The sequence below is a fragment of the Moschus berezovskii genome, chromosome 23 (assembly GCF_049115385.1).
Source record: "Moschus berezovskii isolate FMDL1 chromosome 23, NW_MosBer_1.0, whole genome shotgun sequence".
Taxonomy (NCBI): domain Eukaryota; kingdom Metazoa; phylum Chordata; class Mammalia; order Artiodactyla; family Moschidae; genus Moschus; species Moschus berezovskii.
In genome coordinates, this window is record NC_142482.1 from 36,959,328 (window position 1) to 37,189,472 (window position 230,145).

General features: G+C 43.8%; 6 protein-coding genes, 1 long non-coding RNA gene and 1 other non-coding gene across 20 annotated transcripts; 3 read left to right on the forward strand and 5 right to left on the reverse strand.

The window, feature by feature from the left end:
* Positions 1–7,389: 7,389 nt before the first annotated feature.
* Positions 7,390–28,054, reverse strand: LOC129543258 (glutathione S-transferase A4). 3 transcript variants are annotated; one of them, XM_055406321.2, is made up of 7 exons: positions 28,009–28,054; positions 18,261–18,366; positions 16,913–16,964; positions 14,190–14,322; positions 12,637–12,778; positions 11,113–11,244; positions 7,390–7,825 (listed from the first exon to the last, which is right to left on the reverse strand). In XM_055406321.2, exons 2-7 carry the CDS (start codon positions 18,345–18,347, stop codon positions 7,703–7,705), a joined length of 669 nt encoding a protein of 222 aa, XP_055262296.2. In that variant the 5' UTR covers positions 18,348–18,366; positions 28,009–28,054; the 3' UTR covers positions 7,390–7,702. The 3 variants fall into 3 exon arrangements, with proteins under 3 accessions (XP_055262296.2, XP_055262297.2, XP_055262298.2); XM_055406322.2 differs by having other exon boundaries at positions 28,004–28,025; XM_055406323.2 differs by lacking the exon at positions 28,009–28,054 and adding an exon at positions 27,432–27,481.
* Positions 9,063–9,134, forward strand: TRNAA-UGC (transfer RNA alanine (anticodon UGC)). The gene has a single exon. It is a non-coding gene; the product is annotated as a tRNA-Ala (tRNA).
* A 6,393-nt stretch (positions 28,055–34,447) lies between the features above and the next one.
* Positions 34,448–48,516, reverse strand: LOC129543257 (glutathione S-transferase A4). 3 transcript variants are annotated; one of them, XM_055406319.2, is made up of 7 exons: positions 48,347–48,463; positions 47,294–47,398; positions 41,659–41,710; positions 39,707–39,839; positions 38,705–38,846; positions 36,547–36,678; positions 34,448–35,041 (listed from the first exon to the last, which is right to left on the reverse strand). In XM_055406319.2, exons 2-7 carry the CDS (start codon positions 47,378–47,380, stop codon positions 34,919–34,921), a joined length of 669 nt encoding a protein of 222 aa, XP_055262294.1. In that variant the 5' UTR covers positions 47,381–47,398; positions 48,347–48,463; the 3' UTR covers positions 34,448–34,918. The 3 variants fall into 3 exon arrangements, with proteins under 3 accessions (XP_055262294.1, XP_088687182.1, XP_088687184.1); XM_088831056.1 differs by lacking the exon at positions 41,659–41,710 and having other exon boundaries at positions 48,347–48,516; XM_088831058.1 differs by lacking the exons at positions 47,294–47,398; positions 48,347–48,463 and adding an exon at positions 46,439–46,627.
* A 3,691-nt stretch (positions 48,517–52,207) lies between these two features.
* On the reverse strand, positions 52,208–83,417 carry CILK1 (ciliogenesis associated kinase 1). 6 transcript variants are annotated; one of them, XM_055405895.2, is made up of 13 exons: positions 83,280–83,417; positions 81,309–81,363; positions 76,544–76,665; positions 75,477–75,556; positions 68,523–68,655; positions 67,538–67,709; positions 66,951–67,118; positions 63,491–63,802; positions 62,243–62,433; positions 61,982–62,130; positions 59,703–59,831; positions 56,586–56,708; positions 52,208–55,821 (listed from the first exon to the last, which is right to left on the reverse strand). In XM_055405895.2, exons 1-13 carry the CDS (start codon positions 83,378–83,380, stop codon positions 55,667–55,669), a joined length of 1,890 nt encoding a protein of 629 aa, XP_055261870.2. In that variant the 5' UTR covers positions 83,381–83,417; the 3' UTR covers positions 52,208–55,666. The 6 variants fall into 6 exon arrangements, 3 of the variants coding, with proteins under 3 accessions (XP_055261870.2, XP_055261871.2, XP_055261873.2); XM_055405898.2 differs by lacking the exon at positions 52,208–55,821 and adding an exon at positions 57,791–57,887 and having other exon boundaries at positions 56,585–56,708; XM_055405896.2 differs by lacking the exon at positions 56,586–56,708.
* Positions 83,410–99,061, reverse strand: LOC148774135 (uncharacterized). Of its 2 annotated transcripts, none has more exons than XM_088831433.1 (2): positions 98,782–99,061; positions 83,410–83,552 (listed from the first exon to the last, which is right to left on the reverse strand). In XM_088831433.1, exon 2 carries the CDS (start codon positions 83,527–83,529, stop codon positions 83,410–83,412), a length of 120 nt encoding a protein of 39 aa, XP_088687559.1. In that variant the 5' UTR covers positions 83,530–83,552; positions 98,782–99,061. The 2 variants fall into 2 exon arrangements, with proteins under 2 accessions (XP_088687559.1, XP_088687560.1); XM_088831434.1 differs by lacking the exon at positions 98,782–99,061 and adding an exon at positions 89,555–90,223.
* A 3,075-nt stretch (positions 99,062–102,136) lies between these two features.
* Positions 102,137–124,137, forward strand: FBXO9 (F-box protein 9). 3 transcript variants are annotated; one of them, XM_088830982.1, is made up of 14 exons: positions 102,161–102,275; positions 102,834–102,926; positions 105,475–105,564; positions 107,009–107,162; positions 109,392–109,451; positions 110,900–110,999; positions 113,309–113,439; positions 114,225–114,339; positions 117,720–117,838; positions 118,034–118,124; positions 118,793–118,888; positions 119,337–119,430; positions 121,731–121,882; positions 123,523–124,137. In XM_088830982.1, the coding sequence occupies exons 1-14, from the start codon at positions 102,273–102,275 to the stop codon at positions 123,629–123,631; spliced, it is 1,407 nt and encodes a 468-aa protein (XP_088687108.1). In that variant the 5' UTR covers positions 102,161–102,272; the 3' UTR covers positions 123,632–124,137. The 3 variants fall into 3 exon arrangements, with proteins under 3 accessions (XP_088687109.1, XP_088687108.1, XP_088687110.1); XM_088830983.1 differs by lacking the exon at positions 102,834–102,926 and having other exon boundaries at positions 102,137–102,275; XM_088830984.1 differs by lacking the exons at positions 102,161–102,275; positions 102,834–102,926 and having other exon boundaries at positions 107,009–107,163; positions 109,394–109,451.
* Positions 124,138–139,031: 14,894 nt separating this feature from the next.
* Positions 139,032–156,486, reverse strand: GCM1 (GCM transcription factor 1). The gene is made up of 5 exons (XM_055407173.2): positions 156,289–156,486; positions 144,762–145,014; positions 143,596–143,708; positions 141,852–141,980; positions 139,032–139,763 (listed from the first exon to the last, which is right to left on the reverse strand). Exons 1-5 carry the CDS (start codon positions 156,358–156,360, stop codon positions 139,032–139,034), a joined length of 1,299 nt encoding a protein of 432 aa, XP_055263148.2. The 5' UTR covers positions 156,361–156,486.
* A 47,380-nt stretch (positions 156,487–203,866) lies between these two features.
* LOC148774136 (uncharacterized) lies at positions 203,867–226,429 on the forward strand. The gene is made up of 3 exons (XR_016036084.1): positions 203,867–203,950; positions 221,760–221,930; positions 226,332–226,429. It is a non-coding gene; the product is annotated as an uncharacterized LOC148774136 (long non-coding RNA).
* Positions 226,430–230,145: the final 3,716 nt, after the last annotated feature.

Sequence of the window (230,145 nt, forward strand, 5' to 3'; positions counted from 1 at the left end):
ATTCAAGAGAAAACAGAAAGTGGGGATAAGTGAGGTAAGCCAATTGCCCCTATATCCTCTGAAAAGGCTACTGTCTCAAGTAAATAGAAATCTAGCCAGAAGCTGACCTCTGTTTACCAGGCAGGAACTGGGGATACCCCAAAGGAGAACAAGCCACATAACCTCCCCCCGAGGACTCCCACAATTACTATTTTAAGCAGATAAGGAGGGGAGCATTCCCAGAAAAGAGAGCCAAACGTGTTCTTCTTGGCATAAGAGACACCATCTTGGGCCAAAACCGTTTTGTGGTCCAAGCTTAGCCACAATGATTACCCTTGAACGGGTTTCCGTGATTAATAATCTTAGGGGAAGTAAATGCAGAAACAAAGGAACACCTGACAAGAAACAATAATTCAGTAATAAGACACAGTCCCAGTTCCTTCTTAAGGGATAAATATTACACTTTGATGCATTTCTTATAGTTTTGCAAGAACTAAGGCCTCCACCCAGGTGGAAGATGGTATAATAACTACCTGCTGAGAGCCCTGATTGGTTGGAACCTAAGAAATGATGATGGTGACTTTTGTATGTGTGGCCACGCTATAGGGCATGTGATCTTAGCTCCCCAACCAGGGATTGAACACATACCCCCTGCCTTAGCAGTGTGGAATCTTAACTATTGAACCCGTGTTAACTTAACCTGTCTTAACTAATAATGGTCTTAACTATTCCCAACACTGCAAAGCCCCGATGTTGATATTTTCTGACCCTCACGACTTCAATCAACTAAAGCCTGGTCTCTGGCAACCTCTGCCCCATTCTACGCTGAATGATCTTCTGCTCAAGCCCCTTCATGAACATGCATGCACCCTTAGCTTAAAACATCCATAATATTGCAGTTCAGGGACACACTGCTTTGGGGAAGATGCCTCGTGTTCCAGTGTTCTTCTTACGGGGAGACGCTGCAAGTAATAAATTCTTCTTTCTCCCAGGCTTTCCCTTGATTGTGTCCTTTGGTTTGACACCCACCAAGAAGGGAACAATAGATGACAAATCTATTGTGGTAGTCTGAGCGCGGGTTGGAAAAGAATTTCCAGATGCAGTATTTGAGAAGGGAGTGAGTATATTGAGAGCAAGAAGCAGAGATTGAAAGCACTGCAAATGCAGTGGAGGCAGGGAAACCTGACGCATGGGTTATGTGCATGTGTGATAAGTCCCTCTAATCGTGTCTGAGTCTTTGCAACCCCATGGACTGTAGCCTGCCAGGCTCCTCTGTCCTTAGGATTCTCCAGGAAAGAATACTGCAGTGGGTTGCCATGCCCTCCTGCAGGGGATCTTCCCAACCCAGGGATCACGCTCCCATCTCTTACATCTCCTGCATTGGCAGGTGGGTTCTTTACCCCTAGTGCCATGTTAGTTGCTCAGTCATGTCCAACTCTTTGTGACCCCACGAACTATAGCCCTCCAGGCTCTTCTCTCCATGGAATTGCCTAGGCAAGAATACTGCAGTGGGTAGCCATGCCCTTCTCCAGGGGATCTTCCCACCCAGGGATCAAATCTGGGTCTCCTGCATCACAAGCAGATTTTTTACCATCTGAGTCACCAAGGAAGCCCAGGGAAGCTAGAAGGGTGGCATTAGAAGTTTGGTGAGGGCGCTATGGGGTGAATACCAGGGTGGGTATTTTTATCTAATTTGGGGTCAGGAAACCTGCTGGTGATGGTCCGGGAGGATTTTGGCATTAGTTACAATGGGGTTCAATCGGTTCTGAAGATGACTTTGGTTCTGGGCTCTGCGTCTTGGTACAAGGCCTTGCACCTGTGACCTTAGTACGGGACTCCACAAAATCTGACTCCAGGTGGGCTCTGTTCCTTTAGCTCTAACCCTTGTGTTCTATAGCCTGTGCTTAGTCATGCTGACTTGGCACCATCTATAAAAGAATGTTGCCTGTAATCTGAAGTACACAGGATAGCCCATTCTCAAGGCTCTGACCTTTAAAGTATGATGCTTTTCCATTCACAGAGGTAAAAACTTGTAGAACAGAGAACAACAGTTGTCTCCTTGGAGATATATGGGAACACGGTGACCAGACCTACAGAGAGAGCTGCAAGAACAAAGGCGTTTGCCTCTCTCTCGGGGTCTGGTCGGCACCAAGGAGTTTGCAATCACCAGCCCCACTCCCATCCCCCTTTAGTATAAAAGAACACTGAAGTCTAACTCGGATAAGATGGTTCTTTGGGAAACTAGTCACCATCTTCTGGTCTGCTGGCTTTCCAAATAAAGTCTCTGTTCCTTGCCCCAACACCTCATCTCTCGATTTATTAGCCTGTTGTGTGGTGAGCAATAGGAACTTTAACACATAACAGTAACGCCATCACCACTACTAGGAAAATGAATCAGTCCCCTCTTCCTGCTGCTGAAATCTGGCCTTTGTTCACCAGTGCCAAATAGAAACAGAGTCAGAGTTTTGGGTGAAATAGAAAAGAGTAGCTTTTATTGCTTTTCCAGGCAAAGGGGGCCACAGTTGGCTAACACCCTTAAGACTGTGTGACCCACCTTGGAGGGGGAAGTGAGTTTTATAGTGTTCAAGGATCAGGGTGTAATCAGCTCGTGGATAATTCTTGGATCGATTGGCCACAAGGTAAAGTTTCAAGCATTATCAATTTTTTTATTTCAACCAGTTTTGGGTCTACATTCTTGTGGTCAGCAGTTTTCACCTGGAGGGGTCTGCTTCCCGTAAAAACAACTTAGGAATGTGTGTCAGGCCTTTATCGAATCTTGCAGGGAGCTGTGAGTTTGGGGATTCTGCTATGTGGCAGAATTCTAGTCCAAATTGTTACCAGTTCCCTAGTCCAACAGCTATTATTTGTTTCTACATCTTCCCATTTCCCAATCGTTAACTCTTGACTCAGCATTTTATTTCAAAAGACAAGGACACAGGGGCTTGTCACAGTTTCATTCCCAACCTGGGCCACAGGTCTGGAGGACCTGCTTGTTAGAATGCCCTCACCAGAGGCTGAGCCAAGCAAGGAGATCCCTGCAGGCCTGGACTCAATGCTATCAGAGACCATGCTGAGAAGTGAGATGGGATAATTGCTCCCCAACAGTATCTGGATCTGTTTTCTAATGTGTTTGTGCTTGTGTCTTATATCACTTGTTGTTAACGTTGGAAGAAAAAGTGTTTTGGCCCTGGCAGGAGCAAGCCTGGCTTCTCACCCTCAACACAATCCCAGGTCTGGGAATCTTGGTCTTTGGGCTTCTCAGGGCCTCAATTTCCTCACCTGGGCAGATGCAAATGATCGTATGTCTCTTGGAAGATAGCTGAAAGGATAAAATCATTAATGGATATAGAGCTCCTGGAAGAGAGCCTGGTCTGCAGAAAATGCCTGGTAAATGTTCCTTTTTCTCATGACCTTTGTCTAGAGCAACCTCTAATCTCGAGGCAGTATAGTTGGAGCCTGAGGGATCCTTGATCCCTGATACATCTGTACCTATTTCCTGATCCTGAAATCCCTTTTTGATCAGATAACGCTTTTACCACAGTTAAATATGTGGCATAAAGGACACACTGCAGAGAGAGGTTATGTAAATCTGAGAACTAATTGTGAAGGGGAAAAGGGCTGTAGTTAGTGAATCCAGAAAGAACAGGATCCTAGCTGGCTTCTCCGACGTGGATGGCTGTGTGCACAGGGTCCTGCAACCCAGGGTCTGTGTCAGCTCCATGTGTCCTGTGTCAAGTGCCTTTTTGGCGGGGTGGGGGCGGGGGCAGTGTCACAGCAGGAGGGAAGTTCACCTTTGTTAAAAACAAACAAGACAGAATTTTTCCTGATAGTCCAGTGGTTAAGACCCCGTGCTCCCAATGAAGGGGGCATGGGTTCGATCCCTGGTTGGGGAAACTAAGATCCCATATGCGGCACTGTGTGGCCAAACACAAATAAATAAATAATAAAAACAAACCCCCTCTCCCTCCCCCGCAAAAGAACAGGAAAGAAAACAAGACAGCTTTGAAAAGGAATGACATTCTGACACATGTTGCAACATGCATGAACCTTGAGAATATTATGCAAAGTGAAAGAGACCCAAAAAGACAAATAATATATGATTCCAGCTGTTAGTGAACCAAACTTCGATCTGCTTGCTTTTGAGCAGTAAAGCCAATCTACTGACACTGGGTAAGAAAAGTACAGCGCTTATTTTAAGGCACTGGAGAAGTCTAGGATAACTCACGCTCTGAAGGCCTGAACTCCCCAGTGGGTTTCAGGGAGGCTTTTTAAAAAAACTTTATTTGGCTGTGCTAGGTCTTAGCTGTATGCAGCACACTGCCTCTCAGTGGTTAAGACTCTGTGCTCCCAATGCAGGGAGCCAGGGTTCGATTCCTGGTCAGGGAAGTAGATCCTAAAGTGAGGCATTTTTAAAGGCCAGGTGAGAAAGGGGAGTCCCAAGGTGTGTGATCAACTCGCGCACAATTTTCAGATTGACTAATGGTGAGATATAGGGTTGTGTCACAGGGATTAACATTATCAACCCTCAGCCTCCAGTAAATCTTAGGATTAAGCACTCATAGTCATAAGTAGTTAATGTCTTACATTTGGTGAAGGTTTTAGCATCTGTAAAACAACTCAGGAAAAAATGCATCAGAAACTGTTAGTTAGGTACTTCAGACAGGAATTAAGCAGAGAACCTGGGGGAGGGGGTGTCTGTCCAGGGAAGTCCCTATAGGGTCCTATTCTGTTACATACTCCTGTGAGGTTCCTAGAATAGGAAAATTCATGGAGACAGAAAACGTAATAGTGTTTTCTGTTAATAATGCTATTAATTTCTATTAATAATTCTAATAATACCCCAGGGCTGGGGCGAGGGAGATGGGGAGTTATTAATGGGTATACAGTTTCAGTTTGGGATGATTAAAATTTTCTGGGAATGGATAATGGTGATGGTTCTGATTCTCTGTATGCTGAGGCCCAAATAAATAAACAAAAATAGGCTTTAACTGCAATAGGAAAGATTCATAGCCACGCAGAGGAGACATTCTCATTTGTCAAAATTCTAAACTCCTATTTAAAATTGATGTGTTATTATGTCAAAAAACTGATCTATTAAAGAAGTAATTGGCCTTTCTGAAAAAAAAAAAAAAAATTCTAAACTCCTGAAACGGGAGAGCGAGGTTTGTACCAGGATCTCCAACCAGCATCCCCTGAGGGAGAGGACAGGGACCCACAAGGCCCAGCCCTCTGTCTCTGGGAACAGGCTGAGTCCATGACCTTCACTTGCCCTTCTCTTTCTGTCCAAAGCTAAGACTCACAGGTATGCGGGCAGAAGAGGTGGGATCTTGAATGTTTCTTGGCGGGGTCATTGTGATCTCCGAGGCTCCCTTCCTTGGGCACCCAGAATTACCCAACTAGCTTGTGTAGTGGGCCCTGGGCCCAAAGAAATCCCTGTAGGGAAGGAATTATAACAAAGACATGAAGTTGCACTTAATCGGATTACCAGGTAATGAAAATTGCTCTGGCATCTGGGCTGAGCTTTTGTCAGTACCTTTGGGGTACATGCCAGGTTAGGCTCAAGCCTAGGGCTTGTGTTCAAAACCCATGAAGCAAAACAAGGCAAAACCAGCTTGGAGTCATGGGAACCCAACCACGCGATGCTCTGCTTCTCAAGGCAGGTGCCAGGGCAAGGAGTGAGGACCCAGGATGTGGTTGTTTTTAAAAATAATCTAATGAGGAAAGGATTTTATCTTTCAGTGTAAAAACCTCCCAAATAGAATTGCTTACCAAGACCATGCAATGATCATTAAAAGAAACTGGGTTATAGTTTTGAGTATTCCCCAAATAATTTCTTTTTCTTTAATTTCTATCAGGTCAGACTTTTAGCTTTGAGGGAAGTCAGAGGAAAATGTCATCCCACGCAGACAGGGCCAGGCTTCTTCTGAGTACCTATCGTTCACTCTCTTCTTCACCATCTTTTGGCCATGGCTGCCCAGGTCGGGGATGAGGAGGGGGCCGTTTGCTAAATGTGATCCCTAGGTTGAGCTCTGACTGCCAGGAGAAGGGTCTCAGGCTCCACCCTGATTGGGCGGGGGTGCTGACTGGCCTGGGTTGTCATAACTGATGGCAGTCTGTCCTCTGAATGGGAAGGAGAAAAGGATGGGATGGGGTATAGCATGGGAATGGTCGTGTCCTGTGGTGGTCCTGAAGAAACCGCGGAAGTCTGAATGAGTCGTTAAGTCATTTCACAAGTAAGGTCATGTACCGATGTGTACACGCAGAAACAGATCCAGTGTGTAGCCTGGGCAGACATCCCAGTAGCAGTTCAGGGCTAGTAAAGTGGTGTACCCAAAGTCATTGGTAGGGGCCCAGCTCCAGACCAGAGACTCCAGCCCCCACCGGGAAGGCTTGGAACATCACCCTAAATAGTTCTTCATCCCTTCCCCAACAGAGCCCTGGACTGGGGTTGAGTTTTAGATTTCACAACTTGGGAGCTACATAGTCACCTTTAAAGAAAGTATATCAAGGCTAGGGAAACTCTGGGTCAATTTGTATAATTATTCATTGGTTATGTTTCCTTGTGGCTCAGACGGTAAAAAATCTGCTTGCCAAGAGGGAGACCCAGGTTCAATCCCTGGGTCAGGAAGACCCCCTGGAGAAGGGAATGGCAACCCACTCCAGTATTCTTGCCTGGAGAATCCATGGACAGAGATGCCTCGTGGACTACAGTCCATGGGGTCACAAAGAGTCAGACACAACTGAGCAACTAGATGAACTAACGCTGCATTTAATCTCAGTGTCACTGTAGTTGGAATTGTTCAACCAAGGCAAAACCTAGCCTCAGGTGTCTCTGTTAAGTGGAATAAGTTTGTCTAATTGTCCATGATTTTTCCAGGGCTACAAAATGTTTTCTGGACACTCTCTGTCCCCCATGCTTCCCCTTAGGATTAACTAGTGTCACCATCATCTTACTCCTCATTTGTCATTTGCCACTTTTTTCTGTCCCCAATACTCAGAATCATTGTGGGTGTTGGAGAGATCCTGCCCTCTCAAATCACCACTCGCTGGCTTCCCTTGTGGTTCAACTTGTAAAGAATCTGCCTGCAATGTGGGAGACCTAGGTTCGATTCCTGAGTTGGGAAGATCCCCTGGAGAAGGGAAAGGCTACCCACTCAGTATTCTGGCCTGGAGAATTCCATGGACTTTATAATCCATGAAGTCACAAACAGTTGGACACGACTGAGTGACTTTCACTTTCACTTCCCTTAATGGTCTTGGTTTAGATGCAGAGAGCAAGAACAGTGCCCTCTGTAGGCCTCTGCCTGAAGAATTTTATATCAGTGGGTGTTGACCGTATTAATCACTCAGTTGTGTCTGACTGAGAAGGCAGATTGTTAACCATCTGAGCCATCAGAGAAGCTCTTGATTTTTTTTTGTATCAACCTCCTCTTTATTTACTCAGAGTAGTAATTTCATAAAAGTTGTAACCATCATCCACAATTGACAAGCTTAAAAATTTATCACACATCAGAATGGTTTTTTTAATTGCATTTAGTTGGCATTTGCTGCTGATGGCAATATGGTTTTGTTCTTTTCAGACACGTTACTCCTAGAATCTACACTTAGATTACTTAGAATCTATACTTAGATTACTCCTAGAATCTACACCATTTGCTTTGCTTCGCGACAGGAGCCAATGCTGCAATCGGTTCATTAGTCTGCCATTGTAAGACTGCTGCCTTTAGAACTGCAAGACATTCCTGACAACCTCAACATAGTGGCTATCTGGGGGCGGCTTCCTCTGACTCCCAGGCTGCAGGAACTTCTTAATGGTAGGAATGTTGCTGATTCTTGTCTTAAATTCCTGAAATGAGAAATAGTAAAATCAGGTCTTAAGAGCAGTCACAACCTTTCAGTTCAGTTCAGTTCAGTTCAGTCGCTCAGTCATGTCCGACTCTTTGCAACCCCATGAATCACAGCACACCAGGCCTCCCTGTCCATCACCAACTCCCGGAGTTCACTCAAACTCACGTCCATAGAGTCGGTGATGCCATCCAGCCATCTCTTCCTCTGTCGTCCCCTTCTCCTCCTGCCCCCAATCCCTCCCACAACCTTTAAGGGAGCCCAAAACTGTTACAAGAGGTGGAAAGCTTAGATCTTCAATTGGTGAGGCCTAGAATGTTGAATCCAAGTCAATCCCTTGAAACATGTTTGCTGGGTATTCCTGAGAAAGTAATACAACTGCAGGCCTGTTTGGCATAAGTGAAATTTTCTTAGTGTAAAATCATTGACACCGTTAGGTAGTGCATATCAATAACTCTAGAAATTCATATTTTTTGAAGTATCAATTCCTTACTAGAAATTAATTATAAGAGAATAAGTAAGAGTGTGAGATAACTATAAGAATGTTGCCACAGTGAAAAACTGGAAATAATTTATATTTCTTGGAAAATAAAACTGTATATAAATTATGTTATATCCCTAAAATAAATAGGTCAGTAATTTAAAACGATATTTTATATATAAAAGAAAAGAGGAAGATCCCTGTATTGACAGGGATTGTACTGCATTGCATTGTTTAGTTAAAAAAAAAAATAGCCCAGGGCAGAATATAATATACACAGTTCCATTTTGTGTGAGAAAGTGGGAGGAGGGGAGACAAACATATAATTCACATTTCCTTGTATCTGCATAAACACTGGACGGGCTCACAGGAGCCAGTGAAAGAGATTATAGAGGTGAGAGTGTAGGAGGGCAGTGTTGAGAATGAAATTTCACAGTTTATGCCCTTTTTATATAAGTTCTGATTTTTCAAAAAGATGTGACTCTACTGCCTAATAAAAGAAAATAAAATTATATTGCACAAGAATATGCATTGACTGTAAATATATTTATGATAAGTGAAAAAAATGTTAAAAGCAGGCCACAGAACAATATTTAGCGTGATGCCATTTGGGGGGAAAATGTAAAATAAGAGGTCAGGAAGTCTAATGCAGAACCATTAGGTTGGTAGGATGATAGGTCTTTTTTTGGGGGGGAGAGGTTTATACAAATGTCTTATGTACTTTTTTTTTGTTATTAAAAAATGTTGCTCTGGAACTTCCCTGGTGGTCCGGTGGTTAAGACTTTGCACTTGCACTGCAAAGGCACAAGTTCGATCCCTGGTCAGGGAACTGAGATCCCACATGTTGTGTGGCAAAGCCAAAAAAAATAAAAAATGCTATTCTTGAAGTACAAAACCTATGGTCACCTATTAGAGAAAATCCTTGTAAGGAACTGAAACAGAAGCTAGGTAAGGTCTGGCAGTGTCAGGATTCAGAGAGAGGTCTGAGGACTGGCAGTGTAGCAGGAGAGAGGCAGACGCACAGACACACACACACATACAGACACACACACACATACAGACACACACACACATACAGACACACACACACACACCCTTATGTGTGTGTTAGTCGCTCGGTCGTCCTGACTGAGCAGAGGTGGTACCCTCTGAGCAGAGACTCTGAACAACTGAGGGCTTTCATAGCATCAGGTGTTCAAGGTGGATTTAGAAAAGGCAGAGGCACCAGAGATCAAATTGCCAACATCCGCTGGATCATCAAAAAAGCAAGAGAGTTCCAGAAAAACATCTACTTCTGCTTCATTGACTATGCCAAAGCCTTTGACTGTGTGGATCACAACTGTGAAAATTCTTCAAGAGATAGGAATACCAGACCTCCTGACTTGCCTCCTGAGAAATCTGTATGCAGGTCAAGAAGAAACAGTTAGAACTGGACATGGAACAACAGACTGGTTCCAAATCAGGAAAGGAGCACATCAAGACTGTATATTGTCACCCTGTTTATTTAACTTATAATCAGAGTACATCATGAGAAATGCTGGACTGGATGAAGCACAAGCTGGAATCAAGACTGCCGGGAGAAATATCAATAACCTCAGATATGCAGATGATACCACCCTTATGGCAGAAATGGAGAAAGAACTAAAAAGCCTCTTGATGAAAGTGAAGGAAGTGAAAAAGTTGGCTTAAAACTCAACATTCAGAAAACGAAGATCATGGCATCTGGTCTCATCGCTTCATGGCAAATAGATGGGGAAACAATGGAAACAGTGACAGACTTTATTTTTTTGGGCTCCAAAATCACTGCAGATGGTGACTGCAGCCATGAAATTAAAAGATGCTTGCTCCTTGAAAGAAAAGTTATGATCAACCTAGACAGCATATTAAAAAGCAGAGACATACTTTGTCAACAAAGGTCCATCTAGTCAAAGCTATGGTTTTTCCAGTAGTCAGGTATGGATGTGGGAATTGGACTATAAAGAAAGCTGAGCGCCGAAGAATTGATGCTTTTGAACTGTGGTGTTGGAGAAGACTCTTGAGAGTCCCTTGGACTGGAAGGAGATCCAACCAGTCCATTCTAAAGGAGATCAATCCTGGGTGTTCATTGGAAGGACTGATGCTGGAGCTGAAACTCCAATACCTTGGCCACCTGATGGGAAGAACTGACTCATTGGAAGACCCTGATGCTGGGAAAGATTGAAGGCAGGAGGAGAAGGGGATGACAGAGGATGAGATGGTTGGATGGCATCACTCAATGGACATGAGTTTGAGTAAACTCTGGGAGTTGGTGATGGACAGGGAAGCCTGGCATGCTGCAGTCCATGGGGTCGCAGAGAGTCGGACATGACTGAACTGACTGAACAGATAGCATCGGGGGAGGAAAGGGGGCAAAGTGGTCTGGTAGGAGCTGGGGAGGAAAACAACACAAGCAGACCCATCAGCCAGGGTCTGAGCGACTGAACTGACTGAACAGATAGCATCGGGGGAGGAAAGGGGACAAAGTGGTCTGGTAGGAGCTGGGGAGGAAAACAACACAAGCAGATCCATCAGCCAGGAAGAACACTCAAAGCACCACAAAAAACGGAAAGCATTAAATGTTCATGGTAGAAATAAAAATCTTCTTTCTCCCTCCGTAAAGTTTTATTTCCTATTCTGTGAGCAGGAGACAATTACCAAAATGAGTAAAGTAATGATTTTTAAAACAGCCTTTTAAATTTTCTTTTGAGATTGGCCTGGGGGCATATTTTGTTTCAGTCTTTGTGTCTGTTCATATTTCCCTGGACTCTGGGTGGATGCTAAAACTCTACCTTTAGCAGAGGGAAGTCGGAAAGAACAGAAGCATCAAGTTCTTCCACCGTTAAAATAGCTTCCAGCAGCTGTATGTCTGCCCAGCTGAATTTGTTGCCAACGAGAAAATCCTCTCCATGGTCTTTCAAAATCTGCAGAAAGAAAAATAAAGAATATCAAATAAAACTAAAGACTATTTTGCCTGGCTAAACACTTAACAAAAGCATGGGTTTTTTTGTATAGATCAAATTTACTGAAGAATCTTTTTCTTGATAATCTCCAAGAATGCTTGCAAGGACAGAATGAAACTAACACCTTTATGTGTGTGTTAGTCACTCAGTCGTGTCTGACTCTTTGGACCTCGTGGATTGTAGCCTGTCAGGCTCCTCTGTCCATGGAATTCTCCAGGCAAGAATACTGGAGTGGGTAGCCATTCCCCTCTCCAGGGAATCTTTCTGACCCAGGAAGATTGCTGGATCAAACCCACATCTGTGAGATCACACAACTGAGCGACTAACACCCTTATACATTGCCGTAATCCACACAGTCTTCTTGGAAATTTGACAGTGATGATCAAGACAATTTGGGTGGTGAAGTGCTGGAGTGGAACTCCTGTTATGAGCCTAGAGCTGGTTAAGTAAAACTGTACCCACCAGCATAGAAGACATAAAGGTCATAATTAACTAGAATCTGGCTACCACACCACAGATAAGGTACCAGTGGGATACTAGAAACTCAAACGTGAGCCTTTTCACCATCCAGTGAAAAACGAATATAAAAATTCCTCAGGTGCTGCTTTGAGTAGCAGATGTGAAAAATACAAGTTTATTCTATAAATAAGGAACAAAGGTAAATTTGTTATTCGGTCGCTCAGTCATGTCCAGCTCTTTGTGACCCCATGGACTGCAGCATGCCAGGCTTCCCTGTCCTTCACCACCTCCTGGAGTTTGGTCAAACTCATATCCATTGAATCGATGATGCCATCCAACCCCCATCCTCTGTCATCCCCTTCTCCTCCTGCCCTCAATGTTTCCCAGCATCAGGGTCTTTTCCAATGAGTCTGCTCTTTGCATCAGGTGGCCAAAGTACTGAAGTTTCAGCTTCAGCATCAGTCCTTCACTGCCCTTGGTTTACTCCAATTTTCTTAGGTTAGAGGTTCCATAATTTTATGTCATTTATTTGGGAATCCTTATTAAAGCTTTGGTCCAAATGCAGTACAGCACTAACACAGCTTCTGCCTTTTAAGATTTCACTCTTTACTCTTATCAGCAATAGGGAATGTCAGTCACTGACCCGATCCCTGCAGCCTGGGAGGTAGACCAGGGGACTTGCTGCGCTGTGTACGCCCTTCCCCCAGTTCTCGGCCGCCTCCCACCCTCACTGCCGCCTGGGCTCAGGGGGAGGACCCGGGGGCGGGGACTTGGGAGGGTCACCCTCCTAGATGTCAGCCCCGCCCTGCTCCAGGGGATCTGAGCTCCCAGCTGTCTTGCAGACCCGCACGCTGGGCCTCACTGCTTCTGCCACACTGGGTCCCTGCCGCCTACCTTTTCAAAGACGGGGAAGTACCGGGTTTTAGCTTTCTTCAAGACTAAAGCCAGGCTCTCCTCTTTTTCCTCCGGGGGTTTGAACGCAGCCAGTGCCACCATCAGCATGAGTTCCAGGGTGCCGTCGGCGTACATGTCGATCCTGACAAAACAGCGGGAACTCTCAATCCAAGAGAAACCTTTGTGTGAGGGGTTTCCTGATCCACTACTTTTTTTTGGTGTGACTAGATGTTGGGACAGGTGACTTTTTATTTTTTAATTATTAAAGTATAATTGATTTACAGTGTTGTGTTAGTTTCAGAAAAGTGTACAGAAAAGTGCTTCAGTTATAAGTACATAAGATATATTTATTTTTTCCTTATAGGTTATTGCAAAATATTGAGTATAGTTTGTGATAGGTCCCCTGAACGGGTCCCCAACCACAAATCCAGGGAAATTTTTTCTGTTGCAAGTCTTCCTTTTAAGGTTACTCATTTCCTGTAAAACTGCACTATTCCTGGGAGGAAGAACCCAGCCATGATCAGCCAGGCCTAGCACAGTGCATAGCACAGAGTGGATTCCTGTGGTGTAGAAATGCAAAAAAAAAAAGAAAAGAAAGGCCACAGATCTTCACACTTGAGTATTTGTGGTAAAGCTTGGCAGCTCTCCCATCAGTAGATGGGGTCTGCCACTTGATTTGACCACTAGAATGAGGTCCCAGTTCTGAGCCTAGAAGCTAACAGCCTGTGTGCTTTCACTCTCTCTGAGAACCCTACCTAGCTGCCATCAGAACAAGCTTGGGAAGAGAGGACAAGAGACAGGTGGCCACTTGCTTCCCAACTGATGATCAGTCAGCACCCCAACCAGATTCTCCTTGCTGACTACCAGTTGACCACAGACCTAGGAGTGAGTCCAGCCAAGATACATCAAGCCTGGCCTGAAAATGCTCACACCTAGATGACCCATTGACTGGTGCCATTGTTTAGTCACTCTGTCATATCCAACTCTTTTGCGACCCCATTGACTGTAGCCTGCCATGCTTCTCTGTCCATGCGATTTCCTAGGCAAGAATTCTGGAGTGGGTTGCCATCTCCTTCTCCAGGTGATCTTCCCGGCCCAAGGATCAAACCCAAGTCTCCTGCATTGGCAAGCAGATTCTTTACCACTGAGCCACCAAGGCTTCCCCCATAGACCGGTGACTTAAGTCCCTGGGCTTCAGGGTGACATGTTGTACAGCATTATTTGCAGTAATAGGTCATTGATGCTATGCTCAATGTTTGTTTGCTGAGTCAGTCATTGCTACCTTTGTGCAGAGTAGTTTATGAGATCATTTTATGAGAACACACTTTGTTAGGAATGGGGAGAGAATATGAGAATGTCGAATGCAGACTGCTGTGAAGAGTAGAAGTGGCGTCCGGGCACGCACAAGACATACCGGGGTAGCACAAGCATCTCCCCTTGTCCCCTTGTCTCCTCCCCTCCCTCCAGGCTGAAAGGCTGCATCTGATCTGGGTCTCGGTGTAGGAAAGCAGAGCTTGGAGAATAACCAAGTATTGGCTTGGAGACTCTGGTACCTGACTGTCTCCTTCAGGTCCTTCCCATGCAAGTTGTACTTGGCAGCAAGGTAGCTGAGGATGGCTCTTGTCTGTGTCAGCTCCATTCCATCAATTTCAACCAGAGGCACCTGGCCAAAAAGCAAGCGTCCATCTGTGGTTTGAGCAAAGAGATTAGGTTAAGAGACTCTCCCTCCACAGTTGTGGTCAGCCTGCAGGAGGGTCCACTTCTAATTTTGTTGAGTGATTCTTAGTTTTCATCCAAAGGGGTGAGTTTAAGACCCCAGTTGTTAAGGAAATGCCTACCATTTGTTCCATGGAAAATGTGAGATTTGCTTGATAGGTTCATGGGTTTTTGCATGTTGGTTAATCATGGTTATTTAAGGCTTTCTACATTTTTTCTGACTGTATTATAGTATCAGTGTTTTTGGTTTTCAAAGTTTCAGGTGTATAAGAATCACTTGGAAGAGGTGGTTGTTAAAATTACTCATCCCACCCTTCAGATACTCTGATTCAGGGATGGAGTCTGAATTCTTTAAAAAGTACAACAGGTATCACTCCAGGTCTGCACGGCAACGGGATGGATGTGACAGCAAGAACCCAGGTCCTGGGCCCAAATGTCAGCTTTGGCCCTTCAAGCCCTGTGACTTTAAGCAGATGATTTATCTGAGCTCCAGTTTCCTTTTCTCTAAAATAGCTGTAATATCCATCGAGCAGGATTTTGAAAAGATGAAACATCATAACATAAGTAAAACACTGAATACTGTCAACAGTCAAGGTTCAGTAAAATCAAGTTTTTCTTCTTTCTGAGTGAACTGCCTGTATAAATAATGCATTTAAAGATGTACTTTTTCATGGGGTCTTGAAGGAATGAATAGCCTTTAAATTTTCATTAACACCTGTACATTAATGAGAATAAGGAATTTTACCCAGAATAGGAGTCAGATTTCACTAGTGCACTGGCAAAGGCCACAGTTAATTTCCCCAGCTTCCAATAACTGACCTAATGAGACGTGAGAACATGTGGCAGAGAACTAGCATGGGCACCAGTGACAGCTTTCCAGGGAGCCAGTGTCCCTGTCCTGTGGGGGTGACGGAGGACTTTAGACACGTCTTTAACTTCTCTGAGCCTGTTTTCTGATCTGTAACAGTATCTGTCCTGCCCATTTTACTGAGTTTCTTTGGGCAAGATCATACTTCAGAAATATCAATACTATTTTTAGTGGAGAGACTATGAAACCTCCATTTCCTGAGACAGGTCTACATTTGAAGAAAACTGAATAAACATCTAAAGCTGAGCTCTATGTTGCTGTTTATGAATGATGCAAACAGCTATTAGAAATGATCCCTGCTTCTAGGAGCTTATGATCCTCTTCGGAAGAATTCAAGAAAATCTCAGATCAAGAACACAGGAGAGGGCCTTTGAGATCATTTAGTTCAGTTTGTTCATATTACAGACAATGCACTGTGGAGGCCAGTGGGGCAAAGTGACTTGCTCGGACCCAGAGGGGACAGCTAAGCCGGCAGAAGGCGACCTCCTGACTCCCAGTCCAGTGCTCTCTCAGGCTGCTCCTGCTCACAGATGGCAGCAATGCCCAGGAGGCTGTCCTCAACAGCCTCACAGACTCAGGGAGGGATGGAGGGTTCCGGAGGATTTCCTGCATTTCTAGGAAATGCTAGGAATGCTAGGGAAATCCCTAGCATTTCCTGCCAGATTGATCATGAAAGAGTTTATACAACAACATCCATTTATTTATTCAGAGCATAGGTATTTAACCACTATTATGTGACCATCCTTATGTAGAGTAAAATGGGGCCGAAATGAAGAGGAAGAGGGGAAGAGGCTCTTCAGAGGGATTCTAGATAATAAAGGTCCTGGATGAAAACTGGGGAAGGGCTAAGCAGGTCTTCCCTCTCCATGAGATTACCTGGTACTCTGCAGTCAAGACAAGAAGGATTCTCTTATTGTATGGCAAGGAGACAGGATGAAGAGAAATTAAAAGTCTTGCCCAAAGCCATGTCGTTTCTAAATGGCAGGTCTGCTGATGACTCACTGTAAGTCTTTCTTAAAAAATAATTTGTGGTAATTTCATGACTGCTTATCAGCAATAATAGGAACCCTGGGTTTCCTTAGATAAAGAAAATAACATTATGGCTGTGAGAAGTAGGACTGGGGAAGTATCAGTCTTCTCCCTTAGTAGGAGAAAATCGGGGAATTGTAGGGATTAAGAACTTCTTCCAAATGTAATCAAATTTGTATCTTTTCTATAGTTTTGATTCTACAGTTGTGAGCTGGTAAAATCATTTCTGTTAATCTGCTAAATCCACTAAGAAAAAGTGAATATGGACCATGAGAACCAGGGAATATATTAGATCTAATTCACTCGCCCTTCTGTTCCCTCTCCTCTGGCCCGTTGATCTCCACTGGATCATTGTGAAGAATCCTTGAAGGCTTCTCTGGTGGGATGGGGATTTATTGAACCAGCTGGCACTGGATCAACCCAGGCTATCCCTAAGTCGACGCCAGAGTCATAACCTACTTGATACATTTTTATGAGGCTAAGGAGGCAGAGCCGATGACACATTTAGCTCTATGCTGGGGGCACAGTGAACAGTCAATGTTAGCGATCAGGTTGTGTGCCTTTTCTAATGGGTGTCATTCTAGAGTTCTGTGCTGAAACCAATATTTCTGGGAACATATTTTATTTTTCCCATAAGATAACATTGAATAAACCTAGGCTCACCCTTCTGCAACTTCTCGTATTGTTCTCTTGTTTCAAGAAATTCTTCTTCAAACTAAAAAAAAAAGATACATTGTTATAAACCTAAGGTGAGAGAAAGAAAGAAAAGAAATGTTTACAGTATAAAATTCCCAACAGCTTCCAGAATGAAAATTTTATAAAAAATAGTTTTAAAAATTAGCACCTGTTCAAGAATTTGTTACTGAGAGGATACCCTCCTTTAAGTGGATAAGTGTGTTTTCATCTCCTGCATAAACATACAGATTCGTTTTCAAATAAAAAAATCACCTTGAACCAAAAAAAGAAAGAAAAGACCACAAAGTTATCAACTACCATGTAGCTGAAAATTCTGACAGACCATGAAAGTAAGAATAGCTTAGGCTCACATGGGACTAGCAGCCCTTCTTGGGTGTTTCCTGATTAAAGGATATCCCCAAACCCCCATTCATATTTTTCCTTGTCTTCATCTTAGCTCTGCCTTCTCTCCAAACTCTTGCCCTCTCCTCCAACTGCCCCCTGATTTCTCCTCTTCCCTTTCTTTTCTTTTTTTCTTCTCTCTTTTCTGCATCCTCCTCCCTCCATATCAGGTCAAGTTAGGCATTTCTTTTTGCTCACATACTCAGTGAAAGGGACCCAGAGATCATTACTCAGGTGGGAGTATCAACATTTACTGAAGGAGTTTCCAGAGCTTTTCTAGGACAGAGTGACTTTTTGTAAACCAAACCTTGAGATAGAGGGGGTAAGATAAGGGGAGTAAAATAAAGCAAAATAAAGAAGATCCTAAGTCCGTGTTCTAGAGGAGATGGCATTCAAATAGGGACAAGGGCGTCTACACCTGCATGAAACAGAACAATTCCAAAGCACTTGTAAAAAATCTATGAAAACATCAGAGAGAGGGTTAAGAAAAAATACTGGAGTTAGGGAAAGATCGCTGTGGGGTAGGCTTTTAGGAGAAGGGTCAAGGGTGGTGGGCAAGCCGCAGCTGGGCCCAAGGTTCCAGTGGACAGCCATGAGTAGAACAGGACTGAAGTGCTGACCAGAGTTGGAAAGACCCTGGGAAATGAGCTGAGAGAATGATTCAAATGTGAGTCTCCTCTCTCTCCTCGATTTGTGATCCACCAAGATCTTTCCAGGCTCAGGAAGCTTCCAGAACACCTCCCTAGGCTTCTCCCTTCCTACCCCTGTTTAAGCAGAGGTCTATGATCCCACCTTCACCTCAAGGTGAAGGCAGTTGGAAAGGGAAAGAGTGGATATAGATTGAAAGGCACCATCCTGACTTTTGAAAGGTGAAGCGGACCACTTCCGTCTCACCCAGATTACCCCTCCTTCCATTTCCCAGTCAGGAACCAACCTCCACACCAGCTGCAGCCAGCAACCAGCGGATAGACTCCATCCTCCCTCGGCCATGGAAGTACCAGAGCTTGGGTTTGGCCGCCATGACTGCTGGCTTGGGTTTTCTGAAGGGCAAAATAAGAAAATATGTTTAAAGAACAAACTAGCACAGACTATATGGTGTATCTCCCCTTAATTCCAAAATTGGTGAAACAAAACTATTATTTAGGGATGCATATATAGGAGGCAAAAGTATGAAGAGAAGCAAGGAAATAATTATGACAGAACAAGATGGCAGTTACCTCTAGTGAGGAGAAATGGGGGCTGTGATAGGAGTTGGGGTATGGGGGTTCTGGGATGCTAATAACCTTCTGTTTCTGAAGCAGAATTAGTAATTAGCCTTTATAATTAATCTTTAAACTGTATAGAAATACTTTTGCACTTTCCTGTGTGTATGCTGTATCTCACAATTTAAGAAATAGGAAAAGAACAAACAAACCAGTTAAGCCCCAAACTGCCCCGCATTATGTGCTAGCCAGGATCCCAATTAAAGTGGCTGCTTATGCCAACAAAACTCACAAGGAAATAAAAGATCAGAATAACAGTAGTCAGTTTATGATGAGAAACGATACTGTTAATACCCACAATCATATGAGAACAGAGTCACTTGGGTTCTCAAAGTCTTGCAGGTTTTTGAAGCCATTTCCCCCACAACCAGCCACTTCTCTGCGCTGGATTTACAGTTTAACTCTTGGAGAAGTTTGATTCCTTTCCTGCTATCTTGCCACTTCCTGGGCACTGCCTATGTTTGGTTGTCAAGATTCATTCTTTTTAAACTGCCTTAGGTTAGCTCCTGCATGACAATTTCAAGAGCTTCTTGAAATCCCATCACTGTATTGTCCTGGGAGACACAATGATTAAAAAGGTACCACAATTCTCTGATTAGAGAAGCTATGCTTAGGTCCAGCAACTCACTACTAACAAACCTTGAAACGAATTGTACAATAAGCTGATGTGGAGAAATTATGAGAAGAGGAGACAGTTCTATGTCTTCTTCTTAACCTCTCTCCAACAAGAGAACTCCTGAATCCTCTGATCTGGAGCATCGCTTGTAGGATGATTAAGGACCAGACAGACACAGCCCCTCACACTCTTAGAAATCAAAAGGAGGAAGGTGCAGCCAAATACCCAAAGTTGGTTCCTGTGCCCTGGACATTCACATCCAGATGGCCAGCTTCCAGGTCCTGATCGTGTCAGGAGGCAAATGAAACAGGCAACTGACAAATGGTTCCTGGCTCAGAGGAACCCCTCCAGGTCTGCAGGCATTCTGCAGCTTTCAGATAAAAATCAAGCAATACTGGTGAAGTCAAATGCCGATATCTCACTTGGGAAGCTCCGTCTCTTCTCTCTCTCTTGGGTGCACAGCGCTCCCACCATTTGACCCCTCTGCATCTGCCCTGAGAAACTGGGATGAGGATGTAAATCAAACTGGGGCTGCTCTGAGGTTGCTTCCTGTCATTCTGTCTTCCTAAAATGTTTCGTCCAAATTCTGTTTGAAATAAACCCAATGGGACAAAGGAAATCCTAGTAAACCTCTTTTTATAGTGATTCTATTCTGCTCCCCTAGTTAGCCAAAGTAGAAAGTTACCCTTTGGTTTAGAAACCGTGGATCTAAATACAGTCATCTCTGGTAGCTTCCAGAAAGCTGTTTCTGAGCAGTGGGTGCTAAACTGTAGGCTGAATAGTCTTTCTTCTGTCTGGGTATTCTCTTAGTGAGATGAAAACTCACAGCCCTGGACTGCTCATAGGAGATGGGCACCTCATGTGGCCACTGAGTGTCATGACTTGGAGGCTCCAGATTATGTATTAGTTCTTGTCAAGAGTGAGCTACCAGTAGTGCCAATGATCTAGAACTCTCTCAGACAAAAGGACTGTAAGCAAAACGCCATTCTAAACGTATTAAGAATGGGACAAGCTTCTTGTTGGCATGGCAGTTGACATTCGAAGGGATGTAGAGATATGTGCTTTCGAGGTGGAGTCAGGGAGAAGCTGCAAACATCGGACAATAGGAGAGCAGTCTGGCGTCAGGAATGGAGTGAGGGGAGGGTCACTCAGTGAGCAGGAGGCCTGGGCTCCGTTGAGTACAACCTCCTGCATGTGGGTAACAACCTCTCGGGCCTGTCCAAGAGGACGAACAGTGAGAAAGTGTGACTCACCGTAGGACTTTGTGGGGGCTTCTGGGAACAGACCCCTTTGCTCCTGTCCTCTGCTGTCACTCCTTTCTGAAGTACCTAGCTAATAGCATCTGATGGACATTCCCGAGTTGTTTTACAGGTGCTAAAGCAACTAACTACTTGATGATCATGAGCACACAGGCTCCAGACCTACCAGAGCCTAAGGACTGATAATGTGATACCAGCCCCCGCCCTCACCTGGCCTTTAAAAATGCTTTGCTGAAATCCATTGGAGAGTTTGTGCTTTTTGCACACTAGCTGTCCCGGATGCCTCGCTTGGTACCCTGCAATAAGTGCTACTCTTTCCATCACCACAACCCGATGTCAGTAGATTGCCTTTACTGAACATAGGCAGGTGGACCCAAGTTCGGATCTGATTCTGTTCATGTACAGCCTGATCTGTGTTAGACATGGGGTCGGATGCTCAAACAGAAGTGATAAGTGAGTGTGACTACTCCCATCTTTCAAAGGCTGGGGCTCTGTGCTTTAGAGTCATGAGTCCTCAATATTGTATAACCTTATTCCATCTCTCTAGGCCTCTGCCTCCTAATCCTTAAGATGAGGGTAGTGGTTGTACTCCCTGCCTCTGAGAGTTGTTGTGAAGACCAAGGATTGAAAGATATTAATAGATAAAATACATACCATTATGTCTCACCCATATCAACTAGAGTCTTCCATGCTTCTTTAATCAAATTACAGGTGGAAGTGGTATTTTCTTAGAAATTTTTATGCTAAGATTGGCTTGTTTTATGCATGATTTATGTTTGTCACAAATGCAACTGATACTTGTAAAAGAGAGCTCAAACTTTTGGAAATTTGACGAGATATTGCAATAGAAGATATTTAAAATGTAAAAACTGGTGTAGTTTTTGCCTTCGTTTGTGATTATGAGGGTAATTGGAGCACATGCATGGTTTGCTGCTATAAGGAAGTGTATTTGGGAATTTTCCATGACTCTTTGTGTTCACAATTTCCCTCCCCCGCCCACTTACTTCTGCCTGACCCACAAACATTCTCAAGGTGTGTAGGAGGTTAAAGGATGAATCACTCCCCTCCCCCCTACTACCTCCAAGTCTTCCCTGGTGCCCAAGGGAGCCCCCAAAGCCCAGGGTTACAATGAAGGAGAACTCGCTTCAGATAAACAGGAACGTAGCCTGCAATCTTACCTTCCAGTCCAAAAGAAGGAAACTTTTTTTCTAGTTGTTAGTAACCAGCCACCACTTCTTGTAAAAATCCCAGCAAGTGTTCATGTGCCCCATTGATGGCTGCCTCTAGCCAACCAGCCGCTCTCCCTCACCTCTCAGCCCGCGCTCCACAACGTTTCGAATTGGGCTCTCAGGTGAATGATGGCATCTCAACAGGACTCTGGTCCCTACCCAAACCCTCCCAGGAGGAGCTGTTCCTTCTAGAATAGCAGAGACAGACATGGGGCCCAGCACATCTTACAGTCTCACACCACAGCCCAGGATGAACTGCTCCCCTGGATTCAACACCACAATATATTAAGTTCCTGGTAGGCAGGAGTCGTGTGTTCTTGCCTGGAGAATCCCAGGGACGGGGGAGCCTGGTGGGCTTTCGTCTATGGGGTCACACAGAGTCGGACACGACTGAAGTGACTTAGCAGCAGCAGCAGCAGCAGGCAGGAGTCGTGGCATAGTTCTTTCATCTCCTACAGAACCAACCCGACATTATCCTAGACACATGGCAGCTGTTACCTCAATGAGCCACATACAGAGACCAGTTTTTTCATTTGTTAAGATTTCTGTGTTTGATCTTTCATTCTTTCAACATTAAATGTTTATGGATCTCCTTCTATGGCTATAGTCCTAGGTTGCACACTCCAGTCATACAAAGATAAATACAATGCGGTTTCTGCCGTTGAAAACCTTGTATCTAGTGATGGAAATATCCAGACCATGAAGAGGTAAGTCAGAATAAGTGTTTAAGAAAAGCATAATATAGTATTACAGGGACAGAGCTTTATAGATTAGGTATATATAAATATGTTTGTTTCCTTGAGCCCACCCCTCCCTACCCCCAAGGTATTATAGATTAATGGCCTAAACCAACTCCTTTAGTCCTTTATCCTTGACCTCTAATGAATTTCAACGAAGATTAATTTCAAACCACAACTTGGTAACACAGAGGCCCAAGTTTATGCTTCAAAAAGTAAACCCAATTCTCATTGTTTAAAAAAAAGTACATTGTCAAAGCTTGAAAGAACAGGTGTGATGGAAATATTCATCCTGCTTGTGGGAAACAAAGCCAAGAACAAAGGAATTCTTTCTGTATTTCATCCCAAAGGCAAACAGCTCTGAGAACACAGCCTGCTGGAAGAACAAGAACCTGAGGGGTCACGCTGAGTATAAATTCACTGCCATCTCTTCAAGTCTGTTTTTTATGTTGACCTTGACCGACAGGTGTGTTCTGAATTAAGTACACCTTGTTCCCCAAATAGACTCCTTACGTGACTCCTTTTACAAAAGTGATTTTATTTATTTACTTTGGTTGTGCTGAGTCTTTGTTGCTAAGTGGGCTTTTCTCTAGCTGCAGGGAGTGGGCGTGAGTTGTGGCGTGAAGGTTTCTCATTGTGGTGGCGTCCCTTGTTGAGGAGCAGAGACTCTAGGGCACGTGGGCTTCAGTAGTTGCAGCATATAGACTCAGTAGTTGTGGGACAGGGGCTTAGTTGCTCTGTGGAGGGCTTAGTTGCTCCGCAGCATGTGGGATCTTCCTGGATCAGGGATCAAATCCATGTCTCCTGCATTGGCAGGCGGATTCTTTACTGCTGAGCCACCAGGGAAGCCCTCCCCACATGACTCTTTTGACATTGGGAGTTGAGACTCATCTCTCAGGGGTGTTGAACTTCTCCTGTGTGCGGCTTTACCTGAGGTGAGCAGGGTTATGTACATCCCACTCAAAGCCCCAGGTGCCCAAGGCAACGTGGGCAGAAAGCAGCCATGATGGTATGACAGCCTTTGGATATTCCGTGTGTGGTCTTTCAGTAACAAGCATGCCCTAAATTTCTTTTTCTTTTTTTTATGACAGTAAATTAAGCAATGACTTATGTAATAAAAAACAGAGAGTATAAACCACAAATTTTTAAAAATTGCACTGACCAGTATTTAAAACTTCGCTTTTCAAAAGGCATTTTTTAACAAAAAGAAAAGGCAAATCAAATATTGGGAGAAATTATTCACAAAGCATTCCTGATTAAGGAACTCATCCAGAATATATAAAGAACACTTATACTTCAATAATAAAAACAAAAACCAACACTTAAAACCAGTGGACAAAACAAAAAACAAAACCCAGTGGGCAAAAATTTGAGCAGATAAAACTAAATTAAAATAAAAAATTTTTAGAAAATGTAGAAGAACATGTATGAGTCAGGCCCTGGATACCAGGAAAACCCCACTCTAGTACTCTTGCCTGGAAAATCCCATGGATGGAGGAACCTGGTAGGCTGCAGTTTGTGGGGTCGCTAAGGGTCGGACACGACTGAGCGACTTCACTATCACTTTATGTCTAGATTTCAGCTCCTCTTCTCACTTGAGTAAGTTTTTTAAACCTCTCTCAGCTACAGTTTCCTTGTAGTCCCTAAATTATTTGGTTACTGGTAGAAATGTGATAGTGTACAAACTGCCGAACATAGTAAGGGCTCAAAAAATGGCACGTGCGCCCGCACCATACACACACACACACACACACACACACACATGCACACACATTTATATCTCCAGATTGTAGCAACAGTCACATGTGAGAAAAAGAAAAATCAATGGAAGTGGAAAGCATTCTTTAGAAGTGTATTTGTTGTTGTTTTCTGCTTTGTTTCTTTGCCTGTGTGGCATGTGGGATCTTAGTTCCCTGACTAGGGACTGAACCATGCCCCCTGCTGTGGAAGCACAGAGCCCTAAACACTGGACCACCAGGGAAGTTCCTAGAAGTGTGATTTTGGACCAGCAGCATCAGCTTTGTCTAGCAACTTGTTAGAAATGCAGAATCTCAGTTCCTGGGCTGGATCTACTGAATCAGAGGCTGCATTTTTCACAAGACCCCCCCCCTCAGGGGATTCATTTGTACACAGGCAGACCCCGGAGAAATTGCGGATTTGGTCCCAGATCACGGTAATAAAGTGAATATTGGAATAAAGTGAGTCACACTTTTTTTTTGGTTTCCTAGTGCATATAAAAGTTATGCTCATACTATACTGTATTTTTAACTGTACTATACCATTATGTCTAAAAAATGTACATAGCTTAATTAGAAAATATTGCTAAAAAATGCTTGCCATCACCTGAACTTTCAGCAAGTCATAATCTTCTTGCAATAGTAACATCAAAGATCACTTGTCACCATAACAAGTTAATAATAATGAAAAAATTTGAAACATCACGATATTTACCAAAATGTGACACAGACACAAAGTGAACAAATGTTAATTGGAAAAACGATGCTGACAAACTTGCTTGAAGCAGGGTTGTCACAAAACTACTATTTGTGGGAAAAAAAACAACAACAAAGAAACAGTACAATATCTGCAGAACACAATAAAACGAGATGTACCTGTACTAAAATTAAGCTTGAGAAGCCAGATCTAGAGTGAAAGCCCAACTAAACTACACCTGGGGCTCAGGGCGTGGCCCCAGATTCTCCCAGGGTTTGCTGAACAGGCACGAAATGCAGGATCTGATGTTTAAAAAGCAGGCTGAGCAAACGGTGATGTGCAGGAGGGTGTGGGGCCAGAACAGAGAAAGGGAAGGGGAGAGGGAATCAGGCAGAATACTAAGTCCATTTCCCGTGTTGAATCATTTACACTGACCCCCCCTTAAATAGAGGAATTCCGAGGATGCAAGGCCTCCTCCAATCTCCAAGATTATCCAAGTACCAGGTGTGTGGATTCAAGCCTTGGGCAGATCTGGAAAAACAGATGTCAGTTTCCTCAGCTGTAAAATGAGGAGTTGGTTCAAAGTTCAATCATCTTCCATTTCTCAGCTTTACCTGTCTTTCTGATCTTACTTCTTTCCCCTGTATTCATTCGCCCTGTGCTTCTATCTGCTGAACATACATGTTGGGAAATCAGCCAGTCTTTTGGAGGCAGTGGGCATGAAATTCTGCTGACAATGTTAACAGTTGTTCTGGATAATTTAGGCATATCAATGCACATTTTCCTTGATTTCAGTTAGGCAAAAAGCAGGCTTTTATTGAATTTTCAAGATAATGAAAGTTTTGAGAGATTAACTAAAGAAGCTGCCAATTTTAGCAAATGTTTTGGGCCAGAATATAAGAGGTGAATTTTAAATCTGTTATCACCAGAAATATCCTTGACATTTATTCTGCTTCTCCAGTGGATCAGAACCGTCTACCTTCATGACAAACAGGGCAGCGCATGGGATCTTAGTTTCCCAGCCAGGGATCGAACCTGTGCCCCCTGTACTGGGAGCACAGAGTCTTAAACACTCTACCCCCAGGGAAGTCCCTGGATCTGACACCGTAATTACTTGGATTTGACTTGCTATCAGAGGGAAAGTGTCCTACATGGAGCCCCCACCCCCGCCCCACCCTCACTAAAAGAGCTGTGCTAGTGTTTACATGACATTTTAAAGACACAAATAGCTGAACCCTTGCTTATTTAACTTCTATGCAGAGTACATCATGAGGAACGCTGGGCTGGAAGAAGTACAAGCTGGAATCAAGATTGCTGGGAGAAATATCAATAATCTCAGATATGCAGATGACACTACCCTTATGGCAGAAAGTGAAGAGGAACTCAAAAGCCTCTTGATGAAAGTGAAAGAGGAGAGTGAAAAGGTTGGCTTGAAGCTCAACACTCAGAAAACAAAGATCATGGCATCTGGTCCCATCACTTCATGGGAAATAGATGGAAAAACAGTGGAAACAGTGTCAGACTTTATTTTTTTGGGCTCCAAAATCACTGCGGATGCTGATTGCAGCCATGAAATTAAAAGACGCTTACTCCTTGGAAGGAAAGTTATGACCAACCTTGATAGTATATTAAAAAGCAGAGACATTACTTTGCCGACCAAGGTCCGTCTAGTCAAGGCAGTGGTTTTTCCCGTGGTCATGTATGGATGTGAGAGTTGGACTGTGAAGAAAGCTGATCGCCGAAGAATCGATGCTTTTGAACTGTGGTGTTGGAGAAGACTCTTGAGAGTCCCTTATACTGCAAGGAGATCCAACCAGTCCATTCTAAAGGAGATCAATCCTGGATGTTCATTGGAGGGACTGATGCTAAAGCTGAAACTCCAATACTTTGGCCACCTCATGAGACGAGCTGACTCACTGGAAAAGACTCTGATGCTGGGAAAGGTTGGGGGCGGGAGGAGAAGGGGACGACGGAGAATGAGATGGCTGGATGGCATCACCGACTCTGTGGACATGAGTTTGAGTGTACTCCGGGAGTTGGTGATGGACAGGGAGGCCTGGCGTGCTGTGATTCATGGGGTCGCGGAGAGTCGGACACGACTGAGCGACTGAACTGAACTGAACTGAACTGATTCCTGGGTGGGGCGGGAGTGGGGATTACTTATAGGATGATGAGGGAGGTAATTTTGTTCCAAGTTCACATGCTAAGCATCTTCTCTATTTCAGTTACAGAAATGAAATTTGCTTTGCATTAAAGTCTAACAGATTGATTCATGTTGACTTATCCCCACAAGTCTAACAAACTTACTTAAATGAAAAGTATAGCTGAGCGAGGAGACTTTCATCCCAGGCTCCTTGGAGGTTAAACAGAGTGAACCACAACATGGCCCACTGCTGTTAAAAACTGGGGCAAATTCTAGAAAAATCTGTGTCAGGGTCTGACTTAGAGACTCCTGTATTCAACTTGGCGCCATCCCCTGGGGAGGCAAGACACCAGGGGAAGACCCCAGTGTCAGATCATTTGAACTGAATCTTCCAAGCATTCAAGGGATGCAGGAGGTTGAGTTTACCTGTTAGGCACCCGGCACAGAGCGGGTGATTTCTGTGTTCTTTCCAGCTGTGTTCAAAACGATGCAATTTGGCCAAGGAGGAAAAATGTAATGGCTCAAAAATTAATAAACGCTTAAGTTCCACCAAGGGCGTTATCTCCACCAATCAACTGAAATACCACTTGACTCTTACATACATATTTTTGAAACTGCACTTAATATGTTACACAGTTTTGAGGGCATTTGAATGTCTGATATTATGCACAGTTCATACACCGAAATGATAGTCTTCAAAGGCCTTGTTTAGATATACGTTTGCTATTTCATTTTCATTTGTGTATCTACTCCGCAGAAAAAAATACTCATTCCTTTTGTTTAATATAGGCAAGTTGAGAAATAGTCATTATTGTAGAGCAGAGAATGGAACAGCATTTTAAATCAACTATTCTTTACTTCAACAAAATAAAAGGAGATAATAGTCATTAAGTTAACCATAAAATTAAAAAAATTTCTGACTACAAGTGACAATTTTGATCACAAAATAAACTGTCCAACCAAACCTAAAAAGAGCAGATAAGAACTTCACCACTAACCTTACCTCTTCCTGGCTCTCCTCTCTGGGGTGCTTCAGAGGGATTAAGTGAGGGTTTATAACCCTTTCCTTTCTAATTGAAAGCTCTACCCCCTCAAAGGATTGGCCAATGAGCATTCCAGTTTGTACATACCTCTAGGGCTTCACTTTACATCCTTTATTTGGATGTTTGATCAAGTTACTCAAGTAAGTAGAAAGAAAGATTCCACTGGCTCATTCACCAAATACTTACTGAGTACCACTCTGTGCCAGGTACTGTTTTAATCCCAAAGTCTACAATGTTAGGCTGGTCAGACTCAATTCCTGCATTGGTGGTAGTGCTTACATTATATATTCATACAGCTTGTATGAATATATAAGCAAATAAATGTGAGGTGTTCAAAATAATAATGCCAACAGTGTATCAGATGATTATAGCTTATGGATAAAAGAAATCTATGACAAAAGTGTTATAAGGGGTAGGATGGAGGAATTATAAACAGTTTTAAGGTACCTGAGAAATCTGTATGCAGGTCAAGAAGCCACAGTTAGAACTGCAAATGGAACAACAGACTGGTTCCAAATCGGGAAAGGCTGTATATTGTCACTCTGCTTATTTAACTTATGTGCAGAATACATCATGCAAAATGCCAGGCTGGATGAAGCACAAGCTGGAATCAAGATTGCCAGGAGAAATATCAATAACCTCAGATACGCAGATGACACCACCTTTACGGCAGAAAGCCATAAAGAACTAAAGAGACTCTTGATGAAAGTGAAAGAGGAGAGTGAAAAAGTTGGCTTAAAGCTCAACATTCAGAAAACAAAGATCACGGCATCCGGTCCCATCACTTCATGGCAAATAGATGGAGACACAGTGGAAAAAGTAACAGATTTTATTTTGGGGGGCTCCAAAATCACTGCAGATGGTGACTGCAGCCATGAAATTTAAAGACGCTTACTCCTTGGAAGAAAAGTTATGACTAACCTAGACAGCATATTAAAAAGCAGAGACATTACTTTGTCAACAAAGGTCCATCTAGTCAAGGCTATGGTTTTTCCAGTAGTCATGTATGGATGTGAGAACTGGACTACAAAGAAAGCTGAGTGCCAAAGAATTGATGCTTTTGAACTGTGGTGTTGGAGAAGACTCTTGAGAGTCCCTTGGACGGCAAGGAGATCCAACCAGTCCATCCTAAAGGAAATCAGTCCTGAATATTCATTGGAAGGATTGATGCTGAAGCTGAAACTCCAATACTTTGGCCACCTGATTCGAAGAACTGACTCATTGGAAAAGACCCTGATGCTGGGAAAGATTGAAGGCTGGAGAAGGGGACGACAGAGGATGAGATGGTTGGATGGTATCACTGACTCGATGGACAAGAGTTTGAGTGACCTTCAGGAGTTAGCTTCTCTGAAGTACACTTCAGGTGATGGACAGGGAAGCCTGGTGTGCTGCAGTTCATAGGGTTGCAAAGAGTCGGAGACGACTGAGCAACTGAATTGAATTGATAAGGTACTTGCACCACCTGTGAAGTGATACAGTGTTGTTGAAAGTGGCCTTAATGTTGTTGTATATAAATATTACAAACTTCAGAACTACTAAAACCAGAAAAACACAAACTATAATTGACATGTTAAAAAAGGAGAAAAAATGGAATTATATAAATGCTCAATTAAAACAGGGCAGAAAAAGAGTAGAAGACAAAGCAAAAACGGTGGGGGGGTGAAGAACCAAGGCAACAAATAGAAAAGAGTCACACACACAAAAAAAGAGTAGAGATTAATGCAATCACATCAATAATCACTTTAAATGTGAATTGTCGTGGAAGATCATGGCATCTGGTCCCATCACTTCATGGGAAATAGATGAGGAAACAGTGACAGACTTCATTTTCTTGGGCTCCAAAATCACTGCAGGTGGTGACTGCAGCCACGAAATTAAAAGACGCTTACTCCTTCGAAGTAAAGTTATGACAAACCTAGACAGCATATTAAAAAGCAGAAACATTACTTTGCCAACAAAGATCTGTCTAGTCAAGGCTATGGTTTTTCCAGTGGTCATGTATGGATGTGAGAGTTTGGACTGTGAAGAAAGCTGAGTGCCAAAGAATTGATGCTTTTGAGCTGTGGTGTTAGAGAAGATTCTTGAGAGTCCCTTGGACTGCAAGGAGATCCAACCAGTCCATCCTAAAGGATACCACTCCTGGGTGTTCATTGGAAGGACAGATGTTGAGGCTGAAACTCCAATACTTTGGTCACCTCATGCGAAGAGTTGACTCATTGGAAAAGACTCTGATGCTGGGAGGGATTAGGGGCAGGAGGAGAAGGGGACAACAGAGGATGAGATGGCTGGATGGCATCACCGACTCGATGCACATGAGTTTGAGTGAACTCTGGGAGTTGGTGGTGGACAGGGAGGCCTGCATGCTGCAATTCATGGGGTTGCAAAGAGTCGGACACGACTGAGCGATTGAATTGAACTGAACTGTGCACAAGTTGGAAAAGAAATCTCCAGACACGAGGCAGAATGAGAGGAGTATAGAGTTTATTAAAGCAGGAGAAACTGTTAGAACAGTGGGCTGGCTCAAGGAAGAGCTGACTCCTTTCATGGATTAGTAGCCAATTTTTATAGTCTCAAGACAAAGAAAATTCCTGCTGGAAGGGTGGCATTAGGTGATTAGTTAGGGTGCTATAGGGTGGGTAATCGGGTGAGTATTTTTTCCTAATATGGGGTCAGGGAGCTGGCCAGTTTAGATCAGGGAGGCTCATGGCAATGGTTACTGTGGGACTTGGTCAGTTTGGAGATGACCTCGGTGCAGGGCTCCACCTCCGTGGCCTCCATATAAGGCTTTACACCTGTGACCGTGATACAGCGCTCCATGTGAATGTTGTAAACATTCATGAGTGGATTTTAAAACAAGACCCTATTTTTGGTTTTCTGCAAGAAATCCACTTTAAAGACACAGATTGATTAAACAGAGAAATTGATGGTGTGTGTCAAGTGCTTTGAAGAAAATAGGATGAGAACGAAACATGGGGTGTGGGGTTGGGCCACAGAGTTCATGATCAGAAGATTCCCTTAGTGGGAATGTTGAAGCTGATGGAACAAGGAGCCTGCCACGGAATCTTCTGGGCAGACAATTTGGGTTAAAGGAATAAAATGCACATACAACAAAGAGGGAGCACCAGCAAGTCCGAGAGCCTGGGCTCGTGGCCGCTTGCTGCAGACCCTGGAATTCACCTTCTGCGGTTCTGTCCACAGGCCCTTCCACACCCGCCCTCCTCAGGGACCCAGGCAGGAGTGTCACGTGTTCCTTTGGCACCCAGTCTGCCAAAGCCCCTCTAAGCAGCTTATGTTGGGTCCTGGGCCGAGTAGGTGCTGCAACTCCTCCTCTGACAGACACCAGAACCCCACACCGTTCAGCTCCTCCTTTTGTCCCAGAGGACACTGGAGCCCCCACAACTGCCCCGTTTATCTGCGGGGTGCCCTTTCACCCCATTGGCTCAGCTGCTGTGAGGTCTAACCTGTGAGCCTCATGGGCCCCTCTGCCCTGTCTCCCCCCTGCTTCACACGTCTGATTCCTTCCTGAACACAGCATGCTGACATCTTTGAGGACAACAATCTGCTGCCTCACCTCCTGGCTCTTTTACCAGAGTCTGGTGGCTCGTGAAGATGGGACGGTGGAGGCTGTTGAGACTAAAAGGTCTGGACCCCCAAAAAAGGTTGTGATAGGAAACTGCACCTGTGCAGGATGGGGGAGGGGGAGCTTGTCTCCAACATGGGAAGTGAACTGAATGATTTAAGGTCGTGTAACCCTGAGCAGCGGAGAAGGCACTGGCGACCCACTCCAGTACTCTTGCCTGGAAAATCCCACGGGCGGAGGAGTCTAATAGGCTGCAGTCCATGGGATCGCTAAGAGTCAGACACGACTGAGGCGACTTCACTTTCCCTTTTCCCTTTCATGCATTGGAGAAGGAAATGGCAACCCACTCCAGTGTTCTTGCCTAGAGAATCCCAGGGACGGGGGAGCCTGGTGGGCTGCCGTCTATGGGATCACACAGAGTCGGACACGACTGAAGTGTTTAGCAGCAGCAGCAGCAACCCTGAGCAGAGCGATGTGGGAACCTGTCTTCACTGGAGGCAGCTTGGCCTTCGTCTTTATTTTCGCTAATCCGCCAATTCAGCACAGACCCAACTTCCTCACTGGTTATCTTCTCCAAGAGCCAGCCTTGAGGGCCCCCTTGTGTCTGAGAGAATTTAAACCCCCAAAGCACTGTTTGCACAATGGCTTCTGGTCTGCTCGAATAATATTATCAGGCAATGGCCCTGGGTATTGAAATCCCACCCAGTCACATAACAGCTCCCATTTCATGCTGTCCTACACAACTCAACGACAGAGACCCCTGGTTGTTACCAAGTCAGTGTCTGCTCCCATGTGTAAATTAATCTCCAAATGAGGGTAAAGTGTTGGCCCTCATTGAAGTGTTGGAAGGGAGCAATCCAAGACGGCCCTTGCTCTGACACCAACTCCAGGTTCACGGTGGCGGCGGTTTAATTGTTCAGTTGTGTCCGACTCTTGTGACTCCATGGACTGTAGCCTGCCAGGCTCCTCTGTCCATGGAATTCTGCAGGCAAGAATACTGGAGTGGGTTGCCATTTCCAACTCCAGGGGATCTTCCTGACCCAGGGATCACACCCATGTCTCTTACTTCTCCTGCACTGGCAGGTGGGTTCTTTACCACTAGCGCCACCTGGGAAGCCCACAGAGTGTCACCCAAATGGCCTCCTGCCCGAACAGTCTGCTGGAAGGACTCACAGAACATGGTCATACTCACAGCAACGGTTTACTACAGGGAGAGGACACAGATGAAAATCGGTCAAGGGAAGAGATGCACAGGACTGAGTCCAGAAGAGTTCCAGGCTCGGAGTGTCCAGATGTCCTCATTCGGCAGAACCGGAAGTCCAGGGTTTTACTGGAGCTCTATCACATGGGCATGACTGACCACTCATGTGGCTGATCTGTCTCCAGCCCCCTCCAGAGTGGGGCTGACACCACATGACCCAGAGCCCCGCCCTACATCGCATGGTTGTTGTGGCTCAAAGCCTATGCCTGAAATCATACAGCCGTTGTTATCTACCTGGCCCAGGGCCCCTGGCAAACAAAGATACTCCTATCAGGCATGTCTCCCAATAGTAAATGGTAAGAGAGATTCCAAGGCTTAGAGATCAGCTTCCTGAAGCCAAGGCCAGACCTGTGTGTGGGGAAGGTGATTCTTTCCGCACTCCCATTCCCACCCCCATTCAGTTTCTTCTTTTTGTTCATTTGCTCCCAGGAGGCTGGTGGGAGCATCGGCCTGGACACCAGTGCTCCCCAGGACTGCCCGGTGATGCACCTGCTGCCAGCCCTTGCTCCTTCAGCAGCTCTAAGTATCTGAGTGATGACTGAGTGTTCAAATTGTGAAAATGTGAAGGCAGAAAACCATCTTCACATCCGTGTTGGATTTTCCTCTAATACAACTCCAAGGGGCTTGCATTGATTGTGACAGGCATGAAGGGTCACCTCGGGACTGTTTTTTTACATCTGGGCAGAAATCCCTCTTGCAGTAAGAAATGAGTGTGTTTTCTTTATGAGACGTGGATCAAACACTTGTTTTTCTCCAGTTTTTAAATTCCCAAGTATTAGCTACTCTTGAGCGGCAATTTTTTCTTTTCTAAACTTACTTCTGCTATTGACGCATCTATCTTGCCTACTGTGTGGTGACTTTTCTAAAACAGGGCTCTGTTTTAGGGTTCTGCCTTCTGGCACCCTGCCTGGCACAAAATAGGAGCTCAATTAATATTTAAGATGCAAGTCAACACATGTTTAAAGCAGTACTAATAAGTCATACTTTTAGTTCAGAAGTGCAAAAAAACTAGAAGCCTCTAAATAACCATTTGGGTAGTAACAGGATAAAAGTTATATATATTCATATCTTCTTACACGTATGTCAAATATAACTGGAAGGACATACAAATGATAATGATGTTTACCTGCGGGGACCAGACTGAAAAGAACTGGGAGGCAGGGCTGAAAACACTTCCAACAATATAAGTTTATTTTTGGCTGTCCTGAGTCTTTCTTGTTGCGCACGGGATTTCTCTAGTTGCAGCGAGCAGGGGCTACTCTCTAGTTGCGGTGTGTGAGATTCTCACTGAGGTAGCTTCTCTTGTTGTGGAGCATGGGATCAAGAGCACGTAGGCTTCAGCAGTTGTGGTGCATGGGCTTAGTTGCTCCATGGCACGTGGGATTTTAGGTCCGGGACCAGGGATCAAACCTGTGTCCCCTTCATTGGTAGGCAGATTCTTAACTACTGGGTCACCAGGGAAGTTCTTATATAGCCTTTTGTATATTTTTGATTTTTGAACCATGTGAATACATTATATATTCCAAATAATTTAACTTAAAAATTCTAGCGGCAGGGCAATGATTTGTAAATCCTTTATTTTAGTGAATATCAAAGGCATTCATTACTACCACGGATCTATTATAGCTCAGAGGAGAGTTACTCGCCATCTAGTAAACTAGACACTAAAAACAGGAAGAGACTGGGGAGGGCTGAGAATGGGATAAGGAGAGGACAAAAGCTCAGGGGACAGGCGATACAAGGTCCTACCCATCCTTGTTACCAGGAAATGAATAGACAGAGCAAGATCTAACTTAAAGGCTGACCTCTCCAAAAATTTTTCAGAACAGGTCCTGTAACAATCACTCACTGGACAAAAAAAACAGGTCGATGTTTCTCAAAGAGATATCAGGACATGAAAGACCAACTTAGGGACAGTATACACAGCACCACGACAGAGCTGGATCACGGCAGCCTGGCTTCAATTAAGACACTACTGTGGACACAGCAAGCTCCAGGGGCAGTGCTCACTCACAGCTGTACCGCTGTCCTATGGCATGAAGATGTTGTACACGGTTCTCACATAGATGTCATCGGGGGGAGGCTTCTTCTTGCTGCCAGGTTCAAGGAACTTCTTAATTGTAGGGATATTACTGATTTTCACTGTGTACTCCTGAAAAGAGAAAATGCAAAAGTTCAAGGCTAAAAGCAAAGGTATCTGTTTCTATGAAAATTGAACTTGAAAGTTGCTCAGTCATGTCCGACTCTTTGCAACCCCATGGACTATACAGTCCATGGAATTCTCCAGGCCAGAATACTGGAGTGGGTAGCTGTTCCCTTCTCCAGGGTATCTTCCCAACCCAGGTATTAAACCCAGGTCTCCTACACTGTAGGTGGATTCTTTACAGGCTGAGCCATTCTATGAAAATAAGGTGCTGCAAAATGGCCCAACAAAATATTTGCAATAAATATTCGTTACAGGGATCCAAACAGAGCCATAATCCAACATCTGTTGAGGGGCTGATCTGTTGGTATGATTATTTACAATCTCTGCCACAGTGGCTCGGATCTAGACCAGGCTTTATGCAAATCCACACCACGACGTCAACTCTTTTCAGAGACAGCAAAATAAAAAGATACTTAGAAAGGGATTATACTTGCTTAAAGAGAAAAAGAAGAATGACAAAAAAGACACAAGAAGTACCTCAAATGTATTGCTCTAAGAAAAAAGTTTAAATAAAAATACTTAAAATTCATCAGACAGTATAAGTTACATTTTAAGGTTCAGCTTCCTTGGACATTTTTACTCCTATTAACAAATGAATTCTCTTTCCAGCTGTGTGGAAGATGGCCAGTTGCATTTTTGTAGCCTAGGGTTCAGACACCAGATAGTCATGTAAACTTCAATGGAAAATCTCAGTTTTCATTCACAGAGTCAAATCTTAACAATTTTCAGTAATTGAGAGGAAAAATCCATTTGATCTGGTAAAAATTCTAAATTATATGGGCACTGAACATCCATTGTCTATAATTATTCTAATAAAATCTTTCAAAATAAAGAGGTCATTTATTTAAAAAGCTACTATTTACCAATGTCTCCTCTGTACAAAGCACAGCCTTAATTAAGCATGTGTACAAACATTATACAGAAGCATTCACACATATGTCACTAATATTAACAAAAACTCTACTACGGAATTTGTTTTAAGAGTGTAGTCATGCTGCAAAACCGAGAGACAACTTCTTTCATGTGTAAACAACTGCTCAGCTCTAAGGGCCTGGGAACCAGAAGACCAATTTCAAGTCTGTCCTTTTGTTTCATTTTAGTAACTAGAATCTAGCTTCCCTGATGGCTCAGTGGTAAAGAACCTGCCTGCCAGTGCAAGAGAAGCAGGTTTGATCCCTGGATCTGGAAGATCCCCTGGAGAAGGAAAGGAAATAGCAACCCACTGCAGTATTCTTGCCTGGGAAATCCCATGGACAGAGGAACCTGGCGGGGTACAGTTTATGGGGTCAGAAAACAGTTGGACACAACTTAGAGACTTCATAACAACACCACCATAATGAGAACCAAAAAAATTACATACACACACACAAACACAGAGCCAATCAATCAACAGACATTGAAGGAAGGCCTAAGAGTTGTGGGTCAATCTTCTAAAACATTAGTTTATTTACCTGGAGGTGAGGGAAGGCAGACAGGATATTAGGAATTTTCTCTTCTAGAGCCAAAATGGTCTGGAGTAGAATTATGTCTGCAAGACTCAGCTGATTACCAACAAGAAACCTTTGTCCATGACCCCGTAAAACCTGCAGGGTATAAATGTTTTACATCGGTTACAACAGTTGACATGGAGAAACTAATATAGCTATGGAGTCACTGCAGCATCTGAGAAGAGCTGAAACCATGGCCTTTTTATCTTTTTACAAATAACATCAACTAAGAGGAAGTTCCCTAAGAGAGAATGAGCAAAAAAGGTGTGGAAATTATAGCATCCATAGGTCTCTGCTTTATAACAGAACAAGACCCTGAAAAGCAGAAGAAAGCATTAATTCTGGATTTAGCATCTGGTGCTTTAAAAGGATACAGCTATTCTATAAACATGTCTACAGAAAAGAATTAGTCCTGATGCATTCAGGAGATGGTGGGAAGGATGTAAGAAGTAAGCCAATGGTCCCATCCAAGGAGTCTAATCTCATTTCCCAGTTCTGTGTTTCTACGATTGTCAGGACTCACAGTTGTAAACTAGACACGACAGTAAAAAAAAAAGCAGGCTTCCTTTAACACCTTCGAAGATCCCCTGGAGAAGGGAATGGCTGCCTACTCTGGTATTCTTGACTGGAGAATCCCATGGACAGAGGCTACAGTCTGTGGAGTCATAAAGAGTCAGACATGATGGAGCGACTAACACTTTCACTTCACTTTCAAGACCAAGAAAATCAAAAGAATGAGAATTCATCCTGACTCCCATACTGAGGGTAACATATAGGTGCTGAGATTCACAGGAATAGATGGCGATTGGAAAGAAGCAAGGAGCAGGGGTAGACCAGGGGAGAGCCTCTTTGCAGATATGTGTATGTGCGTGGATGTGTGTGTGTATGAGAGAGAGAGAGAGAGAGAGAGAGAGGGACTCTAAGATGATTCCAAATCAAACCGAGCGACTGGAGCCAGACTGGAGAAAGACAGAGAGTCTGGAACTGTAGTCAGAGGCCAGAGTTCCAGTCCTGGCTCCCACCTTAGGCGTGTCACCCAGTCTCTCTGTGGTTCTATTTCATTCTCTGTAAAAAGAAGGTAACAGGACCAGTGGTCCAGTGGCTAAGAATCTGCCTGTCAATGAAGGGGACACGAGTTTGATCCCCGGTCTGGGAAGTTTCCACATGCTGCGGAGCAACTAAGCCCTCGTGTCTCAACTACTGGAGCCCACACACCCTAGAGCCCCTGCTCGGCAACAGGGGAAACCACCATGATGATAAGTCCACGCGCTACACCTGGAGAGTAGCCCTCATTCACTGCAACCCAAGAAAACTGGTGTGCAGCCACAAACGCCCAGTGCAGCCACAAATAACTAAATCAAGAAGAAAGTAATAACTTTCAGCTCGTATGTCTGGTGGAGTTCTGTCGTAGTCTGACTCACAGGGAGACAGAAGCTGGCAGTGACCCTTATCCGAGACACCTGTTCCTCCCTCACCACAGCCCATTTCTGCATCATCATATTTTACATTCACAAAGTGCCTGCAGGCAAGAGGCCACGAAACCAAGGACAGAGACACTCAGAAAGTACCTCTCTTCCTTCTTATCTACTTCCACGTCAATGGCCAGAGGAAATCTGCCAATTCCAGGCTTTTACTTGCTCTTGTTTTTTAACTGAGGCGTTTAAAATAATCCTTCTCCGTTGAGGAAAAGAGAGGAGGAGCTGAAGCTCAGAAAAACAGATACCGTAATGAGACAAGAAAGATTACAAAAGAGAACAAAAGGGAAGAGAAATAAAACAGCCATGGTTCTTCTCTTCATATCCAACTATCAAGTAGGATGGAACGAAAGAAGGAATGAAGGAGCTGGTTTCTGCTCTTCTGTATCCTGCGCAGGGTGGCACCTGGCAAAGGGAAGCAATGACAATGCACACATGGGTGAGCCTGTATCTTTGCCAGAGAGCATGGAAGACTCTGGAAGAGTTGGGGAGGCTCCAAGACATGCTGGCTTTGTGCTGATGCAACTGTCAGCTCTTTGGAACCCAGGAAGCTGGTCTAGCAGGGGTCAGCTTTTACTCTGCCTGAGCAGAAGAGGGGCGTTTTGTGGTCTGGTGATGCCCTGTTCACAGGCTTCGCTGCCACCTACCTTTTCGAACACAGGAAAGTATCTAATTATAGCCTTCTGGGCCATATTAGCCACTTCCTTTTGCTGATCATCTGGTTTGAGGAAAGGATGCATGATAAGCAGTTCCAGAAGATCCAGGGTCCCCTCCACATACATGTCAATCCTTCAAAACACACACAGAAAGCATTTTCTCAGTGGCCCCTCATTGGCTCCAACAGCTAAATATCCAGAGTGCTTTTCTCTTATAGCTCAGGCTACTTAAGTATCAAGAAACATTCATCTCCACCTGTCCCTTAACAGCAAAGATGCAAAGTCAACTCTAGTTATAAATCAGAAAACTTCTTCAGAGAAACCCATCATAAATCTCGAAGCACCAGAGTCATGGGGGTCCCTTCTCTTGCCTCCTCACTCCAGCACCCATGCTCAGTATGGGTACAACTTCACATTTGTAAAAATAGTGGGTTCCATTTACAGAATACTTGGTGTATACGAGGAGTGGTGCTAAATACCCTATATCTAATATTTCACTGAATCCTACAGCATTATGAGGAATATACTATTAGTATCCCCATCACACGGGAAACAACTCATCAGGACACTGGAGCCTAACACTTTGCCCAGGGGCATGATCCAGGAGGTACAAAGATCAGGCTCTGAGTTCAAATTATAAGCCAGTGCACAGTATTCTGGGCCTTGAATGTCACAGCAGCTTCTGATTCCTAATACTCAGTGATAATAGATTTGCAAGAACGGAAAATAAAATAATATCAAAGCATTTAAGGATGTTGAAACCTGCACCACACCCCAGACACAGTCTCTAATATCCGAACTCAATCCTTTCCTCTCATTTTACTCAGTCTCCATACTGATTTTCCAAGTGGTCTTGATGACCTTTCTGGAGGTTTGTTCCTTGTTCACACTAACGATACAGGACATTCAGTGGACCGGGGGCTGTGGAGGATGGCTAATGAGCTAAGAATTGGTAAAGGTATAATTGAGAACACCCCAGAGGAGCCACAGTACAGGGTTCTCTCCTTGAGGTCTTTGCCAAAGAGATGGTGCTTGTCTGCGATGTAGTGGAGGATGCTCCGGGTCTGCACCAGCTTCATCCCGTCAATTTCAACCATTGGCACTTGTTGAAACAGCAGGTGGTTACCTGGGAACAGAAGCCCAGAGTTAGAAGTGCTAGAAGTGCTCTCTCCCCTTGACCCCATCCCTCAAAAAATGCTCTGCTGAATAGGGCCACAGCCTTAAGAAATAGTGTAAAGCTCCCCCAACTTCATTCAGGGGTGCTGATTTAGCCATAAAACAAGACTTAAACCTAGCATGGACATAAACCTTTCAATTTTGACCCCAGGAAAAATGGTCTCAGTGTAAAGGGTGAGGGGTAACACAGTGAAGACATCTCTACAGAGCTGTGCTGGCCAATAGTAGCCAGTAATGGCATGTGTATGCTGCTGCTGCTGCTAAGTCACTTTAGTCGTGTCCGACTCTGTGCGACCCCATAGACAGCAGCCCACCAGGCTCCCCCGTCCCTGGGATTCTCCAGGCAAGAACACTGGAGTGGGCTGCCATTTCCTTCTCCAATGCATGAAAGTGCAAAGGGAAAGTGAAGTCTGACTCTTCGCGACCCCATGGACTGCAGCCTACCAGGCTCCTCCATCCATGGGATTTTCCAGGCAAGAGTACTGGAGTGGGGTTGCCAATGCTTTCTCCGGGATGTGTATAGTTAAGCCTAAATTTAAATTGAACTTTTTATTTTTTTTTTGTGGCTGAGGCATGCAGCTTGCAGGATCTTAGTTCCCTGATTAGGGATTGAACCTGGGCCCACAACAGTGAGCCTAGAATCTTAACCACTTAGCCACCAGGGAACTCTAAATCAATTAAAAATTTTTAAAGCTTAATTTTTTTTTGGCTGTGCCTGTGCCATGGAGCATGCAGAATCTTAGTTCCCTGAGTGGGGACTGATTCCAAGCCGTGCTGCAGTGGAAGTGCAGAGTCTTAACCACCGAGTCACCAGCGAAGTCCTAAAACTTTTGAAAACTTTAAGTCACTTCCTTCGTCTCCATGGATACAAGTGCTCAGGAGTCACACATGGCTGGTGGCTCCTGCAATGGCCAGTGTGGAACAAAACAGCCATCTGTGTAGCGTGTCTGTGACTGTGTCACTTTGTCAGTCTGACGATGAAGCCCAAGGCACCAACTGATACTAACGTACAGGCATCCACTGCCACAGCCCACCTACTGCCAAGTACGCAGTCACTGGTCAAAAGGTCACCCCTTACTTTCTTCAAGAAGACTGTCTCAAACATTTCACCAAACCCCAGGAAGAGTCACAAGTATAGCACACAGCCCAGTCCTGGGGGGCTCGAGGTGGGTTGTGGGCAGATGTATACTCAGCACGTGCGGAGTGTCACTTATGATGGAGACATCACAGCACTGCAGAGCTGGTCCCTCTCCGGGGATCCTTGAGTTGGGCCTCAGGACCCTGCTGATGGCAAGGAAGGAGGCTGCTTACAGGGATCTGGGTGTGGAGGGAGGGTGTGACAGGCAGGCCTTTCACTGCTGTCTCATCTGTTTGGTACTTACTTGAGAAAGCAGCCCAGTGTAAACAGGGACTTTTATCTGCATACTTCAAGCAGATGCCTCAGGTAATATGTAGGAGGTGGAAATTGAGGAGGGAAGGGATGAGGGAGCAAAAGAAAGAGAGGAAAAGGTAGAGGAAGGTTGGGGAGGAGAGGTGGAGAAGGGCTGCCCAGTGGACAGAGGGAAGAACTACTCCCCTTTGACTGGCTTTTATAGAACTACTGACTATCAAGTGACTTTCTAGCAATTTCGGCCACTGTTCCCTCCTGCTTGTCTGGTTTTAGGATACCGTTCTGGATGTTTAGTGTCAGGTGCATCTTTGTCCTTCCACTTAAATATCAGTTCTTTAAAAAATCAGCACTATCGACAGTAATACATTTTTATACTCACCATCCTGCAACTTCTGCAACTGTTCTTTTGTTTCTAAAAATTCTTCATCAAACTAAATTAAAAAAGACACCCCCCCAAAAAAAGAAGGGAAATGTCATTATGGTTTTAGGGCCAAAAATACCAAGTTAAACTGCCTGAAAAACAGAAAGAACATACTCAGTACCCATATCTTGGTTTCTAAATATCCCTGGGCTCCCAGGAGTAAAAGTTGATTCTGTTATGTCAAAAAGTGAGGACGTACTCGAAGACTAACAGATATATGTCAAAGGGAAAGGCACGTGGGACCCTACCCAAGAGGGATTCCCTAGCCACATCTGGGACAATTCAAGTGATATCAGGCATAGATGAGAATACCATCAGCCAAAAAAATCCCCGTGTCCATAAATGATGATTCAAAAAAAAAAGGAAGAAGAAAGCTCTCTTTTCCAGAATTAGCACTAATTAACGCAGAATGGCTGAAACTGCAATACTTTGGCCACCTCATGCGACGAGTTGACTCACTGGAAAAGACTCTGATGCTGGGAAAGGTTGAGGGCGGGAGGAGAAGGGGACGACCGAGAATGAGATGGCTGGATGGTATCACTGACTCTGTGGACATGAGTTTGGGTGAACTCAGGGAGTTGGTGATGGATAGGGAGGCCTGGCGTGCTGTGATTCATGGGGTCACGGAGAGTCGGACACGACTGAGCGACTGAACTGAACTGAACTGAACGCAGAATTGTTCCTAATTAATGATAAACTTAGAAAATCACCAATTTTCACCCTATAATGTAATAACTGACTCTGATAAGGATCAAGATGCTGAAATTGTTGGGTCATTGGGCATAGACTATTCACACAAAGCATCATCCTGCAGGTTACTCGTTATGACAAAGAAAAAATGTCTCTGCAGATGTGGGAATCACACCATCTACCTAACCAAGTAGTCAAGCTCAGTTCCCCACTGGGGGCCATCTTGAGGCATCTCACACTCCCTGCTGTGGCAGTGAGGACACAGCGACACAGAAGAAACAGCATCCCAACCAATTTAACCTGGATGGAACCGCAAGGTGAAAAGGGGACGTATCCAGAACGTGCAACACTCCGTAATATACAAATAGTCTGGACTCTTTCCAACCTACAGAACTGTTGTTTTTAGGCTCCTCCAGGATGGGCAGGTTTGGAAGCCAGTTGCGGGGACAGACTTTCTGCCTTTGCGGCTCCTGCTCTGTGGTCTTCATCACTTGTCTGGCTCCCGTTTCCTAGACATCCATCCACTTCCTGACTGAAAGCATGAGCCCTGCTCTCAAAGGCAAATCTTTATTTACAAGGGATTCGACTGTAGCCAGGTAAACCTCCACTGAAAATTCTTTAGGCCATTTGGCCTCCAAGTCACATTAGTGAAGTGAAGTGAAGTCGCTCAGTCGTGTCTGACTCTTTGCGACCCCATGGACTGTAGCCTACCAGGCTCCTCCAGGCAAGTGTACTGGAGTGGGTTGCTGCTTCCTTCTCCAGGAGATCTTCCCAGCCCAGGGATCGAACCCAGGTCTCCCTCATTGGAGGCAGATACTTTACCATCTGAGCCACCAGGGAAGCCCACATTACTGACTCTTTATTTCTCTTGGCAGAAATTCATGCAAGAGTTTCAATTCCTCTTTCACACATTCCTTCTCTGTTAAGTGAAGAGTATGAAAGAAGAGAACAAAATGTAGATTCTGCTCTAGATGAAAAGAGACCAGAGACATAACCACCAAGTGTCTAAATCTTGATTAGATCTTGGATGGGGGAGTGGTAGTTATAACTACTAAAGAGATACATTTAACAGTTATATAGATATTTGGGGCACAAGAGGCAACTTCTGAATTTGGGTTGTATATAAGATGTTGTAAAACTGATGTTATTTTCTTAGTTGTGACAATGATATTACAGTTATGGGGACAATTTTATTTTTTTCTTAACAGGAAGACACATGCTGATGTCTGCAACTTACTTTCAAATGATTAAGAATAAAAGAAAGCAGAGACAGAAGAAGGAAGGAGGCAAACAGCAAAATGTTAGCACCTGGTGAGTTTAGTTGAAATGTATCCAATTTACTATCACAACTTTTCTGTAGATTTTAAAGTTTCTAAACTAAAAGTTTGGGAGGAAAAGAAACACTGCAAAGTCCCTTTTCTTGTGACATATACAACATGCTTGAATACAGTGATGTCCTTCTCAAGTCCACCGAGGCCCCAAGTCCCTGGGGGGTTCCCAGTCAAGTCTGTGCCCTGCGCTGCCCCTCACCCCATGTCATCCCAGGAAGGACAGAGCTGCAGCACAGACTTGGCCATTCTTTCCTCCACCTCACCTAGTCGACCAGAGGGGCATCAAGATGACAGGTGAAGGAATGGCTTCTCCTATTCCCAGGGCCCTCCACCGAAGAGAGGGCCTCAGTGCCACTGGAGGCACTCCATCTGGGGCCCAGGAAGCAGTAGCCTCAGGGTAAGAATGTTCTGGGCGTTTGTCCAAACGCCCAGCTGGTCAGCTGTGATGCCGAGGTGTTTCCACTGCACCATTGCTCTCACACTTCTATGACCCTGATCATGTATAAAGCACATGGGAAAGCGTGTGTATGTGCCAGACCCCAGGCCCATCCCTTAGAGATACACCTCCAGTAGCTGGGAGAGAGCAGGAATGTACATTAAAAAAAAAACAAGCCTTTCCAAGCAACATGGATGGACCTAGAGATTAACATACTAAATGAAGTCAAAGAAAAATATCATATGACATCATTTATATGTGAAGTCTTGAAAACAAATGCCACAAATGAACCTGTTTATAAAATAGAAACAGACTTTCAGACATAGTACACAAACTTATGGTTACCAGCGTGGGGGAAGAAGGCACAGGAGGGACACATTAGGAGTTTGGGATTAGCAGATATATACCACTATATACAAAATAGATAAACAAGGATCTAATATGTAGTGCAGAGAACTACATTCAGTGTCTTGTAATAACCTATACTGGAAAAGAATCTCAAAAATATTTATAATTGAATCACTTTGCTGTATACCTGAAATAGTATAAATCAACTGGACTTCAATGAAATTTCTTTCTAATTCCTTCCAAATGGCTCCGATTCTGGTTTTTGACTCCTGGGAACATGTAACAGAATGTATGCTCTCTCTCACTAGGGAAACTCTCTCGTGTAAAACTACTGGTCTGTAAGAAGAAACTGGCACCAGAACAGGAGAGGAGAGGGCGGGAGATGGAGGAAGGTAAAAAGCACACGAGGCAGAGCTTGGAGGAGCTGGCGACTGTCCGGGGGCTGCCCCGGGGCTGTAAGGACAGACAGTGTGCGGTTTCTGTCCACAAAATCAGCGGTCTCTGTTCCCTGACGGGGTGCTGATCCCCCAGGGGATCCTCTGGAGAAGTGCCCCCATCCACATCAGGCACTCCCTCTCTCTCCACACCCCCCCTTATTCTAAGCAGACTGCCCAAAAGTCCTGAATGAGGAGCGCGTGGCCTTCATGTCTTCTCACTTACACTGTTCATTCCTCCTCTTCACAAGGAGGATCTGACCGGGTGAAGGGGGGGTCTTTGGGCAAATGAAGCTCCAAGCAGCCAAGATGCAGCACCCAGCACACAGCAGGGTCTGAGGACTCAAACCAAGTATGAGTCGGAAGATGCTGACTCCCGGAATGAGGCCAGGCTGCCTCTCAGCAGGTGTGAGGCACCTGTTTCCTGGGATGTGTGTGCTTTACACGCCAGGCTCTACCTGACAGTGTGACCCTGGAAATCATGAACTCACCCAGCCGCTATAGCCCGGCCCTCCTGACTATTTCAGATATGACTGAACACAGATGTGGCTGACAATGTCTTTGGGCACAGACATGGGAGGGATCCCCGGTACCAACTTTGGGGCATGGCTCCTGTAAACCACGTGGTCAGCCCTCATGAGGTAGGCCAGTCTTTCTCCTGGTTAGAGAACCCGGTCAGAGAAGTGGACTCGAGACCCACGCCCCACGCTGGGCTAAGTACTCTACCCTACCTGCCTGCCTGGTCCGGGGGAGGTGGATCATACGACCCATGTTCCCTTTTGTTTAACTTACTTAGGGTTGGGTTGCTATGACTGTAACCAAGAATCCTGACCCACAGCTGAGTAGGAAGCACAGAATGAAGCTAGGGGGGAAGGGATTTGGACAAGGGCTTCCAGTATCTACATACAAGACAACAACTGCAAGCTCAGAAGCACACAGGGTCAGACAGGCGACATAAATAAGCCGAACAGGCTCAAGTCAAGGGATCAAGAACTGTTGCACTCTCTTAACACAATTAGAGAAAGTGTTCTAAGATCACAGGGAATGGTGGAGACTATATAAACTGGAAACGTCCATCTGCAGGGGCTGCGCCCCTTAGAGTCAGCAATGGCTGCCCTATGAAAATGAGACCCTAGGAGCATCAGATCTTCCAACTTCTCAAGAGACGTCAGAAATCAGAATCTGTATATAAAAATGGTATCAACGAACTGAGAAAACTGTAAAATGCTGTGTGGTGATATGACAGGCAAGGCAATCAAAGCCTAACCAAACCAACAAATAAAAAACAAACCCCAAAACCCAACTATCTTCATTTATCGCCTTTGGATAATGACTCATTATTCTGAAAATAGATAGAAAAAAATCAAGCATTTATCCTGCTTTTCTGATGTGAACGGTAATGTGCTTCAAGGTAATTAAGTACATAACCAGCGAACAAACACTCTTTATAAGAGAATCACAGCTAAATTCAGGTGAAATAACAGAAAGAGGAAAATCACCATTTGGTAACCCCTCACAGTGGTGGTGATCAAGGCCGCAAAGAGGGTCGCTGAAAGGGTAACAGAGGAAAACTGCATACTGTGGGAACAGGCTGATGTCACGGAAACACACTGATCAAACTCAGCAACTCTGAACACCAGACAGGCAGACGTCATGAGCCTGTGATGTCGCCTAAGAGAAATATGTTCACACTACCACCTTTGCTGCAGTCTGGCAGGAAAAAAAAAAAAAGAGAGGAGGAGAAAAAGGAGCCTGGATTGGATCAGACTTCTGGATCCAATTAGTAGTTTACAGGAAACAGAAGAGGGGAACAGGTTAAAAAGAGAGCAAATCCATCAAATTCAGAAGGAGGGGCATTCTACAAGCAGTTACGTCCACAAATGGCCCCAGGAACAACCACAGACATTCAGCATCCAAATCCTGACTACTAATACCTGTCTTACATTTCCATCAAGAAGAAGCTCCAAGAACAGAGCAAAAACAAGACCAAAAACACTGTGGGCCAAAGCATAGGGGCATGCTGGGGCTTCAAGCCTGAAGCTACTAAAGTAAATAGGAAACAAACCTAAACCTAGAGATTTTACAGTCACACAGTTCTGGGTGTAATTGGCAAATAGCAGGTTCATTCCTGTTTTCCTCATTATAAATATTTACTGGTGGTAGATCAGAGGCAAATGTTTAAGGCTGAAAGTAAAAGAGAATTTCATCAACTACACTCCATTTAGAAAAAGAAAAAATCTTGAGAGGAAGGACTCTTCTGACTCACTGAAGCAGGTCCGTAATATTACTGGGAGAGGGCAGTGCTCAACGTTATAGGACAAATCTGTGCAGAAACACCAGTATAGCTAGGGTACCTCGACTCCGGCAGCAGCTAACACCCATCGCACGGATTCCATCCGGCCTCGTCCGTTGGGATAGTGGAGCTTGGGTTTCGTGGCCATCACGGTCTTTTAGGTTTTCTGAAACACAAACGCAGCACTCTTCGCAAAAGAACAGCCTCGATTTCGCGTCCTCAGTCCAGTGTTCAGGGGCTAACTGAATATTCAGGGTTTTGACACACGAAACTGTTTGGGGTGTTCTGTGGGGTTTGGGGGAGGAGGGATTTTGTGGTTGTTTTTTTTTTTTTAACTGCGTTTTTCCTCAATAAAAACAGACCACCATTTTAAAACCTTAAAAAACAACCACCACCTTTGCCTTTCAAATTGTTTCACAGCTTTATGATTTATTATTCTGGATCTTGGGAAGCGGGGGGCTACTTCCTGTAAAGACATTTGGGCTAGCAGCACAGGATTTCACAAAATCAGAACATCATATACTTTGACCTTGAAAATCTGAGATTTCCAAAGTCGGTCTGTGCAGGCCAGACGCCAAGGACCGCGGAGGAGACGTCCACACCCATGGAACCTCTGCAAAAATTCACTTTCACACGCATCATATTCGAGCCTCACAGCAACAGGAGGAGGAGGGGTCAATTATTACTATTGTCTGCAAAACGTGCGTCTGCGGGCAGGCCCGCTGTGGTGGCCCCGAACCCTGCACACACCCGCCCCGCCTGGACAGAAGCCCCCAGGTCCTTGTTGCGCCCAGGCCACCGCTCGGCACCCGAGACAGGCTCCCCGCGCTCCGCGCGGCCCCTCAGTCCGCGCTGGGGGACCATCAGAGCCTGCCTCCCACCCAGGGCTCTGGACTGCACAGAGCGGGTTAATAAGGATACGCACGCCGACCAAGTAAGACCCCCCCACCCCAACCCAGGGGTCCCTGTCTGCCCCGATGGGGACAGGGCCGTGGGAGGGAGACAGGGATAGGATGAATGCAGGGGTGATTCCAGGATGGGGTGAGAGACGCGGAGCCGGGAGAAACAAGAAGAGCGGGGAAGGGGAGGTGGGAGTGACAAGAGGGAGACAGACCTGGCTCCACTCGGGGGGACCAGAACCGCACAAAGGCGCCCAGCGAGCGGCCTGCAGCCGGGGGACCCGTGGGCGGCCCTCGGCGCCCTCGGTGGGCGAGGCTCCAGAATATTTCACCAATAGAGAAGGCAATATTTAGCATACTCCACCCATCTGCAAGGCATGCTGGATAATACGCAAACAACTCCAAATCAAGCCCCTTTTAATAGCAATTTTTGCAATTTGAGGAAATAATTTTTAAGTGTTAGTTAGGTTTGGACTTTAGTTTAAGAAGTATTTCAGAGGTCCGGCATTTAGAAAGGAAAGAAAAAGTCGACATATGCGTAAAGGGCAAAATTTCTTCCAGTTTATATACTGCGTGCACTGCCGCTGTTTCTCGGATGTGAGGGCGATCTGGTTGCGACATCTGTCACCCCATTGATCGCCAGGGTTGATTCGGCTGATCTGGCTGGCTAGGCGGGTGTCCCCTTCCTCCCTCACCGCTCCATGTGCGTCCCTCCCGAAGCTGCGCGCTCGGTCGAAGAGGACGACCATCCCCGCTAGAGGAGGACCGGTCTTCGGTCAAGGGTATACGAGTAGCTGCGCTCCCCTGCTAGAACCTCCAAACAAGCTCTCAAGGTCCATTTGTAGGAGAACGTAGGGTAGTCAAGCTTCCAAGACTCCAGACACATCCAAATGAGGCGCTGCACGTGGCAGTCTGCCTTTCTTTTGACAATTCTAAAATTTTTCTATTTATTCATGTATTTTTAACATATTTATTTATATATATTTCCTCTTCCCTCCTTACCCTCCTTTCTTCCTTGACTCAGTGAGTGAATCTTCTTGAGCTTCTTCATTTCCTACACTTTCGAACCTTCTTGGATGGGAGGAAGTGGGGGCCTTGGGATAGAGGTATCAGTGGGGCTACAACTATAATCTGGGTGGTAATTAAGCTAGAGCTTTAAAAAATATTTTAAGACTATCAAAATTATTATAGAAAAATTCACACAAATTTTAAGGTTAAAAATATAGGCAGCCTCTCCTATTTCGCAGACTATAGATGTTGATTATTGTTTTCACCCAGGAGGGGTTCTTGACAATACCTGGCTTGAGAAGCCTGTGCTGCTGATCAATTACAGCAACTGACAAGAACAGATTTTATTTTCTGTAGATTTCTCTGGCAGAAACAGGGAGAGTGAATTGGGACTGTGCAGGGTGGGGAAAGAAACCTGGAAATATCCGTGTGTATTACAGTATAGCATCATAAACTGGAAGAGGATAGGTAAGAAAAGGTAAGATATTAAGGGGGTGGATGGGAGGAAGAGAAGTGTAAAATGATGCCCTCTCCCTAAGCACACACACACTTTTTTTTCCATCCTCCTTGTTTACTTTTCATAACATTTATTGTCATATAATATGCTATGTTTGTTATCTATCTGGAATTTTGATAGAATGTGAATTCCAACAGGTTGGGGAGTTTTCATATTTCTTAAAATGTACCTTTGTATACCCTGATCCTAGAATAATGCTTAGGGCAGAGAAGACATTCAGAGAACACTTGTGGAAAGAAACAATCAACGATGCTTTGGTTTCTAGCTCCATAAAGATTTGGGGGACATAATAATGAATGGGTTTGTCTTTTATTCTCACAAGCCACACACTTGTAAATGTCACTAGACAGTTGAAAGGCCAGTGGGAGGTTAGGGTTAGCAGATATAAGCTATTACATATAGAATGGATAAACAATGAGGTCCTACTGCATAGCACAGAGAACTATATTCAGTGTCCTGTGATAAACCATAACGGAAAAGAATAGTAAATAAGAATTATGTATAACTGAAGCACTTTGCTGTATAGCAGAAATTAACATAATACTGTGAATCAACTATACTTCAACTAAAAAATAATTTTTTTTTTTTTACATTTAAAAAAAGAGGCCAGGGACAACTCAGAAGAGAGGACTGAGATGGATCAATCTGGCAGTAAAAGAAAGTATCCAGAGAAAGTAAGTAAAAAAGAAGAGCAAACAAGAACAGCTGGGCACCCTTAGAACTGGAAGTCATTTTCAAACAGGAATAATAGTATATATTCAATTTCATCTTTCTAATTCTGACTTAACACAGACATTACTCAGTTTGACATAGGTAGGCAAGCCATATTTTTCAAACCTGCTGGAGGTAGTGATCTTTATCAGTTGTTTCCAGCTCACCTTTCCGCAAAGATTCACTTTCATTGAACTATACAGGAAAAGAACTATTATCAACTTCGTTGATCAGTTAAACCTCTATATCCATTTGCTTCTTCTAATTGGTTGAACCATATAAAATTGCTGGTATTTTACTATTTTCTTCTAACCAAAAAAAAAAAAAAAAAGAAACACTTATATGTCCAGCCTAATAAATTAGAGGTTACATCATCCTAGCAATCTTGTTTACCTGAAAGAGAAACTAAGGCAGTGTCATAAGACTCTCGTTAAACAGGCTTGTGGAGAAATAAAATCCTGTTATAATTCTGCCATTCTATGAAAGTACCCTTAGATCAATCTGCTCCTTGGAAGCCCCTGAAATTATTCTCTTCTTGGAGACCGTTGGAGTTGCTCTCAAACCTGGGACAGTCTCATTCACGGTGTCTTTCTACCTACTGGATATACATATATTTATATTCAGAGGCCATGAGAACTTGTCTCAGCCTTTGACCCTTCCCCCCACCCACTCAGTAGCAGGTAAAATTGCCTTAACAAAAATCAAGAGCTTTAAAAATCAGTTTAAGAGGAGCTTTTGTAAGTAAACATTCCGGAAGGAGAGTCACAATGGTTTAAATTCAGCCTCAGCTGTTCTAACAGCAGGTTTTGATAGCAGGATGACTGAGAGCTTGAATCTCTGGGGCATTGGAAGAGGTGGAGGGAGGGCTGATGGGAGATGGAGGGGTCATTAGACAAATGGGGTGATGACACACTCAGGTCAGGGGTGTTCTCGTGGGCTAGGGCACGTCTGTGGATCAACGGGGGTGATGACGCACTCAGGTTGGGGGTGTTCTGAAAGGCTAGGGCACATATGTGGATTCACCAATACAAGGTTGATTGGTAAATCATTTTCCCTCAAAATTCTTTCAAGGACTCAAAGAATGTTTGGTAAATGAATTTCCTGTGGAATCCTGTATGGAATTCATGACAGTATGAGCTTCTTTTGAGGTTATACTGTACATGTTTATATTGTACATGTGAGTGTACTGTGAAAACCAGAAAAATACAAGGTAGGTCATGATGAAATCAGCAACAAGAAATTGTTTTGATGTGATTTTTGTTTTGTTAAAATATTCCTAGTCACCTAATTTGCTAAAAGCTAAATTTAAATAGTCTCCACATTGCAAAATACCACTTCCTACTGCTGGTCTAAGTATATGCTACCAACTTCACAGCTGTAAGCCCTCTAATAGGTGTTAAGAAGCTATAAAATATGAAAATTTCAAATTAGGAAATAGTAAGACTCTTGAGAGTCCCTTGGACTGCAAGTAGATCCAACCAGTCCATTCTAAAGGAGAGCAATCCTGGGTGTTCATTGGAAGGACTGATGCTAAAGCTGAAACTCCAATACTTTGGCCACCTCATGCGACGAGTTGACTCACTGGAAAAGAGTCTGATGCTAGGAAGAATTGGGGGTGGGAGGAGAAGGGGACGACAGAGAATGAGATGGCTGGATGGCATCACCGACTTGTTGGAGGTGAGTTTGAGTGAACTCCGGGAGTTGGTGATGGACAGGGAGGCCTGGCGTGCTGTGATTCATGGGGTCACAGAGAGTCGGACACGACTGAGCAACTGAACTGAACTGAACTGAATGTTATTGTTTGATGGAAGAACATAACAGCAAAAACAGGACACTCAAATCAATTTTTCTTAAACTGTAACTTTATTTGGAGCAGAATTTTCCTTAAGTAAAGTTAATGGTTTTAAACACCTTTAGGACAAACTATTCAAAAAGGAATATTTTATTTCAGAAGGGGCTTGAGTAAATAGTTTTCGGTCCTCCCATCTTCTCATCATTATGAATATTTGCTTTATAATTAAATATATTCTTAGTTGCTCCCTTGTAATCAAGTGATGAAATTGCTGTCAGTACCGAAATATCCGAGATCAGAAGACTATTCAGGCCATTTTAAATTCACATTAGCAGTGTCTGTAAGAAACTGATAATACAGATTAAAGTGATATTTGCCCCCCCTCCCAGTTTGTCTTCTGTTGGTTTCCATGAGAAGGTCCTCACAATAAATTATATAAAATACAGTACTTTGGTTGGAAATTGTAAAAATAATTCTAAAAATTAACCACATATCTTAAACAAGTTGCTACAGTATGCTTTAAATGATAGAAAATAATTAGTACGTCAAACGTTTTCTTATAAACATATTGCTTTGGATCACACACTGAGCTAAAACACACAGCCTGTATTCTTTTTCTCTCCTAAATGGCACAAAACAATGGCTTGATGCCACTTCATAAGAAAACATGGTGCCTGTGAATTCCAACAGTACTGGTGATTTGTACTTAAAAACAATTCTGTTTTACGTGGGATGTTTTGAGTCAAGTGTTCAAATTTTTATCATTCCAGAATATGACACAGCATCCGTTTACTAGACATTTATGGTCCTTGAAGCAAGAGATCTGTAAGAAACTGCTTGAGAAAATCGGTTTTCTTCCTATTTAAATCATATATGACGTGGGAGAGGGCTTAGTAATTAACGGCAGCTTACTGTGAAATGAACAATCACACAAAGAATAGCTTTTAGGCTCATGCAACTTTCCCTGCAGTTCACACACGTACCCTTTGGCATAACCACTGTCACCAAACCCTTGGGCACTATACCATCTCCTGACGTCCCATAAAACTTTATGCCTGACGTGAGGTACAGTCGTGGATAGGTATAGTTAAACTCATCATTCCTCTTGGTGTCTTGTAGTAGATTTTATAATCTTATAGTAACTAAAAATACAGGCAACAGGCAGTATTTTCTTTTTACTTAACAACGTATTGGTGACTTTTCCCTTTCTACAGTAAACAGCTTATATGCTCAATGCATCCTTTACCCATTTCAGGGTGAGAATAAAAGAAAACTTTAGAGGATTTTGCCAGTTCTTCAGAATTGACATTGTTTTTTTTTAGCCTTCCAGTTTACTCAAAGAAGTGTCAGCTTCTTGACTTTCAAATGAATAAGGGAAATTGTCTGCTGATAAATAAAGGAAAGAGGAAGAGGAAGAAAAGAGAAATATTTTCTCCACTGAGGCCCTACAAAAGTAATAGAATAACAATTTTATAATGTATAGTAACCAGGTAAGTAGGTTTTTCAATTAAAATGTAATGACCTTAACATAAGCTAGAGGACCAAGAATATGGCATTCATAATCCATCTGGTTCTCTAGAGGGTATTTATGATTCTAAACCAGCTTTCTAGCAAGGTGGGTAAGCTTTCAGATTAACTTATTTTTTATGCCTAATACAGAAAGGGGAAATAAATATTAACCGCATAGTAAAGGACTCATCTCTGAAAACACATTCTCTGTTGATTGAGATAATGAGAATATAATACAGAAATAAATTCAGCTTCAAGTTGTGCTTACATATATTTATTTCCTGAAGCTTTGCTGCCAGTTTGTTAACAGGAAGATATGACCTCTCAAATCCACATCCATCATTTGCTTTTCTCGTGCCCTCAGCAATCATGGTGCTTGGCCAAGTACCTTTTTGAGTCAGATTCTCGAAAACACAAATTGCTCCCTGATTTTAGGTGAGGGCCCTTTGGGAACCATGGGCTGCAACATATTATTAATACATCAACACAAAAATTTACCCACTTATTAGGCTGAACCATATCAAAGTACCAATATTCATTTTCACCTATCATTTTAATTTACAAAAATGACAATTTCATTGACTCCACTTGCTATATCCTAGAACCAAACAAAAGTGACTTGAGCCCTGGGAGAAAGTGAGTCTATACCCTCTAGAGATGATGTCACGTTCATTTGTGAATTATGATGTTCATTTGTGATGTCTGGCAGTGACTTTCTTTCTTGTCTTTCAGGTAATCACGAGTGGAGGTGAGTGTGCCTGACAGAGGTGGATCAGAGTGGACTTCCTTTTTCTGTCTCCAAACTAGCTTTGTCATTTTCAAAATTGCTGTAAACATTCCTCTCAATGGAACAGCCTCTGCCCAATGGAGTTCTCACTGCTGAAATAAACTACACAAGGGTTTAGAGTTCTTCAAATGTGGCACGTGATGGACACTTGACATCATGGTAACTGTGACTTCACAGACCAGTGGGACCTCTGCCATCTATTTTTTCTTGCTCCCAAATTGCCCTGATAACTGAACCAGAGGGCAGACAATGATTATTTATTGTCTACCTCTGGCCAGGCCTGTAGAACTGAGCTAAATGCAACATTCTAAGGGTTGTGATAATAAAAAATCATCTGCTACTTTGAAACTTTGCTTTTGGGTCATGCATCTTGGCAGGGATGGAAGTTTAAGTCACTGTGTTAACCTTTATGCGGAGAACCTTTTGGCTTCAAAAGCTTTCCTTTTATGGGTACTTATAGAAAGTGACTTCAAAAATGGAAGAAAATAGAATGTGATGGCATAGCTTGGTTTCAGCTGGATATCACCAGCAACCAAAAAACGTGTTGTAAACATTTCTAAAAATATTTACTTAGAGTTCTTTCATCTGGGGAGTAAAAAGAAAACAAAGTGAATTATGTAATAGTACTTTCAGAACAGCACAGCGGTATTAAAAAGTCAAACCAATAACATGGTATTGAGAAATGGCAGATGGTCAGTTTTCTAGCGCTGACGTCAGTCCAGAAAAGCTTAAAGTACCAAATATGCCACATTTAAAATTTAACCACTTCACAAATATCCATACACATTGAGGAAATAACCCTTTATCGTGTAGCTGTAAATTGCACCCCTGTTGCAATACTGCATCAATATTATTATATTTTAAAAAATCTGTATAAAATATTATCTGGAACCCCAAAGGAAAATCAATTAATCTTTAAAAAGTTCCTTACAAAGTTGACTGTATAAAATGCTAAAACATAATCCATATATACAAAATGCTGCTGTTTAAGAAAATAATGGGACCCAGTTTTAGAATAAAATAACTTTGTACAAAAAAAAAGTACTGCATTCAAATCAATATTAAAAAAAAAAAACTTTAAAAAAGAATATTGAAATGTCTCAGTTCAGAAGAATAATTATAAAGTGTTTGCTTTTCCACCAACCGAAAGTAGAATACCAGCTGGCCAAGGGACAGGATCCTACTGTCCCCTACAAAAGGTTCTGTGACAGTCATCGCCGAGACGCGTACTTAGCGATCCAGTCCGTCCTGCCGTGTACAGGCTGGGCGGCTGGAGGCCGGGGCAGCAACCCAGGAGTGCTTCTAGGCTGGGTGTGGAAGAACGGTCGCCCAGGGTGAGGTCTCACAGCCTTCAAGGAAGAATAGCCTGAAGGGAAAGAGAAAGGTGGGTCTGATTGATTTGGGCCCACACAAGCAAAGTACAGCAAAGAGCATCTTGGTGACATAAATATCAGAAAAGCAGAGCTCAAGAGAAGCCACATCCTTGGAGCTGGCCCTCCCAATTAAGGACAACCTCATCCCAGAGCAGTCAGGCCAGAAACACTAGTGTCATCCCTGCGTGTGCTCAGTCATGACCAGCTCTTTGTGGCCCCATGGACGGTAGCTCCCCAGGCTCCTCTGCCCATGGAATTTGTGGTGGTTCAGCTGAGTTGTGCCCAACTCTTGCAAACTCTTGGACTGTAGACCCTCAGGCTCCTCTGCCCATGGAATTTTCCAGGCAAGAATACTGTAAGTGGGTTGCCATTTCCTTGCATCTGCCAGGCCCATTCTGCCTGCAGGCCCATGCACCTAACAGCCCAAAATACAGAGTTCGCTTGTTCATCTCCTGTAGATCTTTACTTGACGGCTCCTCTGCAGTGAGGTCTCCTTCGGCTGCCCTATGTAAAATGCCCATCTGTACTCTACACTCCTGCCCCTATGCTCCCTGCTTCATTTTCCCCTTAGCACTTTGGAGCATCTTATTTGGTTTACTTGCTCTCTGTGGAGCACAGGTTCCAGGAGGACGAGGAATTTTGTCATTTCCTTCATTTGTGGACCCTAGGCCTACCACGTCTGGCACAAAGCACTTGTTTAATAACTATCTATTTTTGAATAAATTCACAAATAATAATAATCCCAAATAGAATTTACCTGGGGAAGGGTCGGGAATAGGTGCCAAGTGGACCCTCTGCAGAGCAGAACTGATTTCTTTTTTCAGAAAGGAAGGGATATAGTTTCCAGCCAGTCCACTAGAACTTGTTGAACTGGAACCAACTGATTTGCGAAAGAAAAAGCTCATTACTGCAAAGACATGCATAGGGCACCAACAAGGGCAAAGGACAGGGCACAGGGCAACAGAGAGCTGGGTTCTGATTTTCAGGGGGAAAAGCATTAGGATAAAGAGTGAACTCGGAGCAGAGCATTCCACCACACCACACTGTTAGAAAGACAGGGGGATGGGGTGCTAAGTGTATAGTGGAGCCCATAGCCTGTACCCACAAGGAGGCTGGTGGGTTGGTTGGTTTAAAAAAAGGAGACATTTAGAAATTTCTTTCTGCTTGCAATAATCAGTTTAACCTGTTCTGGAATTTTCTTTTTTCCACTCAATAATATAGAAGAGTCAGCCTTCCATGTTAGTATGGAAGAATTTCATAGTACGGTTAAACCATAACTCATTTAACCTTTCTCTTATTGATCAGCATACAGGTTTCTCTTATTGATTAGCATACAGGTTATGTTAATTGTTTAGCCATTATACGTAATTCTATACCAGAGATATTCTTGTCCAGAACCAGAAAATTAGTCATTATTAAAATTCACTAAATACATTCACTTTTTATGTCATTTCTGCCTTGAGAGTGTTTTAAGGGCAAGAACTGGCTCCTACTCATCTTAGTGTTCCAGGCGGTCCATGGAAAGCCTTACTCAAAGCAAGTAATCAATACATGTTGGATGGGTGAGTATCTATAATGAGCCTTATTACGAAGGCTTAAAGGGGCAGGTGGAATAATGAAGGATGTTATACAAATAACACAGATCCATTGGGAAGTTAGACCCATTAGGAAGAGCCCATGAGAGGAAGAGCTGTTCTGCGTCTTCCCAACACAGGGCATTCTTGGCAACTACTTAAGGCAGAGTGGAGAAACAGTCTGGAGCTCATGTATCAGGAGCTGTGTTGGTCAGCTGAAGCACCTTTTGCAACTTTGGTGACTAAATAAGAAAAATGGAAAGAGGATCAGAACAAGGAAATCACAGACAGAAAAAAGGTAGAGTCAGTAAACACAAGAGAAAATGCTCAACCCTCATTAGTCAATGGGGCATGCGGACTGAAGCCACAGTAAGATGCCATTGCACACCCTTAGATGAGCACACATCTGCAATCTGGACGGTATCAAGAGACATCAAGGACACGGCACAACTCCCGCACCCTGCCAGACAGCAGTTGGGCAAAATCTGTGAAGTCAAAGATGAGCACAGCCTTTAACCTAACGTGATCATGTCACATGTGCACACCTATAGGGGGCATCAGAGTTCACTCCAGCACTCTCTCTAACTGTAAAATGATCAACAACCTTCATGTGCACCAAGAAGAGACCGGACGAATACGTTATGTTCTAAGTGTCCATCAACAGATGAATGGATAAAGACATGGTACATAAATACCGTAGAATATTACTCAGCCATAAAAAAGAACAAAATCTTGCCATTTGTGGCAACATGGATGGACTTGGAGGGCATTATGCTAAGTCAGAGAAAGACAAATACTTTATGGTATCACTTACACATGGAATATAAAAAATACAGCAAACTAGTGAATATAACAAAAAAGCAGACTGACAGATACAGAGAACTAATCGTTGCCAATGGGGAGAGGGAAGATGAAAGGGACAAGATAGGGGCAGATTATAAGGAGTATAAATTATTAAGTATAAAATAAGTCACAAGGATATATTGTACATGATAGAGAATACAGGCAATATTTCATAACTATAAAAGGAACATAACCTTTAAAAATTGTGAATCACTATAACACACACCTGTAACTTACATAATATTGATCAGCAACTATACCTGAACTTTAAAAAAAAATTATATTCTAGTATAAATAATCAATGGTATCATACACATATACATTGCATATGTCATCCTACACAAATGTGAAATATATTCTATGTGTGTATAATTGCTGTATATATTATTAATGCACATATGCATTACAACACATTATTAACATGAGTGGAGATTCAGGATTATATGCATATAAATTTTAAAACATGCAAAACTATGCTAGGTATTTCTTGTATTCTAAAAAAAAAGTCGTGGAGATAATAAACACCCAATTTGGACAGGGTTGGGGGTTGAGGGGAAGGACACAAAGGAAGGAAAGGCAATCGTGTGTGTTTGCAGAGTCTGACTTTATACGCTGGGTGGTGAGGACGTGGGTGTGGATATGTTCTTTCCCTTTCGAACTCCTTACAATACATGAACACGGAATGGACAAAGGCAGAGAGAAGAGAAGCCCAGGGGTTTACTCGGCATGTGGAAGGGGAAGCCGCGCACGGTAAGGGCTGCCTGTGTGGGGTGCATCTGAAATTCATCTACTGAAAAAGCGTGGGCAGCACCTTCCAAACTGTCCACCTTTCAACGATGCCCTAGGCTGAGGCTGAGCCGTGAGATGGAAGGGACAAGCTAGAACAAGGCAGACCCTGTGATACCCAGGTTGCAGACCACACAGCAGGGCCTCAGAAACCAGACTCTGTGCGTGCGTGCGTGCGTGCATGGTAAGTTGTTTAGTCACCTTTGACTCTTTGTGACCCTATTGACTGTAGCCTGCCAGGCTCCTCTATCCATGGGGATTCGCCAAGCAAGAATACTGGAGTGGGTTGCCATGCCTTCCTCCAGGGGATCTACCTGACCCAGGGATCAAATGCGAGTCTCTTATGTCTCCTGCATGGGTAGGCAGGTCCTTTACCACTAGCACCACATGGGAAGCCCACCAGACTCTGTAAGACTGTTTTTTCCTCGAGCCAGGGAAGTCTGTTGTCCTCCCCTTCTACTCCTGATGGCAGAGCCTGAGGGAGCTGGTCAAGCCCCCCGGGCCTGCTACCAGGTGAGAGAGAAGGGCACAAGCCTGGAAAAAAGGCCGGGGTTTCCACACCAGAGAGGCCCTCATGGTTCCACAGTTTCATCCCCTGTCTCTCTGTACTCACCCAGCCACACCCAGAGAAACTGCTTCTTATCATTTAAGGAATAAACATCATTACTCACCTGAAGTTATTTTGCTGATCACTGATACGGTCCCTGAAGATTTCCCAGACAAACCAGAACTGGACCATGGATTAGATGGAATAAAATCCTTGCCTGGATTCGGGAGTACACCGTTTCTTATATTTATTCCTAATAGGGCAAAAATGTGTTTTCAAATGCAAAATTTATATTCAGTCTTGTACCACATGTCAGAGATGAGATGAATGCAGAGTCCAATTTGTCAAAGACCTCCTATGGTTCAACAATCAAAAACTGACCGTGATGACGCCACTGGATAGGTGGCAGAGGGAAGATGCGGTCTCTGGGGTGAGTGGGTTGTCTCACTGGTGGGTGTGTCTTTACCATCTACCAACAGATCTGTCCCCATCTGACGTCTTGACCTCCTGGTGCCTTCCTAGGCTTCCGTGCCTCTTGGCCTTCCTGCTCGCCCACCTTCGCAGACCACTGCCTTTCCATCAGCTGCCCAAGTTCTTCTCTGTCCCTCCAGAACCGCACGCCTAGCTCTGCAGCCCTCTGCTCGCCTCCTTCTGAATTCTGAGATTCCACCTCCTCACCTCACACGGACCATCATCACTGTGCTGATTCTGGTCTCTACCAGCAACTGCCTCACTTGTCAGGCTGCCTTGGTCTCAGCTGCAAGACAAACCGCTGCCTCCCCGCACCGCCCCCGGACCACCCACTTGCCAGGGCCATCGGACATCACAACTATCTTTCAGAGCAGAAAGACTGAACCCATCCTTTATCCTTCTTCCTCTAGAGTCAAGAAGAAATAGGTCTCCCTTCAGGCCAGTCTCCTAAGGCCACAGTGTCATCCCTGACGAGGTCTGGCAGTATTTAGGCCTGTTCCCAATCAAGGCAGAAGGCAGGGGGGAACCAGTGAATCAGCCGGGCCTCCATCCCCTGCCCTGGGACTCCACCCCCTCAACCTGAGCACCACTGCCTCCACATGGATGACAGTGACAACCTGTGGGTCCTTCGCCCACACAGCACACAGATGTTGCTAACACCGTGTCACTCCTCCAGTTACAACCTTTCAAGAGCTTCCTGTTGCTCATGAAATAAAATCCAAATTTCTTACAAGACCCCAAAGATGCCTATGTTCTAACACATACTCCACCTCTGACAGTGATCGGGCCATGCGGCCTCTCACAAGCCAAGCCCTTTCTTGCCTCCTGGTCTTTGCACTGGCTGTTCCCTCTGCCAGGCATGCTGTTCTCACATCCCTCTGCACATGGAGTTCCCTCCCAATCTCTGGGGCCCAGCTCCTGCCACCGTTACATCACCCTTAACAACCGCTGTCACCATTTGCAACTACTGTGTGCCCACTTATTTAGGGTCTGTCTCCCCCCCACTAGAAAATATGAGGATACGGTCTACAGGTTGCTGGCTAAAGTCACTGCATAGACTATGATGTGAACAGAGACCCTGGAAGATGGGCAACCCAGTGGCCCCAACCGGCTGTTTTGTCCACCACATTCTCAGCACCCCGCACAAAATGATGTCAATACAGATTGACCGATGGAATGAATCCGTGGATGAACAGTGGGCTAATGCTATATGCTTAGAATACAGAGAACCTGGAAAGACACTTGGGCACTCTCCAACTAGAGTGTCTTCACTTAACCCCTCTGGTACCTAAAGCCAGATGGGGGCGCTAAGCTCCCATCTGGTTTCCTGAGAGCATACCGGGCTGGAGAGACCCCAGGCGAGCTGCCTGGCTCTTCCGGGTTCCTCACTCCCTCGCACTGGACCCTATTTCCTCTACCAAATTTCTTATCTTAGGCAAGAAAAGAATGTGAAGCCTGGGACTTCCCTGGCGGTCTAGTGGTTAGGACTCTGAGTTTCCACTGCAGAGGACACGGATTCCATCCCTGGTCAGGGAACTAAGATCCCGCATGCAGCGAGGTGCAGCCAAAAAGAGAAAGAAAATATAAAGTCTGTGTGTACTAAGTGGCTTCGGTCGTGTCCAACTCTTTGTGGCCCTATGGACTATTGACCGCTGGGCCCCTCTGTCCATGGGATCCTCCAGGCCTGAATACTGAAGCCGGGTCGACTGTGCCCTCCTCCAGGGGATCTTCCCCACTCCAGGGATCGAGCCCGATTCTCTTACATCTCTGCACTGGCAAGCGGGTTATTTACTACTAGCACCATCTAGGAAGCCCAGCAAATATTTCTATGGTGGTCCCACCACCGTCCAAAACAGAAGCTTTGCAAAACTCGAGATTCCGGGGACACGATTTCTCATCAGTGACCAGAGCACAGGCAGGAAGTGTTATTACCAGGCAGGTACCGAGAGTGCTTCAGGTAGTGCTGCTTGGCCGCCGACCTCAGGGTGGGCGTGTCGCGCCGGGGATAGGACGTCTGGGTGGGGGCGCTATTTCCGGTGCCCACGGGCTCCGAGGGCTTCAGGTCCAGAATGCTCTCAAATCTGAACGGGGAGAAGAAGGTTCTCGTCAGCACGAGCTGGGCAGCGCATGGGATGTGAAAACAACTTCACAAACCCAGAGGCAGTCCGTGCGCAGATGGGAGCCCACACTTGCCTGCACAGCGTCTCATCGCTCTGTCTTTTCTTGTTTTTCAGGTCAGTCCTGGTGAAGGATGGACTGAAGTCCGAGTCATCCAAGTCAGCCCACTCATCGGAATCCTTTGTTGACCTGGAAACGAGACCCCACCTTCTCCTACTCTTTGGCTTGATCTCACCATTTTTGTGCTCCAGGCCAGTGAGAATTTTCTGCGTATACAAGGGGGTGGGGAGGAGAAGCAATACTTGGCATTAGTGAGGCTCTCCCATGTGTAAGCCCCATTCTGAACTTCCTCGGTCGTGTAGAGGAGGGTCCTGGGCTGTAGCCTTCCCCAATATGCACTGCTTATTGGAAAAGGCGATGGTGGGAAACAGTCCCCACCTCTCTCACTTATCCTGCACAGGTTACATCAGTTTCCATTCAATGGGGGCACCAAGCTGTGTAAGTAAAGCTTTAAAAAAGGACATTTAGGGTACTTCTTGCATAAGAGGAAGGCGGCTGGATTCTCATCCAGGGCTCATCTCTAAAAGAGTCAGCATTATTGACACTGTCCTAAATAGAATATGAGAGAATGTAACTAAAGTGTCAATCACCTGCTCTTTTATAGAAAACAATGCAGTTAATACCTTATTTGCCTTCTCAGCAGACCTGCATCCTATTTAACTACAGAATTAGCTACAATAGGAAATTTATAAACACACACTGCTGCTTTAGGTGGGTTGGGGTCAAGTGGACAGTCTGGAGACACCACCCCCATAATTCACAGGCAGAGCTAGAACCTGAATTTAGACCTTTAACTACAAAGCCAAGGCTCTTTTCACAATTCCATGATATCAAAAAGGCCAATCTATTATAATTAGACCTTACACGGTGAAAGGAAAATATTGCATGCAAGAAATACGGTCAGGGCCTTCCCTGGTAGCTCAATGATGAAGAATCCGCCTGCCAATGCAGGAGACACGGGTTGGATCTCTGATCTGGGAAGACCCACATGTCAGAGAGCAACTAAGCCATGCACCACAACTAGTCAGCCTGTGCTCTGGAGCCTGGGAGCTGCAACTACTGAGCCTGTGTGCCTAGAGATTGGGCTCTGTGAGAGAAGCCACTGCAGTAAGAAGCCCATGCACTGCAACTGGAGAAAAGCCCACACAAGCAATGAAGATGCAGTACGGTCAAAATAAGTAAATAAAATTATTAAAAAAAAGAAGAAGTGGGGTCAGAAAAGGAACAGCCAAACAGGGCTCCTGAGTGAACTGTCCTGCTTACTGCCTGAGGATGCTTGGGGTGGAGTGACGGCAAGAGCAAAGGGCTGGGTTTGTCCTCTGGTAGGTGGTCTGTCCTGGGAGCCTCGGCTTTATAGGGGTACACGAGATGCTGAGGGGGCTGGCCGGCTTGATGCTGTCTGGAGGAAATGCGTGTGTGTGGCTTGGCTGGGGGCTGGACAGGAGGGATTGGCTTTATGTGAGGTGGTGCGGCTGCCTTTTCCAGAACGTCCTTCTGAGATCTTCCTGACTCCTGGAGGCTGTGCGTGGTGCTGCCCAGGGGGTGCCCCACCTGGAAGTAAGGATATCGAAGAGCCTGGAATGACACATGAGGCTGTTTCAGAAGAAGAATCTGGCTGGGAAGGTTGACACCATTCAGGGTCACAGGCTAGGTTTCACATTAACCAGTCTACTGCAGTAGCTTGCCCAAACCAACTAGAAAACAGCATCCTGAATCTGCCACACCCCTTGTGATTCTCCTTGTCCTAAATAGCGTAAAATGTATGGACTGGTTGACACACTCAAAATTATTTGGGTAAAGCAGCCAGGTTCACTGCTATGCCCTTTGCTACTTCTGCTAATATTCTGACTTTTTAACTTATTTGCTTTGTGTCTTAAATACAATATTTCACCATTCTAAGTCCATTTCTTCATTCCATAGAAAGAAAATAAATAAGATGGAGACAGCCAATAAACTGATCCAAGAGGACTTTGAAAAATCAAATATAAAATAAGAAGATACAGATAAGCAACAAGGGTTTGCTGTGTATCACAGGGAACTATCTCCAGTATCTTGTAATAACCTGTCATGGAAAAGAATTGAGAAAAAAATATGTAAAACTATCACTTTGCTGTATACCTGAAGTTAACACAATACTGTAAATCAGCTATACTTTAATAAAAAAATAATAAAAATAAGCAGGTACATCTGCTTTAACATCAGAAATGCCAAGAGTGTCAAACATACTATAGTTAAACCTTGTCCATCAAGATAATTGTCCTTTCGACATCAGTCAGTCAGTCAGTCAGTTCAGTCGCTCAGTCGTGTCCGACTCTCCGCGACCCCATGAATCACAGCACGCCAGGCCTCCCTGTCCATCACCAACTCCCGGAGTACACTCAAACTCATGTCCACAGAGTCAGTGATGCCATCCAGCCATCTCATTCTCTGTCATCCCCTTCCCCTCCCGCCCCCAACCTTTCCCAGCATCAGAGTCTTTTCCAGTGAGTCAACTCGTCGCATGAGGTGGCCAAAGTATTGCAGTTTCAGCTTCAGCATCAGTCCCTCCAATGAACATCCAGGATTGATCTCCTTTAGAATGGACTGGTTGGATCTCCTTGCAGTATAAGGGACTCTCAAGAGTCTTCTCCAACACCACAGTTCAAAAGCATTGATTCTTCGGCGATCAGCTTTCTTCACAGTCCAACTCTCACATCCATACATGACCATGGGAAAAACCATTGCCTTGACTAGACGGACCTTGGTTGGCAAAGTAATGTCTCTGCTTTTTAATATACTATCAAGGTTGGTCATAACTTTCCTTCCAAGGAGCAAGCGTCTTTTAATTTCATGGCTGCAATCAGCATCTGCAGTGATTTTGGAGCCCAAAAAAATAAAGTCTGACACTGTTTCCACTGTTTTACCATCTATTTCCCATGAAGTGATGGGACCAGATGCCATGATCTTTGTTTTCTGAATGTTGACCTTCAAGCCAACCTTTTCACTCTCCTCTTTCACTTTCATCAAGAGGCTTTTGAGTTCCTCTTCACTTTCTGCCATAAGGGTAGCATCACCAGGGAATAAATCGTAAAGCGCTGGGGTTTGCAATTCTCTCTGAAATATTCCTTAGTCTTTTTGAGTGGCAGTCACTGAATATAACATAACCTTTCTCAGTGACTCTGGGACCTAGCCATAAACACCTGTAATGATGATAAGGAAGTGCAGATATAGATGCAAAGAACATGAACACTCCCACAGAGGTCCTGGACTCTGACATCTAGCTCAGGAAGTCTTCTCTTTAGTCCCAGGTATTTTTCCAAGTCTCAACTGAATTTGGGGTATTTTTAGCTTTTCTGATACTATTCCTAAAAAGTAAACATTCCTCTCTTGGTTCCTTGTTACTGAATCTTTTTATTTTCATAGCCCCTGTGTATCCTTTAGAAAACTGGGTTCATCAGGCAGCTTCCTTCTGTGGTCTGATAACACTTGTGAATTTAATCACCAGAAGTGCATTTCTGAGCACTCTCTAACCTTCTTGAGCCAACTAGAGTCTTGGCTCTTTCTTCTTTGAACCACTGGAAAGCTGCTTTCCCCCCACACCTTAATCCCCCCCAACTGTCAGCTCTCAGCTCTCACAAATTCTAACATCACATGGGCCCTGTCCTCAAGTGACTCCGTCCATCACTTTTGCTCACCCAAGTCATTGACTCTGATTACAACTGGTCTCCTTTTTCATCCTCTGGGTAATGGATTTATCAATGAGACAAGCTGAGAAGGGGCCAGGTACAACACAAAAAGAGGCTGACAGGGGGTCTAGGAGTGGTTGACATCCACAGCACCACATGCTTCCTTTGGGTGTGCTTTATAATCTAAGTCAAAATGGCTTGAAGGAGGACAGGTTGGGAAAACAGGAGCCAGAAGGCATGTCAGCCACATGACAGAACTGTTGTTGATGATACACTGTCTATACTAGCTACTGGTGGAGTTAATAAGGCAAATCATATTAACTTTCTCTTTTTTTGCAAATCACTTAAACTTTCTGAGATTTAATTTTCTCATTTATAGAATAAAACCAGTAACACCTATCTCATGGAGACGTCATGGGATTAAAATCACATAAAAACATAAAAAAGCATCTGCAAACTGTCAAGTGCTGCTGCTGCTGCTGCTAAGTCACTTCAGTCGTGTCTGACTCTGTGTGACCCCATGGACGGAAGCCCACCAGGCTCCCCCATCCCTGGGATTCTCCAGGCAAGAACACTGGAGTGGGTTGCCATCAAGTGCTATAAGATGCTAATTACAGTTATTTTCCTAGCTCTCTCCCTCTGTCATCTGTAAAATGGGTGACATGGATCTTACAAGATATTTTCAAACTACCTTTCGACAACCAGTACTGCCTTATAAACACCCTGTTACATATCACCCTAACTCAGAATATATTTGAAAACATTTGTCAAAGACAGGTGGATATATCTATTTTCATTTCCACGTATTACTGATATATAATGTGAAGTGTACAGCAATTTTCAAAGCAACTATGTTGTTTAAACCTTTACTGCTTTAGACATAAAGAGTTTCAAACTATTTTGAATTCTTATACCTTATATAGTTCATGATTAGTGGTATTCAGTACTATTTTTCACCCATATTACCTAATAAAATACTTCCCACAATCTATATAGGAATCATTCACAATTAGACATGAACTTCATGAGGAATGCATCAGAAGAAAATGGAAGGAAACCTGACTAGCTGTTGGCCGTTTCTTGGGATCCCACTGTAGCATGTCTCTCAGGAGCTGAACTGCTTCGCTGCTGGCATTTGGAATGAGGGTCTTCAAGTTATTGGGCACACACTGGGGCCAGCGGAAGTTCATTGCACTTGACAGTTGGTAGCCTTCAGGCCAGTCAGTCTGAAAGAAAGAAAAGGTAGAGAGTGTTCCTTAGTCAATTGCTGAAATAGGACTTTATATTCTGGCACATGTGCCCATAACAGAGAGGTGACTTGTCATTACCACACCCGTACTCACTATGGTGGGCCATCTCAGAGGAAGGTGGAAATTTGTGAATGGGTTATAAAGGAGCAGAGGAGGGCTACGAATCACATTAGGAGACTTCTCATGGATAAGAGCTATGGCCATGAGAGCACAGAAGGGAACAGAGAGCAGAGAGGCGTGGGGCGAAAAGCAGAGGGAGCCAGAAAGTTTCCCACTGCAGAGTAGGAGGAGGGGGCGGAGGATTACCAGGGTGAGGAAGATTCCAGAATGAGCCTGTGCTGCCCAGGGAGGCAGCCAGGAGCACGGGAAGCTGCTGCTTTGGCCTGCATCATTACCTTTTTGGGTGTCCCCAGTACTTGGCAGATTTTGAAGATGGTGTCGATCTCACTGGCCCCGGGGAAGAGCGGCCGGAGGGTGTACACCTCTGCCATGATGCAGCCCACGGCCCAGATGTCGATGGGCGAGCTGTAGCTGGTGGATCGTAGGAGCACCTCCGGAGCCCGGTACCTGCAGGACGGAGGAGAAGCTAGTTCCCATCCAACAGCCAGAAGAAAACTCAACACACAAAAAGCTCTCCAGGAAAGCGTTTTCTGTCTTGCCCAGGGCGGTGTGTTAACTTGTAAAGCCAGCAGCTGTGGCTGCGGCATAAAGCTGGGCTCTTCTGTATCACGAAATTTTCTGTTGAGCATTTCTCGACAGGTCTCTTCTCTGCAGCATCTTTGAGAAAGACAGATGGTGAGAGAGAGCAGGCAGACAGCGAGCAAGAGAGAATACAGAGCTCGTCGTCTGTAGGCTCTTCTTGGTCATGGCCGACCGCTTAAATCAAATGCTTAGGGTCTGAAAGTTTTAATAACACCAGTTAGCTGGTTTTCCAACAGATCTTGGGAGAATCTTTTACACAACTCTTTTAGGAAACAGTCTTTAGGAAGTTCTACATACAGACTATTTAGATTATAGAAAAGCATAATGGATTTCCTATAATATTTTTTAGTGAAGTATAGTTTATTTACAATGTTGTGTTAGTTTCTGGTATACAGCAAAGTGATTCAGATTACATATACATTCGTTTTCAGATTCTTTTCTATTATAGTTTACTACAAGACACTGAATATAGTTCCCTGTTAGACTTGCTTCTAACATTATTTACAACACAAGCTTTTAAAGCTTGTCCAATGCTAACATTCCTACACATAGGCGTTTCCAAATGGTGCTCTTGGTGGAAAGTTAGCATTTGTGACATTAATGCTCTCCTCAGTATAATCGCATGGTCTTTAAATATAAGAAATGAAATTAAATCCTCTTGAGGAAGATTGTACTCACCATCTGGTGGATACATAGTCTGTGTATGGAGGTCTTGATCGGATTTCTCGGGCCAATCCAAAGTCTGCAATTTTCACAAGTTCGGGTCCCATACAGAGGAGGTTCTCTGGCTTTAAGTCCCGATGGAAAAAGCCTGCAGAGGAAGTGGAAAAGGAATTCAGAGGCAAGGTCGTGTCTGCATCACTCCTGGCAGCTGTATTGCTCTTTTCATGACAGTGATAGTCTGGTATGACACCGAAGGCTCTGTACATTCAGCCCAATGATGATGATAATACAAAGCCCTTTGGGCCATTCATTTTCCTTTGATGAATTCAAAATGTCAAGTCCTTCAAAGCTATCTTCATAATTTTTTTTTCCCAAGAGAACAAACTTCTTTTAAAATACCAAAACTCCATTATGGGCTGAGATAACCTGGCAAAAAGAAACTGTAACTCTAGGAAAAAAGTACCATATGTACGTTGCCCAAGTCAGCCAGAAAGAATTTGAGATTAAAACCATTAAAACCATGGTACTGGGATACTGGGAGTTTACCCTGCTGCAGAAACACAATTACAGTTTTTGTTTAAGAAACAAGGGATTTATGAATTTGACCTACTCATATCTGAGATCATGATGTGTATTGCAAATATGTTAAAATGTCAAATACTGATTACTCTGCCCAGTGAAAAAGCACAATGTGGATCCATAATCCACATTGTGAAAGGCAGAGATAACTCATCAAGTGGGAAGCCTGTCTCAGCTACAGCAGGGCTTCAGGGGTACATGCAGGAAAGACCCAAACACCCACTGATCAGCATCACACGCCTCTGAAAGACCCAAGCCTTCCTCCTGCGAACAGTATCACAGACAGACATCATTCTGCATGAGTCTAAACCTGAATGGGTCACCAAAACAGGGAACACAACTCTGTCAGCGCTGCTGATGGGGTTATTTGACATCTACGATGCTAGGAGGGATTGGGGGCAGGAGGAGACGGGGACGACAGAGGATGAGATGGCTGGATGGCATCACTGACTCGATGGACATGAGTTTGAGTGAACTCCGGGAGTTGGTGATGGACAGGGATGCCTGGCGTGCTGTGATTCATGGGGTCGCAAAGAGTCGGACACGACTGAGCGACTGAACTGAACTGAACTGAACTGATCACAACCAATGCTGTGAAGCTGGAATCGAAGTAGCACATTATGGGAGGAAGTAAGAGCCATCGCTGGTGTGCTGACTGTTCCTCAAGAGCCTCTGTGCTCATGTGCTCACGTCTGCATCTCTAATGTGCCTGCTGCCCCTCTCCAGACTCCTGTCTCTGATAGGAGGGACAACAGCTGATGTCACCCCCGTATTGACCTGTCCCAAACCACTCTTCTCCTCTCCCAAATCATCTCTCATTCTCAAACTTTTGATATGATATGATATACAGGTAGCTTGTAGTTATGTTGGATCCATCTTTCCCCAGACAGTAACAGACTTGGGTCACAGTTTTCATCAAAATACTTCCTTTGGGTCCTTTCTTCCCTTTCTCTGACTTCAAAATGTGTAAATATGCACGCAGTTATGAGAATGGGATCTTTTGCCAGTGCACCCAGAAAGCCTCCATGACCCCTGAAACATACGATCTATAGATGACAGTTTCTCTTCCTAAACACTCAGAGCATCAAAAGCATGAAAAAAAGAGATGACAAACATCATTTTCTTACCGAACAGATGGGAAAAGTGAGTCACAAGGGGATGAGGGCTGCATTAGTCACAATCCCACCAAGCAGTGTGTCAGAGCTCTTGTACTACCTGGCTCTGTTCTGTCCCTCTCAATCCAGACGGCAAAACCTTGATTTTGGGGGTTGGTCCTTTCAAGTCCAGATTAACCCTGTTTCTCCTCTTAGACTGCCCTTTTTTCCTCTAGTTGGGCTACACTGTTATTTCCAAATTTAACTGGCATTTTTCTGACATTGAAATGTCCTCCACATCCAGGTGCCACTGCCACTTTCCCTGCCACCAACCATAACACTCAACAATCCTGCATCTTCTCTTGTCCAGTGCATCCTATCACATCAACTGTGCTCAGATACAAGTGTCATTCCTGCACTCCAGACCCTGTAACTTGCTTCCACCCAGGTCATGCTCTGGTACACACCGACACACTGCTCCCATCGGTCAAGCCTTATCCTTTCCTGCTAACTGATCTTTAATCCTACTTCCACAGAGAAGGTGAGCACTAATGAAAGGAGGAGAGGTAAGATTCTGGTTCCCCATATCTCCCTCTAGCAAGCCTTCCCTTCCATGGACAAACTTCAGGCCCCAAATAAAGTATCAGACAAAAAATGGCTAGGGAAAAAGTTTAGTTGCAAATAGACTCTTAAAAATGACTAATGAAAACTGTATTTGTCAGTTGACATATGTCATTTGTCACATGGTATTTGAGGATAAGCCTTTATAACTAGGAAGCATTTGTGAATATGTCTGTAGAATATCTGGCCTGAGCAATAGCAAGAACTAGGATCAACCTTAAACTCGTGAGTTCTATTCATTAATTAAAGGTCTAAGGCCCTCTTGTCAGGTACCTTTACTTTTCATCTCTATTTTAACAAAGCATCACTATTTTATCACTACGAGAGGCAATGCTTCATAACAGTTAAAGAGGCAGACTGATTGGGTTGCCTGATTTCAAATCCCAGTTCTGTTCACTGGCTGGCAAATGAGTTACCCCCTATAAAATGGGGACATAGCAGCATCTACCTTGTGGGGCTGTTTTGTAGGATTCACGTGTTAATATTTTGCAGAACTTTTAGTGCAGTGCTCGGCACATCAGCATCTTGCAGGAGCTTGTCATTGTTCGTAGTACCTTCTCCTCTCATTTTATAGTCTCGACAACCTGGCAAAGGGGGCAGGCAGACACCCTAGCTCCATTTTTTTGCAAAAATTAAAGTTCATGAGGCTGGTGATGTGCCGCCCCTCCCTGCCCACCACCTGTGAGGAGGTGGCGCTAAGCTCTGATCTGATTCCTGGCCCAATCCATGTTCGCTGATGTGTGCACTCGAGCTTGTAACAATGAGCCCACGTCTTCCTCTGCGCTTCTGATTCACAATGAAAACACTTATAGCTGGGTTGTTCACAGATCATGAAACAGCAAAGTGCTATTAACACAGAATCTTCCTGTTCGAAACTGTTTGGCTTTCAGAACACAGGAAGAGACCTTCAATTTAATTTCAGGGTACCCCATGCCAGTCGAATAACAGAGGGATTTTCTCTTTCATCCTGGCAGAAAATGTGTTGTGCTTTCTTTTTCACTAACAACCCTTGGGCAAGAAAAACATCAAGCCACAAAGAAAGCTTTCTCCTCTCCACATTCTGTTCATGAGGAATCTGATAGGAATACACAAAAATAACCAGAGAATACTTAAACATTATGGATTTCTATAGTGCACTTTCCTACTAGGGAAGTTGTAATTTCACAGATATTACTGAATTTAAACCCACAGTGCTTTTATCAAGAAGGCCAGGAGGGATAGGAACACACAGAAAGGCCAAGGGCTGACTCAAGGACATGTACAGCAAAACAGGGGTGAAACACGAAGCAGGCAACCACCTCTTTGGGCCAAACATTTTCCTTTACGCCACCTAAGGCACCTCAGATTTCCTGCATGGATATTTTTAAGTGCAGGGTAAGGATGAAACACACTTTGCATTCATTATTTAACTCCTGCAGAGTACATATGCTTTGGCATTGCTCTCAGCACCAATGGAGCTGTTCCCATTCCCAGTAGGGGGAGGTAGTCACTGACATTAACCATGGCCATGGCAACCACCTGCGGCTCTGTGCTCTGCTCCCCAAGGAGTCTGCTCCCAGGGACAGACAGCACCTTCTTCACACAGTGAGAACCAGCCAGCAGGGAAGAGCCTGGAACTCACAGAAGAAATCTGTGAAGTGCTTTCGATTATTTTATTTTCCATGACTGGAGGAAAAGAATTGTATAAAGCTCCAAAGTTCAGTCAACGGCATACAAAACCATTCGCAAGTTTTCAAAAATCATTTATGAATGAAAACGAGACAGAACCTGCAAAATAAGTATCTATCCCACCTGCAATTATTTTTAATTAATTTAAAAAATTAATTACTTGATTTTATTATTTATTTTTGGCTGCACTGGGTCTTCGTGGCTATGCGTGGGCTTTCTCCAATTGCAGCGAGCAGGGGCTACTCTCTAGCCGTGGTGCATGGGCTTCTCACTGTGGTGACTTCTTTTGTTGCCGAGCACTGGTTCTAGACAGCTGGCTCAGCAGATACGTGGTGTGAGCTGCCCCGTGGCATACGGAATCTTTCCAAGTCAGGGACTGAACTGTGTCCCCTGCATCGGCAGATGGATTCTTCACCACAGGACCCCTGGGGAAGTTCCCCCACCTCTAATTATCATCACGACTTTCTTCACCTCTGATTCTCTGCTCTCTGTGAGAACAGACAGGTTTTTCTCTAGAAGCATGGCAAATGGACACAGATATGGGAACTAGTCTCCACTCTACTGCTTTAAGGCAGTGGGGCCTTTGGCAGGTCTTAAAGCCTCTCTGAACCTCTTCCTCTTTTTTGAAAGGAAAAGACACCATCTGTTCTCTCTACCTGAGAATCTGGCAAGGAAACACAAAAGGCAATGGATGAAATGACATTAAGCTCAGACCAGAGCTGGCACTCAGTTGGGGGACAGTGTCCACGAGAATCTGGGAAGAAGCATGGCACTGGGGTTAGAAAAGCAAAGGAGGTCTGACCACCATAAACTGAGCCTTCCCTTGCACCATTTCCGAGTACAATCCAAGTGTGTAAGGCATGCAAGGGAGACTGATAATGCAAGGTTCCAAGGAGCTGTTTTCACACAATCATTTTAGGATGCTAAATGACTGGATATGACTATGCACTGTGTGTGTGTGCATATATGTGCCCCAGTGGTGTGGGGAAGAGTATATATGTAGCCGCGTGTGTGCCTGTGTACTCACAGACGTGCGCCTGCGTGTGCCCATATGGGGGCATGCATGTGTGAGCATATGTGGTTGGCTTTGATGGGATTTGGTAGAGACCTGAAAAAAGGATGTAAGTTCTTCCTGGCAACAACCGAGCCTCACAAAAAGCAACAAAAAGGAAAGGAAGAGAAAGCCAACACATATTAACTTTCTTACAGACCCACCACACAGTTCTCTGAGCAAAGAGCCCTGGTAACTGAGACACTATGACGGGTCCTTATCTGAACATGTCTAGTTGACCTTTCTCTTTGGAGATTCCCTTTGATTTCTCACCATTTCTTTCTCCTGAACTCTCAAATCTGGTAAGTGGTCCTTCTCCTCCTATCTGTCTGTAAGACACCACACCAGAAGTCTTCAGCATTTTGCAAACTCATACCATCCCTTAGGAATTCTTGTGTCAAAAGTGTTCCTTCAACCTGTGTCAGTGCAATCAGAGATGATACCTTTTACTGAAGACTTTTTATAGGATTGGTTCACGGGTTTGCATATCACTCTTGAATTATTCAGTACATACCCATGGGTTCCACGGATGGACATCCTCTGTTTGTCTGTGTTTCGTTTGACCTCTAAGTGTGAGGTGCTGCTTAGGGGTCATAGAGAAGACTGGGAAGGGTCCCAGACTTACCATGTGGCACAATGTTTTTATCCCTTGCTGCCAATTTGCGTCAAATCTGAACTATCATCAAAGGGCTTCTGCCCAGCTTCCTTGTTGGGTAATGAAACCCATTTGCTGGTGCAATATTTGCAATGGCAGTGATACCTTTAGACCTGGAGGGAATAGATTTCTGCCTGTGTAACATCAGCTTGCCCATCTGTCTGGATATCAAAGCCACCCCAAATGGCCTCCTCAGGGACTCCGTACTCCCCTGAGAGACAGATATGTCCATTCCGAGGCTTTGTGTTCATAAGAAAGTATCAACCCAACCTCAGCTGGGTCTGTGGCCAGTTAGTAACCCAGACTAGTAATGCCTCAGACTACTAATCCTACTCAGTACTGTACAAAAGCCCAGCTAAGAACAGCAGTGATAGAGGATTTCCTGACAGGTATGTGACCATCCATTCCTCTGGATGCTCTAAATCTCTCCCTGGACTCACCAGACCATCCCTAGAGTGAATCATACTGGGCCCCAGTAGGACCATTTTCTCTGATCAGGTGATGTAATTGGCCTATGTTGAGGGAGATGACCTGGAACTATCTCATGCAACCCATTGCTGTGTTTACTGTGAGGGTAACGTTATGTAAAGATCCAGGAGAGAAACCTCTCTGGTATCAGTACCAGGAATAGCTCTGCTTCTCTTGGGCAACTGAACTGTTTTTACATTGGAGAGACCAAGTAGGTTGCAATTGGTTGTGTTTCATGTTCTGCAATGTCTGACAACAAACACAGACTCACATCTGTAGCCTGTTTCTTCTACTTAAATAAGACTTGCTAACATGTATTTCATGGAGTAACCTCAGCCCTGGCTATATCCATGTCTTGTTTTGCTTTTTCTTTGCTTATTTTAAGTGTATTTTATTTTCCTGGATTGCATAAATCTTATTAGACCACTTTGCACCCTTCTGAACAAGCTGAAATTAAATATACTAAGAAAATGAGAAACCACAGCAGTGCTAGTTAAGGGGGGTTAAACGTCATATGTGCATGGAGCTCGTCTGAATTCTAAATGAGGCTTCTCATTAGTACACCCATTAATGATCAGAAATAATTCTTCAACATATAACTAACAAGCTTGATGTTAAAGCCTAGAGAATAAGAACATGCAGAAATGATAAATAATTAGGGAAATTCAGAAATCAAGCTACAGAACATAACATATTCCAAAATCCATTATCAGCCTTGCAACTCGTCAATTTTTTCTGGGAGTCAATTACAAAAGACACTGATGCATTCTACACCTTCTACCTGAGGACAGTATTTCATTGCTATTCAAAAACACAATACTCCAATCACCTACCGTGTTTGTGAATAAATGCAAGTCCTTGCAATATCTGATACATGATATTTCTTATAGCAGACTCGGGAAACAACTTATTTCTGTGTGGGGCAGAGGAAAAAAAGTTATAAATCTCGATTTATGAAATTTGTTTACCAAAACAAATCCCCTGTCCTCAAATTCTTAGCATAACCAAAAGAACATAAGAAAACACTTGCTCACATGCTAATTTGATCAGATCCTTGGATCATAAAGACCACAGAAAAGCAACTGCTTATCCATGTAACAGAGCATACTTTATGAGTACCAAATATATTCAGTTATGTTACAAAGAAGAAACGATTAAACATTTAATAATAAACCTGGAAAAATTCCTTCCAATCTATTGTATAAAAAAATCGCCTCTCTTCATAATATAATTAAAGCGTAACAAATTTTTGATGGGGAAAATCAGGTCTTTCACATGAAGGTCTTAGGAGATGCAGTTGATAGTGACATTTTCCCTTGGTTGTGCAAGCCATACAGCTTCACAACTGTTCCTGACAATGAAAATTTGTTCACTGAAATTACTCAGAGGATGCTCCGAATGGCATTCACCTGCCACCAAGAAAATGTGCCCAACAGGTTCCACATGGTTCACTTTTAAAGTTAAAAATGACCATTGCAGGTAAATTTTTTGTGTCTTTGTCTTCCCAGCATGTGAGCCCTGAGCACTGCAGCAAGACAGGCACTGTGAGGGACCTGGAAATATCCGACGGATGGCTCAGAATGAATGAATCCGCTCCACTTTCCACCTGCAGTCACTCAGCCCCACTGTCCCGTGGAGAGGAGACCTGCAGAGTTATCTGTTAAACCTCTGAGCCTGTTTAGGTGAATCACCCACTAAGACATTCATAATGACTGCTCTGAAAGCAGCTTTCTCCCCAGCTATTCCAGGACTTCCCAAGCAGGACTGAACGTGGAGGCCCTCATCTCCTGGCAGCTTTAAACAGCCAAGGTCAACAGCATGCCCACAATAAACAAAAGCAGAAAGAAAACGCATGCACATTGCAACATTTATTTCTAAGAACATGATGACCACCCTGTACCTTTCTTTAATGAGCTGGTAAAGATTCTCCTTCATGTACTCAAAGATAAAATAAAGATGATCATTTTCCCTGATAACTTCTTTTAGTTTTACTACATTGGCATGGTTGAGCTTCTTTAAAGACTGAAAGGCAATGGAAAAAAAAACACATAAAAATTAGAGTTAAGTCTGTTGTTGAAAAAAGAAAAGCAATCCCACAAATCAAATCCAGAGTTGGACTATAAAGAAAGCTGAGTGCAGAAGAATTGATGTTTTTGAACTGTGGTGTTGGAGAAGACTCTTGAGAGTACCTTGGACTGCAAGGAGATCCAACCAGTCCATTCTAAAGGAGATCAGTCCTCGGTGTTCATTGGAAGGACTGATGCTGAAGCTGAAACTCCAATACTTTGGCCACCTGATGGAAAGAACTGACTCATTGGAACAGACCCTAATGCTGGGAAAGACTGAGGGCAGGAAGATAAGGGGACGACAGAGGATGAGATGGTTGGATGGCATCACTGACTCGATGGACATGGGTTTGGGTGGACTCTGGGAGTTGATGATGGACAGGGAGGCCTGGCGTGCTGCGGTTCATGGGGTCACAAAGAGTTGGACACAACTGAGTGACTGAACTGAACTGAACTGGATCCCACAAACAGGAAGAAGCACCTAATTCTCGAATCGCAGCAAAGTGGCACAATTCATATTATACTGACAATATTTTAATAAACAGTATTTCTCTGAATTGGTAGTAACTTTAGGTAGAAAACTATTTCAATTAATGAACCAGGAGGTAAGAACGTGACCATCACTGGAGCTGCTGGCTTCCCCTAGCACAAGGTACAGGGCCAGGGCTATTTTAGGTGTACTCCCTCCAGGTGATGGAATTCACGCCATGAAAGTGACCAGAGAAGAAACCACTGAGGCTATGATTGATATTGGAGAGGCAGCTGCTGGGAGCTGAGGTCACCAGCCAGCAGTCTGCAGACATGCTGAGCAGGAAATTGCTGAAATAGACAAGAGGCTGACAGCCCAATTCTCTCAACTTTCTTCTGACGCATGTGTGTCCCTGGGACATATAGTTCTTTTACAAGGTAAGTGTTAAAAAAGAAGGCAAAGAAGGAGGGGAGAAGGAGGAAAAATTTCATTGGAAAGACCATGAAGTGAGATGAGAGACCTCTGCTTCCAAGAACAGCAAAGGCAAAAAAGTCAAGTGGGGGATGAAGAACAGAGTGGGTGGCTCAGCAAATGGTGAGTGACCTTCTGATTATTCCCCATGCACACATGTGGTCTTCCTCTTCCTGGAACATACATGTGAGTGCAGCCATGTGCAAGCTATTTTCTGTTTGCATCACTAGCTCTGTCCACAGTGAACAAATACGCTTTCATAACGGTGAGCAGCAATCCAGTTCATGTGCCATGACCAGACACCCAACTGCAGGTTTGCTCACCAGCTGATCAGAATTTGACAGACCGTCTCTTTCAAGAATGCCTCAAGAAGTCACTGTGGCAATGGGTTAAGCCCTTTAACTCAAAAACCCTTTTCCTCATGGAGACGTGAGTCTGAAAATAATCATTTGTAAGCCCTCTTTATCTCTGAACTTCCTTCAAAAGAACATTCCTTCTATAAAACAAACAACCAGAATGTTTGAAGATGAAAGTGTTAACGTGAGTGTCCAAACCTGGAAGGACACTCGATAACAAGGCACCCAAGGGGAACGGGTAATGTGACTGAGTTACTTAGGCAGCTGAGAAGAGGGAGGAAATATGGCCAGTGAACAGGAACAAAATAAGACGTCTGGAACCTCTTCCCTGAAAGACAAGCTTTTGCCAAGCGCCTCTCCGGCAGGAAATCCTCAGCTGTTTTGGCCAAATGGCCAGATCCTGATTACTGCTTCTAGTTGGGTTGGATTTCTGGGTCTCTGTGAGTAGCAAACATTGCTAACTCATAAGCATTCACCAGACTCTCGTGGACTGCAGTCGTCTTTCCTGTCTCTTTGCTTAAAATGCACCACCAGCCATGGCTGAGGCACCTGGTGGACGAGTAGCAGCATGAACCAGGCAGATTCAATCGGAGAAAGATGAAGTTGGTTTTAGAGCTTTGAGAGAAGAGACTTCCAGGCAAGGAGTAGGGTACCTTCCGCTCCTAGCCAGATGTTTGCTTTGACCATGAATTACCAGTCCAAGAGTGGCTGCAGTTCTTGCATCTAAGTGAGGTTCAGGGGCCAATTAAAGTCTCTATCAGTTTAATAGAAGAAGAATTAATATAAAACAAGGACCAATTTTGTGGAGGACCTCATGTGACTCATTTTCGAGAGATATACTTCCAAAAAGAAGGCATCTTGTTTTGGCTTGGCAGAGGCTTCCAAAGAGAGAGAGGCAGGTCAGCTGCATCAGGCATAGAAGAAGGAGCACAGCAGAGATGCTTCAGGGAGGAGTAATCTGCAGGCTCTGAGTGGTTGGTGAGTCTCATTCACATCACTTCAAGAAAAGAGTCAGGCCCAGATAAGCTAGGTAGGGGGCATCGATGTGTCAGGAGGGAGACCCTCAGAGGTCGGGTGAGGGAGCAAGTGGCCACCCAGTTTCTGAAGGAAGAGAACTGCCTGGATGCCAGACCTTGGGCTTGAGATCAAGCCTCACTGCCTAGAGCTGTGTTTCCCTCCAGGAAATTACTGAGTCTCTGGGTCTCAGGTCCTGTCATCATAAAACTCAAGAGGCTAAGACTTTTCTCATTAGCTGGTTGTGGGGATGAAATAAGACCGAGCGTGTAAAGCGCCTAAGGTGCTCCCTGGCCCATAACAGCTACTCAGTAAATGGTAGATGGTGTGTGAATAGCTGAGTGCTGGGGAGATGAGACGTGTGGGGAGTGGGGTCACACAGGCCACTGCCATGAGCTGTGGTTTCTGAGTGGAGGGGTAAACGGTAATTATGACAGAAGAGGGAGAATGATGAGTCCTGGGGGAGGCAGACAATCTAGAAATTCAGGCACTCACGTCCACTAAGCAGTTGGATATGTGGACCTGAAGCAGGGGTCGGCAAACTTTTCTGTCAAGGGACAGACAGTACGTATCTTAGGCTTTCCTGGTCATATACAGTCCCGGCTACAACCACTCAGCTTGGCCAGTGTAGCATGAAACCAGCCATAGATAATATGCAAACAAATGGACATGGCTGCATTCCAACAATTTTTTAAAATAAAAACAGGCAGTAGGCTATTTACTGACCCCTGATCTAAGTGAATAAGTAAGATGAAAGGTGTGAAAAGGGCTGCTGAAGGAAGGGGAACGAATAAAGTCCCTTGGGAGGAGAAGTCAAAGCAAAGGGAAAAAATTGCTGAGAAGAGAGTGTGAGAAATTATCATTAAAGGTGAACTCATACAACCATTGGTGAAAGGCAAGAAAGAAGGAGAAGAGGCGGGTCAAAGCAGAGTCCACAGGCATAGGAGAGGAGGGGAGGAGAGGAGGAAGTGGTCCACAAAGAAAATGCCTGAGAAAGCGATCCTGGACTCGGCAGCTAGGAGAGCAGCTTGTGGCTGTTAGGAGAGCAGCTTCGGCATGACGCCTGATTCAGTGAAGTGCAAGGTCAGTGGTGGGGGGAAGTGATGGCAGAGGGGGAGTCTGGAAAGTGAGGTCAGGAAGAGGGATGGGTGGGAGGTCCAGGGGAGGGAGGGCTGAGTCTGGTTAGAGACAACAATGGGCGCATTGATAGACGGAAGACAAGGAGCCAGTGGAAAGGAGTTTAAAGATATGGGAAGGTTCATAATAGCCAAAGGAGTCTCAGTGTCCATCAATGGATGAATGGATAAACAATATATAATAAATCCACACAATGCACTGTTAATCAGCCTTAAAAAGGAAGGAAATCCTGACATGGGGATGAATCTTGAAGACACTCTAAGTGAAATAAGCCAGTCACAAAAAAGACAAATACTGTATGATTGCACTTATATTAGGTACTTAGTGTAGTTGAATTCACATTGATAGAATGTAGAATGGTGCTGACCAGGGGCTGGGGGGAGGGATTCATGGGGAATTTTTGTTTAATGGATAGAGTTTCAGCTTTGCAAGATGAAAAGAGTCCCGGAGATGGATGCTGCTGATGGCAGTACAATAATGTATATACTTAATGCACTGAACTGTACCATTTTCAGGTCAAATATGCAATTCTGAATCTATTTTGAGCCCTCTGGGTTCTAGCATGGGACACCTTTGTCATCCCAATAGTGTCCGCTATTTCTCTATCTACCTGGCAACCTGTCATTTTCCTTTGAGTTTCTGTTAACCTTAATGCACAGGCATTGTTTGTGGAAAATGTGCAAAAAAAGGTTTCCTCAGAGATGGCTATACAATATGATTACTGCATATTTCAATTTCTGGATGGTATGACAGATTTTCTAATACTGTTTAGTTTACTATGTAAACAAAGTGGTGCAAATCTTTTAAAAAGTGTTTAAAAAGGTAAATATTATGTTATGTACATTTCATCATAACTTGAAAGAAAACAGATATTAGTGAGAAACTAGTGAAAGCTGAATAAATCTGTGGTTAACAGTCTATTACCAAGATTTACATAAAGTACATGAATAAACACGAAAAAAAACTTAAAAAAAAATACATGCACTAATACAATACCACAATCTTCTTCTCTTAGCTGTTAACTGTATTGTTATCATCCGCCTTTTTCAGCTTCAGTTAAACAATTCTAACTATATCAACTATAAATCTACCATGTATAAAGCAATTTTAATCAACCATATGTAAATTATTCCCTCATGTGTTAATAAATACCTTGACCTCCCGAAGGTTCATGCATTCTTCCCAGGAATAAAACTTTCTTTTCATTCTAAAAGAAAAGAAACAAACAGCACGCTTACTCCCAGTAACAGGCTATGCTTTATCTTTTTTTTTAAAAAAAAAAAAAAAAAAACAGTTTTCATTCTGGACCTAATGAACAGTGCTTAAAGTGGGTTCCAATTTCTACCAAATATTATACTATCCAAAACAGCACTTTACTTAGAAACCTGGCAGTGCAATCAATTTTGCAGCACAAAAGTTCCCCAGGAGAGTTAGTACAGGGTACTGCAAAGAGGTCTGGACTGATGTCTTGCTCTGTCACTTATTAGCTGACCATGGGAAAATCCCATGGGCTTATTTTATCTAGACCAGAGCTGTCCAACTGAACTTTCTGTATTGGTGGGAATGTTCTGTGCTGTCCAGTATGGGAGCCATTAGACTCACGTGACTACTGAGCAGTTGGAGTGAGGGTAGTACAACACAGAAACTTAATTCTTAATTTAAATTTTAAATTTAAATGACACATGATTACTTGCCGCCATGTTGGACTGCACAAGGACAGGCCCTGTGGTACAGGGGTTGGCAAACTATGACCCATGGGCCAGCTCCCCGTGACCATCTAATGTGATACAGCCCATGAGACAAGAAGGGCACTTATCTTTTGTTTTATTTTATTGTAAAAATATTTATTTGGGTCTTAGTTGCTGCACATGGGACCTTCACTCTTCACTGTGGCATGTGGGACCTAGTTCCCTGACCAGGGGTTGAACTTGCATTGGGAACATGGAGTCTTAGCCACTGACCCACCAGGGAAGTCCCTCACCGATGTTTCTAAATGGTTGCGGAAAACAAAAGAAAAATAGTAAATCATGACATGTGAAAGTGATCTGAAATCCAAGCTTCAGTTTCCACAAATGAAGTTTTGTTGGAACACAATCACACCCATTTGTTTCTATATGATCTGTGGCTGCCTTCCCACTACGACAGCAGAGCTGGGTTGTGACAGAGACCGTATGGCCGACAAAGCCCAAAATATTTACTGCTTGGCCCTTTGCAGGAAAAGCCTGCCAACCCCTGGCCCAGAGCCTGAGGAGAGAGACCGAGAGCCTGGTGAGCTGGCCAGAAATCTAAGGGTTCCCGCTTTCACAGCACTTCAACCACATCCTCTCATCTGAATCTTACGGCAGCCCCATGAGACAGACGGGGTGGGAGGAAACTAAGAAACAGAAGTTATGCCACTTCCCCAGGTCTCATCACTGGCTACTGAAAGACCAACTGCCATCTCTCCTCACTCTGACAAGTCTGTCCCCAATGTCACGTTGTTCCTCAGTTGAGTGACCAGTCCCTTTATTCATGCCCCACGTATTTTTTTAGCCCCTGCTATGTGGCAGAGGCCCAGGAACTAGAGAGACATTCCTCATGGCACCGACCTCGGAGCAGGAAGGCAGGTGATCAACCATCTTCTGTATTGAGTGCTATGGAGGAAAGGGTCAGGGCATCGTGAAACTGGGCCCCAAAGCGACCTAACACTGTCTAAGGTATCAGGGAACAGTTGTCCAGGGAAGTGGTATTAAAACCAAGACCTGAAGGACCAGGGGAATTTGGCCCAGTTGGAGGCGTGGGGTAGGAAGTTGCATAGGAAGGCAAAGGGCAGAAAGGTATCTGGTGAGTTCAAGAAGCCAAAGGCCAGAGTGGCTGGGATGAAGGAGACAAGGGGTTAGTGGGAAGAGATGTGCCAAAGAAAACACGAAGGGGCCGATTTGTACAACTGGGGGCTTGATCTTATATCTGATAGGAAGAGATTAAAAGCTCCTAGTTTGGGTTTTTTGAAAGCACAGTCTGAGGCAAGGACTTGGATGCAGGGAGTTTATTGGGAAGTTAATTCCAGGAAACCAGGGCAGGGAGCAGGGAATCTGAGAACAGACAGCCGGGCTAAGAACCACGAGTATGAAGGATAAAACTCACTTTTTAATAGCAATCAGTTCCCCAGACTCGATGCTTCTTCCCAGCAGGACGGAACCATAGGTTCCATCCCCGAGTTGTTTGATGGTTGTGTATCTATTCATGGTGTGCCCGCTCAGGCCGGACACTCATCTCAGGGCCGAGGCGGATCAGTCCTGCAGCCGCAGCCGACCTCCCCAGAGTGTAACCAGATTTTTCTATGGCAGCACCAGCACAAGGTATTCAATAGAACGTGACTATCTTCCAAATACATATTTTCAAAGATGAGTCTTCAGCCTGTAGAGAATGATAAGAGACAAGGATAAATGTTAATGGACATTTCTGAGTCTGTCTAAATCAGGAGGGTTGTAACCCCCCATCTCACCATCCGTTATTTGTAAATAAAGTTTTACTGGCACACAGTCATGCCCAGTCACTTGCATATTATTGGCAGCTGTCTTCATGCTACACAGCCAAGTAGGTGTGACATGGACTGTACGGTCCACAAAGCCAAAGGGACATATTACTGTGCCATTTACAAAAAAAAGTTTGTCCACTTCTGGTCTAAATAATGCTCTTTTCTAATTTTTTATAAAATGAGAGAATTCTTAGAAAGTGACTTCACCACTGACTCAGAAATCAATCAGCTGCAATTTGATACCTTTCTGCTGACTAACTACTGTAGGCAAACACTACATGGTAACTACACCCGATGGAAACTGCTGAGCTACAAAAATCCATGCTAAATATGCTGTGTTCTGTGTAATTGAGCTACTATTAACAATGTAAACATACAAAGGCCAAGAAATGCTTAAATTAAGGTTCTCCTGATATAGAACTTACATGTGCTCCATGAACTGTTTGTGGCTAGGCAAAGATAGTATTTTAATATATTTTTACTAGACTTTCAGAAGCTAAACAAAGAACTGGTAATTTTTTTAAGGCCTGCATGCAGGGTGTGTCTCTTTTAAAGTCATTCACTTGTGTTTTTTAAAAAAGGTAAGTCATCGATTTTTTCATTTATAAAACTAAGTGTCATTCAGTCTGCCTATAATGAAGAAAATGTAGTACATAACTTAAGACATTGCAATGCCGTTAGGCAAATATTAATAAAATGTAAATACTTTAAATAAGGACATTAAAAGCATTAAGAATACATCTGTCAAACTAATAATCTGAAAATTCAAAAGATCAGAAAAGAATGGTTAGAAGTATGTGACATTCTGCAACTAAATCCAGTCAATACAACTTCTCCTTCCAAAAGAATTCCAATCAATAAATGTAGAAGGAAAGAGGGAATTAAGAAATTCACTATTAGGAAAACTTCACAGTTTGTCACAGACAAGATTCACGGATGGATGCAAATATTGGTTGATGAATGTTTGGGGAGAAACGGGGGACATAAAGTCAGGTGAAATAAGTCCGAGAAAGAGAAATACTGTATGATATCACTTAAGGTGAATCAGGGAAAAGGTGTCTAGGTATTCTTTGTACTGTTCTGGCAACTCTAGTATGTTTGAATTATTATAGACTAAAAGTTGAAAAAAATTCTCAAAATGGTAGAGGAAGGAAATTTTTTAAAAGATAATATATATCTTAAGCATTTTTTCAGCCTAAAATATTTTAATGTAGATTTACTTAATAAAACCTAATATGAACTTGTTCATAAGACAGAACACATCATACATCATGGCTTCTCCACTTCACGATTAGTGCACTATGAACTATTTTGGATTCAAGCTGTGTCTCAACATAGAAACCGCATTTGGGCCACAAAATAAGCAATTTGGGGCTGTGTGTTTTTCCTTCTTGTTTATATTTATCTCCATCTATTTTTTATATGGGGTTTCCCAGGTGGCTCAGGGGTAAAGAATCTGCCTGTCAATGCAGGAGACACATGAGATTCTAGTTCAATCCCTGGGTTGGGAAGATCCCCTGGAGAAGGGAATGGCAACCCACTCCAGTATTCTTGCCTGGAGAATCCCATGGGCAGAGAAGATTTGCACGCTACAGTCCATGGGGTCACAAAGAGTCAGATATGACTTAGAGACAACATTTTTGATATGACAATATGGTTTTTGCATGATTCATAATTTCATTTTCCAAGTTAAAATTCTCAAACCATTGTTGTATGTAATTTTCCTTAAAAAAAAAAAAAAAACACTGGAATTTTGATCTGTCAAAAATCAGCTAACTAATAAATTACATGCTTTATTTTTTTTAAAGTAGGCTTTGACCTAGAGAAAATGGGAAGTCAATTTTTCTTTTTAACAGGAAAATAGCATGATCAGATTTGCATTTTGTAATCCAGTTAGAATATTCTTCTTAATGTCCAACTTAAACCTGACTATTCTAATTTCCTCATGCTGCATCTTTTGTGGACATAAAAACACTATCTCGTGAAAATGTGTACGTTCATCAAATTAGTAATCAGAGGTGTACCTCTCAGCCTTCTCTTGCTATAATTACACAACCTTTCCTCATAGGACAGATTTTTCCACTCCTTTAATTATCTTTGGCGTTCATCTCTGAATCCTCACACATTTTTCCATCTCCTTGATGAACTATGGTGACCAAAACTTAGTAGCGATCTACATTCCAGTAGTATGTGGGCTTTCCCTTTAAGAGGGGGGGACAATGGGCATTATACTGCAATAATAATAATTCATATCCATTAATTAATAATCATAGAAGCCTTTCTTTGATAGTTACTTCCTCATCGACTAAAATTGTATAATTGGGAAAATGTCTTCCTAGATTACCATTGAGAAAGCTCTCTTGAAAAAATTAAGAGCTTTATCAAAATGATAGAATGGGTCATTCATTCAGTACACAGTCACCCTATGAGTCCTCCTTGCTACCATCAGTCACATTATCATAGAACAAAACTCAATTACCCTGGCAAGATTTGACCCTCAACACACCATAGCAGTTGCTTTTTAATTTTATTTCTAGTAATCACATACTGTTGTAAAATGGATCTGACTAGAGTCTCTTTGGGCACTGAAGTCAAGTTATGTCTAATTTTATTCATACCAAGATACCAAGCACCATGCAAGGCTTCTGGGGTACATTATGGATAAGGGAAAGGTCCTTCCTTTAAATGACTCACGACTGTCACATACGTGGAAGTAGAAGGAAACATTATGAGCCCAGGGTAGAGAGAGCAGCCAATTCTTGGGAGGAGGGAGAGATCTGACAACCCTTCAGAGCAGAAGCAATATTGAGGTTTGAAGAATAAGTGAAGTTTTATTATACAGAAAAGGAATTACAGACGGAAAAAAACCCTGCCAACGGTTGGTGGGTATAAGAGCCTGGTATGCTCACAAGGGGGTAAATGCCTAGTTATTCCTACTCTGTGTGAACTGTAGAATCACTTGGGAAATTTTTAACAGATATTGATGCCCAAGCACCACCTCTAAGAGAAGGTCAAGGGTAGGGGCTGGGTTCTGGTAGTTTAGAAAGCCCTCCAGGGGATTAAAATGTGCAACCCAACTGTGAAGTACAAGGTTAGGGCATAAAAGCCATGGAAGGCAGTAAGGAAATGCAGGCTATTGCGAGAAACTTTGAGTAGGGTCTAGTTGTGAAAAGGTATATTTGTCATGTAGGAATTTGGTCTTTACCCTACCACAGGGGAACTCTCTGGGGTTTTTAGGCAGGGAAATCACATGAGGAAGATTCCCCCTTGACTATTCAAACTGATGTTAGAATAGAGAGACTTGAGGCAGACAGACAAGTTTGAGAGTACTTCAATAGTTAGGTGAACTATGTGGAAGGTCTGAACAAAGGTACTGGACAGGATGAATGTTCTAACATTCATAGGAGACACTATGGGATCTATTTTCTATGGTGTTGAAGTGTGTACAAAACCTCTCATTGGAGATGCTCTAAGGCTGTTCTATTTTTTTCCCCCAAAGATAGTGCATTATTGGAGTTCTTATTAGGAGGACAGCATTCAGACAAGGCTAATACATTGCAAAACTCTGGGTTATCATAGAGCACTGCATGAATGGTGTCCTCTGGAGTTCTGCAACATGGCAGCTGTGGATCCAGAATAAGGGACGTGTGACAGTCTCAACATACACCTGAATCACTGTTCAACTCTGGATGACAAACTTCAAGAAAGATATTAAAGAACATAGTAAGGGTCTAAATGAAAGCATAAGAAGAGTAGCTGAAAACACACAGAATACAGGTAGAAACAGAAACTTAGGAAACCACATTGATTATTTCAAGTGTACAGAGGGATACTGGAGAGAAGGATTAGTTACATTATATATGAATCCAGAGGACAGAACCATGACAGTTATCTGAGTTGTCTATGCTCTAGTAATTTCCTATAGTTTAAAAGAAAAAAAAAAAAGAAGTGGCATTATTCAAATTAAAATTAGACAAAAAGCAGCATTCAACCACAGTCACTTCTGAACATAACCTAGCAGGAAGTGGTTAATGACACTTGAGATAAGTACTGTTCAGTTTTTCATCATTTTTGTGGTGGCCTGAATGTAATGACTCATGTTATGCTCTCAAAGGAAATGATAAAAACTCACTGCCGCTCTGGGAAAGCAAGAGGGTGATGGACAATACGCTAGGAGAAAGAAGGACCGTATAAGATGCCAATGCCCAACAGTCATGCTCCTCTTGGTGCTTAGTTTATAGAGCTCTGATTTCATTCAGGATTCAATATAATCAGGGATGGCAGCCACCTACTACAGCTTCACGGCATGAACTAGGATCAGTCGAAGCCAAGCCAAGCAATTCTACTTCCTGCTGAATACTGTTTAGGAGTGGGATGGTCTGACTTATGCAACGGGAAGGAAAGTGAGCCACCGAGGGAAGAGAAAGTCTTCTGAGGGGGAATCTACTCCCTGATAGACACAGTTGGGTCTTCCCTGGTGGCTCAGTGGTAAAGAATCTGCCTGCAATGCGGGAGACCTGGGTTTGATCCCTGGGTCAGGAAGATCCCCTGCAGGAGGGCATGGCAACCCACTCCAGTATTCTTGCCTGGAGAATCCCCATGGACAGAGGAGCCTGGCAGGCTTCAGTCTATGGGGTCGCACAGAGTTGGACACGACTGAAGCAACTAAGCAGCAGCAGCAGCAGAGACAGATGACCAAGAGGTTGCCCTGTGTTTCTGCCTTGAACATGGTTGTAATAAAGCTGTGATATTTAGAGCTGAGACAGTCTTCTGGTGATGATGAGATGCCAGCTCTCAAAATGAGAATCCCAACTGCTGAGGATGGACGCAAAGAAAGAAGCTGAGTCCTGGATGACCTCACTGGGCTGCTGCAAGATCCCTGAAAATATCTGCTTTAGATTTCTTGTTCTATGACCTAATCAAAAGTCTTGGTGCTGAAGCCACCATCAGGTATGCTATCAAGGACAAATGAAAGCATTCCTGTGGAACACGTATGGTGACCTGGGCATGGCAGTTGGGGTAAGTTCCTGGCGGGGTGGAGACGACCACAGTGCTACAGCTGAACAAGGAAGAAGTCACCATGTGGACCGCTGGCCAGGAATCTCAAGGAGGGCTTAGGGCTACTGATTTCTAACTAATGGCGAATTTCTCTTCTCAAGGACATGTCACTTACTGATCCATGCATCACTGACAAAAACCAATTTTTAAAAATTTTCCTTACCAATGATGTTAGTTTCCCACAGCGGCTGTTCACAAATTACCGTAAATTTGGTGACTTAAAACAACAGAAATGTATTCTCTCACGTTTCTGGAGGCCAAAGTCTGCAACCAGGATCACTGGCCTGAGGTCAAGATATTGGCACTTTCTCCAGAGGCTCAAGGAGGAATTCATTCGTTGTCTCTTCCGGCAACTGGTGGCTGCTGGTGTTCCTCGGCGCATGACCACATCAGCCCAATCCCTGCCTCTGTGGCCACACTGCCTTCACGCTCTGTGTCAAATCTCCCTTTGCTTCTCTCTTATGAAGACTAGTGTTTGCATTTAGGGCTCACTCAGATAGGCCTTCCTTGGTGGCTCAGAGGTAACGAATCTGCCTGCCAATGCAGGAGACACAGGAGAGGAGGATTTGATCCCTGGGTCAGGAAGGTCCCCTGCAGGAGGGCTTGGCAACCCACTCCACAGTACTTTTGCCTGAAGAATCCCACAGTCAGAGGAGCCTGGCGGGCTATAATCCATAGGGTCGCAAAGAGTTGAACATGACTGAAGCGACAGAGCACACCCACTCACCCACTCGGATAACCGAGGTTTATCTCCCCATCTCAAATAATTTAATCACATCTACAAATAAGCCAAAAAGGTGGTAATAATAATTCTAGAACTTACTATGTATATAGTAGTATGATGAATGCTTTGTATATATTAATCTATTCAGTCCTCACAATGGTGCCAGGTAGGTACGATTATTATTACCCTATTTTACAGATAAGGAACCGGAGACACAGCTACTTGTTCAAGGTTATGCAACTAATCAGCGATGGCATTGAGACAGGAACCCAGGCCGACTGCACCAAACTCAAGGGAGCGACTGCAAAAGATCCAAAGGTCAGGAAATCTTTTGAGGATCTGAAAACGAGAGAAATTAAAAGGAGTACTTTGTAGCTCAAAGTTCAAATACGGAAACCACTGATGTGGCCATGCTCCAGTTGGCCTCATTCTACAATCAAGCTTCAGCAGACCCAGCGGGGACCTTGCCAGCACCCACTGCCTACAGTGGAGGCGACTGATTGTGGACAAAGAGGGACCGAGTCCCAGTTTCTACTCTGCTCAGACCCCCTGTGCCTCAGAGCATCTCTCGGTCCTTGGGTTAATTTCCATGAGGTTAGGAAGAGAGACTTGATGAAGTGAGGTTGTTTCCTGCTCTAATGCTCTGTGGTTCTGTGACTCTCTGGGTCAGGAATCAAGCTAGCACTTGGCTGCTGCTGCTGCTAAGTCACTTCAGTCGTGTCCGACTCTGTGCGACCCCATAGACGGCAGCCCACCAGGCTCCCCCATCCTTGGGATTCTCCAGGCAAGAACACTGGAGTGGGTTGCCATTTCCTTCTCCAGGGGAAAAAAAAAAGGTCAACATTTCCACCTTTCCAATCATGTGCACAAAAGCTAGTGAAGGGCAGATGGTGCCCCAGAGGGACCCCATGTACTGTACATCGTCTCCCGTCCAGAGTGGGACAAGAGTCCCACTGCCTCAGCCATACTCCAAAGCTCCGAATCTACTCCTTCTCACCCTCCGAGTCCTGAGACTCTTGTCATATGCTACAACATGAATGAACTTTGAGATGTTCGTGCTCAGTTGTGTCTGACTCTCTGCAACCCCATGGACTGTAGTGCGCCAGGCTCCTCTGTCCATGGGATTCTCCAGGCAAAAATACTGCAGTGGGTTGCCATTTCCTTCTCCAGAGGATCTTCCCGACCCAGGGACCGAACCCCCGTCTGCTGCATCTTCTGCATTGCAGGTGGACGGTTTACATCACCTCCTCAGGGCCTCCTGCCCCAACCCACACAGACACAGCCAACAGCTCTCTCCATGAGAGGTCACAGTGCCCTGTCCCCACCTCCTCAGTGGTCAGTGACACACAACCCCACCCAAGACACTCACCATACTTCCTTCATCTCTGTTCTCACACCTCCTGACTTGCTTTCACCAGCAGATTCTCATGGTTTGAATGGTCAGAATATGAATTTCAGTTGTTGCTAGGTATGTCTTACACCACCCTTGGTAAGTGCCTCAAAACACAGTGCTTCTATTTCTTCATGTGCAAAGTCATGGCAACCAGAGGGTCTGCCCTGAGCAGAAATGTTCTGAAGTTCTGAGATGGGAGAAGAGTAAATACTGCAGAAAGATTAAAGCAGGCAGGCTGCTTGAGACCTCCCATCACAGTGCTTGAATTACTGGGTCACAGAGAATCACAGCGAAGCCCCTGCAGGGTAGTCAGATCAGGCCTGTGGCCTCTGGGCTAGGCTGTACCCAACTCACAGAGTGATACAGCTATATTTCGATTTCAAAGGGTTCCAGTCAAACTTTGAAATGACTGCTACGGATTTGGGGGCTGGGTGACTTTGGGGAAACCTCTCTGCAGTCTGACCCAATTGCCCCTCACTCCCGGTTCCGTCCTCAGAGGGACACTCCATCTGCTCACGGCCAGCAGTGCATGCCGGGTGCCCTGCTCATCCCCAGCCTGGGAAACCATCTGGACACAGGGTGGTCCGCTCTTTAATTTTGAAAACTTGAGAGCCATTGAGTAAATGACACAATTACTCATTTTTTAAAGATAGGAGGCCCCAAATTGTATGTAAAAGTGGGCATCTCTGGAAACTGCAGTTTACCAGCCCCTCTTCTCCCATTCAGACTTGTATGGCATGCTTTTCCACTGAAAAGATGCTACTGCTTTCACCTGTCCTCATAGGAAAACTGGATCGTGTGCAAAATAACTCAAGGGCCCTTCTCCTGGTATCTCTGAGTTCCGTTTTACCTCAAGTGGCATGAAGTCCAGGTTCACACGTGTCCTAACTTTACAAGAGTAAAGTTAATACTGTTACACTTCTTTTAAAAGGGTACTAAAAGTAGTACGTCTATTTCTTTTTGTTTTCCTGGGACCTAATTCTGCTCCCCATACATATTTCAGCAAAAATGTCCTTTGAGTATTTTGCCTCTTGGACTAGTGCTTTTTTCTGCACTGGGGGCAGCAGCTACAAGGCCAAAAGAGTCTTCTTTATTGTGGGTCTTGCGTGCCATTCCTGTGCCAAGGAGCATATTAGAGATGCTTCTGGCTACTGTCTTGGGTCTCCCTGGTGGCTCAGTGGTAAAGAATCCACCTACAACGCAGGAGATGTGGGTTTGATCTCTGGATTGGGAAGATCCCCTGGAGAAGGAAATGGGAACCTGCTCCAGTATTCTTGTCTGGAAAATCCCATGGACAGAAAAGCTTTGTGGCTACAGTCCATGAGGTTGCAAAAGTCAGACATGACCAAGCAACCGAACATACACACACTGCCTTTAACTGGAAAGATGGAAGAAGAAAACTATTACCTGGGTTGCCCTCTGCTATTCCACAGAGGCTGTTTCATACACTGACCTCCCTCTCTTCCTTCAATCTGAGCTCCTGAGAGGAGAACTCACACACTAGGTCTTGGGTCCCAGGAGAAAGGTCTAGAACTTTCTATCACTTCTCCTGCAAAGGGCCAGATGCCTTGATCCCAAAGGAAAGTCATCCACTGCTTGTAGATTATTTCCAAACTAGAACCCATAGATGCTCCAATACTTTGGCCACCTGATGTGAAGAGCCAACTCATTGGAAAAGACCCTGATGCTGGGAAAGACTGAAGGCTAAAGGATAAGAGGGCGACAGAGGATGAGATGGTTGGATGGCATCACCTACTCAATGGACATGAATCTAAGCAAACTCTGGAAGACAGTGAAGGAAAAAGGAGCCTGGCGTGATGCAGTCCATAGGGTTGCAAAGAGTCGGACATGACTTAGCAACTGAACAATAACAGGAACCTTCATTCCATGTAGTTTGTGAGCTGTGAAGAACCAAAGAGAAAGGAAATATTGAAGACCCAGAGGAAGAATAACTTGCCCCTGACTAATGGGAAATTGTGTATGAGCCCAGGTGACAGTCTCCCAGCTTCATGGAGGTTGTGGTCTGGGCCTCAGCTGCTCACTTGTTGACCACCCTCTGTTCTAAGGGTGGAAAAGAGAGGTTGAGGTGAAGATGAGGGAGGGAGTCATAACATGCCTCATATTCAAGCGCTACTCAAATATCATGGCACGTTTAAATCACAGCAGAGCTCGTGCAATGTTAAGATGCTTCACAACCATGCATAATAACAAAACAAATCAATGACACATGTTAAGGAAGAAAATGCTTAACATAAAAATAAAACAGAGCAGTAGTCAGCAAATGTTTTCTGTGAAGGGCCAGTAAACACGTTGGGCTGTGAGGGTGACATGTCTCTGTCACAGAAGGCATAATTATGCATAATTCTGGCATAAGAATTGTGAATCCTTCAAGTCCTCTGCTGTAGCACAAAAGCCATCACAGATGACACGTAAACCAATGAGCATGGCAGCATCCAGTACAAGTCTATTTTCAAAAACAGACGGCAGGCAGGACATGGTGTGTGGACCCTTTAAACATGGGGAAATCCTGCAAGGAGGCAGAAGCACTTGAGCCTTTTCTGCATAACCCGCATTTACCCCTGAGTCACAGGGTTACATATACGGACTGTGTGTATCTTGGGAATATAAGCCCCCTGAAGGCAGAGGTTTTGTTCCGTTCACAACTGTGTTCCCAGCACCCAGATAGATACCTGGCATCCAGTTGGCCCAAATAGGTGCTCATAATAAAGATGTGTTGAATGAATGAATTAATGAATGAGTAGCTTACAGGTTTGTAAAGGGTCACTGACTGTTGTCAATTTGGAGGCGCTAGTGGCTTTCCTGGTGGCTCAGACAGTAAAGAATCTGCCTGCAATGTGGGAGACCTGGTTCGATCCCTGGGTTGGGAAGATCCCCTGCAGGAGGGCATGGCAACCCATTCCAGTATTCTTGCCTGGAAAATCCCCACAGAGAGAGGAGCCTGGAGGGCTACAGTTGATGGGGTCGCAAAGAGCTGGACACAACGAGTGACCAAGCACAGGTCACAATGGTAAAGAACCCTCCAGCCCCTGCAGGAGACATAAGAGAGGCAGGTTCGATCCCTGGGTCAGGAAGATTCCCCTAGAGGAGGAAATGTCAACCCACTGCAGTATTCTTGCCTGGAGAGTCCTATGGACAGAGGAGCCTGGTGAGCTACAGTCCATAACAGTCTCGAAAAGTTGGGTCTCGAAGATTTGGACACAACTGAAACAACTTAGCACAATTTTCCTATACCATCAACCCCATTTCTACCGCCATCTCTCATATATAATTTGCAAAACTGAACAGCTCTATAGAGACCAGGGCATAAGAATTATGAATCCTTCTCAAAAGTTTCACAACAATTTAGGAAAACATGTGCTTTTTAACAGCCAAGGTAATATGTAGCTATATAGGGCTTACTTTTTCCTCACTCACTTTTGTGAGTTAAATCAATCATTAATAAATTCACTTTCAAAGCACAGGGTGTCCAGGAGGACACTTGGACACTGTTTCCATAGGTGATTAAAGATGCCCACTTTCCCTTTTGTAAAAAGTATAGGAAGGCTACTAACCCTGAAATGACATTCAAAAAAAGTGACAGCTCTCCAAAGATGTGCTTTTTTCAAACTCTGAATTGGCTTCACTAGTCAGACCTTCCAGGATCTGAAGCCAGCCGCACACGTGAGTTCAAATCCAGGCACTCTTTCTATGAAAGTTTCAACTTTCAAAGCACAGCGAGCCAGGTACTTAATGTGCAAGGATGCTTGTTTCCTTGGAAGGAATCAAGAAAGGAAGCTCTCTGCTTGGACTGAGTATTTCCCTTGGATTCTAGTAAGCAGCAGAATTTCCCTAGCATCAGACAACACCTCACGAGGAGCGCATACAGTGTGTCAATTTTATATCAGCCTTGGTTACCATCTCAAGAGGACCCTCTGCTGCTGCTTCTACTTCTTGGCTACCAGTAAAGGTGTTTCTGATTTCCACCTGCCATAACACTTAGCATTTCAATGTAATTTGCGCCTGAAATTGATTTGCTTCAGTAAATTGTTTTCACCAGGTAATTTTCTCAAACACTCTGTACACATAAAGATGTTAAAACTGTTTCAAGGTAAGCACAGTCAGTCTAGGACCCAGTAATACTGTAGATAAGTGTGTAAGTCACCTGGCACACATCTCTGTACATTTTCCCAGTCACCCACAGAAACCACAAACACTGAGGTCCATAGATATGAGGTTCTGATGCTCCAGTTACAGGCCTTTCTCAGAAGGCCATGGTCAGCCAAGAGAGCTGATGAAACAATTTATGGTTAAGTAAGACACTATTCACAGGCTGACAGATCAACATGCACAGAAAGGTCACTGTGCCCAGAATTCTGCCCAGAAACCGCTAGGCAACTCGTCCTTCCATACACTCACACATACCCCCACGATCAGAAAGACAGAATTGCTATGTACAACTCCAACTCAGCAAGATCCTGCAAAATGAAATGGAGGAGCCTGCTGTAAAGAAGCAGTGAAAAAGAAGAAAAAAATTTAAAGGCGTCCGTGTTCCTGGCAAGGTTCACATGGAAAAACAGCAGCTGATCCCAGAAGCAGAGCTGTAGCCAGGAATAACCTAAGCTCAAGCCGTTTTAAGTAAGGGCAGGATAACACTTACTAAGGATTCTACATGGTTGCCATCCTCTAGGCCTCCAAGCCGAGCCATGACTTGACTCCAAGTCAGCTGACAAATATCTACCAAATATCTGTTATATGTTCAGGGCTCTCCAAGTCACTGTGGAGGGATGAGCAGATTTTTGTCAGGTGTGTTCCAGGCACTGTTCAGGTACCTAGACCATCTCCACACTGCAGCCAGATGGGGAGGCATCTCCCCTATCTTACATACGACGACTGGCTTCCCAGGTAGCTCAGTGATAAAGAATCTGCCTGCCAAGGCAGGAGACACAGGAGACCCGGGTTTGATCCCTGCATCCAGAAGATCGCCTGGAGGAGGAAATGGCAACCCGCTCCCGTATTCTTGCCAGGAAAATCCCCCAAGGACAGGGGAGCCTGGAGGGCTACAGCCCATGGAGTCACAAAGAGTCCAACACGGCTTAGCGATTGAGCATAACCACACAACCTAATGCTTAAAGAATCCATAAGGCTACATGAGTACAAAGGATGACCCTCAACCTCAATTCTGCTTGAGTTCAAAGCCCACAAGCCCACATTACCATACAGAAAAATACCACTCCAACCCTAAAGAGGCTTAAAATAACCTAAATCAATTAGAGATCAACACAGTCAAAATAACGAAGGCCTAACAAACAAGTATCTAGAAACTTGCTAGAGAAAGGAACAGAGAAGATGTTATAAAAGAAGTGAGGACTTAGGTTCTTTCCCCGAAGAAGGGCAAGATTGACACAGGAGAGAAGGGAGAAGTGTGGGGGTTTCTAGGTCAGTGATCTGAGCAGGAGCCATCCTGGCCCCCTTTAGTAGAACAGGCCAGCAAGAAGACAACACCCACGGAGTGCAAAGATGTATGCTGACCTGAAAATCAGACTTAGATGGGAGGGGTGAGGCCTGGTTATGAAAGGCTTCAAAAAATCAGGCAAATTATTTTAGACTTGGGATAGTTGAGAAGGGAGAGAACCTGAGGGTTGCAAGGCAAGGAGAGACATGAGGAAGTGATTGTTTTAAGAGACTAGATGGACAAGAAGCTGAAGAGACCAGAAAGCGGGTGGTGTGTCTAATTCATTCATTCACTAATTTATCCATCCATCCATCTGTCCATCTACTGACTCAGCACACATTTAACGAGGACTTACTAACAGCCGGGCTTCCCTTGTGGCTCAGCTGGTAAAGAACCCACCTGCAATGTGGGAGACCTGGGTTCGATCCCTGGGTTGGGAAGATCCTGTGGAGAAGGATCTCCACTCCAGTATTCTGGCCTGGAAAATTCCATGGACTGTATAGTCCATGGGGTCTCAAAGAGTTGACTGAGTAAGTCTCACTTTTACTTTACTGAGCCAGCTTGGGAGGCTGCCCCCATCTGCTGGGGAGGAAGGGTGAGGCTCTGGATTAGAATATGGAGGAAGGGTTCTATATAAACCGCAGCTCAAAGGTCTTGATGACTCATTGATAGAAAGGATGAAGGAAATAGGAAAAGATGGCTAAAGATAATTCCAAAGGCTCAAGACTGACAGGATTTCCACCATTACTGCTGCTGCTGCTGCTAAGTCACTTCAGTCGTGTCCGACTCTGTGTGACCCCATAGACGGAAGCCCACCAGGCTCCCCCGTCCCTGAGATTCTCCAGGCAAGAACACCGGAGTGGGTTGCCATTTCCTTCTCCAATGTGTGAAAGTGAAAAGTGAAAGTGAAGTCACTCAGTCGACCCTTAGCGACCCCAGGGACTGCAGCCTACCAGGCTCCTCCATCCATGGGATTTTCTAGGCAAGAGTACTGGAGTGGCTTGCCATTGCCTTCTCCGTTCCACCATTCCTAGGAACCTCAAAAAACAATGAGAAAAAAACAATGAAAATAGAAAAAAGAGCTTTGATGATGTGAAACAGTCAACAAATAAAACCCCCAAAGGCTGTTTTTTTTTTTTTTAGCTTCTTTACACACAGTCTATAGGTAAGAAGTCTCAGTGAGAAAAACCATTTCTCTGTGACGAAATGTTGAGTTCCCTTGGCTAGGACAGACCTCTGCCCACTCAGACAGGCTCCGTCAACCCTCCAACACATCCTTCCATCATTTGAAATTAAACTGGTCTCACTTAGAAATGTGGCTGCCCATTCCTGCCCTGCCACTAGATTTAACTTTGGAGAAGGGGACAAGGCAAAACGGACAGGCAGGGTCACTGTAGAGGGCTGGACCTTAGGGAGCAAGCAGTGGTATGTTATTTTAAATAAAGAATCCCAACACGGCTCTTATTTCTACACCCACAATTACTTGTTCTCAAACAGATAGGAAGGCCAAATTCTTTACCAAATTGCAGTGCTTTGTTCGGAAACTATTTCAAATGTGCATATTTATGAATACATTAACTTCCAGCACAGCTAACATATGGTTGAGGCACAAATTCTTCTTAATAATTTATATGTTAACTACACAAATTTAAAACTCGGTTTAATTTTATATTCGGCAATAGTACAATTCACTTTGGAGGCACATCCTGTAAACCCACTCACTGGAAAATGTGAGAAATGAAAACTATAGCTATCAAACTGTAGAAAAAGTGCTCCAGGCTAAAATAAAACACACAAGTGCCAATACCTTAGAGAAATCTAGCTCTGGATGCAAATTCAGGGTGACATTTTCTCTCTATAACCTAGCTTCAGCAAGAGCAGTTCTTTATTTAGTTATAAGCGGAAACGAATACTCTTGTCCGAAAAATAAGGCATTCAGCTACTTTTATATTTAAAAGTAAAAGCCCTCAATGTTACTATCAAACTTTAAAAGGTGCATTACAAAAGAAACGGCGGTTCTGCAAAATCCTTCAACATCTCTCTCGTAACATCTACTCAGATTAGTAAGAAAGAAATCAGAGCAGAAAGAAACCCAGTGAAAAATGGTTGCACAGAAATGTGTGAAGATTTGCTCAGACCCCTTGCGGGACAGCCAAAGGCCTAGTCGGGTAAATTCCAAGAGCAAGTCCCTCCACCTTCTACTAAAGGGGCTTCAAATTCGGCCAGGATCTTTCCCCCGCTTTAACGCTAAAAGGTAAACACCCAGCAAAATCTTCCCGACTCGGAGAAATGGGAGTTTTTCTGCCAAGAAGGAGAGACCCACAGGACCGCGGAGAGAAACTACAACCCGAGAGCCTCCCTCTCGCCCTCCACTCCCCCGTCGGGCCACCGCAGGGGGCGCGGGGGGACCCTCGCAGCTCGGGTCCATCACCCGCAGTGACAGGTCACCGGCGGAAGCCCCTCAGCCCCGACTCCACTTACCGGCGCCGCGACACAGGCGAGGGCCCGCCCCTGCGGGGAGCGCGGTTCCTCGGAGGGCGGGCGCGGGGCCGGCCCGGGAGCTGGAGCCGGAACAGGGCGACCCCCGCTAGGACGGGCCGAGGGGTCCGCGCAGGGACGCCCGGGGGCGCCGGCAAGGGGCGCGGGCCGCGCGGCGCATGGTGAGCAGCGGGGGCCCGGCCGCTCTCCAGCCTCCGGCAGGAAAACAAACAAAAGGCTGAGAGGCTTGTGGTGGGGACGACCGGCCGCTTTCCCTGGGAAAAGTTACCCTGCAGCTCCCCCTCGCTGGCCCCGCGCGTCCCTGCACCGCGGCCAGACCGCCTGGGGCGCCGAGCCGCGCGCTCCGCTCTCCACCCCGGCCAGGGACCCGTCCCGCCTACCGCCGAGGAGCTCTCCAGCTAGGGCATCAGGATGCAGAGATGCAGGGCGAGGATGCACGTTCGGAAGACATCCCATTACAGGTGATCATGGTGGACACGCTTTCCTGGCTTTAAAAAACATATCTGTAATGCCACCGAAAAGTGGTTAAAGATGGCAAGTTGCATCATATTTATTTTACCGTAATAAAAAATATTTAAAATGAAAACCAGACTGGTGTTAGCATCCATTGGAACTTCAAGAGTTTTTATGTTGTGAGCAACTTTAGTCTGGAAAACTGGATTGTTACTCAAGTGGAGAACACACTAGGTAACGCTCTACAGATTGGTCTCAGGGTGTAAATAGTTATTTGAAATTTAACACTTCTTAAACGCGGTCACTTGTGCCCTTAGTTATATTGCAAAGGTAAATCATCCCTATGGGGACTGGCTCTGAACCACTTTGAAAAAAGAAATTGCTTCGAGGTCCTCCATTTAAATTCACATAATTGCCCCAAGCCAAGGGTTCTCACACTTTAGCTGGAGGCATCAGAATCACCCCCAACAGCTTGTGAAAACAGATTGGTGGGCCCTCTCCCCAGAATTCTGGTGCTGATACTACTGGTCAGGAGAAACACACTGCCCTAAGCAACACAATTCAAATTAACAAAGCAGTAGTCCTTTCTCTGAGTTTAGATCTCCCAGCTCATCTCAGTTTTCTCTCACTGTCTTTGTTTTTGAATTCTAAGAGCTGAGAAAATTATTTCCAAAAAGAATCTATGCAAAAGGCCCGAATCCCTCTTTTCTCTTGCTTCTGTTGAAGAAACAAGATACAAGACTGCCAAGCTTCCTTAGGCTTCCAGACCCAAACGGGAAAGGGTCCTCTGTCCACTTGGCAATTGTACATTTATCTACATTCATGTTTACCTACATAACACCCAATGAGTGTTATAGCATATGGCATAAAACCATATGGCAAATGAGAACTGAAAGTCATTATCAATGAAAAGATATGGAGACAGGAGGCAGCCTAACAAATCATATAACCACCCCTATGAAAAGTGATTTTTGAAGTATTTCAAATGATCAGTTTTAGTCAAACTCAGTTGATCAGGCAATTGGCAAATGGACTATCCTGATCTACCTTTAACAAGGGTCCATTGGGCTAGTAAGTGGCTTAGGTCAGTAGTCCTAGCCTAGGGAAAATTATAACCATGTGAGTATTACGTAATATGATGAAATAATACAACCCTGTAAAAAGGTCCAGTGGATAGAGTGGATACTTATCTAAAATTGAAAATTTTAGATAACATAACAGCATTTTAATAAAGTAGATGCTCAATTTATTGTTACAAATACTAATTATTATTTTATTAAACTTTAGTTTATTTACTAGAATAATAGAAATAATGTTATGAGCATCCAACCAGTTTAATGAAATAGACTAGTTTTGAAAATATTTCAATACCCACTCCTCATTTGCAAAACCGATCTTTTGTATTCATGAATCGCATATAGCATTTCCTTCTACTTCTAGACTACATCTAGTCTTTCTCCCGTTTTAATTTCAAAATATGATTTAGAGGAGGTCATTGGGAGGAAAATCATCATTAAAAGACCTAAGCCCTAGAGTCTCCTTTAAAAACTACAAACTGGTAAATTTTTAGTCTCCCTTAAATAAGAATGTACTTTTTACAGGTAGCTGACTTAGAAGGCAAATGAAAACACACCCATCAGAATGATGGATCCTAATATTAAAAGATAGTAGCACGGGCTTCCAAAATGTAGCTCACCATTCTGCACCCCTCCCTTTCTTTTGCCTCTGTTTTTCTGCATAAAAATGTACTGCATTACTAAGATCTAAATAAACAGAATAAAATAACAGATAAGAGATTTAAACTCTTGTGAATTCGTGGAATCACGAGTAGGGTCTTGGAAACCTGGTGACTATTAGTAACCCACGCCTAGTAGAAACCTCAGAAACTCCATAAATGTTTGTTGAAAAAAAGTAAGAAGCTCCAAGGCTAGGTTTACACATAGCATGCCAAAGTCAGTATTTAAAACAATGTCAAGTGTGGGAAAGTAATATACCGCCAGCCAAACCGGAACGCCTTCAGCGGAAGTGAAATCAGGTGTTTGGGCTTTAAGAGGAGGGGCCAGAACAGCGTGTGAGTACCGGCGCTCTACGTGGAACGGCTGACTACAAATCCCAGTGTGCTACGGGAGCCGTCGCCGCTGGCTATCGGGGCCGTAGAGCCCCCAACGTCCTCCTCGCGTTGCATGATGGGGTTTGCAGTGCGACGTGCGTTGCGGGGGTTGGCGGCGGTTAAGTTTTCTCTCCTGCTTTTCTCCTGAGCGCCTCTTTTTCTCAACCTCCAGAACCGTGTTTTTGAGAAGCTTAGTAATTATGACAGCCTTACGATAGTGGAATTCCACTATTTCCTTGCAGTCCTAGATTGGGATTCTAGCCACTGTCGCCGAGAACCGTGTAGCGACCATCCCGAGCACCCAATTCGATGCCTTAGGACCGCTTGCCTGAGGGTCTTAACTCGAAGTTTGAGTTGACGCCTGTTTAAGTTTGCATAAGTTCACTGAGCCGAACGGTAGCCGTGTTTGGGCTTCGGACACCCGATGACCTAACCCGGGCTGTGCCTTGCGCGCAAACCAAGCGAATGTCCCTCGGCCTCCACCGGGCAGCGAGCGGGCCGCGGAGCCGGGCGACGGCGGATCGGCAGTGCGCATGCTCGCCGCGCCTGCGCAAGTTCCCGCAGCAGACCAGCAGCTCCGCTGCGGCGTCCGGGGTTTCCAGCAGGGCCGGCGCTCCTGTTCGCGCAGAGTCCTTGGCCTCGGCGGGCCCCCGGCGTCCCTGCGCTCCGCGAGTCCCCGGCCGCCGCCCAGCGCGCCACGATCTGGCCCTCTGCCCCGCGAAGATGGCTGCCGTACGCCGGGCCCGCAGTTACTGCCGATGCCTGGTGCGCTTCTCCGACCGAGAACTCTGCTAAGCCCCGCTGCAGCAGACGGCAGGAGTAGACACCGGACTCCCAGCGCACCTCCTCGCGGGGGCGGTGCCGAGGGGGCGCCGAGGGCCCCTTGGCCGCGGCCAGCCGGCCAGCCAGCATGGTAAAGCGCCGAGGGGCTCGGGTGGGCGGCGGACCGGAGGACCCGGGCCTGCGGGGAGCCCCGGGGAAGTGGGGAGGAGGAACCTGCGAGGGGCGGGGTCTGCAGCTACCACCATCCTGGGGTCCTGCCCTGAGGGAGAGGATGGTGCCTGCCTTGCTGGACCCCCGGAGTTACTTCCTGCGGAGCCCACCCCCACCCCACGCCCCCGCCGTGGTGGAGGCTCCAGGTTAGCAGAGCGGGATTGCTGGACGGCCGAGAAAAATGCCTCTTTTCGGCCTGCTGAGGACATTGAACCAATCTCTTTCCTTTATTAAAAGCAGCGAGCATAGACTGAGGTGAGCCGTCGCAGCATCTGAAATCGGGAGGGAGCTTTGGCAAGTGGAGACACTTGTTGATCGCCGCCCCTCCCCGCAAAAAACCAAAAACAAAACCTGCCTAGGGAGCCGCCGTTCTGGCCTTTTTAAGGCGTCTTGAATTTAGGACGCACCTGCCCCAGGACGCGGCGGTGCCTGGGGCAGCGTTTTGGCTGGCAGTTTGAGGGATTCTGTCGCATTTCAGGGCCATGAAAGGCCGAGTGGTCCAAGTGGAGAAACTGAAAAGCTCCAGAAATTGACAACGCAGGTTCCATGGAGCTATTGCATGCTGGCACAGGTAGTCTCTGCCCCATGCTACTTTGCTTTGGCTTCCAATAAATTGTCGATGCGAGAAACTAATCTCTGGCCAAGTTGAATCTTCAAGAGTGAAATGATACCAAACTCATTAGTCTATAGTAAACACCCAAGTGTTTATGAATGTATCAATGGTTGAATGAGTTTATGAAGTCAATTTGGAGAGTAAAAAACACTAATTAACTCTGCTTCTAAACTTTTAGAGATAGTTCTCTGACCAGGATTAAGCACTTAACTTTAGGTATTAATCCCATCTGTGAAACAGTAAAATGAACACATGAGCTACTCTGGTGAAAAGTGATGTTAGGTCAAACTCAATTATGTAAAACAAAGTGAAAATCTGCATGACAGCCGAAGACCTACTTATTTCAAGTGGTATTTGAGTTGAAAAATGCAGTAAAACCCTAAATTTGATTTGTTTTTGTCATCATACTGTCAAAATCAAAATCACAGTGGATTAGAGCTCTATTATAACACAACTCAGGGAAGAAGAAAGATGCTATCTGTATTATCTGTTTCCTGTCTCCTTACCTCATTCTTGAGATATGCCTTATATATTCTCATGGCATTTTGTTTGTTAATTCAGCCAATATTTTGAGCACTTATCAGCCTGGCATAGGGCCAGACCCCAAATCTTGTTGCCAATGCACTAATTCTAGTGAAAGAGATGAAATCTCAACAAAGTCTTCAGTGCTGTGATACCAGCACAAGTGTAATGGGAAGACAAAAGAGGCAAGTAAAGGGATCAGAAAATGTTTGCTACTGGGATGGTCCCTGAGCTGAGTCTTGAAGGATGAGCAGCAGTGGCCAAGTGGGGGGAAGAGGACACAGGCATTCCAGATGCTGAGAGAAGTAACATGTGCAGAAATTGGGTGGGGGGGCTGTGGGAGAGAGAGCAGGGGGCGCTCTTGAGGGCAGTTTGGGAGGACTGTTGGGTTAGAGGTGGAGGCTGAATTACTGAGATAACACCAGGGACTAAGGTCCCCTTCCATTAGCTGTCCTTAAAGTTTACAGTAATAAAGCAGACCCTTATTTGGGAGAGAAATACACTTGTTAGATCTATAAATTCAAACTCTTTTATTGTGTAATTTGCATTAGTGATGTTCTTAGTAGAAGTTCTCAGCTTAAAGAGACCAAAAAAATGTATTTGACGATGCTTATATTTTCCAGTTTTCTGGAAGTTCATCTGAGTCTCTGGCCTTTCTCGTTTATTTCTTCACCAACTCAGCCTTCCCAGAGTGCCAAGCACTTTAGCATATACTAACTAGTTCACCTCTTACAGGCCCCTCTGTTGTAAGTCTGCTTGCAAGAGATAAAGTGGGAAGCCAGGCTTGTTTGTGTTCTGCTGTGAAGTAGCGCAAGTGTATCTGGTTGCTGTGCTCAAAGATAGGTGCTAATACAAACATCTTAGTCCAGGAGCAAATTAGAACCCAAACTGTCAACTGTAAAACTTAGTGTGTTTGGAATGAGTAACATTAAATAGATTGTATTATTTTTATTTCTAACCTTCTAGATCACTTCCCTGATTGCGGCATTTCTTTATAGGATTGAACCCTTAAAGTGTTGAGCAAGTCTTATTTGCTAAGAGGTGTATTAGGTTACAGACTGCACCTGGGCAGCATTTTATTTTCAGTGGAAGGTAGGATTCAGTTTTATTTAGCAAACATTTATGGAGACTAAAAGGATAAAAGGGAAGGATACTGACCTGGGGCCTCTATTAAGTCCTAAGCCATGCACCATAATTCCAGCCCTTTATTCCACTTTAAGTCAATCCAGTATATAAAAAACCTGGATTTATTTTTTTAAAAAGGAAGGGACTTCTTTACAAAAACCTTTACTGTTAACATGTCTTTGATTTTAATGAGTTTTTCTAGTACGTTTACGACATAAACAAAGTCATTCATACATTAATAACATTCCCATTTATATAAAGAAAGGACAATCATATAGGGTATATGTTGTTGTCCAGTCACCCAGTGGTGTCTGACTCTTCGCGACCCCATGGACTGTAGCATGCCAGGCCTCCCTGTCCTTCACCATCTCCTGGAGTTGCCCAAGTTCATGTCCATTACATCAGTGATGCCATCCAGCCGTCTCATCCTCTAATGCCCTGTTCCCCTTCTGTCCTCAATCTTTCCCAGCATCAGGGTCTTTTCCAATGAGTTGGCTCTTTGCCTCAGATTATCAAAATATTGGAGGGCTATATATCCTTTTAAATGATCAATGTAACAAAAGCTATTTGTTGAACTCTGTACTGCCACTAACTGTTACTTTCTGAAATCTGAAACAAAGTGTTCTTTTTAACCACCTACCAAACATTTTAAGCTGGAGACCAGTGAAGTAGTTTATTCTACAGTATTAAAAAGTTAAAGTACCAGATTTTTCCAACTGGAATCATTTTCGTCATCTGTGAAGAATTTATCTAGAGAGAGACAACCATGTGTTTCACTGGGCAGGTAGCTCAGTAGGCAGTGTAGGTTACCCAGGCAAACTGGTGATTGCGTATTCTTCAGCTTTGTTTCCCTTCTTAGGCAGAAGCTGAGGAAGATTGTCATTCTGAAGCTGTCAGGGAAGGAGATGATGATGATGAAAACGAAAGCCCTGCTGAGACAGATTTGCAGGTATTTTTTTTCATTTGTGCTTTCAGTTCTTTTTTCTGTTGGTTTCCATACATAAGCAGGAGTTGGTCATAATTACGAAGATTCTTAGGTCCTTATTTGCATTGACTGTAGCTGTATTTTCATACTGGTTTTTGAAATGTTTCAATTATAACTATGTTATGGATTTCTTTTTCTGTAAAAAGGAATATCAACGGCTACTGTGTCATTCCGGAGAAGGCAATGGCAAGCCACTCCAGTACTCTTGCCTAGAAAATCCCATGAACGGAGGAGCCTGGTAGGCTGCAGTCCTTGGGATCACTAAGAGTCAGACACGACTGAACGACTTCACTTTCACTTTTCACTTTCACACATTGGAGAAGGAAATGGCAACCCACTCCAGTGTTCTTGCCTGGAGAATCCCAGGGACGGGGGAGCCTGGTGGGCTGCCGTCTACGGGGTCACACAGTCGGACACGACTGAAGTGACTTAGCAGCAGCAACTATGTCATTCAGTATATGGATTTAAAGTGTTCAAGGCATAAACGTGAGTAACACCCATCACCTTAAAAAAATTGACAGATTTGACCGTCTAAAAGTTTGAGACCTATGTATAGCAAAAGATCTTCTAAATCAAGAGAAATAATTAGCTGGAAAAACTATTTACCATGTAGAGAGAGAGGGTTGATATCTTCCATGTAGATATAATATCCTTATAAAATTAGTAAGAACATAAGATAGATAAAAATGGATAACTAATGGAAAAAATTAATACAAATATGTATTAAACATTTAAAGAGATAATCAGCCACAAGAATTTTATCAGTCATTGATCACTTTTATTGATTAGTCATTGGGTGGGGCCCACCTGGGAAGAAGGTGTGGTCTTGCTGAGGCTATAACCACAGGGCAGACAGCTGAGGACTGATTTTTTGGTAGCACTGCCAACAGTTTCAGGTGTGGAGGTGGGTATCTAGGCAGCACACCAGAGCCCACCACACTGGGAAAACCTTACTTATTCTATATTTAAAGTTTTTTTTAATGATACATATTAGAAAAAAAATGTCTTAAAAAAAAAAAGAATGGTTATTGCAGAGTTGAAGCTTACTCACAGAATTTTGAGATGATGTATTCCAAGTAGAAAGCTTGAAAACATCTAAGTTTAGACCCTAAGTGATGGCTTATATTTTCAATTCCAGTTAAAATTTGATTTCCCCATACCATTAGAGTTCTGCTGTATAGAAAATCTTATTTTAGCAAACTTTCACTATTTGTTCAAATTCTTAAGCAAAAATTATCTTGGAAGATAATAAGTATTTAGTGGTAGTAATTTTGTAATTTAAAGACCGTGTTTTCTCATCCAACAATATGTATGTGTGTGGACACTGGTGTTGGACTGTTGACAGATTGTTCCAGAGTTGAGTTCCTCTTCCTCGGCATGTCCTAAGGCATCCCTCTTCCTCTCCCAGGCACAACTCCAGAGGTTCCGAGCTCAGTGGATGTTTGAACTTGCCCCAGGTGGAGGCTCAGGCAATTTAGAATCTCGACCATGCAGAGCAGCGCGAGGCTCTTTGCTGAGAGCAGCGGACACCAGAGGAAAGCAGGAGCTGGCGAAAGAAGAAAAGTTAAGTGTTATGGGCATTGTACATGGAAAAATGTGGACAAGTGTGCCAGTGTCTCTATCCCTCAGGACTTCTTGTAGGTCTTTGGATGATATGTTACTCCTCCTTTGCTACAGGTACACAGTCTTGCTGGGACTCTTTAGTAATGCATACACCCCTGAGGTTCACTTGGTCTCTAAAAGATAGATTCCTTTGAATTCATTAATAGAAGCCCAAAAGAGGAAAAATTTGTACAAATGTTAACACCTTCCCAAAGGCCTTAGTGTAGTATTTGGTTATATTTTGAGTTGAATAAATTTAGTGATGCAGTGATCACTTCCTTATCCTGGAAAATTTCAGATGCTTTCTAGTGGTTCCCTCTCTCTAATACTTGATCACACAAAGCACACAGAGCCCACCATTTCAGATTTCACCATGTTGGTCCCTCTGTGTCCTTGGGTGCTCACCTTCCTTGTATGATAAATAGTGTGTTTGTGTGTAAGCTTGTACATCCTCCAGTATACGTTAAATCCTTTCCAGCGTACTTAAAATACCCAGTGCAATGTAAATGCTCTGTAAATGGTTACAAGTACAATCTCAGCGCTACATAAATAGTTGCTGCTGCTGCTGCGTCACTTTAGTCGTGTCCGACTCTGTGTGACCCCATAGACAGAAGCCCACTAGTGCACAGCAAATTCAAGTCTTGCTTTTCAGAACTTTCTGGAATTCTTTTCAAACATTTCTGATCCTCAGATAGTTGAGCCCGAGATTGCTGAGCCCAGGGATGTGGGGGGGGATGACTGTATCCTGTTACTCCAGAGGGGCTGTCATCGTCACACCATTAGACCCAAGTTTTCATTTACAAAAATTTGCCGTTAAATACTTGACATTACCGTGACAACAAAAGACATCCATACTTGTTTTATTTCAGTTTAGTTTGGACATACTCACAGGTTCATGACCCAAGAGAGTCTTGTGTATGCCTCCGACGATGATGTCTTCCTCAGCTAGACTTATTGGAAGTAGATAGAACCTTGGTACAATCCACAGAGCTTATTCAGATTTCCAGGCACTTGACTGTGGGAGTGTATATAAATAGTTCTCTGCAACTTTGTTACACATATCGGTTTATGTAGCTACCACCAAAATCAAGATACAGAACTATTTTGTCACCACAAGGCCCCCTTTCCCTATCTCCTTAGTTATACGCTGTCTTCCCCACCTCCTCCAAAGCCATTCCTAACCACTGGCTCTACTCTGGCCTCTATTTCTGTCATATTCATTTGATAGTCAAGAAAACGTGTAATTCCTTTGAGATCCATCCCAGTTGTTGTGTGTGTGTTAGGAGTTTGTCACTTTTTTACTGCTCTGTCATGTTGCCTACCCCACTTTGTGGGACCACTCATCTGTTGAGGGGCCTTTGGGTTTCCAGTTTGGGGCTGCTCTGACTAGAACCACTATGAATATTCATGTGCAGGTTTTTGCATGAACATAAGTTTTCATCTCCCTGGCCTAAGTAAGTGCAGTTGCTGAGTTCTGTGGTAAGTGCCTGTTTGGTGTAAAGAAACTGCACTCTGTTTCCCAGGGCTTCTGCACCATTTTGTGTTCCCTCCAGTAGTGTATGAGTGACCAGCGTCCCCATCACCTTTGGTGTTGTCATTGCTTTTTAATATTAGCCTTTCTGATAGGCCCTTGTGTCTCCCTAATGGCTAATGATGTTACAAAACTTTTCATGTGCTGTTTCCCACCTTTATAGGCCCCTCTGTGAAAAATGTTTCTTTTCTAATCAGATTTGCTCGTGTTTTTACTGTTGGATTTTAAGAGTTCTTTATGCATGCCAAATACAAGTCCTTTGTTGAATATGTGGTTTGTAAGTTCTTTCACTTTGTAGGTCCATTTTCTTAAGAGAGAGCTTCACAGAGCAAAAGTTTTTAATTTTGATGAGGTTCAATTTACCAACTTTTCGTTTTATGGATTGTGCCTTTGGTGTCAAGTATAAGAACTCCTGGCCCAAGTCTCCCAGGTGTTTTTTTTTTTTCTTTCTTTCTAAAAGTTTTTAAAGTTTTACTTTTGAGTCCTTGATCCATTTTGAGTTACTTTTTTCTGTAAGCTGTGAAGTTGAGGTTGAAGTTCACTGTTTGCTAGTAGATATGTAACTGCTGTAGCATGATTGTTCAAAAAGCCATCCTTACCACCCAAACTCATTTTTAATACAGATTTTCAAATATTGTTTTTCACTGTTTGTTTTTATAGGCTCGAGAACTCTTCCTAAAAGCAGTAGAAGAAGAACAAAATGGAGCTCTTTATGAAGGTAAAAAACTCAGATCCCAGGTCATCTTGTCATGACATTTCTGAATAACATCTCTTCATTACTGACCAGTTTTTTTAAAAACTGGAATAAATGAGAACATCAGTCTCTGTAAATTTGAGATTGTTTTTTAAGGCATGAAAAATAAAAATTGTATTTTTATATAACCCATCTCTTTCCAAAAATATCGCTAAGAAACATTGTCCTATGGGTAGAATGAGTAAAATAACCTTTTCTAATTTAGAGTTTCAGTTCAGTTAAGTCACTCAGTCGTGTCCGACTCTGCGACCCCATGAATCACAGCAGAGTTTAACATTTATTAATTATTAAAGTCTTAAAAATATTGTTACTCACTGAAAAATAGGATATGCTCCTTTTATAGGTAAGTGTTTCTTCGGAGGAGGAGAATATAAAGGACAGGTTGAGGAACATGTACATGTTTTCTCAATTTTAATTTACATTATATAAGAAGGAATACCCTTCAGCCTTTATTGTCTGTCTTGTTGGGTCCATAGAAATGTGTAAGTAAACCAAGAGATGAGGCTGTTTACAAGATTAGGTTTATAATTAGGCTTTCATTTCATGATAGAAAAGCTATTAATTGGGGCATGGAAAAAATGCTGTTGCTTGAGTCGTTGGAAAATGCCCCCCAGATAACATTTTCAGAATTGTTGCATTTATTTGCAAGTTTCTTCTAATGGTACTCTGACATATGAAAAGGGCCCAAATGATGACATCCCTCCTCAGTCTTTATTAGCCTATGAGAGCCCTATCGCCATGTACTATACAGTAACTCACCCCAAGTGGCAGAACACGGCAGAGTGGATGAACTGAGTGGGCTTGGTCTGAGGGGAAAGAACTAATCAGTTTCTGCAACCCCAAGTTACATGATCTCTCACTGGTCTAGTTCTAAACCACCTGGCCAGGAGATTTATTTAAAAACAAGTTTTATGGGTTATTTAGCTAAATAACAGGCAGCTGGAGTAAAGGAAGATAAGAATTGAAAGATAAATTTAAAAAAAAAAAAAAAAGAAACCTTATCCTACTCAGGAGGAAGCATTTGATTTTCCTAAGCTCTGCACACCAGAAAGAAGTTTGCTTAAAGTTATTTTTGCTGGGGCTACAGCAGTGGCATTTTCAAAGCCCAGAGAAAGACAACTACATATAAAACCACTTCTGACAATATGTGAGAGGCTGAGGAAAAAGATGGGCTAAAAGATAAAGGTAAAATGCAACATCTTAAGTTTCTGTAACATGAGGGCTTCAGAAAAAGACTGTTTCTGAACTAGTAGGGTTTGAAAATGAGTTTGTCCACTGCTCATGTTGCATGTAGAAAAGGGGAATTTGGCTGTTTGCAAAGAAAGTTACCAGATTAAACCGCAGTTAGCGTAATCAAAGGAAATGACAAAAATGTGTGGTCATAGCTAATTTAGCTTTATTTCTTCTTTTAGCCATCAAGTTTTATCGTAGGGCTATGCAACTTGTACCTGATATAGAGTTCAAGATTACTTATACCCGGTCTCCAGATGGTGATGGCGTTGGAAACAGCTAGTGCGTATATTATTTGATAGACAGTAATATATAGAATTTGTTAAAGTTAAGCGTCTTTGCCCTGTTGACTCTTAGCATGATAAGAAGACAGTGCTAATTCTGTTAAGTTTCATAGTCTTTAGTATGAAGACTTGTTTATAAAGTTGTAGACATTTTTTAATTAGGGAAATTTTCAGATTAAAGTATAGAAATGCACATTTTAAACATATAACAAAAATAAGGTAATGAAAGAGGTTTTTTTTTTCTTTTAATAAAAGCAGTGATTACTGAAAAGAGTAAATTAATGGACATGTTTCAACTTTCTGAAATCTATAAAGTCAAAATGGTTAAAATGTAATCAAAGCTGAAAAAGGTTAATAATGGTTGAAATTTGGTACATGGGGTTTTATTACACTAGTCTTTCTCCTTTTGTATCTGTTTGAAACTATACATTTTTTAAAAGGTTTTTTATTAGGAAAATACTAGACTCTAGTCAGACTTGGTTGTAGATAGAATATTGTTAAGACTAACATCTCTTTAAAAGAACAAGGGCCAGATATAGGTGCTTTAGTATGAAAACTTGTTTATAAAGTTGTAGAAATTTTTTAATTAGGGAAATTTTAAGATTAAAATATAGACATGTACATTTTAAGCAGATATAACAAAAATAAGGTGATGAAAGAGTTTTTATTCTTTTTTCTTATAATAAAAGCAGTGATTACTGAAAGGAGTAAATTAGTATATTTTTAAGCCAATACTTCGAAGTTGCTTGAAAAGAAATCTAGAAAAGTAGAATTTTTGTCATAAGATATCAGTCTTACGTTACCTCTGTCACGAAACAGTTAAGTTACCTTTATTGATAATTTATGCTGACTGCCTTTTATAACTGCTTATAGTATTAACACTTAAGCTTAGACTAAGCCATATTAAAAATATCACATTGAAGTCAGCATTTGTTGCCTGTTTGAACTTTGGTGCTAATAATACTTGTTCACCAAATTAGATTTAGCAACATGAGGTAGTTCATAATCATAAAGACTTGTTCGAGGTTTTTCTAAACCTTCTTTAAATTTAGGGAGAGTCCTTTAGACCCAGGTCTTAGGCAGTTTTATAAATAGATGCCAGGTGCTATTAAGAAAGTGAAGTCGCTTAGTCATGTCCGACTCTTTGCGACCCTGTGGACTGTAGCCTACCAGGCTCTGCCGTCCATGGGATTTTCCAGGCAAGAATACTGGAGTGGGTTGCCATTTCCTTCTCCAGGGGATCTTTCCGACCCAGGGATCGAACCTGGGTTCGTGGACGCTTTACCGTCTGAGCTACCTATTAAAACATTAAAGCAGCATTACTTTCTCTCTCATCCTGTCATATAGACCTAGATATTCTGAAAATTCTTTCAAAATGATAGTTGTTTCTTATCAGACCTGCTGCTGCTGCTGCTGAGTCGCTTCAGTCGTGTCCGACTCTGTGCGATCCCATAGACGGCAGCCGACCAGGCTCTGCCATCCCTGGGATTCTCCAGGCAAGAACACTGGAGTGGGTTGCCATTTCCTTCTCCACGTATCAGACCTAATAGGCCCTAAAAGCCTCTGCTGGTTTTTTTGCAGAGCTCTTCTGTAAAGAGCTAGTAGCAGAGCCCTGCAGTCCCTCCAGCCTCAGCCACATGTCCATTGTGTTGTCTTTTAATAAGCCCTTCCTGGTTTTCTAACTTTATCCTCATTCAGCTTTTTTGTCAGTCTGATCATTTTTAGTGTTACCCTCAGCAAAAATGTAAAGCTAGATATTTTTCTAGAACTCTTAACTACACATTTGTTTATGCTGATAGATTATTCATTTACCCTGCTTTTTAAAATTATATATTTTCCTCTAAAGGAAGAGTTATAAGGTACATATATTAGAAAGCCTTCTTGGTAAGTAAATACCTCAGATGGCATCTGTATATTTTATTTTTATTCAATTAGAATGGAGTATAGTCACTTTAAAAGGATGTATTTACATATGATTTTTTAAAAATCATTTGAAATTATCTGTTTTACTAATTGATGAAATCTCTACCTTATCATAAAACTAATAAATCTCAACACCTATATCCAGAAATTTTTAATTCTTCCTCTGTGGGAATTAAAATTGCTGAAGCTTTTTTCTTCAAAAAGTTGGTATGGTACTCCTTTGCAGGGCAGGGTAAACTTTTACCATGTTTTTGAAAAATAGTAAGAAGTTTGCTTTTAGATGACTTTTTCTAAAGCAAATTTGAAAGTACTGTGAAAAATCAGTTTCTAAGCTGTGTTGTATAGACAGGGGCACTGGGTTTATTCACCTCCCTCTTTTCTTAGCATTGAAGATACTGATGATGACAGCAAGATGGCAGACCTCCTGTCCTGCTTCCAACAGCAGCTCACGTTTCAGGAGTCTGTGCTCAAACTGTGTCAACCTGAACTCGAGAGCAGTCAGACTCATATATCAGGTGTGACTTCACGCTCCTTGTAACTCAGAAATACTTTTCCTTAGATTTACGTTTTCCAAACTTATAAGGTCAGATAACTGTCATACAGTTGCTTTGGTTCCAGGTATAGTGGGGGTTCTAATGATAATTAATTTGTGTAGGCAAATAAGCTTCTCAAGGTCTGAAGTAGAGTGGAATTTGTAGTGTAGTTGGTTGAGGATGCCATTCTCTTTACAGTGATGATCTAAGAGGATGAATATCTTGAGTTGGTAGGGCAGCCCTAAGAAAACTGGAGAAATGCTGGTATCTTCAGGCATATTAGCCAAGTTGAACAGTAGTCCTGAAACAGGCTGAGTGTTTAAAAACGAATATTTTCTCTTTCTTTTCATGTGTTTAGTGTTGTTTAATTAGCTATGGGAACTTTTCAAAGGAGGACAATAGAAAATTTTCAAGGAGATGAAAATAATTTTTTAATGTTAGTATATGCCATGCGGATCATACATATGTATACACACTAGATTATTTTTTCTAGTATTTTTATATATCTTGACAATGAAATGATCTTCCACGGGAAAGGGAAAAGTAGCTTCAGAGATGTTCTATACTGAAAAGACAAAGATACTTGTGTCTTGATGTAAGGAGCCATTATTTCTTTTGGGTAGTTAAATACACTTCTCAGCTCTGAGACGATCTGAAGGGTGGTTTATAAAATTTTAGGAATAAAAATATCTGCACTGAGAATGTGACAGTCAAGTGACAGGTAGAAAGGAGAGAAGGAGAGTCACTGAGGATGGTTTCCTTTGCAGCACTGCCGATGGAGGTCCTGATGTACATCTTCCGTTGGGTGGTGTCCAGCGACCTGGACCTCAGATCATTAGAGCAGTTGTCACAGGTGTGCAGAGGATTCTATATCTGTGCCAGGTATTTACTTTTTCTTTTTTTTAAGCAACTCCGGCTGTGGTGAAAAACATGAAAAAGCAACCAGTGAACTGGGAAAAAATACTTTCAAACCAGATATCTGATGGGGCTTGATATCCAAAACAGAAAGAACTCATCCAATTCAGTTGCAAAAATCCCCAAGGAACCTAATTAAAAAATAGACAGAAAACCTTAGATGTTTTTTCAAAAAAAGATATTCCATGGCCAAAAGGTATACGAAAAGTTACTCAACATCATTCAGTTCAGTCGCTCAGTCGTGTCCGACTCTCTGCGACCCCATGAATCACAGCACGCCAGGCCTCCCTGTCCATCACCAACTCGCGGAGTACACTCAAACTCATGTCCACAGAGTTGGTGATACCATCCAGCCATCTCATTCTCTGTCGTCCCCTTCTCCTCCTGCCCCCAATCCCTCCCAGCATCAGAATCTTTTCCAATGAGTCAGCTCTTCGCATGAGGTGGCCAAAGTATTGGAATTTCAGCTTTAGCATCAGTCCTTCCAAAGAACACCCAGGACTGATCTCCTTTAGAATGGACTGGTTGGAGTCATTAGGGAAATGCAAGTCAAAACCATAGTGAGATATTAGTTCATGCCTGTTTGAATGTCCATCATTCAAAAGACAAGAGATAAATGTGGATGTTGGTGGGATTGTAAATTGGTATAGCTACTATGGGAAATAGTATGGAAGTTCCCCAAAAAACTAAAAATTTACCATATGAGCCAGCAATTCCACTTCTGAGTATATATAAAAAGGAAATGAAAACACTGATTCTAAAAGACATCTGTACCTCTTGTTCATAGAAACATTATAGGAAAGTTATGACCAACCTAGATAGCATATCAAAAAGCAGAAACATTACTTTGCCAACCAAGGTCCGTCTAGTCAAGGCTATGGTTTTTCCAGTGGTCACGTATGGATGTGAAAGTTGGACTGTGAAGAAAGCTGATCACCGAAGAATTGATGCTTTTGAACTGTGGTGCTGGAGAAGACTCTTGAGAGTCCCTTGGACTGCAAGGAGATCCAGCCAGTCCATTCTAAAGGAGATCAGTCCTGGGTGTTCATTGGAAGGATTGATGCTAAAGCTGAAACTCTGGCCACCTCATGCAAAGAGTTGACTCACTGGAAAAGACCCTGATGCTGGGAGGGATTGGGGGCAGAAGGAGAAGGGGACAACAGAGGATGAGATGGCTGGATGGCATCACTGACTCTGTGGACATGGGTTTGAGTGAACTCCGGGAGTTGGTGATGGACAGGGAGGCCTGGCGTGCTGTGATTCATGGGGTCACAAAGAGTTGGACACGACTGAGCGACTCAACTGAAGACTTTGAAACAACCTAAGTGTCCATGGATGGATGAATGGATAAAGAAGATCCACATATATAAACAGTGGAATATTATTGAGCCTTAAAAATGGAGAAATCCTACCATTTGTGACCATATGGATGGACTTCTAAGGCTTTATTTTAAGTGAAATTAAGTCAGACAAAGACAAATACTATGATCTTGCGTATAGTAATCTACATAGAAAGAATGGATTTGTGACTACCAGAGGTGAGGGGATAGGGATTAGAGGAAGATGGTTAAAAGGTACAAGCTTCCAGTTTGAAGGTAAGTGCTAGCGGTGTGATGTACAACCTGATGGCTATGGTTGCCATCGCCCCATGGTAGAAGGTTGTTAAGAGAGTGGACCCTAAGAGTTGTAATCACAGGAGACCTTTTCTTTTCATTGTAGCTCTGTGAGATGATGGATGTTCACTAAACCTATGGTGGTTTATTTCACAATAGATATTAGTCAAACCATCATGTATACCTTAAATTTTTACAGTGATGTATGTCAAATATTTTTCAATAAAACGGGAAAAGTTATCCTATACTTTTAAAATCTTGCATGTGAAGAATAATTGTAGTTTAGTGTAACATTTAAGACAGGTAATATTTTATGAGGGCTGAATGCCTTGTATAAAAATATATACTTTATCCTTGGCATCTAGAACATTTTTTAGATATTTATTTATTTTACTTTATTTATTTGGCCGTGCCAGGTGTTAGTTGAGGCACTCAGGAACTTTAGTTGTGGCACTCGAACTTTTAGTTGTGGCATGTGGGATCTAGTTCCCTAACCAGGGATCAAACCTGGGCCCCCTGCATTGAGAGCTCAGAGTCTTAGCCACTGTATCACCGAGAATTCCATAGAATTTTTTATAATTTTAGTTCTTAAAATTCAGATGCATTGTTTTAAAATAACCTAATTTCAGTTGAAATCGTGTCTTTTGGGTAAAACATTTGAATTGCTTGAAGGCTTTGTTATTTGATAGTTCTGTGTGTATTTCTATTTAACAAGTACCTGTCAAGCTCTCTAGTTACTCCATTAATTTTTCTTTTAATTATGCATGAGAAAACATTGTAAAAAGGGAATTAAAGCATATCTTCAGGGGTAGGATAAAACTTGGTTGCAGAAGTATTCATTAAAAAAATACATTGTGTGTGTTTGGGGGATGTCTCTTTTTGCAGTCTGGCTTCTGTGTCTTATTTCAAGTTACAGATGAATTTAAAATTATCTTGTGTTAGAATCAAGTCAGTTGCTTTGCTTTTTGCAGTAATCCTGTAACAAAGTCTTATTACAGTTAGGGTTGGTGCCATCTTCAAAATCTATCTCCAGTCTGAGCGTTTCACTGTTTCTCTAAGTACCATTTTGGCTCAGCCACCGCTAGGCCTGCTCTGGATTATGGCATTGGCACCCGGTGTGGTCTCTGGACTTCCGCTCTTACACTGAGCTCATTCTCCATAGACCACCAGTCATCTCTTAAAAGCATCAGTTGTACTTAGCACCATCTAGTGGCCTCCTCTTCGCTTAAACAGCCACTGCCACCTGCAAACCTCCAGCTCACCTGTCCTAACCACCTCTCCACACATGCAGTCTGCACTTCACCTCGTCGCTTTGCCGCAGCCACATCATCCTTCTCACCCCTTGTTGAGCACGCTGGCCACACTCCAGCCCTTGGGCCTCGCCTGCTGTGGCGTCTGCCAGGATGCCCTTCCTTGTCACTCTAGACACCTGCCTGGAAAAAAGAGTCTGATTCCCACTCACCTTGTCCTTTACCCAGCTTTGTTTCCTCTCACACTGAGCACACTGACTAAAACCTTTCTCTCATTTTCTTGTTTTTCATTTGCTTTCCCTGTAAAAAAGGCAGGGCCTCTGCCCTGTCCGTCTGTCTGTCCCAGCGCTTAGCACGGTGCCTGGCTGGTACGCAGCCAGTATTGCTGAATAGAATATGCCTGTTGGCAGGAATGTTTCTCATGTCTGAGTGCAGGTAGGGGCTTACCTGTTAAATATATTGATGTTGTGCTTTTATTCCCTAGAGACCCTGAAATATGGCGTTTGGCCTGCTTGAAAGTTTGGGGCAGAAGCTGTATTAAACTTGTTCCGTACACATCCTGGAGAGAGATGTTTTTGGAAAGGCCCCGTGTTCGATTTGATGGTAAGTTGAACTCTTTAGAGCAACAGAGATCTGTTGTGCTGATTTTGATAAACATAAGTCTTCATTTTCTGTACCAGACCTGAGTACTATCAACATATTTAGAGGAAACCACAATAAAAATAAAGCTGGAAACGTGTTACGTGATGGTAAAGTTTTTTATTAAGTTCTTTTTTAAAAATTTGTTTCTTTCTGTAGGTGTGTATATCAGTAAAACCACCTATATTCGTCAAGGGGAGCAGTCTCTTGATGGTTTCTATAGAGCCTGGCACCAAGTGGAGTATTACAGGTACAACTGTAGTAACTCAGTGAGTGAAGATTTTCTCTCTCCAAGTGTTAGTGCGTTAGTTATCAGACATTGGTTTCCCGTGGCTTTTGCATTTGTAGACAAAATGGCCCTCGGTGTTTTTATCCAGTTTATAACAGGAACTGCAGTCAAAGAGCCAACAGGTTAAGATAGATCAGTGAATTCCCCTTGGCCTCTAGATCTAGAATTACTTTGTATTTTGGAGCTCCTCCTGTCTTCTGTCTTATCAGAGCGCTTGGGCTGCTATTCAGGCTCATCCTCACCAGATATGCATGTCACCGAGGAACAAGTCAGCTGTGCTGACTACCGTGGAGTAGACAGCATTGGGCCTCACTCTTGTGTGACATTAGGTAGTGCTTTAGGGAGAAACACGCAGAACTTTAACAGAGTAATGTTTAATCCAATTTATTTCTATTCAGTGAGTGACACTAAAAGTTCCATGGCTCCCTCTAAGGAAAGTAATAAAATGCTTTGTTTCTCTGCTTCTGGCCTCTTGGGTCACGTTCGTGTCGATGATTTTTTGCCAGTTTTTTGGCCCGTGGTAGCTCCCTTTTGGTTTCACAGCAGTGCGTAAGCAGGTCTGGGGACCAGTAATTAGGGCCACGTTTCATATTCGCGTGTGGTGTTTTGGTGTCTGCCTTGTCCCGCAGGTACATAAGGTTCTTCCCGGATGGGCATGTGATGATGCTCACCACCCCCGAGGAGCCCCAGTCCATTGTTCCGCGCTTAAGAACCAGGAATACCAGGTAGTGTCGTTCTGTAGTTTTCTATCTGGTTCACATTTTAGGTGGTAGCTTGCAGATTATGTAACTTAATACTGGATGATTAAAGAAGCAATCATCTGGGGCACTTGTGAAAAATAACTGATCCTGGGACTTACCTGGCAGTCCTGTGGTTGGGGCTTAGTGTTTTCACTGCTGAGGGCCCATGTTCGATCCCTGGTCAGGGAACTAGGATCCCACAAGACTGCACAGTGTAGTCCCCTCCCCCCAACAACAGCAAGCACCAATCCCAGGGCCTCTCCCTAAAGGCATCCTTCAGTGAGTCTGGGGCCTCGGAAACTAGGTTTACTCACATCGCACCTGATTATCCTCAGGCTAAGTGAGTGAATACGTCTAACCCATTACTTTCTCTGTTACTTAAATATACATAACGAATAAATAGATTTAAAGTGTTTTTTGTTTTTACTTTTAGAACTGATGCAATTCTACTGGGTCATTATCGCTTGTCACAAGATACAGACAATCAGACCAAAGTATTTGCTGTGATAACTAAGAAAAAAGAAGAAGTAAGTATGCAAGGTGGAGTTGGCAGTTTTCTTTTAGTTTCCGTACCCTGCTCATTCAAGAGTTTTCTTAAAATTATTTTCTTAAAGTATAGTTGATTTACAGTGTTGTATTTAATCATTCAAGCATTCTCAATTAGAAAGGATGAAACGTACTCTTTTATAATTTATACTGTTACACAAAATGGGTGTTGACTTAACAGCGTGTCTCTGAAGAAAACTGGAAGGTTTCTGAAATGTGGTTATTTTTTATTGGGTCAACTTATTTGTTCTCCAAGTTTCCTTTTTTGGCCCAGGTTTTTTTTACACATAAAAATGTAAAGCCAGGATTTCCTGTGAAATAACTAGTACGATTATATATGACTGAGTTTTTGGCTTTTCTCATTTTGAATCATAGGAGATTTTCTAAATTGTCTCATATGGATAATTCTTTCACAGAGGTATTTTTAGAATTTCAGTTTCTACTGGAAATAAGCTAAAGTGAGATAATTTCCTTCTTCCTGTTCTTGCAAAAGGAAAAAAATGCCAAGCAAATACAATGGCAGAATCATGACATTCCAGAGTATTTTAAACTCTCTTATCAGATTAAGGGACTGATTTTTTCCAGCTTTTCTCCATGTGCACTTTTTTAACCCTGGTTAAAAACCACAATGTGGACCCAAGAAGTTGTGAGGTAGTTGGAGTAAATATTTCTGTGTTGTTCTTATAATTGATACCGGTTTTGAACAAAGTTTCTCTGGTGTTCAGTCCCAGCCCAGCAACCACGTATGGGAATAGTTGTTGTTGTTCAGTTGCTCAGTAGTGTCCAACTCTTTGCGACCCCATGGACTACAGGCTCCCCTGTCCTTCACTATCTGCTAGAGCTTGCGCAGACTCCTGTCCATCGAGTCGGTGATGCCATCCAACCATCTCATCCTCTGTCACCCCCTTCTCCTCCTGCCCTCAATCTTTCCCAGCATCAGGGTCTTTTCCAGTGAGTAAGCTCTTCGCATCAGGTGGCCAAAGCATTGGAGCTTCAGCTTCAGCATCAGTCCTTCCAATGGGAATAGTTAGTCCTTCATCTGTGAGTCCTGTGGCCCTTGGCTGTGGCTTCTCCAGCTCCCTCTGGCTCCTGGAATCAGGGGCTACAATCTGAAGGGCAGAGAGTCTTACTGTCATGGTGATCATGGTCTTGAGTTTCTTGAGATCAGAGCTGGGGAGTTGTGAAGCCCCCACTGTTAAAATGTTACCTCATAAGAGAGTTTAGGCACTCCCATGCTGATGACCAGTTTTTACTCCAGACTGTGACACAGTGTAACCGTATGTAGTGTCGACATTCTATGTTTTAGCAACATTCACAGAAGTGTGGTTTCAGTGAACCTTGTCACATCTGTTTCTCCGTAGACTAGTTTTCTGTTATTGCAAAAGACAAGTCATACTCTGTGCTCTTTCTGCCCCACTGTTTTTGAGTAGAAAGAAATACTAGGCCTACAGATGGATGGAGTTTGAGTTCGCATCTCTGTAACTGACCCTGGGCTGCCCATCCTGGGTCCTCATCCCCTCAACCGTCACACAGCTACCATGGTTACATGTCATACCTAAGGTCGTCATCCCGATTGAGATAATGTGATGGAGGTAAAAGCCTTCTGCTTTTAGAGGCTCTCATGTATTTCTAGGCACTCATAAACATACACTCATACACAAAGGTCCGTCTAGTCAAAGCTATGGTTTTTCCAGTAGCCATGTTTGGATGTGAGAGTTGGACCATAAGGAATGCTGAGCACCGAAGAATTGATGCTTTTGAACTGTGGTATTGGAGAAGACTCCTGAGAGTCCCTTGGACTGCAAGGAGATGCAGCCAGTCAATTCTAAAGGAAATCAGTCCTGAATATTCATTGGAAGGACTGAAGCTGAAGTTCCAATACTTTGGCCACCTGATGCGAAGAATTGACTCATTTGAAAAGACCCTGATATTGGGAAAGATTGAAGGTAGGAGGAGAAGGGGATGACAGAGGATGAGATGGTTGGGTGGTATCACTGACTCGATGGACATGAGTTTGAGCAAGCTCTGGGAGTTGGTGATGGACAGGGAAGCCTGGCGTGCTGCAGTCCATGGAGTCACAGAGTCAGACACGACTGAGCGACTGAACTGAACTGATACACATTGGCAGTTGATAACCAGTGTAGCTGTCTATCCTGTGTGTGCAGATAACTATGTGACTTAACGCGTTGCTCAGGTATTTCCGTGTAGATGCAGCTCCATCCATCTGTGTCTGTCCACAAAGTGAGGCCCTGCTGTTGCTCACGCATCTCCCCTCTTACAGAAAGCACTTGACCATAAATACCGGTATTTTCGCCGTGCCCCTGTGCAAGAAGCCGATCAGAACTTTCACGTGGGGCTACAGCTGTGTTCCAGTGGCCATCAGAGCTTCAACAAACTCATCTGGATACACCACTCTTGTCACATTACTTACAAGTAGGTGAATGCCATAAAAACCTCAAGGGTAGAGACTCCATGTGCCCTTCCTGTCCAGCTGAGGACTCAGGTAGGGTTTGATTCCTTAGAGTTAATGTTCGATCACAAAGGAAAACCACAGTATAACCTTCTGCAAACCAAAGAAACAGCCAATCTGAAGAAAACTAAAAGTGGGCCAGTCAAGTGTCCAGAGCTCCCCCTAAGGGTCCATGGACATGTAGGTGGGCACCTGCCCTGTGAGGTTGAGAGCAGCCCCTGTGAGTCTGTCGGGGCCTGGTCACTAAGCTGCACAAGTGTGACTTCAGTCATTGGGTTTCCAAGGCAGGTGTGAAACACCAGAACTTCTTTCTTCTCCCATGTTTCAGTCTTGTCATTTTTCACCTTATTTCCATTTGGTTTATCCCCAGGGCTTATACACAGATTTTTACAGTAAGTTGTAGTTAGGAAAGGGAGTCTGCTGAGATGATGATCACCAGTGTTTCAAAGCCAAATTAGTGGTTCCTGTTTAAAGCCATCAGTGGTTCCTGTTTTAAGCTTTGTATCCTGTGAGTTAGGATTTACTAGTGACACAGTGAATGAACAGATGAGAATGCGTGAGAAAGGAACAGTACTGAAATGAGTAAAACGTGAGAATTAGGAAAGTGACATTTCAGTTCATGTGGATACTGATGTTAGCTGTTGTGAGGTTTGAAAGGATATTGGTGTGTTGCCCAAGCATCATTCCATGCCAGTTGAGTCCAGAGTTCTGAGAGGCAGGTTGGAGGTCAGTCGCCTTCCATCAGCCTCTCTGACAACCTCAATCAGATCGCTGAAAACTTCCTCAGTCACGTTTCCACCTTGCAAGTAACTCTTCCCACTCATCTGGGAAGTCTTGACAGAAAGACCATTTTTTCTTGATTTTCTCCATTACCTACTGGTCCTCCTGTCTTCTTTCTGCTTCTCTGAATAATTGTGAAGTAGAATTCTTTTTTCTTTCTTTCCAAAGAAGCCAAACCCAGAAGTAGAGCCAAGCAAATGATATTTATAAAGTCACTGGAATTTTCTGTTTTTATTTATTTCTTTTCTTTTTTTAGGAGAAAAATAAAAGGCTGTGGTAATATATCACCTGCTTCCCCCTCAACTTGAAATTATGCTGTTGATCATGCAAATATTAAATCATTAAATTCTCTTCTAGAATTATAATTCTTTCTAAAATACATTTTAACAAGAGCCATAAAATGTCTAGAGCCTTTGACTTAGAAATTGTCCCTTGAGAGTCTTTTCAAAGGGCATAATGAAAAATATCAAAATCATTTACAATTGCCAAACACTGAAGACTAAATCCTCCAGCAAAGAGGGAATTAAGTACATGTGGTAAAAGCAGACAGTGAAATATTATGCAGCCGTATGATCTCAGCAGTGAAGCTCAGTATCAAGGTTGAGGCCCTATCTGAGTGGGAATGAGTGATTTTTCTTTACACTTTTCTAATATTTTTTGAATTTTCCACAGTGCACCTATTTTATTTAGAATTGACTGAGATGAACTAAAAATGAAAAAAAAAGGCTAACGCCTAAAATTAAACTCCCCCCGTAAATGTAGACAAGAATTTTAAATGAGCTGAAATCTCCTTGTGATGAGTGATTGTGTGCTCTCTTTCCAGATCTACTGGAGAGACTGCGGTCACAGCATTTGAAATCGACAAGATGTACACGCCGCTATTGTTCGCCAGGGTGAGGAGCTACACCGCCTTCTCAGAGAGGCCGCTGTAGCCCTCCGTCCACCCCCACCGCGTTGCATGAGTAAAAGTATATAGAGAAACAGAGCAACCTAAGTTATAAATGTATATATATATATGATATATATATATGGAATTGGAACTTATTTTACATTGTCGGAGTTCTTTCAAGAAGAGTATTAAATTGATTATTTTTTTTATTTAAAGGGAAAGTTGATTCTTGGGGTGTTTGTTTTGAAATTAAGTTGAAATTATTTTAAGTTTCAGGACACTCATTTTGTGAAAAACCACATGAGGTTTTAAATCATGCCCTTTTTCAAGCAGACCTCAGAGCAGGCTTCTGTCACATAGGCCGTCTTCTGACTGATCAGCCCAGTATTGAAACGCGTCAGGGGAGCACACCCCCATGGGATCAGCATCTATTTCACGCATGACATAGCGTCTTTTAACTAAAAGCTCAAAATGTGAACCCCTGTTCTGAATTTGTTTGAAACTGTTTGACCAGTGAAGATCATAAATAAAAGGTTTCTTTCAAGAAAATGTATTTGGATAGCCTTTTTCAAACATCAGAGTAATGAACGGTCCTAAGGCAGCCAGCAAAGGCTCACAGATAAAGGAGTCATCTCAGTTTTTATAGGCAGCCACAGGCTGTAGTGTCTGTACCGGGACCCCATCCAGGCCCCTTACATGTGTGTGACATTAGGTGAGAAGGGAGGACTCCCTCGGAGCCAAGACTCTGAAAGAGCAGGAAGTAAAGTGAAAGTTGTTCAGCTGTGTCCAGACTCTGCAACCCATGGACTGTAGCCCAGCACGCTCTATCCATGGAATTCTCCAGGCAAAAATACTGGAGTAAGTAGCCACTTCCTTCTCCAGGGAATCTTCCCAACCCAGGGATCGAACCTGAATTGCAGACAGGTTTTTTACCGTCTGAGGCACCAGGGAAAGAGCAGGAAAGGATCCTATAAACCCAGGCCTAGCTCCTCCAGATCTCAAACTGAGAAAAGAGCCAGCCCTGACCTGTATGTTAGCACCCTAGCTGCAGTGCTGAGTATTTCATTTCAGAGTTTGTGTCTGGCATGGTTCTACCAGGTTCAGATTTGGTTTTGACTCAAATACAGCTCAAGTCTAGTATTGTGTACTTTCAGAAGTTGACACCTGCCACCACAGTTGCTTTCCAAGTTCAGAGTGGCATTAAAAGATTCTTCATAAGTTCCTACAATTTACTGTGGGGACGGCCTTTTAAAAAGCTAATGTAGTATTAAACATGAAAACCGGACTTCCCTGCCCATTCAGTGGTTCAGAGACTTCATGCTTCCAATGCAGGTTCAGTCCCTGGTCAGGGAACTGAGATGAACATGCTGCAAGGCACAACCGAAAAAAAAGATGAAAACCATCCATCCAGTATGTGTTTCGGGAAAAGCATTCCATTTAGGTTGGCTTTCTGCAGCGGTCTGAGAAATGAGGAATGCAGATACATTGCAAGAAAGTGCAAGCCAGTGAATTCTGTGCCAGGCTCAACCTCCACAGAAGTGGGTGAGCCAAAACTGGAGGTAATTAACAGTTAGGCTCAGTGCATTTGTGACACATTCCCTGATTCCACCAGGGAGTGTCCCTTTTTTGTTTTCCCAAAATACCCCATATTCCCACTACCCCAGCAGTTACCACACTGGTGTTTTTTTTTTTTTTTTAACATGTCAGCCTCCCTCCATAAAACTGGGTTCTTTGAGAACAGAGGGCTATTTCTCTTAAATTCCTGATCCCAAAGCACCCCTGTGCTGTGAACGTTAAATAATCCCTAGAAAACGGTACGCATTCCAATGGGGCTCTAGATCTTTCAAATGAATGAATGCACTTTTTGACACTAGGGGGCGCTCTTGTCCCATTGTTTTGTTAGGTTTTTTTCCTAGTCAGGGTGAGGGAGGGAGCTGGTTTACATGTTCACTGGAAAACAGGGGCATCCCAAATCCTTCTGATTGGCCTCCAAAGCTTCAAGTGATAGGACCTAAGACTTAAGGGGTGTGTCCAGAATGAAACTCCATCCTGAGGACAGAGCCCTGACTCCGGCAATACATAACTCCTCAATCACCAGCCAAGAACCCCCAGTTTTCTTGGCCAGTGTTTATCTAACAGTTTGTCTTGGCTGTTGGAGGAAACTGAATATCCTATTCGTAATGAATACAAAAACGATCCTGGGATGAGTCATTTGGGTCAGGTTGGGCTGGTTTAGGCAAGATGGGAAGGGGCACAGAGTGGCCAGCCTGTCCCCATTTCACACACAAAGGGCCTGATTTATAATTATTGCGTACTTGGGAGGCCCCTGAGCCCTACTTCCCAAAGTCTTCTGCCTAGTGCATCACCCCTAAATCCACTCAAAGCTTCCATAGCTGCACCTTCTGCTTCTGACTCCGATAGACATGTGATTGTGGAATTGAGATTCACAAAAGCTTGCAAGACTGATCTAAGATTTGATACCAGAGTCGGGGTGTGTGTGTGTGGGTCGAGCAGAGTGAGGGGGAGAGTGTGAAAATTTCCTCAACAGTATAGGCTTCTTTGTGTGTGTGTGTTTAGTGTTTAATGATGTTAATCCCCTAGGTCAGACCTTTGTTATTCTTCTTTATGTTGTTTTTAATATACGTTTATTTTGGTTGCACCACACGGTGTGTAGGGTCTTGGTTCTCTGACCAGGGCTCAAACCCATGCCCCCTGCAATGGACGCATGTAATCTTAACCACTGGACCATCAGAGAAGTCCCCTAGGCTTCTTTCTAATGCAATGGATTTCTGTGCAGACTAACTTTTACTGCAACGCTGGAAATACATTCAACCCAGTTAACTGTGCACAGGCCAAAGGGGCAGTAAGTTGAAACCTGCTGTGGAAGCAAAGGTAACTGTATAGTCATTTTATCGTCAAAATCAGGACACTTTTCAGGGGAAAGGGGAGTGTGTTTTGTAATTACGCTGAGACAACCAGCTAACTTGAGACTGTTCTGGGCAAGTGGGGATGGACGGTCATTCTACATACCAGGCATTGCCAAGGCTCTTCCACCAGCTTGTCATCAGATTTCACTTGTAATGAGCTTATTTGTCCTTATCTCATTTTCTTCCTCTTGACAGAAAAGATGCTAATGGTTTCCTAGTATGTGAAGTGACTGCTTTGGGCTCTAATAACTTCCCTCAGAATGTCACCAGCGCTTGCATTTGGTTGATGGGCAGGAATCACTGACTGCATGAAAAAGTGTGGAGTCTGTCCGTTTCTGCTTTTCTCACATCTCGGATTCTGTTCGGAATCCCAGGTTACTGTGGACGGTTGCCAAAAGGTGTCTTCTTTTTGCCTTGTGGCTTGAATTCCCTCCAAGTGTCCGGCTAGAAGCCAGGTTTCCTGCCTTGTTCCTGCCTTCTTCTTCCTTTGGTCCCATCTGTGCGCACCTACTCTGCATGATCATCTGGAGGAGTGGGTTTATTGGGAGTGCTGTGACGTGGTGTGGTGCAAAGACCACAAACTGGATGAAGGACTTGAGCTCAGAGCACCTGGCACAGAGCCTGAGGCAGAGCCGGTGCTCGACAGCCAACTCCCATCAGACCACCCTTGTCACTGCAGGACCGGGGAGCAGTGGAGGGGCGGCCTCTCTGGCATCTTTACCAGCAATGTGTCAGAGGACGAGTTCCCTGCCCAGGGCCCCCAAGTCAAGCCTCCAGGAATAGATGCTTGTACCATTCAGAGCAAGTGATAGTTACAAACACCCAGCCTTCTCTAGATTAAGGGCCTTTTGGTTAAGCATCCTTCAGACTTAAATGATTGCTCTGAGTCCCTGGGGTCTCAACAGGAGGGAAGGATCTTATTCCATCAAATGTGAAGGTATAACATTTCTCCCTAATTCAGAACTTGAAGAAGTAAAGAAATAGTGTAAAACAGTAGAAATGCCCTGGACTTTGGAGCTGGATAGCTCCGAGTTTGAACATCACTCTTGCTGCTGTTAAGTCACTTCAGTCGTGTTCGACTCTGTGTGACCCCATAGACGGAAGCCCACCAGGCTCCCCCATCCCTGGGATTCTCCAGGCAAGAACACTGGAGTGGGTTGCCATTTCCTTCTCCAATGTGTGAAAGTGAAAAGTGAAAGTGAAGTCTCTTAGTCGTGTCCGACCCTTAGCAACCCCACAGACTACAGCCAACCAGGCTCCTCCATCCATGGGATTTTCTAGGCAATAGTACTGGAGTGGCTTGCCATTGCCTTCTCCGGAACATCACTCTTAACAGCACTTATTATCTTAGTCAAAGACACTTAACACCTAGAGCTGTATTTGTAAACTAGGGATAATGGTAACTAACCTGCAGGGTTGCCATGACAATGAAGTATTACACATCTTAAGCCTTGGCACAAAATAGGCTTTTATAAATGGAAACTATTATTACCTAGGATTATCTAAAAAAACAGTAACACTCACATAGGTGGGGATAAAAGCTCTGTGATTGTGAGGCCCCAGAAAGAAGATTCTGAAACCATCAATCTTGAAACAAACAAAGCCCAAAAACTATACTTATGACCTAATCTCGACTGGGCAGTTTATATGAGAAATCCTCTTATCCTAGGGGAAGGCAGCTTATGACAAATCCATGACTGGACTTGATCAGTTGGTAGGGTTGCCTGGAGCATGGTCAAGAAAGATTTTGATGCTGAGTCTGAACTCAGGGAAGCATGCCGTTACTGGCTGATTGGTGATGCCTGCCCGGGTGCAGGACTCGGGGGCACGTGGTTACCCTGTGCTCCTCACTGACTGATGCATAAAAATGCTCTTAACACAGGCAAGAGTCTGGACATCTAGAGCAGCGCTCAGGCTGTGGGCGGCTCAGGGGAAGTAAATGGAAGGCAGTGATGCTCCAGAGGCTGATAGGAAAGGAATGGTATGAAGATCATAGGAAATCCTTGATAGTATGCTGGGCAAATTTTCAGTGGTTTCCTAATTCTACCCAGGAACAGCCCAAACAGGGTAGGCAGAAGAGCCTGATAAATGGCCTGGGAGAGTCAAGAAAAAAGTTTAGCACCCATGATTATACCAGCCAGCATCATGCAAACTTTGATGGCTCTCCTCTCTTTGGCAGGGTTTCCAGGAGGGCACGGATGAGCCACAGCGGCCCAGGTGGGCATATAGTGGCTAGCGGGTCTCTAGGTGGCTTGTCTGAAAGGAATCAGCTACTGGACTCCTGCTGACTGTCTCCAAGAGGTCAGATCTTCCCGTGTCTAAAGTAGCTGGGTTGTTTGTGAAATGTCTATACCTTAAAAATTTGGATCAAATTAAAAAGACACACAAGTGCTATACAAGCCAAACAACAACAAAAAAAACCATCTGCAGGTTGAATGGAAGCAACCAGTATTTGACCTTCAGGGCTAAGCCCAAAATCATGAGCTTTGCACTCTAGGCGCAGATGACTTCACAGTGACCTACCTTTCCGGAAGCCCTTCCTGCTTACATCCCCGGCCAGCCAAGAGCAGTTCTGGTTCCCAGGACACTTGAGGCAGCTCCCTTCCTCTGCATCTTGGCTCTGCTGGCTCTGCAATGCCTTTTCTCCCAGCTCCTGCGGCTCCACCTTGAAAGTTCTATTCCTCTTCCTGGAAGTCTTTTCTGATTTGCCTCCAGCCAATGAATGATTAAATAATTACACACAACCTACTTGGGCCGGATGCTCTCAAAGGGTTATATTTCATCTCTGCTGTAGTTTCTATCATTCAGGCATGACCTACCCATCAGAATGCTACAGAGAAAAGGTTTGATAGTTAATTATAAGCAACTTAATGTGCAGAGCTCCCTTCTCCAGCTCACCCCCCAATCACCACCACCACCATTAAACCCCAGGATCTGCCATGTGGGTGCCAGATGAACGTCAAGACTTCTTGAGAGCTTCAACTTTGAGGGACTAAACTGAGTTTATCCCAGCCAGACTGAACTTGAGCCTGGAAGACCATGGCTAATCGCCTCACAGGGCTACCCCTCCACCCCATCTCTCTGCCGTTCCTCCGCAGTCCTCCACTCTCCCACAGCATGGCCGGCATCTCTTAGCTGTGTCCTCGGTCACTCGGGGGCTCAGGCCAGGGAAGGTGATTGAACAAAGCCCCACCCCCCACCCCAGGGAGTAGATCCAGGTGCCAGTCCTGCGGAACTGATGGTGGGACGCCAGCATCATCAGGAACGGGAAGAGACGCCTGAGGGAGCAGATCCTGGATTCGGTTCATTCGAATTAGTACTGATGCAACCACCTTAAAGCATTACGCCTGGACTTCCGTGGTACCATGGATAAGAATCCGCCCGCCAACACAGGGGATGTGGGTTCGATCCCTGGTCTGGGAAGATTCCACATTCGCTGGAGCAACTAAACTCGCACATCACAACTACTGAACCTGTGCGCCTAGAGCCTGTTCTCTGCAACAAGAGAAGCTACCACAGTGAGAAGTCTATGCACTGCAGCGTAGAGTAGCCCCCCCCAGCTGCAACTAGAGAGAGCCCATGGACAGCAACAAAGAAAAAAATTAGACCCAAGAGGGCCCTAGACATTAAGATCAAAGGAAGAAACTGAGGTCCGGAGAAGTGTGGCTTGCCTGAGGGAGGACAAGGCAGAGAATGTTTTCAATAGGATCCAGGAAGCCTAACTCTGAGCTTGAGGAGCGTTTTCCACTAAACCAGAGATTTGCCACTAATGTTGGAAACGTTCTGATAAAAACACAAGTGAGATATTTCAAGGCCACATTTTCCAAAGAGTCCATTCTGCAGCTGTGCAAAGCTGGCATGCTGATTTGCCTTCTGGCCTTAGTGAATGGAGCATTTGGAGAGTATCGTGTGCTGTCCCAGCCATCCCCACCCTTGGGCCATCTCCTTACCAGAAGGGATATGAGTGGGGCGTGTCTGCATCCACACAGTCCGAACTCTGAGCCAAACCTTGGTCACAAGAGTGGACAAAATGAGAAAACACTCCCAAGTATTTTGTTGTGATGAGTCTTGCTCTGCTCTCCATCACATCTTGCCATGTTTCCCTGGGAACATTCAGATAAGGAAGAAGTGTGTTAGTGTTAGTTGCTTAGTGGTGTCTGACTCTTTGCGACCCCACATAGCCTGCTAGGCTCCCCTGTACATGGGATTCTCCAGGCAAGAATACTGGAGTGGTTTGCCATTTCCTTCTCCAGGGGATCTTCCTGACCCAGGGATCGAACCCAGGTATCCTGCATTGCAGGCAGATTCTTCACCCTCTGAGCCACCAGAGAAGCCCCCATATAAGGACGAATTTCCATTTAAATCAAGAAAAAAGATTAAACTGTTTCCTTCTCGTGACCAACCTGGCAACCTCTGCTACAGAGTAAATCAATGCAGGAAGGGATCTTTGGATGCTAAGACAAGACCTTTATGTTTGTCTTCTTGTTTTAGTTGCTAAGTTGTATTTGACTCTCTGAGACCCCAAGGACCAGAACCTGCCAGACTCCTCTGTCCATGGGATTTCCCAGACAAGAATCCTGGAGTGGGTTGCCATTTCCTTCTCCAGGGGATCTACCTGACCCAGGGATCAAACTCACATCTCCTGCTTTGGCAGGAGGATTTTTTACTACTGAGCCACCTGGGCAGCACTATCATCACCTTACAGACAAGGAAACGGAGACTCAGAGCAGTTCAAAGCCGTTCACCCATTAATTAGCGATCAGACAAATGGGCCAGGCCCTGTGCTGGGGTCTGGAGAACAAACAGACTCAGTCCTACCCTCAAATTGCTACCAGCATAGCAGGGAAGAGACTGGCAGTAAGTTACAAGAAGCTGAAGGGACACAGACTGTGCCTCCCCAAATATGCCACTTTGACATAAAGATTGCTTTGAGCTGAATGCAGTTGAGAAACAATGGACTGCAGGAAAAGCTCTCTACCTTCCCCCTGATTACCTAAAAGTCGGGCATAAATTTCCCATGTGAAGGTGCCACCCTCCCCTCCAGCACCATGAAGAGTCAAATGACTTTTCATCACTGGAGAGGACTCTAGACTCTCATTAGTTCAGGGATGGCACGGAGAGGAATCCACATCATAAACCTTCCTAAAATGGCCCTCACCTTCCATGAGTTTCCCTGTATGTCTACCACCCCGTAATGCACCGTGACTAGAAGCTCAGAGTCCTCCGTCTCGTCACTTCTCCACAAAAGTATTGTCCTTTGTATTAACCTCTGGGTCTGACCACCTCTTTGGGGTTTTCCTTTCATTCTGTGAGGCCCTCAATATGCATCTAAAATAAATCACTTTATCCAGTTCAACTGGCTTCAGCAGTTTTATCTCCAGGCCCCCAGCCGAAGATCTGAGAGGGCAGAGGTAAAAGTCCCCCCTCTACCCCCATGAAATCTCTGATACCCAGTTCTGTGCTCTTTCTACTTCTTCAATACACTGACAGCATACTCCTGAGTGCCCAGGTCCATTACTTAATCTTCAATCTTTATCTGCTTCTCTTGCCCAAAGCTGACCTTGTCACCACCCCAGATGCTTCCCCAAAACGTGCTTTGTTTCATAAGGCAAAGATGAAGGCCTAGATCTCCATGGCCAGTGTTTCGTGGGTTTCCCAGCAGCATCTTTCAGGGTTACTAAGAGCCCAAAGCACACTGCTCCTCCTGTATCTCATCTATGCCATGATGATGCGACTTGACCAAAGAAACCAGAAGCCGAAGAGAGAGACAGCTTCAGATTTTTGCTTATAAGACAATCATTTAGCCATGCAAACTATGCCAGGCTCTGACGGCTTCTGAGACATGCCGAGCATTTCTAAAAAAGCTATCATTAAGAGTCACGCTTTTGATCTCTATTCATCTGAAGCATGTTTCCACACCCTGCCCAGAATTCTTCACCTCAACCCATGGAGTGCCTTGTCTCCATCCCATGGTTAAGACCTGGTGGCTTTTGCTACCACAGAACCAATAAAGTGCTGCAGGAGGAGCCACAGACACTCTGATGAAACAGCAGACAGCATGACAGACGTGCAGAGGTGTGTGTGTTTGTGAGGGAACCTCAGAGACACCGAGGAGTACTGTGGGGGTGTGGTTTTGCCAGGTCTTCATGGTCCTTCATGACACTCACTGGATGTTGTGAGTGTCCAACTGCAGCCCTGAATCCCCTCAGCACTGAGTGACAGGTGCAGCCCTGGTGTGCCTTAAGCTCACCTGCTTGGGTATCAAGGATGCTGATCACATTAGCAGTTTGCCCTGAAGTTTACCTCGCTTGCTGTGCACCGCCTCCCCAGAACTTTCTCTGCAAGGATGACCAACATCTCCCCGATTCCCCCGCCCCCTTGAAAGCTCCTTCTCTTGACTAATGCTTTCTCAACGCTGTCTCCTGGGTGTACTTTAAGTTACAGAACATCTCAGAGCTCAGTTCTCTTGTTTGTGAAATGAAGACAATCACACTTTCTGCATCGTTGTTTAAAGGAATAATGTCTAGAAAGCATTTGGGACAATGTCTGGCACGTTCTACATTCTCAATAAAAAAAAAATCTCAGAGTATTTCTATCAATAGATGAAAGGATAAAGAAGATGTTGTTTTTCAGTCACTCAGTCATCACTGGTGTATGTACAAACACACACATTGAAATACTACTCAGCCATAAAAAAGAATAAAATCTTGCCATGTGCAGTGACATGGACTGACTTGGAGGGCATTGTGCTAAGTGAAGTAAGACAGAAAGGAAAGTACAAATGCTATATGATATCATTTATATGTGGAATCTAAAAAATACAACAAACCAGTGAATATAACAGAAAAGAAGCAGACTCACAGATAATAGAGGCCAAAATAGTGGTTACCAGTGGAGGGGGACAGGCAATAGCGGTATGAGACTGGGTGGTACAAACTATCCGGTGTAAGGTAGCTTCAAGGATATATTGTAAAACATGGGGAAGAGAGACAATATATTGCAGTAACTATAAATGGAATGTAACCTTTAAAATTATATAAAAAAATAAAAATTATGTTTAAAAGTCTCAGGGTATTTAACCTTCTCTCCCGGCCTTCATGAAAAGATTTCAGCATCTTAGGATGGAGTCGGATGGAGTCTGGACAGTTCAGACTTGAGTTCTTCTCAAGGCAGTTTTCCATCTGCCTTATAACCGGAGCAAAACCAGATGGTTCCTAAGAGGTGGGAAAAGGCAGGTCCGTGAAAGGTCTGCTGGGGGCGTATGAGGAGCCTGAGCTGATAGCAAACTAGACACAAGCTCTTTACTCTCTTGGGGAAAAGAGAACAGGGTTATGTTCCATTGTGTGCAAAAGAAGAAAATGCTGATGTGAGGTCACACAAAAGGAACGCGAAGGAATGAGAATGCCAGGCTGCGCATCTCAGCCTGCGTCAGCCTGAAGAATTCTGTGTCTCCCGGTGACTGTCCAGTTCTTGTATTTTATTTTGTGCCAGAAGGAGCACAAGCTCTCTGTGACAGCTAGATAAACAACCTCGAGGCTGAGCAAAAGATGCTCAGATTTCCAAAATAATTTTTTCTTTGCAGGGCAATGGAAGCTAGGAGAAGAATCTGGTCAGATACGTTTCTTCTCTCCTGGTCAAGGGTAAACCTTCCCTGGAGAAAGTGTCCAGATATTTGTGGGATGGGAGGTTAAACCACTGAAATCCCTGAGGCCAGTAGCCTCCTCTTCTCCTATCGGACAATGCTCTCTATTTGAGGGAGGGATTCTGGTCAAAATCCCTGTGGAGGATGAGTCTTTCGATTTTGAACAACAGAATGAAAATTTGAGAGTTGGTTCTGGTTTTAAAACTCATTCCCTCCTCTGTTCCTCAATCCCACATGCAATTATTTATCCTCCATTCCATCTCCTCTAACCCTCCCCATCACCCACTCTTTTAATTGAAATTATAGTAGCTCAGTCACCTGCCAATGCAGGAGTCCTGGGTTCGATCCCTGGGTTGGAAAGATTTCCTGGAGAAGGGAATGGCTACCCACTCCAGTATTCTTGCCTGGGAAAACCCATGAACAGAGGAGCTTGGTGGGCTACAGTCCAGGGGGTGCCAAAGAGTTGGATGTGACCGAGCTACTAACACTTTCACATTCATAGTTGATTTACAATGTTGTGCCAATCTCCATTGTACAGCAAAATGACTCAGACACACACATATATATTCTTTTTTAAAAATGTTATTTTCTGATATGTTTCATTCCAGGAGATTAAATATAGTTCCCTGTGCTGTACAGTAGGACCTTACTGTTTATCCATTCTAAATGTAATAGTTTGTGTTTACCAACCCCAAACACCCAGTCCATCCCTCTCCCTCCTCCTTGGCAACCTCAAGTCTGATCTCTATGTCTCCCTCACCCACTCCTGAAGAGTCTCCCCATCTCACTCATGCCGTGAGCTTGGAGATACCAAATTGGCCACCAAGACAGTCATCTTTCAACCAACCCCTGATGTCCAGGTACCTACCTCTACTGGTAGGGCTGGTTGACAAAAGAAAGCAATGGCTGATAAAACATTATCTGGAGTCAAGGCCACTTAGAGGCAGGCAACACCTAAACCAAATGCCATCAGCTAAAAAACTAAAGCTATGGGGCTTCCCTCATAGCTCAGTTGGTAAATTATCTCCCTGCAATGCAGAAGACCCGGGTTCAATTCCTGGGTCGGGAAGATCCCCTGGAGAAGGAAATGGCAACGCACTCCAGTATTCTTTCCTGGAGAATCCCATGGACAGAGGAGCCGGACAGGCTACAGTCCATGGGATTGCAACAGTCGGACATGACTTAGTGACTAAACTACTACCACCACAAAAAACTAAAAAGTGAAGCATGGGAAGAAGACTTGGTGTTGGGGAGGAGTGGGTAGGGATGGCTGGGATTTGTAAAAGGATTTTTGGTCCTGTCTGATGTTTCAGGCTCTGTTCTTGTTTTGCTGAATATCGAGATTGTCATTTTCTAGAGATAAGGTTTGGGGCAGGGGGTGGGCAGTGTGCCTAGTTTGGCAGATGTGAACTCTCTGAAATACTCAGAAAGCCTTGGAACAAACAGAAACTAAAGCTCCCACCCATGTAGGGGCTTTTCCTTGACAATTTCATGAGGTGCAGGGGGAGCCTCCCAGACCCAAGAGTGTCCACCATGCCCATGGCCTCACCCTATACATAACCTGCTCCACCCTAAGCCTGCCTTTTCTTTTTTGCCTTTTGAATATTCAATGGAGCCTAATTTAAAAGACCTGTCTTTGTGATAGCTGTGGCTGCCAAACAGTCCCCAGTCTAAAATGTACTTTGGATTCTGTGCAAAAGTCTGAAATTCCATGTGTTGTGGTCAGTGCCTGGTTAGGCTATTTTGACCACTGCATCATTGTAGTAATGACTAACACTCAGGGCCTTCCCTTGCTTTTGTGAGTTACACAGATTCAGATGTCTCGCTACCTGGGTATATATAGTAGGCTTGTAATATTTTTCAACTGAAGAGCTAGTCCTTGTCCTCAGGGAACAGTAAGGCATCCTTGAAATGACCTGAATTCAAAGCACCTGATGAAATTGTGATTCTGATTGTGCTCTAAAGGAAAGAATTTCTCTTCTCTGCAAAGATATAAACACAGGCTGGATAAGCTGCTATTTAAGAAGTTATCACGTAGATTCATGTCTGTTCAGATACTTGCACAAGCAACCTTTAAACTTTGTTCCAACCCTTGGATCCAATGGTTACCTGTCTCTAATTGGTTTTTTACACTCAAGGACCATGCAGGATGGGGGGCTGCAGACTCCTGGGGCTCTCCAAATAGTGGTGAACTTCATGAGACACTTCCTCCTAGAAGTTTGAGCCAAAATGTTTAGCGAGCAGAGACACCTGTCTTAGAGCATGGAGGAATAAATAAATTTTAGGTGCGAATAAATAAATTTTATGCAGCAATGAAAATAACACAGTTCAGCTACACACAACAGTATGATGATCCTTCTGGCTTCCCAGCCAGGATAGGAATCACCCCTCTGTCCAGGGCCTCCACACTGTATATGCTGCCCACCCATTAGTCACTTGGTGGCCGTGTTGGTTATCAGATCAACTATTACAGTATCACCATCCTTGTGTTCAAATAACCCTTATTTTACTTAACAATGGCCCCAAAGAGTAATAATAATGATGCCAGCAATTCAGATATTATCTTACTGAACCTATTTTATGATTTAAGTTTTGCCATAGGTATGTATGGGCTTCCCTGGTAGCTCAGTTGGTAAAGAATCCACTTGCAATGCAGGAGATCCAAATTCATTCCCTAGGTCAGGAAGATCCCCTGGAGTAGAAAATGGCAACCCACTCCAGTATTCTTGCCTGGGAAATCCCATGGATAGAGAAGTCTAGCAGACTACAGTCCATGGGGTCGCAAGAGTCAGACACGACTTAGTGACTAAACCTCCATAGGCATATATGTATAGGAAAAACTTAGTATATATAGGGTTTAGTACTCTCTCTGATTTCAGGTATCCATTGGGGGTTTTGGAACATACCCACACCATGGATAAGGGAGGGTGACTGTATGAAGAGAATATCTCTAATCTTTGGAAAGCAGAGAAGAAAATAGTCCACGTTGCCTTAAGAAGGACACTAGGAGTCCAATTTTGTATCACGTGCATTTGTTACTATTCAAATTGAAAAGAGCATTTATCTTGAAAATATTCATTGATTGTATGGTTCTTTCCTGATTTTATGTCTGGACGCACCTTTATTGTAGAGTACTTCAGCAAAAAAAAAAAAAAAAAATGAACTAGCATTCAAATAAACTGCCTGACCATGGCCATGTTAATTATACAAGGACTCTTCTAAGCAAACATTTTCAAGTACATATTTGGAAACTGTGCTATTCAACACTGTAAAAATAAAGATAAATGGGACAAAACTGGAGCCCTCGTGGAAGGGGAAGACAGGGAGGAGAGGAGGAAGGGAAGGAGACTGGTGCCCCTGGAATGTCTCTTCATGCGGCCGTTTAATTCTGCTGCTCTGTCTTTAGCAAATAGGGTTGGGTCCTATCCCTTGTCTTGATGAGTCTTAGAAATCAACTAGGGGACACAACTTATAAACCAACTCTGTATGTTTCATACTAGACAAAGTGCTAACTACTTCAGTGGTAGCATCTTCATCTTTCTGCTCCTCTGAAGCTCTTTCACTCTCTCTGGTCCTTTGTTCCATTTCCAAGAAGGCTTAGCTGAGATCCTGGGGAGTTGACTTTTCGTATCTGCTTGGTTTGAGGTCATTTAAAGGACATTGAAAATGGAACAGATAATGCAGCTTAGGTGCTGAGATTCCCAAATATTGAGGGGGAAAAAAGAGCAGAGGAAATTGCCTGCCACAGGTTGGACAAGTTTTCAATCCTCACTGTGAAGCACTCTAGTACTCCTGAGGACTCTCCTAATACTCTAGTACTCCTGAAGACTACTCTAGTACCCCTGAGGACTCCTCTAATACTCCTATAGTACTAGAATGGAGAAGGACAGGCCAGGATATTACTCGCATTAAGAAAGAAGTCTTGCCTTCTGCTTGCCATCATGATTCTGACTTATCTGTGGTTGCCTTTTGAAAACTACTTCCTACAGAAATTCTTTCAGCTATCCCCTCCAGTTTTTTAAATGGCTATAAAAGATTTCAGCCATTTTTCTCCCCCAGTTTTATTGAGATATAATTTTATTGATATAATTGACAAATAACATTGTATAAGTTTAAAGTGTACACCATAATGCTCTGATACATGCATATACTGCAAAATGTTTACCACATTAAGAGTGGTTAATATTCATCACCAGACAGTTATATTTTATTTTCCCTTGTGATACTTTTTAAGCTCTATTCTCTTAACTTTCAGATATATGGTACAGTCTTGTTAACTATGGTACAGACTTGTTAACAGTCATGTTGTACCTCTCATCTCCAGAACTTATTTATATTAAAACTGGAAGTCTCTACCTCTTGATCACTTTCACCCAGTTTTCCCACCCCTCACCCTCCGCCTCCGAAAATCACAAATCTGATCTCTATTTCTTATAAATTTGGATTTTTTAATATTCCACATGTAAGCGAGATCATACAATATTTGTCTTTCTCTTTCTGGCTTATTTCACTTAGCATAATGCCCTCAAGGTCCATCCATATTGCTGCAAATGACTTGGTCTCCGTTTTTACAGCTCAATGGTGTATATATATTTATCTATATATACCCGCACCACATTTTCATTACCCATGCATCTGTCTTAGGTTGTTTCCATGTCTTGGCTACTGTAAATGATGCTGCAGTGAACACGGTGGTGCAGATGTCTCTTCAGGATAGGGATTTGGTTTCATCCTGTTGTTCACCTGGGAGTGGGATTACTGGACCATCTGGTAGAGTTTTACGTTAAATCTTTTGAGGAACCTCCATACTGTTTTCCACAGTGGCTGCACCAAATGACACTCCCACCAGCAGCGCACAAGGGTTCTGATCTGGATCATCTTAAAGGACAGAGGTTTAGAAGCATCTCGTTGCAGTGATCCAAACCCAGGCACCCCATTTCTTCATCAAAATCCCATTTGTTGCTCTTGCCAGGCAGGGCATATTGATGATAAGGCTGAGAGGTGTGGGTGAGGAGAAGGGGGTCTTCCTGGGGTGAATGGCATGCGGTGGGAGGGTGGTAGCTGTTAAAATCCACAGGCACCTTCTCTTCATAAAGTTCACCCCCTTGATTTGGCCATATGGGTGGATAGCTGGATTTGACTGCTGGTGGTTCCACTGGGACCGGCTGGTGGAAGGGTTCTGAAGAGCTCTGGGATGGGGAGAAGTCGTAGGGCCAGCTGGTCAGAGGAAACGGGTAACTGGGACAACTGTTGTCACTCAGAGGACTTCGTCCCAAAGACACATTCTTATTCCATGTCTGCAGATCACTGTAATCAGAGAAGACTCCAGAGATGGAGGGCTGGAGCAGGTCTCCACTGCTGGAGACCCGACTGTGGGACAAATCCCATTTGTCGTAGAGCTGAGGGGGGCCCAGGGTGGGAGTGAGGTTTGCCAGCTCAGAGGTACCCCCCAAACCATAGCTCTCGGGGAAGGATGAGCCATCATTCCATGCCTTCTGCTGGGGAGTGTAACCTATCACATGTCCGCTGTAACTAGGAGGCAGTTGGACAGCTTCCTGGAAAGACCAAGTTAAATTTTCCCAACTCTGTGTTTCACCTGGAAGAGGCTGGAAAGACAAAAGCTTGTGTTAATAAGTTAAACTCACCCTACTACCCCAGGCACCCATGAGTGACCCTGCACAGGTAAGGGCTCTGTGCATTTTCCTCATCTCGAAGCACAAACACACACAGGCCTTTGCACAAGCACACAAGGCCTGCAAGAACTCAAGGCTGCTGCTATTTCAATGCGAAATCTGACCAACCAGGAAGGGCGAGATGGCCCTTCTTTTACTCAGACAGGAGATTGTTTAGAACATTCCACCTCAAATGCAAATCTGAAACCCTAATTGCCTCTGTGAGAAACTTGTTAGGGGCTATGTAAGAAAAATCAAACCATAGCTTCAGAGTTTTACATTATCCTCGGGGGATCTCAACTTCCTCCTTGACTTCTCTACTTTTTAGTGGATTCCAACAGTTTATTTTTTTTCTCAAGAAACTCTGAGCTCACTTTGTTGAATCACAGACCTCTGGCATATGACGTGGTCAACTTCTTTTTCTAAATGGAGAAAGTATATCATTCTCCAGTTAATCACAAGAAAAGAATCTGCTTGAGGACTAAGTTATCTTCTTGTTTATGTAAAACTATTGACTAATAGGGCTTTCCTGGTGGCTCAGCGGTAAAGAATCTGCCTGCCAATGCAGGAGACGCAAGTTTGACCCCTGGGTTGAGAAGATCTCCTGGAGAAAGAAATGGCAACCCACTCCAGTAGTCTTGCCTGGAAAATCCCATGGACAGAGGAGCCTGGTGGGCTACAGTCCATGGGATCACAAAAGAGTCGGACACGACTTAGGAACTAAACAACCACAACTGAAGAGTAAGAGGATGGAGTTGGAAAGACTGACCAGGAAGGATGAGTGAGAAGAAACCCCTTTCAACTTTTTCCAGGGCTGGTAGGTGGGATAAGGGACCAGTTGCTGGGATTCGGGGGCTCCTATTTCCCTGAAATTATGACTCAAATTATGACTTTTTTCCTTAAGGTACATTAGAACCGTCAAAGATGGACTGGCTGAAACGTGGTCCTGAAACGTGGACCATTGACCAGTAGAAAACGTATGCTGCATGCTTGTTCAGTCACTTCAGTTGTGTCCAGCTCTTTGTGACCTTATGGACTCTGGCCCACCAGCCTCCTCTGCTCTGTTCATGGGATTCTCCAGGCAAGAATACTGAAATGAGTTGCCATGCCCTCCTCCAGGGCATCTTCCCGACCCTGGGATCAAATCCGCATCTCTTACGTCTCCTGCATCGGCAGGCAGTTTCTTTACCACTAGCAGCACCTGGAAAGCCCAGGAAAAAGTATAGGAATTAGTAAAACACCATTAAGCAGACAAACCCTACCTACAGTATAACACCCAGAAAGCCATGAACATCACAGCACAGTTTGACTGTGGGGAGAAGTGGGCATCCCCACATCCCCAGATGACCACTGTTTTCAGAAACTGCCAGGTTATTTCATCTTGGTGAAGTGCACTAAGGAAATCACCAGCTTTGGGGGAGAATGAAGAAGTATGAGGCTTGGATTTTATGCAGATCATTTCTTTTTGGTTCTAGAAGAAATACAGAGAGTGCCAAACAGGTTAAGTACTAACTCAGGTCTCTTTTTGACTATAGTAGGGAAGACGATTCTGAAATTATATGGACTTTATGGTTGAGGGCATGCTACAAAGATGGTAGACATTAAGAGGAAAACCACATATTCAGTTTCTTTGCCAGATGCTGGCTCATAGGTGAGCCTGAAGTTGTATGATTTGGGGCTCTCCTTTGTAGGTTCAAAGACCTGCTAAGAGCATGCTTAATCCATCACGCATAAATTCTGCCTAGGAATTTGTGTTCAGTCGTGTCTGACTCTTTGCAATCCCATGGACTGCACCTTCTAGGCTCTTCTGTCCATGGAATTTTCCAGGCAGGCATACTGGAATGGATTGCCATTTCCTATTCCAGGGGATCTTCCTGACCCAGGGGTGGGGTCTCCTGTATTAGCAGAGATTCTTTACCACTAGTGGCATGTGGGAAGCCCTCATTTGTAGGTGACGACAGGGAAATCTACTGACGACAGGGAAGTCCCCATATATTTTGCAGATGCATAGAGCAAGGTTACCTTTATCTCTGGGCTCTGTTTCAGCTTCGAGGAGACTGAGGAAGACGCCGAGTGCGTTTTCTTCACTGCTCTTCTGGCCTCGGCTTCCAATTTGGTTTCTGGCTTTGGATGGTCATGCTCTCCCTTTGACTTAAAGGAGAAGAAGCAGCGAAATAAACAACTAGATGTACTTCATGGTATGTAAAGTCTTATCCTGTTCTCGGACTGGGTGCTGTTGCTGTTGACCATTGTCACAAGATCAGAGCAACCTTTTAAGATCCTCCCAGGGTTGGAAATCATCACCGATGCAACGGACATGAGGTTGAGCAAACTCCGGGAGATAGTGAGGGACAGGGAAGCCTGGCCTACTGCAGTCCATGGGGTTGAAAAGAATCGGACTCAACTTAGTGACTGAACAAGAAGCCCACCCACCCGCTGGCCTTTGCTGATGGTGTGCCTTCTTTGCACGGTGCCTTTCCCCAGCCCTGCTAAGTCACATTCATAGTGACAATGAATAACACTGATTACACATAGTCTTGAATCTTCAGCGCAATGCTGTGAGGGCCACACCATTACCATCCAGCTTACAGAGTAGGAGGAGATGGAGGCATGGAGAGATTTACCACATGGGCAACCTCCTTTAGTAAAGTGAGGGAACTGGGATCCAGAGTGTGCCAGAGCCAGCCAGGTGGAGAGCCAACTGTTGGCCATTCAGGTATTTTGTGAACTGGTTGTTAAGAATGGCTTGACACTTTGCTATACATCTGAAATTAACACAACACTGTAAATCAACTATGGATGTGTGTGCATGCTCAGTCATGTCCCACTCTTTGTGACCCCATGGACTACTAGACTTCTCTGTCTATGGGATTTTCTAAGCAAGAATATTGGAGTGCCATTTCCTCCTCCAGGGTACCTTCCTCCAGGGATCAAACCTGTGTCTCTTGTGTCTCCTTCATTGGCAGGCAGCTTCTCTAACACTAGTGCCACCTGGGAAGTCCCCCCAAATCAACTATAAGAATTAAAATTTGTTGGAGATACTGAATGAAGAAAGAAGAAAGCAAGGAAAAAAAATTTCAGGTTGTCTTGCACAGCTCTACCAAAGAGATCTTTCCAGAGAATTTCTGTCAAGCTTAATATCTTCATTCTCTATTACCTTCAATATTAATTGTTGATGTGTTTTGCCATGAAACCCTGTGTTCAACCTTATGATCATGTAAGTATTATGAAAAAATGTATACTAAAATAATTAAAGAAAACCAATTTTAAATCAGCCATGATAATAGTTATATTCCAGAAGTTGGCAAACCCTGTACATTCAGAGCATTTTCTTTTCAGAGGCAGGTTTAGCAAGGGCTCAGATCCAGACAGTCCAGCTCTGAGTCCACTGTTTCTACCACCTCCCTGGAGAGGACCCCTTAATACCACATTTTACCAAAAACTGGGGCTTAGGGGAATAAAGCAATGTGTCCATGTTTACAGAGCTGGTGAAAAGTCAGAGCTGGTGAAAAGTCAGAGCTGGGTCTGCAGAAGGCCAGTGCACGAGAGCTCATGCTGCCGACAGCGGTCGCCCCCTTGGAACCTGGGCTCCACCCTCGGCTCCTCTCTCGAGGTTCGGGGTACAGACGTTTGTTTGCCCAGAGGGTTCCCCCAGGGAGGGTGCAGGCTCCCCTCCACCTGTGCCTCTTCTGGAGGCAAGTCTCCCTCGTGCTCTGTGAACAGTTCCTGAAGCAAAAAGAAATGGAATCTCTAACGTAAATCCAACCTGGAAAAATATGAAGCGTCCGTCATGCCTCCAGAAGTTGGTGACAGGAAAGCCCCCATGGCCCCTGCAGGGAATGAGCTTCAGCGGCCCGTCGCAGTTGGGACAGCGTTTCCCTACAAAAGAGCAGAGGAAGGTGACCATGCCCGGCAGAGCCCGGCCAGCAGACCCCGAGTCTGTGCAGCTCTGCCTGTGTCAGACTTGATTCCTGCACAGCAGAGAGTCCACCTGGGCACAGTTTTACAGACTTTCACCCACTGGGCATGACTCCTGGGCCTAGGAGACCAGACCACTAAAGCAGCCCAGGTCACTCTCACATGTGGTAGAGGAAGTAGTTACCTACTGAGTGGAATATTTTACAGGTCAGGGTTGGGCAGGGGGTGGGAGCTCTTTTAAGCAAAAACAAAACAAAATCCCTCTCTCCTTATTTACCGATACTTCAAATTCTTTGTAAAGAGGAAAAAATCCTTTCGCTTCACAATTTGAACTAAGGGTCAAGGAGCAAAACCACCTGACAGAGAGAAGGCAGCTACTAAATTTCCACTAAAGTGTAAATACTGATACCGTCCTGCCCTGAGAGAAAGTTTGGAAAACAAAGGACAAGGAAAGAACATGAAGTAACTTGAGGTCTGAAGTGGACAATGCTCAGGGAATGCTGAATGCATCTATTTCACAATCTGATGAATATGATAAAAAATAAAAAAAAATGAAGAATTAGCATGTGATGATGGCCTGAACCTAAATGGCATGGAATTGAGTCTAACCTCAGATTTAGTCCCAGGTCCCTGTTCAGATCAAAGCACTCACTGAGATCATTTGGGGGACCCCGTTCCCCAAGGTGCAGGGTGGCCAGCCTGATGCACAACTTTCTCTTACACTATTCATATATGTGAGCTCGGTGATGAATTAATGTTTGTCCCCTGAGTGATGCATCCTCCTGTTATCTACTAACAGGACCCAAATCAGACCTTAACCCAAGGGAGTAGGGTTAGTGGTGAGTGCACCGGGCACGGCAGATCTATGGGAGTACAGGGGCCCAGGGGGCTGGCTGGCTCTCCTGAAAATGATCTCTAGAAATGGCCTTGGTCGCCTCCACCCTACAGGGCAAAGGCTGGGCCCTTGGGAGGAGTGAGAACTTGAAGGCCCCTTGGGGTGGGAGCGCCACTCACTCTGCTGCTTCTGCCGGGCCTTGTCGCAGATGGCTGGCCTCAAGTAGACCTTGCGGCCCTCGGCGACTGAGCAGTCGCGACCGCACACCACCACGCCCAGGCAGGACTTCTTGAGGATGCGGGAGTTGTGGTTGTTGGTGTTGCGCATGGCCCAGCTGCTCAGGTGGCGCTGTGCGTTCCTGTCATCAGAGCTGTAGATGTGTTTCTCATAGGCATCGGGCCACTCTTGGAACCAGTCCGTCTTTTTCACATTCTGATGAAAACACAAAGGAGATTATTATAGTTTCAGCTGAAGTCACCACTGGGCATAAAGGTGGCCTGGTGTGCAGCTCTTCTGGGTGCTATATCTCTGGCAAAGACCAAGCTGGATCTTTCCATGTGGTCTGAGTGTGCACAGCCTGGCTGCAGCCATGTGACCACTGGGTCCATCCCACATCTGCCCCCCGGACCAGAATGGCTTGTGATGCAGACCTCTGCACACTGATTCTCCTCTAGCTTTTGCTGATGGGAGTGAGGACCACTGCTCACTGAGAATGTTGGAGGGTGAAGCAACACGATGGTACTCTTGCACAATGGCTATGGACGGCACTGGAGCAGGGCAGTGAGATAGTGCCGTGCTCCACGTGATGATTAACTTGTTGATAAAGTGGAGGGTTTAATGCAAACCCACCTGAGAAACACGGTGGAAGGCTGGAGAGCCGCTTCCTCCTCTGCGAAATTCTCTCCCCTTTGCTCTACTCTCCTGTTCATGAGCCTCAAACAGGGGGAGGAGTAAGGACAAGTTTAGCTTGATTGGAAACTTTCATGTTCTTGCCTAGGACTGACACAGTTCCCTGCCCATGGGTACCTAACTAAACAAAACTCTCCTCTGTACGTGGGCAGGGACACAGGAAACTCAATCCTCATAGCATAAGTTATTTGACTTTCTGTGCCTCTGTTTCTTCATCTGTATAATAGAAATAACCAGACCTACCTATCTCGAGTGGGTCTGAGAGTTACATAGGATAATATATAAAAATTACTTAGCGCATCACCTAGCATGCAGGGAGCTCTGGCTGAATGTTAGTGAAGTTATGGCTCATGGCCACATTTGGCCAGTTCTTAGAGTGAGAATCATTAGCAATCTCAGTGGTCAAACTTAAGCAGTGCCCATTCTTGCAGCTTCCAGAGACTTGGTAGAAGAAACATTTTTCAACAAGAAGCTTCTGGAAGGTTAGGGTTTAGATTCTAGAAGCTCCAGAAGGGTGCTTCTCCTTTGCTCCTCAAGCAAGAAAACACAGCATAGAATATGAGAAAGGAAAACAAGACGTTTGAGAAGGAAAAGCAAACATCAGGATGGAAGGGCAGCTCCAGGAGGTCGTGTCTCTCCAAGCTGAAGTTCAAGTGTAGAAGATGCCAAAGAACTTTGTAACATGAGATTCTGGGTAGGCAGCTGTCTCTGAAGCCTCATTTTGTTCTTCTCTTAAATGGGGATATTGATAAAACACTCTTCACAAAAGTACTGGGAAGAGCAGATGCGCTGTAAACTGTAAGTTTTATACTATTAATGATAGTTGTGATTTGTATGGAATTTCATGGAGATTGAAATGGGTCTGAGGAAATAAAAATGAGAGGTTTTATGTACATGGGAGGTAGTACTAATTGATAGTGAAGAGCTAGGGTCTGCAAGTTAGGACCATGGGCCAAGTCCAGTCCAATGCCTGGTTTTTTTAATATATTTATTTATTTGGCTGCATCAGGTCACAGTTTTGACATGTGAATTCTTAGTTGCAGTATGTGGGATCCGTTTCCTGACCAGGGATTGAACCCAGGCCCCTGCTGTGGGAGCACAGAGTCTTAGCCACTGGACCACCAGGGAAGTCCCCAATGCCTGTTTTTGTAAATAAAGTTTTATTGGAACCCAGCCATGTTCATTCATATGTGTTGTCTGTGGATACGTTTACACACCATGACAGAGTCCGGTAGGTACAGTCAAGACTGTATGACCCACAAAACCTAAAATATTTACTATCTGGCCCTTCACAGAGAGCTTGTCAACTGCTGGTAGGAGCACAGCTTGTGGAGGCACTCAGCCAGGGTGTGGGCCTTACCCTGGGAGGGTTCCTTCCCGCTCAGGGCTCCACTTTCTGCTCTGTGAGACGGGGGCCATGGGAGTACCTGCCCGACAGGGATGTTTGAAGACTGAACGGGTAAACATACACATTCAAAGTAGTGCTAGCTACTCACAGCAGCCAAGACATGGAAGCAACCTAAGTGTCCATTGACAGATGAACGGATAAAGAAGTTGTAGTACATACATATGATGGAATATTCAGCCGTGAAAAGGAATGAAATAACACCATTTGCAGCAGCATGGATGGACCTAGAGATGATCATACTAAGTTGAAGCAAGTCAAAAAGAAGACAAATATCATATCGTTTATATGTAGAATCTAAAAAAAAAAAAATGATACAGGGAATTGCCTTGTGGTCCAGTGGTTAGGACTCAGTGCTTTCACTGCCGAGGGCCTGGGCTCACTCACTCCCTGGTCAGGAAACTAGGATCCTGCAAGTTGTGTGTAGCGGGGTGGAGGGCGGGGGGGTGGGGGGGAGAAGGAAAAAAAAATTAAATGATACAAATGAATTTATCTACGAAATAAACTCACAGACATAGAAAACAAACTTATGGTCACCAAAAAGGAAAGCAGAGAGGGCTAAATTAGGAGTTTGGAGTTAGCAGATGCAAACTACTATATATGTAAAATATATTTTTTTAAAAAAAGGTCTTACTGTATAGTACAGGGAACTCTATTTGATATCCTGCAATAAACCATAATGGAAAGGAATATGGAAAAGAATATATATTGATATATGTGTAACTGAATCACTTTGCTGTATACCAGAAACTAAAACGACACGGTAAATCTACTATACATCAATAAAAAATAAAGCTAGTGCCTGGCATACAGCAGGTTCCACATCAGTGTTAGCTGTTAGTCTTCTGATCTTGGGCAACACACACCAGCCATTGGGAATGAGGGCCAGCAGCTTTTAGGAGAGACCCCCAGAGAAGTCACTCGACACTTTAAACCTTGTTTAGCCAAACATAAGACAGGAGTCCAGGCCTCTGTAAAACCAAAGCTTAGTGGGCACAACTCCTGTTTTTGAGCTTCTCTCTCAGAACAGTGACAACGAAGGCTCCGCTGTGCCGCCCAGTGGTGAAGAAAGGAGAGAGCAGGAGAAAGGGGGTGGTGTCTAGGGGTGGGGGTCTCCTCTGGTCCAAAGGTGACTGTGTCTAGTTTCTAGTAAAGAGGCCCAGCCAGGTCAACAGGCTGAATGAGCTGGATTCTCCAGTTCTCTCCCCAACTTCTCGGGTAATTCTGACTGGGATTAATTCAACACACAACCTCGGGCAGCCCTCCGGAGGCGGCCCCCTCTTCCCCTCTCTGTCTCCTGCTTCCTCCACCAAACTTTTCTTCTCTTCCTTCTGATCCAAAGTTCTAAACAGTGCTCTCTTCTGCCACATAAATGCCACTGAAAGCATAATATTTTATCTTCTGAAGTAATAACAATGTAAGTTAAAACATTAAAATGTGGACCTGTAACCATCCGGGCCGCAGAAATCTACCAGTGGATTTGAATTATTCCAATACAAAGCACAGTTGTCAGGGCAGCAGAGACGACAACAAGGTTGTCTTGAAGGAAAGCTGAGAGTTCCGTGTTTTAAAGGTGAGGGATGGGACTTCCCTGGTGGTCCAGTGACTAAGACACCAGGCTCTCACTGCAAGGGGTCTGGATTCAATCCCCCGTTGGGGAACTAGATCCTACTTACCGCAACTAAGATGTCCCATGCTGCAATGAAGATGCAACTAACACCCAGTCAGCCAAGTAAATACATAAATTTTTTTAAATAAATAAAATAAAGGTGAGGGGCCCCTTCAGTCTGGTCAGTGGCATAGACCCCACAAACCAGAAGGAACCTACAGTGTTTGTGAGAGCAATTCAAATACTCCAGTTAAAGCAAAGACTCCCTGCCAGTGAAGCAAGAAATTTTCTGCACTGTCTTTTCTTTCTCTCTCAGTTTAATTTTTGTTTTCACTTCCCTATGAGGTTTCCTCTGATGAATTATTTAGAAATATATTGTTTAGTTTCCGTGTATTGACAGAATTTCCTGTTGTCTTTTGTTATGAATGTCTAGTTTGAATCCATTGTAGTTGAACACACTCTTTGATTATTTTAATATTGTTGAGGTTTGTTCTAAAGCCCACATGATTTATTCTGCATTCCATGGTATGTTAAGCTTTTTTCCCATCAGCTCCTCCACCGGTGCCCTAGTTTTCCAATTCCATTAACAAGCCAGTAATAAGTACAACCTCAAGAAAATTACCAGGAACAAGAGCATTTACATCAGGATATTTTCTTGGTTATTTACATATGACCAGTTTTTTGACCTGGACTTTTGTGGGATTTCTGACATTTTTTGACATTGCAATTATGAAAAAACCCAGATTCCAATGATGCAAAGGAATCCAGGTATCAAATGAATGATAGGTAACTCTGAAAATCTACTAAATTTAAGGCACTAGAGCATAAATTTTAAAAGGAAGAACGATTATTTCTTACTTTTGTTTAACAAATCCCCACAAAACATTTCCCTCTTTTCAGATCTTCTGTTTATTTTTATTTCTAAATTTTCATGAGTAACTCTTTGTTTTGCCTCTTGGTTAATAAGTTTATAATTTAAAGGGAATATTCTTAAGGTTTCCAATATATAAATATAACAAATTTATATTGTATTATATCGTGGGTATCATTATATCGTGGGTATTATATCATTGGGGGTTTAATGAATATTTCTATGACTTCTCTATGTAATTTGTCTTCTAAGTCACTCAAAACCTTTGAAGCTGTGCAATGATAACACCTTTCATTCTTCCCTCATTCTCATTTAACTACTTGACGTTTTAATGGGTATCTTCAGAAATATACACTGTTACATAAATTTTGAATTAAAATCAAAATTGTGAAATGAGATGTCAAAAATATTGATCTTATGTTATTATATTAAAAATGATTTTCCCTTGGGATATAATCCAATCTAGTGTAAAACAATTATCTGCCGGGATATTATAAGCTTTCTTTAATAAGAATAGCTTATAAATTCCTCATAAATAAATGTTTCCAAATAAAACAGGGTTAGCAAACAGATACATGTTCAAACAAATGAGAGAGAGGGAAAAATTAGATACTATTTATGGAGCCCAGAAAAAAAAATTTATCCAGAATTTTGATTTACCTTCAACATTTTGGGAACTTACCTCTCTGAACCAACTGGAAACCCAGCTCCAAATGTTTTCAAAGAGAGAAATTCAATTCGATTAAATGCTTTGAGTTAACTTAAGCATTACTGCCTTTGGATAATCTTGCTATTTCCTACCTTTATTAAAGGTCAAGATGCAGGTCAAAAAGTTCCTTATTTGCTCAGACAACACTAAGGTGGGACAGAGTGCCCTAGCTTTCAAATTCTGTCACCCCCTACCTTTTCTTTTCTCCCTTTCCTTCCCAATTCCACCCGGCTAAGCAAGGTACCTCCTGGCAGGCAACCAACAAGAGTCTCTGCTACCATCCCCACCACCCCAGAAGCAGAGGGCAGCAGAAGAATTCTGGCCCCCAAAGTGGGGGGACCCAATGACCATGGGGTCCATATAGGTGGAGATGTCCCAGGGAGTTCAAATGACATTGAGAGCAAGGAGAATACCAGGCAAAGAGGACAAAGTCAAGGGTGTCCCCGTCAGACCAACAACAAGGTGACCTGACCATGCAGTCAGATAATAATTCACCAGAAATGCAGACTCTTATTTACCCCTTAGCTCCCTAGCACCAAGACACATCTGATTACAACTAGCTTATTCTAATTACATTTATCCACACAAATTCACAGAAGGAGCTCAGAGGTTCACTTTTCCCGTAAGAATGAGGCAAAGGAAATTATGCTTGTTAAAACCATGGTCCAGGAATGAACTCATCAGAGACATGGCCTCTTTGGGGATGATTATCCAGGCTTCAGGTGGCCCTGTATTTATGTTTAGCCTATGTATAGTTTAAGATTTTCTCTACAAAAAGTATATTTAAACCTTGGAATTGTGTGAGTTAATAGCTCCATGTGGCTTTGGTTGTGGGTTTAATCGGCAAATTACTCATGTTCAAGGAACAAAATGATTCGGGGTGTTTGTCTGCTGTGGGGCTATTGGAATACCTTGTGCTTCTGCTCAGAGAATCTGGCAGGTGCAGGGAGCAGAGCGGCCACTCCCATCTCCCTGTTCAGTGGGTACTATTGAGAAGAAGAAAAAAGAATTGGTTTTCTTCCCGATTTTCGACCAGAAAAAAAAAGAGATTTCGTCATCATCAAGGCTCTCAAGTATTACAATCAATGTTAATGAGAAGCATCCTTGTAACGAACCATATATGTGCATGCTAAGTCACTTCAGTCGTGTCAGACTCTTTGTGACCCTATGGATAGTAGCCCCCTAGGCTTTTCTGTCCACAGGATTCTCCAGTCAAGAATACTAGAGTGGATTGCCATGCCCTCCTCCAGGAGATCTTCCCAACCCAGGAATCAAACCTGCGTCTCTTACACCTCCTGCAATTGGCAGGCAGGTTCTTTACCATGAGTGCCACCTGGGAAGCCCACTGAACCATGTGGTGAGCATTTTTAACAAAGGTAAGACTAACCCAACCCAGACTTTTCGGCATGAATCAAGCAATCCCTACAGCAATTATATTTGAACTTCTAAAGTAGTGTAAGGGAATAGAAAGGGAAAGCAAAATTGGTGTATTACATTGGACTGGAATAAAGAGGCAATAGGCATTCATCAATGATGGTTTTGAGTAAGTTAAGTGCCTGCAGTTCTGGGCTGACTCCATGGAGGCTGGATAAAGTAGAAGTGGTATCAAATTAACCACACGTTAGACAAGTGATCAGAAATGAGTTCCATGAAGATTTATAAAGACAAACATGCAGTTGAAAGAAGGGAGGAGGGCACATGAAACAATTCTGCCTCCAAACCACCTTTCAGGCCGCTTGTCTCCCAGATCTCCTTACTGAATGCCTGTGCATGGCTCCCCCGTAGGGAGCCTTTGAACTTCAAAGTGCTCTACCTTGCTTGTCTTATCTTCATCTGACCTAATCCTCTCACCTTTTACAATATACTTGTCCAGAGAGAGCCCTTTTGCCAAATGCTCAGCCTTTATCCCCATGCCCGAAAGTAAGTGAAAGTGTTAGTCGCTCAGTCAGGTCAGACTCTTTATGATCCCTGTGAACTGTAGCCCGCCAGGCTCCTCTGTCCATGGGATTTCCCAGGCAAGAATACTGGAGTGGGTTGCCATTTCCTTCTCCAGGGAATCATCCCAACCCAGGAATCAAACCTGAGTCTCCTGTATTGCAGGTAGATTCTTTACCATCTGAGCCACCAGGGAAGCCAAAGCCTACAGCACTCAGTATTCCCAGGCAGTCTTCCATTCAAGTACTAACCAGGCCTGACACTGCTTAGCTTCCGAGATCAGATGAGATGGGACGCATTCAGGATAATACGGCCCGTAGACATGTCGGAGTCATGCTAAATTATATACGCCCTCCTTCAGTGCCTCCGGCATTTTTCTATATGGCATTGATTCTCTGTTTGGACACTGATCTTGTTCCACTGGCCCAAATCATGAGTCCTTCCATGAAAGTTAACATGGATTAACAGCCCCTGCATCCAGTGGTATCTGACACATCCCACTGACATCAAAAATCTCTGATGTCCTGATGAGGATGTCATTGTTCACTGTTGCCAAAAATTAACTCAAAGATCTTGATCTGTGATGTAGAAAGGGCCTTTGGAGTTTCCAGGACCAGAAGATGCAATAAGCACTCAGGTAACCATCTTTAAACTTGAAGCAAGTCAGTAGATTAAAAAGAAAGGAGTTTATCTACAAGTTGCAGGAATTTGTAGGAACCGTGGCTAGCACATGCAAATATGAAAAATAAACTATAAATTCTTTGTACGGGTGGGACAGAGAATGAAATTGGGGAAGTATATAACAGTAGTAAGCCAGTGCTTGCTATTATAGATGGAATTCTTTGAAACATATTTTTTTAATGCTCAAACAGATGGTCTGAGGACCACTCATTGCCTAAGGAGCTCCATGGAAAAACAGCTTTGTGGTCAAAAATAAGTTAGGGCGACATTGCCAACACAGCTTCCTCTTGGGAGAGCCATAATGCAGTAAGAAAGACACTATGTCTGCAGCAGAGAAACTGGCTTAGGGAATTCTCCAGTGGTTAGGACTCTGCATTTCCACTGCAGGGGGCATAGGTTCAAAACTAAAATTCCACATGACGCTTGGCATGGAAAAAAAAAAGAAGAAGAAATTGGCTTAACTTGGTTGAACTTGGTCCTTCTTTCCTTCCTTCACAACATCCATTAAAATTCCTTGTAACTTACATACTACAGAACACATTTTGAGAACACATCTGTTCTAAACAACTTAGAGATTCAATCAAGGTATATGAGGAGTTACTATTTTACTTTTACAGAGGAGATAATGAAAACAAGAAAACAGGTTTGTTTCAAGTCACCCAGAGGATAAGCCATGGACCCACTCATTCATGAATTTCATACTTGCCCTTTCTTGTTAAAAAAGTGCCAGGCCCTGTGATTGGCACCCAGCCCCTGTCCTAGGGTGCAGGCCACCTTCTGAATCTCGAGTTACCAGATCCTAGATTGTTAGAACTAAAAGAGTCCATGAGAGACTATTCAGTGCAACAACTTCATTATCGGAAGAGGAAAGGGGACCTCAGAAATGCTAAACCACTCCATGAAGTTCTACGGGTAAAAGGAGGCAAGACTGGAATTCAAAGCCTAGGCCTGGTCACCTAGCCTCGTGCTTCTCATTGTACACTGCTCTGCCTTCAGAAACACTCTCAAAATATAAAATCTACTGTGCTTGGCTTCAACACCTTCTATTTTTCACCCTCAGCTGGGTCTTGATACGATTCCACAGCCCCATAAATCCAGATGAGGACTATGTCGACTCTGCTCAGAAAAATGTGCGTGCGTGCTTAGTCACTTCAGTCGTGTCTGACTCTTTGCAGCCCCATGGACTGTGGCCCACCAGACTCCTCTGTCCGTGGGATTCTCCAGGCAAGAATACTGGAGTGGGTTGCCATTTCCTTCTCCAAAATACTAACGCACCATTTGCTCTTTTAATCATTTCCTTGGCATATTTAACAAACTTAAGGACACTTTCTATTTCTATGAGCAACCAAACTAAAAATGGTACATTTCCAGAATTGAAAGTGGACTTTTCTTGTAAATGTCTCTGGTAGCTGAGAAGGCTTAAGTTTTGGAAAATTCATGTTGGAACATGAACCTTTATGAACCCTGAGATCCCCTCCAGGGACATGGTTCTTTCTTTTGTCTATAGATTTGATGAATGATATGAATCCTCTGCCCTAGAAAAAATACATGTTAGTACAGTGTTCTTAGACCCCATTAAAGGTCCCGCTCTAGGATGGGAATTTGCGAAATCATCTATATACCTGCTTCCTTCAACTTTTGTTTTTGAGGATGTCCAGTTTCTCTGTTTGGGGCCTGCAATCACGAATTAGGAATATGGGTCTCTGAGCCATGAGTAATTAAAATTTACCTTAAAGTTTCCTCTAAAACAGCTACAACTATTGTAAACCAATTATAAGCAACTATAAACACAAACCCTTAAAATAGATATTTGCATGATTTAGCTGTGGTATATTTAGCCATCCTTAAATGAATGGCAAGTAGGGCATACTTAGTGCTTCCTAGCTCTTCCAAAATCTACCAGGAGAGAATGGGGGAGGAAGTTTAAGGGGGAACATAAAGAGAAGCACTTCACTAGAGTGAAATTTGGAATGATCTGGAAGCCTTCTTTAGAGTGAAATGAGTATAAATCGGGAATGAGTATAAATCAAAACTGTGGAAAAAACAACAACTGTGGAATTTCCATTCCCTCTCCTCTGCTTGGGATAATTCAAATTTCATCAGAATCAGGCAAATGAGCGTGACCTTTCACTAGATGGTTCTGGTAGTCTCCAGTCTTAGCTTTCCCAGGCACCTTTCCCAATAACTTCCAGTGCAAACCTTCTTCACTGGAAGAAAGACCAAAACGTGGGGTCAAGGAAGTCAGTTTTAAACAACTAATGTTGGAAATTCCCTGGTGGTCCAGTGGTTAAGACTCAATGCTTTCACTGCTGTGACCTGGGATTCAGTTCCCAGTTGGGAAACTGAGATCTCACAAGCCATGTGGCTCAGCAAAAAGAAAAAAAAATAAAATAAAATAACTGTTTTCCACCAAATTAAGAGTTTAAAATGTCAATTGCCAGGCCTTCCCTGGTAGCACAGTAGATGGAAATCCGCCTGTCAATGGAGGGGACATGGGATCAATCCCTGGTCTTGGAAGTTTCCATACGCCACAGAACAACTAAGCCGCAACTACCAACCTGTATGCTGCAACTTCTGAAGCCTGCGCACTTAGAGCCGCTGCTCCACAACGAGAAGCCACTGTAATGAGAGGCCCGAGCCCTCAATGAAACGTAGCCCCGGCTTGCAGTAACTAGAGAGAGCCCGCAAAGCAAGGTAGACCCAGTACAGCCAAAAATAAATAAAATTAAAAAAAAATTTTAAATGTCATTGCCAAAGATGAAGGCAAAGAAAACATGAAATGGAAGTCACTCTGTTAGCTGGAGAGTAGCCCCATGTGCATGGACTGTGTATTAATCACAAAAGTTCTAGAAGAGAACTCTCACCGGGACAGCCCAATGACAGATTTAGGTTAAACCCATTACTATCAGCAAATAAGGTTGTTTGGGAGCTCGTGTGTTACAGAGAGTCAGTCTATAGACACATTATCATGGATTTCATTCTACTAGCTAGCCAGGCAGATGGCACTGGAGCCCAAACAACTTCGAAAGAAAGGGGAAGTAGCACTTTGTTTGCTTCAGTCTGTAACCAGGGGAGTCTGTGAGGGCCTTCTCAAATCATGGGTTTAGGAATCTCCTCTTAAAAATCCTCAGTTGGAGGCTTCCCTGGGGATTCAGTGACGAAGAATCTGCCTGCCAATGCAGGAGACACAGGTTCCATCCCTGGTCTGGGACAATCCCACATGCCACAAAGCAGCTAAGCCTGTGCACCGCAATGATCAAGCCTGTGCTCTAGAGCCTGGGAGCTGCAACTACGAAAGCCTGCGTGCCCTAGAACCTGTGCTCTGCAACAAGAGAAGCCACCAAAATAAGACACCTGGGCACCATAACTTGAGAAAAACCCATGCATCAATGAAGACCCAGCACAGACAAAAATAAATACATAAAAGTTATATACATTAAAAAAGTCCTTAGTTGGATGTTCAAGTGAAACTCTAGGAGAAGCATTTACTCAGCTGGGACCCTCACCAAGTTCCTTCCAGGTCTTAGCAAGTTATGTTCAAGGCTTCACAGCCAAATGCTGAACACAGCATGAGAACAAGTACATACCTGCGGCAGTTTCATATCATTAATATCCCAGCTTAGTTCTTTGTCTGCAGAATCAGCGTTCTCAGGTTCCATGATGAAGGCAGGTCACCCACAGGTTTCTGTCTATCCAGCTGCTCTAGAAGCACTTGAGAATTTTGCTCTCAAAGGCTCTTACAGGTGGATCAGTCCACCCAAGCAGTTTAGACCAGGAGACTGCTTTCCAACACTAAAAAATAAATGACAGTGATACTGATCATTAGAGAGATAAAAATCAGTGCTCTTGGGTGGAGAGGGTGTGGGAGGGAGGTTCCAGAGGGAGAGGACGTAGGTATACTTGTGACTGATTTGCATTGTTGTATGGCTAAAACCAAGACAACTCTGCAAAACAGTTATCCTCCAGTTGAAAATGACTTTTAAGAAAAGGAATTCAGAAGAAAATATCATTAAAAATACCAGCGCTCGTCTGCCAGAAAAGACTGTTTCACTGATATTTTGGGAAGCACCAACACACAAACAGAAACAAAATGTAGGAGCCATTAATGAGCCTGCTGGAATAAAGCTTGACCATGGGGAAGAACATCATTTTCACCCTCAGATTTGGGCTACCTTACTGGTTGCTCTCCCCAAGTGCAAAGGCCTCTGGAAGTACCATGGTCACCTGTAGCCAATGGTTAGGACCTTTTCCTCCGTGTACTGGGTTGGGGAAGGAGGGATAACTGGCTTGGAGTTGTTTCCTTGGCCACACCTTCATAAATTAGCTACCCTGTGGGTGTGTTACAAGGGGGGAACATCACAACAGATGTGTCTAGAAGTCTTTTTAAAATTTAAATTCCCATAGAGATTAATAATCCAACATATATTTTACATATTGGAAAAGGAAATGGCAACCCACTCCAGTATTCTTGCCTGGGGAATCCCATGGACCCAGGAGTCTGGTAGGCTGCAGTCCATGGGGTCACAAAGAGTCAGACATGACTGAGCGACTTCACTCATATATATCTTCAAATATTCTCAAATTATTATCAGATTCCTATAAAACCTTGGCACTATCAACACTGAAAGCCTGTTTGATAATCTTTGTTGTGGTGGTTGCTTTGTAGGATATTTAACAGCATCCTTTGGTCTCTGCCCATTAGATGCTGGCAGCAACCCACCCCTCCTTGTTGACCACCAACCATATCTCCAGACATTGCCAAATGTCTCCTGGAGGGAAAAGCCATTTGAGGACTACTGCTGTAAAATAGTGTTTCTCAACTTTGTTTAATCCAAAGCACCCTTCAAGACTTTCTTGACTTTAGCAATCTCACTCTTCCCTGCTCGCCACAAGAAAATTCTGTCTGATCTTAATTTCATTAAATTGTATTTTAGAAATAGTAGATATTAAAAAATGTTTGTGCAAACTGTATTCCACCCCCCCAACACAAGAAATACTAGTTTCTAATTATAATTGGTTAAAGGGGATTTGTTGTTGTTCGGTGGCTCAGTCATGTCCAACTCTTTGCAACCCCTTGGATGGTAGCACACCAGGCTCCTCTGTTTTCCATCATCTCCAGAGGTTTGCTCAAATTTATATCTATAAAAGGAACTTACCCTCCCATCCCCCCAAAAAAAGTAAAAAGAAGGAAAGATATTTAAAGTGTTCAACTTCTGAGGGGGGAAAAAATCAGTCATTTTGAGATGACATGTGCTTGCTAGTAGAGTATGAATTAAGACGTGTTTACATGGGTGACATTTCCATGCTTTGGTGCTCGAGTGCCATGGTTACATAGAGCCACTTAAGAGTCACTCAAACTACAAGTGAGTTTAATAGTCTCAGTCTTACAGAGTCCCATGGACCCTGTTCCTCGGTAATTTAGCTTTTTGTAACCCTAATCCTTGTCAGCCACTGAGATGCACTGAACTAAAGTGCATAGATACGGATGCCTGTTGACCTGACGTGTAAATGAAGCTCTTGGCCATGAAATAACAAGTTAATAGGAGTCTTTTCCCTTCCTAACATACCTACCCACGCTCACCTACAGCCTAGTCATCCAAAAAGATGAAACTTCAGTACCCCCAATTCAAACACTGATGTGCAAGATTAAATATCCACTGAGTTTAAATCAAATTCTGTTTGTGAAAGAAACCCTAAATTACAGAATAAATGATGCCACAGATTGACTTTAATTCAGACTTTAAAAAAGTATATTAGAATAACAAGATTCACATTTCAAAACAGGCGAAGATATTGCCTTAAGCCTAAGCAATGTCGATATAATCCTTTTGTTTTTAAATTAAGGAAAAGGAAATAAAAAATCTTGTGCAGAAAAACTACCTTGCTTTTCCGATTTTTTCTGATATGAATTTTTGCCAAATGAACATGGACTTAATATTTCTCTGAGAGCTAAGACTAAAACACAAGGAAGAAGAAAAGATGGTTTGCAGCCTTTGAAACATAAACAAGCAAATTCCGTTTTCCTCAGGATTAAAAAACATTTGTCCAGACTTTCTTTTTTCAAAGCAACTTGGGCCAAAGTGTGTTCATGGCTCACCATTTCCACAGAAGACCAAGCAGAACAAATGAAAACCCTGAAGTGCGGTGACCATCATGACCCCCCCTACATTTGTCTCTCTCTCCTTAGGACTTCTGGCTTTGTTAAACTTTTTTTTTATATAAATTGACTTACAGTATAAGATTAGCCTCAAGTGTAAAACATATTGTCATCACGAAGAGACAAGCAATTGTTACCGTACAATTATTATAAAATTATTGACTATCTTTTTAATGCTGTATATTATATCCCCATAATTTATTTATCTTACAACTGAAACTTTATAATGGTTTCCTTACCTCTGACTTTTGGAGATGTAGACAAAACCGCTTCAGAAAAATCTCCTCTCTGATTCAGGTCCCAGCAAGTTCTGGTCATTTTCTACGCAGAGACTGCTGTTCCCTAATCCAGGTCAAGGTACACTATGCTAATGAGCTCTGGCAATAATCCAATCAAAATCTAGATGCTCTCAGCTTGGGATAGGTAAGAGTGACCCGGGAGCCACTTACCCAGCCCAATTCTTCGCAGAATGCCAGCAATGTGATGAATATTCTATGGTACGCTTATGAACATTCCCCTTGTTTATGTCAAAAAGGCGTTCTAACAGAAATGGACATTGCTAAGATTCTCATGAGGAAGTCCAGATGTTTTCTTTCTTGTAATTTCAAAGTTTGGGCCCAAGGCAGGCTGAGTAACGGTAGAATTCTAATTCCGTCACCATCTACCTTGGCATGTGTACAAAAGAGAGTAGACAGACAACCAGCAAGATATGTCATAGTGATGGAATTCATTGGAATAGATGTTTAGCAGCTGAGCAACAAGATGTTGGTTAGCCAACACCTCCCAAGCTACTAAAATCACTAAAATGCCATCCTGCCCCTAACAAGGATGCCCCATGAATTCTGAGTGCTTTAATTGCCAAGAATAATCCTTTCTTCAAAAGTGTCCTAAGCAGTCAGGGTGCAGCCCACAGCTCACCTGCTGTGTTCCAAGCAGTCTGCAAGTCTCTGGAGATAAGCAAGGAAGCGTTAAAGCCCTGAAGAAGTGTAGAAGTGGAAAAGATGAGCAGACACTGAGCTTAAGATAACATGATGCATGGAAAAGAAGTAGTCTGGAAGGACGTAGAGGGGAAGGTACTAAGCTGGAGGGAGGAGACTCAGGGGAATCTTCTTCCACCAACAGGATGCCTGATCAGCCTTTTGAAGGACAAACCATTTGAAAGTGTCAAGGAATAAGACTTAGCCCTAGATAGTGGTGACACCATGGGCAGAGGTAAAATGGTATGAGAAGTATGTATGCTCAGCCTGCTGAGAAGCCAATACCTGGAGGAAGGGCCAGGTCATCAGAGGAAGGAATCAGTCAGCTGGAAGGCAAGATGCTGGGGTAGCCTCACCGGCTGTGTTATGCCCTGGGAGACCTTTGGCAATGTTGGAAAGATGTTTCACTAGGCTTTCAGTTCATTAGGAAATTCCTCCCCATCTGGAGTTAAGGCCCGGCATGGTTTTCTTATATTTTATTTGGTTAATCTTGGTGTGCTCTTTGAGACCCTCTTTGGTCAGGATCTTCCTCCATCCCCCAAACGGCTGTAGCATGACAAAGCCTGGCACTGTGCCAGCTGGCCAAAGAGAAATGTTCTGGGGTCTAGCTCCAGAACCAGGAAGCAGGACAGTGGACGTGGAGCTGGGAGGAAATAAGGTGATAATTGCACATGCCATGATCATCCAGTTGCTCAGGGTTCCTCACTAGGGTGTCTTCTCCCCTCCATACAGCTACACCCCACCCAACCCTCAGGAGCTCCCCAAATGCCACCCGTTACGACACCTTCCCACAACAAATCTAGAACACAGGATTTCTCACTTCAGTGGTATTCCAGAACTCTTAACTGGGTTGTAAGCTGTCTTACATCACTTTAAACCAGCACTTTTTCCCCTTAGTTACAAAACAAAATCATAATCTCTCTTTTCCCCTATTTTTTGACAAAGCTATGCAGCATGGGGAATTTTAATTTCCTGACCAGGGACTGAACTCATGCCCCCTACAGGAGAAGCTCAGTGTCTTAACCACTGGACCACCAGGGAAGTCCCAAATTCATAAGCTTAAAAAAACAAAACCACCTCATGTTCCCAAGTTCCTAGAGACTCCCACAGGTTATACGCTGGCCATGTCCTTTCAGACTGTTTTTCGTACATACATCACCAAATGCAGGTCTTACTTTGCACGATCATAATTCTACTGTACATATTGTTGCTTTAACTGTTCATGAGTGTTGATTCTGGCTCCCCACTAAGCTGCTAGCTCCCTCAAGGTGAAGCTGGTACCTTCTACTCTCTTCCTCTTTACAGAAAGATCTACTGGAATTCCAGCCTCAATAGCAGATCCATCCTTGTCCGCAAAACCAGCCCTACTCTGACACAGGGTGAACGGCGTGAATCAAGTCGCTCCATATCCACACTCGGGTTGAGCTCTGACCATATATGTCCCAGATGAGTGATGACATTTCTGCTTTCTTAAGGCCATGCCCCACAGTCTTGCCCAAACTCTCCTAATTGGATCTCTGGCATTGTTATTAATAACAACAGTTATCATGACAGCTTTCCTTGACCAAACACTTACTATATGTCAGGGGCCATGCTAAACACTGGTCCTTAGAGCATCCCTGGAGGCAGATGTTATTCTGTAATCTTCACAGCTATCTCGTGAGATATAGTATCATAAAGCTATATTGCTAGGAGGGAACAGGCACAGAAATGTTAAGTAACTTGATCTTTATAAGATTGTTAAGTAACCAATCTCTTGGCATCAGCAAACTGACCCTGGTCACAGAAGAAATCAATCAGAGAAGAAGGACGTTAAAAGGCATTCCCTTCCTGACAGAATAAGCCTGTCTGACACCCCAGCCCCTCTTGGCATCAAGATTCTACAGCTTCTGGGGACTTCAGTGGTGGTCCAGTGGTTAAGACTCCGTGTTTCCAAGTCAGGGGCTGAGGGTTTGATCCCTTGTAGGGGAACTCAGATCCCACATGCTCCATGGTGCAGCCAAAATGTTTAAACAATTTTTTAAAAAAGAGATTCCACTGCCTCCTTACCTCATCATTTTAAAGAACATTTCTTTCCTCCCCCAAGGCTGTTTATCAGAATTTTCTGTCCTGTCTGGCCTGGGACCCTGTCTGACTTATGCAGTTCTTCCCTGGAATTTTCCAAATCAGAGGTGAACGTATTGTTTTTTCATTTCAGATGCCAAATTGCACGCCTGACCTCAGAGTTGCTGTGGCCACGTCTGTGGCCATATGACAGGTCTGAGAGATGAAACAAACAAGGGAGCAAGCTGCAGAAGAGAGAGGCGACAAAGGAAGAGGAGAGAGACCTGGACACAGACAAGCCTGAAGCCAGCTCCAACCTCTCCTCCCCAGTTATGTGATCCTCAAAGACTATCTACATTCTTTCCCCTTAGAGATGAGTGGCTCCAACTTGCAATTATTAGAGACCTGCTAACACATCTCTGGGTGTTCATTGGAAGGACTGATGCTAAAGCTGAAACTCCAATACTCTGGCCACCTCATGCGACGAGTTGACTCACTGGAAAAGAGTCTGATGCTGGGAGGGATTGGGGGCAGGAGGAGAAGGGGTCGGCAGGGAATGAGATGGCTGGATGGCATCACCGACTCTGTGGACATGAGTTTGAGTGAACTCCGGGAGTTGGTGATGGACAGGGAGGCCTGGTGTGCTGTGATTCATGGGGTTGCGGAGAGTCGGTCACGACTGAGCGACTGAACTGAACTGAACATATCTCCCATTTAAGTAGGTCTGAACTTAGCCCTGACTTCAAAATAAACCACTCTGCTTTTTATTTATGCTTCTAAAGGTGAGCACCCAAAGGCACTTACCTGAAACCCTTTAAAACCAGAAAATGCCTGGTAATATCTCACCTGAGTCAACATGCAGGACACAGAGAACAGCCATCATCCACCCAACGAGACACTTAGGTAACACACGAAACTTTCAAGCAGGTAACCGAGGGGCCTCTCAGCGATCACCTTCTGTGCTGCCTAAAACTGAACTTTGGGTTTTTCCTTTCGGGTTTCTCAACCTTTAAGCCATTTGTGATTCATGGAGAGTCTCCCAGTTCTGTCTAAGTACCTCAGTTCTAAAAAGAACCTGCATCATCTTAAAGCAGATTCTGAGCTGTATCTCTTTTGAGAAAGAAGAGGCTTAGCATTCTCTTTCCAATCTCTGGGCAGACAAGACAAACATGGTCAGCTGCTTAGAACCATAGTTGGCTGTCATGGTGCTTTTTGGGAAAGCATTATGAAATTTTTAAATATTTACATTAACTATGAGACTTGAGAACTGTTTTGCCAACAGAAACAATAACTAACATATATATATATAAAATATATATATATATTATATATATATATATATATAAAATATCAAAATCACAAGCACAAACCCAATGTCAATCCCCTCCCAAATAGAAAAAATCAAAACCAAACAAGTTCTCAAATTCATAGTGGTGGATTGTTTCCAATTGCCTATAAATATTTTGTTATCCTTTTGTCTCAAAGGCAAGAGAAGTGGGATGCCCTGCAGGTTGATAACAATGTGGGTAATGACAGGACTGAGAAAACTATTCTGTTTCGTCAATAGTTTTGTAAATCAGGAAATAAATACCAACTTAAAAAAAAATTTAAGAACCACAGATCAAACAAAGCAGAGACATGATTCTACCATTTCCATGAAGAGATGAGATACCTACCATACTTTTTTCACAAAAAATAAAAGTTTTATAGTTCTGTTCAGAAAAACATGGTTTTAAGTTTATTTCCACAAAAATAAGATTTCTGTTAAACTGTAATGAGTTGTTACTGTTATTTTAGATAAATTAGTAAATATTTCAAAATTATCTCTGCTTTATTAGGTTGGTGCTCAAGTAATTTCAGTTTTGCATTGCTGAACTTTGCCATTTGATATTGGGATACTGTCTTAAATAAATGTGGTTACATTATATATCATTTTAATGCACACTTCTTGCTTTATGTTTTTTATAATGAATTATTGCTTGCTATTTATTTTATACACATTTTAGATTATGGAAATGATGTTAGACAAAAAGCAAATTTGAGAGATTTTCTTATTGGAGTTCAAAGCAGCAGAGACAACTCGTAACACCAACAAGGCATTTGGCCCAGGAACTGCTAATGAACGTACAGTGCACTGGTAATTCAAGAAGTTTTGCAAAGGAAACTAGAGTCTTGAAGATGAGGAGCGCAGTGGCCAGCCGTTGGAAGTTGACAATGACCAACTGAGAGGATCATCGAAGCTGATCCTCTTACAACTACACAAGAAGTTTCTCAAGAATTCAGCATCAACCGTTCTATGGTTGTTTGGCATTTGAAGTACACTGGAAATGTGAAAAAGCTCAGTGAGTGGGTGCCTCACCAAGAGACCACAAATCAGATTCTTGTTTTGGAGTGTCGCCTTCTCTTATTCTATGTAACAACAACAAACCATCTCTTGATTAGATTGTGACGTGCAACAAAAATGGATTTTATACGACAATCAGTGGCAACCAACTCATTTGTTGGATGGAGGAGTAGCTCCAAAGCACTTCCCAAAGCCAAAATTTGCACCAAAAATAAGAGTGATGGTCACTGTTTGGTGGTCTGCTGCCCCTTTGATCCCCTACAGCTTTCTGAATCCCAGAGAAACCATAACATCTGAAGTATGCTCAGCAAATAGATGAGATGCATCAAAAACTGCAAGGCCTAACTGCACGTTGCACAGCCAACACTTCAAAAGTCGAACAAATTCTGCTGCAAAGTTTTGCCTCATCTGCTATATTCACCTGACCTCTCACCAACTGATTACTTCTTTAAGCATCTTGACAACTTTTGGCAGGGAAACTGCTTCCACAATCAGCAGGACACAGAAAATGCTTTCCAAGTATTTGTCAAATCCCGAAGCACAAACTGTTATGATACATCAATAAATAAAACATTTCTCATTGACAAAAATGTATTGATTGCAATGGTTCCTATTTTGATTAATAGAGATGTATTTGAGCCTATTTATGATTTAAAATTCAGGGTCTGAAACCATAATTACTTTTGCACCAACCTAATAATTTCTAACATGGTAAATATTGACAGATACACATACACATAAGCTCTTTGAGGGTCTCATTAATTTTTAAGAAAAGTGGTCCTGAGACCCAAAAGTTTGAGAAGTGTTGCTATAAAATACTAAGCTTTAAAGTTCTGAACATTGACCACCTCAGGGAAGCTGTTTCTGGTGACATTCAGTATTCAGTGTGTAAACTGCCCTACCTCTAAGTCTCCATGGGCTCCTAGATCAGGACTAGGAAGTGGGTAGGAGTCAAAGGGAGAAGATGATAGGACTTTCCTGGCTTTAGTGGTTAAGACTTCCCCTTCCAAGGCAGGGGCTGCAGGTTTGATCCCTGGTTGGGGAGCTAAGATTCTACATGCCTCATAGCCGAAACCCAAAACATAAAACAAAACCAATATTGTAACAAATTCCATAAAGACCTTAAAAATGGCCCACATCAAAAAAACCCCCCAAAAAACAGCATTTCTTTTTTTAAAAGGAGATGTTGAGGAAAAAGATACTTTTAGGAAAACTGCACTCCATCACGGAGAAGGCAATGGCACCCCATTCCAGTATTTTTGCCTGGAAAATCCCATGGATGGAGGAGCCTGGTGGGCTACAGTCCATGGGGTCGCTAAGAGTCGGACACAACTTAGCAACTTCACTTTCACTTTTCACTTTCATGCATTGGAGAAGAAAATGGCAGAGCCCACTCCAGTGTTCTTGCCTGGAGAATCCCAGGGACGGGAGAGCCTGGTGGGCTGCTGTCTATGGGGTCGCAGAGAGTCGGACATGACTGAGTGACTTAGCAGTAGCAGCAGCAGCAGCAGCAGCAGCAGCACTCCATCAACTGCCCTTAGGACATATACTGCTGCAGGAGGGAGGCCTCGCTCACAACAAGGCTTTTCGGCATCCAGGACCAATTCCAGCACACTCGGTACCCCACTTCTGTGTCCCCAGAGCTCCTGCCCATGTCAGGCAGGGCACCCTGAGAAAATGAAGACACTGGACCCTGAAGGAGGTGGTGGGTTGTGCTGATCTTAGCTGATCCAGCTCCAATGTGGGCAAAGCAGGAGAGGAAGGATAAGATGGAAAAACGATAACCCAAGACTCAGTAATGAGAACACAAGACACCCCTTGAAGAAACCAGATGATTGGGTCCGAGGGCTAGCAAATAACCTCCTAAAACTCTTCAAGCCACCCAATTTAAACTCTGAAGCCCGGCAAAATCACAGGTTAGATATTCACAATTAAAGGATGATGAGAAATGTGCAAAAAAAAAATGATAACAGTTCTTTGTATTATGTAATTATTGATACTGTTTCCTTCTTCATATTTATCTATAATTCTCTAAATTTTCCATCAAAGGTATGCATCCTTTTTATCATGTGATATATTTTTTTCTTTAAAGGCCAATGATACAAAGTAAAAATTCTACTATTTCTATGGGACTTTGTAGTAGAAGTTCTCAGACTTTTGGATTGCAGGATATTTTTCATTCTGAAAAACTGAGACCCTCAAAGAGCTTTTGAGCTCAGGTTGGTTCTCTGTGATACCCTAGAAGGGTGGGGTGGGGAGGTACTGGTGGGAGGGAGGTTCAAGAGAGAGGGGATATATACGTATTTATCGCTGATTCGTGTTGTCGTACAGCAGAAACTAACATTGTAAAGCAATTATCCTCCAAATAAAATTTAAAAAAATTTTAAAGAGCTTTTGTGTATGTGGCTATGTCTGTCAAATTTATCATATTACAATTAGAACTGAAAAAATTTTTGAAATATTTATTAATTCATCTCAATTAGCAGTAATAACCCATTATGTTGTATTGTTGTTCAGTTGCCAAGTCATGTTCAACTCTTTGAGACCCCATGGATTGCAGCAGGCCAGGCTTCCCTGTCCCTCACCATCTCCTGAAGTTTGCCCAAATTCAAGTCCATTGAATCGGTGATGTCCATTGAATAACCCATTGCATTTTAACAGAAATAACATTTTAATGAAAGTAACTGTATATTCAAAACAAAAAATTGAGAAGAATCACACAAGTCACCATTTTTGCAAATGTCTTTGCTATCTAACCTAATCGAAGATAGCTGGCCATCTTATTTCTGCTCCCACATTCAGGCTGTTACAAAACCACCTGCCATGTAACCTCTGCAAACCCCGCTGAGTACTTGTGAGAAATTTTCAGTGAAGAAAGGCAAGTAAGAGCTTAGTTTTATCGTGAAAATAGTTTTGTTCTTTGAACCCTTCCTGGGAAACCCCCAGGTCTTTCTGGACCACTCTTTGAAAACCCTTTTTCTTTATGCTATAAAAAATACATGCACCAACAAATCCCACTTGACAAAAACACTTTGAATTGAGCATATATTTTAACAGATAAGGAATCAGATTCAGAGAGGTTAACCAATTCATGCAACATCACAGACTCAGATTCTTGTCTTTAGTCTCTGAATCCAGATAACCATCCACCTTTTCTCAGATAAGCAACAGCCTGGGACACCCAAAGATTTTTTTACACAATAATTAGAAAGGATAACATTTTCACCTTCCCAGGTAGTCAAACATTGCAGTAAAGAATCTGCCTGCAGTGTGGAAGACCTGGGTTCAATCCTTAGGTCCAGAAGATCCCCCGGAGAAGGGCATGGCAACCCACTCCGATACTCTTGCCTGGAGAATTCCATGGGCAGAGGAGCCTGGTGGGCTACAGTCCATGGGGTCTCAAAGAGTCGGATATGACTGAGCGACTGACACATAATATTTTCACTCTAGAATGTGGTGGGCAAACAGAGAAGTTCCATAAAACAGAGCATGATAGAGCAGAAATACGCACAGGTTCAGAAAGACGGGACCTCTGAGTCCCGGACACAGACCTCACCTCCACTTTGTGTGTGACTTGACACAAGTTTCTTTGCCTCTCTGGGCACAAGGATTGCTACATCTACAAGATGGGATGATGGTATCTTAGCCGCCTGCAGACACAGACTGGCCCAGACGATTGCCCAAGGTCCTGGCTAATGGAAGAGCTGACGTTTACCTGCCATCCAGTCATTTAGAAGTCTGGAAACAGGACTTGCTGAAATGGACTCATTTAAAAGTGAGTCCCTGTAATTCTTACCTTTTCTCTAGGGTAATACTTGAAACTTAGTAACTTTGAAAGCTATTTCTTATAATGCCTTCAAACTTCACCCAGAAATCTCAATCTTGAGAACAAATTCACTGAAATCACTTGCAAGCTGATATGTAGAAATTCATGCCAATTCAACCAGCCTGACAAGGAGACCGAATGCCTGCTGTTGTGTGGCAGATGTGTAAGACTATGGAAGCATGAGCATCTGATTTTTTAAAACTTCTTTTCTGATACTTTAAAATAAATTATTTACTTATTTGGCTGCAATGGGACTTGGCTGCAGCACGAGAGATCTTTGCTGTGGTGCATAAACTCTCAAGTTGTGGTGCTCAGGCTCAGAGCTCCTTGGTATGTGGGATCTTAGTTCCCCGATCCGGGATCGAACTTGTGTCTTCTGCATTGCAAGGCAGAGTTTTAACCACTGGACCACCAGGGAAGTCCCCACTTCTGATTTCAATTCTGGACATGCTAATGGATTTACACACTTACAATGCACTGAAGCGCCTTTATTTTTCCCATTTAAAAAAAATTGTAAAATATACGTAGCATAACATTTACCATTTTAACCATTTTTGTTGCTGTTGTTATAAAATCGCTTTAGTTCAGTCCTCTGTGCGTTAACAAGCCTGCGGCGGGCAGTGGCCTGCCGTACTGCTTATAATACTGAGCCTGTAATTGCTGTTGTCAAAATATACATCTGTGTCACCATAGAAAACAGCATTAGCTACCCTTCTTGTCTTACCACAGATATAAAAATTGTAAATATTTACACCGTTGTTTCACCCTGACATGGAAATTTGAGGCCCAGGTCCCAGGCTCGGGGTGGGGTGGGGCGGTCAGCAAGGCCCATGTGCGGGGCGCTCCTTGGACGGGTGGGTGCAGGACGAGGTGGGATGCTGTTGCCCCACCTCCTGGGGTCCCAGCATTAGAGGCAGACAAAAACAGAAACAGCACTTTGCTCCAAAATTTGCAGGGTAAAAAGGAACTCTGAAAGTTTAAGAGTGCTTGCCTTGCAGGACAGAGGACAGTGAAGGATGAGTGAGCTATCAGGGGCCATGGACACGCCGGCCCTGCTGGGTCTGCCCCGGAAACTAGGTCCTGCCCTGCGACTCAATGACAAAGAGTAAGATGAGTATACAAGGTCATTCCGCGAGGAGAAAGTTTAGGCTACACTCATACCATTTTTGGAGAAGGCAATGGCAAGCCACTCTAGTACTCTTGGCTAGAAAATCCCATGGATGGAGGAGCCTGGTAGGCTGCAGTCCGTGGGGTCGCTAAGGGTCGGACTCGACTGAGTGACTTCACTTTCACTTTTCACTTTCACACATTGGAGAAGGAAATGGCAACCCACTCCAGTGTTCTTGCCTGGAGAGTCCCAGGGACGGCGGAGCCTGGTGGGCTTCCGTCTATGGGGTCACACAGAGTCGGACACGACTGGGGTGACTTAGCAGCAGCAGCATACCATTTTTATCATCTTGCTGTTTAAAAAGTTACTTAAAACTATTTCTTTTGCATATAAATGATAAAGATGAGACTATTTGGTCAACTGGTTTAACCGTGTTTAATTGTGCAGTTCAGTGGCATGAAGTACGTTCACACTGTTTGCAAACCGCCACCATCCATCTCCAGACGAATTTTCATCTTGCAAAACTGAAACTCCATACCTGTTAGACAATAACTCCCCTTCCCCTCCAGGTCCTGATTAGAACCGTTCTACTTTCTGTCTGTATGAATGGACTAAACACCTCATGTAAATGGACTCATACAGTGTTTGTCTTTTTGTGACTGGCTTATTTCACTTAGAAGAAAAGCCTCGGGTTCACCTATGTTGTAACATGTGTTAGAATTTCTTTTCTTTTTAAGGCTGAATAATATTCCATTGTATGTATACACCCCACTGGGTTTATCCATCCATCCACCGATGGTCATTTGGGATGTTTTCGCTGCATTTAAGCTTTTCAGGCCTTTGTATACAGGGTAGAGAAACTCGACATCAGTCAAGAAAAGAGCCAAATTGAGCTAGGGGCAGCAGACGTGGGTCAGAGAAGTATGCTCTGAATTATTTCCAATTTGAGAAGCAAATTCCAGTGTTTAAAAGAAGTCATGTTTCTGCCTTTGTTCTTTTCCCTTCTCTGAAGAGATATTACTGAATTGTAAGTTTCATAAGACCAGGGAATGTGCTGAATTTAAAGAAGGACTGAAGGTACGGCACATTCCACATACTTCGTAGCAAAATTCCTAGCAAATTCCATTACCTTATCTTTGAATACAAAATGTAGTGTGCTGTTAATGATCTATTTTGATCTGAATTACAACACGTGATTTTACACCCATCTTATAAGATGAGCCGGGCGTTTACTTGTGCAATTTTGTAGGTGGAGAAGCTGAGAGCTTCAGCCATCAGCTCACCACCAGGCAACGCGGTACAGGGGACTCCTCCAGAAGTCATACAGCACCAGCTCCAGCCCTGTCCTTTCGTCCAACTACCTGTTGGTAGTTGTGATGAGCATTTCAAGTCACTTTCTGAGTATAGTTCCACCACAAAGCACAGAAGTATAAGCTAGACAATGTCTTAAGGTCCTTCTAACCTTAATATTTTATGTGACAGTTTTCCATGACAGTGAACCCTATTTTTATTGTTATTTTTTATTTTAAATTTTTTATTGAAGTATAGTTGATTTACAATGTTGCATTCATTACTGGTTTATAGCAAAGTGATTCAGTTACACATATATGTATACATAAAAGGATTCCCTGGTGGCTCAGATGGTAAAGAGTCTGCCTGAAATGCTGGAGACCCAGGTTCGTTCCCTGAGTCAGGAAGATCCCCTGGAGAAAGAAATGGCAACCCAAACCAGTAGTATTGCTTGGAAAATCCCATGGACAGAAGAGCCTGGTAGGCTACAGTCCATGGTGTCACAAAGAGTCCGACACGACTGAGTGACTTCACTTTCACTTTCATACATATACATACATTCTTTTTTATACAAAAATATTCTTTTCCATTATGGCTTATCATAGGACAGTGAATATAGTTCTCTTGGCTGTATAGTAGGACCTTGTTTATAGGTGAAATTGAAAGTTGCTCAGTTGTGTCCAGCTCTTTGCGACCCCATGGTCTATACAGTCCATGGAAATCTCCAGGCCAGAATATTGGAATGGGTAGCCGTTCCCTTCTCTAGGGGATCTTCCCATCCCAGGGATCAAACCCAGGTCTCCTGCACTGCAGGCAGATTCTTTACCAGCTGAGCCACAAGAGAAGCCCAAGAATACTGGAGTGGGTAATCTATCCATTCTCCAGGGGATCTTTCTGACCCAGGAATTGAACTGGGGTCTCTTGCATTGCAGGTGGATTCTTTACCAACTGAGTGATCAGGGAAGCCCCTGTTGTTTGTTTATAACTCTTTTTTAAATATGAAGATAGGTCTGTGACATCAGGCCTGCTCACATTCAGATAATAGTGAAATAATGCCAAGTTCTGTTAGAGACCCTGCAATAATGGGAGGAAATCAGAAAAACATGACAGAAGAGGGTAGAGTTGAACAGGTTGGGTAGGAAGAGCCTTGCTCTTTGACGCTCATGCTTAGCTTAGAAAAAGTTGGCATAAAGTTGATCACGTGTATGGTGGTTTGGCCCAAGCAGGACTCCCTAGAGCAAAGGTATGAAATGGTCATGTTCCCTGCCCCCAAGTGCTCCAGGTTCCTCCGGTCTCCTCTCTGCAACTTGTGGATCAACCTTTCTCAGCTCTGCCCAGGGGCTCAGTCCCTTCGAGCGGGCCCACATGCCCAGCCCTACCAGGCGCCATCTGAGCCCTCTTTCCAGATAATGCCCATCTTCTGTACTTCCCCCTCTGTCTCTTCAAAACCTGACCATTTAAAACTTCTGTTTAGAGGACTTCCCTGGTGGTGTAGAGGTTAAGAATCTGCCTTCCAGAGCAGGGGCCTGGGTTTGATCCGTGGTCAGGGAACTAGATTGCGCATGCTACAGCTAAGAGTTCCCGTGCTGCAAATTAAGATCCCATATGCTGCAAGGAAGACCTGGGGCAATGAAATAAATATTTTTCAAACCCCCAAAACCTTCTGTTTAAAAATGGTAGATGGCCCATAGACACTTATTTCCCCACCTTCCCAAACCGACTAGTAGCTGCAAAAGAATTTTAAATGGAGTCAGAACAAAAATTTGGAAAAAAAAAAAAAAGAGGACACAGTAGAAGAGACATTTCCATGAATTTTGGGGACACAAAATAGACATCAGGGAAACTAACCTAGGAAGGGGGACATTTCAACCTAAGTGGAGGTGGATCTGGAAGAAAAGAAAGCCAACTGGTTCACAGGCTCAGGGCCTGGAGACCCTAGGGACCAGGGTAGGCAAGACTTTCAGGAGGGAAAAGCATTAGCTGAGTGTCTGAGTACTGACCAGCTGGGTCATTGTCCCCCATGCACTCATCAGACAATAATCTCCCCCTGCCCCAACCAATAAGACAGCCGAGATTTGTTCTCTTGCGAAACTGAATAACCAAAGCTTTGGATTTGAAGCAGTTTGAAATCTGGGGACATAAAGAACAAAGAAAAACTGGGATGAGCACCAGGCTGAAATTAACACAAATAATGTCTACAAATTAATTGTCAGGATCACAGCCCTTTTCCCCACCGTGCCCTCACAAATTCAACCACAAAGTCGATGCTTGGATACCACTCTGGCTGAAACAAATGAATGACCTTTTTTTTCTGTAGAAATCTAATAGCCTCAGGAAAAAGAAGCACAAATGGTTCAGGGTTCCATAATATAAATGATCAGCCCTATAAAAAAGAACCCACCAGGCAACAAGTTTAACCTATGTGTGCAGAGCATCAAATCAGCTTTTTAAAAAGTGGCCTCACTTTTAAATATGGTAGTCAAGGATGACTGCACATTTAGCAAAAGCCGTAAACATGAAAGAGAGAGATTTCAAACCAACCGATTAGCCCTAGTTAATCTCAAGCCTTGGGGGGAGAAGAGTGCAAGAAAATGAGGCAGCTGTGACATTAAAGTCCTTGAGGATGGAACAAGGAAAATACCATGGGAAAAAAGGAACATCAGAAAGCAAGAAAGGACTCGGAGAAATTGTAAATATAACAATCAAATGAAAAATACATCACAAGGAGGAAAGTAAAATTAGCAAAACCTACTAACCAGAGAGTTAAACCAAAAGTCAAAGAGAACAAAACGAGTAATATTCCATCGATAAGACAGTATGCAGGGGAGTAGCCACAATGCAAATATTTGCATTGATCTTGCATTGATCTTCCACAGATGCTTGAAATTCAATAACTAACTGCCTTGGCTCCTGAGGGCTATTGGATATTTAAAGTCGTCTGCTAAGATGGAAACCTTCCCAGGAAGGGAGAGTCCTTTAGTAGGGATTACTTTGCTCCGTACTGAGAATGAGAATGGAAAATGGAGGAGATGACCTGGCCATCCGGGATTAGCCTTTGGTCGGCTCCTTGTTTTTCGTGCTCACCAGCCCAGGGCAGTGAGAAAATCCTTGTAGATGGGGTCTTGGCGTATTTGCAGTAGCAGACATTTGCCAGGAGGCGGCAGCACTGATTCATCTGGTGCCTCCGCAGCCGCAGTTCCCGCCAGGGCCACAGGGAGGCAGTGCAAGAGCACGCAGCCTCACCTGAGAGCCGGTTGAGTTGGCGGTTCTCAGCGCAAAAGCAGTTTTATTAACGTTACTGCTGTGATTAGAGGCCATTCAGCAAATATTTGTTTGAAAGGGTCAAATCTATGTGTGTGAAGTATTAGTTTGCGACCCCATGGACTGTAGTCCGCCAGGCTCCTCTGTCCATGGAATCCTCCAGATCAGAATACTGAAGAGGGTTGACAGTCCCTTCTCCAGGGCATCTTCCTGACCCGGGGATCGAACCCGGTTCTCCTGCACTGCAGGCAAATTCTTTACCGTATGAGCTACCAGGGAAGCTCCAGGGAGGCTTGGCAGGTGCCACAGCCTTGGGTGTAGGCTACTGGCCCTTTGCAGTGGAAAGTGGCTAGGGAAAACACACTACCGTGCTGACTGGTCTCACTTTAAACTCACACCCGTAAGTACCATGGGGACCCTTATCAGCCTCTGTTTCCCCAGTTCATTGCCTCTAGCTCTCTCCTGGATGCCTGTTTTACACTTTGAACTCACTCTGCAAGACCTCCAACTATTAATGGGTTTGCTTCCCACTTCACTGACCAAATGAAACAGCTGGAAGAGACCCTCCAGCAGGTCCCCACCAGCATCCACATGTTTACAGTGAAGAGGAACTGCCCTGGTTCCTACGGGCAAGTCTGTCTGTGCCCTGGGTGGAGTCCCTTCTCATCTCCAGGGAAACCGGAATCCAGCAGTGGTCCGCGTTTACCCTGCAGCATCAGTTTTCTTCTCTATTGTGTTACTCTAGTAGCACCCAAACCTGTTGCTATTGACCCCATCATAATTTAGAATCACTTTCTGGCCCCAAGTACCTGCCAGCTATGCCTCAGCTCTCTCCTCCCTTTTCCAGTAAAATTCCTGGAGTTTTCCATGCTTGCTGTGTCCAAAGCCTTTCCTGTCATTCTCAGGCAAACCCACTGCTATTAGGCTTTTGTTCAGACCATTCCGAAAAAAATCTCTTGACCTCTGTTATTTAAATCCAATGGTCAGCTCTCTCTTGGGGCAAGGGACACATGGATGCCTTTGCTTTCTCTGGAGACACATTCTTCCTTTTGGCTCCAGGTCACCACTTTCTGCCTCTTCCCTTCTTAGTCCTTTTCTGATCCCGCTTCTCCTCCCCAGTCTCTTACTCTTAGGCTCATGGCGTCCTTACAATCTCCTGCTCTGCCCAGGGTCTTCCTCGCTCAGGCAATGGCAGCCCCGTCCTTCTGACTCCCACAGGCCAAAATCATTGCTGGCACCTGTGGCTCCTTCTACTGCGTCACATCCCACATCTAATCCTGCAGGAAATCCTGGTAAGCACTACCTTCAAAATACATCCAGTTCCAAACACATCTCATCATCCCCATTGCTAGCCCCGGGCTAAACCACCAGCGTCTCCCCTGTATCATGGCCCTGGCCTCCTAACAGGGCTTCCTTTTCCACGAGTGACCTCCTGTGATTTAATCTCAGTACAGCAGCTGGAAGGATCCTTTTATAAAAAGCCTGACCATGTCTCTTCTCTGCTCTAAGCTCTCCAAGGGATCCCAATTTCAACTGGGATACAAGCCAAAGTTCTTAGAAGGGTGTGCAAGACCCGAAACCAACCCCATCCAGTAGAAACAGGATAGGAGTCATGTGGAGTTTTAAGTTCCCTGGTAACCATGATAGAAAAGTAAAAGGAAACAAGTGACATGACTGTAGTAGTGTATTTTATTTAACACAGTATCTCCACAATATTACCATTTCAAAGTGGGATCCATGGAAAAATTGAGAAAGTTCATATCTTGCTTCCGTTCAAAGTCTTTGAAATGGAGTGGGTCGTAGCCACACGTCAAGAGTACAGTGGCCCCGTGTGGCTGGGGGCTCCTGCAGCCCTCCCCTCCATGTCCCTGACACCATCTCTCTGATGGGTCCCCCTTCTCCCCCTAAACTCACTCTGCGCCTGCCCACCACACAGGCTGGCCCTGCAGGACTTCACACAGTCTGCCACGCTCCCCTCCCCTCAATGATCTCACGGATACCGTCTCATCACCGTCTCCTCTCGGCTGAGTGGCTGTCCTGCCTACATTGGAACCACCACGCCTTCCATTCAACACTCCTAAGTCCTCTTACCTGCTTCCATTTTTTCCCTTAACACTTATCACTCTCTGGAAGATCTGATATTCCTAGTGCGTTCTCTGTTTTCTCACACAGAAGGTACGAGGGTGACCTGCCTATTTTGTTGGGACATAGGCTCCCAGCACTTACAACAGGGCTTGGCACATAGTAGGCCTTCAACAACTGCTTCTTGACTGACTGAGTTAATCAGAGCAGACACCTAACTTCCCAAAGGGTTTTCAGATCAATGCTTGGAGCTGACATCTCAGAGGGCAACAGCAGTCCTGATGTTGGAGTGATGGAGGCCAGGGCTGTTTCATCTGTTAGACGTTACTGCGAGAAAAGGCAAGGCCAGGTTCAATGCAGTGAACACTTCCGGAGTGTCCCCTGCATACACAGCTGTGAGAAGCAGTAACAATGGTCAGAAGGACAGGACGCCCTGTCCTTCTGGCTGGCCTGTATTTCCTCCGGAGGCTCCAGAGGTCAGAGCCAGTGCCAGAGCAAGGGTGGGGTGGGGAGGTGGGAATTGCTAGAAACTAATTTTTTGGAAGGAAAAAACTTTTTGACTAATTCAAAATGAATTGGACTGTCTTAGGAGGAAATGGCAACCCACTCCAGTGTTCTTGCCTGGAGAATCCCAGGGACAGGGGAGCCTGGTGGGCTGCCGTCTATGGGGTCGCACAGAGTCGGACACAACTGAAGTGGCTTGGCAGCAGCAGCAGCAGCAGGAGGTATTTGACTTCCCTGATGGCTCAGATGGTAAAGCGTCTGCCTACAATGCGGGAGACCCAGGTTTGATCCCTGGGTTGGGAAGATCCTCTGGAGAAGGAAATGGCAACCCACTCCAGTACTCTTGCCTGGAAAATCCCATGGACAGAGTAGCATGGGAGGCTACAGTCCATGGGGTCGCAAAGAGTCAGACTCGACTGACAGACTTCACTTCAAGAGGTGTTTAACTCTGGCTCCAAATCTAGATTTCACTATTGCTGAGAAGATCTGGATTCTGCATGGGAGATGAGACTCCCTCTCAAAATTTGCCTTTCACGTTCCAAGATACATAAGCCTGAATTTGGGGTTGAAGCCCTGGTCCCTATTTACATGGTTTTTCCTAGGATGTTGTCTGTTCCCAGGGATTTTCTGCAGATATTGTATGTAACTGTCTTCTATATGAATTGACAGACTAGAAAGTAATTTTTCACCTTTACTTGGATATTTTCTTTTAAGTTTCAGGAGTTCCCAATTAAAAAAAATATGTATATATATTTTTTGGCTGCATCGTGTGGCATGGGATATTAGTTCCACACCAGGGATTGAATCCATGCCCCCTGCAGTGAAAGCTCGGAGTCTTAATGACTGGACCTCCAGAAAAGTCCCATATTTCCCCAAAATATCGCTAAAGCACTGATCCCCTTAAGAATTCTCAAGTTATTTCTAAAAATATGTTCCTACCAGGCAAAGATGATTCCTCCCCTCTTTCCCTTTCAGTAACAGCAAGAATCACTACTCCTAAAAGTTCAGTGCTATTTCATTTCTTCTTTGCAAAAGGTGTGGAGGTGGAGGAAACTGAGGCTCAGAGATGCAAATTAATTTGCTCAAGGCCAAAGGCAGCCAAAGAGCTTCTCCAGGTTTTCCTTCATTGTTCTGTACTCATTTATCGACTTCACAAGTAATTGTTCATCTCCTCTGTGTCAGGAGCTGCTCTGCTCGAGGAATTTAGGACAGGCTGTGCAGAGACCTCCCCCCACTGCTCCCTGGGAACTTAGCCTCCAGAGGTGGGTTAGAGTTTTTAAATATCTCCTAGTCTCTCTCCTGCCGCTCTGCCATCCCCTCCAGCCCCCAGGGAGGATTTCTGTAGATGCTGTGGGTTTGCTGCTTCTCCACTGACTCTGTTATGTTTTCCTGAACTTATTCTATCGTAATCATAAGAATCGAAGCATTTTTCATTTCTGATTGGATATCAAGAGCTCACTTCCTCTGAGGTGGCCACACATCTTAGCCAGCATTGCCCAGTGGACTGTACTTTGAAAACTCAAAAGTCCCTCTATGTCTCCTTGGACTTTTTTGTTTTCAGATCCTAGTGACAACCTGGATGTTGATGGAGAAGGGGAGTGGTGAGTGCACGCTGAAGTGGACCAGGGAGGGACATCATTTAGCAGGAAATGTTTGTGTGCCTCTTCCCTCTTCTGGAAGGTCAGAACTTAGACCCAGTTCAGGTCACGACCCTCCTCGCTGGCTTCTCCCAGACTCCTCCTTACGCCCACCCTGCAGCGCATATTTTAAGGGATCAACCGTTCTCTTTTTATTCGGTCTAATTTTACTCACTTGTTCCAGGCCAAAAAAAAAAAAGTCCTTTAAGTATTTTCTAAATTGCTTTCATTTAAAAATAATCAGAAGATTATAAAAGCTTAAAAAAAAAAAAGCTCCAGCTAACCCAACCCTCATTTACATGCCATAACATGTGTTTTATGTGTTTAAAACACTTTCATATTCAGGTATGTCAAATCGAGTGAGGTGTACTGATTTCATTGATTCACTACTTTTCTTCACACGGAAAGGGAGGCAATATTAAACCAGCAGTCCTGGGTCTTCCTTGGTTTTCCAGTGGCTAAGACTCTAAGATTTCAATGCAGGGGGACCAGGTATGATCCCTGATCAGGGAACTAGATCCTACATGCCACGACTAAGAATTCACATGCCCCCAGTTAAGACCTGGTGCAGCCAAATAAATATTTTTAAAATTAAAAAATAAGGAAGCGAGTAGTCCTAAGTTCTTAGCATCACATTCAAGGACCCCTGATATAGCTCTGAATGACTTTTCTGGGTCACCCTGAACTGGAACCCGAGTTTTCATTTCATATCCACACACAGGGCTGAATGGATGATGAGTGTGAATTATCCCTCATCCTTGGCGTTACTGATACTGTCACTATATCCAACCCCTCTGCGCAGCTAGTTCCTTGACCGACTTACTGCCGACGATCTCCTCCTCTAGCCAGAGGCACTCACTCCTCCAGTGGTTGAACCCTAACCCTTGTGGTCAGCAGTGGCTGCCCCCACTGGGATCTCAAGGGCAGCTGTTTGACTCGGCCTGGTCCTCTCTGGTACCCCTCCCCAGCGTCCGTTCCCGCAGGAGACCTCAAGCCATTGATGCCCCAGTTTGCAAAGCTCTTTTAACTGCTTTACAGTCTCTCTCCCTCTCCTAGTCACCAGAAAGGCTTACACTAAAAATTATTTGTTCTTTATTTGAAATTCAGATCTAATTGGGTGTTCTGTATTATTGTTTAATAAATCTCTCTTATTCCTACAATCATTATAAACACTCTCTTATGCAATAACTCTCAACCTTGGCCTCCTCCTACTTGACAGTTCAATAGCAGAACCACCGTTTGCTGAGCCCAACTTTGTGACAATTCTGTGTTGCGGCTGCAGAGACACTCAGCCCCCTTGAACAGCTCTGACTTCAGATGCAAGACCGCTGACCTCAAAAGGGGTCAATGCAGTGAGGAGGTGCCTTCTACTTGGATGTTTCAGGTCAATCCACGCTCTATATTTTATGTCTTTGCTTGTCTCCTGAAATCGTCTATATTTTCTCACTCATCCTCGTTCTCAGGGTGCTACTTCACTGAGAAAACTGAAGCACTCCAGAGAATTCAGATTCCCCTCACCACTTATGTCCAATTTCTCTGTACTCATTTAGGTTTCTCTTGTCAGTTATAAAGAATGGGGGTCTGCAGACTCTAGTCCGTGGCCCAAATCCAGCCCACTGCCCATTTCTGCACAACCTGCCATTTGTTTTTGAAAGATCGGAGAAGGGGAAATCCAAAGAAGAATATATGTGCGACACATGAAAAGTATATGAAGTTAAAATTTTGATGAGCTGAAACAAAGTTTTATTGGAACAAGTCCATGCCCGTTCATTTATGTACCACCCACAGTGGCTTTACAGCCGCAACAGAACTGTTGAGACAGACCAGAGGACCCACAAATACCGAAATATTTACTGTCTGGTTCTTTCTAGAAAGAGTTTTCTGACCCCTCACCTTCTGTGCTCCAATCCAAAACCATTTAATCCCATCCCTTCTCCAGTACTCAAAATGTTTACCCTATTATTTCTACCAATTCTACACCATTGGTTTTTCTGTCTACTAAAGCGCTCCCATTTGCATGCCAAAACCCTATAATTTCTCCAATCCTAGAAAGAATAAAAAGAAAGAAACCTCTTCCTGTCCTTCCCTCTGTTCCCATCAGTAACTGCTCTCATCCACAGCAAAAATCCTGCCTGAACTGTCTGTACTTTAAGGCCACGATTCTTCCCCAGATCTCTCTTAAATCACCCCCATCACTCCACTGAAAGTGCTCCCATCAGTCACAAACAGCCTCTGCGAAGCTAACCCAGCCTCACCCCGCCTCATCTTACCTGGTTGCTGCACAGCCTGTGACGTGGGGGATGATTCTCAGCCTCAAAGCTCTCCTTTCATTTGCTTTCAAGACACCACACCCTCAGGATTTTTCTCCTGCCTCTTGGATGCTTCCTCATAGTCTCCTCCCTCGGTTCCTCTTTTCCCGCCTTATCGCGGAGCCCCAGGACCTCCTCGCTCTGTTCCTGCCTCTCCTGTCTCAGAGCTTAAAGCTCATCTCTCAGGCTTATTCAGTTCAGTTCAGTCGCTCAGTTGTGTCCGACTCTTTGCGACCCCATGGACTGCAGCACGCCAGGCTTCCCTGTCCATCACCAACTCCCGGAGCTTCCTCAACTCATGTCCATTGAGTTGGTGAGGCCATCCAACCATCTCCTCCTCTGTCGTCCCCTTCTCCTCCTGCCTTCAATCTTTCCCAGGATCAGGGTCTTTTCAAGTGAGTCAGTTCTTCGCATCAGGTGGCCTAAGTATTGGAGTTTCAGCATCAGTCCTTCCAATGAATATTCATGACTGATTTCCTTTAGGATGAACTGGCTGGATCTCCTTGCAGTCCAAGGGACTCTCAAGAGTCTTCTCCAACACCACCCTCAGCTTAGGCTTCCGTTCCGTTCAGTCGCTCAGTCGTGTCCGACTCTTTGCGACCCCATGGACTGTAGCCTACCAGGCTTCTCCATCCATGGGATTCTCCAGGCAAGAATACTGGAGTGGGTTACCATTTCCTTCTCCAGGGGATCTTCCCGACCCAGGGATCGAACCCGGGTCTCCCGCATTGGAGGCAGACGCTTTAACCTCTGAGCCACCAGGGAAGCCCAGACTCCCAATAAATACCCCAACTCAGGCCTCTCTCCCCTGTGAGCCATGCTTTGTTACCCACTGCCCACTTGGCGTCACCATGGGACCATCCAAGAGAGTCAACATCCCAGTCCAAGCAGCGGTCAGAGTGAGATCCAGTCCCTCGCTGTCCCCTGTCTGCCCTCCCTCCCTTGGTTACTGTCACCCCATCCTTCCTTTCAGCCTAAACCTTTGCCATTATTTTGATCACCCTCTTATTTCCACCTAGACCTGGTCAGGAGATTCTGTTGGCTTTCCATTTATAATTTACCCAGCATCTCTGTCCATTTTTCACAGGTGGCACCATCTCATCATCTTGCCTAGATTATGGCAACACCCTCCTAACAGTTTTCCTCTCTTCCACCCTTATCAGATATTCTCTCCACCCAGTGGCTAGAAAATTCCTGTTAAATGGAAGTCACATCAGACCCCTGTGTTGGCTCTGTGTTTCATTCAGAGCAAAATCCAGAGATTTTTTATAATAACTACCAACAGAGTGCTGCTGCTGCTGCTGCTAAGTCACTTCAGTCGTGTCCGACTCTGTGTGACTCCATAGATGGAAGCCCACCAGGTTCCCCCGTCCCTGGGATTCTCCAAGCAAGAACACTGGAATGGGTTGCCATTTCCTTCTCCAATGTGTGAAAGTGAAAAGTGAAAGCGAAGTCGCTCAGTCGTGTCCGACCCTTAGCGACCCCACGGACTGCAGCCTACCAGGCTGCTCCATCCATGGGATTTTCTAGCCAAGAGTACTGGAGTGGCTTGCCATTGCCTTCTCCGATCAACAGAGTATAACCTTTAAAAATTGTGAATCACCATATTGTATACCTGTAACATAGATTACACCAAGTATGCTTTGAAAGAGAAGCCCCACATGGTGCAGTGGTAAAGAATTTGCAGCTAGTACCAGAGATGAAAGAGACCTGGCCTGATCCTTGGTTTGGGAAGTTCCCTTGTAGTAGGAGATGGGCAACTCACTCCATCATTCTTTCCTGGAAAACTCCATGGACGAGAAGCCTGGGTGGGCTACAGTCTAGGGGGTTGCAGAGAGGTGGGCATGACTGAGCACACAGACTCACACACTTCAGAAAGAAAGAAAAGCCAGTATCCCCGAATGGCCTACAAAGCTGTGCTTGATCTTTCCTCCCCACCCCCACCTCTCTGATCTCTGGTTATCTCCTGCTAACCTGCTCAGCACAACACATGGCCGGCTTGTGGCTTCTGAGACAAGACTGTGCTGCTTCCACCTGTGGCCTTTGCATTGACTGTTCCCTCCACCTCAAATGCTTTTCCTTAGACAGCAGCATGGGAGCCTCTATGACCTTCAAATTTGCTTGAATGTCACCTTTGCAGTGTGTCCTGCCTGGCCTCTTGCTCCCTCAGCCTTGCACTCTTGTATGATCTTTCCCTGTAGCTTGCAACATATTATGGTGGTGGTGGTTCAGCGGTTCAGTCGTGTCCGACTCTTTGCCACCCCATGGACTGTAGTCCCCCAAGCTCCTCTGTCCATGGGATTCTCCAGGCAAGAAGACTGGAGTGGGTTGCAATTTCCTTCTCTACAACATATTCTATCATGTACTTTTTATGCAGTTACTACAATGTTCACTCCACAAGGCAAGACATCTTTGTTTTGTTCACTTCAATTATTTAGTTCCAAGTGAAACTAAAATCCTCTCAATGAATGTTTGTTGAATGAATGAACTGAATGTCAATGTGCTAGATATTTCGCCTTTGTTTTGTACTTAATTTTTCAACGACATTGAACGTTATGTGCTATCTCCATTTTACCCACAACATTCATTAAACATGGAGGTCCTTGGAGTGAAGTGGACTGAATAAGAAAACCAAAACCTAAGCCTGAAATGTCTAAGAATCAAAGCCTAAGGGCAAACCATCACTAACAGTCAATAGGGCTGTAAGTTACAGCCAATCCCACAATTTCCTTCTATGTTTTGCACCTTCTCTGTATGTCTTTCCCCTACTCCTGTCAACAAAGCTGTCCTAACCAAGTCCAGTTTGGTACCGCCTGATTTGAATCAGTTTTTCCTCAAAATAATAATCAGCCTGCCAATCGTCCTGTAGGAGAGAGAAGAGACCTAGGTTCAGTCCCTGGATTAGGAAGACGCCCTGGAGAAAGAAATGGCAACCCACTCCAGGATTCTTGCCTGGAGAATCCCATGAACAGAGGAGCCTGGTGGGCTGCAGTCCACGAGGTCACAAAGAGTTGGACACGACTGAGCAACTAACACACTTCTGCTCAAATAAACCCTTCAGAATTTTAATAAGCCTCAGTTTCTATTGTAATAACCTGTAAGGATGCCCGTATTTTAAAAGTGTAAGTAACTTGCACAGATCACAGGTTATTAGCTTGAAAAGTAAAATTGAGGACCTCAATCTTTTTTCCCTGCTATAAATAGTGTTGTTCTCAGCTTTCTAAAGGCTGCCTCCTGTGTTCCTGTTCCTCTCGTGTTCAAAGCATGACAAAGGTGCTCATGCAGTATATGATTTCTTGGAGTCCACGAGGAAGGCAAAATTCTGTAAATCAAAGCAGAATTTCCCAAAATAATGCAAAGAAAAAGTTAGGAGTGGATACTTGCTCATAATTACTATTCCACTTGTTCCTAAAATAATCCACACATTTAAGAAACGTAAATGTATTTAAAGAGGTAGGAATCTTTTAAGGATACATGAAGGAGGAAACATAAAACTAATCACACTTATGGAGTTTATTCTATTTATACTATCATGTTTACTATTATGGATATAAACAATATGTATATAAGAAGAGATGGATGTGCTAACTAACCTGATGGGGGAATATCTTCACAACATATAAGAAATCATTACTTGGTGCACTTTAATATCTTCTCATTTTATTTGATAAGATATATACCTCAATATATCTGGAGGAAAAAAGACTTATGAAGCTCTAGTAGTTAAATCAGTGTGGTCTTTGAGTGCAATGAAAGGCAAATAGACCAATAAAACAGAATAGGGCCCAGAAGCACACACGTATGAATGGCTAATTTACAGTGAAGGTGTTACTGTATATGGTAGAGGAAATACAGTCCTTTCAAAACATGGTGCTAAGCTAACTGGATATTCAAATGGAAATAAAAATGAAACTGGACCACTAGCTTATAACATACACAAAGACCAATTCAATGGATTGGAGATCTGAAAACGTAAAACAACTGAGCTAATAGGAAACATAGATAAACATCTTTATGAGTTTACAGAAGGCCAAGATTCCTTAAATAGGAAACAGCAAATGGTAACCATAAAACAATAAAATGTAGGGAATTCCCTGGCTGTCCAGTGCTTGAGACTTTATGCTTCTACTGCAGGATCCATGTGTTGGATCCCATTGGGGTACTAAGATCTTGGAGGCTGTGAGGCTTGGTTAAAAAAAATAATTACAAATTGGAGTACATTAAAGCTAAGGACCTCTGTACATTCAAAGACACCATTAAAAGGATCAAAAGGAGGCCACAGAGAGGAAAAGATATTTACAATACACATAATAAATAAAGGACTCATAGCCAGAAATGTAAAGAACAACTAATCAGTAAAAAAATAAATGTCCTGTGGATTTTATTTTTCTTTTAATGAGCAAAAGACCTGAATATCTGTTTACTAAGAGGCTCATGGTAAGAGCCTCACAGAGCTTGAGCGTCTGAGGAAATTTTCTTTCTTGTTCTAGGAGGACATGAGTATGTTTGCTTTGAGAAAAAATATTGAGCTGATCACTTATCATTTGTGTACATTTTCCTTCAGACATACACTTTAATAGGAAGTTTAGATTTTAAAAGTGGAGTAAGTAAATATTCACACTCATATGCATTGAAGTCCCTAGAGAAATACAAAAGAAACTTTTTTTAGGGAGGAGGTGCTAGGAAAATGGGGACAACTGTGGGAAAGAAACTTCCCACTCAGTTTTTTATTTTTTCAACCATCAGAGTGGAAGATGCTTCTAATATTTTGAAGAATAAACTTGGGACTTGCCATATGGTCCAGTGGCTAAGACTCCTAGCTCCCGATGCAGGGGGCCCGGATTTGATCCCTGATCAGGGACTTAGCAGCAGCAGCAGCAGGGAACTAGATTCCACATGCCACAGTGAAAATAAATATATATATATATATATATTTTTTTTTTTAAAGAATAAAATTTAGACTAGAAGTTGCTGTGTAGCACGAAGTGCCCAGTCTGGCACTCTATAATGAACTGGAGGGATGGGAACGGGGGAGGGGATGCATGTATAATTATGCTGGTTTGTGATGTGCAACAGAAACCAACACAACATTGTAAGCTTTTTTTTTTATTTAAAAATAAAATTTTGAGATATGAAATGAGAAAATAATGTTTTTCTAAAATTCTAATAGCTTGATTTCTTGATGGTCATCAAAATTCTTCTTACGAGAAGCAATACTTCATCAACAAATGATAAGATAGTTTATTTTTTGCTAATCAATCAACTTTCAGTCTTTCACAAACATACCTTTTTTTAGCAGTAGAATTTATTTTATTTTTATTAATTTTTTTCTTAAGTATATTGGAGTTACAATATTATATAGGTCTCCAGTGTACAACTGTGTGATTCACAAGTTTTAAAGGTTATACTCACCTGGCAACCCAGTGATCAGGGTTCCATGCTCTCACTGCCAAGAGCCCAGGTTCTATTCCTGGGTGGGGAAACCAACAAGCTGCACCAAAAAAAAAAAAAAGTTATACTCCATTTATAGTTCTAAAATGTTGGCTATATTCTCTATGCTGTTATTTAGTTTCTTCATAGAAGCTTTTACCTCTTAAAACAAATGTACTTTGATCTCATGAAAATGACAACTCAGCAAAGGACCTAGGACTGTAAAATTTAGGGTGAAATAAACAGGGGGCTTCCCAGATGGCTCAATGGTAAAGAATCAGCCTGTGACGCTAGAGACTTGGGTTCCATTCTTGGGTGGGGAAGAGCCTCTGGAGAAGGAAATTACAACCCACTCCAGTATTCTTGCCTGGAGAATCCCGTGGACAGAGGAGCCTGGCGGGCTACATTTCACGGGGTCACAAAAGAGTCAGACACACAAACTCCCCGAACACAGGACACACAAGCAGGTTGTGATTAGGCAACTCTCCTTGTCTGAAGGCGTCCTGAGGAGGGTCTGGGGCTCCAGCCTAGGGACATATGGGACATATTTGACAAAAATGGAAATCTGAAATGATTTCCCCACCAGCTGAAAAGGATGCTGGCAAGGAAACATCACTATTTTCTATTTAACTCTTCCTGAATGTTTCCCCATCCATTCTTAGTCAGATGGCTGGCAGTAAAAATATTCATCTATTCTTTCATTTACTTGGATCAATACAGCCAGACTCTAACAAAAACCTCTGGGTCACTGCTTTTTCCAGCCCCGGAACAGGCTGTTCTAGTTTAATCAAGGTGAGATCAAATGTCTCAGCACTGCTTTCATCAGCCAGCACTGAGTCTGTGCAGGGACCGTCTTCCTAAAAGAGTGTGACTAAGGCGAGTAGAAGGGGCCACAGCAGAGGAAAAGCATCACGGCCCAATGAACACAAAAGGAAAAGAGAAGCAGGATTTATACTTTTATTTTACAACCCAAAGCTGTGGCAACAGTCCCAGGGAGACAGTGATTCTCAAGATGACTCTGACCTTGCACAGGTCCCTGTGTGCAAGGAGTCTTGCTCCATCTCCAGACTCCAAGCCTGCAGAGGATCCCTCTCCGCTCTTTTCCTCCCACCCTCCCTCCCTTTCCTCCTTAGCTCTTGGTCTCACTCTATTTGTTTGTTTTTAAGGTCAGATTAATGAAAATATAATTTTTACTTAAGAGTAAAATTCACCCTTTTTTCAGTGCATACTTCTAAGAATTTTGACAAATGAATACAATTACATGGGCTTCCTGTGGCACTAATGGTAAAGAACCTGCCTGCCAGTGCAGGAGACTCATGAGTTGCAGCTTTGATCCCTGGGTCAGAAAGATTCCCTGGAGGAGGGCATGGTGACCCACTCCAGTATTCTTGACTGGAAAATCCCATGGACAGAGACACCTGGCGGCAACAGTTCCATAGGGTAGCACAGAATCAGATACAACTGAAGCTACTCAGCATAGCACACAGCATAAACTTACATAAGCACCAAGATACAGAAAACTTCCACCAGGACATCCACCCGCCCGCCCCTGCCCCCAATTCCCCTTGCCTCTTTGTAGTCAATCTCATCTTCCAACCCTGGGCCCTGTCGACCACTGATCAACTTTCTGCCCCTTTAGTCTTTTTCAGAATGTTCTATAAATGGAATCATAGAGCAAATAGCTCTAGTGATTCATCCACGTTGTTGTATGTGCCAGCAGTCTATTCCTTTCCTTTGCTGAGTAGTATTCCATTGTATGGCTGTTGGTTTATTGATTCATCTGTTGACAGACATTTAGTTTGTTTCCAGTTTGGGGCCATTATGAGTAAGGCTGTTATCAATATCTGTAAACAGTTTTCTCTGTACTCCTTAGTTTGTTATGAATATTCAAACATACATAAAAGTAGAGAGAACTCAGTAGTGGAACCCCACCCACACCCATTCCTTGAAATTCAGTCGTGTCAAAATTGTGCTGTGTCTTCTATATCTATCCCCTTTTTTTTCTGTCTTGCTAAAATTTTTTAAAGAAGATGCTAGAAATCATATCAAATCCCTAAAAGCATGGCAAATCTCTGAAGCATGGCATTTCACAATTCCAAATTCACTCCTAACTAAATAACTTTTTCTTGGTGTTATGCTTTCGAACTGTGGTACTGAAGCAGACACTTGAGAGTCCCTTAGACTGCAAGGAGGTCAAACCAGTCAATCCTAAAGGAAATCAACCTGAACACTCAGTGGAAGGACTGATGCTGAAGCTGAAGCTCCAATATTTCGGCCACCTGATGTGAAGAGTCAACTCATTTGAAAAGATTCTGAGGCTGGGAAAGATTGAGGGCAAAAGGAGAAGGGAGCAGCAGAGGATGAGGTGGAAAGATAGCATCATTGACTCAATGGACATGAATTTGAGCAAATTCCGGGAGATAGTGAAGGACAGGGAAGCCTGGCGAGCTGCGGTTCATGGGGTTACAAAGAGTTGGATGTGACTTAGTGACTGACTTTGTTGTTTAACAACAAATCCATTCTATTGCTCCTTGTCAGACTTCCTTGATTATATCAAAAATGTCTTTTTACAATTGCTTTCTTAGAATTTGGGCCCATATTACACAAGGTTGTGATGGCTCTTTAGAGTTTTCATCCAGACTAGTCCCCTCTCCTTTGACCTGCATGTCACTGACTTACAGAAAACAACATCTGTTTTTCTGTAGAATGTTTCCATATTCTGGCTTTGTCATCTTGCTTGCATGTGGTATCATTTAACTTTCTCCTCTATTTCCTGCATTTCATATAAGCTTAGCTCTCAGGGCATCATTAGATTGTTGGGCGTGTTAAAAAATAAATTGAGGCATGTGACAACTTTTAAGAGTTTGAGCAAAAATTGATTCCACATTGGGCAGTGTTAAACCAGGAATGGCTTTGAGTCCTTCACCAAAGGGAGCTGGGAGAGACTTTTAGAGAGAGAAGGCTGAAACAGAGCAGGAAAATTATTGATTGGCTGTAACTTAAAGCCTAGTTTGAAACTGGTTGTCCTTATGTTTCCATTTCATAACCTTGAGGCAGTCACGGGCTGAGATTTAGCTTTGCTTATGAAGGTCGTCATGGCATTAGATCTGCCTCTGGTCTCCAGCTTCCTTGTTTAATGGATTTAACAGAAGCAAGACTTCCTCGGAGAGGCAGTGGGCTTCAGGTCCACCCCATCAGGGCCTCTTGCCTACTGTCCCTATTAGTGATGCTAAGTTCCATCAGTGTCAGAATGCAAGTGGCAGGCCAGGCATGAAAGGGACCATCAAGTCCTCTTTGAAAGTTGTGCTGCTGTATTTGTGTGACCCTCTCTGTTTCCTTCCAGGGACTCCCCACACAGATGTGGAAGCCTGGGCCAGCTGCTCCTCACTCCTGCCCACAATTCCCATCCAGAAGGAACCCTTTGTTCTAACAGCTCTATCTGCCTCTACATTCTACCTGGCTTAATGCTTGCATTCGTGCTGGCTCCCTTTAGGCCACAAGGCTCTGAGGGCAAGGCAGTGGTTTGTGTATCTTTTTCCTTCTATTTTCCTAAGCGATGTGACCTTAGCGCTAAGAGCACAGCTCCCGAGACAGATGGTGTCTGTTCAAAAGGATCTCTACTGCATGTGGATGGCAGGCTATGGACAATTGACTTGGATTCTCTGTACCTTGGTTTCTACACCTTTAAAGTGGGGATAGTAATAAAACTAATTTATGGGGGGGCTATTGTGAGGAGTGAACATTCAATAAAAATTACATACCTTCATCATCCTTGTTGTGCATAGCTGGCTATCCACACAGAAATATGTGTCTTTGTTGGCTGCTCAGACACTGGTGTATCTTGTAGTTGCTTCCTGCTCAAGACGTGTACAGTTGATTTTCTCTACTTCATGGGATTCTACGAGCCCCAAACTTGTGGGTACAACGGATTATTTGGTCTAGTCCTCAGACTTTCAGGGAGGGGATAAGATGTTGTTCTCATCTTACAGGGACCCTCAGAGCCTAATTTATTCAAATAAAGAAGGAGGAATTTGAAGATTTAATGTTAAGCGATGGGTAAGTGGGTCTTGGTGATCATAGGGCTAAGAAGTGTTGGAAGAGAGTTAGGTTTCAGGTTTCCTACTTCCAGCTCTAGAGGTCTTTCTACTACAGCCTAATATTTATGGATTTATCTAGCATCTGGGTCTTTACTTGCAGTTAGTGACTTGCCAACTGTAGCAATGAGCAAAGACTAAACTGAAGAGGGGAAAAGTTGCAAAGACAATTTTGCAGAAAGTCTATTCCTGCAGCACTCTACTCTGCTCTCAGGGCTTCCCTTGTAGTTCAGTGGGTAAAGAATCTGCCAGCAATGCTGGAGACCCAGGTTCGATTCCTGGGTAGGGAAGATTCCTATCCAGAGAAGGAAATAGCAACCCACTCTAGCATTCTTGCCTGGAGAATCTCATGGACAGAGGAGCCGGGCGGGCTACAGTCCATGGGGTCGCAAGAGTTGGACACGACTTAGCGACTAACCCGCCACCACCACTCCTCTCAGTTGCTCTGCATTTGTTTTCTTCTGCCCTATCTGTGGTTAATGTTCCTAACACAAACAAAAACACAAACAAAAATACTGTTTTTGTCTGCTTGAATATCTGTGAGTACAGGAGATATGGTTAGGCCCTGGTAGAATGCTCCATCATCTTTGTACCTTAATCCCTGCTTGTGAGGCCTGGGCACAGGCCAGACAGTTCAGTGCCACCAGGGGCTTCCCAGGTGGCATTGTGGTGAAGAATCTGCCTGCCAATTCAGGAGACACAGGAGACTGGGGTTTGATCTCTGGGTGGGAAAGATCCCCTGGAGTAAGAAAGGGCAACCCACTCCAGTATTCTTGCCTGGAAAATCCTATGGACAGAGGAGCCTGGTGGGTTACAGTTCGTGGGGTTGCAAAGAGTCAGACACGGCTGAGTGACTGAGCACGCACCCACAGCGGGTATCACCTTCTGGACAAGGCTTTCTAGCATAACGGTGCTCACATACCTCTTCCACCCCCATCAGTCCCTACGGCTGAAATACAACTTTGAGAAAAGCCTTTCCCTCCAGCCAAGGTGTAGTCTCCAAGATTACTTTATTAAAGTGCAAATGAACCCTCAAGAGATATGAGGTCCATTGTACTAATTCACAATGCTCCTAGGAGAAGATCCCTAACACTTGCTAATCAGCCTTTTAACAAAGGATCCCAGCTTCCCTCAGGCAAGGTTTAAAGTTGATTTGAGAATATTGTTTTATTTCTACCATATTTTTTTTTTACGGTTACTTTATATTTGTGCCAAATGTGCTTTCTATTTTAAGATGTCACATAAAATTATCCTTTCGAATATATTAACAATATAAAAAATAGTTAGGTTTAATAAAAGTCATTAGGCAAATAACTATTGAAAACAATATGGGGCTGCTTAAAAAACTAAAAATAAAGCTGCCATATGACATGCAATCCCACTCCTGGACACATACCCAGAGAAAACTCCAACTCAAAAAGGTACATTCACCCCAATGTTCATAGCAGCACTATTTACAATAGCTAAGACGTGAAAACTACCTAAATGTCTATCAAAAGGTGAATGGATAAAAGACATGTGGTATAAATATACAATGGAACCATAAAAAGAATGAAATAAAGCCATTTGCACCAACATGGGTGGACTTAGAGATTATTGCACTTAGTGAAGTAAGCCAGACAGAGAAAAGAAAATACCATATGATATCACTTATATGTCAAATTTAAAATATGATATAAATTAACTTATTTACAAAACAGAAATAGACTCACAGACACAGAAAAACAAACACGGTTACCAAAGGGGCTAGGAGGTGGGAGAGGGATACACATCACTATATATAACACAGATAAACAACAAGACTCTGTTGTATAGCACAAGGAACTCTATTCAATCTGTTGTAATAATGTATAATGAAAACGAATCTGAAAAAGAATACATATATACATTCAGTTCAGTTCAGTCGCTCAGTCGTGTCCAACTCTTTGTGACCCCATGAATCACAGCACGCCAGGCCTCCTTGTCCAATATATAGTTATTTAGCTGTATACCAGAAACTTGGAGAAGGAAATGGCAACCCACTCAAGTGTTCTTGCCTGGAGAATCTCAGGGACATGGGAGCCTGGTGGGCTGCCAGTCGGACACGACTGAAGTGACTTAGCAGCAGCATACCAGAAACTAACATAACATTGTAAATCAATTCTACTTCAATTAAAAAAAATTCAAAAATTATTTTAAAGTTATTAGGCAAAGAGCACAGGTGGTGCTCAGTAATGGCAAAAATCGGAAGGCTAGGTATAAAAGACTGAACTGAGAGTAGAATTATGGCACCGTTGACCTAGTAAAAACTTGGCTTAACTTTTAAAAACTAATTTTAAATTATAAAACGTGTAACCAATTCAAAAAAAGTTTGGGAAATAGAGAAAGGGGGGAAAAAGCAGCTATAAATCTTCCACTCACAAATATCATTTTCAATCCTATTCACACTTGGGTGTTTAATGGGAAGGGTAACTAGAATACAAGGGACACGGCAGGTAAGTCTGCAGGGTGAGAAAGGGATTACTAAATTCCAAGGTGACTGCCCAGGAGAGAGACTCCTGGGACAGGTTAGCATTAGAAGATGGGAGGAGGGGGAGGGCGTGATGTACGGAGGTTGTGTTAAATAATAAGAGGAAAAGAGAGTGAAAGGCTAACAGGAGGATGTCAGGGGCACCATTCTCTGGGAATGCTCAGTCCAGGGTCTGAACGACCCTTTGTCAGGGTAACTGAGTAGGAATTACTTGAAGGGAAATCTATCAGGGGATGACAGAGGACTAGATGGTTGGATTGCATCACCGACTCGATGGACATGAGTTTGAACAAGCTCCGGGAGATGGTGAAAGACAGAGAAGCCTGGCGTGCTGCAGTCCATGGGGTCGCAAAGAGCCGAACATGACTGAGCAACTGAACAGCTATCACCTAATCGCCTAAGGCCAGGTGTGACCTTCCATTTTCAAGGACCAGCGACATCTTCCGGAGAAGATGAGGAATAATTAAAATGCATTGGAACTATATTTAACATTTTGTAATAACTTATAATGGGCTTCCCTGGTGGCTCAGAGGTTAAAGCGTTTGCCTCCAATGCGGGAGACCCGGGTTCGATCCCTGGGTCGGGAAGATCCCCTGGAGAAGGAAACGGTAACCCACTCCAGTATTCTTGCCTGGAGAATCCCATGGACGGAGAAGCCTGGTCGGCTACAGTCCATGGGGTCGCATAGAGTCGGACACGACTGAGCGACGGAACGGAACGGAATAACTTATAAAGGAAAAGAATCGGAAAAAAGAATACATATATGTAACTGAATCACTTTGCTGTATACCAAAAGCTAGCAATATTGTAAATCAACTGTACTTCAAAAAAAAAAAAGAATAAAACTACCTGATGTGCATGGGCAGATATGTTTAGTGTTTTGAAGCACTGCTGTTCTTTTACACCCTCTTAGGATAGACACCGGAGAAGGCCACTCCAGTACTCTTGCCTAGAAAATCCCATGGACGGAGTAGCCTGGTAGGCTGCAGTCCATGAGGTCGCTATGAGTCAGACATGACCGAGTGACTTCCCTTTCACTTTTCACTTTCACACATTGGAGAAGGAAATAGCAACCCACTCCAGTGTTCTTGCCTGGAGAATCCCAGGGACGGGGGAGCCTGGTGGGCTGCCATCTATGGGGTCACACAGAATCGGACACGACTGAAGTGACTTAGCAGCAGCAGGATAGATACTGTTAATTTCACAATTACAAGAAAAAAACAGGTTAAAATATAGATGGTTATGAAAATCATTCAGTCTTTAAAAACGAGGAAATTCTAACACATACTATAAAATGGATGAAACTTAAAGACATTATATTCAGTGAAATAAGCCAGACATAAAAAAATAAAATTATATGAATCCTCTTACATGAAGTATCTATAGAGTAGAGATAAGGAGACAGGAAATAAAATGGGGGCTGGTGAGATGGGGAGACAGGGAGTTGTTGTTTAATGGGTGTAAAGTTTCAGTTTTGCAAGATGAAAAAAGTTCTGGAGATGGATGGTGGAGATGATTGCACAACAATGTGAAGACACTTAGCACTATCGAAATAGGTACTTAGAAATGGTTAAGATGGTAAATTTTCTGTTTGTGCAATTTTCCACAATTAAAATTTTTTTAAAAATATATAGATATTCTAGAATATTCATGTATAGATATGCTTAGATGGAATATGTCAGATTTTTCCTCTGTAGTGGAAGAGATAAGTATGAGATTTCTAGGTGATTAATGAGAAATTTGGTACCCCAAAAGATGGATTTCAAAGACCCAGAGCACTATCTTATCTTGTTTCTTCGGATAGAACTGTATCACATGAAGCTACATTGTGTTGTTCTAACTATCCCTAAGTATGTATTTTCTATTTTCCTTATCATGGCTTATCCTATTCACTCAACATTTTCCAAAAGCCTGCAATGCATCAGCTCTGTTCCAGGCAGTGAGTATATGGTGGTTAGTCTAACAGATTCCTGCTCTCATTGGCCATAAGGGTCCTGATGAGGGAGACAGCTCATCACATAGGTACTTTATGATGAATGTCATGGAGCAGAAATTCAAGGGATAAGGAGCGAACCATAACAGACTCTGAGGCTTCAGTTGTGGTTGCCCTCACTGTGATAGGTTCAAGGTGGCTGCAAATTCTGTGCCCTTCCCCCTCACAGAGAGCAGAGTTATCTACCCTCCCTTTGAATCTGGGCTGGTTCTGTAACTAGTTTTGACAGGCAGAAATACAGCAGACATGAGGCTGTGTAACTTCTGAGGCTGGACCTAAGAGATCTGCAGTTTCTGCCTTTGAGTTTGGAATATTTTCCCCTGGAGACCAGCCATCAGGGACTTAGGACTGACTCCCCTAAGACCACCATATTGTGAGGAAGCTCAAGTTAGGCATGTGGATAGAGAGAGGCCACTTGGCAGAGCACCCAGGCACAAGCCATGTGAATGAAGCTTTCTTGAACATTCCAGCCCAGCCCAGCCAGCCCAGTCCAGTCATTAGATGACCCCAGATGACCCCACATACAGCAGAAGTACTGCACTGCCTCATAGAATCACTCACATTGACATCGCTAGTAAGTGACAGTGCTGGGCACAAATAAAATCCTTGTTGTTTCGAACCACTATGTTTTGGGTAGTATGTTACACAGAAGCAGCTAACCAAAACATCAAGGAGCTGTCCTTTGAAATAGAATGGATGCTTCAGCTTTAGCACATGAACAAGTTTTCCAATATTGTACCATGGCAGTGGTTTACAAATTGTGTTTACAGAACCGTTTTTAGGGGACCTCCTTGGCGGTCCAGTGGTTAAGACTCCATACTTCCAATGAAGAGGGCACAGGTTAAATCCTTGGTTGGGGAACTAAGATCCCACGTGCGGTGGGGCACAGTCTAAATAAATAAATAAATACCCATTTTCAGATCCATGGGGAAAGAGGAAAGGGCCTGGCAGTTCACAGTAGGGTAGGATTTAAAGATAAGAGGTTAAAGCATCTGCCTCCAATGGGGGAGACCCAGGTTCGATCCCTGGGTCAGGAAGATCCCCTGGAGAAGGAAACGGTAACCCACTCCAGTATTCTTGCCTGGAGAATCCCATGGACGGAGAAGCCTGGTAGGCTACAGTCCACGGGTCGCAAAGAGTCGGACACGACTGAGTGACGGAACGGAACGGAACGGAACGGAAGTGGAGTAGTAGTTACTCAAGCAATGGAGACTTGTTTTTTTCTGAGACCTATGGGTCCAAAGTTGGTAGGCTGAATTTGCAACATCTGAAAGCAGAAAGATTTGAGAGTTGTTCATAAGGAAATAAATAAGGTCCCTAATGCTTTCTCTGATTTTGTGTGACCGGGCTGTCTGTAAACTGGTAAGCTTCTCATCCCTCTGGTACCTCTCCTGGTCTCTGGTGTCCAGCCCTGCAACTTGAATTTCTGGGTGCTGCCATATGGCGGTAGTGGTGGTTGTGGTTTAGTCGCTAAGTCAAGTTCAATTCTTGCGACCCCATGGACTAAAGCATGCCAGGCTCTCCTGTCTATGGGATTTCCCAGGCAAGAGTACTGGAGTGGATTGCCATTTCCTTCTCCAGGGGATCTTCCCGACCCAGGGATCAAACCTGGGTCTCCTGCACTGCAGGCAGATTCTTTACCAACTGAGCCACCAGGGAAGGCCAGTTGCTTTGTGACCATCCTCTAAAAGCTTAGCTGGAGCGGGACATCTGTTGTCTAGCAAGGGAAGAATTTCCCAGAAGGCCTGATGTCTGCTTCTGCTGGGCCACCAGCCACGGACCTGCAGGGTCCTGGGCCCTCCAGAAGGCAGCCCTGGCTGGCCAGGCCTTCTGTCTCCATATGCCTCAGAAGCTCCTTTGTGACAGCGCTGGGAGTGACCCGTGTGACAAGGGAAGGGCCTTCTTACCTGTACTGCAAATCTTTTGCTAAGAAAGGCCTACATCCTTCGGACAGCCTCTCTAGTCATGGGTGAACATATTCTTTCAGATAAGGCCTTCCTTTAGCAAGTGGGAGGAAGAAAGGGCAGCACTTGAAATGATGCTGTTTGGGGACAACGGCCTTTTCTGAAATGATCAATCTGTTTGTTGATGGAACTCATCCTTGTGTACACAGCATGTTTTGCATGTGGCGTTGAGCATGGAGGCCTTCATTATGAGTCCGAAGAGGTAAGTTCTCCTTTTCATATGAGCTGGAACTCTTGCGACATGCTGCTTCATTAGTCAAAGTTTGCGGACCTCGGTTTCTGTCTCCTTCACTGGACCGAGAAGGACTCGAGGGCAGGGAATGTCCCAGTCTTGCTTGTACCTCTAGCATCCAGCACAGGGCCGAGAAGGTTTGAGGGCAGGAAGACAGAGGAAGGAGGAAAAGAAAGAAGGAAGGGATCTATGATGTAGCAGCAGTCACGGGGTCACCATGTGGAGTAAAACAGTTCTCAGGGTTTGTAGAAAGGCACAGGGTGGGGATAGGTGGCAAGTTTTTAGGAGGAAGTGGGGCTACAGCAGGGCTTCTTTTGCATAAAGGGCACAGAAAATAGAATGGACACGGACAGACAAATGAATGCCTTGGCACCCCTCCCCTGCTCCTCCCAGAGCAACTGATACTGGAGGATGACAGCAGGCAGGATAACAGAGCAGCGCCCCAGGAGGATGGCTTCTACAGCGGCTCTGTCTGGCTGCCTCCTTTTCAGCTACCTCTATGGATCACAAAGAGGCTGAGGGGGTCAGAGGAGCCCCCGACCCAAGTGTGGATTTGCCACTTCGTTTTTTGTGCCACCAAGCTCACCTGATGGCTGTTCTTCGGTGTCCTCAGTTCTTCTGACCTTCGCAGAGCAAACTCTCATCTTAGACAGGGCCCGATTTCAGTTGAGAGTGTGAGCTGCAGAGGGCAGAAGAGTCGAGCTAATAAGCTCTCCCTCCCATCCTGCTTCTTGCCAACAGCTTCAGTTTTGAAGAAGAAGGCATTATTTTTAGAATTCCTTCTTGCTTTCATCCGTACCCTGAGTGATTAACTTCTAGTGACTCCGTAACCGATGCTTCCTCTTCCAATTGCTTCTGGGGAAGCAAGAAGCAAAAATGTACTTTCAACCCAAACAGAAATCAGACTCTTTTGTTTTAATCTTTTTCAATCTGCCTCATCCCCCCCACCCCTAGCTTTCTATCTTCTGCCCCCACCTCCACTCCTCTTATTAAAATTATCTCCATTAGGTTTGCAGGACAGTGGCTTGTTTGGGAGAAACTTGTGAGATAAACCTTTGATTATATTTAAAGTCCAGTCATGAAAATGCAGAGGCAGGTGAAGTCAATATTAAATTATAAATCTACAAAATACTTAAAAAAAATCTAACTTCATTCTGTAGTTTGTTTTTGTTAAATTATCCTTTACTAATCTTTTTTTTCTTTTTTTTTTCCTTTGCCTTACCATGAGGCCCACAGGATCCTAGTTCCCAGATCCTAGTTCTCACGGGCCCTTGGCAGTGAGACTGTATATCCCTAATCACTGTACTGCCGGGAAATTCCCTTTACTAATCTTAAAAAAAAAAAAAAATTCTCAGAACGAGAACTAGGATTTTCTTTCATGGAGTTCAAAATCAAAAACAGATCATCTTTCAGATAAATTTTCTTAAGACTACACACAAATAATTACATTTTGGGAATGTTAATACCTACAACATGAAGGCACAGTTCCTAATATCAACTTACTGGATAAAATGTATTGTTTCTTTTTTTTTTTTTTTTTAAAGACTGTGGTGACCAGTAAGAAAGCCAAAAATGATGTTTGAGGTTGAATGCAACGAAAAATGGATGCATTTGGTCATCTTGCTAACATTAGCTGTTGTGTTTTAAAGTTGTGCTGAGTCCCGTTATGGTGGTTCTTGATATGTAATGATTAAAATTTTAAATAAACAGAATTTGCCCTTGTATGCACTAAAGCAGAGTTTAAATAAAGCCTGAATCTGACAGGAAATCTTACTATTCATCCTTTACAAAGTTCCAAGGAGTCAAGTCGAAAGAGGGATTTCTCAGTTTCTTTAGTGTGGCTCATGCAAGTGAGAACTGGCACCTAAGATCTAAAGAACACAGTGTTAAGCTCTGAAATACACATGACTTTAGGCAGAAGCACAAATGGGTGGGAAGAAGGGAGACAGATTTTTTTTCCCCATGAACATATTGTCCCCCAGAGCTACCTTTTGTACAGTTTATTTTTAAGGTCACATTGACAGGATGATTGCTAAGACTTTGGTGAAGAAAGTTTGAGGCAGCCTGTGTGAAATGCTGGGTGAAGCATCAGTGGCGAAACCATATTTGAGACAAATAGAGGTCACTGAGCAGAGAAAGATGGATAAATGTTACATGATTTCATATGGGGAATCGAAAAAAACAAAAAGCCATGAGAAAACAGACTCAGGTACAGGGAACAAACTAGTGGCTGCCGGAGGGGAAGTGGGTGGGGACAGAAGAAAATAGGATGAAGAGGCACACACATAAGCCACAGGGATGGAGCAGACAGTGTGGGAACATAGTCAATAGCGCTACAATAACTTCTTATGGTGATAGATGGTTACTAAACCTAGCCTGGTGACCAATGCATCGTGCATATAGGTGTCAAGTTACTACAGTGCAGACCCGAAACTAACAATGTACATGATCCTGCAATTAAAAAAAAAAGCAGAGTTTGAAATCTCAAAAACAAAATGAAATGAATTTTAAGAAGAATGTCATTTAAGTTTGTCGTCTCTTCCATTTGTCCCCTCTGCTCACATGTTAAAGAAGAAGGCAATATTCAATGCAAGTACATTGATCCTCCTGTGCTATGTGAATGAAGAGAATGTTGCAATAATGTGTTGGCACTTTCCATCTTGGGTACCTTGTATTTGTATTTACCAAGTTTAACACACACAGGCAAACATCAACCTCCCTACGCTGCCAGTAAATCCAAAATAAATATATAAACAAACCTAAAATAGGAAAAGGAGTACGTCAAGGTTGTACATTGTCACTGGCTTATTTAAATTATATGCAGAGTACATAATGAGAAACGCTGGGCTGGAAGAAGCACAAGCTGGAATCCAGATTGCCGGGAGAAGTATCAATAACCTCAGATATGCAGATGACACCACCCTTACGGCAAACAGTGAAGAGGAACTAAAAAGTCTCTTGATGAAAGTGAAAGAGGAGAGTGAAAAAGTTGGCTTGAAGCTCAACATTCAGAAAACTAAGATTGTGGCATCTGGTCCCATCACTTCATGGGAAATAGATGGGGAAACAGTGGAAACATTGGCCGACTTTATTTTTTTGGGCTCCAAAATCACTGCAGATGGTGATTGCAGCCATGAAATTAAAAGACGCTTACTCCTTGGAAGGAAAGTTATGACCAACCTAGATAGCATATTAAAAAGCAGAGATATTTGCAAACAAAGGTCCATCTAGTCAAGGATATGGTCTTCCCAGTGGTCACGTATGGATGTGAGAGTTGGCCTGTGAAGAAAGCTGATCGCCAAGGAATTGAGGCTTTTGAACTGTGGTGTTGGAGAAGACTCTTGAGAGTCCCTTGGACTGCAAGGAGGTCCAGCCAGTCCATCCTAAAGGAGACCAGTCCTGGGTGTTCATTGGAAGGACTGATGCTGAGACTGAAACTCCAATACTTTGGTCACCTCGTGCAAAGAGTTGACTCATTAGAAAAGACTCTGATGCTGGGAGGGATTGGGGGCAGGAGGAGAAGGGAGACAGAGGATGAGATGTCTGGATGGCATCACCAACTCGATGCACATGAGTTTGGGTGAACTCCGTGAGTTGGTGGTGGACAGGGAGGCCTGACGTGCTGCGATTCACGGGGTTGCAGAGTCGAACACGACTGAGCAAATGAACTGAACTGAACTGAACTGAAAATAAATAAATCTTATCTGCTTGAAGTGATGTCTTCAATAGTTCTCACTGCTCTCAGCATTCAGTCTGGTCTGGTGAGGCACATGCAGCTCTGTAGGAGCCAACCCCTGGACCCCCGCATCCATCATCTCCTCCCTCCCCCTGCCTATGCCTCTGTGATACTGACTCTGAGGTCCTGGAACCTGCGCCCTCCCCCTCAAACCTCCAAACTTTTATTTTTCCTGCTCCTTTTCCCTTCATGTCTGCCTAACACTGACCCATCCCTCTACCTTTAGCTTAATGTCACCTCCTCCTGAGATTCTTCCTGGAGATTCTCCAGGAGATTCCTGAGATTCTTCTTTGCTCAAATCAGAATTGGTACCTCATCAGTATGTTCCAATGCATGGTCAATTCAGCCTTAGACTGAATCAAGAGTCTGCCTTTTCCTGCTTACAGTTTCTTTTATAGTAGCAAAAATTCCTGTCTCAAGCAAATGTCTGCTGTACATTTGATGAGTGATTTTTTTTTTTTTTTTTTTAGTATTTGTTTATTTGGCCCCTCCAGATCTTAGTTGCAGGATGTGGGATCTAGTCCCCTGACCAAGGATGGAACTCAGCCCCCCTGCTTTGGGAGCCAACAGTCTTAACCCCTGGACCACAGGGGAAGTCCCAATGAATGAATTGTTTAATCAGGGTTTGTTGCTCGTCTTGTTTCTAGCCCCGCTTCACTCATTCACTTGTGTGCCTTGATGAGGTGAGGACAAATAAATCTTACATAGTTTGCTTGACTAAAAATTTTTTTCCTGATAGTCATCTGGCAATCTGAAAAGTAGTAGGGGAAGTAATGATAGTTACTGACAGACTGCCTTTGTTTATCTGTGAATCATTTATTTAACTTGTAAATTGAATGCTTTAAATTATTCTGCTTGGGATAATAATACCTAAAATGATGAAGATGCACATTAATTATGGGTATACACTAAATCTCCTTTTTTGTTCCAATTGCAGCTCCAAAATGTATCTTCTTCCCAACTCTGCCCACCCCCAACACACACACACACACACAGAGTCCCCTAGAGCCGCCTTACTAGATTTTATCTTTATTAGAGTCCCTTATGACAGATGTTACCACATTTCCAGAGTCATAATGAATCTTGTAAAAGAAAGTTACAGAAAATTATGAAAAAGAGACCCATTCAGTTGACATATGAAGCTTCCCTTTGACTTCTTCAAACAAAACAAGAAACCAAGAGTGAAAATCGTCTAAGAAGACAAAACTTGGAATATTCTCCCAACACCATTAAGTCCCTCACACCCAGTCATGTGGATCTGAGTACAAAGTCAGTTCTGCAAGTCAGCTGTTAAGAGAGTTATTTTAGAAAGATCATCCCAGGAAGCTTATTTATACTCTCTTTGAAGTAATGAGTCCAGTGAACTCTTGAACTGGAGACTTGAAGTCCCTAATTTTGCCGGTCACTTGGAAAAGTATTACTCTCAATTACTTTCTATGTAATTTATTGGAGAGCAACTTAAGTGGATGACAATATTATTAGCTGGACTTTTGACCTGTTTTGGTAAACACCAGATGAAACGCTTTAAGGGTGGCATTTGAAAGTCTAATTAGACAACATTAAAAATCAAGGTCTCAATAGCAAGTATAGTTCTTATTTCCAAAGAGACGTGAAGGACTGTTAGAACATTTTAGCCAACAATTCTGTGTTTCAGAAAATAAGGTTATAGATATGGCATAGTATTTGGCATAGAAAATTTTTCCAGGGGTGTAATAGCCATTATTAGGGACTTCGCTGGTGGTCCAGTGGCTAAAACTCCAGACTCCCAAGGAACTAGATCCCCCATGCTGTAACTAAAGATCCTCCATGCAGCAACTAAGAGGCTGTGCAGCTGGCTCCAAGGTGGCTCATATAGAAGATAATGTACCCAAGTCATTCACCACTCCAACCTTTCTGCAACATCTTCCCTGTTGCCAGAACTCTGATTTTGTTCAAGGGTGGCCCAGACCCCAGATGGCTAAGTGAGGGTCTCCAAAGCCTTAGCCTTGAGTGGAAATCCTTGAGAGCCAATCACTGCTTCTGTTTCCTTCTGTCCTCATTGGTGACTGGTTCAGGCATGCACAGGTACTGCAGCTGTAACCAATAGGGGTGGTCAGTTGAGAGACTTCTGGGAAAGCACATGTTGTCATGTCTGCATGCAATGTCATGGATGCCATGGCATCTTCTGAAGATGAGAAAGCTGAACTGATGGGCGGGGTGGCTGTGTAGATTATTAGAGTCATCTGGGTCCTTGGTGATGTAGCTGAGTTGCTTAATCAACTCGGAACCCCGCTACCTCTTGAATTCTTGCTATGTGAGGTAAAAACTTTTGTCTTATGGTTTGAATCAGAGACCAAAAATATCTTACTGTAGCTCATGCCTGCCCCCAGGAGAAGCAAGGAGGAAAGCCCCAACTTTAGAGTCACGAGGACTTGGTTTCCATTCTCATTTCCTATTAGCTGTGACTGAGGAATAAATTATCTCAAAACTTAGCGACTTAAAAACACCAACCATGTATTACCTTTGGAAAATTTGCAAGTGACTTGGATGGACAGCTCTGGCCTAGATTTCCTCCTCTTGTTAGACCATAAGACACATGGACAGGACTTTTTAGTGCGGTTTCACAAGAAGGAATAGGCAGCCAAGGTAAGCAGGCCTACCTGTGACATGCCCTACATACCAGTCCTGATTCAGGGTGAGAGAAGACTACACAAAGGTGTGAACACCCAAGAGGTGAGGATCATCTGGACCATCCTGGAGGCTGGTTAGTTACCACATGTTTCAGAAGTAGATTAACCTCCACGACTCAATTGCTTCAGCTGAAAAAGATGGTAATAGTGTATTAGTCACACTTCTTGGTTGCAAGCGTTAGAAGACGACTCTGCCTTATTTAGGCAAAAGGGAGAATTTATTGGATGAATTTGGGGCAACTTACGTAATTGAAAGGAGGCTCATATACTGAGGCTCATAAAATGTACAGAAATCAAGGGAGGCCTGGGAGCAAGCAATATCAAGCAAGATTGAAGCCTCAGGATGTGTTTGGTTGGGAAACTGGGATTGACATCACCTCCACTGCACCCTGGGCATTGCTGTCAGATCTGAATTCTCACCACTACCACTGCTGCTCTGGGCTTCCCAGGTGGTGCTGATGATAAAGAACCCTCCTGCCAATCAGGAGACATAGAGAGGCAGCTTCCATCCCTGGGTCAGGAAGATCCCCCAGAGGAGAGCATGACACCTATAATCTTGCCTGCAGTATCCCCATGGACAGAGGAGCCTGGCAGGGGGTCGTAATGAGTCAGATGTGACTGAAGTGACTTAGCCCGCTGCCACTCTGAGTAACTCTCAACTGCTTCTGTGTCCTGAAAGTTCTACAGCACAGGGACCTCCTGTCCCCTCTGCTTCCAAGAATTCAATAATTGTCCATGACAAAGATCAGCCTCCCGAGATTCTCATTAAACAAGAGTATGAGTCTTTGGAAAACTGAGAGTGATCAATATTGTTGGTTATTTAACTGAAGGGGGAAAGCAGGCACAGAGTAGGTTGAGAGATTTCAAGTTTAGAGTGATCTCATCTTAGACCCTGAAGCATCCTGGTGACATTTCCAGACACACTATCGTTTCTAATCACACCCTCAGCCCACCCCTGCTCTCAATTACATATGCAAATTTTAAATTGCTGAGCTTGATGGTGAAGGACAGAGAAGCCTGGCGTGCTGCAGTCCATGGGGTCGCAGAGTCAGACCTGACTGAGCGACTAAACAACAACAGCAATGTAAGTCCTATTTGCCCTCTGATCTGGTTGCCCTGTGACCATAGTTGGAGGCAAGAGAACAAACTGTGACCAACTGAGCAGGTAAGGTGAAGGTCTCCTGTCAAAATTGCAACTGGGTCCCGTTGAGCCTTGACGTGAATCACGATTAACCTGTCAAGTGGTGGTGCTTTCTCTTGTTATTATCTTTGCTTCTATCTCAGTTTGAGTTGTCAGGGCATGACAAGACACCTCTTCCCAGAGAGCTTTGTTAGTTGTTGGCACGGCTCTTACTGTTCAGACTCAGTTATTTTGTTCAAAGTGTTTCCTGCCTTGGGTCTGAAGTCACTGGAGTTATCATATTTAACTTATCAGTGACTCTCAAGGTCAGCGTACCCGAGAACCACCAAATGGTGGTGGTTTAGTCACTAAGTCATGTCTGACTCTTGTGACTCTGTAGATTATAGGCTGCCAGGCTCCTCTCTCCATGGAATTTCTCAGGCAAGACTACTGAAGTGGGTTGTCATTTCCATCTCCAGGGGATCTTCTCAACCCAGGGATCAAATCTGGGTCTCCTGCATTTCAGGTGGATTCTTTACTGACAGAACCACCAGGGAATCATCAAGAGGGCTTGCTAAACATAGATTGCTGGGCCCCGTCCCCAGAGTTTCTGACTCAATAGGTCTGGGGTGGGGCCTAAGAATGTGCATTGTTAGTAAGAGACCAAGTGGGGCTGATGCAGCCCATCTGGGGCACACTTTGAGAACTGCTGACTTGGGTGACTTGACACTGGTGCTGGACTGCTTTATAAGCTTCTTATACTCTCCCCAGTAATTAATTGCCTTTCATAAAGAAAGCCAACACAACACTCACAGAGCAAAATTCTATGAGACTCAGAGATAAATATTGAAACCTGATTTCAGTTAGAAAGACATTTGACTACATGGAACAGAAACTTGACCACAGAACCTTAACCCGGTAGCAGTTTCTTATTTTCTCACATTCTCCAGTAGTCCAGAAGCTGTCCAAAGCTGGTGAGATGATTCCACATGATCAGGGGCTCAGGCTCTTGCTAACTTTCTTCTCTGTCACCCTTGGTAAATGGCTATTGACCTCATAGTCACAAGATGGCTGCAGGAACTCCAGGTATTGCATCTATACTTTAAGCAGGAAGAAGATGAAAGATAAAAAGAATATGCATGTGGGAGATTTTCTGGCAGTCTCTCTATAGACTCTGTTCCCATCTCATTGGCTAGAACTGTGTCTATGGTCACACTTAACTTCAAAGGAGTTTGAGAAATCAAATAGTTTTAGTTCAATACTTGTTGACCTCAATAAAATGAGGAAAAAGGTAATCAGCAGTCTGTTTCAGCATTCACTTGCTTGATTCCCAAAGGATCCCACACTGTGTATTCAGGCCAATTCCACATACTGAGTTAAACCAACTGTGCAAAAGCTGAAGGGCCAAAGGGGGCTATCCCTACATGAGAATTTCTCATTGCAGGTAAACAGGTATGATACGAAAGGGTAAACTGGTTAGATATGAAAGGGTTAGAACTGGTTTCTTTTTACAACACTCTGTGAAGTTTTATTATGCTTATGTATATATTGATTTTCCAAGACAAGGCTAGACATGCTGGGCTTCCCAAGCTATTTGACAGCAGAAGCTTTAAAACAGTTTTCTTGGAGTATCTCCCTGAACTAATTTCCATGGGTCCTTTGCCAGGAAACCATGATCTATACAGTATCAATTGTAGGTTTATTTTTAGAGCCCTCGCTATGCAGAAGAAAGTGAAGAGGAACTAAAAAGCCTCTTGATGAAAGTGAAAGAGGAGAGTGAAAAAGTTGGCTTGAAGCTCAACATTCAGAAAACTAAGATTGTGGCATCTGGTCCCATCACTTCATGGGAAATAGATGGGGAAACAGTGGAAACAGTGTCAGACTTTATTTTTTCAGGCTCCAAAATCACTGCAGATGGTGATTGCAGCAATGAAATTAAAAGACGCTTGCTCCTTGGAAGGAAAGTTATGACCAACCTAGATAGAATATTAAAAAGCAGAGACATTACTTTGCCAACCAAGGTCCATCTAGTCAAGGCTATGGTTTTCCCAGTGTTCATGTATGGATGTGAGAGTTGGACTGTGAAGAAAGCCGAGCGCCGAAGAATTGATGCTTTTGAACTGTGGTGCTGGAGAAGACTCTTGAGAGTCCCTTGGACAGCAAGGAGATCCAACCAGTCCATCCTAAAGGAGATCAGTCCTGGGTGTTCATTGGAAGGACAGATGCTGAGACTGAAACTCCAATACTTTGGTCACCTCATGCGAAGAGTTAACTCATTAGAAAAGACCCTGATGCTGGGAGGGATTGGGGGCAGGAGGAGAAGGGGATGACAGTGGATGAGATGGCTGGATGGCATCACCGACTTGATGGACATGGGTTTGGGTGGACTCCGGGAGTTGGTGGTGGACAGGGAGGCCTGGCGTGCTGTGATTGATGGGGTTACAAAGGGTCGGACACGACTGAGTGACTGAACTGAATTGAACTGATCTGAACTGAACTGATGCAGAAGAAGCAAGTATGCTCTTCTCGAACTAGTAGAATAGTCTTATTTTTTCTCAGGGGTAAGAAATGAAAATAAGAGCAGGTGAGTCAGGAAGTTGGATGTGGTGTTGGTCTGGAAACTATGTGAACTTGACAAGGACTTGTCCTCACTGAAGTTCCCACTCTTTTGTGCAAAATGTGATCTGTAGGCTGTCACAAGGCTGCATCCCAACAAACTAAAAATCCGCAACTTTACAGCTCTTAGAAACATTTGGGAGGGATGTCTAGATAAATCTTTGCTAATGGGAGATGGAGGCTTAAGAAAGAAAAAGGCTTAAGCTAGAAAAGTCTTTTAAAAGTCAAGAATAGTTTTAAGAGAAAAAAATACTTTACTGAGTGTGAAGGATGGCAAATATTTCCCATGACTGCCTAAAAATTGCCAGAAACTTGGTGGCTTAAAAACAACAACAAGGAACTTCCCTTGTGGTCCAGAGGCTAAGACTGTGCTTTCCCAGTGCAGTGGGCCTAGGTTTCATCCCTGGTCAGGGAATTAGAGCCCACATGCCTAGCTCAGCCAAATAAATAAAATATATTAAAAAATAACAACAAAATTATCTTCTAGTCCTGGAGGTCTGACATGGGTCTTACAGGGCTCAGCAAAGTTGTCAGCAAGATTGTGTCCCTTTGGCAACCGACCACGTGCAGAATCGTGGCTGAGATGAGCTACCCCTCGCCCAGGGTTAGGGCGGTGGCCGAGAGGAGCTGTACCACGTCCAGGAGGCGGTGGCTGCTTGGGCACCAGAGGGCCGAGAGGAGCTGATCCACATTCAAAGCAGGAGGGGCGGCCTTGAGGAGATACCCCTCGTCCAAGGTAAGGTACAGCAGCTGCACCTTGCTGGAACAACTGGGAAGAGATACTCCACGACCAAGTGGAATATAAGAATCCAGTGTTCTGGGGAGGAAGGAACAAGATGGCGGAGGGATAAGATGGCAAGACCACTTTCTCCCCCACAAATTCATCAAAAGAACATTTGAACGCGGAGTAAAGTCCACAAAACAACTTCTGAATACTGGCAGAGGACATCAGGCTCCCAGAAAAGCAGCCCATTGTCTTCTAAAGGAGAGAGAAGAAATCCAGCTGCACCCACCAGAACACCGACACATGCTTCCCTAACCAGGGAACCCGGACAAGTCACCCGTCCAACCCCACACACAGCGAAGAAACTACATAATAAAGAGAACTCCACAAACTGCAAGAAGAGGGAAAGGCCACCCCAAGCAAAGCAATATAAACAAGATGAAGAGGCAGAGAAATATCCAGCAAGTAAAGGAACAAGATAATTGCCCACCAACACAAACAAAAGAAGATATAGGGAATTTACTTGATAAAGAATTTCAAATTTTGATGGTGAAAATGATTCAAAATCTTGAAAGCACAATGGAGTTACAGATAAATAACCTGGAGAAAAGGATTGAGAAGATGGAAGAAAGATTTAATAAGGACTTAGAAGAAATAAAAAAGAGTCAATATACAATGAATAATGCAATAGATGAGATCAGAAACACTCTGGAGGGAACAAACAGTAGAATAACAGAGGCAGAAGACAGGATAAGCGAACTAGAAGATAGAATTGTAGAAATAAATGAAACAGAGAGGAAAAAAGAAAAACGAATTAAAAGAAATGAGGACAATATTAGAGACCTCTGGGACAATGTTAAACGCTCCAACATTCGAATCATAGGAGTCCCAGAAGAAGAGGACAAAAAGAAAGACCATGAGAGAATATTTGAGGAGATAATAGTTGAAAACTTCCCTAAAATGGAGAAAGAAATAATCACCCAAGTCCAAGAAACCCAGAGAGTCCCCAACAGGATAAACCCAAGGCGAAATACTCCAAGACACATATTAATCAAATTAACAAAGATCAAACACAAAGAACAAATATTAAAAGCAGCAAGGGAAAAGCAGCAAATAACACATAAGGGGATTCCCATAAGGATAACAGCTGATCTTTCAACAGAAACTCTTCAGGCCAGAAGGGAGTGGCAAGACATACTTAACGTGATGAAAGAAAATACCCTACAGCCCAGATTACTATACCCAGCAAGGATCTCATTCAGATATGAAGGAGAAATCAAAAGCTTTACAGACAAGCAAAAGCTGAGGGAATTCAGCATCACCAAACCAGCTCTCCAACAAATGCTAAAGGATCTTCTATAGATAGGAAACACAGAAAAAGTGTATAAACTTGAACCCAAAGCAATAAAGAAAATGGCTACGGGATCGTACTTATCAATAATTACCTTAAACGTAAATGGGTTGAAATTTTCAAAAAGGCTAGGAAACAATTCTCATAGCCATCAATAGTTCACTGTTGAGTTCATGAATAGTTTTAAAAGTTTGGGACAAACTGTAGTATTTGCTATTTGAAGTACTATTTGTAATTGGCATATTACGATGTAACATTGGTCTTCATTTCCAACTTAAAACGCCTAAAAATGCCTAACAGGTTTTTAGATTTGTGAATTTTAATTGAAATGTATTTTATGATGTTACTAAACCTGCAGAAATATTGAAATATTTCAGAGAACTTATTCACTGTACATTTAATTTATTTTATTTATTAAAGTTATGAACTGTAGGAAGTTTTACTTGTTGGGTCAAATGCTTGTTGCTTCAAATGCTTGTTGCATTTGAAGTGCTAGTTACAAGAAAATCAAATACCTTCAATGTATAAATGCTATTAAGTTTTTAAAGGACTCTGGAGTATAAGTAAGTTTGTTTAAAGAAATTTAGTCTGTTCAACTTGAAAAAAAAATAAATAAAATTGGATTATTTGATTTAAAAAAAAATAAAAAATAAACAGCACAGTCTTTAAAAAAAAAAAAAAAAAAGATTGTGTCCCTTTCTGGAGGCCCTGGAAGAGAATTCACTCCGTGCATTTTCCAGTTTCTAAAGGCTGCCCACATTCCTTGGCTTGTGGCCCCCTTCCTCCATTTTCAAAACCAGCAACACTGCATCTCAGTAACTATGCTCTCTGTCACATCTTCCTCTCTGACCACAACTGGGAGAGGGTCTCCCCTTTTAAAGAACTGTGTGATTATCACATGTGTCTAGGTTGACACTCCAGGATTACTCCCCCTCTCAATGTCCCTAACTTAAACACATCTGCTGAGTCCCCTTTGCCATGTAAGGTAGTGCATTACAAGTTCCAGGGATGAGGGTGTGTGGACATTTTGGGGAGTGGGGAGTGGGGAGTGGGCATTATTCTGCCTACCACATGGATGAAATCTATTGTTTAAAGAAGTGTATGGGTTGAGAAACTAAAGGAGGTCACAAAAAAATTGAAATTAGGCTTAATTTGTGGGGTACCAAGAGGTAGGGAGAGCTGATGTGAAAAAAAAATCCAAGAAAGAAGATAAGTTACAACATTAACAAAAATAGGACAATACTAGTTAACAGTGTTAGAAGCGTTGAGCAGAGGAGAGGCTTAGTGTAGGATTATTTTTCCTCTGTTGTAAATCAGCCTTTCACAAAACAGAACTAAATATCTAGAACTCACACCATTTACAAAGCAAGCCTATAATATTAATAGCATTAAGTTAGTCCTGCAAAGCCTTGTTTGACTTTTAGGAATGGAAAGTCACTGAGGAGGGTCTGAAGTCTTCACAGAGCCCCAGACAGCATTTGAAAGAATTTTTAAGAAACCAGGGAGATGAGGGCAGCCTTGACTGTGTTTAGTGGCTTCAGGCTGCGGCATGGAAAGGCACATGGCATTACTTGCAAGTTGAGAGTGGGCTTATGACTAAGGGTGGCTGACATGTCAGTCCATCAAGGATCAGTAAGATGGGAAGAACTGAGCTCCAATAGAGGGATCCAAGTGCAGGGTGTACAAGGAGGCTAGCTCAGCCTTGGCACTATTGGCATTTGGGACTGTGTGCTGTAGGAAGGTTGGCTGCATACTTGCATTCTACCCATCTGATGCTAGCAGCACCCTTTCCTCAGGTTGTCATAACCAAAAATGTCCCCAGGCATTGCCAACTGTCCCTCAGGGGGGCAACAGTGCCCTAGTGGAGAGCCACTGGCGTGGACTGGGAAAGGGAGAAGAAGTGGTAAGCCAGTAGGTGAAGCCCAAGAGCCTGCATATGTGCAATGACATATTAGTCGCTCAGTCATGTCCCACTCTTTGTGACCCAAGGACTGCAACCCACCAGGCTCCTCTGTCCATGTAATTTTCTAGGCAAGAATACTGGAGTGGATTGCCTTGTCCTCTTCCAGGGGATCTTCCCAACACAAGGGTCAAACCTGCACCCCCTGCATTAGCAGGCAGATTCTCTACCCCTGAGCCACAGGGAAGCCTATAGTGAAATATTACTCAGCCATACAAAAAGAATAAAATAATGCCATTTTTAGCAACATGAATGGACCTAGAGATTATCATACTAACTGAAGTAAGCCAGACAGAGAAAGACAAATATCACAGGACATCACTCACTTGTAGAATCTAATAGAAAGGGTACAAATGAACTTATCTACTAAACGGAAATATATTCACAGATATAGAAAATAAACTTATGGTTACCAGAGGGTAAGTGGGGAGGAATAAATTGGAAGATTGGGATTGACATACACATTACTATATATAAAAGTAGCTGACTACTAAGGACCTACTGTATAACCCAGGGAATTCTACTCAATACCTTGTAAAGGCCTATATGGGAAAATAATCTAAAAAGTGAATATCTATATATGCATAACTGATCCACTTTGCTGTACACCTGAAACTAACACAACATTGGAAATCAACTCTAATAAAAGATTTTCTTAAAAAAGCACATTTAGAGAACTTAGGTTGCCAGTACATTCTGCAAGGGAGCCTTTCCCGGGACCTCTGGCTGGAGCTCGTGGGCTGGTAGGAATCTCCAGGAGCATCCAGCTGGTTTGGATATAGATGCTTACTCCTTGGAAGGAAAGTTATGACCAACCTAGATAGCATATTAAAAAGCAGAGACATTACTTTGCCAACAAAGGTCTGTCTAGTCAAGGCTATGGTTTTTCCAGTGGTCATGTATGGATGTGAGAATTGGACTGTGAAGAAAGCTGATTGCCGAAGAATTGATGCTTTTGAATTGTGGTGCTGGAGAAGACTCTTGAGAGTCCCTTGGACTTCAAGGAGATCCAACCAGTTCATTCTAAAGGAGATCAATCCTGGGTGTTCATTGGAGGGACTGATGCTAAAGCTGAAACTCCAATACTTTGGCTACCTCATGCAATGAGTTGACCTACTGGAAAAGACTCTGATGCTAGGAAAGATTGAGGGCGGGAGGAGAAGGGGACGACAGAGAGTGAGATGGCTGGATGGCATCACCGACTCTGTGGACGTGAGTTTGAGTGAACTCCGGGAGTTGGTGACGGACAGGGAGGCCTGGCATGCTGTGATTCATGGGGTCGCAAAGAGTAGGACACGACTGAGCGACTGAACTGAACTGAACTGAAGTTGGCCTCCAGGTCGGGAGAGCTCAGGATCATTTGTTCAGCACTCTGGCTGTTGTTCATTTGTTATGGAAGCACAGGCTTCAAAAGGCAACTCACCTGAGCAGGTGATAGCCTTGTTTTCAGTATAAACAGCTTAGGAGCTATTATCTTATTTTACTTCATCGAGGCTAAATGCCAGCCCCTTCTGACCCCAGGTTTGTAGAGGAGGGAGAGAAGGACCATGGAGGCTCTAGATGGAAGCAGGGCTGCCTCAAGCTGACACAGATGAGTTTGTCAAGATAAAAAAGAATGCATCCTTGGTGGGTGAATTAGAAAAGAGTGTCCCTCTGGGCTGGTCAGGAGCAGGGCTAGGAGACCAACTGGTATATGATCTGCAGCCCTGGTCCCTCTCAGCAGGGGGCCCAGCCAACAGCTGCCCCGTCATGTGGAGGCCAAGCTCTACCTCCCACTCTGCATCCCATATGTCCCAGGAGACTGACCTTCACACGTGAAAACCTTGGGACTCATGTGCGACACTGGGGAGCCTCCAACTAGGAGAGATCCTCAACTGGATACCAGCAGAATTACAATTTCAAACAACACATGGTCAGAAACCAAGGCAATGATTTTGTAGGAATGAGTGAAAGGTAGGTTAGAAATATTCTAATGAAGGAAAGAGTTAGAAGAGGCTGTATACGAGCCTGTCCATTTATAACTTTAGGACCTAGGTGATGAGGAGGCTGCAGAGGTGAGTGAAAGTGGTGTACTTTTAAAAAATTAATCAATTTGTTTTAATTGAAGACTAATTACAATATTGTGGTCATTTTTGCCATACATTGACATAAATCAGCCACAGGTGTACATGTGTCCCGCATCCCGAACCTCCCTCTCACCTCCCTCCCCATCCCATCCCTCTGGATTGTCCCAGTGCACTGGCTTTATTGCCCTGTTTCATGCATCAAACTTGGACTGGTCATCTATTTCACATATGGTAATATACGTGTTTCAAAGCTATTCTCTGAAATCATCCCACTTCGCCTTCTCCCACGGAGTCCAAAAGTCTGTCCTTCATAGCTATGTTTCTTTTGTTGTCTCATATACAGGGTTGTCATTACCACCTTTCTAAACTCCATATACATGTGCTAATATACTGTATTGGTGTTTTTCTTTCTGACTTACTTCACTCCGTATAATACTTTTATGAGTGAGGGCAGACCACTGAGGGTACTCCTGAATTTCAAGTTCTGATGGTCCGAGTTTAAGAGATGCCATTCCCCAAAGCTACCCATGGTCTGCTGTGGGCATTCTGTGAATTTCCTTCAATGAGCCTGGAAAACCAGAAGTGCTAATCCTCTTCTTGGATGAGTGAGGTATCATTCTGACAAAGGTTTGGAGAAAGACATTCTAAATCAAGAAAACTCTCAGTAAGTGCAGAGGCTTCTGTTATAGATGAAGACTCAGAAGCACAGTCAGGCCAGCTGCCAACACTTGCAGGGCCTGGGGTGAGAGAGGACCAGAGTCCTTATAAGACAAACAGAGGAGACAGCGGGAGGAGACAGGGAGGCCAGACGGGGAGGCTAGAGTGGTGCAACCACAAGCCAAGGAAAGCTGGCAGCCATCGGGAGCTGATTGAGCAAGAAAGAATTCTCCCCTGGAGACTTGAGAGGCAGCACCGCCCTGCCCATACCTGACTCCAGACTTCTGGCCCCAGCACTGGGAGAGAATGCTTTCTATTGTTCCAAGTCACCACATTTGTATTAATTTGTCATGACAGCCCCAGGAAATCAGGGCTCATTACAATAATTACTAATAATGTTAAACATTTATTAGGCCTGATTATGTGCCAGACACTCTGCTGAAGAGACATTATTTTTTTAAACCAGCGTTATCTCATTTAAGCCCATATCTCATATGTGCTTTTATTATCCCCATTTTACCGATGAGGAAAGTGAGGTTCAAACAGCAAAGTAGCTTGCCGAAGCCTGCATGGCTTATAAGCGAGGTTTGGACCCAGTTCTGACTGACTCCTAAGTCCTCCTTTAAGCGTTCAGGGAAGCCTCCTTGCCTGGTTCATCTAGCTATCCTGAAGACAGGCCCCTCATCTGGTGGCTTCTGGTTGTATGTCACATATTCTCCACCCCCACCCCCACCCCGACTCCTTACTTAAAAAGAGGCCCAATTCTTTTAGCGCCCTCTCCCCAAACCCTAACCCTCTCCCGAAGCTCTTTGTCGTCATCTCAAAGTGGGGTGTAAATTACAGCCAACTATTTTGCTAAATCATGGGAACACCTTTTCCTGTTATAAAGAAACATTTCAGGCACACACATAGCTTTTTGTACCTCTTTAACTTCTAGGTCATTGGGGTTTATTCGCAGATGTTGCCAAGATGAATCAGAGATCTGGAGGAACTAGCTATCCTTGGAGAAGGACAGCCGTCAAGATGGTTTCTTGTTAGTTTCTTTTTGCTGATTTTGAATTCATGCGGACTATCTCTATGTCCCAGGAGACATAGTTAGAGAAGTTTATTTTCTTAAGACTTAAAATATATTCTTTGAGCTTGCTATGCTAGAAAGTAAGTGTTTCTTTCCTTTTCTGCTTTTGCCCTATCTTTTGGGAATTAAATAGGGTTTTCCCCTCTATCAGCTGATGACCCCAATAACTGTGTGTGTGTATGAGTGTGTATATGTGAGTGTATGTGAATATATATGTATGTATGTATAAATATGTGTGAGTATGTGTCTTGAATGTGTATGTGTGAGTGTGCATATGTGGTGGTGGTGCTTGGGGAAAGGGGATCTGGATGAAGTGGCTGTTTTTATTTTGCTGTCTTTTATTTTTCTTTCACACAAAGCTACCCCATTTTACAGGTGGAAACATTGAATCTTGGTGAACTGAAAGAGTTTTCTCCCAGATGACTCCTCCAGACAGACTTCATTACAAACGCTGCGCTTATCCTCACAGGAAGCCTTCCGTTTAGTGACAATGAGAGCTGTTGTACAATGAGTCTTGAGGTTAATTTTAAAGCAAGTCGTGTGCCCCTCCTGGTGCTCTGACCCAAATATGAGGCAGAGACTCTAAGCCGTGCACAGGAGAAACTGCAATCGATCAGGAGGCCCCACAGGAGCAGTTTGCTTGATTATGGGAACTCGAGCCTTGGTCTCAACCTCTGCAAGGCTCCTTCCTTTGGGATTCCTGTGGTGTGCAGTTAGGGCCCTGCCTGGGGAACCCAGTCCAGAGCCAGGCCCAGAGCCTGAGCCTGGGTCATTTCTGTACCCAGATACCCAGAGCCATGAAGAAATACTCGCCTAACCTCTTCCGCGCGCACCAACAATATCTTCTTGATGCATTTGAGGGGCTGAGGGTGAAAGCGAAGGACAGAGCTGGGGCTACCCACAATCTTTGAGCCAAGCAGGAGATGAGATGTGTTAGTGCAGATAGAGGGCTCTGGTTTCGTAAAATGAAAGCTTACCCTTGATCCTACCTTTCTGAATCATATATATATATATATATATATATTTTTTTTTTTTTTTTCTGTTTGAGGCTCTTGTACACAATCACCAGCCCCAGGACCTTCCGTCCTCTTTTGTTTCTCTAAACCGAAGCCTGCTTCCAGGAAAGCATCTGATAAATTCACTTGCATCAAGCAGGATGTTTTTGTTCAGTTGCTAAGTCAAGTCTGACTGTGACCCCATGAACTGCAGCACACCAGGCTTCCCTGTCCTTCACTATCTCCTGGAGTTTGCTCAAACTCATGTCCATTGAGTCAGTGATGCCATCCAACCATCTTATCCTCTGTTGCCCCCTTCTCCTCTTGCCCTAATTCCTCCCCAGCATCAGGGTCTATTCCAATGATCTGGTTCTTCACATCAGGTGGCCAATGTATTGGAGTATCAGCTTTAGCAATGAATATTCAGGGTTGATTTCCTTTAGGATTGACTGGTTTGATCTTCTTGCAATCCAAGGGACTCTCAAGAGTCTTCTCCACCGCCACAATTCAAAAACATCAATTCTTCAGCCCTCAGCCATCTTTTATGGTTCAAATCTCACATCCGTACATGACTACTGGAAAAACCATAGCTTTGAATATATGGACCTTTGTTGGCAAAATGGTGTCTCTGCTTTTAAATACACTGTCTAGGTTTGTAACAGCCTTTCTTCCAAGGAACAAGTGTCTTTAAATTTCATGGCTGCAGTCATCATCTCCAGTAATTTTGGAACCTAAGAAAATAACATCTGCCACTGTTTCCACTTTCCCCCCATCGATTTGCCATGAAATGATGGGAGTAGATGCCATAATCTTAGTTTTCCAATGTTGAATTTTAAGCCAGCTTTTTCACTCTCCTCTTTCACCCTCATAAAGAAACTCTTTTAGTTTCTCTTCGCTTTCTGCCATAAGAGTGGTATCATCAGTGTATCTGAGGTTATTGCTATTTCTTCCAGCAATCTTGATTCCAGCTTGTGATTCATCCAGACAGGCATTTTGCATGATTTGCCCTGCATATAAGTTAAGCAAGCAGGGTGTCGATATATAGCTTTTACATACTCATTTCCCAATTTACACTAGTCAGTTGTTCCATGTAAGGTTCTAACTGTTGCTTCTTGACCTGCATACAGGTTTCTCATGAGGCAGGTAAGGTGGTCTGGTATTCCCATCTCTAAGAATTTTCCACAGTTTATTGTGATCTACAAAGTCAAAGGATTTAGTGTAAACAATGAAGCAGAAGTAGATTTTGTTTGAATTCCCTTGCTTTTTCCATGATCCAACTGATGTTGGCCATTTGATCTCTGATTCCTCTGCCTTTTCTAAATCCAACTTGTACATCTGTAAGTTTTTGGTTCATGTATTGTTGAAACCTAGCTTGAAGGATTTTCAGCATTATCTTGTTAGCATGTGAAATGAACACAATTGTATGGTAGTTTGAACATTCTCTGGCATTGATTTTCTTGGGATTGGAATGAAAACTAACCTTTTCCAGTCCTGTGGCCACTGCTGAGTTTTCCAAATTTGCTGTCATAGAGTGCAGCACTTTAACAGTATCATCTTTTAGAATTTGAAATAACTCATTTGGAATTCCATCACCTCTACTAACTTTGTTCATTGTAATGCTTCCTAAGGCCCACTTGACTTCACCCTCCAGGATATTTGGCTCTAGGTGAGTGATCATATCATCATGATTAACCAGATCACTAAGACTTTTTTGTATAGTTCTGTGTATTATTGCCACCCTCAAGCAGAATGAACAGCTGTTTTCTTCTGGAGAACATTTGCATTGGAAAGACTTCAAGCAAAAGTGATGGGTCTCTGTGCAACTTCAGAGAGAAGTTAGGTAAGAGGGAAGGGACCTGCTTGGGGGCAACCAGGGCTTGGGGGAGGAGGGAAGGTAGGCAGGAATGTGGACAGGAAAGCAGGGCAGATGGAGAAAGCATACAGGTCAAGGGAAGATGAGGAAAGAATAAAGGCAGGAAATTTGAGGGTGCTGGTGTCAAGTGGTGGTGGCTTGACCAGTTTGCCAACCTGTGACCCTGAAGCTGAGTGTTGGTTGAGTAGAACTACAAAGCAACTCACTGCTTATTTGTTGAGATGGCCAAGAATCTCTCAGAAGAGATGCTCAGAACCAGGCTGGCTGAGAACTGATACTGCCAGATGGTACAGCAGCCAAAATATTTACTGTGAGGCCCACGCTGTTTGGGAAGAGGCTGAACTTACATTCCTGCCGCAGACCTTGGTGGGTCCTCCCTCCTCTGCCGCTGGCCTCTGTGAGTCACCGGGTGATTCACGGCTTATCTCTGCAGGGATTTATCTCTCTGAACCAGCCTCTCCCCTGTCATTCCAGTGAGAGATGCCCTATGTCGAAAGAAGTCCTGACTGCATTTCTGGGAGAACGGCCCTGTCTTACTTCCCATGTAATGTGAGGAGTTGGGACTCAAAAATAATCTTGTGAGGTGAACAGAAAAGCAAGCATGCTCTTTGTTTATACTGCGAAGGACCATCATGTCCCAGGTTTCCAGGGGCCCAGCAGGAACCTGGACCTTGAACTCGGGTCTTTCTAACACAGTGAAAGTCACTCAGTCGTGTCCAACTCTTTGTGACCCCAGGGACTATACAGTCTGTGAAATTCTCCAGGCTAGTATACTGGAGTGGGTAGCCTTTCCCTTCTCCAGGGGATCTTCCCAACCCAGGAATCGAACCCAGGTCTCCTGCATTGTGGGCAGCTTTTTTACCAGCTAAGCCACAAGGGAAGCTCTTCTAACACAGTTCAGTCAGTTCAGTTCAGTCACGGCCGACTCTCCGTGACCCCATGAATCACAGCATGCCAGGCCTTCCTGTCACCAACTCCCGGAGTTCACTCAAACTCATGTCCACAGAGTCGGTGATGCCATCCAGCCATCTCATTCTCTGTCGTCCCCTTCTCCTCCCGCCCCGAACCTTTCCTAGCATCAGAGTCTTTTCCAGTGAGTCAACTCGTCGCATGAGGTGGCCAAAGTATTGGAGTTTCAGCTTTAGCATCAGTCCTTTCAATTATGACCAACCTTGATAGTATATTAAAAAGCAGAGACATTACTTTGCCAACAAAGGTCCGTCTAGTCAAGGCTATGGTTTTTCCCGTGGTCATGTATGGATGTGAGAGTTGCACTGTGAAGAAAGCTGATCGCTGAAGAATTGATGCTTTTGAACTGTGGTATTGGAGAAGACTCTTGAGAGTCCCTTGGACTGCAAGGAGATCCATCCAGTCCATTCTAAAGGAGATCAATCCTGGGTGTTCATTGAAAGGACTGATGCTAGGGACTGTCAATTCACCTGGAAATTATCTATTGACTCATGCAAGATCACATAGTTTCTTACTGCCTCTAAAATCAAAATGTTGTTTTTCTAAAACATCAAAAGAAGTATCCTCAAGGGGAAAGAGGATTTCTCCCCTTCCCCTCCCCCTGCCCGTTTTTTGTTGTAAAGCACTCATTTTAGTTAGATAAGTCGAATCTCTGGGTGATAGACTGATTCTGTCAAAAAAAAAAATTAATGACTTTCTCATTTTACAAATAATGTTTATTGCAGAAGCTCTGGAAATTTTAGAAAAACACCAAGGGGAAGATAAAAATCACCTGTAATTTCCCATTCAGGTGTAATTGTTATATAGTTGTAATAACAGTGATAATAGTATAATTGCTGTTGACATTTTTATATCCTTCCTGTCTTTTTTCAGGCACCTAGAACCATCTTTTAAGAAACTGAAGAAAATGTGGTATAAACTGATTAATAATTTGCTTTTTCATTTATCATTTCCATGACCATTTTCCTCATGATTCACTTTTTTTCAAAGCACGTTTGATCTACTGCATACTATCTTATTATGAACGATGTATCTAATTCACTTAACCCATTGGAGGGACTTTTAGGTTGTTACTTTTTCAAAACTTCCACAATGGACATCCTTGATCGTATAAAAATTTAGTGATGTTTTCATCCAGTGATTTGTCTGAGTGTTGGTTTGCAAGAAATTTAAAATGGGGGCAGATAGAGAGACGGGTATTAGGGATTAGCTTGATTTTTGTCGGTTGGAGAGGGAGAGAAGTAAGGCCACTGGTTTCAAGTGTCTCCTCTGTAAAAGTTCCTTCCTTCTGATATGCTCTCAATTCTGCTCCTCTAACGTGGCCTTCACACTATTCATCATGTCAGCTTCCTCTGTAGCTGCCACTGCTGTCAGCTGTAATCCTCTGCTCCCCCTGGTCCCTGCCTTGTGGGGATGACTCTCATCACAGCCCTCCTGGTCTTGCCAGCTGTTGATGAATGTTTTCACTGTGTCTCAACTCAGTGCTTGAAAAGTTATTTCTAAGAGCAGCACGTCCTTGAGGAATCTCTGTCACGGTATCTGAAGTCAGGTGCATAGAACTCTTTGGCAAATCACTGTATGGTTAGTTTTCCTGTGGGTGCAGCCCACTGCCCTGCTAGAGCCACTCTGGCAAGTGGCAGGAAGCCCAGGGGTAATTAACAATGGGTGACCTCGGGGTTTCCTCGCATTCCCTCACTGGACCAGGCTAACATCTTCTTCTCATCAGACACTATTAGTTGGTGAGTTCTAATAACAAGGAGAACAACTGGGTTGATCATTATTTCCAAGTTATAATTCAAGAAATGAATTATATGACCTCTCAGATGAAGAGAGGTCATAAAATCAAATAAGGCCTAACTGAAGAATTGATGCTTTTGAACTGTGGTGCTGGAGAAGACTCTTGAGAGTCCGTTGGACTGGAAGGAGATGCAACCAGTCCATTCTAAAGGAGATCAATCCTGGGTGTTCACTGAAAGGACTGATGCTAAAGTTGAAACTCCAATACTTTGGCCACCTCATGTGACGAGTTGACTCACTGGAAAAGACTCTGATGCTGGGAGGGATTGGGGGCGGGAGGAGAAGGGGATGACAGAGAATGAGATGGCTGGATGGCATCACCGACTCGATGGACATGAGTTTGAGTGAACTCCGGGAGTCGGTGATGGACAGGGAGGCCTGGCGTGCTGTGATTCATGGGGTCGCAAAGAGTCGGACACGACTGAGTGACTGAGCTGAACTGAACTGAGCACCTTTAAAAAAAAAAAAAAGAATCTCTTGGGTTGCAGGCTTCTAAAAATAGTTTCCAGGGCCGTCCTTCACCTTCACAATTATTTTTGTCTTCACTTCTAAATCCAAACAGCACAGAGCAGCAGAATTTATACATTAAGTTCATAAGAGAACAGACAGCTCATTTATTCTTAACAGTGGTGGGATTTGACTGTTTACCATATGTTTGATTCCGAAATACATTTGGGCCCACTTTGCTGAGATGACATAGATAATCTTATTGATAACCACAATGCCTTTTTTTCCCCTGAATTTTATTTTTTTTGCATTTGTTTAGCTCAGGGATCTCCCCCTTTATTTACTTTAAAAATTTATTTTTAAATTGAAGGATAATTGCTTTACAGAATTTTGTAGTTTTCTGTCAAATATCAACAAGAATCAGCCAAGTGTTCTTGCCTGGAGAATCCCAGGGACAGGGGAGCCTGGTGGGCTGCCGTCTATGGGGTCGCACAGAGTCGGACACGACTGAAGTGACTTAGCAGCAGCAGCAGCAGCAGCAGCACACCCATATCCCCTCCCTCCCGGACCTCCCTCTTGTCTCCCTCCCCATTCCACCCATCTAGGTTGTTACAGAGCCCCGTTTGAGTTCCCTGAGTCATACAGCAATTCCCACTGGCTATCCATTTTACACATGGTATTGTAAGTTTCCATGGTGCTCTCTCCATACATCTCATCCTCTCCCTCCTCCTCTCCCCCCACCTTGTCCATAGGTTGGTTCTCTATGTCTGTTTCTCCGCTGCTCCCCTGCAAATAAATTCATCAGCGCCATCTTTCTAGATTCCACACATATGTTGCTGCTGCTAAGTCACTTCAGTCGTGTCCGACTCCGTGTGACCCCACAGACGGAAGCCCACCAGGCTCCCCCGTCCCTGGGATTCTCCAGGCAAGAACACTGGAGTGGGTTGCCATTTCCTTCTCCAATGTGTGAAAGTGAAAAGTGAAGTCGCTCAGTCGTGTCAGACCCTTAGTGACCCCACGGACTGCAGCCTACCAGGCTCCTCCATCCATGGGATTTTCCAGGCAAGAGTACTGGAGTGGCTTGCCAGTACCTTCTCCGCCACACATATGTTAGTGCCTTCTTAAAATTTTTTATTGAAATACAGTTGATTTACAATGTCGTGTTAGTTTCGGGTATCTAGCATAGTGGTTCAGTTACACATATACATAAATATAGACATTCTTCTTTTACACTCTCTTCCAGGACGGTGTCCTTGTGAAGGTCGAGATTACCGCAGCCCGCCACCCCACTCAAAGACGGTGTGAGCGACCTCCATGCGAATCACCTCCTGTCCATTCATTCACAAAGTCGTTTATTCAAACATCTGAGACTCTCCTACGTGCCAGGCAAGAGAAAAAGCCCTCAGTCTTCTAGGTGGGAGACAAATAAATACATAACAATGAAACTCTTACAAGGGAAAATAAAGCCAAGTTAAGAGATAGGCATGTGTGAGGAGGGTCTGGGTCAGGTATTTTAGATCTGCTACTTAGGGAAGGGGACTTCCCTGGTGGCTTAGTGGTAAAGAATCTGTCTGCTAATGCAGGAGACCTGGGTTTGATCCCTGGGTTGGAAAGATTTTCTGGAGAAGAGATGGCTACCTGCTCCAGTATTCTTGCCTGGGAAATCTCATGGACAGACAAGTCTGGTGGGCTACTGTCCATGGGGCCAAAAAGAGTTGGACGTGACTGAGCAGCTAAACAAATACTACTCAGAGAAGGCCTCCAAATTTAGGGAAGTGGCATTTAAGGTGGCAAGATCAAGTCACGGAAATAGCTTATCTGGGGATGAAGAAGCAAGGACGAGGCCTCAAGATGGTAAGGGCTCTGAGAGGGAACCAGTGAAGAGGAGTGTGGCTGAAGCCCTGAGCAAGAGTGTGGTGGGAGGTCTAAGGGAGTTTGGCAGGTCATGAAGATCCTACAGGCCATGGGAAAGATCTAGGTTTTTATTGTTGGTGAGCAATTATTTGGAGGTGGCCCTGAGGCAGGGGAAAGCTGGTGACCCTGAAGGGACCTTGGTCAGCTCTACCATGCCGTATTCCAAATGCCATTCACTGCAGACTCTGCAGTCCCTGAACCCAGTGGTGACCACCTTGAATCCTAACAAGCTGGGAGCATTTAGTGACTTTTTTTTTTAAATTGACCTATATAGTTGATTTATAATGTTGTTACTTTCCAGTGTACTGCAAAGTGATCCATCCAGTTAAACATATACGTGTATCTGTTCTTTTCCATTATAGGTTATTACAAGTTATTGAATATAGTTTCCTGTGCTATACAGAAAGTCCTTCTTATCTGTTTTATAGATGGTAATGTGTGTCTGCTAATCCCAACCTCCTAATTTACCCTACCCCACCTCTTTTCCTTCCTGATAAACAAGTATTTCTCACAGTTCTGGAAGCTGGAAGTCTGAGTTCAGGTGCCAGCATGGTTGGGTTCTGGTGAGACCCTCTTTGGGACTGCAGACTGCCAACTTATCCTAGCATCCCCATATGATGGAAAGCACAGAAGCAAGCTCTCCTGTGACTCTTAGAAGGGCACTAATCCCATAAATGGGGATTCCACTCTCAGGACCTCATCTTAATTGCCTCCCAAAGCCCATCTCCTAAAACCATCACATGGGGTAGGGGGAATAGGGTTTCAACATATGCATTTTTTGGGGGTCACATAATCAGTCCATGACACATGATGTAATGTAAATTCAGATCTAATTGGCTTGAAAGCCTGTTTTTCTTACTGTACATCATGTTGTCTAGTCCTTTCTGATTCCTCCGTTCATTCATCAAAACATTGATTGAACGTTTGTTGTGTCTGATGCTATGCTAGGCACACACTAGGGATTAGACACAAGCAAGAGACAATTCCTGCCCTCAAGTGTCTTACAATCAGAATCCATACTGCGTCTCCCAGAAAGGACTGAGATTATAACATAGCCTCTACCACTCATATATGCACCCACACTCCCACACACCATTTGAGATTTTCTGAAATGGAATTTGTTTTATTCTTCTCATTAAAGGATGCTGGCAGCTGCCAGGCAGCATGAGCCACTGCCAGGCATGAAAACCACCCACTGCCCCATTTGTCCTCAGATGACATTGGTACTACCATCCAGTTGGATATCGTTTAAATTTGGATCCTTGTCACTTAAAAAAGTTTTCAAAGAGCTCACCGTATGGTGCAAGCCTGAAATGATAAGGTATCAGTGTGGAAGCCTGCCAATCACGTGGAGAGCAGCAGGAACTCTGGGTGATCAAGGAAGTGTCAGAGCCCAGCATGGGGCTCACTCACCCTCTGCTGAGGGCCACCATTCAGATGGAGGACAGACAGCTCTATCAAGACCTTCCAGATGGCTTCTGAGAGAATGCAGGAAACTTCCAGTGATATCTTATTCAGCTCAGGAAAATAAGAACCACCAATTTAAACACACAGGCAATCACCCCAATATCCTTCCATATGCCACAACACCATCTCAAGTATCATAGCACCCGAGATATTCTCAGCATCAGTACCCTGCTTGTGTCCTTCAGAACAGTCATGATAATTTGTAATTATTTGGTTTGCTTGTTTTTGTCTTTCCTCCAAAATAAGGTTATCTTTTCATTGCTGTTGCCCCAGCAACTGGCAAAATGCCCGGAGCAGAGCTGGATCTTCATTAAGAATGGGGGGAAGGGCATATTTCTGAGATGGCATTTATTTATTACCAGTGAGCAAAGTGATTTGGAATGGTCTTCAGTGTCTGAGAAACTGACTCAAAAGTTTTACAGTAATGCTGATGAAATAAGTGCTGTATTGATATCTAAGTAAATATATGATATTGTCAGTTCTTTAAAAAATAGTAATAATGCAAAATGTGATTTATTTTTCTGACAAAAATTTTTATTAAAATGTATAGGTATGATTTCTTTTAGGACTTGGCAGTTTTCTTTACTCAATGGCATCACAGAAGGAAGAAATACACATAATAAGCATAAATCAGATAGTTTAATATTTGGGGATCTTTGTGCAATTCTCACAGAATCTCTAATCCATTAACTGAAACCTCTCACTAGACAATGTGTATGTTCCAAATAATTTAAAGTCACACCAATGTAGCGTGGAGCTAAATGATCACCCTGGTGGAAGGGAAGCAGCCAGCATGGGTGTAACGCAGCTGTAATGCTGTGCTTTAGGAGCTGGTCTGAGGGGCTGCCTTCCGGGCAGCTCCCTGCAGGGTGAGTGCATCAGCTTGGAACAGGTGGTCCATTAGAGCTCTGATGTCATGCTTACCTGGCCAGGTCACAGATGCTCTCTGGGTCTGAGCTTCCTCATGTGTAAAATGGGGGTGATTGACGCCACTACCTGACGTGAGGAGGAAAGCATTGTGAGTCTCATGCTCAGTGGACACAAGTACAGGATGCAAGTTTCAGTTGGTTAGTGCTGCTGGGACACCACCGCAGACCAGGAGGGTTAGGACAGTGAACATTTATTGCTGGCAGTTCTGTAGGTTGGAAAGGCTGAGACCAAGGTGCAGATTTGGTTATCTTCTCCCTATAACCTCACCTGGCAGAAGGAATGCTCAAGCTCTCTGGGGCCTCTTTCCTTTATAAAAGGCGCTCATCCCAACCACAAGGGGTCCACCTTCATGACCTCATCCCCTCCCAATCCCACCGCCTTAGGTTTCAACACATGAACCTTACAGGGACACAGACATGCAGACATGCAGGTTCCCCACCTGACTCCCTTCTAGAACACCTGAACCAAGCTGTGTGCCTTCAGCGATCTGAAGCATCAGGGCTCCTCAGCTCACACGGGAAGAGAAACTGCTGCATCTACAACTGTACTCCCTTTCTGGTGCTTTTATTCCATTGGTGTGTCTTTTTCTTTTTAATCTGAACTTTGTACTTTCCTCTTCTTCTGCCTCTGCATCTTCAGAAACCTCATCACTGATCCCACTGCAGCTCTTGGGACACAAGACACATGCACGTCGATCTTGGGTCAGTGTGGACACTTGGCAGGTACTTGAATCCTTGACCTCCTTTCATAAAGGGCCACATTTAAACCACCACCCATCTATTCTTTTCTGTACTGAGATATATTTAAAACATACTGTTAAGTTCTTTCTCAAATATATTCTCCAAACATCAGGCCCATGACCTAAGTTTTCAGACTCTAAAGCCCTGTCTTTGGTTTGGAGGAATTTTTCAGGAGGTCCGAGTCCTCTTTGACTCTGCTCCCTCTTATGAGTCCCTTCAGGTTTTATTTATTTTTTTTTTTTAACATTTATTTATTTGGCTGTACTGGGTCTTAGTTGTGGATCTGTTTGTTTTTTGTTTTTTTTTTTAAGTTGTGGCATGTATCTAGCTCTCTGACCAGGGATTGAACCTGGGCCCCCTGCATTGAGAGCAGTCTTAGCCACTGGACCACCGGGGAAGTCCCATGACTCCCTTCATTTTATGACATGAGTGCCAATTCTTGTTGTAATCACCCTCCTGTTCCTCCTTAGCCCTGCTCGAAAGGGAGAAGAGGAGGCGGGCATTTGGGCAGAAGGCCTGGCTACTGATGGTTCTTTTAAGGCTAATTACTAGGAAGGAAGGAAGGTGTAATTCCACAGAAAGAGCCCTGGGAACTCTGAGTAACATTCTGCACATTTATCAATGGGAACACCCAAATTACACTCTCCTCCCACTTTACCTCTTATTTTAAAAATAAGCTGTTTCTCCCACACATCCAATAGTTCTGTGAAATGCGTTGTGTCTCTCCGTACTTGTTTCCTGAACTTGGAATGCTGTCTCCCTAGCAACTTTCAGCCACCAGCTACTGAAATCCAGGTCATCTCTGAAGACGCAGATTGAACGAGCTCTTCTTAGTTGCCTTGCTAGAAGGATTCTCTCTCCCGGGACTCTTACAGTTCCTGTCAGCGTCATGCTCCCACCACAAACCATCCTGTGCGGGAGTCATCTGTGTGTATGTTTGATCCCAGTCTAGAAACGGCTCCTCTGGGGACTGGCATTTCTCACACATCCCTGTTTGCCCAATACCCCTCAGTCCTTTGCGCTAGGTGCTCTCCCAGTGAACCAGATGGTCAACACAAAACACACACACGGGAGACACAGGGGATGGTGAGCACTGGGCAGAAGAGTTTGGGTGATCTGAGAAAGCGGATGCCCACTGACCACCAGGACTGGCTCTCTGTCACCACTACATCACCAGTCATGGGGTCCCACTCCGCCTGCTCTTACAACTTCCGTCCCGGAGCCCAAGACGTCTTCATAGGCTGGGTGTAACGTCCCACATAAACTATGGCCAAATTCAGCCTGGGAACTTTCTCGCTTTGGATAAGTGCCATAACTATGTTGGGAAAGAGAGAAAATGAAGCTCATAAAAATGTCAAGGACGACACAGATGAGTTTTAAATCCACGCCTGGAATGAGAATTAGTGAGAGCAGAGAGCAAACTAGGGCAAACACTATTCTGTTGCCATCTCCATTGAGGGCACTTTTCTCCAAATTGATGCTGAAGAGGAGGAGAAGCTATTAGTGTTTGAAGTCCTGGACTGATATGGGAAGAGTGTGAGACATCTGTTTAAAATCAGTTCACATGAAATATACCACGTCTGTGGATGGATCACAGAACCACCAGCAGGGCTCTGCAGGAATGATCCAACAGACCAGAGACTGATGAACCTGCCATTTTCCTAAGAGGGAATAAAGCAGATTCCAGAAATTCCAAAATAGTAGTATAATGTAAACCTTGAACAAAATTTGGAATAACACAGTCATACTCCCAACAATTGCTGGTTTCTTTTCAACTTTTATACATTAAAAAAATTGTTTTTATTTGGCTGCATCAGACCTTCATTGTGGGCATGCAGACCTCTTGGAATCTTCCTACACCAGGGATTGAACCCATATCCCCTGCATTGTAAGGCGGATTCTTTACCACTGAGTCACCAGGGAAGTCCACTTTTCAACTCTTTTGATTCAACAAAGTATCCTACCCAAGAACTTCCTCTCCTTTGTGATAGGATTGTTAGAGCAACTAGTCAAGGAACTAACAGTAAAACCACAGCTGATTTTTAGAGACCAGTGGTATGGACTGAAGGTAATAGATAACACGCTTTGCTGGATGTGTTCATGCTTTGCTGGATGTGGCTCCAAGAGCTTTGTATACTTTGTTCATCTATTTAACCCTCGTAATGAGTTGTAAGGTTAGGTACTGACATTACCCCAACTGGGTAGATGGGAACACTGAGGCCAAGTTAAAGCAATTTGCCTAAAGGTCATACAGATAGGATTCCAACCAGGCAGTGTGGCCTCCAAGCTGTGCTTCCACGTTAGGCTACACTGCCTTTCCTGTAAATGGCAAGGCTGCTAAGAAGGGGAAGTGGGAATCCTCCCTTTTCCATACGGGTGCGTGAACTTGCCCTTCCACTTCCATACGGACAAGAGAAAAGGGTGGAAACCATCTGGCCTGCTCTGCCCTCTGATCCACTCACTTCTCTAAAAGGAAGAGGGCGACTTTCTGGTTGCCAAAGTTGGAGATACTATTAAGCATCGTAGGCATCAGGGCACAACCTGACACAGAAGGGGAGCTTGCAGCTAAAGTTGGGTAAATTCCAGGGCTAATATTCAAAATATCTTAATCATCACCACACCAACAGATGAGGTCAGCCGCAACCACCAGTGAGCTGCAGCTGACCGTGGTATGGCAACAAGGTATTCGGAGAGCCCTATTGCAGTCTTCGTGTCACCAGCCAGCCTCCTCAGTGACAGATAACTATACTGATTTCCATCAGTCTGGTTTTGATGTCTTTTCAATTTGTTCTGGACTCAGAGGGGAAGGACAAGGATGTAAGTAATCATTACCACCAAACCCCAACAGTCCTCTGCACTTTTCAAATGATATTCCCAATACTAAATTCAGTTTCTGATGACATTTTGAAGGTGATACTGACAAACCAGAACACACTCAAAGACAGGGTCAGGCCTGCACTAGTAACCATGTGGTATGAAGTGGAGGAAGGGACAATAGGATGTTCATTTCCTCACTTCTCTCGAGAGTCCCTTGGACTGCAAGGAGATCCAACCAGTCCATTCTAAAGAAGATCAATCCTGGGTGTTCACTGGAAGGACTGATGCTAAAGCTGAAGCTCCAACACTTTGGCCACCTCATGCGAAGAGTTGACTCACTGGAAAAGACTCTGATGCTGGGAGGGATTGGGGGTGGGAGGAGAAGGGGATGACAGAGAATGAGATGGCTGGATGGCATCACCGACTCGATGGACATGAGTTTGAGTGAACTCCGGGAGTTGGTGATGGACAGGGAGGCCTGGCGTGCTGTGATTCATGGGGTCGCAAAGAGTCGGTCACAACTGAGCGACTGAACTGAATTGTGGGTATGGATGGACCCAGTAAGTCAGACTGGGGAAGGCGTGGGGGGTCGGGGGGCTGCGGTGTGGGGCAGGACCTGGGACGCGAAATAGTCTTTGAAAGAAACCCACAGAGGTGGGCCCTTATTACTCTAAACTGGGGGTCACAGAACTACAGCCACAGGTCTTCTGTTTTGCAAATAACGTTCTATCGGAACATAGCTAGGGCCCACCATTTACATATTATCTGTGTAATTACCTGTGTAATAGGCTGCTTTTGAGGTCTACCAAAGGTGGTTGAGCAGTGTGATCTGCAAAGTCTAAGACAGGTAGTAGCTGGCTCTTTCCAGAAAAAATGTGCAGAACTCTGGTCTAGACCTAGGAAAGTAATTCTAACAGCTTGGGGTAAGGAAGGGGGAGGGGAGGGGAGGGAAGAAAAAGGAGTGGGCTCAGAGCTGGGGTCTTTAGCATGGAAACCATGGAAGGCTTAGAGGAAGGAACTGGGATGCAGCCACCACCATGCCTAACGATGTGGGAATCCCTCCTAATGTGCGCTGAGCCGCAGTACAACCTTCCAAACTGAATCATTTTTTTGGGTGACTTCCTAAATGGTGAAGAAAGCAGACTTTTCTCCAGTCTTTCAGAATTAGCAGCATTTTATCAAGACTGCCGGGAGAAATATCAATAACCTCAGATATGCAGATGACACCACCCTTATGGCAGAAAGTGAAGAGGAACTCAAAAGCCTCTTGTTGAAAGTGAAAGAGGAGAGTGAAAAAGTTGGCTTAAAGCTCAACATTCAGAAAACTAAGATCATGGCATCTGGTCCCATCACTTCATGGAAAATAGACGGGGAAACAGTGGAAACAGTGTCAGACTTTATTTTTTTGGGCTCCAAAATCACTGCAGATGGTGACTGTAGCCATGAAATTAAAAGACGCTTACTCCTTGGAAGGAAAGTTATGACCAACCTAGGTAGCATATTAAAAAGCAGAGATATTACTTTGCCAACAAAGGTCCATCTAGTCAAGGCTATGGTTTTTCCAGTGGTCATGTATGGACGTGAGAGTTGGACTGTGAAGAAAGCTGAGCGCCAAAGAATTGATGCTTTTGAACTGTGGTGTTGGAGAAGACTCTTGAGAGTCCCTTGGACTGCAAGGAGGTCCGACCAGTCCATCCTAAAGGAGATCAGTCCTGGGTGTTCATCGGAAGGACTAATGCTAAAGCTGAAGCTTCAATACTT

Excerpts from the sequence above, each read along its gene's own strand:
- LOC129543258 (XM_055406321.2), bottom strand. The coding sequence starts at position 18,347 with ATGGCGGCCAAACCCAAGCTCTGGTACTTCCATGGCCGAGGGAGGATG. Across the intron at positions 14,323-16,912 it reads ATACGAGAAGTTGCAGAAGG|ATGGACGCTTGCTTTTTGGC; the intron begins GTGAGCCTAGGT and ends CTCAAACCACAG. Across the intron at positions 11,245-12,636 it reads ACTTCCCCGTCTTTGAAAAG|ATTTTGAAAGACCATGGAGA; the intron begins GTAGGCGGCAGG and ends TTCTTTCTGCAG.
- LOC129543257 (XM_088831056.1), bottom strand. The coding sequence starts at position 48,488 with ATGCTAAATATTGCCTTCTCTATTGGTGAAATATTCTGGAGCCTCGCC. Across the intron at positions 39,840-47,293 it reads TAGCTGCTGCCGGAGTCGAG|GTAACCACCTGCTGTTTCAA; the intron begins GTACCCTAGCTA and ends TTCTGTTCCCAG. Across the intron at positions 35,042-36,546 it reads CTGCCTTCCCTCACCTCCAG|GAGTACACAGTGAAAATCAG; the intron begins GTAAATAAACTA and ends TTCTCTTTTCAG.
- CILK1 (XM_055405895.2), bottom strand. The coding sequence starts at position 83,380 with ATGAATAGATACACAACCATCAAACAACTCGGGGATGGAACCTATGGT. Across the intron at positions 76,666-81,308 it reads TGAACCTTCGGGAGGTCAAG|TCTTTAAAGAAGCTCAACCA; the intron begins GTATTTATTAAC and ends ATTGCCTTTCAG. Across the intron at positions 67,119-67,537 it reads TACTGGGGACACCCAAAAAG|ACTGACTGGCCTGAAGGCTA; the intron begins GTAATGATGCAG and ends TCTTTCTTTCAG.
- LOC148774135 (XM_088831433.1), bottom strand. The coding sequence starts at position 83,529 with ATGTATTTGGAAGATAGTCACGTTCTATTGAATACCTTGTGCTGGTGC.
- FBXO9 (XM_088830982.1), top strand. Across the intron at positions 114,340-117,719 it reads GGATTCTATATCTGTGCCAG|AGACCCTGAAATATGGCGTT; the intron begins GTATTTACTTTT and ends TTTATTCCCTAG. Across the intron at positions 118,889-119,336 it reads TTAAGAACCAGGAATACCAG|AACTGATGCAATTCTACTGG; the intron begins GTAGTGTCGTTC and ends TTTTACTTTTAG.
- GCM1 (XM_055407173.2), bottom strand. The coding sequence starts at position 156,360 with ATGGAACCTGAGAACGCTGATTCTGCAGACAAAGAACTAAGCTGGGAT. Across the intron at positions 145,015-156,288 it reads ATGATATGAAACTGCCGCAG|AATGTGAAAAAGACGGACTG; the intron begins GTATGTACTTGT and ends TGTTTTCATCAG. Across the intron at positions 141,981-143,595 it reads GACGCTTCATATTTTTCCAG|TCAAAGGGAGAGCATGACCA; the intron begins GTTGGATTTACG and ends TTCTCCTTTAAG.